A 287,131-nucleotide genomic window follows, 5' to 3' on the forward strand; every position below is an offset into this window, starting at 1 on the left:
TAATAATTACAAGCAACATCTAAACACCACAACAGTGCTACCCCCTAGGATCTCTCACCTGACAAGGGTGAAGCTGTGTCACCATAACCATAAACGTGTCCCCACAAGCACATGATCAAAGGGCCAATGGCAGACATAGAAGATTCAGCACCAATGCCTCTTCCTCGCCCGTCCCCAGAAGGAGATCAACTGCCAATGCAGCTAGCCCATACCTAGGCCCGAGACCAGAGCAACAGGGGCAGGAGAATCAGAGGCCTCCAGGTCTTGCCAGAATTGCCTCAACCCAACCTGCTCAGCCACTTTCCCCTGAAATAGGAGGTTTGAAACAGGAGGATAACTAACAAAACTGTCCCTCTTGGACATGGTTTCTACAGCGGGGCCCTCACGCTCATGGCCATAAGGGAACTGACTGGCACCCTGCCCTATCAAAATATGTTGAGAATCTCCAGGAAAAGTGACCTGGCACTTGCAGCCAGGAAGGCCATGGGTCCAGCTAGCAAGGTGCAGCCCAAAGCTATGTCAGGACCTCCAGAACATCAGTGGACAAGGGCTGGAACTCAAGCCAAGAGGATGTTGTATCCTGCTCTGCTCCTTGGGAGGCAGGTGACTCAGTTCAGATCAAAGTAACATGGAAATTCCTCCCAGCAAGAACACAACTGCCAGCAAGTGGAGACACCTGGTTTCCCCAAGCTGTCCCTCTGACTGGGGCTTTCCAGGCCCTGAGGTGGAGGTGAAGAATCCCTCCTTGACCTCCAATACCTTGGTCTGAATTGGCATGAGATTACCAACACCAGTCTGCTAGCCGTCTTTTCCGTCACTTGGTCTGTCTCGGGCCATCTCAACAGCATGGTGACATAGTGCAGACGGAGCCAAGGACAGAGGCTGCTTAGGAGCCACCGTATGGGTTGCTGAGAACAGGGGTCCTTCCAGCCCATCAGCAGAGTCTGTCAGCTCAGCAGCTTTCTCCCAACCAAGCAGCAGACACTTTGCTGCTAACCTTGACACCGAGCCCAAGTGAACATGTACTCAGTGAGCACACACTGCAGATTCCAACCCACGTTCCAGCCCACGGAGCTCACAGGCTGGGGCACGTGCTGGCCATCCCCTATTAAAGCCCAAATTCAATGTTGTGGGAACTAGGGCACTGGCCGTTCCCAAAAGAGGACGGCTCTCCTCATGAGGTACCTTCCTGCAGGAGCATTCTGTGACTGCATTCTGTGACTGCCTCCTGCAGGAGCTAGGGCCAGGTTCATGTGGAGCTCCTCAGTAAAGGGAGCGGAGGTTGCATTCACATACTCATTGCTGTAGAAAAGCCCTGGAGAGGCAAATTGAGTCTGTCTGGATCCTTGTGATCTCATCCAAGCATTAAGCCATCCCACGGTTACCCAAACAATTTAGAGCTCTCTCCTCCCCCTTGGGGTGCAATGGCCCTCATGCTTCATTAGGGGAATACATTTGCAACTGCAAAACCTTATATTATCCCTTTTATTATCAGGAAGAAGTTGCAGAAACTCAAAGCTAGATTGTCCATTCTGTCTCCATTCTCACAGCTTTGTGAATATCTAGCTATCCTGGTCAGTAATGCTGCAGCTGATACTTTTCTATCTGTCTGTCTGCATCCAAGCTGAATTCTCCTGACTCTGTAGTTTTTGTTTTCAGTGTATGGTGGCTGAGCCTGCAAGATGGCTGTGAGTCGTGTCAAATCCAAGCCTTTGGTTACGCCATTACCCTTTGCCTCCCGGGATACATTGCAGCCAAGCTCCTGGGTGTTGGGTGAGATGCACAATCGGTGCTTTGGGAAACTGCATCACCCAGACTTGCCATGCCCAGCACAGACTGTGCTTAGTACAGAGCCTTTCGCTTGTTTGTTTGGCAATGTCTTAGCGCAATGTGGATCCCAATACAAGACGGAAGAGAGTCCAGCCCACGTGTTAACCAGGCTCTTGCGGAGATGGTGGGGCTAGGCTGGCTGAGGCTCAGGAATGTTTGTAGGTTAGGGAAAGCAAATGGAAGAAAGGGCAGAGATGGTGGCAGCAGCAGCTCTGATTGCCAGCCTGTGCCACCTGCCATTCGTTATACAGGCCAGATACCTATGGGCGCCCTAGCCATTGTTGGATGCTCAGGGAGTGGCTCTGGCCCATAACCCTTTATATCATCTACATATAGCAAGAAAGTTGTAGTAATTTCTTTTGGCTGTGGATGTCCCCTGCTGGACGGCTCTCTGTGCTCTGCAGGGGCTGCCCATTCCCAGCACTCAGACAGACTCCTAGGGCACCGTGCTGTTCACCGTCTGCTCTGTGGCATTTCCTGTCGGAGCCACACTGCACCTGTGATCTACACTGGGTACTGGAAGATTGGTGGGTGGAGTTCAAGGCATTGGTTTTATGCTCAGTGGGTTGAGCAGAGAGAGAGAGAGCGCGAGCGCAAGCCGCTCTCCTCATGCGATACCACCAAAGTCTGGATCGGCTGCAACTAGTGCCTCCTGGTCAGCTGCCAGCAGGGCATTCTGCATGAGATGGCCTCAGCACTGGAGTCTACTTTCCCCTTTCATCTGCCAAAGATAGGATCTCCTTCCCTCCATGGCACACTGCAAGTCCCACCTGTTGTTCCAGGGCATGAGGTGGGGGCAGGTGTTGAGCAGGCTTGTGGGGTATTGGATCATCCTTTGCTGGCACCGTAGTATTTGGTAAATGCTTTTGGTTTAACTGTTATAGAATTTTGCATTCACACTTCTAGCACCAGGAGACAGGGTAAATGCCAACATCTTTGTGCCTCTCTGGTGATGTCAAGCTGCCACAGACTGGCCAGTTAAGCCAAAGGCAGCCAGAGTGGTGCAAAGCAGCAGGCATGTGGTGGGAAATCTTGCCCAGGGAGTGTCAGTCAGCACGCTGCAATGAACCAAATAACCAACCATTTAAAAACATGAAGGACCCAAAAGACCTGCAGCAATGGTTGATGATGTCTGAGCTTCTGGATGCTCAGAAGAGGAACCTGATGTAAAGCTGGGAGCTGTGCTCTAGAGGTCTAGAAGAAGGTGCACATCTCAGCCCACAGCAAAGCATGATCTGTGTTCTGGAACTGAGCCACCCTTTCATGGTAGATGATGCATCTAATCCCCCTAACCTCCCTGAGACAAAGCACCTAGAACAACTCTGGGCCTTGCAGAACCACAGTCACTTCCAGGTATAATTGTCCAAATTCACCCCAGCATGACTGAAGGTAAATTCCCACAGTGAGAGCTGCTGATGCAACATAATGGGTTCACTTCAGATACACGTTATATTGTTTTGCAGAATACAAAGAGGCCGGAGCACAAAAGGGCCAGTGTTGCCCATTTTACTCCTAATAAAGCATTGACCCGACAAGCAGCTGAGGCTAAAATTGGATTTAATTTAGTACAGCTCCAGAAGGCCACCCAGGATATTACACATCAAAATTGTACCAACAGAGTGGTCCTATGCAGAAGCAGAAATGGCACTATACCCTACTGCAGTTAGCTCCAAATTCTTTCATCCATATGTAGAGAGTCTGATCAGAAACCCTGAGAACCAGTTGTCATGGACAGGGACATAGGAAGTCAGGCCTTGTGGTCAGAGCAGGCATTGAAAGCCAGGTGTCAGAGCCGGACTCAGTAGCTGGGTGAAGCATAGAAGCAGAGAGTGGAACAAGGTAGTACTCAGGAGTCAGACAAGAAGGCAGGTCCAGTACAGCATCCAGCCAGCAATTCACCCAGCTGCTCAGACAACTTCCTGTGCCGCCTCCTGGCATAAAGAGCAAGTCTTATCCAACAGGAGAGGCTGGATGTCTCCTCCAAACGGGGGCTTCGAGGATGGTGCCTCTGATGAGCTAGGGTCCACCAGCTCACATGGTCTGCTGGTCTCAACAAGCCTTGGGTGGGAGCACTAGGCTGAGGACTGCTTGGGGACCTGACTTTGAGCCCCATGCTCCCCTCGCATTGGCCCTGAAACCACCCCCCACCCCCACCCCACTGTACAGCATCAGGCAGCTAATTCTCCAGTTGCAGAGATCAAGAGTCTATGTTGTGCATAATGTGTGAGTGGCCACTAGGCTAAGTCAATCCATTACTGACCTTGGGAGAGCCCCACTGGTGGAACAGGGAGAGTAGTGCAGTGGCAGGTCAGAATCTTTCAGTCCCAAAAGACTCCAGATCAATTGGTACCCTAGATCTTACACCAAAGACAACATTGGTAGCCAATTCTATAGTAAACTAACTAAAGGTTTATTAGTCATGAAAAGGAAATGAGAGTTATTCAGAAGTTAAAGCAGATAAAATATATGGACAGGTAAAAAGAAAAGGAGTACTTGTGGCACCTTAGAGACTAACCAATTTGTTTGAACATAAGCTTTCGTGAGCTACAGCTCACTTCATCGGATGCATACTATGGAAAGTACAGAAGATCTTTTTATACACACAAACCATGAAAAAATGGGTGTTTACCACTACAAAAGGTTTTCTTTCCCCCCACACCCCACTCTCCTGCTGGTAATAGCTTATCTAAAGTGATCACTCTCCTTACAATGTGTATGATAATCAAGTTGGGCCATTTCCAGCACAAATTCAGGTGGGGTGTGGGGGGAAAGAAAACCTTTTGTAGTGGTAAACACCCATTTTTTTCATGGTTTGTGTGTATAAAAAGATCTTCTGTACTTTCCACAGTATGCATCCGATGAAGTGAGCTGTAGCTCACGAAAGCTTATGCTCAAACAAATTGGTTAGTCTCTAAGGTGCCACAAGTACTCCTTTTCTTTTTGCGAATACAGACTAACACGGCTGTTACTCTGAAACCTGTCATTATGGACAGGTAAGTCACAGTCTATAATTCCAAGTGGTAGCAGAGATGTAGCAATCTGCCAGTTTCCCCAAATCTCTCAGAGCTACCCAGAATAACTCTGGGGATCTCCATCTTTGTTCAGTTGTTCCGCTCTGTTAGAAGCCACACAGTCCAGAGATGAAGGATCTTTCCCTGAATCCATACTTATAGCTTCTTCTCACAGAAAATAAGCTGCCAGAGTCACTACCCACCTGGGCTTTTCCTTTGATGATGGAGAGTGAGGAATGCATCTAAAGTCTTTGATCTCCAATCATCACACATTTCAGAGTAACAGCCGTGTTAATCTGTATTCGCAAAAAGAAAAGGAGTACTTGTGGCACCTTAGAGACTAACCAATTTATTAGAGCATAAGCTTTCGTGAGCTACAGCTCACTTCCTCAGATGCATATCGTGGAAACTGCAGCAGGCTTTATATATACACAGAGAATATGAAACAATACCTCCTCCCACCCCACTGTCCTGCTGGTAATAGCTTATCTAAAGTGATCATCAGGTGGGCCATTTCCAGCACAAATCCAGGTTTTCTCACCCTCCACCCCCCCCCCCCACAAATTCACTCTCCTGCTGGTGATAGCCCATCCAAAGTGACAACTCTTTACACAATGTGCATGACAATCAAGTTGGGCTATTTCCTGCACAAATCCAGGTTTTCTCACATCCCCCCCACCCCCATACACACACAAACTCACTCTCCTGCTGGTAATAGCCCAAATTGATTGTCATGCACATTGTGTAAAGAGTTGTCACTTTGGATGGGCTATCACCAGCAGGAGAGTGAATTTGTGGGGGGGGGTGGAGGGTGAGAAAACCTGGATTTGTGCTGGAAATGGCCCACCTGATGATCACTTTAGATAAGCTATTACCAGCAGGACAGTGGGGTGGGAGGAGGTATTGTTTCATATTCTCTGTGTATATATAAAGCCTGCTGCAGTTTCCACAATATGCATCTGAGGAAGTGAGCTGTAGCTCACGAAAGCTTATGCTCTAATAAATTGGTTAGTCTCTAAGGTGCCACAAGTACTCCTTTTCTTTTTGCGAATCATCACACACAATCCTAGAATATTAGGGTTGGAGGAGACCTCAGGAGGTCATCTAGTCCAATCTCCTGCTCAAAGCAGGACCAATACCAACTAAATCATCCCATCCAGGGCTTTGTCAAGCAGGCCCTTAAAAACCTCTAAGGATGGACTTAGAGACCGCAGACTGCTGCGCTGGGCATCACAAAATGGGGAAGAGATGGCCAGCCCTCGGTGGAGATAGAGGTGGTTAGGGACTATTTAGAAAAGCTGGACGTGCACAAGTCCATGGGGCCGGACGAGTTGCATCCGAGAGTGCTGAAGGAATTGGCGGCTGTGATTGCAGAGCCATTGGCCATTATCTTTGAAAACTCGTGGCGAACCGGGGAAGTCCCGGATGACTGGAAAAAGGCTAATGTAGTGCCAATCTTTAAAAAAGGGAAGAAGGAGGATCCTGGGAACTACAGGCCAGTCAGCCTTACCTCAGTCCCTGGAAAAATCATGGAGCAGGTCCTCAAAGAATCAATCCTGAAGCACTTGCATGAGAGGAAAGTGAACAGGAACAGCCAGCATGGATTCACCAAGGGAAGGTCATGCCTGACTAATCTAATTGCCTTTTATGATGAGATTACTGGTTCTGTGGATGAAGGGAAAGCAGTGGATGTATTGTTTCTTGACTTTAGCAAAGCTTTTGACACGGTCTCCCACAGTATTCTTGTCAGCAAGTTAAAGAAGTACGGGCTGGATGAATGCACTATAAGGTGGGTAGAAAGCTGGCTAGATTGTCGGGCTCAACGGGTAGTGATCAATGGCTCCATGTCTAGTTGGCAGCCGGTGTCAAGTGGAGTGCCCCAGGTGTCGGTCCTGGGGCCGGTTTTGTTCAATATCTTCATAAATGATCTGGAGGATGGTGTAGATTGCACTCTCAGCAAATTTGCGGATGATACTAAACTGGGAGGAGTGGTAGATACGCTGGAGGGGAGGGATAGGATACAGAAAGACCTAGACAAATTGGAGGATTGGGCCAAAAGAAATCTGATGAGGTTCAATAAGGATAAGTGCAGGGTCCTGCACTTAGGACGGAATAACCCAATGCACAGCTACAGACTAGGGACCGAATGGCTAGGCAGCAGTTCTGCGGAAAAGGACCTAGGGGTGACAGTGGACGAGAAGCTGGATATGAGTCAGCAGTGTGCCCTTGTTGCCAAGAAGGCCAATGGCATTTTGGGATGTATAAGTAGGGGCATAGCGAGCAGATCGAGGGACGTGATCGTTCCCCTCTATTCGACATTGGTGAGGCCTCATCTGGAGTACTGTGTCCAGTTTTGGGCCCCACACTTCAAGAAGGATGTGGATAAATTGGAGAGAGTCCAGCGAAGGGCAACAAAAATGATTAGGGGACTGGAACACATGAGTTATGAGGAGAGGCTGAGGGAGCTGGGATTGTTTAGCCTGCAGAAGAGAAGAATGAGGGGGGATTTGATAGCTGCTTTCAACTACCTGAAAGGGGGTTCCAAAGAGGATGGCTCTAGACTGTTCTCAATGGTAGCAGATGACAGAACGAGGAGTAATGGTCTCAAGTTGCAGTGGGGAAGGTTTAGATTGGATATTAGGAAAAACTTTTTCACTAAGAGGGTGGTGAAACACTGGAATGCGTTACCTAGGGAGGTGGTAGAATCTCCTTCCTTAGAGTTTTTTAAGGTCAGGCTTGACAAAGCCCTGGCTGGGATGATTTAACTGGGAATTGGTCCTGCTTTGAGCAGGGGGTTGGACTAGATGACCTTCTGGGGTCCCTTCCAACCCTGATATTCTATGATTCTATGATTCTATGGAGATTCCACCACGTCCCTAGGTAACCCATTCCCGTGCTTCACCACTCTCCTAGTGAAATAGTTTTTCCTAATATCCAACCTAGACCTCCCCCACTGCAACTTGAGACCATTGCTTCTTGTTCTGTCATCTGCCACCACTGAGAACAGCCTAGCTCCATCCTCTTTGGAACCCACCCCCCTTCAGGTAGTTGAAGGCTGCTATCAAATCTCCCCTCACTCTCCTCTTCTGCAGACTAAATAACCACAGTTCCCTCAGCCTCTCCTTGTAAGTCATCTGCCCCAGCCCCCTAATTATTTTCGTTGCCCTCTGCTGGACTGTCTCCAATTTCTCCATATCCCTTCTGTAGTGGGGGGGACCAAAACTGGACGCTATACTCCAGATGTAGCCTCACCAGTGCTGAATAAAGGGGAATAATCACTTCCCTCGATCTGCTGGCAATGCTCCTGCTAATACAGCCCAATATGCCATTGGCCTTCTTGGCAACAAGGGCACGCTGATGACTCATATCCAGCTTCTCATCCACTGTAAGCCCCAGGTCCTTTTCTACAGAACTGCTGCTTATCCAGTCAGTCCCCAGCCTGTAGCAGTGGATGGGATTCTTCCTTCCTAAATTCAGGACTCTGCACTTGTCCTTGTTGAACCTCATCAGATTTCTTTTGGCCTAATCCTCCAATTTGTCTTGGTCACTCTGGACCCTATCTTTACCCTCCAGAGTATCTACCTCTCCCACCAGCTTAGTGTCATCTGCAAACTTGCTGAGGGTGCAATCAATCACATCATCCAGCTCATTAATAAAGATGCTGAACAAAACCGGCCCCAGGACCAACTCCTGGGGCACTCCTCTTGATACCAGCTGCCAACTAGACATGGAGCCATTGCTCACTACCTTTTGAGCCTGACAATCCAGCTTTCTAGCCATCTTCTAGGCCATTCATCCAATCCATACTTTTTTAACTTGCTGGCAAAGACCACTTGCTTTGAAATTAGCACTTTTCTGTGAAAGTTCTTCATCTGCATTCCATGAGATTTCTTTCTTGTTTGATGGGTTATTTAGTTACAGGGGATATATACAAGGGTGTATACAGTGTGAATGTTTGCTATTACATTATAATGGGATACACATAAGTGAAAACAATGCAAGTAACCTCCCATTAGTTTTCATGAAGTTTAAACACCAACTACACTTATGCATTTAACAATCACTTTGATCTATACTAACACAAGTGAATAGGCCTGGGGCTTTGGCATGGGCTGGCACCTCGTATGCCAGCGTCACAAGTGAAACCCTGTGGCAATGAATCCCAGCCAGGCAAAGGCAAATACCACCACCAAAAGCATTTCTCTGGCAAATCTCTGCTGAGCGCTAGCAATACAGCATGAGACCAGAGGACAGTCACTGGAAAACAGCTAGAACTATGGGGGAAGCAAATAAATTCTTGTGTAACCCTTCTGCCCGTCAGAGTTGGCAGCAACAAGGGCCGGGTTCAGTATCTAGGGGTTCCATTCTAATAACACAATGCAAAACCGGCTCGAGCCCCCACCCAGTGACCTGGGACAAATATATTGTGACGATGTGACGCAGCAGGGAGGGGGGAGTGTTGACCTGGGAATGTGCCCTGGGGATGGGAGACCTGAGAGCCTGTCACCTGCGCCAGGAGGGGGAGGAGGAGTAACACCTCTGCCCAGGAATGTGGACGGAGGCTGCAGCAGGGAACCTGCTGGGTGAGTTTAGTTTCAGTTTGGGGCTGGGTGGAGGAATGCAGGGAACCCCAGGGCTGGGGTCTAAGCTCCCTGCTCCCCCAGAAGGACTTGACTGAGGGGTCCTGGGTGGACCCACAAGCTCTGTTTTGGACTGTGTTCCTGTTGTTCAATAAACCTTCTGTTTTACTGGCTGGCTGAGAGTCTCAGTGAATCCCAGGAAGAGGGGTGCAGGGCCTGGACTCCCCCACACTCCGTGACAACTGGTGGCAGCTGTGGGATATACTGCACCCCGTGAACGGCGCTTCCTGCAATAAGTGACTGGGGAACAGTAAAATGAAGGGGTATTGACGGGAACCAGGCGTGCTGAAGATTCAGAGAGAGACAGTTTCAGGGGGCGGTTAACCCCTGGGAGTGTGTGACCAGAGAGAAGGACTTTTGCAGTAACAGGGTCCCCCGGGGGATTGCAGTGAGCGGTCTGAGGGGCGGAGGAGTCTGCAGCTCGACCCTGGCAAAGAGATGGTGACCTCAAGAAGGACTGGCACACGAGGGGTTTTTCCTGGAAACCGTGGACAGCTGCCCAGGCCTGCGAGTGGCCAGCAGGGAGATGTACGCTAAACGCCTTAAGAGTGACCTGGTTGAGCTGTGCAGGCAGAGGGGGCTGCGCATCGGGACATCCACCAAGGAACAGCTGATTGTCCAGTTGGAGGAGAGGGATCGCTTGGATGACCCGATCCCTGTCCCTAAGGTAAGCCGCCCGGTGGATGCAGCGTGGGTCCTGGGGCCTGACCGAGCTGGGAGGGGTCAGACTGCTGCCGAGGACATCCCGAGACCCTTCCTACCTATGCCTGGGGGAGGGGTTGGGGGAAGGGGGAAGCCCAGCGAACACCCTGACCCCGGCAGCCAGCAGGGGATCCTCCCAGCAGAGCTCCCCATCCCTGGAGCGGAGGCGGCTGGAATGGGAGAGGGAGCTGAAAATGAGGGAGCTGGAGGATCATGAAAAACAACGTCAACATGAGCGTCAGGAGAAGGAGAGGGAACGTCAGGAGAAGGAGAAACAAAGGCAGCATGAACTGGAGCTGGCCAGGCTGAGGAGCAGTGGGGCCCTGGCTGCGGTGAGTGTGGGGGGACCCAAGACTGCAAGGAGCTTTGATAAGTGCTTCCTGGCCCAGCGTAAGGAGGGGGAGGACATAGATAGCTTCCTGGTGGCCTTTGAGAATGCCTGCGAGCTGCACAGGTTGACCCAGTCACCCCCTTACTGGACCCCAAAGCCGTGGAGGTGTACAGCCGAATGACAGGGGCAGAGGCAGGGGACTATGAACTGTTCAAACAGGCCCTGCTCCATGAGTTTGGGCTGACCCCCGAGATGTACCGGAGAAGGTTCCGGAGTCAGCATAAAACGCCTGAGGTCACCTACCTACAACTGGCCAACCGAATGCAGGGATATGCCTGCAAGTGGACAGTTGGGGCCCAAGCTAAAGAGGACCTGCTTGACCTAATCATACTGGAGCAACTGTATGAACAGTGCCCATCCAACCTGAGGCTGTGGTTGGTGGACAAAAAGCTAGAGAACCCCCAGCATGCAGGGCAGCTGGCCAACGAGTTTGTGAACAGTCGGTCAGCGGGTAGCAGGGAGGAGTCCCAAAAGAACAGGCCCCCCCGATGCAGAGAGAGAGTCACCAGGGGACCTCCCAGCGGAGAAATAGGGAGAACCCCCTCCAAAGGGGAACGCCTGGCATCGGGCCCCTCCGACCCACTCGAGGGGACCAACGTGACCTGAGCTGCTATCACTGTGGCCAGAGAGGCCACGTATGGACCCAGTGCCCCAGGCTCAGGGACAGACTGAGCAGACCCAACCTACCCAGGGTTAACTGGGTAGGGACCCAGGTGGACGAGGGGCAGACGACCCAGGCAAGGGGGGCTGCCAGTTTACCACCTGCTCAGGAGGGAAGAATACTCCTGGCCAGCCCCGCCAGAGGGCTGGAGGCTCTGGGCTCAGGGTCCTCGGTTTACAGGGTGGGCGCGGGGTTGTCCCTCCGGAGAGAGTGCCTTGTTCCCCTGGAGGTGGATGGAAGGAAGGTCAATGGATACTGGGATACGGGCGCGGAGGTGACGCTGGCCCGGCCCGAGGTTGTGGCCCCAGGTCGGGTGGTGCCCAACACCTACCTGACCCTGACGGGGGTGGGCGGGACCCCATTTAAGGTGCCCGTGGCAAGGGTACACCTGAAATGGGGGGCCAAGGAGGGCCCCAAGGATGTGGGGGTACACCACCATTTGCCCACTGAGGTTTTGATGGGAGGAGACCTAGAGGACTGGCCAAGCAAGCCCCAGACCGCCCTGGTTGTGACACGTAGCCAGAGCCGGCGAGGGGCACTGCGCTCTGACCTTGGGGAGGGTACCACACCAGAGGCGCAGGACCCTACCCTGGTGGGGAGGGAGCGCCGAGGGGCACGGCTCGGAGAAGCTGTGGCCTCAGACCCGGCCAATGAGAGGGAACTGGTCCCCATCCCTTCCCCAGCCGCTGAGTTCCAGGCCGAGCTGAGGAAAGATCCCTCCTTGCAGAAGCTCAGGGACCTGGCCGACCTCAGTGTGGGACGGACCATGATGAGAGGCTGCCAGGAGAGGTTCCTGTGGGAGAAGGGGTTCCTGTACCGAGAATGGGCTCCCCCAGGGGAAGTGGAGTCCTGTGGGATCAGGAGGCAGCTGGTGGTCCCCCAGAAGTATCGCCGCAAGCTACTGTACCTGGCCCATGACATCCCCCTCGCAGGGCACCAGGGAATCCGGCGCACCCGGCAGAGGTTGCTACAGAACTTTTACTGGCCCGGGGTCTTTACCACGGTCCGGCAGTATTGCCGATCCTGTGACCCCTGTCAGAGGGTGGGGAAGGCCCGGGACAAGGGGAAAGCGGCTTTGAGACCTTTGCCCATCATAGAGGAACCTTTCCAGAAGGTGGCCATGGACAAAGTGGGACCTCTCAGCAAGATGACCCGGTCAGGGAAGAAGTACATTCTGGTGGTGGTAGATTTCGCCACCTGCTACCCCGAGGCAGTGCCCTTAGCTTCCATTGAAGCCGACACCGTGGCGGATGCGCTCCTGACCATTTTCAGCCGAGTGGGGTTCCCCAAGGAAGTCTTGACAGATCAAGGGTCCAACTTCATGTCGGCCCTGCTCCGGTGCTTGTGGGAGAAATGTGGGATCCGGCACAACTGGGCCTCAGCTTATCACCCCCAGTCCAGTGGGCTGGTGGAGATGTTCAATGGGACGCTAAAGATGATGCTGAAAACCTTTATGAACCAGCACCCGCAGGATTGGGACAAGTACTTACCTCACCTGCTGTTCGCGTACAGGGAGGTGCCCCAGGAGTCTACCGGATTTTCGCCTTTCGAACTGTTATATGGAAGGAGGGTAAGGGGCCCCCTGGACCTGATGAGAGATGAGTGAGAGGGGAAGACCACTCCCGATGGAGAGTCAGTGGTGGAGTATGTCCTGATCTTCCGAGAGAGACTAGCTGAACTCATGGGCCTGGCCAGGGAGAATCTGGCCAGAGCCCAGAAGAAGCAGAAGGTCTGGTATGATCGCACGGCACGGGGCCCATGCCTACGCCACCGGGGATCAGGTGATGGTTCTCATCCCCGTGAGAAAGAACAAACTACAGGCCGCCTGGGAGGGCCCTTTCAAGGTTGTCAAGCAGCTCAGTGAGGTAAACTATGTGGTGGAGCTGTCGAACCGGGCGCACCACCGCCGGGTGTACCATGTGAATATGATGAAGCCATATTATGCCGGGGGAATGTGGTGTTGGCCGTGTGTGGACAGTGGGAGGAGCAGGGAGATGACCCTTTAGTAGATCTATTCCCTGGGACCAGAGCTGGTTCCCCCCTGGAAACAATTCCCCTCTCGGATCAGCTAACCCCTGCCCAGCAAGCTGAGGTCAGGGGGGTGCTGCATCCGTACCGACAGCTGTTTTCCAACCAGCCTGGACGCACTAATCTGACTGTCCACCGGGTGCAGACAGGGTCGCACCCGCCGATAAGATGCTCCCCCTTCCGAGTCACAGGGAAAACTGCTCAGGACCTGGAAAGAGAGGTCCAGGACATGCTGGCTTTGGGGGTGATCCAGCCATCTGCCAGCCCTTGGGCCTCGCCGGTGGTGCTGGTCCCCAAAAAGGATGGGTCTGTCTGGTTCTGTGCGGACTATCGGAAGCTCAATGCCATCACTGTATCGGATGCCTACCCCATGCCCAGGCCTGACGAGCTCCTAGACAAGCTGGGAGGAGCTCGGTACCTTACCACCATGGACCTTACAAAGGGCTACTGGCAAGTGCCGCTGGATGCAGATGCCCGGTTGAAATCGGCCTTTATCACCCCTCTGGGCCTCTATGAGTTCCTGACCCTGCCTTTCGGCCTCAAGGGAGCACCAGCCACCTTCCAGCACCTGGTGGACCAGCTAGTGAGGGGGATGGAGAGTTTTGCCGTGGCATATATTGATGACATCTGTGTCTTTAGCCAGACCTGGGAGGACCACGTGTCCCAGGTTAGACAAGTGCCGGACCGACTTCAGGGGGTTGGGCTGACTGTAAAAGCGGAGAAGTGCAAGGTGGGGATGGCAAAAGTATCTTACCTGGGCCATTGGGTGGGGAGCAGCCGCCTAAAGCTGGAACCAGCCAAGGTGGAGGTGATCAGAGACTGGCCCGCTCCCCACACCAAAAAGCAGGTCCAAGCCTTTATTGGGATGGCAGGATACTACCAAAGATTTGTGCCCCACGAAAGCGCCATAGCCACCCCCATCACTGAACTATGCAAGAAGGGGAAGCCAGACAAGGTGGTCTGGACCGAGCAGTGCCAGGAGGCTTTCTGGGCTCTGAAGGAGGCTCTGGTCAGTGGCCCAGTTCTGGCAAACCCAGACTTTGACAAGCCCACTGTGGTGTTCACCGATGCCTCAGACACGGGACTGGGGGCAGTGTTATTGCAGGAGGATGAAAAGGGGGAGAGATACCCCATCGTGTACCTGAGCAAGAAGTTGCTACCCCGGGAGCAACACTACGCGGCCATCGAGGAGGAGTGCCTGGCCATGGTGTGGGCCCTCAAGAAACTAGAGCCCTATCTCTTCGGGCGACACTTCACCGTTAAGACCGACCACTCTCCCCTGACCTGGCTGCCCCAGATGAAAGGAGCTAATGCCAAGCTCCTGAGATGGAGCCTGCTCCTGCAGGATTACGACATGGACGTGGTCTACGTGAAGGGAAGTGCCAACCTGATAGCAGATGCGCTGTCCCGGAGAGGGGGCCCCGAACTTCCCCAGGTCACTGGTCAGAGTGACCCCACCCAGTTCAGTCTCGAAGGGGGGATAGATGTGAGGATGTGACGCAGCAGGGAGTGGGGAGTGTTGACCTGGGAATGTGCCCTGGGGATGGGAGACCTGAGAGCCTGTAACCTGAGCCAGGAGGGGGAGGGGGAGTAACACCTCTGCCCAGGAATGTGGACGGAAATTGCAGCAGGGAACCTGCTGGGTGAGTTTAGTTTCAGTTTGGGACTGAGTGGAGGAATGCAGGGAACCCCAGGGCTGGGGTCTAAGCTCCCTGCTCCCCCAGAAGGACTTGACTGAGGGGTCCTGGTTGTACCCACAAGCTCTGTTTTGGACTGTGTTCCTGTTGTCCAATAAACCTTCTGTTTTACTGGCTGGCTGAGAGTCTCAGTGAATCCCAGGAAGAGGGGTGCAGGGCCTGGACTCCCCCACACTGCATGATATATATACCACCCCCGCTGGGTGCCTCCCAGAGGCAATATTTCTTCCCCTCTCGCAAGCACATAGTCTGAGTGTAGCAAAAAGCCTTTTAATAACAGAGAGAAACAATCATAGAATCATAGAATATCAGGGTTGGAAGGGACCCCTGAAGGTCATCTAGTCCAACCTCCTGCTCAAAGCAGGACCAATTCCCAGTTAAATCATCCCAGCCAGGGCTTTGTCAAGCCTGACCTTAAAAACCTCTAAGGAAGGAGATTCTACCACCTCCCTAGGTAACGCATTCCAGTGTTTCACCACCCTCTTAGTGAAAAAGTTTTTCCTAATATCCAATCTAAACCTCCCCCACTGCAACTTGAGACCATTACTCCTCGTTCTGTCATCTGCTACCATTGAGAACAGTCTAGAGCCATCCTCTTTGGAACCTCCTTTCAGGTAGTTGAAAGCAGCTATCAAATCCCCCCTCATTCTTCTCTTCTGCAGGCTAAACAATCCCAGCTCCCTCAGCCTCTCCTCATAACTCATGTGTTCTAGACCCCTATGTGGCATTGTGTTGGGGAAACACCCCTAACAGGATTCCCAACACAACCCATGAGCAAAAAGCCCACCCCAAGCAAATTGGGGCATGTCCTTTCCCTTTGGTTCTTGAGTCCAGCAACCCCAAATCACCCAAAAGCCCAATGACCTCAAAGTCTCTGTCCCTGGTCAGGGCAGCCCCAGAGTTTGAAAGTTTATCTGCAGAGTTTTACATCCCAACCTGGGTGGAGATTTGGGGGGGGGGGTTAAGGGGTACCTTACATGGTCCAAAACTGATGGCCTCACCTCTCCATGGGGCTCCACTCTGCCAGCCACCCCATGAGCTGCTCTAGGCCTCCAACAAACTGCTCCGCTCAGCATCCCGCACCATATCTCTTCATGCTCCACTACTACTTAACACAACACTCAGTGATTTCAGCTCTTAGTCAGTTCAGCTCTTTTGTGATTTCAGCATGTAGTAGGGGAGCCACAATGCTGGTGCACCATAAGCCCAAAGTGAATTCAGCTCAGCAGCCTGTAACTAGATTCCTAATAGAATCAAAATTAGCTCTGATATTCCAGAGTGGAGAGAGGAGGAAGTATAACTAGCATATAAGGCCCTCTCCAGGGGGACCCATGCTACCAACTGCTAATACCTGTTCCCAGCCTTTCTCAATTCACAGAGAATTGGAACCCATGTCCCTTGCCTAGCGAGTGCTACTTAGTTGATGGCGAGTCCCTCCAGCATAACAAAAGGCCAAGTACAGTTCCACTGTCCTTGATTCCCATAATCAGGGTAATAACAATTTATTCTTCCTGCCACAATAACAGAGACACTGGGGATCCCACAGCAGCCAAAGTGACCATTTGGGCAGCTATGGCCTCATTCTAGGCGGGGTGGATGTGCCTATGCAAATGAGATCGGCCCCTGAAGTTCTTTTCCACAACTTGCCACACCTCACCACCAGATGGCAGGGTGGAGCTCATCCTGACTCTGCTTACACTTGGAATGTATCAGGGACAACTTTTTGTTCCAGAAAGTGGAGGAAGTAACCAGGGGACAGCCATTTTAGGCTTGATTCTGACCAACAGGGAGGAATTCATAGCAAATCTGAAGGTGAAAGGCAATTTGGGTGACAGTGATCATGAAATGAGAGATTTCATGATTCTAAGGAAAAGGAGTGAGAGCAGCAGATTATAATGGTCTTCAAAAAAGCTGACTTTAAAAAACTCAGAAAACTGATAGGTAAGACCCCATGGGAAGAAAATCTAATGAAAAAAGTTGTTCAGGGGAGCTGGCAGGTGCTTAAGGAAGCAATATTAAAGGCACAACTGCAAACTATTCTGATGCAAAGGAAAGACAGGGAGAATAGAAAGAGCCTAACATGGCTCCATCAGGAGCTTTTTGATAATCTGAAAATCAAAAAGGAATCCTACAAGAAGTGGAAACCCGGACACATTGCTAAGGAGGAGTATAAAAGGACAGCACATGTATGCAGGGACAAAATGAAAAATGCTCAAAATGAGTTACATCTTGCAAGGGACATAAAAGGCAAGAAGAAGAAGTTCTTTAAAGACGTTAGGAGCAAGAGAAAGAGGAAGTGTGGGTATTGTACTTAGCCGGGAAGGAGAGCTAATAACTAATGATATCAATCTGGCTGCGGTGCTTGATGCCTATTTTGCTTCAGTCTTCACTAAAAAGGTTAATGGTGGCCAGATACTCAACACAATTAATATTAACAACCGGGGGAAGGAATGCAAGCCAAAATAGGGAGAGATCAGGTTCAAGAATATTTAGATAAGTTCAATGTATTCAAGTCAGGAGGCCCTGATGAAATTCATCCTAGGGTACTTAAGGAATTAGCTGAAGCAATCTTGGAGCCATTCGCAATTATCTTTGAGAACTCCTAGGGGACAGGAGAGGTCCCAGAAGACTGGAGAAGGTACCTATCCTTAAAAAAGGAAACAAGGAAGACCCAGGGAATTATAGACCAGTCAGCCTGACTTCAATACCATTTAAATAAATTATATTCTATTATTGTTTAACAGTGCAATTTGTTGCGGTTCAGTGATGAGACAGAACACAGCTTTATGCAAGCAAACAGGCTGGTCAGCAGAGATGGGCTGTTCTGCCCACCCCCGCCTTCCACCTTCTCCTTTTATTATATTTCTCCCCCTAAGCATTACACACTGCTACACAAAGGAATGTATGACGTTGATTCATATGCTTAGTTACCATCCTCTATCTACTACAATCCTGGTTCTCAGGCCTTGAGCCCAGGCTAAAGAAACCTCCCACAGTTGCTGTCCAAACAATCAAGTTCTCAGGGTTCATATCTAGCCCTTGTCCTTGGATAGAGCAATGTGTGCATTGCTCCTAGGAAACAGTCAGGGTGTGCCCCGCCTGCTTCCAGGTGGAATAGCTAGACATTAACCCTTCAGCAATTAAGCTTTTTAATTACGTGATTTATCACGATTAATTTTTTAATCGCTTGACAGTCTTAATTTTCATTAATGACTTGGATAATGGAGTCTAGCATCTGCTTATAAAATTTGTTGTTGACACCAAGCTGGGAGGTGTTGCTAGCACTTTGGAGAACAGGCTTAAAATTCAAAATGACCTTTACAAATTGGAAAATTGGTCTGAATTCAAAGATGAAATTCAATAAAGAGAAGTGTAAAGTACTTCACTTAGGAAGGAAAAATCAAATGCACAACTATACAATGGGGAATAACTATCTAGGTTGCAATGGTGCTGAAAAGAATATGGGGGTATAGAGGATCACAAACTGAATCTGAGTCGTCGGTGTGATGCAGCTGCAGAAAAGACTAATATTCTTGAGTGTATTAACAGAAGTGTCGTATGTAAGACACAGAAGGTAATTGTTCTGCTCTATGCAGTGCTAGGGAGGCCCCAGCTGGAGTTCTGTGTCCAGTTCTGGGCACCACACTTTAGGAAAGATTTGGACAAACTGGAAAAAGTCCAGAGGAGAGCAACAACAATGATAAAAGCTTTAGAAAACGTGGCCTATGAGGAAAGGTTATAAAAATTGTATGTTTAGTTTTGAGAAAGGAAGACTGAGGGGTGACCTGATAACAGTCTTCCAGGATGTTAAGGGCTGTTATAAAGAGGACGGTGATCAGTTGTTCTCCTTCTCCAATAAAGTTAAGAAAAGAAATAATGAGCTTAATCTGCAGCAAGGGATACTGAGGTTGGATATTGGGGAACTAAGGGTAGTTAAGCTCTGGAGGACATGGAGTCATGGAAAGTCAGGGAGTCATGGAAAAGCAGACTTTGACTCCCTCAGGGAACTGATGGGCAAGATCCCCTGGGAAAATAACATGAGGGGGAAAGGAGTCCAGGAGAGCTGGCTGTATTTTAAAGAATCCTTATTGAGGTTACAGGGACAAACCATCCCGATGTGTCGAAAGAATAGTAAATATGGCAGGCGACCAGCTTGGCTTAACAGTGAAATCCTTGCTGCTCTTAAATACAAAAAAGAAGCTTACAAGAAGTGGAAGATTGGACAAATGACCAGGGATGAGTATAAAAATATTCCTCGGGCATGCAGGAGTGAAATCAGGAAGGCCAAATCACACCTGAAGTTGCAGCTAGCAAGAGATGTTAAGAGTAACAAGAAGGGTTTCTTCAGGTATCTTAGCAACAAGAAGAAAGTCAAGGAAAGTGTGGGCCCCTTACTGAATGAGGGAGGCAACCTAGTGACAGAGGATGTGGAAAAAGCTAATGTACTCAATGCTTTTTTTGCCTCTGTCTTCACGAACAAGGTCAGCTCCCAGACTACTGCACTGGGCAGCACAGCATGGGGAGAAGCTGACCAGCCCTCTGTGGAGAAAGAAGTGGTTCGGGACTATTTAGAAAAGCTGGACGAGCACAAGTCCATGGGGCTGGATGCGTTGCATCTGAGAGTGCTAAAGGAGTTGGTGGATGTGATTGCAGAGCCATTGGCCATTATCTTTGAAAACTCATGGCGATCGGGGGAAGTCCCAGATGACTGGAAAAAGGCTAATGTAGTGCCCATCTTTAAAAAAGGGAAGAAGGAGGATCCTGGGAACTACAAGCCAGTCAGCCTCACCTCAGTCCCCGGAAAAATCATGGAGCAGGTCCTCAAGGAATCAATTCTGAAGCACTTAGAGGAGAGGAAAGTGATCAGGAACAGTCAGCATGGATTCACCAAGGGCAAGTCATGCCTGACTAATCTAATTGCCTTCTATGATGAGATAACTGGCTCTGTGGATGAAGGGAAAGCAGTGGACTTGTTGCTCCTTGACTTTAGCAAAGCTTTTGACATGGTCTCCCACAGTATTCTTGCCAGCAAGTTAAAGAAGTATGGGCTGGATGAATAGACTATAAGGTGGATAGAAAGCTGGCTAGATTGTCGGGCTCAGTGGGTAGTGATCAATGGCTCCATGTCTAGTTGGCAGCCGGTATCAAGTGGAGTGACCCAGGTGTCGGTCCTGGGGCCGGTTTTGTTCAATATCTTCATAAATGATCTGGAGGATGGTGTGGATTGCACCCTCAGCAAGTTTGCAGATGACACTAAACTGGGAGGAGTGGTAGATACGCTGGAGAGTAGGGATAGGATACAGAGGGCCCTAGACAAATTGGAGGATTGGGCCAAAACAAATCTGATGAGGTTCAACAAGGACAAGTGCAGAGTCCTGCACTTAGGACGGAAGAATCCCATGCACCGCTACAGACTAGGGACCGAATGGCTAGGCAGCAGTTCTGCAGAGAAGGACCTAGGGGTGACAGTGGACGAGAAGCTGGATATGAGTCAGCAGTGTGCCCTTGTTGCCAAGAAGGCCAATGGCATTTTGGGCTGTATAAGTAGGGGCATAGCGAGCAGATCGAGGGACGTGATCATTCCCCTCTATTCGACATTGGTGAGGCCTCATCTGGAGTACTTTGTCCAGTTTTGGGCCCCACACTACAAGAAGGATGTGGAAAAATTGGAAAGAGTCCAGCGAAGGGCAACAAAAATGATTAGGGGACTGGAACACCTGAGTTATGAGGAGAGGCTGAGGGAACTGGGGATGTTTAGTCTACGGAAGAGAAGAATGAGGGGGGATTTGATAGCTGCTTTCAACTACCTGAAAGGGGGTTCCAAAGAGGATGGCTCTAGACTGTTCTCAATGGTAGCAGATGACAGAACGAGGAGTAATGGTCTCAAGTTGCAGTGGGGGAGGTTTAGATTGGATATTAGGAAAAACTTTTTCACTAAGAGGGTGGTGAAACACTGGAATGCGTTACCTAGGGAGGTGGTAGAATCTCCTTCCTTAGAGGTTTTTAAGGTCAGGCTTGACAAAGCCCTGGCTGGGATGATTTAGTCGGGGATCGGTCCTGCTTTGAGCAGGGGGTTGGACTAGACGACCTCCTGAGGTCCCTTCCAACCCTGATATTCTATGATTCTAAGGCACAGGCAAACTAGGCACATGCCTAGGGCCCGAATTCATGGGAGGGTGGAAGGGTGAAGCCAAAACGTTTTCAGTTTTTTTAGCTGATGCAGATTTGCATGCAAACTGAAAGACTTGCGCTAGTGGCACTCTGGCGTGGCGCTCGGCATCGTGGCACCACTCAAATTTGGCCCAGCCACCTCTTCCTCATGGTGAGCAGCACCCCAAGCAGCAGCAGGATGAGCAGCCGGTCCTGGCAGATCCACAGCAAAGTGGGTGTACTGTCCAGCTCTTCGTGGTGATTCACATGAGAGGACAGGGGCCCAAGTGTACGTTTGGGCCCAGCAATGTGTTAATCTGGCCCTGAGCACACCCAGAAGCTCTGGGCTGGAAGCAGGACTCACTCTGATGTGCTAAGCAGGAGGTCAGGCTGCATGATTACAATGGGATAAACTTTCCAAAGCACCTACGTGATTTAGGAGCCTTCAGACCACTTTCAAAAGTGACTTAAACATTGAAAGTTGCCTTTTGAAAAGGGTGGTTCAGTCGCCAAGGCATCCTTGAAAATTTTACCCAGCGGTGTCTTCTGGCCTTGAAGTCTCTGAGTTCTGTCACTCCCACTGTCATCTGAGTCAAAGAGCAGAAAATCATCTGTTCTCTTGAGTATCCTTCTGGGAGCTTTACTCTGCCAGAACAATCAATACCTCCAGTGCCCCAGCCAGAGTGGGTGCCAACCTGTGACCCACTAGAGTGACGGGTACCGGGTGCAGCAATGTCCAGTCAGTCTGAACAGCAACCGTAGGGAAAGTTTGCCTTTATGAGTAAAATGTCAGGGTGGAGTAGGCAGCCTGCTGACGTCTACACCATTTGTTTAGATTGTTTCAGTGCCCTGGCTTGAAACAGTTATTGGGATTTGTGTTTATATGTTTCTCCACCCCAGCCAATGCACCTAATTAATGTGACTGTTCCTGAGGCTGCTAGAACAGGAGTCAGGAAGGCTCTCTTATTTTGACATATGACATTTACATTATGCCCTCCATCCCCATGCTAGAGCGGCACATGTATCTGGCATTTAGGGTGACCAGCTGTCCCGATTTTATAGGGACAATCCCGATTTTTGGGTCTTTTTCTTATAAAGGCTCCTATTACTCCCCACCCCCATCCTGATTTTTCACACTTGCTGTCTGGTCACCCTACTGACATTTGTCACTCAGAGCAGTGGGTTTGGGGCCAGATGGAGCAGTTGGGAATATAATAGATCTGCAGGCAACAGTGTCTTCGTTGTGTGCTCAACAAGACCCAAGGCATCTCGTCCGCTTATTCCCAGCAGCACAGCAAGCTGCAGCCATGCTCCGCAACACAATGATGCGGCCAGAGTGGTCCACAGCCATCACAGCCACAGGGAGGTGCCGTTGCCATCACAGCACTGCACTAACTCATCAGCCTGGCTCGCTGGGGACACTGCACCCCAGTCTGGCTTTGAGATGATGCCAGCACTTTGTCACACCATCCCCCTGACTCCAGAACACAGCCCCGTGGCTTCAGTACAGGGCAGCAGGTGTCATGCCTGGCTGAGGTGCTTAAACCCAGCACTCGTACAGTTCTCCAGCCAGCCCTGCTGTGAACCAGGCTAGTGACCAGCATTGCAGAGCGGGGAATTGAACCCAGGGTTTCTATGTCTCGTGGCTGGCTGCACACCGGGTACGAATAGGTAGCTACTGTTGTCCTCCCTGGGCATGAGACATAAGGCCACAGGTCCAAGACCAGGCCAGCTGCTCTGTACCGAGCACCCAGAAGCCCTCTGGCACAATTCCCCTTGGTATCAGTGCCCAGTTCCCGGAGTGAATGCACTGTCACTGGAGATTGCTGCCCCTGCAGAGTCAGGGAAATGGCCAAGGTGAGATCAAGGGGGTACGGGGATGGAAAGTACCATGGAGCTGAAGGGCCTGATGTGGGCGTGCATGTCCTGGGGCCAGCATGGAAATGGGGCAGCAGTAGAAGGGGTGGGGCAGCAGGGCTGGCAGCCCGGGGGAGTGCAGGGGGCTCAGAGCATGTCTCCCCAGGAGGGTTGTTGGCGCAGTCCCTGTAGTTTAGTGCAATCAGGTGCCTTGCCAAGGAAGTGGTTTGCTCTTCAGCTGTGTCTTCCTGCGTGTGAGCTTCCTGACAGGGCTGATGTAAGGGTCCAGTGAGGGGATGAGCCCGACGCCCACATCTCCTCCCCTCCGAACACTGCTCACTAACTTCTGGGAGACCAGGCTGGGCTGTTCCGGCAGTCCCAGGGTTGGGGCATTTTGACGGACCAGCAACACAGACACTGCCTGAGGCCCTGGGATAGCCTGGATTCTCAGGGTTTTGGAGATGGCCCAATGCATGTGCCTCTCAGGGCATGTGCCTGGCCCCTGTGCTGTCTGAGGGGAGTGTCCCTGCGCTCTAAGACTGACCGGCTAATTCCAATATTGTCATGACAGGCAGCGGATCAAAGGCTGGGTACAGGGGAGGGAGCAGCCCTGGCAGGAGGAATGATGTGCAGTTTGCATTTAGAAAGCACTTAAGAAGCAATTATCCAGTGCTGGGAGCCCTGGCCAGAGAGTGTGACTCATGTATTTTAATGCGTATTTCAAAGAGATGAAGATTGGTCCCCAGCAGGGGGGTCTGGCAGTCACGGAACAGCTGTGTGCAGCTCATGCGGCGACATGCTAAACATGCAGCCACCTGACGCACATGCATACTCTGGAATGCAGAGAAACCTCTGGGCTCCATCATCCCCCTCCCACTCTGCTCCCTCACCCCCAAGGGGACAGGGACCAAGTGCAGCAAGGGAAGTTCACGGCTTTACGGCTTGCGTCTGGAGGGGTCAGGTCAGAGGGTAGCTGGGTTGCACTCAGTGTCTCCATCTGGCCTGCCCTGTGCTGGGGGTGCTGTAATTCCACAGGGAGGCAGGGTGGTTTGGGGCTAGGTACAGGGAAGCGGGCCAGGGATTTTCCCAGCGAAGTTCCGCTCAGATGTAGCTTCTAGTATTGGGGCAGGGAGCTGTACAATGCCGTTTCCTCCAGAAAGCTCAGCCCAAATGCAACCTCCAGTGGGATCACCTTAGGGGTCACCCGGGCACAGGTCCCCTTGAGTGGTGGTGTTATGCTAGAAACACCCCAGTTGTACTTGGAGAGGACATCAGGCCCACCCATGCTACACCCAGGGACTCAGGGCAAACACTGGGAGCCAGTCCCTACAGGCAGTGGCCTGGCCTGGTGGGTAGGGCACTGTGCCAGGAGCCAAGAGCTGTGCATTCCAGGCCTGCACCTATCAGTAGCTGTCTGTGTCCCCTTGGCCAACCTGCTCCCTGTCTCTAAGGTGTGGCTGCTGGTTCTTACCTCCATTTCCAGAGCAAGCTGAGCTCTGGCTAATAATGTCTAAGTGCTGAGTGTGAGGGTGCTTCACAGTGTTGGAGCAGGGGTGATACCTGGCAGATTTGTCTCCCTATAGCTACAGCACTATCTTGCCTCAAAGGCTGGAAGGTTTCTCTCTGGGGTGTGCCAAGGGGTTACTCATCCTGGAGGTGGGACTAGCCCCCAGAATGATTCCCCTGGCTTCCCTGTGGATCCTGATCCTTCCAGTACCAAGTGGGTGGACTGTGGGGAAATCTCCCAGGCTTGTTTCCTGTCATGTTGCAGCTTAGGAATGTGTCTCACTAATGGTGAAGCCTCTTTGGGGGAAGAGACCACCTGGGAGATGCAGCCTGGTCCTTATTTCCTAATGAGAGCCAGGCTTATACTGGCTACATGTGTTAAAGAATCTAGTAATGAATAAACTATCACTAGCAATTATCTCTCCCAGTGCTGGCTGGAGCAGCCCGGGGTATGGCAAGCAATAACCCCCTGATCTGAGACAGAGATCTCGACTCTTCAAAGGGAGTAGACCTGCTGTGATCTGAAGGGAGAAGGGGGAGCCCTGGCTGGCTGGATCCCTGATGCTACTCACTGAGCAGGAGAGGAGGGCAGTCTGTGTGGCTGTGTCCTGGAGGTAGGGAATTAGTGGAGAGCTAACCTGCCCGTAGCTTGGGTGGGATGTCTGGGTAAGACGAGACAGAGCACGGATTGGGCACTTTCCCTAACAGCAGGAGGGAAAGAGACCTGGCATTTGGGGCCAATCCGTGGGGCTATCTGGATCCAAGTGGGAATATGGCAGACCCAGGGCTGCGTGAGCATTCGGGTCTGTTACATTGCACCATGCCTCGACAGCAAATAAGGCATTTGGAGCCCAACTGCGGTCCCACCTTCCCTCCTGGACATAGCCATTAGCTCTGGACCCTTTTGGACTGTCCTATCTGTCTGCAGACATTGTGAGCCCAGTGTCCCAGGGGTTCTGGGTGCCTCTGGCCCGGCCTGTGTCAAGGAAGCTCCTATGCTGTCCTACCTGCAGCTTGGGTAAGATGCCAAGGGTGCACTGGGACCACCAGTGTAAGGAGATGACAGCTCCTGCACCTGAGCAGTGCCCCACACACCTGGCCTTACCACACACCCGGCCTCGCCTCTCCAGAGATGCAGCCCACGGCACTGGAGCCTCTCCCCAAGTTGTCGCTGGCTTGTTCTGAACAAACACACACTTGGACTAGGCCAGCCTTGCACCAGTTCTGCATATTGGCCAGGGGGCCCGCCCATGCCCCTTCCCAGGCTCTCCCTCCTGTTCTCTGCCGGACAGCCCCGGAGCGGGCCCCTCCTCCTCCTCCCAGTAGAAGGTAGAGTGTGCGGCCTGTTGGCAGTGCCATAGAGCATGGGTCAGGAGGTTTTCCCAGTGCATTGGGCAGTCCCAGGGGGTCTTGTGCTGCTCCTTTTATGCCCCTGTGGCCCACTGCCTCCAACAAGGTGCAATCCAGCCAGGACAGGCCGTTGTGTGGGTTGAGGGCAAGCGGGGGCTCACTGCTTTTTGCTGTTGTGTTTGGAACTTTCATTCCTGAGTTCACATTTCTATGGCCCTGTCAGTCAGCCCTGGGCAGCATGAGCCCTGCCCGGACGCAGGTACGAGTGTCATGCAATCCACGTGCTAAACTGCTGGTAACAGCAACTCCTGCTACAGAGAATGGTGCTGCTGGGGCTGTTAGAGATCAGTGGGACTACACTGTATTTGCTTTGACTAAGATTATGTCACAGAGGTCACGGATTCCATGACTTCCAGAGATCTTCACGACATTTTCTTCTTCAGTCCTGGAAGCAGCTGGGCTGGAGCAATCAGCCAGTGGGGGCCCTGGAGCTCCGAGCTGCTACAGGCGGCAGGGGTACCCCGCAGGTCCCAGCCACCAGCTCCAGAGCTCCAAACCGTCGCGGGTGACAGGAGGTCCCTGCACCTCCAAGCCACCATGAGTGATGGAGGGACCTTAGTGTTCCCAGCTGCCGCAGGCAGAGGGAGGATCCTGCATCTCCGAGCCACTGGCCCCGGAGCTCCGAGCCACTGCAGACAGTGGGGGGGTCTCCACAGCTCCGAGTCACCACGGGTGACGGGGGACCCTGGAGCTTCCAGCTGCCATGGGCCTGGGGGTGGGGGACGGACCCAGCTGCACTGGTGGCAGGTGCTGGATCCCCTTCCCTTCCCGGGGCTTGGGCTCTCATCCCCCCTTCAGCCCATTTAGTCACAGTTATGTTTAGTAAAAGTCAGGGACAGTTTACGGCCTTCCATGAATTTTTGTTTATTCCCATGACCTGTTCCTGACTTTCATTAAAAATAACTGTGACAAAATCTTAACTTTACCGCTAATACACTCAAGAGATGCTTTTCTTCCCGGCATCGCCCGCCCACCTCTGGTTCCGGCCACACCCACATGGGCTGGGCTTCAGAAGGAGTCTTGAGCTGGACCTGGGCTATTAGCTCTTGGACATAATCTGTATTAGTGTGTCAGGGCTCCTGGGACTCAGAGGAGCGGGGGGCTGCTGCCTTGTCTGAAATGCTGCCAATCAGTCATGCCAATGGCGTGGGTGAGGTTACCTTCTGCTCAGCTAAGATTGCACCCAGCCCCCATTCTGCAGCATGATCCTTGCCCTCCTGTTGCTCTGACATGGGAAATTCCCTTGGTCTGAAAATCACCAGATTCCCTCTGTAGATCAAAGAGGAGGATTGTGCAAAATCTGAAGGAGATTCCTTACGCAGGTTTGAGTTCCAGAGCCTTGAAATTACCCTGAATTGAAATTCTGACTTCTGTCTAAAGTTTCTTTGTCACCTGCTAGCTCAGTAAGGTCCAGTTACTGCCCCCTTCAAACCTCCTGGAGTGTGAAAGCTCCTGGACAATATGGCCACCAGGTATGTTTGAGGAAAGTAAGTTGTAATTAAAACACAGTAATTAAGCAATGTTTGCCATGGATCCTGTAGGTCCCAATCCTAGTCCTGCTGGTTTCAGTGGGAGATATGAACCCAATGCTGCCTCCATTGATGATGGTGGTATATTTCTTATTTACTATCATATTGAATATACCCTATTCAGGCTTAGACGCTATCATATGTGTGGGTGATCATGTCACCTCCTATCCGTCAGTGGCAGCTGAGAAAGAACATAAAAGTGTTGATTTGTGTGAGTAGCAGCCTGGAGGGATCTTTAGCTCCAGGGTTTGAGGCCTCTGTCATTGTAACTCTAAGAACAGGCTTTGGTCTCAGCTCAGCAGCTGTGTGGGGCTTTAGCAGGGAAGGGGGCAACTGCAGTCCTGTTACAAGATGACTTTGACCCCCCTGGGTAACTCCAAAAAGAAACGCTCTCTTACACTCCCAGCAAGGCATTGTGAAGGCTCCCTGGCAGCTGCCTGGTGTTCTGGCGCTTCTGAGTACATCCAGTGAAGACTTTCTGAGAAGAAAACACCCTAAAATGGCTCTTTCTGGACGTTTTTTCCCAAGAGTCTAATGTTTCTTTGTACCCCTTGAGCTGCCCATCTAATTGAAACTACCCCACGACCTGATAATGTAGTTAGGGTTTGATTTTGGCTCAGGCAAGAGGCTGTTTTCAAGGGCAAGAACCGGAAAATGCTTAAGAAATTGACATAATTGAAAATGAGACAAGTCTCTCTGTCATTTAACATCAGCCTGAAAAACATAAGGTGATGAAAAATATTTCCATCTTCAATCTCCGATCCAGCTAGGGCTGCCTTGCCAAACTCCACAGCGCGGCCAGCACTCGGTTTTATAATGAATCTTGTGGTATTTGGTGTTTCCCTTAAAGCCCCAGCTCCTTGAGTCAGGTGATTACGTAAGAATCTAAATTTGTATGTTTAAAAAAGTTTCTGGTGGCAGAGAAAACCCCTGAAAACCCTGAAAACATGACCCCTAAGGACTCAAAGCCAGAAGGTCAGTAAAAAGACCCTGAGCTAATTACATTTGTAAGTCTTGTGATTTTTAAGCCAATCTCATGATTGTTTGGGGTGTCTCATGATTTTCGAACGCTTGGGGTTGTTCAGACTGACTCCAGGATGTGGCAAAACATCCCCCCGCCTGCCCTACCAAAGCTTCTGTGGGGACGTGTAATGTGCCCAGCAGGATTTTCCATGTGGGATAAGTGAGGAGACTTGCCCGAGGTTATACACCAGAATACCTGAGTCAGCCCTGGGAACAGACCGCAACCTGTGAGGTGCTAGACCCATAGCACAGGAGCTGGAAATGAGGGGAACGTGCCTGTAGGCCAGCGCTTGGAGTAGCCCACAGCCACAGCATTCCCCAGATCCAGACAGGCAGTGGTGACAGCCTCCTCCCATGCAGTGTAATAGAGAGGTGTAACCTGGGCCACCTGGGTCCTTCTGGGGCACTGCAACTAGCACTGGAGGCGGGTTATTTTTGCCTTGCTTGCTACCCCCATAGGTACATGTGAGGGTACAGATATTCGGGCCTGTCTGCAAAGGCCTAGACTCTAAGAATTTAGGTGCATTCCTATCACTTGGCTAGTTAGAGGTATAAAAGAAAGAATCAAAATCACTGTCTGCCGGTGTCAGGGCCTTCTCTTACTGTGGCAGTCTGAGGCCCTGTGCTTAGGCTCAGGCCTTTGGCTAAGCGACAGAGGCAGCCATAAGCTGGGAAGCGACCGGTCACCTCCTCCCATTCCAAACTAGTCACACTGAAAGAAGGTGCTATTGGGCTGTTAGGATACAATCCTGTCCTGATAGTGCCTATCACCTCCAGAGAAAGGGAAGTGCCTAGAAGCTGTAAAAGGAAATTGAGGTTGATAGTTTTCTGTCTGGTAAGAACTCACTTATCAATAGACACAGCTGGGAAACTCTTATGTCTTTACAGATGTAGTTGTGAAATCCTCACTTCCGTATTGTTTTGTCATTATAGTTCCCACTTTGCTATTGTTTATTGGCATGGTCTCTGTCTGGTTCTGTGATTGCTTCTGTCTGCTGTATAATTAATTTTGCTGGGTGTAAACTAATTAAGGTGGTGGGATATAATTGGTTAGCTAATCCATGTTAGGATTGGTTAGTTAAATTTTAGTAGAATGATTGGTTAAGGTATAGCTAAGAATATTACTATATAAATTAGGGGCAAACAGGAAGTAAGTTGGGATTCGAAAATAAGGAAAAAAGGAACTTGTATTTAAGCTTGCTGGAAGTTCACCCCAATAAACATCGAATTGTTTGCACCTTCGGACTTCGGGTATTGTTGCTCTCTGTTCATGCGAGAAGGACCAGGGAAGTAAGTGCGTGAAGGAATAAGCCCCCTAACAGTACACCTCAGACTTACAGCCCCCTAAGGAACAGACCTCGCTTTCCCTGATCCGGGGTGACTATGTTCAGAAAAGAAATGGTGCTGCTCACGCTGCAGCTCTGCTCCCTGCGTGGTTCAGAGTCACGGTAGGGAACGGAAAATGATTTTGAACTGTATTTGCCTCCCGCTAGCCCTGTGGCGTGAGTAGGTCTCTGGGAGAACAAGATGCCTCCTGCATCAGCACAGCTGTGCTAAGCTGGCTTCTATTGCTGGAGCTCTGTGATGGAGCAGCACTGGGTCAGCTCCGTACTTAAGGTCGGGTTCCATATTTTAGCTGAAGCCAGGATTCAAGCTCTTCTTTCTGCATGAAGATTACAGTGTAGCCTTGTTCAGCACTTCCTCTCTAAGCACATATTAATGTTTCTGACCATTTACAAGTAAATCTGTTAATTAATTTATGAGTTAAAATTAATTAAAATCAGGCCTTTTAGACATATCAATTTGTTTATTAACCTTTTGTCAGCCCCCTTTAATGAACAGATGGATTCTTACTGGCCTTTTAACTTCCCATAAAGTCAAAACTCATTGAAAACAGGTCAGTAGGCTACATCTGAAGAAACTAGGTTGTAATTAGTCTAATTGATCAATGATTATTGTTTATACCTGATTGTATTATAGTCAGGGCTGGATCAATAATTCGGGTCATTCACAAACAGTATCACTGTGACAGAATCTTCACCCTCTTCCCAGGGGCATGTGGTTGTCTGATCATGAGGGAGATACGGGCAGCAGGATCTTCCAAAATTCCTGTTCTGGGAGGTAGGCAACAGACTTACACTTACATACACACCCACACACCTTACCAAGGGGCATGTGCCAGGACTGTCACATGTAGTGGTGCCTCCCCTCAGGGTAACTGAACTGTTTCATTAGAGTTGGTGGGAAAGGAAGCTAATGAGGATAAAGATGCGGAATCCTGAAAGGTTTTATTTGCGGGAATACACCCTCAAAAGAGAGTCTTCAGAAATTCACAACTAGACAAAGCACAAGCTGGTAGTCATCCATCACCGTTGGTCATTAACAAGCCAGGGCCTCTCAGTGCACACTGCTAGCACCAGAAAGGAAATGTGACAAATGACATAAAAAGAGCACAAAACTCTGTGTGTGTGTGTGTATTGGGGGGGCAGGGGTGTAATGCTTGTGATCACATGACAAGCTATGTGCAAGGGAAAAAGTCTGCAGTTCATATCAGGAAGGCTGCCTGGTGAGGCCATTGGGTGTGGAGCCTCTACGTGAGCTCTCTTGCGGGAACATGTGCAAACAGGAAAGTGACCAGAGAAGTCATCAGCGATCCACAGCTCATCAGAATCTGGCAGGCATAAGACATGTTCTTTGCAGAGCATATTCAGCAAACTGAATGTCACACCCCAAAGCTGCACCCGTAGCTCCCATCCATCATGGCCTGGTAAAGAAAATGCTGCTGTTTGCGTTGTTTACATGCCCATGAGCCACATTGTGGTGATGTGTTAATGGAGGGAAATTTCAGACTTCTCTGCGCTGGAATCTCGCCCCATCTTCTGGCCCCTTTGCACTCCTCAGGTGGCCCTAACTGCCTATCTGAGAATTTCCCTGGCATGGGGGACCTCTCAGCTGTCATTAAGCCAGTTCCTATGCCACCTGCCCCAGAAATCCCGGGCAGAGGGTATGTTAGGAGCAGGGGGTGTTGGAGGAAAGCACATCTTTGCTCTGCCAATTTTCAGCTTGCCTAAGTTAGAGCAGCCCCTAGGCTGCTCTGACTTAGGATATGTCTACACTTTGAGCTGGGTATGTAATTCCCAGCTCAAGGAGACATATCTGCTCTAGCTCTGATTGAGCATCTTCTTCTTCCTCTTTACTCCCTTCTGTCAGCTCAGCAGCGATGACGGGTCCGAATGAAGTCTTTCCACCACTTTCTGTCTTGTACCAGGTTCATGGCTTTGTTCACCTTTAAGCCTTTTTTGTTTCTATGTCTTTCTTCACTATGGCTATCCAATGCATCCTCTGTCTTCTTCTCTTTCAATTTCCTTGCACTCTGGTATGTATCACCATGTATGGTATCCTTTCCAGGTCCATTCTTAACATGTGTTGAAACCAGGGCAGATGTTTTTCTCGAGTCTTCTGTAACAGCGTTACTTCTTGCCCTAGCCATTTTCTTATCGTCTTGGTGCCTAGCATCTCATACAGGTCATACTTGGGGCTAGCTCCTCCTGCAGCTCATGCTGCAAAGCTACACTCTATTTTTAGCCCACTAGCTCCATAAGAGCTAGCACAGGCAGATCTCCCTGAGCTGGGAATTCCACCCCCCGTTCAAAGCGTACACATTCCTTACGCTGCAGCCAGAGCAGTGACTGTATCCCCACTGCCCTCTGGCACAAGTAGGTCCCAGGGCAATAGAGGCTGAGCCATGACATTTCCAAATGAAGCTCACGTCTCATTCTTTACCCATTCAAGGGATCAACAGATTTCCTACGTGTGATCGCAAGTGAACACTGAAGTGAGCGATTATGTTTCCATTTGTTTAGCCATTGTTTTATTATTACAAACTCCAGCTTTAAATGGAGCATTAGTTCAATGGTTTGCAGTGTTGAATTAATTTTAAAGTGTACGTTATTGTAAACAGGCAAAGGGATTAAGCCTGCGTTGGCCTGCTCTGCAATTAGGGGCTCTTTGAGATTTCCAGTTCCAAAAGAGACAAAACCCTTGAAATAAAGGCAACAGTTTAGGCTAATATCCTTTTATTTTGTCTGAAACTCAAAGGGATGCTAATTTTTAAAAATGTCAAAAAATAACCATACTAAATATAATAATAAATATAATATAAATATACATGTTATATTTATATATAAATATATGATCAATTACAATATGATTATATATAAAGTACAAACATTACAAAATAATACATATAAATATGACTATAATAAAATAATAAAAATAATTATAAAAATAACCCTAATAATAAAAAGTCAGACCTGACGCAGGGTGCTATGTAAGCTTGAAAGCTTGTCTCTCTCACCAACAGAAGTTGGTACAATAACAGATGTTACCTCCCCCTCTTGTCTTTCCAAAGATAACCCGGAGTTTTGGTGGGAGCTGGTACAGTTGCTGAGTGCTGCTTTCAGCGTGCTCTGCAAGCACTGTTCCTTGTGTCTGCAAGCTCCTCTAGACATGATGGCTGCTCCCTTCTCTGCCTTATCACGTCCATGTCATAGAGTCATAGAACTGTAGGGCTGGAAGGGACCTTGAGAGGTTATTAAGTCCAGCCCCCTGTGCAGCGGCAGGACCAAGTAAACCCAGACCACCCCAATGGGTGTTTGTTTAACCTCTTCTTAAAAAACCTCCAATGATGGGGATTCCACAGCCTCCCTGAGAAGCCTATTCCAGTGCTTTACTACCCTTAAGAGTTGGAAAGTTTTCCCAAATATCCAACCTAAATCTCTCTTGCTGAAGATTAAGCCCATTAATTCTTCTCCTACCTTCAGTGGACATGGAGAACAATTGATCACTGTCTCATTGAAGCTCTTAACATATTTGAAGACTATCAGGTCCCCCCTAGTCTTCTTTTCTGAAGACTAAACATGCCCAGTGTTTTAACCTTTCTTTGTAGATCAGCTTTTCTAAACCTTTTAATAATTGTATTGCTTTGAATTCTTTTCAATTTGTCTACATCTTTCTTAAAGTGAGATGCCCAGAACTGGACACAATACTCGAGCAAAGGCCTCAGTGCCAGGTAGAATGGGACAATTGTCTTCCCCGTCTTACATATGACACTCCTCTTAATACACAACAGAATCATATTAGACTTTTTTGCAGCTGCATCGCATTGACAGCTCAGATTCAGTTTATGATCCTTTATAACCCTCAGGCCCTTTTCAGCAGCACTAACACCTAGACAATTATTCCCCATTTTGTAGTTGTGCATTTGATTTTTCCATCCTAAGTGAAATACTGTACTGTGCACTTGTCTTTATTGAATTCCATCTTGTTGATTTCAGATCGATTTTCTAGTTTATCAAGATTGGTTTGAATTTGAATCCTGTTCTCCAACCATGCTAGCAACCCTCCCAGCTTAGTGTCATCAACAAATTTTATAAGCATAACCTCTGCTCCATTATCCATGTAATTAATGAAAATATTGAATAGTACTGGACACTGGACATGTTCCTGTGGAACCCCAGTTTAACAGCAAACCATTGATAACTACTCTTTGAGTGCGGTCTTTCAATCAATTGTGAACCCACCTGAAAGTAATTTCATGTGGACCACATTTCCCTAGTTCACTTATGGGAATGTCTTGTCATGTCATGAGGGACTGTGCCAAAAGCCTTGCTAAAATCAAGATATATCATGTCTACTGCTTCCCCCCATCCACTAGGTCAGTAACCCCATCAAAGAAGTATTAGGTTGGTTTGCCATAATTTGTTCTTGGCACATCCATGTTGGTTATTCCTTATAACCCTATTATCCTATAGGTGCTTACACATTGATTAATAATTTGTTCCAGTACCTTTCCAGGTATCGAAGTTAGGCTGACTGGTCTATAATTCCCTTTTTGTTCCCCCTTTTAAGATAGGTGCTGTGTTTGCCCTTCTCCAGTCTTCTAAGACCTCACCTGTCATTCATGAATTCTCAAAAATAATTGCTTCAGGTAGTTCCTTTAGTACTCTACGATGAATTTCACAAGACCCCAACAACTTGAATACATCTGACTTATCTAAACATTGTACCACCTATTCTTTCCTTATTCGGCTGGTGTTCCTTTCCCCTTGTTGTTAATATTAATGTTGTTGAGTATCTGGTCACTATTTACCTTTTTAGTGAAGACTGAAGAAAAATAGGCATGAATCACCTCAGCTTCTTGGTGTTGGTGGCATATGTAGAGACTAGCAACCTTAGCAGGCTGACAACACTGTGGTTGGTTTATTAGTGATTATCAGTGATGATACAGGAGCCAGAGAAAGAGTCAGTTTGACTCTCAGAGCACAGGGACCATTTGTAGCACTGGCAGGAACATAAGAATGTGGGAATTGCCAAACTGGATCAGACCCAAGGTCCATCTAGCCTAATGTCTGTGTGGCAGCAGGTGTGTATTATCCCCATTTTACAGATGGGGAAACTGAGGCTGAGAGATACTAAGGCCAGGCATTTTCTCCTGCTGTCCAGATGGAACAGCACCAGACACTTACAAAATGTGCCATGGGATGTTTACCCTCAGTGCAGAGAGAAAGGGCCTCAGTGTTGAGATCCCACCCGAAAGACTCCACACAGCAAAGTGGCAGGAGCTCAGCTGATCTGCCTGAGAAGGTGGAAAGGCTGAGTCAGCCCTGCAAGGGGCCTGTGGTTTCAAGAAGTCTACATTTTGCAAACCACCTGCTTAGCCCACAAAGTCATCCCCTCCGGTGATATCACTGTCCTTACACTCTGGAGACTCTGAGGAAATACATGCTGGAATCTTTTGTGCTATTACAGCTATTGTTTTAGTAGCTGTGGCTAATTTTTGTTTGTTTATATTTTCCCTTCCCTGCAGAATTTTGGGTGGATGTGTGAGACTGTCACTTGTTTCGGAGCTCCGTAGTTCCCCTTCTTGGGCATGCACAATCAACACAGTGTATATGCCTTTCAGGGGAGAGAGCCACAAGGACTGAAGCCAGCAGACTGATAACAATTTATTTGGCAGGGTCTGTCTCCAGTGCTGCTAACTCTTGTGATTTTATTGTAAGTCTTGCAATATTTTATGTGTTGCTTAAAGCTCCAACTCCTGGATGCATATGATTAGGTGAGAATCTCAGCTTTCATTTTAAAATAAAGGCGAGCTTTTAGCCCTTGTGTTTGCATAGAAAAGCCTGAAAACAAGAACCACATGCACCCTTTGCACAGGCAGAGAAAAAGAACTTGAATTTTATAATTTTTTAACACATCTCTTGATTTTTGGCACTTGACTCAAGGGTTTTCAGTGCTTGGGGTTGATAATATTGTGTCTCTCCTTCCTTAGCCAACTGGTAAAATGTCATTGTTAAAAGAACCACTTGGGATCATTTAAAAAGAAATCCAGAGAGAGATTTCCAGTACATCACCTGATGTCAAACCCCTGGGTGGATCTGAGCAGCCTGACTTAAACATGTAATCCATTCCATGACTGTAGAGTCCAGGCCAGGATTTAGGTAGTTCCTTTGTAGAGGTGATGACTTTAGGCAGCTCCGGCTGTGGCACTAGAAAACCAAAGAGCAGCCTCAGTAAATGCCCAATCCCCATTAACCTAACGATGCCCGCGTCCTGCTCCTCCACTGTGACGAGGGGCGCCACCAACTGCACTCCTAAAACACACCTTTGTGCATGGAGTGAAGCCCAGCTGGCCCTCAGGGCAGCACCTGCCTTTGCAGAGCCAGGGGACGGATCACTGAGGGAAACACGACCTCTTAGGAGGCTGGAGGGTGTTTGACTGAGCCGGGCGGGGCTGGTCAGATTCATGGTGGGCACATTCGCCAGGGCACCGCTTTGGAGCAGGTTATAATCCCCAGGGATAAAACACACCCTCTCCACACCTGGAACGCACCCAGGTGCTGCCTAGCACTCGCGGCCAGCATTAGGCCAGCTGTGCTGTTTCAAAGGGACAGCCCCAGCCTGCTGTTGGCTCTGCTCTCTCCCTGTCGAAAGTGCTCTCTGGCCAGTACATTACAGCAGAGTCACCGGGCAGAGCTGTCAACAGTGATCGTTGCTGGGGGTTGTGGAGGCTGTTGGGCACTTGTAAGCTCTGGGTTTCTGGGTCCCCCCCCAGCAGGTGGATATGTGCGGGTAAGGAAGGCACACCTGTCCATGCTCCCACAGCATCTGTGGGGAGCATAAGCCCTCTCTTTCCTTCGGGGCCTGGGCCTTCCTGGTTGCCTGGGGCTTCTCCCAGGCAGGGTGACCCATCTTTTCCTCCTCCCTGGAGTTTCCTTCCTTTGTGGTATTATTTCTCTCCACCAACCTTTCCTATGTGCTCTCACATTCCTCCATTTGGGTCTCTTTCTGTGAGCCCTTTTCCTTTTTTTCCATCTGCTCTCCCCATACCTGCCTCCCTCTCTTACCATAGCATGGAGATGGGGTGGGACTGCCCTGCTGCTGGCTGGAGCAGTTGAAAGCTAAGTCCTCCCTTCTCTGCACAGCCGGCCTTCACTGCTGTTCAGTGCAGAGAGGCTGAGGCAGGGATTGGAATGGCGGGTGCTTAGCTCTTGGCTGCCTCTCCGATCTGCCCTGTGTCCTGTATGGGCAGGATGTTCATCATCAGACTGCTCCACCAGCTGCCTGGCCTTTGGCTGGGAGGATCAGACCGAGAGCTGGGTTACTAACCTAGGCAGAACTGGGTGGAATGGGAGAGCGGGCAGGTCTGGCAAGGTATGTCCCTTTCTCTCCCGAGTTACTGCATTCCAGTGCACGCAGCAGGGCAGAGTCAGTTTTGGATGGTGGCTTGAAAGCCTCTCTCATGACACTGAATTGTTTACTAATATATGCTGGCCAGCATATCTATCTAATATCCTATTAATAATTTGTCTGATCTTCACCATATATATATATATTGTGACAAAGTTCCTCCTCTACCTTGGTGGGTCTTGTGCTTACTGGCGGATTTGCTCGCCTTGGAGCTTCATAGCAGCCCTCAGTTTGGCCATTTTCATGAACCAACAGTCCAGGTCGACTCCTCCTGTGTCTGACCAGGAGCTGGGAGGTTTGGGGGGAACCCAGGCCCGCCCTCTATTCCGGGTTCCAGCCCAGGGCCCTGTGGTATGCAGCAGTTTAGAGTGCCTCTGGTGTATAACCTCGGCATAAGTCCATGGGGCTGGATGCGCTGCATCTGAGAGTGCTAAAGGAGTTGGCGGATGTGATTGCAGAGCCATTGACTATTATCTTTGAAAACTCATGGCGATCGGGGGAAGTCCTGGACGACTGGAAAAAGGCTAATGTAGTGCCCATCTTTAAAAAAGGGAAGGAGGAGGATCCTGGGAACTACAGGCCAGTCAGCCTCACCTCAGTCCCCGGAAAAATCATGGAGCAGGTCCTCTAGGAATCAATCCTGAAGCACTTAGAGGAGAGGAAAGTGATCAGGAACAGTCAGCATGGATTCACCAAGGGCAAGTCATGCCTGACTAATCTAATTGCCTTCTATGACGAGATAACTGGCTCTGTAGATGAGGGGAAAGCGGTGGATGTATTGTTTCTTGACTTTAGCAAAGCTTTTGACACGGTCTCCCACAGTATTCTCGCCAGCAAGTTAAAGAAGTATGGGCTGGATGAATGCACTATAAGGTGGATAGAAAGTTGGCTAGATTGTCGGGCTCAACGGGTAGTGATCAATGGCTCCATGTCTAGTTGGCAGCCGGTATCAAGTGGAGTGCCCCAAGGGTTGGTCCTCGGGCCGGTTTTGTTCAATATCTTCATAAATGATCTGGAGGATGGTGTGGATTGCACCCTCAGCAAGTTTGCAGATGACACTAAACTGGGAGGAGAGGTAGATACGCTGGAGGGTAGGGATAGGATGCAGAGGGCCTTAGACAAATTACAGGATCGGGCCAAAAGAAATCTGATGAGGTTCAACAAGGACAAGTGCAGAGTCCTGCACTTAGGATGGAAGAATCCCATGCACCGCTACAGACTAGGGACCGAATGGCTAGGCAGCAGTTCTGCAGAAAAGGACCTAGGGGTTACAGTGGATGAGAAGCTGGATATGAGTCAACAGTGCGCCCTTGTTGCCAAGAAGGCCAATGGCATTTTGGGATGTATGAGTAGGGGCATTGCCAGCAGACCGAGGGATGTGATCGTTCCCCTCTATTGGACGTTGGTGAGGCCTCATCTGGAGTACTGTGTCCAGTTTTGGGCCCCACACTACAAGAAGGACGTAGAAAAATTGGAAAGAGTCCAGCGGAGGGCAACAAAAATGATTAGGGGACTGGAACACCTGAGTTATGAGGAGAGGCTGAGGGAACTGGGATTGTTTAGTCTGCGGAAGAGAAGAATGAGGGGGGCTTTGATAGCTGCTTTCAACTACCTGAAAGGGGGTTCCAAAGAGGATGGCTCTAGACTTTTTCACTAGGAGGGTGGTGAAATACTGGAATGTGTTACCTAGGGAGGTGGTGGAATCTCCTTCCTTAGAAGTTTTTAAGGTCAGGCTTGACAAAGCCCTGGCTGGGATGATTTAGTTGGGGATTGGTCCTGCTTTGAGCGGGGGGTTGGACTAGATGACCTCCTGAGGTCCCTTCTAACCCTGATATTCTATGATTCTATGATTCCAAACGTAAAGCCATGGCAAATGAAAACGGGAGAAAGGTGACAGAAGACAGAACCCTTTGCTCTACAAGTTGTAAATAGCCATGCTAATCTGTCATTTTTGCTCACTAGTGTAAATCTTGAGCCTTGGAGTCATGTATGTAACTTGTTTAAACTGGAAATTGAGGGGAAACATAAAAAAGGGAAAGATAAGGAGCAAAATGGTATTGCAACGCAGTGTCTCATTTGTTTAGATTTGAACAGTAATATAAGAGAGCTGACAAAGAATTTAAAACTAGAACAAAATCAAAATGGGAAATAAAAACAGCGAGTGGAAGGTATAAAAACCTGTAATACTCTTCTTACCTACAGTTTACAAGAAATTAAGGGAAGACTAGGAGATTGACAGGTGAGATGCAGCCAGCAAGAGGGAGAAAAATTAGACTGGCAAAGACAGGCTAAAAATCTTAAAAATATGTGTGACACTGCATTCCATATTCTTCATAGTGATATTATTAGGATATGGTTATAGCAAAATTAGGATGCATTTTATACAAGACAAGTCATGGGAGGTGTTATTGGAAAAGGGCTGGTTTTCTGAATATGATTATCCTATTTGTATGCATGTATTATTTTTGTATCTGAAGTTATGAATATTGACTATGTATTTCTCTGTATTTCAAATGTAGTTACACCTGGGTGATGACAACTAGGCAAGATGCTTTCAGTCTAGATAGCTGGTTGGGAAGGGCCTATTCAGGGCAATGAGTCATCAGGAGAAACAATAGGCCTTAGGAAAAGCTCATCTCCTACCTGGTGAGCCTTCCTGAGAATGCTACAGACAGCCTGTGAGTGATGGCTGCTATGACTCTACAAGGACATGTGACCAGGCCACATGATGCTGGATTCCATCTTGGGATGTCAGTATTTTTCCACAGACTAGTCTGGGAACCAAGCTTTGGAACACAGGGTTCTCGCAATATGCAAAACATATATAAGGCAGGAAGTGACATCATTGATGGTTCTTCACTCCCCACACAAGACTCCTGGAAACAGCTGAGGAACAAAGACTGAACTGGGGGAAGTGCTGGACCCAGGCTAAAGGGATTTCGAGCCGCTGTATGAAACACCTGGGGAATCCAAGCTGCAAAGCAAGTGTAATTTGGGCCTTAAGAATCTACAAGGCTGCCTGTACTATCAGTTAGGGTGAGAATCTACTATTCATATCCAATCTATCTAGTATATTAAGCTTAGTTTGTGTTTTCTGTTTATTTGCTAAGTAATCTGCTTTGATCTGTTTGCTATACCTTATAATCACATAAAAGTTATCTTTTGTAGTTAATAAAGTGCTTGGGGGAAATCTTTGCTTGGTTATCACAAGTGTGCATTGTCCTCTTCACATTGAGGGTGAAGCGGACCAGGTATTAAACCCGTATACTGGCCAGACTTGACCAGGGCAGGACAATACTGCTCTGGGGTCCCAGGCTGGGAAGCTGGTGGTTAGAAAGCCTGCATGGAACTGCAGCTGGGTGTGTCCCTACCTGTGTGAATGCTGGTGAAAGTGCAGGCTGGAGGGCTTTGCAGCTTGTCACAGCAGTACCATGTGAGATGGAGCCCAGGATGATGAGCCAGGGGGTTCAGTGATACCCCAGTTCCAGGTGGCACCACAGGGGAACCCATCACAATATGTATGAAAGTGTCTCATAACTGCAGCAAGGAAGAACACTCCTGTAATGAACATGGAGTGCAGACATAAGCAACAGGCACTTGGGGAACAAATTCAGATTTTGTGGGAAAAGGTAGCAACCCCCACTCTCCTCCCGGAGCTAGACTAAAAATGAGAAGTCCTTATTCCCAGCCCGACTGCTCTAACCCACAGAACCCCATTCACCTCTCAGAGGTAATAATATCACCTTCTCACTCCAATCTTGTTATGTACAGGTCAAATTTTTCCTTTATGTCTTTTGTCACTGCTGCCTGTACTTTGAAATGTCCTCAAATAATTAATTAATCTCTCTCATGTCTCCCTACATTGCTTTCTCCTCACTTCTCCACTCTCTTTGTTTTAAAAGTTAATATTATAGTTATTACAGAAAAACCCATCATAGAAAGAGATGGAGATGGAGAAACTGAAACAAATAAATCATCAAAATGCTTAAGATAAAAACTTTAAATAAGTCTAATAAAATTAATGATTTTAACCCTTCAGGAATGTAACAGCTAAAGAAACACCTAACTTTCTTGAAGATATGGTTGCCAAGCAACAGAAATGCTAACTTTGCTTCTAATCCTAGCCACTAACATATGAAACATATGTTTCCCCTATTACTATATAGTAGTATTCTTAAGATAAAAGTAATGAAACTAAACTAAATTAATACAACAAAGTGGGCAAATAACTAAATAGGGATTTTATCAATTCTTATTAAAAGTTTTAAATAATGACTTAATTAAATAAATTTAAATGTTTCATTCTTGTGTTTACTTTTTTATTTTCCAAAATACATTGCCTTAATAATGTTAAGCTCTTAATGTCATATCTTAAATAGTTATAAATACAATTTGGGCACCATTCATCTTTAATTGTAAGTTTGTTATATATGATCAGTATGCTGTCCTATGTTGTATGTTGTGTCACAGGACTAATTTTTGTTTTTATTTTGTTGCAACGGAAGCCAGTTTTACACTCATAATTATAAATCTGCGTTTTAATACTCTGGTGAGGCCATACCCATCATAACACCAGTTCTTTTTTTTGCAAAGCTGAAAAAGGCCTCAGTTCTCAGTACATGTACATCAATTTCTGCCTTAATAAATAATGGAATTGCAAACAAAAAAGGCTTTTATTCAAAAGTAAAAAAACCAGTAGGGGGAAAATCTCAGGATTAATGAAAGGTTATATTAATAAAATCACAGCCCAGAATCCCCAAAGCACAGAACATGAGAGCTACTCCCCCACCTGCCCCCAGAACACCCTTTCAACCAAACTGTGCTTCCCCGGGACCATTGCAGCCCTTTTGCACTGGAGCAGCATCAGCCCCCTGCTCTGGTTCACGCTGGTAGACTCTATGGCTCGGTCTGCCCTCGGAAATCTGCTGAAGCAGCAATGGGAGGGCAAGTGTGGAGTGGGCTCAGAGTTACTGCCTGCTCTGAGCAGGAAGCTGTGCAGTGTCTTACAGCGTGGAGCTGCCTGGCCTCTTTGCACCAGCAGCAGCCTCTGTCAGGGCCCACTGCTGAGTGCCCCAGTCTCTTGTCCTGGCATCTCAGTGCTACTGCAGCTGCCTTTGAAAGTTCCACTTTACCCAGAGAGAAAATAAGCAAGGCAGCAAGCACCAGCTGGGTGTGCGTGGAGAAAAGGACATTAATACCTTTCGTATCCAGCAATCAGAATTTCTTCGAGAGAGAACACTACAGTATCCCATTCTCGCTTGCTCATCCTCCTCCCGTTTAATGAAAATCAGAGCCAGGCATTAAAGAGCTGTTTAGCATTTCAATACGTTTAATATCCTCACTGATAAGGGAACGAGGGATATTACCATAAAGCCTTCCTTAAACTCTCCCCCCTTCTTCAGCCAGCACTCCTGGCTTATGTTTGTCTGAATTCCAATTCCAAATCATCTCCATTAACCAGGCAAAATTATGATAAGATTATTTTTTTCATATAAAGGATATTAATACACACAATTTCTGGTAATGACAAGGGAGAAGAGAGCACCAGGCCTCAGCGGCCCTGACCTGAATTAATCAAGCACTGATTGTTGTGCCTGCCAGGGGCCCCTGGCACTCCGGAGAGAGGCCATCACTTGCAATGCCCCCTAATGACAGTGCACCAAGGGGCAGGCCGAAAGGGGCAGGCCCCTTTCGGGGTGGGGGGCGTGTTAATGAAAGGAGCACACTGCCTACTCAGGGTAATTGAAAGGCCTTCTCCTTGCCTTGGTGAGGAGCTGAGAGCACTCATCAGCTGCACCTTCTGGGACTCACAGGTGGAGCCTTGTTCAAGGGCATGAAGCAGCCACCTGGACTGCTTGGGGCTGGGGAAATATACCCCTGCGATGGCTGTAAGGCCTCCCTGGGAGTACCCCTGGCGGCTGCCTCCCTGGCAGGCACAGCATTGGCATAACCAGAAATACACAGGCCCCTGCAGGAGCCCTCCCAGAAGGAGGCACCTGGGAAGGCAGGGGTATCCCTGAACTCCAGTTATCTCCAGCAGATTCGATGGCCCACTGAGGTAATTGCAGTCCGTGTGCAAGGGAAGTGGCTTTAAGGCTGCTCTGACCTGTCCTAGGGCCCCAACTAGCTCCTTGGGCCATCCCAGCGTTGGAGAGGCACATTGCTTCCCCTGCAAAGGCCCAGCATGGCACCGTGATGGGTTCCCCCTCATAGCTCCAGCAGGGACTAGGCAGTGGCGTAACTAGGGGATGCTGGCAGGAACAGGCTCAAAGAGGGAAAGGACAAAGAGGAAGAAGGCACTTTAGGCTGGTAGCTGAATGGGTCCAGATGGGAGGGTGGGGCTCATTAGCTCATTTCCCTCAGGTATCCTGGTACGGAAAGCCCCATAGCAGCATTTGGGGGTTTATTGCCTTTGCCCCAGTGAATACGCTCCTACAGGCTTCCTTTCAACACCAGCCATCCCGTGCAGGGCTTCCTTTCAGAGGCCTGCTGCAGACAGGTGAACTGAGTGTGACAGAGAGGCCAGCATAACCTGGGAGCAGAGAAGATTTCCACCCTTCTGCTCACTCTGTGGAAGGTCCCCATGTCTGCCCGTCGACATCACATTTGGTTTCCCTATAAACTCTGAGTCTGCAGCTGGGACAATACAGATTACACCGAGAAATGGAAACAATAGATGAAAGCTTATTAACTGGCAACAAAAGTACTCAGAAATCAGGGCTTGTGGTCAGAATCACTATGGTCAAAAGGGGCCTGGTGCTTCCCCCTTGCCAGAAGACCAAGTACTTGTGAGGAATCTTTCCAAGAGAGGGACCAGGAAAATTAAGATCCTACTGGGACAATAATATCCATGCAGCATGGGAAAGGAAAGGGGATAGTCCAGTCTCTGGAACAGAAGAGAAGATGGAAAAGGAGGTGTTAGAGTTCTCTGCAATCTTTTACTTCCCTGTGACTTCTTTGGCCAGGTTCAGCTCCTCTGCTGGTAGGTTGTTCTGCATTCTAGCCCCAAGACTGATGGAATTTAGGTAAACAAGTGATACTGACTTATGGTGTGGCTGCTGCTCTAAACGGAGGGCTTTATAGTTCTGGATAGTTTGTTGTTATGGATATTTTTCTAACTGGCATACCACATGGCAGTGACTTGGAATTCCATGGCTGTCCCACCGATACCTAGGGATTGTTATTTCATGAGATATGAATAGCTTTGGGAATTAAACCAGCTCACTCAGTTCTGCCGGACAGTGGGACTACAATGGCCACAGAACATCCTATAATGTGGAATAAACTGAAGGGAGATATAGATGTGTCCACCATTGGCTCCCAAACTTGAGACAGAGACGGGCCCAAAGATTCACCTAAGAGCACCAGTTATGAGTAGGTGCAACTCACACACGACTGCTGGTGAGTCGACTGGATGAACTGAATGTTACGGTTTGGTAAAAGCAATGTCGGGATGATCGTGTTTTTGAGTAAGGGAATGCCAGGGATGCATGGACCTGTCCCTTTAGGGGCTGGAGCTGCTCAGCAGGTCAAAGGGGACAGCTCCGATTGTGGCAGCAGAGTTTGATGTACTCCCCTCCAGAGGGACACACAGCGCTGGGATGTGTGCAAGCTGGGGGCTTGGTTTGGGATACTAAGTTTAATAAAATGTCAGTTTTAAAACAGTCCCTAGTGTGTGCACGAGAAGGGAAAAGAGGGAGGGAGCCTGGAGGGCCTGGGGCACCCTTTCTGTACCCCAGCTCCACAGGCTGATTCCTCCGCTGCTCACACCCTGTGAAGGGAGGGGCTGGGTTTTCAGAGTCTTTGAATACAGCTCAAGCTCAGAATCATAGAATCATAGAATATCAGGGTTGGAAGGGACCCCAGAAGGTCATCTAGTCCAACCCCCTGCTCAAAGCAGGACCAATTCCCAGTTAAATCATCCCAGCCAGGGCTTTGTCAAGCCTGACCTTAAAAACCTCTAAGGAAGGAGATTCTACCACCTCCCTAGGTAACGCATTCCAGTGTTTCACCACCCTCTTAGTGAAAAAGTTTTTCCTAATATCCAATCTAAACCTCCCCCACTGCAACTTGAGACCATTACTCCTCGTTCTGTCATCTGCTACCATTGAGAACAGTCTAGAGCCATCCTCTTTGGAACCCCCTTTCAGGTAGTTGAAAGCAGCTATCAAATCCCCCCTCATTCTTCTCTTCTGCAGGCTAAACAATCCCAGCTCCCTCAGCCTCTCCTCATAAGTCATGTGTTCCAGTCCCCTAATCATTTTTGTTGCCCTTCGCTGGACTCTCTCCAATTTATCCACATCCTTCTTGAAATGTGGGGCCCAAAACTGGACACAGTACTCCAGATGAGGCCTCACCAATGTCCAATAGAAGGGAACGATCACGTCCCTCGATCTGCTCGCTATGCCCCTACTTATACATCCCAAAATGCCATTGGCCTTCTTGGCAACAAGGGCACACTGCTGACTCATATCCAGCTTCTCATCCACTGTCACCCCTAGGTCCTTTTCCGCAGAACTGCTGCCTAGCCATTCGGTCCCTAGTCTGTAGCTGTGCATTGGGTTCTTCCGTCCTAAGTGCAGGACCCTGCACTTATCCTTATTGAACCTCATCAGATTTCTTTTGGCCCAATCCTCCAATTTGTCTAGGTCCTTCTGTATCCTATCCCTCCCCTCCAGCGTATCTACCACTCCTCCCAGTTTAGTATCAGAGCCTCCCTCCTCTTATCCTATCCTCCCTCCTCCCAGCTGGAAGCTCAGGAGCAGGATGGAAACATGTCTTGTGTCCAGGGAGGGGCAGTCGCAGGGTTTACCAGTGACCAGGTAAGAGCCAGGCTGGCTCCTTGGAGTCTGGTACTCCCCGAAAGCCATGTGCTCTGGCTGCTTCTCAAACTCCTCCTCCTGCACAGGAGACCCGCCAGGGCACTTGGCAGGAGAGACCCAGACAGATGTGCAGCCTTGGCACTCTTTCCAACCTGAGGGCATGTCTCAGGTTCTCAGTCTGCGCAGGCGCCCAGCAGACATACGCCTCTCACACCCATGGTCTCTAGCGCTCTGCCTGCACCCCTTTAACCCTCAGCAGTGTGCTGCACCAATCCCTCCTAAAGCGCAGTCCTTCAACCACCAGTCCCGCCTGGCAGAGAACTGAGTCTGGCTGAAACGCCCACTCTGCTGCAGCCTTTCTGATACAGAGCGACGAGAACGGGTGGGGGATGGAGGAGCAGCTGAGTGAGTGCTCCTGGAGGTGGTGCTGTTCACTTAATGACTCAATCACCAGCTTCCACTTGCACTGCCCAGCAGAAAGCTGCCTCCCAGCTACCCACGGGCAGCCCAGGCTCAGGGGGGAGAGAGCAGAGTGGGAGGCTGCGATGGAGCCAGGAGATGCAGCTGCACCCCGGCAGTTTGTTACTGGGCTGACCCTACTGATCCAGAAGTTGCTAATATTGAAGAGACCAAGTGCGGCTGACATGGGAGGAGGGAGGGTCAGGACTTTCCTTCTTCAGCCCCAGCTCTGGAGGGCAGCCCAGCTGGGAAACCGAGCCTGACACAGGCATTTCTATAGCATCATCACAGACCTGATGCTGGGTGCGTCCAAGACCGGGATGCACTGGGAGGGTGGAAGGATGCTCCCAAGGGCCCTTCTAGGGTGTGACTGCTGGACCCTTGGTGCAAAGCGTGGGCCGACGGCATGGCTGAGGGGCCCCTGCTCTGGCCTGGCTCAGAGCAGCGGTGCTGCAGGCCCAGGCTGGGCTGCTGGGCTGCTAAGCGTTAACTGTCCTGAAGGGAGGGGGCCCCCAGAGGAATTATTAGTTTCAACTCTCTTCCTTTCTCTCCTGCATCTAAAAATATCCTCCCTGTCTCCGAGCAGTCAGGTGCAGAACCACGTCCAGGGGACGCTGCGGATAACAAGAGATACGCCGAGGAAGCGGCAGAGCCGCAGCCGGAGGACGTGGGACGGCGACAGCGAGAGCTTGCTGCTGGAGGGAGGGGCAGCGGGGTGAAGGCAGCACCCACCGCACCTCCTCTGCCCAAGCATGGGACCCAGGGCTTAGTCTCGGGTTCTTGGAGGAGCTGGCAGCTGAGTGGGGAAAGAGGAGTCTTATTGGGTCCAGGCAGGGTCTGCAGAGTTCCCACACACTGGGCTGGCCGGAGGGAGCAGGGACCCCACAGGAAGCAGCCAGTGGGGGCAGGAATGGGGGTCTCTGAAAGACACTGTCAGAGCCACTTAATCCCTGCCAATGGGACAGAGCTGAACCCAGCACACCGCTCTCCTGCCCCCCCCCCCGCCCCGACTTAGGGACTCATTACCATTTCTTCCAACCTTCCCTACCTGTGTCCCATCTGTCCCCTGTGGTGCTGGGCTTTGGTAAGACCTGGAAGGGTCAGGTTCTCAGCCAGTTGGACCCAATGCTCTGGTGATGGACGCTCTATAAATACCCCCAGCAGACGGCTGACAGACACCCTGTCCCTGACAGACACCAAGGCCCGCTGGAGTCCAGTGAGCTCCGGTGGGCCGGTGCTGCTGGGGCAGGAAGCACACACAATGGCAGTGGGCGGAGACTGTGCCCGGACCTGCCCCTGCCCCCCTCTGTGGCCTGGTTCTCCTTGCCTGCCTGTCTGAGTGGCTCAGAGCGATGATCTGCCTGTCTTTTTCCAGAGAAGGACTGACAAGTTGCAGTGACCCATGACTGCCCACACACACAGCCCACAGAGCTGGAGACTCTCCTGCTAACATCCTGCTCCCTTGTGAACCCCATCTGGGAAATTCTCCAGCTGTGCCCACAATAGGATCAGATAACATCCCAGGCCTCCAGGCAGTGGGGCCAAGTGGAAATCACTGGGTGCTGGGTGCAGAACCAGCCCCATCCAGCAGAGGGCAATAGGAACAGCACCGTGCAAGCTTGCATACTACCCTGTTGCAAAAAGAAAAGGAGGACTTGTGGCACCTTAGAGACTAACCAATTTATTTGAGCATGAGCTTCCGTGAGCTACAGCTCACTTCATCGGATGCATGCAAGCTTATGCTCAAATAAATTGGTTAGTCTCTAAGGTGCCACAAGTCCTCCTTTTCTTTTTGCGGATACAGACTGACACGGCTGTTACTCTGAACCCTGTTGCAGTGGTTCCCAAACTGGGGTTTGCAAAACTTTACAGGGGGTTTGCCAGAAAAATTTCACTCATGGCAGCCAGAGGACCCCGGGCATTGGAGGCAGCAGGTGGGACACTGTTGCAGGGCTGGCAGCCCAAGCCCCAGGGAGAGCAGGGCTGGGGAGTTGGGGCTGGCAGCCCGATCCCCGGCGGTCAGCGGGACCTGCAGCCCAAGCTTAGTGGAGCTCAGTTGACCAGGGTGGTCAACGGGGTCCAGCAGGAGGAGCCCCATGGAGTGCGAAGTGCAGAGGAAATTTAAACTTAAATCCCTGGAAATATTCATTTTTAGGAGGGGGTTCACAAGATTTCACAATTTAGTGAAAGGGGTTCGAGGTCTGTTAAAGTTTGGGAATCACTGCCCTGTGGGGAGACATTGCCTGCAGCTGGCCACTCTGGTATGGGCTGCCTCACGGGTGTAAATTGTACCCTGGCTGCGCTGGGGAGCCAGGGACCCTCCAGGAGCTGCCCCAGGGGAGGAGCCAGGCTCCGAGGGTAGGATGGAGGCAGAACTTACAGGGATGGGGTGGGTGGCTAAGGGGTTAGGCAAGGGAGTGCTGGTTGGGACAGACATTGAGTGGGAGGAATCCCTATGTGAATGCTGTTCCACCCTGGGCTGGCTGGGTGCTACATGAGCCTGGCAGAATATTCGCCTGGAGACCTAACCTAATCCAGCGCCTCTGAAGTGGAATCTGCACTTTGAAAGTCTTCACCTGAGTGACCAGGTAGCGATATGGGCACCTCCTCTCACCAGTACTGTGAAGCAGGGATGACCCAAGGCATCTGGGCACAGTGCCATGGAGACACCACTGTGCTTCTGCAGTATTAGAAAACAAGTTACCCACAAGATTCACCACAAAGAGACCATCCAGCATGGGCATTTTTGCTCATTGGTACAGGGATGTGGAAGTTATCGGGAGCATCCGGCACAGCCCCATGAGGAGCCCAGACAGTGCGAGCAGCTTGCCATGGGTGTGACTTGGGACAAGCCAAGTCCAATGGCACAGTGAGCCAATGGCCTGCTGGAGGTGGCTCATCCCCCCACTATTGCCAAGGAGGGGTGTACTGGGGTACTGACATGCAGATGCCTCCCTTCTGCAGGACTGCGGGGTGGAGCTGACCCAGTGCCATAGTCTGCCATGGGTGGGCACCTCTCCTTTCTAGTTCTACAGAAGGGAAGGCTGGCAGAAGCCAGGTTCAGCAATGCTCCATTCAGTGTAAATATCTCTGGGATCTCCTGTTCCCAGATGCTGAGGCTGAATGCAAAGGAGCAGCTCTTAGTGGTCAAAGACCAGGTTCAGGACTATTTAGAAAGGCTGGACATGCACAAGCCCATGGGGCCGGATCTGATGCATCCGAGGGTGCTGAGGGAGTTGGCGGATGTGATTGCAGAGCCATTGGCCATTATCTTTGAAAACTCATGGTGGTTGGGGGAAGTCCCGGATGATTGGAAAAAGGCAAATATAGTGCCCATCTTTAAAAAAGCGAAGAAGGAGGATCCAGGGAATATACTCACCTCAGTTCCTGGAAAATCATGGAGCAGGTCCTCAAGGAAACCATTCTGAAGCACTTGGAGGAGAGGAAGGTGCTCTGGAACACTCAACATGGATTCACCAAGGGCGAGTCATGCCTAGCCAACCTGATTGCCTTCTATGATGAGATAACTGGCTTTGTGGATATGGGGAAAGTGGTGGACGTGATATATCTTGACTTAAGCAAAGCTTTTGATACGGTCTCCCACAGTATTCTTGCCAGCAACTTAAAAAAGTATGGATTGGATGAATGGCCTGTAAGGTGGATAGAAAGCTGGCTAGATTGTCGGGCTCAACGGGTAGTGATCAATAGCTCGATGTCTAGTTGGCTTTAGGCAATTTTTACTCACCCGGTGGTGCTCCGTATCTTCGGAGGCACTTTGGTGGCAGGTCCATCACTAGCTCTTGGTCTTCGGCAGCACTTCAGCGGCAGGTCCTTTAGTGCTGCCAAAGACCTGGAGCGACTGAAGGAACCGGTTCTTCAGCTTTTGGCAGCTCATCACACCCCCTCTATTTGGCACTGGTGAGGCCACATCTGGAGTACTGTGATCAGTTTTGGCCCCCCTCCCACTACAGAAAGGATGTGGACAGATTGGAGAGAGTCCAGTGGAGGGCAATGAAAATGAGCAGGGGGCTGGGGCACATGACATATGAGGAGAGGCTGAGGGAACTGGGCTTGTTTAGTCTGCAGAAGACAAGAGTGAGGGGGGATTTGATAGCAGCCTTCAACTACCTGAAGGGGGGTTCCCAAGAGGATAGAGCTTGGCTGTTCTCAGTGGCAGCAGATGACAGAACAAGGAGCAATGGTCTCAAGCTGCAGTGGGGGAGGTCTAGGTTGGATATTAGGAAACACTATTTCACTAGGAGGGTGGTAAAGCACTGGAATGGGTTACCTAGGGAGGTGGTGAAATCTCCATCCTTAGAGGTTTTTAAGACCTGTCTTGACAAAGCCCTGTCTGGGATGGTTTAGTGGGTGTTGGTCCTGCTTTGAGCAGGGGGTTGGACTAGATGACCTCCTGAGGTCTCTTGCAACCCTAATCTTCTATGATTCTATGATATAGTACTCCTGTGGGAATTCTGCACCACTGCACATGCACAGAATTCATGTCTCGCGCAGCATTTTTCCCCCGCAGAAAATACATTCGGCCAAGAAGTGCTGCAGTTCCACCTTTCTCTCACCAGAGGCTGCAGTGGCACCAGAACAGCTGGCTGACCTACAGTAACAGCTAGCAGCCAGCTGTGTTCATTACAGCAGCCTGCCCCTGGAGCCAGAGTGGGGCACACAGGGCTGCTGGGAGGGGTGTCATACATAGATGGCTTCAGAAGGGCTATTGGGGGGACAGACTAGGGCACAGGTTCAGGAGCTAGTGGGGTGCCAGCATTGAGCCTGGGGCTGAATGGGAGCGGGGGCTCCAGGGCCACATGAGATTGGGGGAGCAGGGGCTCCAGGGCTACATAGGGATGGGGGTGGGGGGACTGAGGATCACATGGGGACAGAGCCCAATATGCCTGACTGAATGGGAGAGGCTCGGGGTCAACCAGGGTCTGCATGGGGGAGGCTCTCCAACTCCCTAACAATCCTCCCCCCAAAAAAACTGTTCCATACTTCTCCCACCCACACCCAACAATCCTTCAGGACCACTTCCAGTCCTTTCCTCTCCCACAGCTCCTCCATTACCCTGACTCCCCCAAGACTTTGCACTGCTTCTGAGGGATGCAGAAATACCATTCTGTATTGTTGTTTAAATGAATTACTCAAAGTTCTGTATTAACATGCTTAGTAAGGAATCTGTCCCCAAAAAATGTTTTCTGAATGTTTTTTGTCTATATTGTTACAGACATACTTGCAGACAGGTATTCTGAAACAAACTACCAACTTAATTGAAACTGGTGTGTTTATATTGTGTTATTTTGACAAATAAAATGTGCAGAATTTTTAATTTTTGGCACAGAATTTTAAATTTTTGGTGCAGAATTAATACAGAGTCTAATGGTCAGTGCAACCCTGCATTACGGGGGATGGCTGAGCCCTTCATTTCCTTGTGCTTACATGCTGAAAACAAAGGCCCACGCAATCTGTACTGATAGGTCCCAGCTCAGCCCTACCCAGTGCCTGGGGAACAGGCAATTCCAGTAGGAAAAGGGATCACCGGATCCTCTTAATGGGGGTTGAGGGCACTGATCACCTGACCCTACCTAGGCCAGCACCGCTAGGGGGAAGCACCCTGAGCCTCATCGCAGTGAGACAGCTCCAAATTCCCCTCTAGCATGATCTGAACTCTAACTCCATCCAGCTAGAACCCTAATCCTGATCCTAACCCTAAGGACTAATCCTGACACTGTCCCTACCTTTAATTCTCTCTGTTCCTGAACACAAATGTGGCCCTGCCCCTAAACCTGACCATGGCTATAGCCCTGACCCAGACTTAAACTGAAGGCTGATCCCATGAAGCCCCTGATGACACAGTTGCTCTACGGCACATCTCCAGACAGCCAGCTACCCAGGGGGACAGGCCATGAACAAGTTGTTGGGGACTGGTACCTCAAGGCCATTCCAATGCTGAGTGCAGGGGAAATGCCTAGACAGATTCCGGATTCATTTCCCTGAAGGGGGAATTGTTGAACCTGCACTGGGAGAGGAAGGGCTAGCATTCTCTGCAGCAAGGACACCTCCCCAAGGAGGTGTTCGAAGTGGATCAAGCCCTCAGGAAGCCAATCATAGAATATCAGGATTGGAAGGGACCTCAGGAGATCATCTAGTCCAACCCCCTGCTCAAAGCAGGACCAATCCCCAATTTTTGCTCCAGATCCCTAAATGGCCCCCTCAAGGATTTAACCTTGGGTTTAGCAGGCCAATGCTCAAACCACTGAGCTATCCCTCCCCCCAATGGTGGTGTTGCATCCAGCAGCAGGGAACCAGTCCCGAGCACCAGGACCCTGTCAGCCCCCACACACAGCACCTTGTGAGGCTGGAGCACTCCCATTCACCTGCTGTGGATGGACTATAAAAGTCTCCAGGGCCCTCTGAAAGGAAATGCCTTGGCCAACAAGAGAAGCAGCATCAGTTGGAGGAGTGGGCCAGCCAGGTCTCTATTCCCTGAGACCCAGACAACAGCGGTCCTCCCAGTCCCAGTACCTAACCCAGGACAAGAGGGGACTCCCCACTGAGGCAGGAGGGATCTGCCCTGCCCCCGACATTCAAGAGGAAGAGAAAGATTTTGTATCTCAGTAAGTGAGCCTGAGCTGGTGGATGGTCTCACTGTCCCTGGTGCAGCTGTCCGGGTGGCCGTGGGATTACTCCACGGTGGACTGGCCCCACACTACAGAAGTACGTACTGCAGAGGGAAGAGTTGAAAAGCAGCCCCTCCTTCATGAGCAATGGTGTCTCCTCAGATCCCCCCAAAAGATTCACGTTCTACGCTACCCATCCGGACTGGGGTGAGGACCGGAGTGGGTCCTAGAAGTGGCACCGCAGCTGATGCTATGTGCTGAAATAGGCTTAAAATGGGACATTCATCATTGGACTAAAGATCTCAGCCATTCCCTTTTCTGGGCTTCCTAGCGCCCCCTGTCTGCATCTGGCTGGGTCCGGCTGTCTTCAGCTGTCTTGTCCAGACTAAGCAATCTGAGACAGGCCTGTCTGCAGTTTGTGTCTAGCTGACAATACTAAGCACATTAAATACTAAGTCACAACAACAATGCATTCAGACGTCAGGATTTGCCAATGGTTACTCCTCACACAGATCGGAGAGCATACTTAGTCCAGGAAACAACTGTGGCAGCTGTTGGCAAATGGTGGGTTTTCAGGGCTGACCATTGTATCTGCCAGCGTCTGCGTTCTCTCAGCACCATCGGATCACTGCATCATACAAACACTACAGCACCCGCATTACCAGCCCAGCATGTGGCCGTGGCCGTGGCTGGAGCAGCAGCGGCAAGAGCACTGGGCACACAAAGTGCTGCCCTGTCCCTTCTGGCAGAACGGCCTTTCCTTTGGAAGCGTGGCCAGGCCAGGGAAAAGGTCCTAGCGAACAGGTGTTGATTCAGCGCTGCTCTAGAGTGTGTTGGGTCCTAGTACAGACACGTTTGGAAACAGGGTAGTTGGGCTGACACCTTTTTAAATTGCACTTCATTCTACCCTGTCAGTTAACACCTTGCTCCCCGTCTAGACAAGGCCAAAGAGAACAAGAGACGCACCAGAGTGAGAGCCCAGAGTGTGCATCTCTGTGCAGCAGGGTGCTGGGCTCAGAGAAAACCTGCCCATGGAGTCCAGCCCGCTGGAGTGCTCTGGTCCATCCCCAGACGTGTGGGATTTATCCTGGAGGGCCACTCCTCCCCCTCAGCTGCGGAAGAAACGCTAGCCCTGGGACTCAGGAGAACCTTTGCAAGAACTTTCCAGCCTCTCCCAAAGCCCCCCCTGCACCCCAGCCCGGGCTCGCCACAGGAGGGATCGCGGCTTCTTCTGTCCAGCGTCCATCCACTGCCTCTCTCTCCCAGCCAGCCCTTGCCCTGCTGCGCGTCCCGGGCACGGTCCGCCCGGGACAGGGAGCAGCGCAGCCACCTTGCTGCCCCTGCCAAGGAGGCGGTGGCTGTAACGCTGGGCGTCCCGGCAGCCTGCCCCGCGCTGAGCCGGAGCCAGCGAGCGCCGGGGTCGGTTTCAGCAGCACGAGGCCGGGGTAGAGGGAGGATGGATCCACCGTAACAAGGGGGGGCTCTCTGAAACCCAGGAATCCCATTGGCTTCTAGGCGGTGACGGGCAGTTCGCTCCCGCCCCCCATGCAGCTTGGCTGGGTGTACGCGAGCAAGAGTGTGGAAAGTGCAGCCGGCTCGGCTGGGCTCCGCCGAACCCCCCACGCCAGCGCCCGCAGGAGCGCGGCCAGGCGGGCTGCCCCGGCCCCGGCCCCCGCCGCGCCGCGGACCATGGCCCGGCCGCCCCCGCTCTCGCTGCTCCTCGCCATCGCCGCCTGTGCCTCGGCCGCCACCAGCGAAGGTAGGAGCCGGGTGGCCCGGCGAGCGCGGGCAGGGGCCGGGCTGGCACCGCTCGCTCCGCCGGGCGCCCGAATGCCCGAGTTGTGCGGCCCAACTTCAGCGCCGGGCAGGAGGACTTCGTGGCACATGCCAAGGGCCTGCCGGGCCGGGCGGAGCAGCCGGAACCGCGGCGTTCTCCGCTGGCCGGGCTACAGCCCAAACCGGAGCCGCGCCTCTGCGCGCCGGACCGTGGGGCTGGGGCGGCCAGTGCTGGGGGCGTTGGAGGGACAGAGCGGGCGGTGCAGACGGGCCCCCCCCCCGGAGGGAATGGCAGAAACTTCCAACGTGGCCAGCTGTGAAGCCTCCAGGGACCCTGCGGCGCAGCTCCCCTGCCCGGCCCCGCCCGGCTCCCCTGGGCGCTGGCAGTACCATTCCTGCTGCCTCTGTCCCCTGCAGCCCGGCATCCTTGCACCATCTCTGCCCCTCCAGCTGCCTATCGCCCCCACAGCGCTGACCACAGGGTCTGGGCTGCCTTTCCATGAGATCCCTGCTGCCCCAGCTACCATCGTCCCCAGCCTTTCTCCCCTTCCCCGCTGCCCCATCTGCCAGCCTCACCTGGCACCCTCCACACTGGGTGGCCAAACATCCCCACCCTGAGAGCAGTGGTTCTCCCCATTCCCTGTGACCCAGCACTCGTCTAGCCTTGCTGCCCAGTTCCCTCATCCCTATGCCTGTTTTTCTACCCCTTGGTCCATCACCCCTGTCCCTGACCCCCCTGCTGCCCAGCTACCTGGCTGGTTTCTTGCTTCTCTTTGCCATAGGGGAATCCTAGCAGTGGAGCCCAAGTGCTAACTTTCTCCTCTTACTCAAAGGTGGTGTTTAAAGTGGTCTGGAAAAAAGTGCATGGGGGGGGTGGCTCATAATCTGGGACCTGCAGCTTGGGTCAGACAGTGCCCTGTGGTCACCCGGCTCCATTTTAATTACATTGTTTGCTGGGTGTGTGACCCTTTGCCACCCCCACCACACACACTTTGGAGTTCCCTGCCCCCCAGAGCCCAGTGCCAGCTCCCGTTACACAGAGCTGCCTGCTGGGCTGTCCCTGCCCTCTCAGCAGCCACACGAAGGGCAGCAGCCAGCGAGCCTGGGCAGCACTGCGGCTACACTAACCCCAGCGCTGGGCACCTGAGCTCAGCTAACTCTGCCCCCAGACAGAGCATCTCAGCTCCCAGGCAGCGAAGCCAGGGAAGCTGCTCTCCATTGCCTTGTGCTCCTGGGAACATTCCCATGTGCTGGCTTCTTTACAGCACAGGGAGGAGAGTGAGGCGGGGGCTGGAAATTCAGCTGCCTCTGGATCGTGCTGGCTGGGAACCAGCTTAGTATGGAGGGAGGAGAGCAGGTCCCTAGGGGCATGGCCTCAGGCAGCCTGCCCCCTGGGAAAGGCCCTCTGGAGAGGAGGCAGTGCTGGATGTGCTGGGGTCCGGCTGTGGTGCAGGAAAGGTACGCGACTGCTGCTGGAGTTCTTCCCCACGTCTCACCCTGGCCAACACCACTGTGGATCTGGGCCCCCCAGCAGTCAGGGGCATTGCCACCAGCTCACCCTGGGGGATCGGTCACTGTCTTGCTCAGATAACAATGTGCAAGCCCTGTATCGACAGAGTCCTGTCACCCTGGCCCTATGGCTCAACGTGGGGCTGGGCTGCCCTTTCCCCGAGTCTCCCCCTGCCAGGGACTCACGCCTAGGGGGTGACATGCATGTGGGAGACCGAGCTGCAGCCGGAGCCGCACCGTCCACATGGCTGTTTTCCCTGTGCTAGCTTGCACCCTGCTAGCGTGAGTCTGTCTCCCAGGCCTGCAGTGTCGCCATATCCTTACCAGGCTTCAGCTGACCCCTTGTTGCCCCAGGGGTGGCCCGTGTGCAGGGGCCCTCACCCTGCTGTGCCACCGGGGCAGCCGTGTGCAGGGGCCCTCACCCTGCTGTGCCACCGGGGCAGCTCAGGTCTTAGCAGAGTCCCTGTTGAACCCATCCCCACGCAAATGACTCCCGGGCTGGCAGGTGTTTGAGCAAGTGCCCCTGGAGACAGCTGTGTGCTGGGCTGGGTTCCCCAGCTGGGAGGCTTTCTGTGTCCCTGCCAGACTAGCTCTGTCTCATGGCCAGGTGAGCTCTCCCGTAGCCCAGCTTCACTCATCCCTTTACCCACATTCATCCCCTGGCCCCATGTGCCCGTTTCCCCACACCGCAGATCTGGCAGCACTGCTGGTTGCCCGGCTGCTCAGACAGGGGCAGGCCCCCCACCCTTTGATCAGCTACAGAGGTACCAAGAGTTGAGACCATTGGCAGGCTTCTCGCTCACACCGCTAACTTCTCTGGGACCAGGGACTGGATTCTGATCCAGCAGGGACGGACCTGACTCTCATGCGTTCATCTGCCCTCATCCTCAGACCCCAGACCCTTGCCCCAAACCCCGCCGCTTGTTTGCAGGTTTGAAATGGTGGGAGAGCTTTGATTTGTTGCTGCGGGGCTCGCACTGGGGAATGCTGGACTGTGGGGACTGGGGTACGCGTGGATCACGTGATGGGGAGATACGTACTAGGCAGCGCGGAGTCTGTGATGTCAGTGATATTGGAGAGATGCGGGGGAATGCCAGGCAGGGTTAGGTCTGTGTTGGCAGGGTTTGACTGGGCAGCACATTGTCAGTGGTGTTGGGAAAATACAGAGTTGTCCGTGGGACCACAGCGATCCCAGTGTCTATGGTTCCAGGGTTACGCTGACCAGTGGCCTGTTAGCGGTGCCGTGGACATGCTGGACACTGATTGATTCTGATGCTGCAATATCCTTGGTAGCTGAGTGTGACTGATGCCAGGGTAATGTGGGGCAGGGATATGTCCATGGTACCAGATTTCTGTGGGGCAGAGATGTGTCAATGCTGCCTGGGTAAAAGCTGGCAGCAAGGTCTGTGTTGCCAGAATCATAGCAGGCAATAAATGTAGTGCCAGGGACTAGCACAGTGTCATCAGGGTTACACTAGGCTGGGATGTGACTGTGGTTCTGGGACTACAATGGGCAGAACTCTGCCAGTTTTTTCAGATTATATTGAGCACGTATGTGCCCATGATGCCAGCGATATGACAGTCTGGGATGCAGGGGATACAAAGCGCCTTGATGTGTCTTGGATGCCCGGCCATTGATGAGCCTGTGATGCCCAGTGTATAATGGGTACGCATGGCACTGGGGTTATATGAGGCTGGGGCTCAGCCATGGTGGCACAGTTATATTCAGCTGCAAAGTATTTCTGTTCCTCTGGTTATACTGAGCAAGGATCTGTTCCTGGTGCCAGGGTAGCTGGGGGCAGGGATGTGACTGCTCTGCTGCCTGCACACAGGACAGCGATGTATCCGTGGGGCCAGAGCTACAAAGGGCAGGGATGTGTCAGTGGAGCCTGGGGTGCACCGGGCAGTGGTGGTTTCGTGGGGCCATGTCTGTGCCTGACAGTGCTATGACCTACCCCCGAGGGTTATGTCAGGCATGTGTGTGTGTGGCACCCAGAATACACTGGGCAGGCATGTGTGTATGGAGCCAGGATTACTCTCAGTATGGGGTGGCTTATACTGGGCGGGGGTAGTTCCCCGGGGCAGGGTTATACTGGGCGGGGGTAGTTTCCTGGAATGGGGGTAGTTCCCTGGAGCAGGGTTATACTGGGCGGGGGTAGGTCTGTTAGGGCTGGATTGTTCTAGAGAGGGACAATTTTGCGGTTGGGTTTTTACAGCCCACGTTTTGCAGCTCAGCACCCTTGTGTGCCCGCTTTCAGGCCCCCTACCCACCCCCATCATCCTGCTTCAGAGTCATAGGCGGGGGGCTGGAACAATTTTTATTACTGAGAGCCATTGAACCAAACTGTAAACCCTGGATATAATGGAAACCACTTGCAGCCGGGGGTGCGGCAGTGGTGTGGTTTCCATTCTATACAGGGTTTACAGTCTGGTTCAATGGCTCTCAGCACCGCCATTACACACATTGGCCCAGCACCCTTGCACATAGTCCTGTCTGGATTCCTTTGACCCCACCCTGGCTCAGCCCTCTCTCCACAGACTTCCCATCCCCCTTCCCACTCCCTCCTTTGTCCTAGCCACTCATCCTGTAAGGACCTTGACCACTCCACCTTAGTCTAACCCTCTCCCACCAGCGTTCCCCTCCCCACACACATCCTAACACTGCTCCAGACTCAGACACTATAATAAGAATCAAAGCCCGTGTAGCTCTCTCCCCAAACTCTCTTCCTGGGGTATGAATGGGGTGGCTGCTCCCAACCTCTCTGGGGCTTGGCTTTGCCATGGTAGGGTACAGAGAGCAGTTGATGGGCACTGGGCTCCATTCCTGGCACCGGAGGGTCTAATTTGCATTTAGCCATCGTAATCTGTAGCCTGTAATCTGAGCCCTCGGGTGTCTGCATCCCACATGCAGTCGGGCAAGCCACAGCCCACCGGAGCCTCTGTGCCAGAGTGACACCGCTCCCTGGAATGCTTCCCACCATCCCCGAGTGCCCAACCTGCTGGGCACGGTGGGCACCCGGGCATCACTGCCCCTGTGTGCAGTGTGTGAGGGGTGAATTGTTCAGAGATCTAGTTGATTTTATTCTGAGCGCTAGAACCTGGTGTAAATCCAGAAGGTGGAAAGTGCAGCTGCAGAGCAGAGAGTCCTTCTCAGTCACATCTGCATCAATTAGTTTAACGTGCACACATTGGGTGTGTGCGTGCAGAGGGTCTTGGGTGTGTTTGTGTGTGTAAGATGGAGAAGCTGCCCCAGACTACTCTTCCTTCCATTCCACCAAAACCTAACAAGCCCTCTCTTTCCAAAGGGATTGAACAAGAGCTCAATTTTCCACCTGCAGGGCCCTTCCCCATGCTCGAGGATTCTGCCTACGTATGAGGACCCAATCTTGCAAAGACTGACAGTTGTGGGTAACTTAATGCCTGTCAGTAGTTCCCCTGAGCTAGGTCTTTGCAGGATTGGGGCTGTGAGATGTGTGTTGTGGGTGGGGGGGCTGATATGACTTGTTCAGTGATGAACTTCAAACAAGCTGTTTGGAGAAGGCAAATTCTTTTTCTGTTGTGCAGGAAATTCTGACATTTTGAAAAATCATTTTTGTTCCAAATCAGAACTAAAAGCCAAAATTTCCCACAGAGCAAAAATTCTGAAAACTTTTGCTTCAGCATCATGGACCCATAATGTTTCAATAAACTGAAATGTTCTGTTTGGATAATATAATGTAATTAATAAATAGTCAAAATGAAACAAATCAAAACAATGAAACTGAAACGAAACATTTTTATCTCAAAAAGAAAAGGAGGACTTGTGGCACCTTAGAGACTAACCAATTTATTTGAGCATAAGCTTTCGTGAGCTACAGCTCACTTCATCGGATGCATGCAAGCTCATGCTCAAATAAATTGGTTAGTCTCTAAGGTGCCACAAGTCCTCCTTTTCTTTTTGCGAATACAGACTAACACGGCTGTTACTCTGAAACCTATTTTATCTCACTGAAACTTAACGTTTCAACCTTTTCAAAATGAAATAAAACAGTTGCAAGATTCATCTTGACTTTTTCCTATCAAACATTTCTTCAGTAATGACGTGTTCCTACAAAATATTTTGATTTTTGACAAATCTGCATGTTCTTATGGAAAATTGTTCTGTCAAAACATTTTCAACCCACTCTACTTAACAGTGTTTCCTCTGGCCTGAGAGCTACCAGCAGCCCTGCATTCTTCCTCTCAAGTTTAGGAAAGATCTGTCAAACCAGTGGAGTCTTTCAAACTGACAGCAGTGTTTAAAGTGCTACCTCTATCGGCATGAATGTGTTTATAATACCACTGCATCCCCTAAGTGACTTTGGGGAGGGCATTATTATTATATGCCTGTCTGGGTAGATAGGTGTGTGCATGCATATCTTTCTCTGTGTCCCTCATCACATCTCTTGTGGGACATCCCATGCGTGCTTCCCTTTGCGGCAGGGAGTGACTGATAAGTGGTGCACCTAAATGTAGCCTCTTGGCGTCTCTGTAAAAGGGAAGCAGCTCCATTTAAGCTGCCCAGCTTTCTCCCCCATCCGCTCTGATTGCAGCCTGGAGCACATTTACCCATCACAGCCTCTCCTGATGGATAAGCAAGGTGCTAACTGCTAGCTGCTTTCTGCACTCACGTGGAGATCACAGCACCCCAATAGAGTCCCAAAGGCAGAGGATGGTGCTCCAGGAACAAAGGCCACTGGGCTATGCAGACTACTCCACGCCCAAGTGCTGTGATTGTGCAGTTATCCTGGGTTCATCCTGTGTATTGCCAACCTGGGCTCATAGCGTGGTCTGATTTGTTTCAGACCTTCCTATGCAGCATCAGGACTCGGTGATGTTGCATATTTATGTTGTATTGGACATAACCATAACACCCTTCCTGTGCAAGGAACCAGGAGTGACCAGGATAGTGTTAAAGGCAAGGAAACAGGAAAGCTGAGAGTCAATTAAAGCTTGAAGGGAAAAGATACAGGCAGCCAGTGATCAGAATGAGTTAACGCAGCCAATGGGGGAATGAGTGCATTTATCAAATATATCAGGGGAAAAGGAAACACTACGGAGACAGGCCAGCACTAGATCCATTGATAAAAGAGGAAGAGGAAGAAATTAATGATCACTCTGAAATAGTTGAGATACTGAACTTGTTTGAAAATCTATCTTCAGGCAGAAAAAGAGGGGAAAGTAATTTGGTCAATTAGTGAGTGCAGAAGAACCTGTAAAAATAACTATTGACAAAGAATATAAGCCATATTCTATCATCTGGTTTTAATCAGAAATCCCCACTGATATCAATCAATGCTTCAAATCTGCAATCTGCTTCAAAACTCGTAACATAATCAAACCTGAGCTGAGGAAGCATTTGTATAATCTGAACATGCCCAAATTAGCTGTCTGGGATTAAATGCATGCCTGGGTATTTAGAGAAGCAGCAGATAAATTTACTGTGTTACTGATACTCACAGTGTTGTTGGAGCCATGTTGGTCCCAGGATATTAGAGAGACAATGTGGATGAGATCATATCTTTTATTGGACTCACTTCTTCTGGTGGGAAGTTTTCAAGCTCTTCTTCCGATCTGGGAAATGTGCTCAGAGTGTCACAGCTAAATACAAGGTGGGACAGATTGTTCAGCATAAATAGTTAACCCATATTTCAGGGGACAATTCAAGGCAAAGTGGCCCATTAACACCCCTCCAGTCATAGGGGAGAAGGGAAGTGGGGGCGGGTAAGGGAAGAAGAGAAAATGCTACTGATAGCGATTTCTGAAAAATCAAGGAAAGTGGTGAGGTGCCCTGAATTAGAGAATAGCAAATACAGGTACCAGTCTTCAAAGAAAAAGGGAAGAGTGATCCTAGTAATTCCCATTGTACAAATCTAACTTGTAAAATAGAGCGACGGGGGAAACCCTCTAGACAGCTAACAGAGGGATTCTCCAAGTTGCCTAATGGGCTTTGCTTACAGGAGCAGATTTTCAAAAGTGCTCAGGCCCAGATTTGTAAGTGGTCAGCTCCGTCCCACAGCTGGGGTCATATTTTCAAAAGAGCTCAGTGTTTAGTGTTCTTTTGAAAACTTGGCTCTTTATTGTGGTGCCTAAATGGGAGCATCATGTGGACCACAGCTTAATGGAGAGATCATTTCACAGACTCCTCTCTCCCCTCCTAATCTTCCAGTTGTAATCTCATTAATGGGCTCTGTGCTCAGATAGAAAATGAGGCAAAATTCATCCGATAATTTATTCAGTGTGCATTATTTTTTCAGCCCTGCTTCCAGTGGTGATGAGGAAGTGATCATTCACCTAGTAAATATCTGAAAGAGAGAGGGAATGGCTTTTACGGCTGTAATGCTTTGAGGATGCTACATTCAGTTTTAGCATTTAGGAATAGGGAAAATAACAAAGATTTTCTTCCTGTAGATCATTAGAGATGAATGAACAGTGCAAAAAGGACTTGTGAATTTTTGAATAAAACCTGTGAATTGGCTTGGACAAAATTTGCAAACCCTGTTCTTTGTTTCCTGTGAATGCCTGCATGAGTGGTTTTGTTGTTGTTGTTTTCTGTTTACAAGAATGTTGGTGGAAAGCAGAGACTGGTGTGACTATATGGGGGTGCCAAAGGGTTCATACTAGGATGGGGTCTGAGCACATCTTAAAGGCTGTTTAATTTCTCCTGTTAATAGTATTTTCTAAAGCTGGTTCAAAACTGAAAACAAATGTTTACAAAAATGTTGGAGTTATTTTCATCTTGCAGAATTCAAAATGGACGTAGTTTTCAAGAATTTTTTTCACAGTTTAAGTTTTATCAAAATAATTATTACAATTTGCTGTGTACTGAAAATCCAGTTTTTGGTAAATGACAAATGTGGATAACTATTTTGATAAATATAAACATATATAATGATAAATATAAATTTAAATTTAAATTCATTACCAAAAGTGTTCTCTTTATTGGTTACCAAAACCCCAGTTATGTGAATGACCATTTTGATAATGAATTCAAGAATCATTCAATAGAATTTGTTTTGAAATTAACATGAACATTTTTGCAAAAAAATCCTAAAAATTGTTAACAGTGTTGATAATTGTTGTAAAAAATGTCAATTACAAATTTATTTTTCTGAGGAAAAAATCCTTTCCATTGAAAAACTTTCAACCAGCTCTAAAAATTCCAACCTAGGGGTAGAAATGCCAGGGCCTCCACGTGTGGGTTCGGTGCAATATTAGAGGGAGAGCTGAGCTCCATGGGTACACAAAACTAGTAGCCACGAGTGGCACAGGAAGTTACCGAGAGCAACCTGTTGGGAACATTGGTCTCAGGCGAGAATGCTGGGCACTGCAAATAATTTTTTCAAGTATTGCACATGCAAAGTAAAAAGAGCATTAGCTCTAAGAAATTCCACTGTGGGATGCGTCCGTAGTAGGGACATGTTGAGGCAGCCTGAAAACGTGCTGCCTTGTCCTTCTCATGGGGATCCGGGCAGAAAGACCAGGCAGGCATCACCCCTAAAACAGCTGCAGTTGTGAAGGATGAACCACTTTCTGCCACACCTCTTGCCAAGACCCCGACACAGCGACCGTACAGATTACAGGAGCTGCTGTGCACACTTGATAGCGTACCTACAGAGTGTGTGTAGTAGTGATGCTGAGCCATGTGGTGTAAGAACCTGTATCAGTCGGGCCTGTGCCTACTAGAGTGATGACTTCTGAAAGACTAGGTGTGAACATATCCAGGAAATTTAAATTGCAGCCCAGCAACATGTCTCTGAACACATGGACGTCACACTTTTGCAAAGTGGCCACAGAGTCTGATTACCTCCAAGTGGATACCGAGCATCGGCAAGTCCAGATAAAGCCAGTAGGAGCCTGTGGGGCTCCTCTGAAAACCATGCATCAGGACCCAGATCCTCAAAGTTATTTAGGTGCCTAATTCCCAGTGATTCCAATGAGAGTTAGGTGCCTTGAATACATTTGAAGATCTGGGCCTAGGTGTCTCAGACTTGGACATCCAAAAATGGAGGCATCCCAGATCACTCACCACTCTCACACCTCTGCCCATTCAATGGAGAGCTCCAGAATCCAGGGGAAAGGGCAGCAAAGCGCAGCATTGGTGTCAGGTGACAAACGTCACAGTATTGCCATCAGGCAGGAGAGGAATGAGAGAATAAAGGGAGGCTGGTTGGGAGCTGACCTGACCCAGAGGATTGATGCACTAAGGCTGGGATTTCCAAAGCAGCCCAAGGGAGTGATGAGCCCAAATCCCATGGGAGTTGGGCACCTTTGAAAATCCTCATCTCTATTGCTTGGGATCAACCAGCAAGAGGTTTGATTAAAAGAATTTAAGGCAAACCTGTTCACTTCAGAGACAGACCTCTTCGAATCCTGGCAAGGCAGAGCATGCGTATGGAGGGATGCTGCCAATCGGTAACTCAAGGAGCTAGGGGAAGAAAAGGTTTTCGAAAGGAGGGATAATCTCCCCAGTAGTTCTTAGTGCGTGGGCTGCACCAAAACCAGCCAGCAGAGGATGAATTTTGTGGGGATTGTCACTGAAGAGAAAATCCTGCTTAAAGGGAAATCAACACTCCATCTCCGTCCCCGTCCCCGTCCCCGGACTGAGCAACGAGAGCAGATGGAAAAATTGACCAGTTATGGGCCCAATCCTGCAAATACTGATAGATGAAACTCCGCAGCTGAGTGACCCCCTTGGCACTACTCAAGTAACCTTACATACGTGCAGGTTTGCAGGAGAAGGCCTTGAGATTTGACAGGCTTGCCAGCAGGTGGTGCTGGACAGTAAAACTGAACTGCACTTTGTTATTAATGTAAAGATTTTTCCAGTAAAATAGGATCCCTGATGTTGCAGGTTGTGCATGGAGTGTTCTCCTTCCCGCCACTCCACCATCCTGGACCAGGGGTCACACCTTATCTAGCCCTCGGAGGAAAGAGAACTGAGCAGATTGTGGTGGAAATTATTCTCACATGCTGGAGCAGATAAATACCACATTTGTGCTCAGCATGTTTGCAAACCCATCATTTGTATATGTGTAAAGGGGTGAAGTTCAGGTGAGTGCTTCTGAGCCAAACCTACGAAATGCTCCTAGTTGTTCCCATGTCTCTCGTTCCGGGCGGGAAGGGATCAATTTCAAAGGGGTTTCCAATGTGGGTGTCTCAGATTTTTCTCAAGACACCTGGGGCTTGACTTTCCCATGTTCTGAGACCCCCACCGCTCCCCCAGACTTTGGCTGGCGCTGGGGTGCTCAGCATGACTGATGACACCCAGGGGGCTGGTGTCTTGACTTGGGCACCCAAAATCTGTGGCCCCTTTTGGAAACACTGTCTGTGTGAGCACTCTGCAGAGGTGCAGTAAGAACTGTTGAAGGATGTACGAAAAGCAGAGCTAAGGCAGCGCACAGAGCAGCCAACTGGCTGAGCATTTGCTTGGAATATTTTCAGCAGAACTTTACTAAAAACCCAAACGATGCGTAACTCGTGCTTCTGGTTTGCAAAGAGTCTCTGAATGGAACAGAGCTGAATCTTGTCAACCGGCGTCCAGAGCTGGCTAGGCTCTGTTAGAAAGGAGAGAAGTGTGATTGCATCACGGTGGAGCTGAGAGTAAAGAAAACAAGGCTCATTTTTCAAGCTAATGCTCCCCCTGCACCCAGTGCGATTGGGGAGCCCGAGTGCCTGGGAGGCTCTGTCTGCACTCTCGCTACTGACTGCTCTCTCTTCTTGCTAGTGCACGACTCTTAGCGTGAGACGCTGCCCTGTGCTGCTCCAGGCTCCTTTCTCCTGGCGAGCTCCGTGGCAGATGCTGCTCATCAAGAGGTTTCATATTCACTTAAAGGAGCCACTTCTGAGAGCACCCAGGGCTCTTTCATCTTCTCTGTCTTTCGACCAGGCATTGTCCTGGGCTCTGGGTCTCTGCTGGCCCTCTGGCATGTCACACACACAGCTGCCCTGTGGGGCCAGCACCCCCCTCACACAGCAAAGTCAGCATGAGGGCACCACATGGCAGCTCAGCTCCTGATCACCACCTCACTGGGGCAGTCTCTACTCCCATATTTCTTGGGCACTGGATCCATTGACCTGGATCAGGAGATTCCTCTGGGGAAGAAGAGGGGATCCACTCCCCATTCCTGCTAGCCGCTTCCTCACTGGAGTCTGGTCGACAGCCTCCACAGCTCAGCCTCTCTCCTTCCCCCTTCCCTCCCCAGCTCTGAGCCTCGGCCTTTCCCTCTTGTAGCTCAACTTTATGGGTTTGGCCAGACATGAATCTCATTCTCTGGGCTCCTGCCCCAGCTGATTCAGTCCCCAACTCAGGCCTCCTCCCTTCCGCTTTCCCCTCAGGAGCCTGCATGGACACCCATAACTTCTCTCCCCAAAGACTAAGGTCAGCCATGCCCAGGGCCACGCTCCCACAGCGCAGGGCTGTTACCTCTATCCACCCATCCTTCTTCCCAGTGGCCTGCTGCTGGGCTCTCCCAGCACAAAGCGCTGCCCATCCCACTGGTACTAGCCGTGTCTTCTCTCTGCTGATGGGGCAAGTGCAGCAGCGACCCCTCCACTCACTGGCCCCCCTGGGCTCCATCTGCTCCCACAATGCCTGTCCTCTCCCATGGCTCTTGAGGGTTCCTTCTCCTTCGCCTCGTCTCACGCCTCCGGGCCTTGAACGGTTCCATGCAGCTGCTTATTTCATCTCCAGCCCACTGGGTTTTCCCACCCCCTCCTCAGTCTCCTGCCCTGAACGTATAACAAGCCGTAGCCCTTCTTCGGATTCCCACACTCGCCAGCCAGGGGCGCGCTGACAAGCTAGTTGGGCAGGGGAAGGAGCAGGCCTGTGACACAGAGGAACTTGCACTCCTACCTGAGAGCTGGGGAGCAGTCAGACAAGACGTCTGTGCATATGTTGGTCAGGCCCCTCCCAGAGTCCACATGCTGCTTTCAGGCCCCTTGGGGCTGTTATTCAGCACTCTGATCCTCCTCTGTTTGCCAGGCTCCAGCAATGTGCGGGGCAGCATCCAGCTGGCCCCAGACCTACAGTTACTGGAGCCCCTCTCATTTGCAAAGAGCCATATTCACAGGCCAGCGAACGGATTTGTAATGCCCCGCCCTGGCTGGATTGCTGGCAGCAGGAATCAAACCTAGGTCCTCTGGAGCTAAATGGAGGGGACTCAGCTGTCTGAGTTAGAAGGCCAGCTACCTTAGCAGGCTCATCCATCTCTAAATGTGGCCCAGTCGCCACTAGAGGGGGACAGAGTGCTGCCTGGAGTCAGTGGGGACGATTTATTTGTCATTCATTATTCTCCCGGTGAAAAATAAAGCTCCAGGTACCCCCAAGACCAATGTTTCCCAGCACGAGTGCTATTGCTGCTAAGGGCAAGACCAGGGGTGGGCAAACTATGGCCCGTGGGCCGCATCCGGCCCACCAGCCGTTTTAATCCGGCCCTTGAGCTCCTGCTGGCCAGTGGGATCTGGGGCTTGCCATGCTCCAGCCGGGGATCAGGGTCAGTGGCCTCTCCACATGGCTCCCAGAAGAGGTGGCATGGCCGCGCTCTGGCTCCTACATGTTGAGGCAGCCAGGGGGCTCCACTCTGCAAGCTGCCCCTGCCCCAAGTGCCACCCCCGAAGCTTCCATTGGCCGGGAACAACAGCCAATGGGAGCTGCAGAGGCTGTGCCTGCGGACAGGGCAGCATGCAGAGCCGCCTGGCTGCACCTTCGCCTAGGAGCCAGAGATGGGACATGCTGCTGCTTCTGGGAGCCACTTGAGGTAAGCCCCACCTGGAGCCTGCACCCCTGAACCTCCCCCGCGCCCCTGCCCCAGCCCTGATCCCCCTCCCACCCTCAGAACCCTTAGGTCCCAGCCCAGAACACCCTCCTACACCCTAAACTCCTCATCCCCAGCCCCACCCCAGAGCCCACACCCCCAACCAGAGCCCTCATCCCCCCCACCTCACTCCCCTGCCCCAGCCCAGAGCCCCCTCCCACACCCTGAACTCCTCATTTCTGGCCCCATCCCAGAGCCCTGACCCCCTCCCACACGCCAACCCCAATTTTGTGAGCATTCATGGCCCGCCATACAATTTCTATCCCCAGATGTGGCCTTTGGGCCAAAAAGTTTGCCCATCCCTGGGATAGACCCAGGTTTTCAAAGTTGCTGAGGAGCTGCAGCTTCTATTGCAGGCAGTAGTGGCCTGGAGTGCTCACCACCTTTCTGGATCCGGCCCATTGGGTGCAGGGGCGGCAGGTTTGTAGAAATTTTGGTGGTGCCCAAACCCGCCCCCCCAAGCTCCACCCCCAAACTCCACCCCCCACCTGCCTAAGGCTCTGGGAGGGAGTTTGGGTGGGGGCGAGGAGGTCTGGGGTGCAGGTCCTGGGCTGGGGCAGGGGATTGGGGTGCAGGATGGGTGAGAGGTTGGGCTCTGGGAGGGAGTTTGGGTGGGGGAAGGGGTCTGGGGTGCAGGTTCTGGGATGGAGTTTGTGTGCAGGGTGCTGGCCCTAGGCTTGGGCAAGGGGTGGGGGTGCAGGAGGGGGTGAGGGATGCAGGCTCTGGGAGGGAGTTTGGGGGCCAAAGGGGGGGTGTAGGCTCTGGGAGGGGCTGGGGAGAGCGGGGGGGCCGGGAGTCTCCACATTCTGCTACCCCTAGGCACTGCCCCCGCAGCTTCCCATTGGCCTCTGGGGTGCTTGGGGCGGGACACAGACCAACCCCACTCAGGGGCTGCAGGGAGGTGCCGGCAGCCATGTGGAGCGAGCAGGCAGGAAGCCGTTCAGCTCTCCTGTGCTGCCGGTGGTGAGTGGGGGCCCCCGGGCTGTTTTAAATGGCCCAGGGGATGCACAGGGCGGGGGCGTCCGGGGAGGAAGGTGGGGCCGAGGGAGAGACCAGTGCTGGAGCCAGGCCCTGGAATATTCCTGGTGCCCAGGCACCACGGGCCCATAGAACTCGCCGCCCATGCTTGGGAGGTGCTTAACTTCAGGCATCCAGGTTTGGACATTGTGGTCAGTAAGAATAGCATGTGATTTAGTGAACCAGTCTGGAGGCTGTAACTGGTGTGGACAAACAATCCACTGCAAAATCAAAAATTTTACAGCTGCTTTCAACTACCTGAAAGGGGGTTCCAAGGAGGATGGATCTAGACTGTTCTCAGTGATAGCAGATGACAGAACGAGGAGTAATGGTCTCAAGTTGCAGTGGGGGAGGTTAAGGTTGGATATTAGGAAAAAACTTTTTCACTAGGAGGGTGGTGAAACACTGGAATGCGTTACCTAGGGAGGTGATGGAATCTCCTTCCTTAGAAGTTTTTAAGATCAGGCTTGACAAAGCCCTGGCTGGGATGATTTAGTTGGGGATTGGTCCTGCTTTGAGCAGGGGGTTGGACTAGATGACCTCCTGAGATTCCTTCCAACCCTAATATTCTATGATTCTGTGAATAACAAACAATCTGGAGCCATTCATGGGTTGTTCCTGGACAGGACAAACTCCATATTCCAGTGATACCAACTCCCAGTTTTACTGTGAATTTTTCAGGATTTGATTTTTTCTTAAATCCTGGAGTCGTGAGAATTTCATCTTTCTTTTCAAGAGAAGGTACATTTCTAGCCCCCTCATTGCTGTGGAGAAAAGCTTGAAAGTGTGACCCTGTAGAGAACAGAAGGCCAAGAAAAAGACCTGACATTTTGTTATTGTTTAAAATCTCATGGGTTTTAAGCAAGTCTGATAATGTTTAGAGGCCTGATTCACGGTGTTGAAGGCTTGCGGGGTTGGCCGCTCTGCTGATTCGCTGATTAAATGGTTGGCTACAGATACCTGGCCACACCTGTCTCTTGAAAATACTGCTTCGGTCTATGGGGAAAGCATGCCACTGCCCGGTTTGCCTCCTGCAGGGGGCGCCCATTCCTGGTGCCCATTCCTTGCCCCCTTTCCATAGATTCCAAGGCCAGAAGGGACCACTGTGATCATTCAGTCTGACCCTCTGGAACTCTACCACAGCCATTCCTGCTGGAATGAGAGCAGATATTTTATAAAAAATCCAAACTTGACTCAAAAAAGGCCAGTGATAGAGAGGCCTAGACAAAATGGAGGATTGGGCCAAAAGAAATCTGATGAGGTTCAATAAGGATAAGTGCAGGGTCCTGCACTTAGGACGGAAGAACCCAATGCACCGCTACAGACTAGGGACCGAATGGCTAGGCAGCAGTTCTGCGGAAAAGGACCTAGGGGTGACAGTGGACGAGAAGCTGGATATGAGTCAGCAGTGTGCCCTTGTTTCTAAGAAGGCCAATGGCATTTTGGGATGTATAAGTAGGGGCATAGCGAGCAGATCGAGGGACGTGATCATTCCCCTCTATTCGACATTGGTGAGGCCTCATCTGGAGTACTGTGTCCAGTTTTGGGCCCCACACTACAAGAAGGATGTGGATAAATTGGAGAGAGTCCAGCGAAGGGCAACAAAAATGATTAGGGGTCTGGAACACATGACTTCTGAGGAGAGGCTGAGGGAACTGGGATTGTTTAGTCTGCAGAAGAGAAGAATGAGGGGGGATTTGATAGCTGCTTTCAACTACCTGAGAGGTGGTTCCAGAGAGGATGGTTCTAGACTATTCTCAGTGGTGGAAGAGGACAGGACAAGGAGTAATGTCTCAAGTTGCAGTGGGGGAGGTTTAGGTTGGATATTAGGAAAAACTTTTTCACTAAGAGGGTGGTGAAACACTGGAATGCGTTACCTAGGGAGGTGGTAGAATCTCCTTCCTTAGAAGTTTTTAAGATCAGGCTTGACAAAGCCCTGGCTGGGATGATTTAATTGGGGATTGGTCCTGCTTTGAGCAGGGGGTTGGACTGGATGACTTCCTGAGGTCCCTTCCAACCCTGATATTCTATGATTCTATGAGGCCGTGACTCTGATGCTTGCTTTCTGCTTTGGTTTATTCATGGTGCTGTGCTGGATCCAGTAGTGGGGAGAACCCAGAGTGTGGGGGAGTTGAGAGCCCTGCTTGGCGAGGGTGCCCGGAGAGGGGAGCTCAGTTTCACCACTCTGCTGTTTGAGTGGGTTAGTAACTGAGAGGCAGAGAACAGACATGTCGGGAAAACACAGCAAAGAGTTTAATTATCAATGCAAAAGGTGTTCCAGGGACAGAGCCTGGCTGGGAATCTTGGGAGGCCTTTGAAGTTCTAATGGCGAAGAACTGAAGCCCAAGGGGACAGGGCTGCTCCCACTGACCCTTCCTCTCCATGTGTGTGCTACTGAGATGACTGCCTGGGAGGGAGAGGATCTAATCAGTGGGCCGAGGACTGCAGCAGGTTAACAGTTAGTGAGGGATCTTGGAGCTCCTCTTGCTCCCCTGCTGCTTTCGGATATGCCTAGAAACATTCTGGATGAAAGGGACCCCTTATGAAGCATCTGGCACGGCCATCTGCACTGGGGCAGGGCTGATTGCTCTGTCTCTGTACCATCGCTGCTAGCTGTGGGTCTAGTCCAGCTCACCTGCAGTGGGGCAGGCCTTGTCCTATGTTCTTTTCCCCACTGCGAACCCAGGAGCAAGGCTTGGTGGGAGGTATTTTCTGCACTTCTTGTGATCTTTAATTCTTGCCTTTCATTAACATCAGTTGCTGTTGTGTGGCTAAGTCACCCCTCGCCACGGTGAGAAACTTCCCTTAACTGGACTGTTCAGTCTTCTGTGTTTCAATTAATCCTGACACGTTACCCATAGGCAGCATGTCTAGTGGTTAAAGCAAAGAAATCCAAGTCAAGAGAGCTGGCCTCTGTCCCTATCGAAGCCAATGTCTCACTGTGTCACTTTGGGTAAGACTTGCAGCACCTCCTGCCTCAGTTTCCCATCTGTAAAGTAGGGAGAAGGCTGTTTACTCACTCTTACGAGCCACAGATTAAGTGCAAAATCTAATCACTATTATAATGACAAGTAAAACCAGTCAGATTTCTGCTGACTGGGCCAATAGCATCATATCCTGTCGCATGTCTAAGGGATTGTGAGCCTCGTTCTTATGCCATAAAACAGGATATCTGCTTTCATACATGAGCACATAGTCTGGAGACTGCATCCTTAGGGCTAGATGGGAACTACACATGTGTCCAATAGCTGTTTATTTTACAATAATGGAAATGCTCATTACCTCTCCCCCTGCACACGGGGACCTGGGTAAGCAGCTCCGGGTGGGACCGAGATTGGACAGAATGTAGCTGATTCGTTTCCTGCCACTCACCAAGGCACAGTGCCGCGGGAGGACTGCGCTGCAGGAGCCATGCAGCACAAGCAGCGGCTGCCAGGCATACACGGTGTCCCGGCGTCCCTGGGCGATGCTCTGGAACTGCTCCCTACGAAGCCTGGCAGGACTCTGGGGAAGTCTCCTCTCTGGGAGCCTGTCTGCAGGGCAAGAAACTCACACAGCTCCCACCTTCCTGGGTCTGACCTCGGAGCATTCAGCATCCTCTGCCCCTCCGTGCGCTTCCCCCAGCAAGTCCGCCCAGGCAGGGTCCTGGGGAAGCCAGAGGATCCTGCCCCCCAACTCCACAGTCAGACGTGACTCTCAGCCAGCCAGTAAAACAGAGGTTTATTAGACGACAGGAACACGGTCTAACACAGAGCTTGTCGGTGCAGAGAACAGGACTCCTCAGCCGGCTCCATTTTGGGGGGAAGTGAGCCAGACAACCACCTCTGCACTTCACTCCATGTCCCCAGTCAGCCCCAACTGACTCACTCTCCCGGTCCTCCTCCTCTGGACTTTGTCCCTTTCCCAGGCCAGGAGGTCACCTGATTCCTTTGTTCTCCAACCCTTTAGTTTTCACCTTGCAGATGGGAAGGACCCAGGCCATCAGTTGCCAGGAGACAGAGTGTCAGCCATTTATGTACACTGGCCCTTTGCTCTGCAACAATTACACCTCCTTATCCCACCACCTAGAGACTGAAGAAATGCATAGGGGAAACTGAGGCACCCCTACAGTATTCAGAGGAAACATTAAGAACAGTCCCACTTCGTCACATCTCTCCCCCTTCCAGACCGAACTGAGCAAGGTCACTTTAGCTGGCGACCTGGGGAAGTTCGAACCCACCAATGGGTTCCCATGGATGCCCCATCATCTCTCCCATTCCTTGGTGGGAGTTACACCAGGCCCTTCCTATTTTACGCCCTCCCTTAGGTCGGGTGTGCTCGATGGCACTCGCAGGCCGCATTTGGGAAAGTTTATGCAGCCCGTGCCCTTTTTCCACCCCAAAATCCCTGGGGTTCAAACTGAGATCAGGTCTTCTCCCAGCGCTCCAGTCTGGAGGACTGTGATTCGGGCTCTCTTGGTTAAGAGCCCCCGTCTTGACTTTGGCCACCCTCTGGCCATGTGTCTCTGTCACCCGCCGCTCGGCATCAGCCCCTTTCATTGGATGCAGCCATATCCAGGCAGAGGGGTCAGTATACGCTGCAAAGCACCGCCCCAATAGATATGGCTGCAGCTCTTTAAGGGCCTGCCCCATGGCCAGACGTTTCTTCTTTATGGCCACGTAATTCTTTTCCTGGGGCAGCAGCTTTTTGCTTGGGCACCCAATGGGGTGTCTCCCCCACTTCGCATCGACCTGCATTAGCACCGTGCCCAGCCCTGTGTCTGTGGCATCGGTGAACACTGTAAAGGGCTTGGCACTGTTCGGGTTTACCAGATTTACCAGGCCCTGGGTTAGAGCCTCCTTCAGTGCACAGAGAGCCCTCTGGCGCTGCTCGGTCCAGACCACCTTGTCTGACTTCTCCTTTGTACATAGCTCAGTGATGGGAGTAGCTAGGGAGCTAAAGTGGGATACAAACCCCCAGTAGTACCCCGCCATCCTGATAAAGGCCTGGACCTTTTCTCGGTCTGGAGAATGGGCCAATCTCTGATCCTCTCCACCAGCCCCTTGGACTGAGAGTGATATGCAGATGTCCAAGGCCAGACCACACAATTCTCCCACAAGCCCTGGAGCAGGGCTGACATGACATTGGACCCCTGTTCTGTAAGGATCTCGCTGGGAACCCCCTCTCTGCTGAAGATGGTCAGCAGCATGTCTGCCTCAGCAGAGGGCAGATGCCCCACCCCTGGGTAGCGGTTGGCAAAATCCAACACCACCAGGATGCATTTCTTCCCCAACCAGATCGCTTTGCTGAGGTGCCCCACTATGTCCAAAGCCCCTTCCCTGCCATGGGATCACTTCCCAGCAGCGCCTCTGGACCAGGCAAACCTGGTTAGCAGCCATCCTGCCCTGCCTGTGGGCCCCCCCCCTCAGCTGGGGTCTTATCTGCCCCCTTGCTCAGCGCTGTCCTGGCTGTCCCAGTGGGGGCAGGCAGCGAGCTCTCTGCTCTCTTTACCGCATCAGAGCCAGTGTGAGCCCCCTCTCCAGTGTGCAGGGGGGCAGGGAAAATCTCTTTGTCCCACCCAGCCCCAGGGGTCTGGTTACAGGTTGGCAGGTATCCTAAGCCTAGCAGCTCCTCCCTCCTGCCAGCCAGGTCATCTGCATTTTCACTGACCATTTCCCTCTCCGCCAATTGGTTCCCTGGATTCAAATTCAAACCCTTGGCCATTACAGGAGCAGGGCCTGGATCCGGTCCCAAAGAGACACAGTCACCCCCCAACAGGGTCTCACAGCTGATATCCTGGAGAACCCCAACAACTAGCCAGCCCAACCCCTCCTGGTTCTGCACAGGGATCTGGGCCATCGGCAGGGTGAGGGGCTTCATCCCTAGGACCTAGGACCCTCACCCAGGTCTCACAGCCCCTCAGCATCTGAGGCTGCACCACCCAGGGCCTGACAACAGTTCTCTCTGTTCCAGGGTCTTGCCACCCCAGGAATGTCTTCCCATTGACCGCCACCTTCCGCTCCCACTGAGGGTCCGAGGGGCCTGAATCCAGGAGACTCCACACAGACATATAGGTTGGGGTCAGGAGTGGGAGCCTGTCTACCACACCGCCCATCTGGCTGATGGTGTCCATGGTCTTGGGACCCAACAAGGGAGCTAGACACCAGAGCTTTTCTGCAGAGTCCCCCTGGTTCAAATCACCAGCCTGCTCAAAGGCAGTGTGGTGGGCATCCACATCCCCCCCCCCTTAACCAGGGGCAGCAATTTAGTGTCAAGGTTCCCTGCGGAACTGACATCCCGGGGTTGATCCCCACTCACCCCTGGGAGGTCCCCTATGCCTTTCCGCTCCACCATAGAATCATAGAATATCAGGGTTGGAAGGGACCTCAGAAGGTCATCTAGTCCAACCCCCTGCTCAAAGCAGGACCAATCCCCAAATAATCATCCCAGCCAGGGCTTTGTCAAGCCTGATCTTAAAAACTTCTAAGGAAGGAGATTCCACCACCTCCCTGGGTAACACATTCCAGTGTTTCACCACCCTCCTAGTGAAAAAGTTTTTCCTAATATCCAACCTAAACCTCCCCCACTGCAACTTATGACCATTACTCCTTGTTCTGTCATCTGCTATCACTGAGAACAATCTATATCCATCCTCTTGGGAAGGATAGCTCAGTGGTTTGAGCATTGGCCTGCTAAACCCAGGGTTGTGAGTTCAATCCTTGAGGGGGCCATTTAGGGATCTGGGGCAAAAATTGGGGATTGGTCCCGCTTTGAGCAGGGACTTGGACTAGATGACTTCCTGAGGTCCCTTCCAATCCTGATATTCTATTCTATGATTCTTTGGAACTCCCTTTCAGATAGTTGAAAGCAGCTATCAAATCCCCCCTCATTCTTCTGTTCCGCAGACTAAACAATCCCAGTTCCTTCAGCGTCTCCTCATAAGTCATGTGTTCCAGTCCCCTAATAATTTTTGTTGCCCTCCGCTGGACTTTCTCCAATTTATCCACATCCTTCTTGTAGTGTGGGGCCCAAAACTGGACACAGTTTTGTGTCCAGTGTCATCTGCAAACTTGCTGAGGGTGCAATCCACACCATCCTCCAGATCATTTATGAAGATATTGAACAAAACCGGCGCGAGGACCGACCCTTGGGGCACTCCACTTGATACCGGCTGCCAACTAGACATGGAGCCATTGATCACAACCCGTTGAACCCGACAATCTAGCCAACTTTCTATCCACCATATAGTCCATTCATCCAACCCATACTTCTTTAACTTGCTGGCAAGAATACTGTGGGAGACCGTGTCAAAAGCTTTGCTAAAGTCAAGGAACAACACGTCCACCGCTTTCCCCTCATCCACAGAGCCAGTTATCTCATCATAGAAGGCGATTAGATTAGTCAGGCATGACTTGCCCTTGTTCAGTCCATGCTGACTGTTCCTGATCACTTTCCTCTCCTCTAAGTGCTTCAGAATTGATTTCTTGAGGACCTGCTCCATGATTTTCACCAGGTCATGCTGCTGCTGCTTTTCCTGCAGCTCTTTCTCAGGCTCTCGCTGGCTCTCTCAGTCCTCTTGCTCTCTTGGACTCAGCTCCAATCCCATCCGTCTCTGATCCCCCGATGGGGAACCCGATCATGAAGACCCCCATCTGGTCAGGGACAGGAGTCTTGGGGATGCCTGGCTACTGCTCCAGCTGCTCCCAGATCCTCCCCGATCTGGGTCAGGAATCTGCTCCTTAGAGCGGTCATCATCCTCCAGCTGCACGATTAACTGTGCTTTGGAGAACTTTCCAATGCGCAACGCTCTCTTTTTGTACAGGGTTACAATGACCTTCTTAAGGAGATGGTGAGAGGCCATCACTCCACTGTTCCCAAGTTGTTGTGGACTCACAGGCCTGTGTGCTCTCAGCTCCCCACGGTTTCCAGGGAGAACCCTAGTATACCAGCCCCTCTTGAGGTCACCACCTCTTTGCCAGGGTCAAGCTGCAGACTCCTCCACCCCGGGACCGCTCGCTGCAATCCCCAGGGGGACGCTGTTACTGCAAAAGTCCTTCTCGCTGTTCACACACTCCCAGGGGTTAACCGGCCCCTGAGACCGTCCCTCTCTGAGCCTTCATCATGCCTGGTCCTCGTTATCCCCCCTTCGTTTTACTGCTCCCCAGTCACTTACTGCAGGAAACGCCATCCACGAGGTGCAGTACATCCCACCTCTGCCACCAGTTGTCACGGAGACTGTGGGCGATGCTCTGGAACTGCTCCCTACGAAGCCAGGCAGGACTCTGGTGAAGTCTCCTCTCTGGGAGCAGACTGTCGGCAGGGCAAGAAGCTCACACGGCTTCCACCTTCCTGGGTCTGACCTCGGAGCATTCAGCATCCTCTGCCCCTCTGTATGCTTCCCAACCAGAGGGTCCTGCCCCCCAACTTCGCAGTCAGATGTGACTCTCAGCCAGGTTTATTAGATGACAGGAACATGGTCTAAAACAGAGCTTGTAGGTACAGAAAACAGGACCCGTCAGCCGGGTCCATTTTGAGGGGCAGTGAGCCAGACAACCACGTCTGCACTTCACTCCATGTCCCCAGTCAGCCCCAACTGACTCACTCTCCCCGTCCTCCTCCTCTGGACTTTGTCCCTTTCCCAGGCCAGGAGGTCACCTGATTCCTTTGTTCTCCAACATCTTTAGCTCTCACCTTGCAGGGGGGAAGGACCCAGGCCATCAGTTGCCAGGAGACAGAGTGTCGGCCATTTATGTACACTGGCCCTTTGCTCTGCAACAATTACACCTCCTTATCCCACCACCTAGAGACTTAAGAAATGCCTAGGGGAAACTGAGGCACCCCCACAGTATTCAGAGGAAACCTTAAGAACAATCCCACTTCGTCACACATGGAACCTTAATCCTGGATCATAGCAGGCTTCCAAAGCCTTCCCGGTCGCTCACAGTGAGATCGGAGGCCGTGTCTTTGCTTGCCTAGGGCACTGTTTTCCCGTGGAGGGTCCCAGCAGGGCCTATGCTAGCAGCGACCTCCCTGCTGCCTGGCTGGCGAGTAAGGCGTCCTGTGTGTCGCCAAGGGCGCAGGTCGCCTGCTGCAGCATTCCGAGCAGGAAATCTTCCAGATCCAGCCCCTTGCTGGGTGAATTACCCAGGGCAAATAGGCAGAAAATCTTCCAATTAACAATAACAAATAACAATGGACGTGAGATCTCGGAGGTAATTACTGTGTGCCGAGGGCAAGGCAGCTCTTTGGCAGTCTGTGCAGCGCCTGCCAGGCGCACAGGGCCTCGTCCTGCTGCTGAGCCAATGAAACCCTGAAAATTCTTTCCAATTGTTCTGCTAACATTAATAAATGGCTCCAGAGCCCCTAATCTGCTCTGTCAGGAGCGTGATGCCTGGGCCCTTCGCAGTCAGCTTGCTTCCCCGCTACCTGCCTCCGCCACCCGTTCCCTGAGTTGTAATAGTAAGTGAAAGTGGCACTGTTCCTCTGGCTGCATGGAGCCCGCCCTTGCTAGAGGAGAATGCCCTGCCTGCTGGAGTCTCCTTCCTGGCCTTGAGGGAGCCCAGCGGAGGCGGGTTCAGCAGTGGTGTTTATTGTTTGTATTCCGGTTCCTAGAGTCCCCTGCCAGGTCTGGTCTCCACACCACTTTTGTACCAATGGAATTATTTCACTTAGGGCTGTGATTTTTCTACTGACATAGTGAAATGGGTGCAACCCCCAGTGCGGACATAGTTATATCAGTGCAAAAGAGCCTGATCCTGGGATTGCCTCAGAGGAGGTGGGAGCCAATAGCCAATCAGCAGAGAGGAGAGAAGGATCAGGGTGCACGCTTGGCAGCTGTCTGATGACATCGTCAGTGGCCAAAGGTCCCTGTTTCTGTGCCTGCAGGTGCTGGCTGATATTTTGAGCTGCCTCTGCTAAGCCATGCAGTTGGGGTGGCCACACTGGAGCACACACTCTCTGGCCAGTGTGCCTTGGGGCCGTGCCGACTGGGTTGCCACCTTTCTAATCACTGGCAGCCTGACCCCTGAGGTCCTGCCCCACCTCTTCCCTGGGGCCCGGCCCTTGCCTCACCTATTCCCTTCAGGCCATGCCCCCTTCTCCGCCTCTTCCCCCAAGGCCCTGCCCCTGTCGCTTGTGCCTCTCTCCCCTCCCCCTCTCCTTGGCTTGCTGGATTGTCTCCACCTCCCTCCCCTGACAGCTGGGCTCCCTCTGCTCTGGGAACCACTGCAGCCTGACAAGGAGCCAGCCTGCAGGTCGAAGGTGGCCCTGGCTGAGCAGGGGCTGGCGTGGGTTAATGACCTGGAGCCTCCCCCTGCCCCATGGTGACCAGACTGTTAGTGTCCAGTCAGTGCATCTGACTGGACACTGCCAGGTCCCCTTTTCAACTGGACTTTCCAATAAAAACCCAGGCACCTGGCATCCCTAACTGGCACCCAGACATAGAAGCCAAAAACCAGACTGTCCGGGTAAAACCTGAATGCGTGGCAGCCCTGCCCAGAGTCCGGGTACCATCTCGCTGAGCAGGGCTGTAGACACCCCTATCCGAGAGGGAGTCAGTGTCTGGCCTTTCTGAGCACCTTTCGCCTGCCTGCCACATCGCCAGAGCAAGCTTGAGCCAGCAGCGTTTCACCCACATGCTCACGGCATGTGAGCAGGGCGTGTGGGTGCCATGCCAGCTGTGTCTGCTACCAAAGGGCTGTCAAGCTGGTGGTGGGTGGTGCTGTGCGGGGGTCTGAGGCCCGGTGCTGGCAAAGTGCAGGGAGTGTTACAGGCCATGGCAGGGGTGGTTCCATGCCAGAGGGTTAAGAGATTGTGAAAGCCAAAGATCAAGCAGTAGCGAAGCAGGGAAAGGCTGGAGAGAGCGGGTGGGAGGATCGATTGCTGGTCGATAGAAGCAATGGAAGGTCAGTTTGTCCTGCTCCTGATACAAGGCTGAGCCTGCCGAGAGACTCCGGAAATCCGCAATCTCCTGTTTGCCTTACAAGCTTTATTGATTGAAGCGTCCAGGGAAACATACCAGGTGCAGAGCATTTCTGGGGCAGGCGTGCACTTCCCGTAGGCTAATTCCAAGCAGTAGCTGAGCTGCTGGGCACATCTGTATGGGGCTAATGGGAGCCAGGTGTATCAGATTGCAGCCCGTAGGCAATCTCCCCCCTCTCTGCTTTTATTCCATGCTGGCTTCCTCTCCTTCTCCCAGAAGACATTGAACTGGCTTAAATAGAAAACTCTTGAGAGTGTGTAAAGACATCCTCGTCCCTCCCCTGGCCTAAGCAGCTTTCCTCTCCCTGGATTGATTTGTCTGGGCCTCCTCCTTAAGCTGGGCTCCCAGTGGTAGGAGGGCATTAGAAGGGGTGACTTTGATGGCACCCCTCTTGCAGCCTCTCCCCTGCAGTCTGTTCTTGAGAACTCCAGTCTCTCGTGTGGTGTTAGCAGAGTTGTGAAGGGGGGTAGCTGCTTCTGGCTGGGAAGTGGGGCAGCGTTTGGTCTGCAGACTTCAAAGCCAGATCACACCATGCATGAAGTGAGTTGAAAGGGCTCAGCTGAGCCTCCAGAAGACAATGAGAAACTGCCAGCCCAGCGAGGTGAGTGCTGCACTGGGCTGGGGAAGACTCAGGAGAATGTCTCAAGTCCTTCCCGTCTTCTTGCCCCTCCTGCTCTCTGTCCTCTCCCATCTCCCATTTCCTCAGGAGGGGCTGATACATGGGAGTGCCCCCTGTGCTGGACGGTGCATGGATCCTTGTTGCAGAGGACCCTGATCTGCAGCAGTTTGTAGAGCCTGGCTGAGCACACAGCCCCCTGTTAGCAGAACATCACCAGAGCTAGAGCTGTGTCCCTTCCCAGCCCAGCAAGGGACCTGCACTAGGAACTCTCAGTGACCCCAGGTGAGAAGGGCCCCTGCAAATCGGCCTGTTACCCTTAGTCAGCTCCTCACTGTCTGTGAGCTGAGTAACAGCCATGGACATCAGTGCCCCAAAGGGTGAGACCCTCTGCAGGGTTTAATCGGGTGCAAGGTGCTGCCCTGTGCGGGGATGGGTGAGGGTCAGGGCAGAGCAAACAGGAATCAGACCCATGCACCCACTCTCCCCCACACTCACAGCTCCCCTAAAGATCTGTCATGCTGGCTTCACCTCTGGTTTGCTCTGCAGTCACCGTTCACCTCTCCCAGCTCTGCACTGTCCCTTCCCGCAGGAGGTAAGTGGGAAGAGACGCTGGGAGAAGGGTCGGGGGTAGCTCAGTGGTTTGAGCATTGGCCTGCTAAACCTAGGATTGTGAGTTCAATCCTTGAGGGGGCCATTTAGGGATTGGGGGCAAAAATTGAGGATTGGTCCTGCTTTGAGCAGGGGGTTGGACAAGATGATCTCCTGAGGTCCCTTCCAACCCTGATATTCTATGATGGCACTATGATGGCATTTGTCCCCTCTGCCTACATCTCACCGCTTGATACCTGCTTGCTTTGCCCTGATGATGATGCAGGCCCCAGCCCACTCAGCCACAGACTCTGAGAGCAGAACGAGCACCCTGCTAATTGTCCAGCTCTTGTCACCCTTGCGGCCACAGTAGCTGAGGGCTCCTGCCTGTCAGGTCTGGACAGGGGCTTGCGGCATCTGTCATTAGTATCGGAGGAGCTAGTCAAGACATCTACAGTTGTAATCCAGCTAGCTGTAAATGTTCACCTCTAGAACAAAGACTGCAGGATGGGAGGCTGTCTCCTGGGAAGCAGGGACTCTGAAAAAGATTTGTGGGAGGGGGTGCATACTGAGCTGAACACACTCTCCCAGTGCGACCCTGTGACCAAAAGGGCTAATGTGATTATGGGATGCAAGAACAGGGGACTCTCGAGTAGGAGCACAGAGGTCATTTTATATCTGTGTTTGGCATTGGTGTGACTGCTGCTGGAATCCTGTGTCCAGTTCTGGTGCTCATAATTCAAGGAGGATGTTGCTATATTAGAGATGGTTCAGCCAAGAGCCACAAGAATGATTAAAGGATTAGAAAACCTGCCTTAGAGTGATAGACTCAAGGAGCTCCATCTATGTAGCTTAACAAAGAGAAGGTTAAGGGGTGACTTGATCACAGAGTGTAAGTGCCCACATGGGGAATAAATGTTTAATAATGGGCTCTTCGATCTAGCAGAGGAAGGTCTAACACGATCCAATGGCTGGAAGTTGGAGCTGGAAAATTGAGGTTGGAAACGAGACATACATTTTTGACAGTGAGGGTAAATAACCATTGGAACAATTTACCAAGGGCTGTGGAGGATTCTCCATCATTGACTGTTTTTAAATGAAGATTGGATATTGTTCTAAAAGATCTGCTCTAGGAATTATTCTGGGGAAGTTTTCTGGTCTGGGGGATATGGGAGGTCAGACTAGGTGATCACAGTGGTCTCTTCTGGCCTTGGAATCCATGGAGCTCTGAGCGTAGGTGGATATGGGAGCACACAGTACTCCTGAGGGCATTCTGTGCCAAAAAATAAAAGTTCTGTGCACAATATTTTAAAATTCTGCAAATTGTATTTGTCAAATAAATGTGGAGGCTCCAGCGTAGCACTGAGGAACACAGGCCACTGGTTGCACAGAGGTGGAAGATCACTATGCAGCCCACCCCGGGACACAGACTCAGCAGTGAGGCTGCACCCAGCCCTGACACAGCACAAGGACCGGGCCTGTCCCAGAAAAACATGAGGGCCCTTCCCCTCTGTGCCAGGTGCACCAGGCGTGGGCAGGCAGGCTCAGCCCAGCAGGATGCAAGTGTGGAGAGGCTTAGTGTGGGGGGATCCAGGTGTGGGTTGAGAGGGTTCTGTGTGGGGCAATCTGGTTGCGGGTGGCTCAGTGGGGGATCTGTGTGGGGGGGGTGGATCTGGATGCACAGGGGCTTGTTGGGGAGTTCTGGGTGCAACGGTAAAGGGACTCTGCAGGGGGGTCAGGGTGAAGGTGGTTGGGGCTCAGCAGGGGGGAGTCTGGGTGTGGAGGGGATAGAGTTTGGCGTGGGCTCTGGGTGTGGGGGACTCAGTGGGGTGGGGAATCAGGTGCAACTGGTTGGGGCTCGGTGGGGTGCAGGGGCAGTGGGGCTCATCGGGGGAGTTCCGAGTGTGGGGGTGAGGCTTGACAGGAGGGTCTGGGTATGAGGGGGTCTGGAAGCGTGGGGGTTGGGTGGATGGGGGAACAGCTCCCTGTAGAGGGATCCCTCCTCCTGCAGCTGAGGAGTGTTGGGTGCAGGAAGCGGCGGGAGGGGGTTTGAAGAGCTTCCTGCAGCTGCGGGAGAAATCTGGGGGTAAGTCTGACCCAGCCCCAGATGCTGTGTAGGGGAAGAGGACGTCCTGTCCTCCCCAGCCCAGCTGAGCTAGTAGCTGAGCCTGGTGCAGGGTAGGAGCCACCAGCCAGGCTTTCCTCAGTTCCACCCCCTGCCTCACAGTGATTTACCTCTCTGCCGGCTGCCCTGGGTACCTGAAACATACTGCTGGGGAGGGTCGCATGACCGCTCTTGTGGCTTCCCTTTGCTTCCCTGTCAGAAGGTCAGTTTTCTGCAGGGAAACAAAGACATCTGTGGGGGACATAAATTCTGCACATGCACAGTGGTGCAGAATTCCCGAGGAGTAACACAGCCTCATGGTCCTGCATTTAGGACGGAAGAATCCCATGCAATGCTACAGACTAGGGACCAAGTGGCTAGGCAGCAGTTCTGCAGAAAAGGGCCTAGGGGTTACAGTAGACGAGAAGCTGGATATGAGTCAACAGTGTGCCCTTGTTGCCAAGAAGGCCAATGGCATTTTGGGCTGTATAAGTAGGGGCATTGCCAGCAGATCGAGGGACATGATCGTTCCCCTTTATTCGACATTGGTGAGGCCTCATCTGGAGTACTGTGTCTAGTTTTGGGCCCCACACTACAAGAAGGATGTGGAAAAATTGGAAAGCATCCAGCGGAGGGCAACAAAAATGATTAGGGGTCTGGAACACATGACTTCTGAGGAGAGGCTGAGGGAACTGGGATTGTTTAGTCTGCGGAAGAGAAGAATGAGGGGGGATTTGATAGCTGCTTTCAACTACCTGAAAGGGGGTTCCAAAGAGGATGGATCTAGACTATTCTCAGTGGTAGAAGAGGACAGAACAAGAAGCAATGGTCTCAAGTTGCAGTGGGGCAGGTCTAGGTTGGATATTAGGAAAAACTATTTCACTAGGAGAGTGGTGAAGCACTGGAATGCGTTACCTAGGGAGGTGGTGGAATCTCCTTCCTTTGAGATTTTTAAGGTCAGGCTTGACAAAGCCCTGGCTGGGATGATTTAGTCGGGGATCGGTCCTGCTTTGAGCAGGGGGTTGGACTAGATGACCTCCTGAGGTCCCTTTCAACCCTGATATTCTATGATTCTATGGCCTCATGGTGTAGGTGGGTGTGCTGTGGGGTGGGAGCACAGAGCATCACGGTGTAGGTGGGTGTGCTGCGGGGTGGGAGCACAGAGCCTCACGGTGTAGCTTGGGTTGTGCTGTGGGGTGGGAGCACAGAGCCTCACGGTGTAGGTGGGTGTGCTGCAGGGTGGGAGCACAGAGCCTCACGGTGTAGCTTGGGTTGTGCTGTGGGGTGGGAGCACAGAGCCTCACGGTGTAGGTGGGTGTGCTGCAGGGTGGGAGCACAGAGCCTCACGGTGTAGCTTGGGTTGTGCTGTGGGGTGGGAGCACAGAGCCTCACGGTGTAGGTGGGTGTGCTGCAGGGTGGGAGCACAGAGCCTCACGGTGTAGCTTGGGTTGTGCTGTGGGGTGGGAGCACAGAGCCTCACGGTGTAGGTTGGGCTGTGCTGCTTTTCAGGGTGTTTGTGAAAGGTGAGCAGTTTTCTAATGCATTTTTTCCTCCCGTGTTTTCCAGTGAACTTGTTGGACACAGCAATGATCCCCGGAGACTGGGGCTGGCTGACCTACCCATCGCACGGGGTGAGTATGAGGCTATGAGCACACTGACGAAATGGGGTCTTTGGGAGCCGGCAGGGCATGTTGCCTGTGGCCCTTCTGGGCAGCTTTGGTGTAAATGGAAATGAGACAGCAATGCCTTCTCCCTGTTGAACATACAAGCCTCTTCAGCCTGCAGCTGAGCCTAGCAGAGTTTGCCAGAAGGGTCTGTAGCGCAGTCCTGTTGCCCTCGGACGTCTCCTCGGCACGGGTGGGTGTTCCGTGGTGGGGTGTTCTCAGGCCCCACGCGGCTGTACTGGGGTGAGCATGCTCAGGAGCTGGCGTCTCCTTTGGTTTTGTCTAGCACAACCCAGGAGGTTGGAGCTACACGGCAGTTTCTTATCAGCCTCAAGATTACAATTTGCACTAACAGAGCAACAGGGATATTTGTGTGGCAGGAAACTGGTATTGCTAAAAGACAACTCTGTAAGACCGCACTGCTGGTGACACACCTTGACGGGCCATGAAAGGGCTGTAACCACGATCCCCCGATTTCTACCCCCAGCTGGGAACAGCACAAGCTGTCGCCATCACGCGTACCCACAAGCAAGCAAGCCATGCAGACACACCTACATTCAAACACAGCAACTGTGCTCCAAACATGTGCATACCTCCCCTCCCCCCTCATGTGGACACACACACACACACACACACACACACACACACACACACACACACACAGGTCCCCATGTTCGACTTCCCCCACCCAAGGATGGCACCCCTGACAACACACGTTTATAGTGGACCCAACCTGGGAGCGAAATACCAACCAACACCAATTTGTTTGCCCAGTTACCGTTTGCAGCCTTCTCAGCTGTGATTTGCAGCCCATCTGCTCCTCTCCCGGATGCCTGTGTCACCGAGTGCCCCACTGCCTGTTGGCATTATGTTGGGCACTGCAAGAGGCCAGTGTCAAAGCCAGAGTCACAAGCTGGAAATGGGACTTGGAGAGGGCCAGGTTCTCATGAGGGTTTAGCCGTAGCCCTGTGGTTTCATTGTCTCCATTGGGCACATTGAGCCTCCCTCACACTGAATAGCACCTTCCTGGGCCAGACACGGACTCAGGTGCACTTCAGGATGAGACGGGATCAGCATCTGGCTACACATGTGCACATCTGTGAGTCAGGGAGGGGCAGTTATGTAATGCCGCCAGCCGTTTCCCACTAATCAGCGGCTGTTGGCTGTGGTGGTGTTGGTGCTTGCTCTGAGACTTGTGCTCATCCAATCAGGGAACAAAAACAGTCCCACTCGTTACGTGACCAATCAGAACGAAGCAACACAGCTTCTAGCAGAACTGAAATGTGCCGGAGTGGCCTTCTCAGAAGTGTTGCGTTTTTATGGTCCCCTCTTTTTCCTCTCTTCTCTAAACTACGTGGCCCTAATCTCTTCAATTCCTTCTCATAGAGGAATCATTCCAAGGCTCCAATCATTTTCTCTGATCTGTTGCTGGAGTCTTTCTCTCTCTGCTCTATCTGTTTGAGAAGGAGTGATCCGAACTGTGAATTCTTAATAATAACGATGAGGAGATTTTATGTAGAATATTATCAAATATGTAATTACATCAAATCCTTGGCTCAGCTCTGACTTTAATTTTAGAAACTGCAATGATGAGTACCCTGCAAACAGAATATATTGTAGATGGTTAGACCTTTTCCAGCCACGCTGCCTTACTGCACACAAGCGTCAGACCTCACAGTATGGTCTCCAATGCTTTGTCCAACCTAGGTTTAAATACTCAGGCAATGACGCTTTTGCCACATCCTTCAGGAAACAATTCCACATGTTCATACAGGACAACCCTGCTTCAGTGCTGCTTCTGACATTCAGAGTCAATTTTCCTTTGTTCGCTTTCATTCCGTTCCCCTTTGTAACATCCTTTGTAACACAATTCCTTCCCCTCCTAGGTAGTCACACCCTTCAAACACTCAAGGACTGTTGTCACATCTCGCCCTGTGGCTGTTCCTTTGCCAAGCTCTACCTGTTGCATTCAACTCTTTCAATCCCTCCCACCAGCTCTCTAGTGAATCCTTTTGGTTAATCTTCCGGGGCTAGACCCCAGCAGGTGTAAATCAACGTATCTGCATTGACTGCAGTGGATCGTTGCCCATTTACTCTAGCTTAGGATCTGCCCTGATGTGTAGTTTTGCATCCTAAGTTAATTTTCTTATTCTCCTGGGTCCCTCTGTTGCCTGAGACACAGCTGAGCACATCCTCTGCCTTTGCATTCACTCGTCTCTTGGCTCCTGCTTCCTCTCCCGCTGTGCTGACTGCTCATTCAGCATCTCCGCATTCTTCTTTCTGCTCCTGTGCCATTTGTCTTTAGTTCCCTCCTCTTCTTGCCTCTTTGGGCGACCTCTGCTACTTCCATAGCTAGAGCCACCACCTCCATGCTGATAACATCCAAACCTCTCTGTCCAGCCTCCACCCTCTCTTGCAGCCGGTGGTGGCTTCTCTCAGGTGTCCTGCCACCAACTCACACTCACTCTCTGCAGGATGAACTTCTTTAACTGACAACTCTGCTAGCCTTCCTGTCTCCCAGGCCTGTGACTGTGGTGTCCTTGACTCAGCTTTCTCCTCTTTCCCATGTGGTCACCACCAGGCTAGAGTCAGTCTATCAAAACTGTTTCACTTTGTATAAATAATTAAATATTGAGCAGGACAGAGGCAGCCCAGTGGGCAGAGCATTGACCTGCGATGTGGGAGATTCCAGGTCAAGTCTCTATGTCAAATGAGGCAGAGCTGGGCCTGAAGGTGAGTCTCTTAACACCCTGGTGAGTGCCAGGCTAGGCTTTTCAAAACCAGGAGGTTTCTGCGAAACATTTTGGTTTAGACAGAACGGCATTATTCAATAGAAAAAAGGTTAGTTGAAAAACTTTCGATCAGCTCCACCTTTACGCTGTCTGGGTTTCAGCGATGGTGGCTTCCTAGCATGCCAGCTCCCCAGCTCCTGGCCTCCTAAACTAGGATAGGCAGAAGGTCCCTAAAAGTGTGTGTGTGGAGGAGGGCAATGGCACTCCAACTGTGCCCTGGTCCCTGCACCACCTGTTCTCCCTGAACCCCCACCCTTGTACCTCCCATTCCCCTGAGGCCCCGCCCCCATGCTGCCCATTCCCCCAAGATCCCGCCCTCACTCTGCCCCTTCTCCCCAAGTCCCCTGCTTCCTTCACAAGTGGGAGGGCCCTGGCCCCCTAGCTCCCTCTGTTCCTGCGCCCCGTCCTAAACCCATTTGTTGCTTTGGATAAACAGTTTCATTTCCTGTGTTTCCTGTTCCATATTTGCCACTTAAAATAGCCTTTGAAGATGTGCCCTCGTGACGATTTCTCCATTGACTGGTGAACGTTACCCCAAATGAGCATCTCATTACCCTCTGTCCAACAGCCTGTGCTTTGAATCCAGGTCTGTCCTGGCTGGCGAGGGCCAGCAGGGGGTGCTGTGTCTGATGCTGATGGGAATTGTCAACACCTTTCCATTGGGAGGGCAGCTGCTGTGTCCAGAGAATGTCACTCGCTGCACTGATGATCTGGCTAGCTACTGCCCTGTCTGCCATCTCACATTGTTGGTTCGGAGTCTACGAAGGTTGTGGCTTCAACAATTTTCAGACCAACTTGATGCCTCTGGCAGCCTTGAGTCCTGGCGGTGTGGTTTCAGGACTGGGTCCCGCACTGCTGGCCTTGGCAGACCTCCTGGCGATGAGTTAAGATTGTGTGCCCATGCCGGTATTGCTACCCTGGGAGTGGCCAAAGCAGCACAATATCACCGGGCGGCACGGGGCAGGGCTCCTGCTCCCTGAGGGTGTTCTCATGTGGAGCTCCACGGCATGCCCCCTCCCCTTCCTTCTCAGTGTATAGGGGGCCGCTGGAAGGGCTTGCAATGCGATATGCCTGCAGGCTGCTGGTGGCACCCAGCTCTCCATCACTGCCTCCCCAAGCCCAGCTAGGACTCCTAAGACCTGGCCCAGGGGCGGATGAGACTGGCACACGGGTGAGAGCTGGTTGGCTGAGCTCAGTCTAGGTAAGATAGCGGCTCGTGGTTGGGGAGCAAGCAGAAGATAGCTGAGGGTTATGCTGTCCCACGTGCTGAGGATGCATCTGCCATGAGTTCCCAGGCTGGGGGGCAGTTGGGGCGCTAGCTGCTGTGAAGCACTACCATGCAGAAGCGCTATCTGGGTGGCTTTCTACCATTCATTCGGGGCTCGGCAGTTGTGACCATTTCTTTCAGATACGGCCCTTACTGCATCGTCCATGCTTTTGCCACCACTCGCTTAGACGCTACACGGGACTCTGCAGGGGGCTGCACTCCAAGGGTCTGTCTCCACAGCCGCTGGGAGGGTGACATGCATCCTCTAGCTGTGCTCTGGCTGCACCTGAAAATAGCAGTGGGACTGCAAGGGCACGGGCAGCTCAGGCTAGCCACCTAAGAAACATACCCAGGAGTCAGGTGGGATTGTACTAAGGCGGCTAGCCTGAGCCACCCATGTCACCATGGCCCCACTGCTATCTTTAGGGGCTAGCTCCAGCAGAGCTAGCAGATATTCAACTCCCTGCGCTGGGAATTACACCTCCCAGCAGCTGTGTAGACGGACCCCGTGACACCTGGAGACAGGAGCTGGTGCGGAATGCTGCAGCTTCTCCCTGGAGCAGTGTGTCTCAGAGGGAGCCCGTGCCACGGTCCCAGCTCCAACATCCACGTGGTGCCAGGGTCGTGGGGTAGAATTTAAGGCATTGTTTTTTCCCTGTGGAGCCCCCAGTGGTTTGGGACCTGCCTGCCTGAGAGATGCTTGTCTCCTTGTGCCATCCTGCCCCCACTGAAATTAGTGTGGATGTCTGAGTCGCCCCCTCCCCCTGCTGCATAACAGAGAGGCAGGACAGTCTCTGTCAAGGCCCCAGACCTTAGAATGTAACCCGCTCTTCCCCCCGCTGGCATCTGCTGCCCATCAGGGCCTGTTCTCAGACCCGCTACTGACCCAAGCTGTGGGAGGGAGGGGCTGCGGGGGTAGCTGTTGGCCTGGGGAAGGGGCATATTGTCACACTGGGATTTTACTGAGCCTGGTTGTTTTTGGCAAAGGCATCTTGAGCTCAGGCTCCTCTCTGAAAAGCTACCTAACTAAATAAAGCTCTTGCTCTCCCCCCTAGGGCTGGCTGTCCGTGGTCCTGGCCTGAATGACCAGGCTTCAGGGTGTTAATTGCCTTGGCTGGAGGGTCACCCTGAGGGCATCTCAGCCTGCGTGGAAGATGCAGGGCTCCTCTAATGCTGAGCCTTCATTCCCAGCGTTAATTCTGTCCCATGTGAAATATGGCTCACGGCCAGATTAATCTGTCACAGATGCCTCCTGTCGAGGGATGGAATTTCTCACTCTAGCTTCCTCCATCAAGAGACAGGCCATCTCATCCTTCACCCCCCGAGCCATGCCCCCCAGCACGCTCATTGCCTCCCTTTCCTCCCAGCAGGGCCGTGCTCTAAGCCCGCTGCCAGGTTCAGACCCCAGGCGCACACCAAGCACTGGTGGGTTTCCCTCGGCACGGGCACACGGTGGGCTGCCAATGTGCTCTGTGTGCACTACAAGAGCACAGAGCACCAGCCCCTAAAGGGGCGCCATCTGCCGGGGGCTCAGGGGAAGGATAACACCAAATTAGCGTCATCTATCAGGTTCTGCCTAATTACAAGGCGGGAGCTGCATGGAATGCCCCAGGGGACCTTTGCAGCCTGGTACCAATGGTATTCGCTTGGTGGAGAACATGGCAATCCTGTTCAACTGCTAATGTTAGCAGAGTTGGCATGAGGGCCCCACAGAGCGGGCTGCTGGAGCCCCTGCTCCTCCACTCGGAGGCCTCTAGGAATGTCACAGCAAAGCTCCGCTTTCGCTTAAGAGCAACAGGAGCCTTCGAGGCTTCTAGCCCCGCTGTTCGTCCATGCAGTCCGCTTCCTGCCTCCCCAGATTCCCCCAGCTGAGACCCCTACTTCCCTGGGCCCCTCTTCACACCCCTCCAGGATGCCTGCCCTGCTGCATCTCTCACGGTTCTCCTGTCCTCCACGTCCTGGCTTAGCCCAGCAGACTGGCTCGGAAAGGCAGCTTAGACTGGTCCGTGTTTATATGCATTGCGCTTTACCCAGTTTGAAACAGCTTGTTACTTTTGATGCTCACCCTGACTCTCCCCAAAACACTGGCTGGTTTCTCAGCAAGAGGAAACAAAACACACCTAGACCTTCTGGGCCCAGCCAGGTTGAAACTCTGATGGCTCTGGAAAGGCAATTTTTAAAACACCATCGCTTCAAAGCACTGCCCAGGGATGAGCTGCAGCATGCCGAATTTCAGGAGGATCATTGCCTTCTGAGGGAGTCAGGGGGCTGTGAAAACTGGGCTTTGTTTTTCTTTACTGTTCAATGTGGTCTTGGTGTCATGGCAGCCTTGGCTTCCTCCATCATGTCTCTCTGCAAACAGTGCCTGCCCCTAGGCTGGGATGGGCCGGCAAGCGCCGGTGGGGATGGTATGTGTTCTCATGTGGACTGTTGTCTGTTAGGAGCGGGACCAAGAGGCTAACAACCATATTTCCAAGAGGCCCCTAGCAGGCTGTAGCTGCAGATGGTGATAACTTTCAGTCATCATTGCCCTAGATTGGATTTGGACTGGCAGCCTCAAAAGGGACCTCCTCCCTCACTTTCAGCTGCAGCTGGTGGGAGGTGCTGGTGAGTTGCTCTGTCTGAGCCTCACAGACAGAGGAGCCAGGGCCGGAAGCACAAACGCAGCTGCCTGAGTGCGCTCGGGCTGGGCGCCCTTTGACCCCAGGGAAGGGCAGGCAGCGGGAAGTGTTGGGGTCTGGTTTGACATTTCCTCTCTCTGGGTGATTAACGGGTGCGTAATTGGCTGTAATAGCCACACTGACTGTCACCCTCCATCTCGGTGACACATGCAGGGGGAGGAAGGGTTAGTGGGGGCCGCCCTGTTCCTGCAGGCTTCCGCTCCTCTCAATTAAAACTTCAAAGCGCTCCCAAGAGGTTCACGGCCAACTCCCTCCCTGGAACCGTTTCCTTCACACTGACAATTAAACTCTTCTCAGTGCCGTCAAACAACCTCACTTCCTGCTTCTCGCCCTGCCCTTTGCCAGTCCCTGCCACAAAGTGCCCCAGTACCCCCCTCCCCTGTGCCCACATAGCACATGACCCATCAGCCCCTCTGCAAATTGCATTTCTACTGACTAATTAAAATGCTGATGAGATGAGTCAACATATTATTAATTATTGTATCATCTCCTTTGATTTACAAAGTCAAACAGGAAATGATTTTGTTCAGATACCGAGTATCTAAAGAGGCTGAATGATTCTTGCAATGCTAATTACGAAGGGAACGCCTGGATGGCACAACCCCCCCTCCCCTCTCCTCGCCCCCACTCCCCATGATATCCCCTGCACCTCCACCAGGACCTCTGGCAGCTGGCGCTGCAGCCTCCTCCCTCCTGCTCTGCTCAATCCCAGAGGACAGAAAGGACCAGGCTACTTGTATGGATGGGACAATTCAAAGAAGAAGATGTCATGCCAGAGGGGTGTGACTATGCTAATAGCTGCGTTAAATCCCTAAACATGCTCAGTGGGATCTAGATACTTCCAGAAGCCTTAGCCAGGCCTCCAGCCAGACTGAAAAACTGCCCTTTCACTAGTGAACAAAGGGCCACCCTCTCTCTCACGGCCTGTGTGGCCAGTGCTGGTTCTCATGTAACTCACAGTCTGTGGTCGATGTGGGACTCTTTTTGCCAAGGCAGTCAAATCACTTACCCTGCCTGACCCCACCCCCCTCACCTGGATGCACACACACGTGGACACACGGCGGGACAGTCTCACCACACACAAACACGGACACATTTGCCTTTGTCAAGGCTCATGGCTCTGAGAGGAGCTGGCCGCCTGCCTCCTGTCAGTCCGGGGAGGAGAACTGAGGGGCAGCTTTCTCTAGTGGTGAGAGCAGGGAAGCGGGATAGACCCCCAGCTTTACCATTCACCTTACCAGGTGGCCTTGGGCAAGATGCTTAACTTCCTCATGCCTCATTTCTCCCTCTGCACAATGGGGCTAATAATACAGACCTCCCCCACAGGGGGCAGTTTGTGAGGGTTAGTCACTCAGTGATTGACAAGTGATTTTATAAGTGTTGTGAGATCCTGGATATAAGTATCCTGGTTATTGTCATCTGCTTGTTAACGAGGATCCTGGCAACTGCTCTGTGAACACGGACTCCATTGGAGATCTGGCAGTAGAGCCTGGTTTGTAATCTCTCCGTCTGTCTGTCTGGGTAACGGTCAGTTGCCTGCAGTGTGTTGCTCAGAAGAAATTGCTGCTTGTTTTCCAGACTGATTTCCTGCTATGTGGCAGGTGCCTCTCTCTCTGTCACTCTCGGTTTAACTGTGCAGCTGCTTTTGGGTGCCCTGAACGCAGGCCAGGAACAAAAACCCCCCAAACCAGCTTGTTATCGCTCTGGAATAATCCAAAAAGTATCAGTGGAATTGCACCAAATTTGCTTAAACAACCAGCTGAGATGCACGCCACAGGAGAAGCTGCCTGTCGTGCTTGTGTGTTACCGATGAAAGTTTCCTGCTGGTGAAGCACCAGCGGGGTGGCCAGGGGCTGATCTCCTGCATCAACGGAGCAGTCACAGCACAGACAGGAGGAGCGTCTGGCTCATTGCCCCACTTAAGGTCTCTCCCACTTCTGGCAGGGAAGGTCTTGGCCTCTCTCCCGAGCCTGCTGCCAGGAAAGCCATTGGGACCTGAACCCTCCCACCGGACAGCCAGTCAATGATAACAGCTCTTGGGTCGGAGTGAGTCAGGCCGGCTCTTTTTCTACAAGGCATTTGTACCATCACACTAGAGGCGAGGGGCTTCCTACCCCATGGCCAACCCCTCAGCCATCCTGGGTGCTATCAGCTGGGAGAGTTCACTGCTCTGGAAGGCCTGGGCTAAGAACGGAGATGCTTTGCTGCTTACAACAGCCTTTGAATGCAGGCACTCCCATCTGCATTGTTTGTAACTGCCTAGCACAGAACGTGGGGGTGGAGCCCTCACCTCCAGAGAGGACCCCTGAGCCATGGGTCTGCAGGTGCAGCAGAGTATCAGGCAACAGTGGTCAGGAATATGCTGCAGGAATATCTAGGCTTTTACAGCTGCCCGGGACCCCCTTGGCCTGCCATGAGATTTCCGGGGGTTTCTCTGGAAGGTCTGGGCTCTGCCTGCATGAATATTGGCACTGAAAGCAGAGTACAGAACATGCCACAGTGCAGCTAATATTCATTTAAAAATGGGTATGTCAGGAGGAGCGGAGCCTTTGAAAATAAAGATTTTAAACAAGATAAAAGCACTTACAGCTAATTCCCTGGATGCTGGTAACTACCAGCAGTTAACGGCCTGAGGTAAAGCTCAGGGTAGTTAACTGCCTAACAAATCCCTTGTTAGCCATCAGAGTGACTGATTTTATGGGGATTGTCACTATTAAAAACCACATTTAATGCTTTATTGCTACAATAATGTGGGTTATTTTCCCTCTTCCACTTGACTGTGCTGCTGGCTCCTGGGAAGGACTCGCAGCTCAGTGCCCATCAGGGAAGAGCTCAGGACATTTCTGGGGGCAGTGACAGCTCTACCATGCTGGCAGGACCAGCAGTGAGGGCTCCGTGGCTGTCCCCCGTAGGCATGATCTCAGGACTGGGTAGGCTGAGGCTCTTTCATGGAGCCCTCTGGCTTGGCACAGCCAGAGGGTGGGAGCCATTTGGGGGATTGTCATGGAAAACAGCAAGGCTGAGGCTCTTTCATGGAGCCAGGCTTTTCTCCTTATGTGTTCGTTCCCTTCAACTTCCCCTTTTCCTCCTCGTCCCCCTCCGTTGCACCATGCAGGCCCTGGGGAGATTTTGGAGACCTTGCTCAGCCGCAGAGCTATCTGCTGTTTGCATCTTTTCCCTTTTATAATCTGGTATTTCTTTTTTTATAACTTATGTTGACTTTAATTTAAACTATTAAACGAGCCCCTGAATGCTGATGGAATTGCACTCCCTCCCCCCGCCGCGCACTCACCGCGCTAATTATGATGTCCTCATTTTCGTCTCTCTGGGGGATCTTATCACAGTGACGGGGGACGAGCTGAGCTTCGTTTAATAAAAGCCACTTCAAACCAGCAGCCAGGAGCAGGCCGAAGTGAGCGCGGCTGGAGAGGCCAGGTGCACGCACAGCGCCCTCGTTATTGAACTGATCCTTATCCCCTCCTCCTCAGCCCCTCACTCAAAGTCAGCTCTGCCAGGCAGAGACGCCTCTCCCGGGAAGGGCAACTAGCCTTGGGGTCCTGTAATTACTGTAAAAGAGAGAAACCCTTAAAGTCACAGAGTTGCCTAATGCCTGTCCCTGGGTGCTGAATCTCTCCACGCACACACAGGATGGGATCTTGACCCACGCTGGTGGCCCAGGAGCACAGGGACCTAGTGACACTCCCGAGTTGATGCGGGATCACTCTAGGCCCTCTTCAGGCAGGACACACTCTGGGTTAATAAAAAGACCTAGCTTTGATATAGTTCTTTTAATCAGTGGCACCAGCTTCCCATCAGTAGAAGTTACCAGGCGATCAGACACTCTTGGTAGCCTTTGCTAGAGCGAGCTATCAGGGATGGGAAAGACCTCTCCAGATCATTCCTTCCAACCAGAGGGAATATTCCCAAGGAATCCCAAGTGATGGGACATCCACCACTCCCCACGGGGGTCTGGTCTGCGGCCCAACAGACCCTCTGGCAGAGAGACAGTACCTCCCCTGTTGTTACTGTGAATTATTTGTGTTACTGTAGCACCCAGGAGCCCTAGTCATGGCCCAGCCATCATAGTATATGAAAACAGGAGACAAAGACGGCCCCTGCCCCGAGGAATGAGCCCCTTGGGGTTTCCTGAGTTGGTGTTTCCAGATGCTGAGCCTTCGCCCTTCGCTGTGCCGATCGTGCCCAGCACCTGCAGAGGTGCTGCAGAAAGCTGTTCCCTCCCGCTGCGTCACTCGTAGTTCAGGCTCTGGCTGTCTTGCCCATCAGAAGTAGAGGGAGCAACTGACCCGCCCAGCGTCATACTTGCCCGCAGCAAGGTAAAAGAAAGTGTTCAGTGGTGCCCATTGGGCCTGCTTATGTCTGCCCCCATCCCTAACAGCTTGGCATGATGGAGGATGGGACCTGGGAGCCACACCCTGGGCCCGGCATGTTTATACGGCGCAGCGGATAATGGTGACGACTGGCTGATCTCTAGCAGCTTGCATCAGAGGAGCTCAGAGTGCTTGGGAAACCCTGAAGGAGCTACACCGCCGCCCTCTCCGCGAGGCTGGGAGGGGTTCTATAGAGGGGAAAACCAAGGCATAGGCACCGACTCTGTGGGTACTCCGGGGGAAAAAGTGGTGGGTGCTCAGCACCCACCGGCAGCTCCCCAATCAGCCCCATTCCTTTCCCAGAGCCTCCCACCCACTGATGGGTCCCACCGATCAGTGCCTCCTCCTCCCTCCCCATGTTCCGCGGCGTGCAGGAGGCTCTGGGCGGGAGGGGGGAAGAGTGAGGAGGAGGCATGCTCGAGGGAAGGGGTAGAACAGAGCGGAAAGAGACGGGGTGGGGTGAGGGTGAGAAGAGGCAGGGTGCGGACTTCGGGGAAGGGGGTGGGAGGGCGGGGCCTGGAGCAGAGCCAGCAGCTGAGCACGCCCCGGCACATTGGGAAGTCAGCACCTGTGCACCAAGAGCACCCAGGGAGGCTGTGGCAGCCTTGCCAGGCCAGGGGAGGAGAACAGGATGGCAGCTGGTCGCAGGGAGCAGGGCTGAGCACGGCACGCTCTGCGCTAGAATGGCAGCAGGGGAGTAGTCGCTCAGTCTTCTGCCCAGGAGCTGGGATCGGGGCAGGAGGAAGCCTTAGCCCACGAGCTGGAATCTTCCTACACTAAGAGATGCTGAAGCAGAGGGTGGCCATCCTGACTTGCTTTCCGTTGAAGTTTTCCTTGCTCCGTGTCTCTCCCTGCGTCCCTGGTTTCAGACCCTGGAGTGGAGGCCAGGATGACTGGACCCCTGCCCACCACCCCTCCTGGCGAATCCCCCCAGGGGCTCAGGGCCTTGCTAGAGCTGCAGTGTGATCCCAGTGACCCTGGCCCTGAAGGGCTAGTCCAGAGAGGATGGGTCTGCGCTGCCTGTGGCAGGCAGGACTCGACTCCCTCATTCTGTTATTTCCCAGACCCAGTGTAAGTCAGTGTCAGTGTCTCAGCGCTGTTATCGGGTGCTGGTTCCCCGTGTGTGCCGCCTGCAACCAGGCCTGTGGTCGTTCCAGGGCTCCACCATTAGGCTGGAGAAGTCTTTGCTAGAGAAGCCCCGTGCAGTCTGTGCTCGGAGGCAGAGCAGTGAGTGGCACGCTGAGTCAGGCATGTTGGTTGCCGCCCCAGAGGCAAGCGATGCACATTAGCGGAGCCCTGAGAAAGGAAACCTGTTTACATCACAGAGAGGAGGCTGGGGCAGCCCAGAGTCGCTGCTTTCACTTCAGTTCTAAGGTAGGTCAGACTCAAAGACCTGCCCAGCCTCCCTGCCTGCTGCTCCCCGCAAACGTCCCAGGCCCCGACCCACCTCCGCTTTCCAATAGCAGCCTGAGTGTCAAGGGTGAGAGCTCTTCTCAGGAGCCGTCAGATGCCTGCAAAGGGAGGAGAGAGCGAGGCGTGGGGAAGGCCAGACTGGGAAGGTCATGGGCCTGCTGGCTGGCAAGCACCACACCATGCTGAGTGCCAGCCTGCAGTGCAGAGAATGAGCCACGTAGCTCTGAAAGCCAAGCCATGGTGCCAAGGGCAGAGGCCGCACAGGAGAGGCCCTGTGGAGGTGGAGTAAGGTCTGACCCCACTGACATGGTCTTATTAGGGGGCCAGGGGCAAAGAGCAAGCAAAGAACACCTGAAAAGTAGGAAGGTCCCCTGCAGGTTTGACCTTGGGTTGAGGCCAGCCAGGGAACAGGCTGGGCTAACAGTATCACCCCCAGCCACCTGCGTAGTGACCACCCACCTGAGCATGCCCGAGAGGTGCTCAGGAGTAATGTAGAGAGGCCTTGCCATCAGGCATGGGCAGGTGTGGCTTGGGTGTGGCACAAGCAGGATGAATGTGTGTGACCCAGGAACCTCTTAGTGCCAACCAACAAGGGGCATGGAGGGGGTGCAGAGGGGTAACAGGGATCTTCTGGGCCTGGTATATGCAATCCAAGAAGTGTCATGGGAGGTGTCAACTGAAAGCCAGTGTCATACTGGTCATCAAAATCATGGTGAGACGCATGTATGGATGTTATAAGTAGGGATGTACATAGGTTGTATGTTATGTTCTTATGGTCTGTGCGTAGGGACAGGTCACCAGGTTTGTTATCAGACAAGAAGTGTTTCCCTAGCTGGCTGTTTACATGTTAATTAAGTATTGCACAGGTCACAGTCGGCTCCACTCACCAGTCTGAATGAAATGCTAACAAAGGGTTGTGAAAACTTCAAAGAGAAAAGTACCAGGGAAGCAAGCAGTGGTGGGGGGACACTACCCTATCTGGAGGGGCACAGCAAAGGTTTTGTCAAGTATATTTAGGGAACAAAGAAGACACCCCAGCATCCTTCACTGGGTAAGTAAATGGACAGTGAGTTTGCTTCATGAAAAAAGGATCTCAGCCAGGCTTGGGTGAAAACACTGGGGAGAACTTTGGATGAGATAAGTGTCTGAGACGTTAGCCTGTGAGTTAAGTGTAGTTTCTAGGAAGCGTGTTGTGATTTTGTTTTATGTGTAGCCATTTGTTCCTAATATTTTTACTCACTATCACGTCACTCTCTGTTCTTTGATAATACCCGGATCCATGTTTTCACTATAAATATATCTCAGTGCTGTGTGCTCCGCAGAAGCTGTGTTCTAGGGTAGGACTCGTTAGGGGCAGTGTATTGCTCCTTTGGGAACCGCAGGACTGGTGATTCTGTGAGGGTTCAGTGGATAAGTGGCTGGACTCTGGCTTGTCACATTCCCCAGAGAGCCCTGTTCTTTGCTTGCCCTGAGCCCCAGCTCCCAGTGACACCTCGCAGCGGAGAGCTCACGCGGTGTCTGGTGAGCACTGGGGGCAGGGAGCGATCCTGGGGCTGCACCTCATGGCACTGACAGTGGGGTGGGCAGGCGCCTTTTCCAGCTCACAGTTGCAATTAATGTCTCAATGGGCTCAGCAGGGAAAAGACAGAAAACAGACATTGGTGTCGTTTGTGCCCAATGAATTGTGACAATGGCTTTAGCGTCCTCCCCCGCACATTTCCCTGCGCGCTGGAGAACGGCTTTCCACTCACTCCAGAGAGGGGAGTGCCCTGTTGTGCTGTAGTGGGATGTGCCACTCCCTCCAGCGCTGTGTTGTGTTGTGTTGTGCTATAGTGTGGTACATGTCCTGGCTCCTGTCCCCTCAGCTCCCCCCGGGCCCACTGGGTTTGCTGACTCTTTTTATTGCTTTGGTAGGACAGGGCCCTGGACAGGGCCGGCAGATTTGGGGCGAACAGAGGCTGGAAACGTTCACTTACCAACCTGAGCTCAGCCCTTTCTCACCCCAGAGAGAGAACCCCGTGTTGTTACTTCACAAATGCGTTTCTGTTTGTGTGAATACTAACAGTCTGGTCTGATGCAGTGACATGACCCCTCACTCTTCCCCAGTGTATCGGGAAGGGGCCTGCCTAGGTGGGGGTTGGTGGGGTGTTTTCCACGTGATCATGATGGATGTGGAGAAGTTCAACTGGCCAATCTGGAGCATTGGCTTGGGAGCTATTGCATCAGTGAATGAGGCCATCAAAGTCCTGGACCAGGATGATGGCAGAGGGGCTGTAATCATGGGCTGGGTTTGCCGCTTTGTCTTTGTGAGCCATTGGTCAATGGGAAGTGGATGTGGTGCCTGGGGCAAAAGGCCAGAGAGAAGGTTGGGTTCCGTTTTTCTTTGAGGAGTTCTAGACTCCTGCTAGTTCTAGTTATAACCTGCTGAGGCCTTGTCTTCACTGCAGAGTTAACTTAAGTGTCGGCCCTGTCTTGTCTCCCATCCACACACAAACCTTTTCCTTGAGTGTGTTGCACTTTTGAGGCTATGTCTACAGTGTGCTGCAGTGTGGCCCACGGGGGGGGGGGGGTGAACTGCTGCGTGCACCAGAGTGTTGCACTTGAACTGTCCTGTGTGGATGCTGCTGGCACAACCTAACAGGTACCTAGTTCACCTTCGCGAACAGGACTGTGTTAACGTGAGCTAGATGCCTTTTAGTTCGTGTGGCAGTGTCCACATGGGGCAGCTAGATTGCAACACTTTGGTGCGCTCTGCAATTCCCGTGGCCTGCACTGTGGTGCAGGGTAGACAAGCCTGACCTCGAGTTGGCTGCCCTGGCTGGGGGCGCAGGCTAATGCTCATCGGCTGCTGACCCAATCGCTCTGTGCAGTTCCAGTGTTACTTCGCAGTGTGTCCAATCTCACTGGAGCTGGACGAACTCGAGGGGGGGTTAACCTGAACACAGATAACTCAAGTAAACCCTGCAGTGAAGACAAAGCAGGAATGCTCAGCTGCCAGAGGCTTGTTTGTTAAGTTTCACTCCACGTCCCCAAATGTGCTGAAGATGGAATCCCTATAATTCAGGGTAGCCAGAGGCAGGGGCTATGAACTCTGCAGGAGTCCTGCGCCCACTGGGTATGTCAACTGCACTTTAGGCTGATTGTAGCACAGGTAGGCATACCAAAGCTCGCTTTAATCTAGCCTGGGTAACAATAGCAGTGAAGGTGCACTGGCCTGGACTCTGCGCAGGCTAGCAAGCTGATGAGCTTGTACGGGGGCAGCTAGCCTGCACCTCTTCACTGCTACTGTTATCTGGGCTAGATAGATGAAAGCTAGCAGGATATGGTTCCCTGTTTTACAATCACCCCATAAACTTCTGGGTAGACTTACCCATTCTCTCTGGTGCTGCACAGTTGCTGGGGTCGGAAAGCGGTCCTACCGAGCTGACACATGGCCTTTCTGAATGCCATCCTGGGCATATTTCTAACATGCGCATCACGTTGTGTCTGTGGGGTGGATGCACGAGACGCCTCAATGCAGCTGTATGATTTTGGAGGTGATTTTTGTAGTAAGCAGAAGTTCATTTTTCCAGAGCGAGTGACTAACTTTTCAATTATGCATCAGCATATTTCAATATCCCCTTTGAACTCATTTTCCTTGAGGCCTAATGACTGCAACACACGGGAAGTTCCTCTCTTTTCCAGGCAAATCTGAGCTCTAGGACAGCAATAGAAAGTTAGGAGACTTTTCCAGAAGTGAGTGCATTTTGGAAGTTGCAGGTGCATTTTGGAAGTTGGAGGTTCAACCCTCCTTAAACCTTGTGAGATGCAAAGAAGTTCTCCTCTTGCAGGAGACTAGAGATGCAAAATTTCTGCCAGAAAGGAGGTTTGTTTTTGCTGGAGGTAGAGGCAGTAGGAAGCGTGAACTGTCCCAATGTCATTCCATCCCTACTAACCATGTGCTCACATGATGCGGTGCAGAAGGAGCCAACAGGCCTGAGGTCAGCAGGGCTAGACAGGATAATATGGGGTTTGGCAAAGCAGAGTTGAGAGTTCTCAGCTCTAAATGGCTTCGCACTTCCAGGGACCAGCATGTCCTGCACCTTAGAAAAGCAGGGCCCATGCGGCTGCTTACAGCATCTGGGGGTGACAGGGACAGGGCCATTTTGATGGGCTTGGTGTCTGGGTTAAAGAGCTTGAGCTGAAGTGGGTTTGTGGCAGAGGCCTTGGGGGCAGGGGGCGGCACACATGGATTCAGGGGTCAGATTCTGAAACACAAGTGACATTTCTAAGGGCTTGGTTCAGATCTGAAAGATCTTTGCTAGTGAAACGTGCTTGCACCCTGTGTCATATTGCCCTCTAGCTGCTCCTCCACATACAGGGTAACAGCCTACTGCTACTTCTACTCTAGTACTCCTTTGACTTTAGTGGTCGAGGTCTCTGCTATGGATCTGAAGGTCCTGAGTTCAAACACCACTGCTGAAACACGGGGCAGGGGAGTGTTGTCCTGGCAATAAGTATTATAGTGTCCGTGGCGCTCGGGCAGATCTGCCAGGAGCCCCAGTGTCCTGACAGAGTCCGGGCCTTCCGTAGCAGGCAAGGCATCAGCAAGGGCCATGGCTGAGCCAGGGGCCTGCCCCCAGTGTCACTCTGCATGTCACTCTCTGGCGGTTCATGCGAAGGGCAAGTACAGCATCCGGGGGCGGGGGCAGTATCATTCCAAAGCTCCAGCCCACTCCCAGCAGGGTCTGAGCCCTTACCACATTCAAACGAGTCTCTGCTCCAGAGGTCCTGGCTCCCTCCTGCCCTCCCTCCCTTCCCCACTCAGACACACAGGATCCCTGCCTTTGGGAGATTGGGCCCTTCAGCCCATTGGCTGGGCCCCACTGCTGCATCCTGTGGGGCTTCCACTTGGGTGGCACCGTGGCGTGCGCTGGGATGTCCCTGGGCTGGGGAGAGGGACTAGGGCTCAGGACCAGAGAAAGTAGAAGAATGGGGCTAGTCTTGGTGGAAGGAGAGAGAGGGAGGAGGACAAGAGTGGGAGGTGGCAAGGCAGGAGACCAGGTAAGTTTGGAGGAGCCCCAGACCAGAGCCCCATTTTCAGCATGACAGTCACTCACCGGGCTGTGTTCAGAGCAGTGCTGATGGCTGAGTCTGGGGGGATCACTGGTCAGGGCAGCCACCCAAGGAGCAGTGTGCAAGGAAGATACGGGAGAGCCCCAAGGCACCTCTCCGGTCAGCCTCTCTCATTGCAGTCGCAGTGTTTGCGAGTTAGATGCCAGCAGGACATCTTGTGCTGCCCCTCAGTCTAGGGCCTCTACTAGGCACAGCAAACAAGTCGCAGAGAGGGAGGCTTGAGCAGGAATTATTACTACAGATTTTCTGGAGCCCAAACCTTTGTTTTATGCCAGGACCTGGCCCCTTCTGGTTGCTCTGGCTGATTTCTGGAACCCCCTCCAAAAAAAAAGCAACCTGCAATGTGCTCCTTTAGTTAAGGAGGAGAAAAAGCAAGGTAGGAGATTGGTCAGAGGCCCCATGTGCCAGCTCTCGGTGCCAGGGGCAGGAAGGAAGCTGGAACGGGTCTGTTGGCAGGGGGAGGAGCTTGGCTAATTGATGCAAGAGTGCATTTTCCAGTCCCGACATCACAGAACTCTGCAGGAAAGGTAGCTTGTGTGCTTTTCATTTTTTGCTCTTTGTTGTTTGTCATTCAACAGTCACCTCTTTAAAATGTTTGTCATCCAGTCAGGGAGCAGAAGCTGGGACCCAAGGGACCAATCACACACCATTAATAACCGTGTCCAGCTGCAGTGGACAGTTTGTGAGCTTCCCAGAACCTGAGATCTGCTCCCAGGAACTCTGGTGAATCCTCACGAACAGGGAACACACCCATGGAAATCAGGGTGGGTTTGCCAACAATTTGAAAACAGCAAAAGGGCTCAAGGAAAGGGGGATTTGTCAGAAGCACCCAAGGGATTTAGGAGCACAAATACCAGCGGCTTTAAATAGGGCTTGTGCACCTAAATCCCATAGACCCGCAAAGTGTTCCCCTAAATTCATAATCAGCTTTATTCATAAAAGATCATTCATTCAGCTGCAGTTACAACCGTTCTGTTGTGGGGAGATGAAGGGCATGTTCACACTCACCCTTCTCCCCCCGTCCGAGGGCTTGTATCAGTGAATGGCTGATGTGCGTGTTCATACTAACCTCTCCCCCTCTGTCCCACAGTGGGATTCTATCAATGAAATGGATGAATTTTTCACCCCTATCCACACCTACCAAGTCTGTAATGTCATGACCCCAAACCAGAACAACTGGCTGCGCAGCAATTGGGTCCAACGGGACGGTGCCCGTCGGGTTTATGCTGAGATCAAGTTCACTCTGCGGGACTGTAACAGTATGCCTGGGGTGCTGGGCACCTGCAAGGAGACATTCAATCTCTACTACCTGGAGTCGGACCGGGACCTGGGCACCAGCACCCGGGAGAGCCAGTTTGTGAAGATTGATACCATAGCAGCCGACGAGAGCTTCACCAGCGTAGACCTGGGGGTCAGGCGGCTCAAGCTCAACACCGAGGTGAGGGGCGTGGGACCCCTGAGCAAGCGGGGCTTTTACCTGGCTTTCCAGGACATAGGGGCCTGCATTGCCATCGTCTCTGTCCGGGTATACTACAAGAAGTGCCCCGCGATGGTCAGGAACCTGGCGTCCTTCTCCGAGGTGGTTACCGGGGCGGACTCCTCCTCCTTGGTGGAGGTGCGGGGCGAATGTGTGAGGCACTCTGAGGAGAGAGACACCCCCAAAATGTACTGCAGTGCTGAGGGGGAATGGCTGGTGCCCATTGGGAAATGTGTGTGCAGCGCTGGCTACCAAGAGCAGAGAGATTTCTGTGTGGGTAAGTCTCTCTTTACCTCTTAAAGGGGAGGGCTGGGGGCAAAGATACCAACATGTCAAAATGAGCCGTAGAATATAGGGTTTGCACAATGAACTCTCACAGCAGAAATGGTCCCGTGAACATTCTTATAAATTCCAGTGGGTAAGGGGGGGGATTTTATTTATTTTATTTGATCTTTTATTCACAAGTAGACATTCCCCTGCATCAGGGTGACCAGATAGCAAATGTGAAAAATCGGGACAGGGGTGGGGGGTAATAGGTGCCTATAAAACTGGGACATCTGGTCACCCTACCTTGCTGCATTTGCAATCCAGACATTGCAGCACTGTGCTAGGGCACAGGAACCTGACAGTGACATTGGCTGGAAACTGACAAAACAGACGTGAAACGTCCTGGTCTGTTTTCCTTTCCGAGCTGAGGGAAACACTGAAAGCGAATCGGCCGTGTGAACGGCTGAGCGTGTGAGCGGGTCAGGAAGCCAGGTGGGTTATCCCCATCAGTGTTATTGGTGACACAGGCAAGGAAACCTGCTTTGTAGAAAGCTACAACTTTACGCTGGGAATGTCCCTCCAGCAGCTGAGAGCTGCTCCGTGCACTGGCTGTTAGCAGCTCATGGCCAGAGAGAAGAGCCCTCCCTCCTGCATACCTAAGCGCTGCCTCTCTCACTTCTCTTTGGCAGGGAGTTGACAGCAAAGCGAACAAAAGAGAGACACTAAGATGTATAAAACAAGGTTATCGCCTTAATCCCATCATCAACCAGAGCTACCCCTGCAGCCTCCAGGGGTGTAGAGGAGACTTCCCCAAGAGCCCCCCCGCCCCAGGAAGGGGTTCATGCTGCCAACTGTATAAACTGTGATAAGGAGTCTGGTGAGCAGGCAATAGCCCTGTAGCAGGCTGCGCAACTGGCAAGGGGCTGCGTGTGTACAGAATTCCATGCACTGGGCTCCCTGGGAGACCCCTCTGTGCAGGTTTGTTTGCTTTTGGTTTTTCATGCGAGGTTTTTAGAGGAGCAGAGCTTCGACTCTGCAAACAGGGTGTAACCCTTCTGCCCGTCAGAGTTGGCAGCTACAAGGGCCGGGTTCAATATCTAGGGGATCCACTCCAATAACACAATGCAAACCGGCTTGAGCCCCCACCCAGTGACCTGGGACAAATACATACCACCCTTGCTGGGCGCCTCCAAGAGGCAATACTTCCCCTCTTGCAAGCACATAGTCTGAGTGTAGCAAAAAGCCTTTTAATAACAGAGAGAAACAATGTGGCATTATGTTGGGGAAACACCACCAACAGGATTCATAACACAACCCATGAGCAAAAAAACCCACCCCAAGCAAATTGGGGCATGCCCTTTCCCTTTGGTTCTTGAGTCCAGCAACCCCAAATCACCCAAAGTCCCAAAAGTCCAATGACCCAAAAGTCTCTGTCCCTGGTCAGGGCAGCCCCAGAGTCCGAAAGTTTATCTGCAGAGCTTTACCTCCCAACCTGGGTGGAGATGGGGGCGGAGGTAAGGGGCACTTTACATGATCTGAAGCTGACCGCCCCACAGCTCCATAGGGCTCCGCTCCGCTCTGCCAGCTGCCCCACGAACTGCTTCACTCAGCTCCGCGGCCCACAAGCAGCTCCCGCCATCCTATGAACTGCTCCACCAGCCTGTCCACAAGGCACTCCAGCCATCCCGCAAACTGCTCCACAATATATCTTCAGGCTCCCCCACTACTTAACACAACGCTCAGTGATTTCAGCTCTTAGCCCTGGTCTACACTAGGACTTTAGGTCGAATTTAGCAGCGTTAAATCGATGTAAACCTGCACCCGTCCACACGATGAAGCCCTTTATTTCGACTTAAAGGGCTCTTAAAATCGATTTCCTTACTCCACCCCTGACAAGTGGATTAGCGCTTAAATTGGCCTTGCCGGGTCGAATTTGGGGTACTGTGGACACAATTTGACGGTATTGGCCTCCGGGAGCTATCCCGGAGTGCTCCATTGTGACCGCTCTGGACAGCACTCTCAACTCAGATGCACTGGCCAGGTAGACAGGAAAAGAACCGCAAACTTTTGAATCTCATTTCCTGTTTGGCCAGCGTGGCAAGCTGCAGGTGACCAAGCAGAGCTCATCAGCAGAGGTGACCATGATGGAGTCCCAGAATCGCAAAAGAGCTCCAGCATGGACCGAACGGGAGGTACGGGATCTTATCGCTGTATGGGGAGAGGAATCCGTGCTATCAGAACTCCGTTCCAGTTTTCGAAATGCCAAAACCTTTGTCAAAATCTCCCAGGGCATGAAGGACAGAGGCCATAACAGGGACCCGAAGCAGTGCTGCATGAAACTTAAGGAGCTGAGGCAAGCCTACCAGAAAACCAGAGAGGCGAACGGCCGCTCCAGGTCAGAGGCCCAAACATGCCGCTTCTATGATGAGCTGCATGCCATTTTAGGGGGTTCAGCCACCACTACGCCAGCCGTGTTCTTCGACTCCTTCAATGGAGATGGAGGCAACACGGAAGCAGGTTTTGGGGACGAAGAAGATGATGAGGAGGTTGTAGATAGCTCACAGCAAGCAAGCGGAGAAACCGGTTTTCCCGACAGCCAGGAACTGTTTCTCGCCCTGGACCTGGAGCCAGTACGCCCTGAACCCACCCAAGGCTGCTTCCTGGACCCGGCAGGCAGAGAAGGGACCTCCGGTGAGTGTACCTTTTAAAATACTATACATGGTTTAAAAGCAAGCATGTGAAAGGATTACTTTGCCCTGGCATTTGCGGCTCTCCTGGATGTACTCCCAAGCCTTTGCAAAAGGTTTCTGGGGAGGGCAGCCTTATTGCGTCCTTCATGGTAGGACACTTTACCACTCCAGGCCAGTAACACGTACTCGGGAATCATTGTACAACAAAGCATTGCAGTGTAAGTTTGCTGGCGTTCAAACAACATCCATTCTTTATCTCTCTGTGTTATCCTCAGGAGAGTGAGATATAATTCATGGTCACCTGGTTGAAATAGAGTGCTTTTCTTCAGGGGACACTCAGAGGAGCCCGTTCCTGCTGGGCTGTTTGCCTGTAGCTAAACAGAAATGTTCCCTGCTGTTAGCCACAGGGAGGGGGGAAGGTTGAGGGGGTAGCCACACGGTGGGGGGAGGCAAAATGCGACCTTGTAACGAAAGCACATGTGCTATGTATGTAATGTTAGCAGCAAGGTTTACCCTGAAAGAGTGTAGCCACTGTTTTATAAAATGTGTCTTTTTAAATACCGCTGTCCCTTTTCTTTTCTCCACCAGCTGCATGTGTTTCAATGATCACAGGATCTTCTCCTTCCCAGAGGCTAGTGAAGATTAGAAAGAAAAAAAAAACGCACTCGAGATGAAATGTTCTCCGAGCTCATGCTGTCCTCCCAAACGGACAGAGCACAGACGAATGTGTGGAGGCAAATAATGTCAGACTGCAGGAAAGCACAAAATGACCGGGAGGAGAGGTGGCGGGCTGAAGAGAGTAAGTGGTGGGCTGAAGACAGGGCTGAAGCTGAAATGTGGCGGCAACGTGATGAGAGGAGGCAGAATTCAATGCTGAGGCTGCTGGAGGACCAAACCAGTATGCTCCAGTGTATGGTTGAGCTGCAGCAAAGGCAACTGGAGCACAGACTGCCACTACAGCCCCTGTGTAACCAACCGCCCTCCTCCCCAAGTTCCATAGCCTCCACACCCAGACGCCCAAGAACGCGGTGGGGGGCCACCGGCCAACCAGCCACTCCACCACAGAGGATTGCCCAAAAAAAGAAGGCTGGCATTCAATAAATTTTAAAGTTGTAAACTTTTAAAGTGCTGTGTGGCATTTTCCTTCCCTCCTCCACCACCCCTCCTGGGCTACCTTGGTAGTCATCCCCCTATTTGTGTGATGAATGAATAAAGAATGCATGAATGTGAAGCAACAATGACTTTATTGCCTCTGCAAGCGGTGATCGAAGGGAGGAGGGGAGGGTGGTTAGCTTACAGGGAAGTCGAGTGAACCAAGGGGCGGGGGGTTTCATCAAGGAGAAACAAACAGAACTTTCACACCGTAGCCTGGCCAGTCATGAAACTGGTTTTCAAAGCTTCTCTGATGCGTACCGCGCCCTCCTGTGCTCTTCTAACCGCCCTGGTGTCTGGCTGCGTGTAACCAGCAGCCAGGCGATTTGCCTCAACCTCCCACCCCGCCATAAACGTCTCCCTCTTACTCTCACAGATATTGTGGAGCACACAGCAAGCAGTAATAACAGTGGGAATATTGGTTTCGCTGAGGTCTAAGCGAGTCAGTAAACTGCGCCAGCGCACCTTTAAACGTCCAAATGCACATTCTACCACCATTCTGCACTTGCTCAGCCTGTAGTTGAACAGCTCCTGACTACTGCCCACGCTGCCTGTGTACGGCTTCATGAGCCACGGGATTAAGGGGTAGGCTGGGTCCCCAAGGATACATATAGGCATTTCAACATCCCCAACAGTTATTTTCTGGTCTGGGAATAAAGTCCCTTCCTGCAGCTTTTGAAACAGACCAGAGTTCCTGAAGATGCGAGCGTCATGTACCTTTCCCGGCCATCCCACGTTGATGTTCGTGAAACGTCCCTTGTGATCCACCAGAGCTTGCAGCACTATCGAAAAGTACCCCTTGCGGTTTATTTACTCGGCGGCTTGGTGCTCCGGTGCCAAGATAGGGATATGGGTTCCGTCTATGGCCCCACCACAGTTAGGGAATCCCATTGCAGCAAAACCATCCACTATGACCTGCACATTTTCCAGGGTTACTACCCTTGATATTAGCAGATCTTTGATTGCGTGGGCTACTTGCATCACAGCAGCCCCCACAGTAGATTTGCCCACTCCAAATTGATTCCCAACTGACCAGTAGCTGTCTGGTGTTGCAAGCTTCCACAGGGCTATCGCCACTCGCTTCTCAACTGTGAGGGCTGCTCTCATCTTGGTATTCATGCGCTTCAGGGCAGGGGAAAGCAAGTCACAAAGTTCCATGAAAGTGCCCTTACACATGCGAAAGTTTCGCAGCCACTGGGAGTCGTCCCAGACCTGCAACACTATGCGGTCCCACCAGTCTGTGCTTGTTTCCCGAGCCCAGAATCGGCGTTCCACAGCATGAACCTGCCCCGTTAGCACCATGATGCATGCATTGGCAGGGCCCATGCTTTCAGAGAAATCTGTGTCCATGTCCTGATCACTCACGTGACCGCGCTGACGTCGCTTCCTCGCCCGGTATTGCTTTGCCCGGTTCTTGTGCTGCATATACTGCTGGATAATGCGTGTGGTGTTTAATGTGCTCCTAATTGCCAAAGTGAGCTGAGCGGCCTCCATGCTTGCCTTGGTATGGCGTCTGCACAGAAAAAAGGCATGGAACGATTGTCTGCCGTTGCTCTGACAGAAGGAGGGGCGACTGACAACATGGCTTACAGGGTTGGCTTCAGGGAATTAATATCAACAAACGGGGTGGCTTTACATCAAGGAGTATTTCAGGCAGAACTTCACAGAGGGTTCTAATAAGAAATGGTGCACCTAAGTTATTGTTCTTATTGGAACAAGGAGGTTAGTCTGGCCTCTGATTGATACATGGCTAGATTTACCTCGCTGCACCTTCTCTGTGAGTGACTGCAGTGTGACCTAGAGGAATGAGTCCCCTAGATGGGGGAGGAGGCAAATGAGTACAAAACAAATCTGGTCTATTTCTTATTTTGATCCACTCCATCTATCTTTTACATCTTTGGCTAGCAGCAGACGGTGCAGAAGGACTGCATGCCATCCACATCTCATGGCTGCTCAGCAGAAGATGATGCAGTAGGACTGCTAGCAATCCATATCATCTGCCTGCTCACCACAAGACGGTTCAATAGGACTGACTGCAGGACTAAAGAGAATGACCTGGTCAAGTCACTCCAAATTTAGTCCCTGCACCCATGTCTGCCCAGGTGCTCGTGGCCAGGAGCACCTCAGACATGATGATGATGATGATGGCTACTAGTCATACTGTACCATCTGCTGCCACAAGGCAATGGGTTGCTGCTACTGTGTAGCAATGCCGTACCACGTCTGCCAGCACCCAGGAGACATACAGTGACGGTTACCTGAGCAGGCTCCATGCTTGCCATAGTATGGCGTCTGCACAGGTAACTCAGGAAAAAAGGTGCGAAACGATTGTCTGCCCTTGCTTTCACGGAGGGAGGGAGGGAACGGGGGCCTGACGATATGTACCCAGAACCACCCGCGACAATGTTTTAGCCCCATCAGGCATTGGGATCTCAACCCAGAATTCCAATGGGCAGCGGAGACTGCAGGAACTGTGGGATAGCTACCCACAGTGCAATGCTCCAGAAGTCAGCTCTAGCCTCAGTACTGTGGAAGCACTCTGCCGAGTTAATGCACTTAGAGCGTTTTCTGTGGGGGGACACACACTCAAATATATAAAACCAATTTCTATAAATTCAACCTTATTCTGTAGTGTAGACATATCCTTAGTCAGTTCAGCTCTTTGATGAATTCAGCTTGTAGTAGCAGGGGAGCCTCAGTGCTGGTGCACCATTAGCCCAAAGTGAGCTCAGCAGCCTGTAACTAGACTCCTAATGAAATCAAAATTAGCTCTGATAGTCCACAGTGCATAGAGGAGTAAATACAATTAGCATGTAAGACCCTCACCAAGGGGCCCATACCACCAAGTGTTAATACTTGCCCCTAGCCTCTCTCCCTTCACAGAGTTTTAAAACCCATGACCCTTGCCTAGCGAGTGCTACTTAGTTGATGGTGAGTCCCTCCAGCATAACAAAAGGCCAAGTACAGTTCCAAGCACCGTTCCCATAATCAGCGTAATAACAATTTATTCTTCCTGCCCCAATAACAGAGACACTGGGGATCCCACAGCAGCCAAAGTGACCATTTGGGCAGCTATGGCCTCATTCTAGACGGGGTGGGTGTGCCTAAGCAAATGAGATCGGCCCCTGAAGTTCTTTTCCACAACTTGCCACACCTCACCACCAGATGTCAGGGCGGAGCTCATCCTGACACTGCTTATAAGGGACACTGGGCTTTGTTTGAATTTAGGGGCCAGGCAAGCGTTGTTGTTCATCTTACAAGACTTGACGCAGGGTTAGAACCTTCAAAGTCACATTGGAAAAGACCCAGGCTCTGTTGAGACCGTTTTCTGCCCTGGGGAGTCTAGAGTTCTGTGGAGTTGGGAGAATAGCCAGAATAAGAGCTCATTTCTTAAATTCCACCTCTCCTGGTGTCTTTGATTTTAGTGTTATCCTGGGATACCTAGGATCGTTGGCTTAACTCTTCCTCGGGTGTCTTGGGGGAGTTATTGCTGCTAGCAAAGGGTTTCTGGTGCCATGGTGTGTGTAAAGGGGGCGGGGGGGTAGGGCAGGTTAGGCAGAAAGTCACTTTTGTATCTAACCCTGCTGTTCTTATCGGAAGTCCATTGTGCAGATCCAGTGTCAGATCCTCCACCCCAGGTGCCCGGGCCCTGAGACAGACCTCTGCCAGGCAATAGCAGTAACAAATCTTTATCTTGGCAGAGCAAAGAGATTAGAGTCATTAGAGTCTCCCCCTCCCCCTAAATCTGTGGTGCTGTGGGCCGCTCTTCTACTGCAGCTGCCTTGTGGCTCTCCATGACTAGACACATGGCGTGACGGGGTAGCCCCGGGGTTCCACAGCTGCACCCACGTAGTGGCTGGCCCATGCTTCCTGTAGCAAGTCTAGAGGAAGGCTGTGATTGTGTCTGCAAAGTTCCTTGCCTCCTCTGCCCCTCTGGCCCCTTGTCTGCCTTGTACCCTGCAGTGCTGTGTGGTACACTGCCACACGTGTGTGATGTGTGTGAGTAGATACAGCTGTGATGGGATCCCCAGAGTACAGCCTGGAACTGGGGTACAGCTGTGCCCCCTTAACTCTCCAGCCTGGGCTGTCTCTCCCAGTGCTTTGCTAGTGACAAGCAACAAACCCCTCCAGGCGCTGTGATCACTCAGCACAACAGCACGTGGAGCCCCACACCCAGCTACCCTGAGCCACACACAAATCACACAGGGAAACGCACCAGCCAGTTTCCCCCAGCTCCCCAGACTTACACCCCAGAGCTGTACCGTCTTGCCCTGGTCAGAAGCCTGACCAGTGTACGTTTATTACCCAGTCCGCCCCTCCCTCAATGTGGAGAGGACCTGCACCAGCCTTTGTAAACCGAGCTGAGATTTCCCAGGCACTTCAACCAAAACACACTGTGTTAGGTCAAATATAAAACAGATTTATTAACTACAGACAGATCGATTTGAGTGATTATAAGTGGGAGGCATAAAAGGTCAGAGCTAGTTACCAAAGAAAATGAAAGGTAAGTGCACGGTCTAAATCTTAAACCTTATTAGAGTAGGCAGTATTTGGACCAGGCAGTTTGCTCACCCCACTGGATGTTACAGATCTTAATACACAGGCTTGTCCCTTAAGCCTGGACCAGTCTCCTCAGTTAAAGTCTTTATCTTTCCAGTGTTCTTGTTGCTTCCAGCATAGATGGGGGAGAAGATAGGCAAAGGAATGATGCCACTGTCCTTTATTTTATACCCTCAGACCATGTGCCTGGAAAATACGAGCACAGACATGTCCTGGTGGGCTCTGCTGAGTCACAGCGTTGAGCAATCCCCCCGGTAGTCTTGTGCAGCTGAGTCATTGAGCTGAGCAGTCACCACTGTGGGGTGCTTGCACCACTGTCATTGAATTGTAAACCCCTTGATTCCACCTCCCCTGCTGATTAATGGTCGGTTGACACCCTCCTGGGAGTGGTTCACCTAGCAGTAGAGACTCTCAAATTTACAGCATATTTCAGTAATAACCGTACAGAAAAATCTCATAACGGCATACACACCGATGCTATACATATTTGGACAGAACAGTGGGTTTCAGCAGATCATGACCTTTCATATGATATCTTACCTGGCCTGTTCTGTATGAAATATGTCATACTTATATGACGGGGGTTAATATGGCAGCTCCGGGATGCTGCTTGGTGGTACAGAATGCGACAACACCGTATACAGGGGTCAGCATTGGTGTCTGCACTAGCTAACAGCAATTCACTCTGCAGCTGGATGTAACTCTTGGTGCCAGCCTCAGCAAGACTCACTCTCCTTTGGCTGATTCCTGGGAATAAGTCCCTTAGAAGAACAGATGGCCGCCTGGACACTCCGTCCCCCCCCAACTCTGCCCCCCCCCAACTCTGTCAAAGTAGTGGCAGTGTACACTTGCTGCGGGCTTTCTGGGGTGGTGGGAATCCATCCCCACAAGAGGCAGTAGTTGGGCTGATGGCAGAATTCTTCCATTGACCGAGGAGCGTCCACATTAGGGCTTAGGTCTGCTGTACTACATCTCTAAGGGGTGTGAATGCTTCACACCCTCTCGGTTGACCTACGTGTTAGCTGTAGACCAGGCCTCTGAACGCTGTTAATTAGAGCTGACGTGGTTTCTAGCTTCATGTGCCAAGGTTATAAGCATGTCACATCTATAGATGTCAGAGCCTGGTATTAGTTCTTCACTGCCTTTATGACTCCCTTTGTACCCCCTGGAGAGCTCAAAGGGAAAGGGAATCTTTCTTGCAAGCCGCTCTCATGACTAGGAATTGACAGCACTCTCCACTTCTCCTACCCTGGGCTGTCTCTGCCTCTCTACAGGTGCATAGCTAGATGAGCTGCTCTGTAGGAAAAGCATCCCCCTTTTTCAGTTAGCAAATCGGTCAAGAGCCCATTAAGTTCTTCCAAGCAGGGAGTGTGTCTGTGTTTGGTCTGTGCAGCAGAGTTATATACAAAACAAGAATGACCCCGATGTCGTTTTAATTCACTAAACATTGCAGATGGATTCTGTGCAGCCTGTGGGCTGTTTGCTCTGATAAGTCGCTCTTGGCTGCGTGGAGCAGGTATTGGTCCTCACCCGGGCTGACACGCTTTAACCAGGGCAATACTGAATCATGAATAATATGTTGCAGAATGAATCATTTTTTGCTGAAATGCATTACACGTTGAGGATTCAAAAAACCCTGGGCCAGGCTCTCTGCTGGGCCAACTCTGTTGAAGCCCACAGAGCCTGAATTCAGTGGCTCGACACCAGGGGAGAACCTGGCCCATTTCCACAGCTTGCTGGCAGCTCTGTTCACACATATCAAAGGAACAGAATTCAGTGCTTCTGTGCACAGCTCAGTTGTGCTCTTCTACTACCACCGTCCAGGGCCCAAATTCCATCCCGACCCTGCTGGCCAGGGAGGAAGTTCTGCTATTGGATGTTTATCCCTTAGGCGCTGACCCATCATCGTCATGAATGTTAATTAGCATTAGCAGCAGCGCCCATTGCATGCTGGGCACTTTCCAAACACCAACGTCCGATGCTCAGAGAAACCCAGGATCTAACGACAGACATTTGAGGAAAGGGAATGGGAGTAAGAATAGGCCAATTGGATGCACAGCTGTATTCACAGCTGTCTGGATTCTCTGGCAGCAGCACACAGCAGAGCAGTGGGGCTGGAACTGGGGCAAAGGGGGTCCTGCTGCACACCCTGGTTTAAAGTGGTTTCCATCATATGCAGGGTTTACAGTTTCGTTCAATGACTCTCAGCCCCACACTGTACAAATGCCCCTGCTGCAGAGGGATCACGAGGAAGGGCTGGCGGACCACCCAGAGTGGGGCCGGAGAGGGAGCCAGGCTGGAGCACTGGCAGAGTGGAAGGGACAGGGCGCGGACAAAGACAAGGGAGGATTGGGGCGAGGGGCAGAGCGGTGCTCAGCCTCCAAGTGGCAGGTGGGGAGCCATGGAGGGTAGTGATCAGGTCACATCACCCTGCTCGAGGAACCCACTCCGCAAGACACTGGCAGGGTTGGTGCCCCTCTGCCGCAGGAACTGGGGCTGGAGGCTGCAGGCCTCACCTCAGGCTCTTGCAGAATGCCCTGCTGGTGTCAGACAAGGCTCTGACTCTGAATTACTTTCAACTCAAAGGAGAAGTGGGGTGGGAGAGTTGCTCTAAAAACTGGCTCCCTCCCCAGGGACAAAAGCAGAGAGAGTGGGAGCTGCAGCCTCCAGGCCTGCCGGAGGGAAGAACATAGCACCCTGCTGGCGTGGGAAACGGCACCAGACCGTGGCAGGGGTGCGCACCTGAGGCTGGATCAGGCCCCCGCTGCCGGCCGTGATAAAGCTCCCACTGACCTCAGTGGGGCAGGGCAGGAATGCAGCAGCAAGAGGCATTTGGTGATTCCCTCCAATGAGAGGGCAGATGTGGATCTTGGCGGCTGGCAGCTGTGGTATGGAGGTGCCCGCAGCAAACAGGCCAGATTAACGTTAATGACTTGAGTGACAGGAGGCTAAATCTGGGCTGAGGCCCAGGCTAAAGGGACCCCAAAAGGTGACTACAGAAGGTAGGAGGGATGGTGCGTAGGAAGTAGCAAGCTGGGTGCCCATCTGCCTCATCCCACACCTGGGCTTGAGGTTCATCGGCCCCCAGCTCTGCTGATCTAGCCTCCCATCCCCGAGTACTGACCGGCTCCGTTTTCCTGACCTGTCTTCCATCACTCTGGTAGGTACTTAGAAAAATGGGTTGAGTGGAAAGCCCTCCACTCTTCAAACATCTTTAGCTTTGACAGATAAGGCATCCGCCTGTGAAAGGCAAAAGGAAATTAATTCAGAATCACATTTTAAACACTGCTGTAAAGGCAAAGGATCTCGTCTTTCATTTCTTCTCCAAGCCAAAACGGAATTTCCCTGATATTTATAGAAAGATGATTAGGCCTCCACAGAGTGATTTATATCCTCTCGGCCCAATAGCAGAAAATGAAAAATCGCTGGGGCGCCAGGCGCTGGAATCTTGCTCTTGTCTGCTTGACAATTAAAATGGCTAATTTCCAATTTTGACAGATCCACTCAGGTTATAAATCTTTCCGGAAAGGCCCTTTTCACTATGAAAAATGAACTCTGCACCTATCCAGCACGCGAACCTTAGATCCAAAGATCTGTATCCGTTTGCTTGAGTGTGTAAATATATTCCCTGAATACACCCTTCCCCAGGCTGACACTGGTAATGGGGTGATTGACGGGTTGAGTCACTTATTGCCCGTGTTCTTGTTGCAAAATAATATTGGGATTTGCTACAGGTTCGTTACAGTGCTTCCTTATCAGAGTGGCCCCTTGTGGCACCGTGTGGTGCAGCAGCCCCTCAATCCTGGTTTCCCAGCTGATCTTCCACTGTTCTGCCCACCCACCCTCACCTGCTAGGTTGCAGAGACTCAGCCCTCAGGTGAGGTCACTGACAGGTCTGCCCTCCCGGTGCATTCAAAGTGCACAAGTCTGAAGCATCATAAACAAATTCTTCCCTTACCCACAGGGAATCTACTAGGCTCCTACTTTCCTTGCCCCCAGCCTTCTCTCCCACAGTCAGAGCCCCACAGTTGCTCTGTGCCTGCTCTCCTCCAGCTGAGCAGGGATCTTCTTTTTAAGCCCCTCCCTGGAAGACTTTTCCTGTTCCAGGTATCTTAATTTGGGCTAATTGGGCCTTCAGTAGTCCATTAACCTCTTCCTGGCTTGCACAGCGGCTTGTGGGCCCCATGATGCGTTCCTCCACTGTGAGCTGCTGAAGAGTGGTAGGAAGTAACATTGAACTTGGACCTTTCGATCAGATGTCACCCAAAGGTCATTAGTGTGTCTTGCAGATTTCAGCTAGCCAAGTAGCCTTGACAGCTGCACTCCTGAAGTCTGGTTCTCACGCTCATTGTAAGCTGCCAGCATCTCCCTGGTTAGAACCGTGCCAGTGCTAAACCAGATGGGGAGAGGGAACAAGACAGTTTCTACTTGTAGTGTAGACACAGCTGTGATGGGTTCCTCCCGGGGTGCCAACTGGAACTGGGGTACCACTGAGCCCCCCTGACCCACCAGCCTCCCTATTACACTGTACTGCTGTGATAAGCTGCAAAGCCCTCTCCAACCTGCAGTTTCACCAGCATACAGGTAGGGACACACCCAGCTGCAGTTACATGCAGGCTCTCTGACCAGCCCCTGCATGGGAAAGCTACAGCTAGGGCAATTACCTGCTGCTCAGGCACAGACCCTCTCTGGAGTATAAACCCAAAATTATACCGTTTTGCGCTGCACAGGGAACAGTACAGCGTAAGCTCATAAAATTTGCCCCCTTCCTCAATGTGGAGAGGAATATACAGTGTCTTTTTGCCCCTGCTTTATGATTCCCACACACTGGTTTAGATAAAGAAAAAATAAGTTTATTAACTATAAAAGATAGAGTTTAAGTGTTTATAAGTGATAGCAAACAGATCCAAGCAGATTATCTAGCAAATACAAAACAAACTAAACTTAATATACTACATAGATCAGGTATGAATAGCAGATTCTCACCCTAAGAGATGATACAAGCATACTGCAGATTCTTAAGGGGCAAGCTGCACTTGCTTATAGCTTGGAATCCCCAGGTGTTCCATTCACAGGCTAAAAATCCCTTTAGCTTGGGACCAGCACTTCCCCCAGTTTAGTCTTTGTTCCTCAGCTGTTTCCAGGTGTGTTGTTGTAGGGAGAGTGAGGTACCATCATGATGTCATTTCTCCCTTTTATATCTTCTTCCCATTTGTTGGAAAGCTCCTTTGCCATGACCTGGGTCAAACAGTCCCCATTGTGCAGTGCTGTCTCTGAGAGGTTTCTGTTGTCCACAGTTCCTGGAGTAGTCCTGGTGCTTGTGTGCATTTTCTGAATAAGCCATTCACACTGTTTGGCCTTTTTACTGTTGTACCCGAAAGGCAGCTTGTGGGTGTATTCAACTTCACCACGTGTTTCAGTAACACACACAGAGCCAAACTTCATAACTTCACACACGACGATGATAGCGCATACAATCCAATGGGATATTAATGTCTAGCAGATCAAGACTTTTAGAATGATACCTCACAAGACATATTTTGTACAAAACATATCCTAATTATATGACAGTGGTGAATAGGGGGGTACCAGGGTGTCACAATAGCCTTAAAAATATGACATAGTTTACAAAATATAATGATCCAAAGCGAACCCGAACTCTGGGGTAATTGCTTTATACTAGAAAGCAATTTCCTAGCACTTGCTGATTTCTACTTCTATGTCGGTGCCTGGGAAGGCATGGGGGGCAGTGTGGGATTGTGGGAGAAGCATGTTAACTGGATCTTTCTACTCTAATAAGAACATAAGAACATACTAGTTCTTGAGAAGGACACAGAGTGGCAGGGGGAACAGGGAGTCCTCTCTAGATTGGGGGCATCCTCACACAGAGAGGTGCTACTTTGTATCTCTGCCAGAATCTGGCCGGAAGTTACTGGCTTCAATATCGTATTGCTGGAACTGATTTTGCTTTCATACATTCTCATTGTGCTGCTTTTTAGTGTCACTGATTCCCCATGTCATCTGTCTAAGGGATGGGGCAGACAGGAGACCATTTATCATTGCATGTACCTCGCCGCTATTGCCTTTTACTATTGCCTTTTCCTGTTCCCAAACTCACTGGTTATGTTCTGTTTCATTTACCTTGTATTTAAGTCCACCTCCACTGTGTGCCAATCATTTCTGTTGCCTTTCTCTTGACCGCTCCATTTTCTGGTCTGATGTTTCTCAAGATGAGGAATCCGAAGCTGATCACGATGTTCAAGGTAACATCGAACCATCCATGTCTAAAATTACCATTACAATGTACCCTCCACTATTCTCTACCTCCTTCCCAATGCTCACATTTGATGGTCAATTTTTAGCAGCCATTGTGCATGGAAGAGTCCTCTACTGAACTGGCCATGTTGACATTTGCACCAGAACTGTTTCAGGAGGGGTTACAATTAATTCATGCCATGTTACTATGACCTTGTGGTTTGAAAAGCATTCACTGCACTTCTCTGCATTGCAACCCACCTGCTGACATGTTGCTGAGGTTTCTGGTTTCATTCAGTCTCTCCGCTCTTGCTCCCTTTTGACAAACGTACATATTTTATAGCAACCTATATAAAACCCTCCTGATTTTCACGAAACAAACATGAGCAAAGGATGGAAGCTGGAGGCATGAAGGTAGGACCTCCCGTATAGTGGACCTCCCGTGTAGATTGGTCCAGGCTGAGGTTGATGGTGGGGAGGAAGCTGTTGAAATCATGGTGGAATTCTTCCAGGGTTTCCTTCCCATGGAAAGGGAAGGAAAAAATCAACATACCCTTAGAGCCCCAACTGGGCTATTCTATCTACTACCCCACTATCAACCTCAGCCTGGACCAATCTACATGGAAGCTCCACTTCCTAGACACTACAGTGCAAATAAGTAATGGTCACGTTAACACCACCCTATACCGAAAACCCACCAACCGCTATGTCTACCTTCATGCCTCCAGCTTCCACCCTGGACACACCACACAATCCATTGTCTACAGCCAAGCGCTGAGGTACAACTGCATTTGCTCCAACCCCTCAGACAGAGACCAACACCTACAGGATCTTCACCAAGCATTCTCAAAACTATGATACCCACACAAGGAAATAAGGAAACAGATCAACAGAGCCAGAAGCCTCCTGCTGTGAGACAAGCCCAAGAAAGAAACCAACAGAACTCCACTGGCCATCACATACAGTCCTCAGCTAAAACCTCTCCGACGCATCATCAGTGATCTACAACCCATCCTGGACAACGATCCCTCAGGTTTCAGAGTAACAGCCGTGTTAATCTGTATTTGCAAAAAGAAAAGGAGTACTTGTGGCATCTTAGAGACTAACCAATTTATTTGAGCATGAGCTTTCATGAGCTACAGCTCACTTCATCGGATGCATACTGTGGAAACTGCAGAAGACATCACGATCCCTCACTTTCACATGCCTTGGGAGGCAGGCCAGTCCTCGGCCATAGACAACCTGCCAACCTGAAGCATATTCTCACCAGCAACAACACACCGCACCATAGTAACTCATAGTAACTCAGGAACCAATCCATGCAACAAACCTCGATGCCAACTCTGCCCACATATCTACACCAGCGACACCATCACAGGACCTAACCAGATCAGCCACACCATCACCGGTTCATTCACCTGCACGTCCACCAATGTAATATACACCATCATGTGCCAGCAATGCCCCTCTGCCATGCACATCGGCCAAACTGGACAGTCCCTATGTAAACTGCATTGTGCCTCTGTTCCAGCCATTGTGTGGGACCTGGACCAACGGATGCAGCCGCCAGGTGGGAGTAGGAGACACGTCATTCTCCGGAGAAATAAAATGGAGACTCCAGCCATTTGCAGTCATCAAAGGGCCTCCGGCACACTGTGTCAGAACTGGGCTGCTCTACTGGGAACACCAGCCAGTCGTGCCGGAGCCATTACGTCCTGCTGCCTGCACTTGCACTTTCCGCTGGAGTCAGGGTGCGTTTTTACTCACCCACCGCTCCCAGGTCCCACCGTGCTGGTGCCTGGGAACATTCGTTCCAGTTTGTGGTGTGGAGGGGTCCTTTGGGGGCGAGGACTGTGCACATCCAGGTCATGGTCACTCACTCCCTTGGAGACACGCCGAGTTGCTGGGAATTTGGGGTGAAATGGCCAGTCCTTCCAAATTCCTCTTCCCCGTGGCTTGTACCGCTCTCAAAAATTGACTCCAGGGCCTGTTTTTTCCTGGTCACAAGGTATAAATGAGCTATTCCAGAAAGTTGGGTTAAAGTCTGTTTAGCAGATGGTGAGTTATGTGTATGTAGCTAATCTGTTATGCCTATTAGGAATATAGTCATGTGACTACAAATCTCTGCTCTCTGGAAACTGACCTACATCCATTCACTCAGGCAGCGTGGTGATATCTGGCTCTGCAGTGTCTTCGGGGAAGTGTTGATGCAAACAAACAAATAGAAATGTGTAAAACACGAGCAAGAGGCATATGGAACTTGCTGACTTTAGGACCAGAGCTGGTCACTGTTCAATAGGAATAATGCTCATGGAGAAATTAGGGCCTTGTTTTTGGCCTGGCCCCGATTTCTCTGGTTAGTTTTGGTCTTCGTGCCTGTTTGCTGGAGAGTTTGGATGTATCATTCTAGCCCACAGAGTATCCGTGAGCTGGGCAGTCTGACTGCGGGACGGGTCACCTAAGAGATGCGGGATTGCCTTTGCTTCAGACTGCAGAACAGTAAGCCAAGGATAGCAAGAGCGAATACTCCTGCTACAGGAGTACCTGCAGCCCAGGTGCAAGGCAGTGTAAACCTAACCCTCACTGAGCTCACGCTGGGCATGGGCACAGTCCCAGCACACAAGGAAGATTACCCGTCTGGCTCCAGAGTGGAGAACGCTCACCTCGAGGATCCGTCTTCTAACCAGCTCGTTTGAGGAGGGCGCTCTCACAGCTCTCTTGCCGGACTGAGACCCGGAGTCTACCCAGGCCTCTGCCATGGACTTGTGTGATCTTGGGCAAGTCCCATGGTGCCGTGTTTGCCCCTGTGTCAATGGGGATGATGAGAACACTGCCCTAGGCACCTTCCTGGGGGCGTGACGAGGCGAGTCTCATGGATATTTGTAATGCCCTGGGAGGTGGAAGGAGCTAGAGCAGGGGTGGTGTGTGTGTGTGTAACCCCTTTTCCCTCACACCCACATAGCCACAACCTGGTACAAGTCACACCATCCTACGTTTGCACACAGCAGATTGCAGCCTGATGAGGATCTGGTGCAGCACTGTGCATTTGGCCATGCCCCCCTCCTGTCCCCAGCCTCACACCACCCAAGGAGTACCATGGCTGGGCAGATCCTGGGCTGCCCCTTCAGGACAGCATGCCAGCTGCAGGAGGGCCCGGGGTGGGCTGGGGGTAACCCCTGCTGTTTGTGCCTCTCTTCTTCACTCATTTGCATTATTCACAAGCCAGGATCTTTGTCTCCTGAGGCCCTTGGCTGCCCTTACTCTGAGGCCAAACTCCCAGTGCTGCCCAGAGGGGAGCTGTGTGCCAAGCTCCAAGGCACCAGTGCTGGGAGAAGTCAGCAGCTGTCACAGCTTGGTGGCCTTGCTCAGTCACAGCTATGTATTCATGCCTTTCCTTCTATGCCAGTGGTTCTCAAATGTTTGTACTGGTGACCCCTTTCACATAGCAAGCCTGAGTGCGACCCCCCCTATAAAATAAAAACACTTTATATATTTAAAACCATTATAAATGCTGGAAGCAAAGCGTGATTTGGATTGGAGGCTGACAGCTCATGACCTCCCATGTAAGAACCTCATGACCCCCTGAGGAGTCCCGACCCCCAATTTGAGAACCCCTGTTCTATGCTGACCTTTCTGGTAATGGTCAAGTGGCAAATGCCACAATATTGCTCTGGGAACAGGAGTCAGCCATGTCCGAGCACTCCAGTCATGGGAACCAGCCCCGTCCAAGCACCCCGGGCGTGGGGACCAGCAATGTCCGAGCACCCCAGGGCATGGGGATTGGCCACATCCAAGCGCCCCGGGCACAGAGATTACTGAGGCACTTTTAGTTCAAAATGCCTTTTACTCTAGACAGAGGAAAGCAAGGAGAAAGATCCAGGTCTCCAGAAGAGAGCACAGTGTGTGCCTTCTCTGGAACAGGCTGCACCACTGCTGAGAGGGGGCATAGGGAAGTCCCAGCTCACTGGAAACTCGACATTTCTCAGTTTGATTGTGCCCTTCTCGTCCAAATGCTGGGGAATGTGATCGGCCCCCAGTGAATGTTGACGCATTGGTGTTTTCACCAGCCTTAGCTGAAAGCGAGGCTTGTGGTTTGCAACACTGAGGAAAGGGCCTTGGAAGAGGCACTACACCCTGGGCTTGCCGGGACAGGCACAGGGCGTTTGCTGCTCAGTACAGATGGGTGGCTGCAGATTCCTGGGCTCATGGGCGGTGGGTAGAAGAGGTTGTGCCTCCCCAAACAGCCAGGCATGGCCCCGCCCACACTCTGCCCCCAGGCCCCCACTTTGGCTGTGCCACTGGGCTCCAGGGGCTGGGACCACACCGCTTGCCTTCCTGGGGCTAGAGGGCTGCAGTGGCGCCCCACAATCTCCCTCTCAGCATGCCGGGGCTGGGGTCCCCTCTCCTGCCCCCCCCCCCATCCAGTAACCCTGGGAATGAACAGCTGGGCTCAGGCCCCAGGGATCTGCTCAGAAACGGAGCTGTGGCCTCCCCAGTAATGTGGATCAGAGGCGGAGCGAGAATTGGCCATCTCAGCAGATGGGCTTGGCACGGAAGCTTCTTGCACTTGTTGGCGAAGTGGCACTGGCTCTTGCTAGGCCGGCTGCTGCTTGCCGTCTCTCCAGAGAGTTTCCTGTTTCACAGACAATAAGCTGGTTATTGTTCCCTTAACTGCATGGGAAATGCAGCTCACTCCTCGCTCTCCTCTGGCTGGGAGCCCTTCAAAGGCTGTCTGATCCCTCTGCAACCGTGCCTCTGCCCAGCACCGTAACCGGGCCGTGACCCCGCTCCTGGTCTGAAGTGGCTGGCAGGCGAGGCTGGTGAGCCTACCCTCTCGCTCCCCCCTGCAAAACCCTCTGAGCCTGGAATCCGTCAGACAGACAGCCTTATGCACAGCAGCCCCTGCCTGAGCAGCTTCGCCACTGGCCTTCCTCGGGTCCCCTGAGACAGGGCCTGTCACGCAGACACAGCACAGGCTTTATGTCTGGGCTGTCGCCCGCTCTGAAGGATCCCAGTCCTCTGTCGATTTGCTGTCCCTGCACTGAATGGCAAGTGCACAGGGCAGCAGTCATAAGAATGAACCAGAGGCCACTGTGGCGTTCTGGCCACCTACGCTCTTCCCCGTAGGTGTGGGGCATCCTGGAGCAGCAAAAAGGCTGAGGCCGGCCCAGCATGGGCTCCACCACCCCGAGGGGGCTCAGCCTTCTCCATGGTCGGGGCTGGGGCATGCTGAGACGGCTGTGGTGCAGCCGGCCCTTGAATGAGAGGGAAGAATTGGCACAGGCAGCCCCTGAGTTAGAAGAGGGGTCATGGGTGCCGCCAGCCCCTGAGTAAGGGAGAGGGTACAAATGTTCCCTGGAGAGGGGGCAGGCACCCAGCAGCCATGGGGAAGGGGAGAGAATGCTGGACGATGCTAAAGGCCTTTACTGATACGGTTTAAAGGGAGGTTCCCGTTGGTCACCAGGGAACATCACCCTGTGGTAGCAGGGCTTCCTTCAAGACAGCAGAGCCCAGCCCCTGTTCCCTGTCGCCAAGCCAGGGGTGGGTTGGAGAGGCAGCTGGACAGCTGGCCTGGGAATACTTGGGGCGCACAATGCCCTGCCCTGGTACTTCCCAAGGTAGCTTAGCTCTGGAACTTTGGCCAAGAGTCTTCCAACTTGGGCCAGGGTTGGAAGATCCTGCCAGGATGCGCCTGGTAATTCATTTCACATGCAGGAAGATATTTTTATTTTTCAGAGGGAAGAAAAGCGCCCCCGCCCCATGTGGCTTCATGGTAAGAACCCCGCTAGGCCAGGGCCGAGATAGCCAGCTTTCCCCTGCCCTACCCAGGCCAGAGCACTGCTGACCTTTCTCTTCAATTCTTACCAATATTTATTTGCATTGCCTTGGAGCCCCGTGGTGCCAGGCGCTGTACCAACATGTAGGAACAAACAAGTAGGCTTTGCCCCAGAGAGCGGAGAATCAGAGTCTAACACAAGAGAGAAAGCAGTAGTGGGCTCAGGTAGACGTGGGGGAACACAGTGAGGTGTTTGGGCCATCGTAGGGAGCTGTGGTCACGGCTCACTGGTTGCCCAGCTTTGTTGAGTTTTTCGTAGGCTGGGCGGCAAAAGGGGTTTGAAGGTGGCAGTTGCTGGCTTTGTGGATGTTAACCAAACTCCTCCCACAGGAGAGGGGAAGTGCGATGAAGCTGGGTGGAAAATGTTCAACAAATGATCGCTGAAAGCTGGCAATGGGGCCGATAGCATCTGAGAGACGACAGGGAGAGGCCCAGACTGGCCTGGAGAGTGAAGAAAAGTCATTCGGGGTTTCTGGTTTCAAATCTTTGGGGGCCTCTTTGACCATTGGACTAAATAGCCTGGCCATGTGGCTCCTGGGAAAGGGCCTTCTCCTAGAAGAAGTCCCTTCACCTAGACTCCTACCAGGTAATTCACGGGTCCCGCTCATCTCCTGCACACTGTGTCATGTGCAGTTAGCACATGGGATTCTGTTCTGAGCCCACCAAGTCTTTGCACTTGCCTCAGGTTTCCAGTAAATTAGGGGACTTCAGCACTCTAGAAATTCCCTTCTGCAGTAGCAGAGCGCAGTATTACTCAGCTGGGAAATCCTTCACACACAAAAAGTCATTGTGAGGAATAATTATTTCCCACCATAATTACATTTTGACTACAAAATTCCACCTGCTCTGCTATGTGCTGTGATCCCTCTTGCACTGATGGGCCACTGTCCTGCCTCTCATGTTGTCAGTTGCAGCCAGGCAAAGTGAGTACGCCATCAGTGCAGACTGGGAGCAGCAGTGGGAGGGCCCAGAGGGTTGTGGTTTGGGAGTGTTATACCCCACTTTGTAGCAGAGGTAGAACTGACAACACGAGGGAAAAGCAGAGGAGAATCAGGCCAATGGAATCTTTCCTGTCTCTGGGAAGCCGCCCATTCAGATCAGCCCTTAGTACTGACTGACAGGCGTTATTTGATGAACACTCAGGGACTCACATGGGAAATGCTTTTAGTTCCCACTGGGCAGGGAAGTGACACTGTGGGAAGCTGCATGAATGCTGTTTGTGCTGCCCCCTTGTGTGGCTGACCAGAGGCCTCTCAATCCTGCCACTTCAATTCACAACAGAAACACAAAAACACGCACACTTTGCATCTCCCCCTTTCCTGTTGGAACACTGCCCGCAACTACAGTTCAGTCTGGGACACTGCCAGCCTGGACTGCCATGGCCCCAATTTGCACAACTAGAAAAAACAAAGAACTTCTCCGTTCTTGGCTGCTAGCACATGGCCCTGTGGGACTCAACCTTTTCCATTGGTTGGCCGCAAAATCTGTAAACTTGCCATGCAGCTGAATTTGATGCCCTTTGCTTGCACATATGCCACTGGCTGGTAATCCCACACTCAGGGTTTCTTTAGCCTGGCCAAGCTCATATTGGAAAGACTTCTCCATTGTCTTTCTTACTGACACCAACTCCTCTCCTATTGGGGTGAATTCTGCTCCGCTGTAAATAATGTATGTGAGACAGGGTGGGGGAGGTGTTATATTTTATTGGACTAACTTCTGTTGGTGAGAGAGACAAGCTTGCGAGCTACACAGAGCTCTTCTTCAGGCCTGGAAAGATACTCCCAGTGTCACAGCTAAATACAAGAGCAAACAGATAGTTTAGCATAAATAGTAAACTGGTATTCTAAGGGACTATTCAAGGTGAAGTGGCTCATACTTATGCTGAACTATCTGTATTTGCTCAGTACCTTTCCCAGACCTGAAGAAGAGCTCTGTGTAGTGTCGTCATACGTTAGCTGTGGGCATGTGTTCTCTCTGCGTGCTGCACTGGCTCTGGCCAGATAGCCCATTCAGCAGGCTCCGATCAAACTGCCCAGAGAGACCACGACACTTGGTTTAGTAGCGAAGGCACTTGGTCAGGTTTACTGTGGACGAAGCATGGCCCTAGCTCCCCGGATCAATGTCTACAGTTACATGTATGCCAGTGACAATGGACCTGCTCAGTCAGTGGTGGGACTTTCCACTGCCGCCTACGCCGGACACTGACACCCCCTCCCCGCCCCCCGAGAGACCTCTTTATACACCAATACAAACAAGTTACGTATTGTCCCTCTGCAGGGCCAGCCCTAGCAATTCTGGGGCCCTACGCAGCCCCCCCTGCCCCCATGGGCGGGGGCAGGCCTCTGCTGCAGGGTAGCGGGTGGGCCGGCCGCAGGCCTCCATGGGGGAAAAGCAGGGGGGCTGGCCCCAGGCCTCTGTGGGGGAGGGGGCGGGCCCCAGGCCTCTAAGGGGCGGGGAGCAGGGGGGGCTGGCCCCAGGCCTCCGTGCGGGGAAAGCGGGATGGCTGGCCCCAGGCCTCCATGGGGGGTTAGCGGGGAGACTGGCCCCAGGCCTCTGTGGGGGAGGGGGCGGGCCCCAGGCCTCCAAGGGGGGGAGCAGGGGGGCTGGCCCCAGGCCTCTGTGGGGGGGGGGCTGGCTTGGGGGGCAGGGGGGAACCCCCCCCAGCACTCAGCTGTCGCAGAGTGCAGGCCCGGCCCTGCTGCAGAGCTCAGGGGGGTGCGGGCGGGGCTGGGGCTGCACTCGCCGGCAGCAGGAGTGCTGCAACCCAGCCTCAGCCGCACCGCCGATGAGTGCTGGGGGGAACGGGGGGCTGGGGCGGAGCAGGGGCGGGGGCCTGGGGAAGAGCCAGATCAGGGGCTGGAGCAGCACGCAGCTGTGCAGGGCACCAGGAAATGCAGTGTCCCAAATTTCCTGGTGCCCTGCACAGCTGCATGCTTTGCATATGGGTAAGGACGGCCCTACCCCTCTGATGCGGTTAGTTACCACCCATTACTATGTACACGTTGGTTCGATCAAAACATTTCTATCAGTCACACTCTCATCCTGACCTTATGTTTAGGAGGGGTCAGTTGTGTTCTCATTATCTTTGGAGGGGGGCTTGTACCATACTTGATATCGGGGTGTTCTGGTACTGCCCTTCTGGAATGTGCTTGTGTGAGTGTCCTGTACCTAGCACTTCTCAGGAACGTGTGTGTTTTTGCAATACCAGCCCTGTTCTTGCCAGGTTCTGTGAGCCTGCTCACAGCTTATCTCTTGCTAACTTTGCTTTATATTAGCAAGGCTTTACCACTACTTTAGTTCAGGCCTCAGGCCTCACACCGGGCCTCTGATACAAGGCCTTGTCTCAGGCTCCCTTTCTACTACATGTGACTCGAAAGCTTGTCTCTTTCACCAACAGAAGCGATCACCTCACCCACCTTGTCTCACTAATATCCTGGGACTGACATGGCTACAACACCGCATACACTAATGTATGTGAGCATATGCAATGTTCTCTCCAGTTTGTCAAAGGCCTGCGGCATATCCAGCTCAGTCCATCCCACCTCAGTCTATGACAAGTTGCCCCCTTTATGGTGCCACCGGATGTACTGGGATACCACTGAGCCCGCCTGTTCTGCCAGCCTCGGTCCCCTTTTACCCTATCTTGCTGAGCTAGGCTCTTAAGCCTCCTCTAGGACATACACAGAGAGGGCCACACCCAGGTGCAGAAAGACAGACACAGACACTGAGATCAGCTCTGGGAAGACTCAGCTTAAGGGACTTGCCTCAGCACTCAGGTGTCCACCTCCCTTGAAGTGCAGACCCAAAGGTATGTTATGAAATCTGCCTCCTCCCTCAATGTGGAGGAGTGTATGCACAGCCTCTTACACCCCCACCCCCCCCGCCCCATTATGAATTGGACAAACTGGGTTTCAGAATAAACAAAAACAAGTTTATTAACTAGAAAGAATAGATTTTAAGTGATTATAAGATAGCAAACAGAACAAAGCAGATTACTGAGCAAATAAAACAAAACATGCAAACTAAGTTTGATTCACTAAAGAAACAGGTGACAAATGCATCTGATGAAGTGAGCTGTAGCTCACGAAAGCTTATGCTCAAATAAATTTGTTAGTCTCTAAGGTGCCACAAGTCCTCCTTTTCTTTTTTTAGGTGACAAAATGTAATTTCTCACTCCAAAAGTTGAATTAAGCAGGATGCAGAGTTTCTGTAGCTCAGAGTTCCAGTTATTTCTTCTTACAGACTGGACCTTCTGGCCTTTCCCTTCAGGTTAGTTCCTTTGTCCCTTCAGGTTCTTTCAGCAGTCCTTCTTCTTGGGTAGGCAATTGAGGAGAGTCATATTTGCCTTCCTCCCCACCCCTAAATAAGATTTACATAAGATCGGAAACTTTTGTTTCCCAAACTTGACACACACACCCTCTCCTTTTAGTGGAAAGTTACAAGAAGTCCAAGATAATGGTGACAAGACCACCTGACCTAGTACTGTCACAGTTATGGCCCAGGATGCTTCCCAGGAAGGAGAGAGATTAGTATCTCCACAGTCTTGTTTTTTTTTTCTAATGGCCCATCAAATCTGATGGCCTGTTGTCTGGTGGGTGTTTTTCAAATACACACCCAGTTGTAATTGTTACATAGTCCATATTCCTATCTTTAGACACAGAAATGATACATGCATACAAACTGGATAATCACATTCAGTAAATCATAACCTTTTCAATGACATGACCCATCTTGCATAAAACATATCTTAGTTATGTCATATCCATATCATAAGCATATTTCCATAAAGAATATGGAATGTAACATCACACAATCCACTTCTCGCAGCAAGATAATTATCATAGCCTCTCAGCCCAGGCTGCATTGGTTTCTATTACAGCAGGCCTGATCCCAATCCAAGCTTTTCATTGGCTTATGTTGTCTCTTGCTCGTATGGGTGCTGGTGCCTAGCAAAATGCTTCTTCCATTCAGTCCCAACCTCCACTGTGCATGAGGTCCCACTGCCACACAAGGGGTCAGACCCAAAGGTGAGCTGATCAGTATGCATGGACGTGGGCTCACTCCACCATTCATGTGATTCCTTCTGTGTGGCTACACCATGGTGAATTTGGCCCAGAGAGTGGGTGGAAGGAGATGGGGCCAGTGACGGGGCCCATGGGGAGTATGGGGATGGAAGGTTATTCAAGTTGTTGGATAGACTGAAGCTTGGAAAGGGGGGTGTGAGGGACAGTGGAAAGGTTGAAGCTACAAGAGGCAGCTGTGGCATGACCCCGGGAGTTGGCAGGAGGGCTGGAGAGAGGATAGGTGGGATTTAAGAGTAACAAGAAGGGGTTCTTCAGGTATGTTGGCAACAAGAAGAAAGCCAAGGAAAGTATGGGCCCCTTACTGAATGAGGGAGGCAACCTAGTGACAGAGGATGTGGAAAAAGCTAATGTACTCAATGCTTTTTTTGCCTCTGTCTTCACTAACAAGGTCAGCTCCCAGACTGCTGCGTTGGGCATCACAACATGGGGAGTAGATGGCCAGCCCTCTATGGAGAAAGAGGTGGTTAGGGACTATTTAGAAAAGCTGGACATGCACAAGTCCATGGGGCCGGACGAGTTGCATCCGAGAGTGCTAAAGGAATTGGCGGCTGTGATTGCAGAGCCATTGGCCATTATCTTTGAAAACTCGTGGCAAACGGGGGAAGTCCCAGATGACTGGGAAAAGGCTAACGTAGTGCCAATCTTTAAAAAAGGGAAGAAGGAGGATCCTGGGAACTACAGACCAGTCAGCCTCACCTCAGTCCCCGGAAAAATCATGGAGCAGGTCCTCAAAGAATCAATCCTGAAGCACTTACATGAGAGGAAAGTGATCAGGAACAGTCAGCATGGATTCACCAAGGGAAGGTCATGCCTGACTAAACTAATCGCCTTGTATGATGAGATTACTGGTTCTGTGGATGAAGGGAAAGCAGTGGATGTATTGTTTCTTGACTTTAGCAAAGCTTTTGACACGGTCTCCCACAGTATTCTTGTCAGCAAGTTAAAGAAGTATGGGCTGGATGAATGCACTATAAGGTGGGTAGAAAGTTGGCTAGATTGTCAGGCTCAACGGGTAGTGATCAACGGCTCCATGTCTAGTTGGCAGCCGGCGTCAAGTGGAGAGCCCCAGGGGTCGGTCCTGGGGCCGGTTTTGTTCAATATCTTCCTAAATGATCTGGAGGATGGTGTGGATTGCACTCTCAGCAAATTTGCGGATGACACTAAGCTAGGAGGAGTGGTAGATATGCTGGACGGCAGGGATAGGATACAGAGGGACCTAGACAAATTGGAGGATTGGGCCAAAAGAAATCTGATGAGGTTCAATAAGGATAAGTGCAGGGTCCTGCACTTAGGACGGAAGAACCCAATGCACCGCTACAGACTAGGGACCGAATGGCTAGGCAACAGTTCTGCGGAAAATGACCTAGGGGTGACAGTGGACGAGAAGCTGGATATGAGTCAGCAGTGTGCCCTTGTTGCCAAGAAGGCCAATGGCATTTTGGGATGTATAAGTAGGGGCATAGCGAGCAGATCGAGGGACGTGATCGTTCCCCTCTATTCGACATTGGTAAGGCCTCATCTGGAGTACTGTGTCCAGTTTTGGGCCCCACACTACAAGAAGGATGTGGATAAATTGGAGAGAGTCCAGCGAAGGGCAACAAAAATGATTAGGGGTCTGGAACACATGACTTCTGAGGAGACGCTGAGGGAACTGGGATTGTTTAGTCTGCAGAAGAGAAGAATGAGGGGGGATTTGACAGCTGCTTTCAACTACCTGAGAGGTGGTTCCAGAGAGGATGGGTCTAAACTATTCTGAGTGGTAGAAGAGGACAGGACAAGGAGTAATGGTCTCAAGTTGCAGTGGGGGAGGTTTAGGTTGGATATTAGGAAAAACTTTTTCACTAGGAGGGTGGTGAAACACTGGAATGCGTTACCTAGGGAGGCGGTAGAATCTCCTTCCCTAGAAGTTTTTAAGGTCAGGCTTGACAAAGCCCTGGCTGGGATGATTTAATTGGGGATTGGTCCTGCTTTGAGCAGGGGGTTGGACTAGATGACCTCCTGAGGTCCCTTCCAACCCTGATATTATATGATTCTATGATTCTATGATTTAGAAATGTTACAGAAGGGGAAGCAACAGGATTTGCTGCAAGGCTGGATGGGGAGAGAGAAGAAACGGGAAGGGTCCCAGACATTTTAATTAATGCCTTGGATAACAGAGAGGACAATATGTTTATAAAACTTGGAGATGACACCAAGCTTGGCATGGTTACAGAAACTCTGGAGGACAGGATTAGAATTCAAAACAGCCTTGATAAATTGGAGAATTGGTCTGAATTCAACAAGATGAAATTCAGTAAAGACAAGTGCACTGTACTTCACCTGGGAAGGAAAAATCAAATGCACAGCTACAAAAATGGGGAATAACTGGCAAGGCAGACTGCTGCAGAAAAGGATAGAGGGGTTATAGTGGATCATAAATGGAATGTGAATGAACAAGGTGATGCAGGTGTGAAAAAGGTGAAGCTCATGTTGGGGGTGTATTAACAAGAGTGTCCTACATAAGACCTACAGGAGGTCACTGTCCTGCTCTACTCGACTCTTCTATGTGTCTGACAATGGAGGATAGGCTCCCTTCATTGACATGGCCTTCCAGCCACTGGCTGGGCATGCTGAAAACTTCCTACAAGCGGACACAGCCAGTGTGTCCAGGACAGGGCCCATCTGGGACACCTAGTGAGCCTCTTCCTTTCCATGGGTGTTTGTCTCTGTACAGGGAGCGCTAAGGTGTGGAGTTTTGAGGCTGTTTAGAAGAGAACTTGGAGGGAGTGATTGATGATAATGAATTCATTTCCATGTCAGCCTGTCACGTACACACATACCAAGGGGCATTTCTCATGACTATTGGGTTTCTGCATGACCAACGAATGGAACAATCCTGAGTCCCAGCTCCCGGTGCTGAGCGCAAGAGGGCTACCCAGCATCACTGCTACTCCTGAATGTACCCCCCACTCCTGCCTTCCTGCTCCTGAGGAGAACAGACAAGAGAAGGACCCCAGCCAGGAACTCCAAGCAGGCTGCACTTCCATCTCCCGCCACTCCCAAAGCTGCCTTTCCTTCTCCAAATCGCTTCCCTAGGCAGAGTACTAGGCCCCGTCAACACCAACTTGGACATACAGGGTGGCTGATCCTTGGCTATCATTTCCTTGACAGGTTCATCTATCATTTCTGCTACCCTGCCAACTTATTAGCAGATGTTATTCTGTTCCCAGAGGATAAGTGGGAGGTAAACAAATGGCCCAAGCTACAGATGGCTTGGCAGAGCCTGCCCCACACTCTCTCTTATTGATACAAGACTGCCAGCTCCCGAGACCTCCCAGTACAGGCAGCAGCTGCCAGGAGGCGTCAGGAGCTGGGATGTGGAGAGGGGGAGCTGCAGCACCAGGCTGAGATGTGTGGATGGTCTGTGCCGGAAGCAGAGCCACTGATTCCAATCACTGTGGTGGGAGGCACGGAGCAGAAATCATGTGATGTTGGCATCATTATGCCCAAGTGGCATTAAAATGGCAGGTTATGGGTTTAGAAGCAAGTGTATATTTCATGCAAGTGTATGTGCTTTGAGAGCCTGAGGCAGAAGTGCTTTGGGTTAGAGATTTCCTACTCACACCCTGATGGTTGTCATGCATATGTGCTCCATGCGTGTGTATGCGTGTGTGTAGAGGAGGAAGTGGACCCACATAACCATTCCTTACTATAGTCCCCAGTGCTCTAATTAACCCTGATCCCCGTGATCCTCCCAGGTCCTGCACTGACTTTGTGGCACTGCCTCTTAGCTAGAGCTGGGCTTGTAATTCACAACGCCTTTTTGGATGAATATTTCTGCTTTAGGAGCGGACTGTGATTTTCCCAGAGTTGGGCTACACAATCATCTCACTGGAGGTCCATCTGTGGGGAGGGATGGGTACATTGGGATGGAACAGCATCTCCTTTGCAATCCCGTTCTGTGAGTGGCAGAAAGCTAGAATTCAAGCTCTTTTGACCAGATTGGACGGATAGGTCACATGATGTCCCCACTCCCCATTCGGATGAACAAACGTCTCAGCATGAGGGTGCCCAACAGAACTTGACATTGGCTTGCCATGAATATTCAGTAAGTTACTGGAGACCTGCCATTTCTCACCCTAGGAAGGGAGCAGAATGTGATCGTTTAAGGATTCTAATGACTATCCACTGAAAATATTTGGCAGTGTACCCCGAGCTCTGCTCATGGTAGCCCCAGGTCATCGGACTCCATGGATATATGGAAACTCAGGGAATTCAACCCAAGTCCCCATACCAAGGACCTAAGGAACTCACTTTCTCCTCCTGTGGCAGTTCAGATCAGTGGAACCAGCTAGGCTGCCAAGCCCCAGTTTAGACCCAAGCTTGCTGGTCTCCAGACTAGGATACACTGCCAGGCCTGCCTGTGAGCCCAGGAAGGGGTGAGCTGACATGGTTTATGTGGGAGGAGATATTCTGGGAGGGGTGACGGAGCAGACAGGAGTGTTTTGTGACTGCTGATCCATGCTGCCATGTGCATGTTCTTTGCGTACAGCTATCTGTCAGCACACCTTGTGCAGCATTGTTGTACATCAAAATAAATCCCCATGGCATCCTGGATACTCCCCAGACGGCTCTCCCGAGATGGAAATGTCCAGGAGCACTGTATAGAGCTGGATAATTTTGCTATAGGTTGTTCTGGACCATTCTATGGAATTCTACTCCTGCTACAGGGTGGGTTAAATAACCTAGAGACCATCTCATTCTTTATTTCATTCTGTAGGTGTTAGAGTAATGTCTGTGGGGCTTGTTAAATTATTTTACCCAATGGCAGTTCCCTGCTGGTTTGTTCTTCTCACCACTAATCATTGAGTGTCTGTTCTCCCACACGCTATTGGCCTGCGTTTCCTAGCAGGACCAGAGCTGTGGGAGTGGGACATCCCAATAGGTATGGTAACATGCTTTTGATCGAATAGGTGCCAACTCCAGGACACAGTCATTATCTACCCGGTCTCCCAAAATGCAGATATGGGAGGACTATGTAGCCCACAGAACAATCCATATGTTCTAGTACATGGACTCCTGCTCTAGCATAGCCTGTTTCAGACACTGTCTCACATGCCTGCCACAGAAGCCATCTTGCATGTGGACACACACACACACACACACACACACACACACACACACACACACACACACACACACACACACACACACCCCATGGCCCTGGAACAGGAACTGTCCAGTACACATGTCCTGTCTCCATCAGAGACTTGACCAAGATCCCCTGGTCTGCTCCGCGGACTTTATGCATCCTAGTGATGACAAATCCGCATGGATCTGGCTGAATGTCTGACCTGTGTCATAGCCAAGACACCATTGCACATTCACACCAGCTCTGGCCCATTGCTGTGTTTCATGTGGAGCATGTATAAACAGTGGTAATTTAGCATAATTTTCTCCTTGACTACATCTAAAATAAATGTGAATCATTGCCACAGGTAATTAACATTTCTTTACAACATTAAATTCTAAACGATTACAACTCCTGCTCAATGAAAATTTGTCATGCTTTGTGTTCCCATTTTTCCTGGCCAACTGTCTCTCCAGAGCTGATAAATGGGAGCAGCATGCAGTGACAAATTGGCTCTGACTTCACCACCCCTAATTTGGGGGATCAGCTCCAGCTCCTTGGTCAGAAAGCACAAATCCAGAGGACGAGCAACCTCACAAACACTGCACACACGAGCCCTGCCAGCTCGGGGCATAAGTGAGTGCATCTCCCACAGCTGGGGAGTGGAGCTGGAAGGAAGGTGCATACTGGCCTCTGCATTGTGCAAACAGGCACAGAGAGGTGATGGCCAAAGGCCAGACATAGGTGCCTGGAGCAACATGGCCAGGCTCTGATGTTAAGAAATCATGAGTCAAAATCCACAGGACTGGCTCAAGAATCACTAGATTTATGAAGAGAAGAAGTGTTAGTTCTTTGCCTTCTGGGGAGTGTGCGCAGGTCACGCTTTCCATCTTCTCCCTACCACCAGGAGGGCTGGAAACGTTCTTTTGTGAAATAAAAACTCAGATTCTCATGCACCGCCATGTTTCAAGGAAAACGACAGATGTCACCAGACTCACAATGAGATTGCCAGAGTTGGCAATGTTGCCCAAGCCAAGCCCTATGGGCACGTAACTGATGTACCTCAAGCTGGGCACCCAAAAATGAAGGCATCCAAATTAGGGTCTGAGTAACTTGCTTCGGGTCACACAGGGTATCTGGCGGAGCTGGGATAAGACCCTAATTCTCCTGGCCAGAGCTCTCATTGTGCTACCTGGCAGGCTTCCTAGCACACTGAAGCCCAGTCAGGCTTGCTGTCCCATACTCGTCAGGGCAGGAAGCAGCAGCTGAGGCAGGGCGGGGAGTGGTGGAGGAGGAGGGAGAAGACCCTTCTCTGGCAGATTCGGGCCCTTGCTGCCCTCTCCATGTCTCTGAGGAGTTGCTCAGGAGAAGCTGACTGTAGCTTTGCGAAGAGGGAGAGCTGCTGGGAGGACACGCATCACAGCAGGAGAGAAGGGACTAGAAGTGGCCCTGAGCTACTGTGCTCTTCCGCTCCCTCCTTCCCTCTCCCTGCCTCACCTGTTACTCCAAAACTACTGTCAGCTTCTCCTGGGCAATTCTGCTCCTTCCCACACAGGCCTATCTGCCCTTGGTGAGAAGGAGAAGGGAATTAGGCATCAGGAGCCAAAGCTCTCAGCTATCCCTCCACCTTGCCTTGCAGGGCTGACACAGCCCGGGGTATACAACTCAGCTGCACCCCACTGAAAACACTGTCCTGCAATTAATCGACAAGGAAAATCTCCATGTGCCAGGTGTAGCAGCCTGCCTGGAACTTGGAGGGAGGAGCCCAGCTTGCAGAAGGGCAGAGTTTGGAGGAGGCCCCAGGAAGTCACTCTGTGTGCACATGGCTGGAATGTCAGCTGCACTGGTTGCACTTCTGGAAATGGTTCTCTTAATAGTTTAATTTTGTTTTACAAGCATGGAGGCCTCTCATATTATTACCCAGCACTGGTACATGAACCATATGGGGAGGCCTGAAGGGGATGCTATGGCAGGGAATAGCAGAGTCCTGGACAGGCCATGCCTCCTCCTCTAGCAGGGAATTAATTATCCCCCCTCACCTTGCCTGGGTGTCTCGCCTACTTTGTGCTGCTGCTCGGCCCACTCCCCTGCCTTGTGCTGGGAAGCACCAACTGGTGGGTGGTGCTAGGAGGCCACTGTAGGCAGCAGCAGGGCAGAACCAGTCTGGAGCCTGGGTCAGTTTCATGCAGAGGTATATGGGGACCCTAAAGCCCCCTGCCACTGGTCTCTCCGGGGCTTCTAGAAAGGACAGGGAAGAGCTAGCGAGCTGGGAGGTCCCTTTGGAGGGGCAGGAGCGAAGCTCTCTCACGGAGCAAGTATCTCCTTTAGGGACATTGAGCTCAGTGTGTAGATATGGGATTTACCAAGCCAGTGGATGAGTCTGTGCTGGGTGCTGCCTTCTGACTGCATCCTTCCCCCTCTCCTCTAGCCTGCGAGCTGGGATTTTACAAGTCAGCCCCTGGTGACCAACTGTGTGCAAAGTGCCCCCTGCACAGCTACTCAGAGAGCCGGGCTGCACAGGTGTGCCGCTGTGACAGCAGCTACTACCGGGCAGCACAAGATCCCCCATCTGCAGCCTGCACGCGTAAGTACCTGCCCATCTGCCTAAGACTGCCCACCCCAGCCTGCCCACCCACTTTCCACAGCACACAGGGAACAGAACCCGAATCAGCCTGACTACAGCAGCAGAGGGAGATTCCCATGCAAGTGGGAAGGGCCAGAAGGTCGGTGAGGGAGTATCTGTCTGTGGGACGAGAGGGAACCCTGACACTACACAGGTGAATGTGTTAGAAACATCAGGCTGGAGACCTGGCCCCAATGGAGTCAATGGGAGATTTGCCATGCTCTGTGTGTGTTTGTATGCGTGTCTGGGGCGCTCGCTGTGAGTGTACCTCGGGGTGTTTGTGTTGTCCTGGAGGCATGACTGCATTAGGATAAAGGTGTGTGTTTCAATCAGGATAGCTCACATGCCAAAGCTACAATGTGCCTTAACTCCACAAAGATTTTAAAGCATGTAACTGTCGTGTTTTAAACCCGTCCTTTTCTTAGTGTAGATGGGACCTGTCTCTCTGCATGTGAATGCCATGGATTCATAGCTACATAGATTCCCAGGCCAGAAAGGACTATTGTGATCATCTAGTCTGATCTCTTGTATAACACAAACCAGAGAATTTCCCCAAGGTAATTCCTAGAGCAGATCTTTTTAAAAAACAAAACCCAATCTTGGTTTAAAAGTTATCAGGAATGGAGAATACACTGAGACTTTTGGTAAGCTGTTCCAATGCTTAATTACTCTCACCTTTTTTCCATTCTGATTTTGCCTAGAGTTAACTTCCAGCCATTGGATCATGTTAGAACTTTCTCTGCTAGACTGAAGAGCCTGTTATTAAATATTTATTCCCAGTGTAATTACTTGTAGACCGTTATCAAGTCACCCCTTAATGTTCTCTTTGTTAAGCTAAATAGATGGAGCTCTTTGAGTCTATCACTATAAGACAGGTTTTCTAATCCTCCAATCATTCTCATGGCTCTTGGAATCTTCTCCAATTTATCAACATCCTCCGTGAATTGTGGGCATCAGAACTGGACACAGGATTCCTGCAGCGGTCATGCCAATGCCAAACCAAGGGTAAAATCACCTCTCTGCTCCTACTCGAGATTCCCCCGTTTATGCATCCCAGGATAGCATGAGCCTTTTTGGCCACAGAGTCACACTGGGAGCTTGTGTTCAGCTGGTTATCCATGCTGACCCTCAAATATTTTTCAGAGTCCCCCATTCTGCCAGTATGGCCTGCATTCTTTGTTCATAGATCTCTACGTTCACATTTCGTCATGTTAAAATGCATGTTGTTTGCTTGCATCCAGCTTACCAAGGGTTCTAGATTGCTCGATATTGGTGACCTGTCTTCATAATTATTTACCACTCTCTGGTTTTTTGTGTCATCTGCAAACTTTATCAGTGATGATTCTGTTTTGTTCCAGGTCACTGATAAAAATGTTTAAATAGCATAGAACCAAAAACAGATCATTGAGGGATTCCACTAGAAAAACTCCCACTCAGGGCTTGTCTACATTACCCGCTGGGTCAACGGGGTTGATTTATCGCGTCTAGTCTAGATGCGATAAATCGACCGCCGAGCAGTCTCCTGTAGACTCCGATACTCCACCAGGGCGAGAGGTGCAGGCAGAGTTGACGGGAAAGCGTCAGCTGTCGACCTACCGCAGTGAAGACACCACGGTAAGTAGATCTAAGTACGTCGACTTCAGCTACGTTATTCACGTAGCTGAATTTACGTAACTTAGATCGATCCCCCCAGTGTAGACCAGGCCTTAGTGATGAGTCCCCATTTACAATTACATTTTGAGAACTATCAGTTAGCCAGCTTTTAATCCATTTAATGTGTGCCATGTTAGTTTTTTAATCGAAGTATTAGCCAGGATGGGTAAGGAATGGTGTCGCTAGCCTCTGTTTGTCAGAGAGTGGAGATGGATGGCAGGGGAGAGATCACTAGATCATTACCTGTTAGGTTCACTCCCTCTGGGGCACCTGGCATTGGCCACTGTCAGTAGACAGGATACTGGGCTGGATGGACCTTTGGTCTGACCCAGTATGACCATTCTTATGTTCTTATACTTGTGCTAAAGCACTGAGAAAATTAGAACAAAAGCAGAGCTTGTGTTATAAATGATTTGGCCCTAGTACACTGTAAATAAGATAAGTTCACCTGTATATAAATTAGGGTTTCTAAAAACAAGAGAAATATAACTACAAACAAAAAATTAATCATATTAACCAAATTAAGTGATTTAAGGGTGAATCCCATAGATCGGAGACACCAGGAAATATCAGTGCACAGTGAAGAAACCCCCGCGCATCAGAAGAAGAAGGTAAAGTGCAGTATAAATAATAGACTGGTCAACTACACCTCAACCTACTGTATATGAACAATGAGTATGCAATCGACTAGAGAGACAATATAAAGATGGATCACTAGTCAGGCCAGGTCTAACTGTTATTTAAATTGTGTATTATTAAGCAAAGTGAGTTCATGCATGTACCTATAGTTTTAATCCTTTCTCAGTGAAATATGGTTAAATTTGGTTATTGTGTAAAAGCAAATATATCACTTTTGTATACTACTTTGTTAATTAATATAATAGTACCTTATCAGGAATGCACAAAACTCGAGGCCTGGGCAAAAGACTATTCCATAGTCCGGTAACTTTCAAAACAGTAGACTCCAAAATCTAGATGGAATTATTGGTTACATTTCAAGATTATCTGAATCTGGATATCTATTTGATTTGCAATGTGCATACATTGCTAAACTGTTTAATCAGACACAAAGAAAGTTAACAAACTAATTGCAGCAAGTGATATAAAGGCAAGGAAAAACCAGACTGGTAAAGAAACCATAACCGACTCATTAGGAAACGTTGAGGAAGGAAAATTGCCTGACCTCATCAGTGATGAACACCTACCTAGTATTGCCCTCAGTGTTTAACAAAAACTATGGCTAACCGGCAGCGTCATGTAGACAAATTCCCTTTAAGTACCAGTCGTAATTCAGGTTGAGTGACACAGTATCTTAATGGAGATATGTGTTGTTAAAACAACCTTGCTCAGTGCCTGGTTCCAGGTACATTTCTTTTTAGCTTCACTAACAATATTGGAGCCTGACACAGCAATATTTAATAAATTGGTTACTGGTCATTCAGTCGGTTATCTGGAAGACAGCATCTTCAAGAAACAATTGGCTCTCCGTCAACTAGCAGCGTATCATGCAGCCATGCAAACCTGAAAAGCACCTCACACAGCTTATTATGCCAGGGATGCTTTTGACATTTCAGCTCATGTGTGTGGTCACAATGGTTCAGCCTAGTATGAGACAGAGAAGCTAGCTGTGCCTGTCTCCGGCCCAGTAAAGCTTTCCAGCAGGTGCTAACCAGCAGGAAGGGTAACCTATAACATGGATGGACAGTACTGTGTAGTAACTAATTACAAGAAGTTTATACATGGAGGCCTCACTTATAAAGTCACTACTCCACATTTCTGTTTTACCCCTCATGTACATAGCGCTGTGGAACACACTATAATAATTCCTATCCCAGTTTTCAAAATGAATCCGAAGTGAGCCCAAATACTGGAATGAAGTTAAAATTTACCTACCAGTTTTAATGTGCTTATTAATCACTTTAAATTTAAAAACATTACTAGACGAAACCACACACATTCAGATTAACAGTGACATGCACAAGGCAGAACAAGCCTTGAATAACTTTTTATTCATGATGGGGATCTTAAAATACTGTTTTCCCACAGCTGGATAGAGGTTGCATTTAAGACTTTGCTTGTGTTACAAGGTGTATTAGTTTTAGCTGTGATAATTATCTATTGCCACTTATGGAGTTTGTTAAAACACTTTAAATCACATATAAAGGCCCTCACCACTAATTCATACATCCATTTGGCAAAGATGTGGCCTTGACTATAACAATTATCAAGGCAAAAAGTGGGGGGCCTGTTAAGTAATATATGCTGGCTAGCATATAAATATATATCATAGTAATAAAATGTATTATCTGCACCATACATATATGTATATTAGTGTGCACAGAGCAATAACATAAAGCACAAATATTGTAACAGTGATAAAGCCCAAACCAGCCTATACAGTAATCCTGTTCACTTATGCTAAGTATCCCATAACTCCTTGCATTTGCTGAAGTAAGCATTTGGCAAAAGCAGACAGGAAACTTGTCAAAATCCAGAAACGTCAATTCGTTCTATGTCTTAGTCCCAGCTAGGGAAGTACCTTCACGGACCAGTACCTGGAAAGCTAGTATACAAAACAAAGCTAAGGAAGGAACAGAACAGCAAGTTAGGGAAGTGGGACAAACTGCTGGCTTAGGCTGTAGTGGCATGTAACTTGTAACATCATCATATAAATAATACCAGCTAGGATGTGTGACTTGGGGAGTGCACCTTCTGCGTGAGGTGAATGTAACATCGCTGCATAGGGCTGCTCTTTGGAGACAGGTATTTTATAGAGCCCTTTCCTGTACCAGATTAATAAACCTGACACACTGGTCATTTAGTCTCTTGAGTATGTTTCGTAATAAACCAACGTATTGTCAAGCAATTGACTGTGCAATTTATCAACAATCCTATTCTCGTCAGGTTCTCACACTGCATGTCACCTTCAGATCAGCCTGTACCTAGGATCTGTTATTTCCTTCACCCCACACACACACCCAGGGCATGGCACCCTCAGGTCAGCCTGTATCTAAGCTGTGTTATTTCCTCCCCCCCAAACATACACCCAGAGCATGTCAGTCATCCTCTAGTCAGCCAGTATCACTCTGTTCTCTCCCATGGATCACATCACCTTCCATGAGCTTTTCTCTCGGCCTGCCCCCCCCAACTCCGAGCACAACACCCCACCAATCTTGATGAATCTCTGCTTCCTTTCCAGGGCCCCCCTCTGCTCCTGTGAACCTGGTCTCCAGTGTGAATGGCACCTTGGTGACACTGGAGTGGGCTCCGCCCCTGGACAAGGGGGGGCGCACTGATATCACCTATAACGTGGTCTGCAGACGCTGCACATGGGACCTGGGCCAGTGCGAGGCGTGCGGCAGCGGGATCCGCTTTGTTCCCCAGCAGATGAGCCTGGCACAGGCTGCCCTCACCGTGGCCAACCTTATGGCCCACATGAACTACTCCTTCTCGGTGGAGGCTGTCAATGGCGTGTCCAACCTCAGCCTGGAGCCCAAGAGATTTGCCGTTGTCAACATCACCACGAACCAGGCAGGTAGGAGGAGCAGATACCCCCAGGAGGCTTGGCCCATGGCAACTGATGTGAACAGCTCCCCACTGGGTCCAGCTGGACCTTCTTCCAAGGGGGGTCAGCGTTTACCTAAAGGCCCCCCGAGGGATCTGAGTCAGCCCTGCTTTTCCTGCGCTCAGAAGGGGAATAAGCCACAGTCACTGTGTGTGGGGCCTGTGACAAATGCTGGCTTGTCATGGTAGCTCCTACTCAGGCATCTGTGAGAAATGGCCCTTGTGGCCTCAGCCGGTGTGGTACCGGCACTGGGGAGACGGAGCTGTCTGGGGCTCACCGCTGAACCACCATCCGCAGACACATGCTTTGAGCGAGCGGGGAATTAATCTTCTTCAGTTCGCTTTCAGCCCCTCACATTCTGCTTCATTGCCACGGCCTCAACACCCTGGCCGTTCAGCTGTGGCCTCACGCTGGGCTGCGCCGTTTCCACAGGAGGCCGGGGGCACACCGGACATTTGTTTATTGACAAGGAACACTAAGTGGAGCATGAACCCCCCGGCCTGCTCCTCACCTCCCTTCCCAAAGGACCATGAAAAAGTTCATGCTCCATCTAGTGCTCCTTTCCCATCTCACACAAGGGCCAGCAGCTAGCAGGTGCCTGTGTTGTTTGCTGGGGAAAGTCTCTCTCATGCATATCTTGTCTTTTCCAATCTCTTGCTGAGAAACAGCCTCTTTCCGCAGGAAGCCGTTCCCCACTTTGGCTCAGAGCAGGACCTTGGGGCCCATCTCCAGTGCAGGGACTGTCTCTTCCAGCTGTGCTCCCCAGTTGGAAACAAGCACAGGGAGCATTACATGATGAGGAGCCTCAGGGCTTGCCTACACTGACAGCACTGCTGTAGTGCTTGGTGGAGATGCTACCTACGCCGACAGAGAGTTCCCATCGGCACAAGTACAGCACCTCCCTGAGGGAAGCCCTCCCATCTACATAGCCCCAGGGTTAGATCGGTACAACTACCTCGTTCAGAGATCCACACCTCCGAACGACATTGTTATACTGATGTACATGGGTAGTGTAAACCAGGGCTCATTCTGCTCTCCTGTACAAGTGTCAATTGGGAATAACTCCAGAGAAGTCAAAGGAGTTGCCTGGGTCAGCTCACAATAAGTGAGGGGAACAAGGCCTTTTATTGCAAACTGTCTCCTGCAGCTGCCCAGGCTCCCAACTGACCCCACCCCCGCCCCCCGGAGGACATCCGCCCTTCCCCTGCCCCTCCTGCCGGCCCTGCCCCAGTGGTATCACACCCATGCTAAGGGGACAGGCACTAAATGCCTGCAATGGCTGGCTGCATAGACAGATATTGAATGCTCCCTAGTTAGCTTGTCTCGTAGAATGTGACATGCTGAACAGGTGCAGCTGGGAGCAGCAGAAACAGGCAGGCTGGAAAGAACAGAAGTTTAGCCGTGTGGCTGGAGGTGTTTAAAGGGACACTCAATGTAAAAGAGGCACCAACCTGCAAAGCGGAGAGCCGTGCTCAGTGCGATAGTCAATAGTCGTTCTCAGTCATCCCGACAGCTCCACCACTCAGAGCAGGAGGGCGGAGTCGGCTCCCATTTGAATGTGCAGAAATCAGAATCTCAGTGCTGTTTTTTAGGTCAGTTCATGTGAGCTGGGAGTGGATTCTCTCTCCTGCTCTGCACCCTGCGCTTTGACCTGCTGTTGGGAAGTGCAGTGTGTGTTGTTGCAGAGATTTCTCCTCCGGAGAGGGGCCAGCTGGGGACTGTGTCGGATAGACCATACTCCCTGGACTGGCTAGGCCCATTCAATCAATCTTTACTGAGCTCTTCGGGGAATCTCACCAATCCCTGGAGTTCAGGAGTGCCAGGGATTGCTGTGGAGTGCGGAGCCTCAGTGCTCTCTCTGCCCATAGGGATTGCTTTAACTTGTATTCCCTTCTGTTGCGCCCAGCAGGGCTTTCTGGGCCTGGGTCACCTTCCCACTGGCCTCTGTCTTCGCTAGGGATTCTGACCTTGCATCGCTTCCAGTTAGTTCATATGGTCACATGGGCCAGTCTGGATGCTCCCTGAATGTTTGTTCCGGGTCAGTGTTCCCCGAGGCCTGTCTACACATAGTTTCTGTGCTGTTTTAACTATACTTTGTTCTAACCCAATCCAGTGGTAGCGGCACAAAAGCTGGGAGTTGGGCAGCTCATAGGCTGATCCCTAGCGTCACCCTTGTGGCCAGGAAGAAACATGTGGGGAGTGTCCCCAGGAGCTTTGACAAAGGCATTATCTGCACAGATGCGATCTTTGTGTGTGCATTAGAGCAAGAGGCACCAAGCAGCCCTGTCGAAACATGCGAAATGTACTGCAGCCCAGCAGACTGTGGCTAGTTGAGGCCCTGTACACACCACCTGGGCTTGACCTCCCTTAGCTGCAGTGCGGTAAAAACAACAGCACCTTGTCTGCACAGGAACGGGGCAGCCAGTGCTACCTGGAGTTACCATTTCCATGCCCAAACACCACAGGCCCCATCTTCTCCTGTATTCTGCCTCCAGCAGGGGCTGCAAGTTGAGGCTTTAGAAAATAGCAAGACCCTTTCCTTGTAATAAACCAGCCAGTCGTGCAATGCTATAGGTGGGTGAACTATCCCTTCCTGGCCCCCACTCGGAGCCTGCACAGTTACAGTGTTAATGCTGATCATCATGCAGTTCTCTGGCCCTTTTATCTGTCTGCTGAAAGCCTGAGGCAGGGAATCCCACAGGCAGGTCCAGGGAGACAAGAAAGTTTCCCTTTGTTTGATCTCAGTCCGCCAGCCTTTGTAGTGATGCCATGGGACAGTGCTTGCTGGGGGCACAGGCCATAAGGCGGCCAGACCTCTTGGGTAGCCAGTGTTATGATGCATCCTGGTCCATAGCTAAAACACGAATGTAGCTCCCCTGCAGCTGCACACCACAGCACTGAGGGGGTGTATGTGTAATGTTACTGCTCACCCCCCCCCACACCAGAAAACTGGAATATTCCATTATGATTACCGATCCTCCCACCTGGCACACCAATAGGGCATTCCATTATTGCTGCCCCCAAAAATGGCATATTCTATTGCTACCCACCCATCCACCCAACAAAACAATGGGGTATTCCATTATTGTTGCCCCCCACCAACTGAAAAAATGGAATATTCCATTATCGCTCTTCTAATAACCCAGCATAACCAGGGGTAGTGCGTTATCATTGTTCCCAGGCACCCACTGTAACACATTGTCTCTTGATCCTTGTGCAAGCCTCTCCTCCGGGAGAAGATTCCTGTGAGCGGGGGGCCCCGTAATCTAGCCGGCCAAGGCACAGCAAGGTCCGGCATCTGGAAGGTGAAGCGAGATACATTAAAGTGGAAATGGGTTAATTAACCACAGGAACAGCTTGCCTAGGGATGTGGTGGATTCTCTGTCATTTGGGGTCTTTAGATCGAGAGTGGGCATCTCTTATCTCAGTGCTCTGGGCTGGACGGGGTCTCTGGCCTGGGCTATCGAGGTCAGACAGGATGATCAGAACGGTCCATCCACCCACAATGACACTGGAGTCTTTCATTGGTACCCTCTCTCCTTGTGACAGTGGCATGTTCCATTGTGCCTCCCTACATCCATCCACAATGATGGAGTGAAAAGATAGGCAGCAGCAAGGAGTGTGCCTGGGGCCCGAGGATGCCAGCTGTGCAGGTGGGGGGCTCTTCCTGCCCCTGGCACATAGCCTGGCCTGGCTGATGATTAGCTAGACAGACTCTTCTACACTCTGGTGCCGTGGGCTGGCAAGGGTGTAACTGAGGCCCCATTGACAAGAAAGGTTTGTGAATCTGCTCTACCTTTGTGAACCCAAAACAGAGAGAGCAGCACCCATGGCCTGGGACAGCAGGAGGTTGCTGCCCCTCCTTGCTAGGGAACAGAATGAAGTTCTGGGACAGATTGTGCTTTAGTGTGGGGCAGTCAGACGGGTCAGTGCTGTGCCGGGGCCCTGGGCAACTGGACAGCGAGGTCCTGCTCTCGGGGAAGGTGCTAGACAGCTGGGCTGCCCTCTGAGCGTGTGCCTAGAGACCCCAAGATTGGGGCAATGGCTGGACTCCGAACAGGCTCTGGAAGTTCCAGAGATCCAGGGATCCAGATGCTTGGATTCCCAGGCTGCAGCATGGCTCGATCTGTCACTGGAGACAAGTCCACTTTCTGATGTTCTGTCGTCTTCATTCTCAGCCCCGTCCCAGGTGGTGGTGCTTCGCCAGGAGAGCACGGGTCAGAACAGCGTCACGCTGCTGTGGCATGAGCCAGACCAACCCAACGGCATCATCCTGGAGTACGAGGTCAAGTACTACGAGAAGGTAACAGCAATTTGCTGGCCCAGCCCCGCAGCCTGGCCATGGTGCATTAAGCCAGGGTTATAGTTTAGGCTACTGTTTGCATGGTGTAATTACTGTTAACAGCCAGACACATAGAGAGAGTGACTTCCAGGCTCCTCCCCAGGCCCTGCGCTCTCTCAGTGAGATCTTTGCCTTGCTTTCCAACAGGACAAGGAAATGCAGAGTTACTCCACTCTAAAATCCAAAGGCACAAGTGCGACTGTCTCTGGGCTCAAGCCTGCAACGCGCTACATCTTCCAGGTTCGGGCCCGGACCTCTGCCGGCTGTGGGAGGTTCAGCCAGATGGTGGAGGTGGAGACCGGGAAAGCAAGTGAGTGCACGAGAGGATGAGGTCGGGGAGAGAGCGGAAGTGCGTGCCTGGGCACGAGGGTTAAAGTGCACACCCAGACGCACAGCACTTGGTCAGGGGGCTGTTTGCTTTTGACTTCGGCCGGAGTGGGATCCGCTGCACAGTCAGTCGGTGGCTGAAGGGAGAGGAGTAAGGGAACGGGGAGGTGAGGGCTGAGTCAGAAGGGAGCGGTGGTTCTGCTGACCTGGAAGCCAGGCTGGGAGTGCCAGGCACTGATGTTGGTGCAGCAGCTGGCATCTGGGTGGAGGGGTTTGCTTGGGGGATTATGAGCAGCTGGAAATGGATAGTGGCACATGATAGTGTAAGCAGGTGTGAGATGGGGAGGGAAAGCTTGGGGGGCATGGGCCTGGGACACTACACTGTAGACTAGGAGAAAGGCAGAAGAGACCTCATTGGGTCTGCCTTCCCTGCAGAGCTAGCCCAGCTCTTAGCTGGGCGTTGCTTCGAACCCTGCCCACCATCCGCACACAAACCCCTCTGACCTTCGGGTGGCCACTGACACATCCCAAGAATACAGGACTTCCCCCCTCCCCTGCCTGCATCCACCTGCCCATCTGTGTGGGCCCTGGCTGAGTCACTCTGCACGGAGATGCTGCCCCCACCCCTGTTCCCACCAGTGTCCTCCTGTATCCACAGTTTCTTCCTCTCTCCTCTCATTTTCCCTGGACAAAGTCATGTGTGGTGCTGCGTCTCTCCCGGACAGGGCCAGTGCTCCACAAAACCAGGACTATCTGGCTTCAAATCGGACGAGTGGCCTCCCGAAGTGTGATTGCTCTTTGCAGTGAGGATGCAGGTGAAATCACTGCGGTGTGACATCCTCCAGGGCTTTCCCACAATCCTGCCGTGTGCCCAGAAGGATAGACAAGTACTCCCACAATGCACTGGGAAAGACTCACAGAGCGTCCCAGTTTACTGCAGCACAAAGAACCACGGGACGTGCCCCCAGAAATCCTAGCGACCTGGTGAGAGCATGGGAACCCGGGCAGGGCTTTGCAATGCTTGCTGCTCCCTGCAGGAATTGCCGAGTCGCTCTGTGGGGAGGAGCGACACTGCAACTGTCAGACAGAGGGAACAATTCTCCCAGGGCTCCTCGCGCCCTGAGAAATGCCATTGCAATGATTAGCGCAAGGAAGTGGCAGCCAGCACTGCCGGGTTCTGCACTCACCTTTGCCACACATTTGCTGTGCCACACTGCCCAGTCTAGGTCCATGCCTCAGTTTCCCCATCTGCAAAGAGGTCCCTACATAGGGGGTCAGGAAGATTAATTCCTTTCCCATCAAGATCCTCAGTGGAAGGTCTGGCAATGGGGCAGAGTGTTATATATTATGGAATGTAGGTTTACAGAGGCTGGGTTAGTGGGTGCCTCACACCAAGCACATGCCCCTTGAGTTCCCCTTCTGTGATGTTTCTCTTCCAGTAGCTCTCAGATATGACACCATGACAATCATCTGGATCTGCCTGACCCTGATAACTGGCCTTGTAATCCTGCTGGTGGTTCTGATCTGCAAGAAGAGGTAGGAGACCCGCAGAGGTTACTGCATGCTGAACTCAAAGACACTTCATGTTGGCTCCCCCTAGAGCTAGGGCAAGAGGCTGCCTTAGCGCCACACCTGGGGATTCTGTTCGGTCTGCCTGACAGGGAGTGGAGCATCGTTGAGAGCAGCGGTGGTGGAGACAGAATGGCAGGGAGCAGGAAGCAAACCAAGGAAATGATCTAAGAGACCAGAGTGGTCCTGGGGAGAGTTAGATCAGATAGACAAGAACAGGGCTCCTGGTCACCTCAGGAGTGTGACACAGGAGAAGGGGGACCTGGAGCTGATCTGAAATAGGTCTGTTGGGAAAGCAATAGTCTGGTAGCACCTTGCTAGGACCGGGTTTTAGTGTCAGTATAAAGCAGAGATAGTCAGTCAACAGGCAGACCACAGGCCAAATCCGGACCACTAAGCCAAATCTGGACCGCCAGGCACTTTTGAACATCCCCTGAAATCTTTTCATTTATTTATTATCATTATTGGCTTGTTTATTACTTTCTCTAGAATCTGGACTGTGACTATACCTTGGCCAAGACATTTGGACCTTGACAAAAAATAATTGACTACGCCTGGTGTAAGGTTTTTTTTGTGGATTCTGAATCTCAAGACCCTAAGTTCAAAGAAACTGCCTGATGATACCTTGTCACTATTGAGCATTTTGAAATATGAGCCAGGTGGCAGTGAAAGCATTTTCATTGAAGTTCAAATATTTTTAATGAAAACTGCACACTAATGTTTGGTGATGGAGCTAGGAGGTACATATGTGATGTCTGTATTAGAGTTTGTATTAGCTGTGTACCTTTCTAGCAAACGCCCTCCTCCCCCAAACTGAGACTCAAGGTATTTTCTTCCTGTACTCTCTGAGCATGCTCACAACAAATTCTTACATCTTCACTCATGCGAATTAATTTTCAAATACTGGACAATTATAGACATTAATCAATTATAAACCAAACACTCACCACACACCAAACACAATACAGGAGATCCACACAGGCAAAATGAAGTCGAGGATTGCTGCAGATGTAATATACAGAGAAGCCATAAGTAAGAAGCTAGACCTGTGCATTGATCCCTTAAACGCCACTAGGCTCTCAGAGGCATTAGTAAATATTGACAGTGGTAGAGTAGCACAACCATCAATGTAGACAACTCACTTACAGCTGGAATTTTCCAAATGCGTGAATTTGAACATTGCTGGCCCTCCCTCAGGTTCTGTGACACAATACCAAGGAGAGCAGAGACGCTGGCAGTGCGAAAAGCATGCACAGGTTGGGCCAACAAAGATATTTGACACTGAGCTTATCTATGGAAGAGTGATAGGCCTACAAGCAAGTTCATGAGAGGTTGACATCAAGAATATTTTGACAGGTGATTGGTTCCTGTACCGACATCAGCGTTCGCTGCCTCTGGTGACAGGATTGCCGAGGCTAAATCTAAGCTAAAGAAGCAGCTGCAGACAGAGGTGTCAGCTAGACATCCTTCCTAAGAAGTCCCCTGCACAGTCACTGACAGTTCTGCCATACACTTGCCAGCACGTGGTATCATCAAGGGCTTTGTGACAAATTTCAGAATCTATACTGAACACGAGCTAGCAGCAGGTGATGTATACTTTGTCTCGGACACGTGCAAATCCTTCAGCACAGTGAGAGTCACAAAATCGAGCACAGCTACAGAAGCATCATTTAAGGACAAATGCATAGGTACCTCCGCAGAAAGTTGTCTTGACAGTTAATGAAAATAAAGAGTTTGTTTGACATCATTTGAGCAGAATTATTAAAGGCAGAGAAAACACCTGAGCTGAAATAAACCAGGGGGGTGCGGAGGTCAACAGAGGAGATATGGTCACCTCGCATGAGGAAGCAAAGAACATCCTCAGACATCAAACAGTGATGGTTGCAAAAGAGAAAGTGGTGGAAAAGTCGGTATTATCAGATGACATTGATGTATTTCTCTTACTCTTGCATCATTACCTTGAACAGAGCCTAACATATTTAGTGATTATGGAACCCAGAGTCCAAGAGAGAGCTGTAATAGACATCCGTGCTACTGCAGAGCAGCACCGGAACATTGCACCGGGCCTGTGCGCTGTCCGTGCGCTCAGGCTGTGATACAGTAGCTTCCTATTTTGGCCTCATCAGAATGACTCTGTTGAAAATTCTGCAAGCTGGGTCCTCCCTCTCTCTGCTGGGTGACACCAGTGCCTGCTGACGCTGGATAGGCACCCAATTCCTGGCTGTATGCTACAGACAATCAAACTGGGCCCCATGTTAGAAGCATGGCAGAAATCATGGGCAGGGAAAATTGGCAAAGGTACCATATCAAAACCAAAGCTCGGCTCCTTACCACCACCAAGCGAAGCACTTATAGGAAATGTAAAATGAGGACATATTCAGGTGCTTTGGATCTAGCTGCCCCACCGCTGGATCCACTGCAGTATGGATGGATGGGTACGCGATGATAGTTCCAAGTCTCCATTTTCAAAAACTGTACCAGACAATGGCGCACAGATATTTTGAAGTTAATCGAGGGTAATGGACCTTGTAATCTATGAGCCAGATTGCCAGGAACCATATTCTGAACATGCTCTGGAGGTGTGGAGTGCGTAGAGACCTGACAAAATCAGCATTTGCAGATGAAAACAGGGATGACAAGTAGTGACCTGTATTACTCATGTTGGGACACTCCGCTGTTGTTGGAATGAGACAGAACACCAGTAATCATTTATAATGTCTCCATAATGAAGTATTTGGTTACAATTATTATTATATTTACCATTTTGCTGAATAGACACGTTTATGGTGTCTATAGTCCAGCCCTCTGTGGAGAAAGAAGTGGTTCGGGACTATTTAGAAAAGCTGGACGAGCACAAGTCCATGGGGCCGGATGCGCTGCATCCAAGAGTGCTAAAGGAGTTGGCGGATGTGATTGCAGAGCCATTGGCCATTATCTTTGAAAACTCATGGCGATCGAGGAAAGTCCCGGACGACTGGAAAAAGGCTAATGTAGTGCCCATTTTTTAAAAAAGGGAAGGAGGAGGATCCTGGGAACTACAGGCTAGTCAGCCTCACCTCAGTCCCCGGAAAAATCATGGAGCAGGTCCTCAAGGAATCAATTTTGAAGCACTTAGAGGAGAGGAAAGTGATCAGGAACAGTCAGCATAGATTCACCAAGGGCAAGTCATGTTTCACTAATCTAATTGCTTTCTATGACGAGATAACTGGCTCTGTGGATGAAGGGAAAGCAGTGGACGTGTTGTTCCTTGACTTTAGCAAAGTTTTTACACGGTCTCCCACAGTATTCTTGCCAGCAAGTTAAAGAAGTATGGGCTGGATGAATGGACTATAAGGTGGATAGAAAGCTGGCTAGATTGTCAGGCTCAACGGGTAGTGATCAATGGCTCCACGTCTAGTTGGCAGCCAGTATCAAGTGGAGTGCCCCAAGGGTCGGTCCTCAGGCGGGTTCTGTTCAGTATCTTCATAAATGATCTGGAGGATGGTGTGGATTGCACCCTCAGCAAGTTTGCAGATGACACTAAACTGGGAGGAGAGGTAGATACGCTGGAGGGTAGGGATAGGATACAGAGGGACCTAGACAAATTCGATGACAGAACAAGGAGTAATGGTTTCAAGTTGCAGTGGGGGAGGTTTAGGTTGGATATTAGGAAAAACTTTTTCACTAGGAGGGTGGTGAAACACTGGAATGCATTACCTAGGGAGGTGGTGGAATCTCCTTCCTTAGATATTTTTAAGGTCAGGCTTGGCAAAGCCCTGGCTGGGATGATTTAGTTGGGGATTGAGCAGGTTGCACAGCAGAGCCAAGAGGCCAGTGAAGAAGCTTGGCAACATGTGACCTCCAGAAGAAGAAGGGGGAATGTCTGGGTTCCAGCAACGTGGACACAGGTAACTAACCGCTTTCATGTTCTCTCCACAGGTACCATTGCGGAGAGTGGACCAGATGATACGTCTGGGGGGAGAAAGCAGAAGGAGACTCCGCTGGTTGGAAGGCATGAGATGCACTGTCCTGAGATGGGGGGTTCCACGACCACCACTCCCAAGAGAAGGAGGCGGGTGGTGGTGGTCGGGGACTCTCTCCTCCGGGGGACTGAGTCATCTATCTGCCTCCCTGACCGGGAAAACCTAGAAGTCTGCTGCTTGCTGGGGGCTAAGATTCGCGATGTGACGTAGAGACTGCCGAGACTCATCAAGCCCTCGGATCGCTACCCCTTCCTGCTTCTCCACATGGGCACCAATGATACTGCCAAGAATGACCTTGAGCGGATCACTGCGGACTACGTGGCTCTGGGAAGAAGGATAAAGGAGTTTGAGGCGCAAGTGGTCTTCTCGTCCATCCTCCCCATGGAAGGAAAAAGCCTGGGTAGGGACCGTCGAATCGTGGAAGTCAACAAATGGCTATGCAGGTGGTGTCGGAGAGAAGGCTTTGGATTCTTTGACCATGGGATGGTCTTCCATGAAGAAGGAGTGCTGGGCAGAGACGGGCTCCACCTTACGAAGAGAGGGAAGAGCATCTTTGCGAGCAGGCTGGCTAACCTAGTGAGGAGGGCTTTAAACTAGGTTCACCGGGGGAAGGAGACCAAAGCCCTGAGGTAAGTGGGAAAGCGGGATACCAGGAGGAAGCACAGGCAGGAATGTCTGTGAGGGGAGGGCTCCTGCCTCATACTGAGAATGAGGGGCGATCATCAGGTTATCTCAAGTGCTTATATACGAATGCACAAAGCCTTGGAAACAAGCAGGGAGAACTGGAGGTCCTGGTGATGTCAAGGAATTATGACATGACTGGAATAACAGAGACTTGGTGGGATAACTCACATGACTGGAGTACTGTCATGGATGGTTATAAACTGTTCAGGAAGGACAGGCAGGGCAGAAAAGGTGGGGGAGTAGCACTGTATGTAAGGGAGCAGTATGACTGCTCAGAGTTCTGGTATGAAACTGCAGGAAAACCTGAGTGTCTCTGGATTAAGTTTAGAAGCGTGAGCAACAAGAGTGATGTAGTGGTGGGAGTCTGCTATAGACCACCGGACCAGGGGGATGAGGTGGATGAGGCTTTCTTCCGGCAGCTCGCAGAAGCTACTAGATCGCACGCCCTGGTTCTCAAGGGGGACTTTAATTTTCCTGACGTCTGCTGGGAGAGCACTACAGCGGTGCATAGACAATCCAGGAAGTTTTTGGAAAGCATAGGGGACAATTTCCTGGTGCAAGTGCTAGAGGAGCCAACTAGGGGGGGAGCTTTTCTTGACCTGCTGCTCACAAACCGGGAAGAATTAGTAAGGGAAGCAAAAGTGGATGGGAATCTGGGAGGCAGTGACCATGAGTTGGTTGAGTTCAGGATCCTGACACAGGGAAGAAAGGTAAGCAGCAGGATATGGACCCTGGAGTTCAGGAAAGCAGACTTCGACTCCCTCAGGGAACGGATGGGTAGGATCCCCTGGGGGACTAACATGAAGGGGAAAGGAGTCCAGGAGAGCTGGCTGTATTTCAAGGAATCCCTGTTGAGGTTACAGGGACAAACCATCCCAATGTGTCGAAAGAATAGTAAATATGGCAGGCGACCAGCTTGGCTCAACGGTGAAATCCTAGCGGATCTTAAACATAAAAAAGAAGCTTACAAGAAGTGGAAGGTTGGACATATGACCAGGGAAGAGTATAAAAATATTGCTCGGGCATGTAGGAATGAAATCAGGAGGGCCAAATCGCACCTGGAGCAGCAGCTAGCGAGAGATGTTAAGAGTAACAAGAAGGGTTTCTTCAGGTATGTTGGCAACAAGAAGAAAGCCAAGGAAAGTGTGGGCCCCTTAATGAATGAGGGAGGCAACCTAGTGACAGAGGATGTGGAAAAAGCTAATGTACTCAATGCTTTTTTTGCCTCTGTCTTCACTAACAAGGTCAGCTCCCAGACTGCTGCGCTGGGCATCACAACATGGGGAATAGATGGCCAGCCCTCTGTGGAGAAAGAGGTGGTTAGGGACTATTTAGAAAAGCTGGACGAGCACAAGTCCCTGGGGCCGGACGAGTTGCATCCGAGAGTGCTAAAGGAATTGGCGGCTGTGATTGCAGAGCCATTTGCCATTATCTTTGAAAACTCATGGCGAACGGGGGAAGTCCCGGATGACTGGAAAAAGACTAATGTAGTGCCAATCTTTAAAAAAGGGAAGAAGGAGGATCCTGGGAACTACAGGCCAGTCAGCCTCACCTCAGTTCCCGGAAAAATCATGGAGTAGGTCCTCAAAGAATCAATCCTGAAGCACTTAGAGGAGAGGAAAGTGATCAGGAACAGTCAGCATGAATTCACCAAGGGAAGGTCATGCCTGACTAATCTAATCGCCTTGTATGATGAGATTACTGGTTCTGTGGATGAAGGGAAAGCAGTGGATGTATTGTTTCTTGACTTTAGCAAAGCTTTTGACAGGGTCTCCAACAGTATTCTTGTCAGCAAGTTAAAGAAGTATGGGCTGGATGAATGCACTATAAGGTGGGTAGAAAGTTGGCTAGATTGTCAGGCTCAACGGGTAGTGATCAATGGCTCCATGTCTAGTTGGCAGCCGGCGTCAAGTGGAGTGCCCCAGGGGTCGGTCCTGGGGCCGATTTTGTTCAATATCTTCATAAATGATCTGGAGGATGGTGTGGATTGCACCCTCAGCAAATTTGTGGATGATACTAAACTGGGAGGAGTGGTAGATACGCTAGAGGGCAGGGATAGGATACAGAGGGCCCTAGACAAATTGGAGGATTGGGCCAAAAGAAATCTGATGAGGTTCAATAAGGATAAGTGCAGGGTCCTGCACTTAGGACGGAAGAACCCAATGCACCGCTACAGACTAGGGACCGAATGGCTAGGCAGCAGTTCTGCGGAAAAGGACCTAGGGGTGACAGTGGATGAGAAGCTGGATATGAGTCAGCAGTGTGCCCTTGTTGCCAAGAAGGCCAATGGCATTTTGGGATGTATAAGTAGGGGCATAGCGAGCAGATCGAGGGACGTGATCGTCCCCCTCTATTCGACATTGGTGAGGCCTCATCTGGAGTACTGTGTCCAGTTTTGGGCCCCACACTACAAGAAGGATGTGGATAAATTGGAGAGAGTCCAGTGAAGGGCAACAAAAATGATTAGGGGTCTGGAACACATGACTTATGAGGAGAGGCTGAGGGAACTGGGATTGTTTAGTCTGCAGAAGAGAAGAATGAGGGGGGATTTGATAGCTGCTTTCAACTACCTGAGAGGTGGTTCCAGAGAGGATGGTTCTAGACTATTCTCAGTGGTATAAGAGGACAGGACAAGGAGTAATGGTCTCAAGTTGCAGTGGGGGAGGTTTAGGTTGGATATTAGGAAAAACTTTTTCACTAAGAGGGTGGTGAAACACTGGAATGCGTTACCTAGGGAGGTGGTGGAATCTCCTTCCTTAGAAGTTTTTAAGGTCAGGCTTGACAAAGCCCTGGCTTGGATGATTTAATTGAGGATTGATCCTGCTTTGAGCAGGGGGTTGGACTAGATGACCTCCTGAGGTCCCTTCCAAACCTGATTTTCTATGATTCTATGATTGGTCCTGCTTTGAGCAGGGGATTGGACTAGATGACTTCCTGAGGTCCCTTCCAACCCTGATATTCTATGATTCTATGATTTGTTGAATATTTTTCACATAATAAAAAGTGGTCACTGTCTCAAATGACAATTAAGATCCATGCTATACCCTCAGCCCTCCACCTCATGTGCCCTATTATTCAAATATGTGTTGTTATTGACTGATATTGCAAATGTTAAATACATGGATTTCATATATTAGGACTCTGCTGCTTTGATTTTGTCTGCTCCAATTCATGTGAAATCCTGCTGATTATGGGAGGGCTGGCAAGGGTGGGATGAAATGCTGATGTTTCAAAATGCTCAACAGTGACAGTGCCATTAGGCAGTTTTGTGTAACTTGTGGTCTAGAGATACAGAAGCCACAAAAACACCTTTTCTGGACCCTAAATCGAGGTTGACCAGAGGGGCTGCCAGACTGCAATGGGGCTACAGGTCACGTGCAGCGGACAAACTCAGAGCAGGGAAGAGCAGATTATCGTTGTGAGATGGGGGGATGGATGGACTGGTGTTCTCTGAGCTGGTTGCTGTTGAACCGTGGACGTGGTACACAGGATATCCTGGTCTGGGCAAACTGAAAGCTGGAGGCGGGGGGTGAACATCAGCAGTGCAGCTGTTGTGTGCCCTGCTGTCAGTGGGGGACGGGGTGCAGCAGTCGCAGTCAGCTCCAGCTCAGCTCCTGGGTGAATCTCTGGTACTGCGCCTTGCTCACTTGCAGCCCTTCCCAGGAACCCGCGCCTGAGTGTATGTGAGATGGGAGGCAAAACTGATGGATCAGGAGTCTTCCCTCTGCCTCTTCTGTCTCCATGGCAGGCACTGTGGTTACAGCAAGGCTTTCCAGGATTCAGATGAGGAGAAGATGCACTATCAGAATGGCCAGGGTAGGTAGATGGAGATGTGTCTGGGGTCAGCTGTTCTCTGCCTCTCAGCAGGGGCTGAGTTTTGGGCCAGCTACTTTCTTTGTCCCTCTGGGTATCTGCACCCTTGGGCAGGTCTCGAGAGGTCTGTGTTCTGAAGGGGGAATTTGGCTTTCCCTGGAGTTGGGTGCCAGAGAGCAGGTCCCCACTGACTGGGGCATCTCTCCTCTGTATGTGGCCCTAAGGATTCCTGCCGCCTCTCTGGCTCCCAGGCGGCATTGCTGTTTGCTGTTGGAATGACCTCGCTTTTTATTTCCCCACTGAACTCTAACAGTGAAGTTCCCTGAGTCAAAGTTCTACGTGGACCCACACACGTACGAGGACCCCTGCCAAGCTGTGCACGAGTTCACACGAGAGATCGAGGCCTCAAGGATTAAAATTGAGAAAGTCATTGGGTCCGGTGAGTACCCTGGCTCTGCGCGTTTCACACCCTTAGAACTTCCTTCAGAAACCCATTTCTTCCCATGGGCTATGGTGCTAATGTTTGTGCAGTACTCTGGAGACTCAAGGGGCTAAATAAATACAGCTCGTGCTGAGTGTTATGATGATCCTCAGTGAGGGTTTAAGCCATTCCATAGCTTTCTGAGCACAAAAAGCATGTGCAGAATTTTTTAATGTATGAAATGAACCATCCCGAGCCAGATGCTCAGCTGGTGTTAATCGGTGTAGCTCAGCTGCAGCCAATGGAAGGACACCGACTTGCGCCAGCTGAAGTTCTGGCTGTCCATGCACGGGTGTCTCCTATGCTGCTACCTTGAATTCCACCCCCAAAGTACATGTCCGGGCTGAGAAGATGCTGGAGCCATTTCAGCAAAAATGTTGATTTTTTTCTGAAAAGTGATATCTGCTGAGAATAGGGGGTTGGAAGGCAAGCGCACAAGAGAGAGGGTGAGCGAGCCAGCTGTCAGCTGCTGGTGACACCCATGGTATCCAATGGCTGCACAGAGTCTGAGTACCTTGGCAATTGCACAGAACCAGCCAGGATACGAGAGCTCAGAGCTTCCAGGGACCCCAGGCTGGGAGGTGTCAGGAATTCTCACTAAACCAGCCCTCCTCTTGCTTTTCACCTGGCTTTGTACCCACATTGTTTTGAGGGAAGTTGGAAATCCCATAATAGGATGTGCTTAGCACACCTCATCATTGCTATGCAAGCACAAAGGTGGGTAAGAGTCTTTATGCCTCTGAGGCACAGAGCCAGGCAATAATTCCTTATGGTGAGTGCGTGGTAGGAAGTAGAACCCAGGAGTCCTGACTCCCTAAGCACTGGACCATGCTGCATCTTTTTATCAGCTCTAGAAAACAGGCCCCTATCTGTTGGCTCTGGACATCCATTTAGCCTTAGTGGCTGAAGAAGTGCTGATTTGGTGAGCTGCCAGGGAGCTGCAGTGAATTGAGAAGCTGAGCCCTTTCCCTTGTCTTTTCTTGCTTTGCAGGAGAATCTGGGGAAGTGTGTTATGGCCACCTGAATGTGCCAGGGAAGAGGGAGCTTCCCGTGGCCATCAAGGCTTTGAAAGCAGGTTACACGGAGAAGCAGAGACGAGACTTCCTGAGCGAGGCCAGCATCATGGCGCAGTTCGACCACCCCAATGTTATCCACCTGGAGGGTGTGGTCACCAGGAGTACGTGGCTGGGTGCAACAGATTAGAGAGGGCAGTCACATAGTCTGTGCAGGACCACGGGGACAAAGGGGAATCTGATCTCACAGCCAGAGCCCTCAGGAAGTGCTTTCCTCTCCCAAGCCTGGCAGAGACCCCCGTACAATCAGGTCCCCAGGGGCTGGCCAGCTGTTGCACAATGTATATCTCACTAATGGGGCCTTGCACTTTGCTAGCCCCTTTCATCCCCAGGGATCCCCAATAAAACAAACCAAAATGCAAACTCTTCTGTGCCGAGATCCCTCTGTTCACCATCGAAATGCAGCCACCCGTGGGGTGAAATGCAGCAGCTGCGTGACTGACTATTGCAATGCTACCGGAGAGTGTTGGACAGGAATGGAGGCTCCCGTATCCAGTGGGAACTACAGAGGGAATTAGGAAGGTGGGGCACAGAGGGCCAATATGAAATGTGTCCCGAACATGGGGGTAAACATGTCATGGGTGGGAGCTCCCACCAGTTCCCAACAGGCAGGTGCTACATTAGAGACAACTGGTAGGCTTGGCACCCGTTGGCAGGCCTACCAAAGAGACATGTTCCTAGAGGGCCCCTGCTGAAGGGCTGGGTGGGCACTGGCAGGTGGCAATGTGAGGGCGAAGCTTGTCCTGACACTGCCCTCACTATACATGCTCTGAGGGCTTCATTGTCTGGGGCTGCACATACAGCACCGAATTCTTGGGAGCTGATAATAAAGTGCCTTTGGATTGCCACTCGCCAGGAGGCTCAGAATGAAGTCCTACCATGAGCCGGGGTCTCTGCTGCTAGATTCAGGCTCTAGAGTCTAGGAGCCGGCTCCTCAGCCCAGCAGCGTTCTCTCCTTTTGACATTCCCGATTAGCATCTTGAGAGGGAGACAGCTTGTCACTCGCAGGACTGGTGCTCTTCCCCTTTCCCTTCTAATGTCATTAGCGAAATGAAGTGTTTATTCCTGGCTGCAGCTCAAACCACTGGTGGGAGAATGCTGTTAGTTGGGGCTTTTCCAACCATTCATTTGAGGGAGGTGAAATGGGATGCCTGACAGGGTCCTTTGTAACATCACATGTGGTGATTCCCCTCACTCCACTCCGCTCTGCACCCCAATGCCAGAGATCGGGGTTATTGGATTAGGAGAAGCACTACCCATTAGCCTTCATTTTAAAGGCCGTATCGTATTGAATTGTAATGTAATGTGAAGTCTTAGTTTTAAAAGGCACATTGAAATGCAAAGCATTATGGTAATGGGATGCAAATTTCATTTAGACAATGAAACTGACTTAACAACAACAATGGCACCTGTAGAGAGACTGCGAGGTGGATGCGTGAATGCGAGTAGGATGCGTTCGTGCGAGTAGGATGCATAAGTGTGAGTAGGATGTGTGAGTGTGAGTTGGATGCATTCATGCGAGTAGGATGCTTTCGTGCGAGTAGGATGTGTGAGTGCGAGTTGGATGTGTGAATCCGAGTAGGATGTGTTAGTGCTATATTCACACACTGGTGTGGTTCACATGCGTCATCAGAATGGGACCTCACCACCTCTTTGCAGGGCTGTGGGAACAGCTTGGTTGTCCCTGTGACCCTGGATTTGCTTCCCTCCCTGCACTGGGCAGGCACCAGGGCTCCCAGAGGAAGGTGACTTTTCTATTAACTTGACCTCTCTTGTCTCCTGCAGGCAAATTAGTAATGATTGTAACCGAATACATGGAGAATGGCTCACTAGATTCCTTTCTCCAGGTAATCAGCTCCTCTGTATTTTTATTCATTGCACATTCCTCAGGGCTGAGTGGCTGATGAGGGAGAAGAACAGGCTGATCCACACACTGCAGTCTCATGACCACGGTGACCGCTGAGTAAAAGCTGCAGGCACTGAGGGAACACTAGCTCCAAGGCATCTGCACTGGCTCTCACAAGGAGCATCCGAGTGCAAGAGGCAGGACATCCTAGTGCACAGGATCATCTGCCAGAGCTGTGTAGTGGGAAGAGTGGAGGGTTGAAGGTTGGAGGTGACCGGAGTAAAACCTGTCCTTCATTTCCGCTGACCTGGCTAGGTTTGCACTGGGAGGTGTCTGGGTTTGGAGCCCAAGTGTGGGGGCATTACAGATTGCGACAGATGAGCTGAATGAGTGTAGCTTAACGAGGACAGGGTTCTGGTTCTACAATCATAGAATCTCAGGGTTGGAAGGGACCTCAGGAGGTCATCTAGTCCAACCCTCTGCTCAAAGCAGGACCAATCCCCAATTTTTGCCCCAGATCCCTAAATGGCCCCCTCAAGGATTGAACTCACAACCCTGGGTTTAGCAGGCCAATGCTCAAACCACTGAGCTATCCCTCCCTTCAAGGTCAGCGAGGTCCAAGTCACCATGCAGAATCAGTGTTTGTCAGGTGCCCGGCGAGAGGTCAGGAATAATATCAGGGATGTTTTCTCTCCAGAAACATGACGGGCAGTTCACCCTCATCCAGCTGGTGGGCATGCTGAGGGGCATTGGCGCCGGCATGAGATACCTCTCCGATTTGGGCTACGTGCACCGGGACCTGGCCGCCCGTAACGTTCTTGTTAACAGCAACTTGGTCTGCAAGGTGTCCGACTTTGGCCTGTCGAGAATCCTCGAGGATGACCCGGACGCTGCGTACACCACCACGGTACATTCTGCGCTTTCCTTGCCTTTTTCTCTGGGCTGATTCATAAAGAGCAGCAGGCATTCCATGCACTCTTCAGGGAGAGAAATCAGACAGTCTGAAGCAAGGAATGAAGGCTGGGAAGCTCAGCCTGATCTCCACCCTCTTGTGCTGGTGCCATGAAATATGGACCCCTTTAGACCATTATAAATTATCTGACAATTCATCACATAATACAAACTCGTTTCTTATGCAGCCGTTCATGGAGGGAGTTGCAGCACAGTGGGAGCTGGCACCTTCCCCAGCCTCCTCTCAAAGACAGTCCACACACTGTGCAGAGTCCCAAATCACCCTCTTCTGGGGCGTGGGAGGGGCCAGATTAATCCTCCTCCCACCTGGTCCCACCCTCAGTTCAGACCCTAGCTCCTCTCTCCTTCCATCTCCCATGTAACTGGGTGAGGTAACAACTCCTCTGTCTCGGAGTTTCACACAAATGCCACCACACTATTCCATGCATACAGTCTCAGGCTTGGCCTCATGTTTTAATCTCAGTGAGATCAACAGAACAAGCTGAGTTTGAAGTAGATTGGTTCAGTAGTTTAAAAATGGTTTAAAGTTATTGAGTCCCACTGCTGGCTGGAGCAAAGGATTTCTTATTTTAGGAAGAGCTAACCCCTAGATTTAGGTAAACTAATGTTTTGGTTATAGAAGATTCTTGTGACCTTTTTTTGAGGTGCTCTCACCCCTCCATTATATGCTGCAGGCCTTTGACATTCCGCCGGGGCAAAGCACCGGGGCTAGAGACGTGCCTTTTGCTTGTCCCATAAAATTCTGTTGCGGTTTGGCTGAGACAGAAACATAAAAATCATCATTTCCGTTCTCTGGCCTGCATGGCTTCGTGAAATGTTGGCAGCTTGCCAGAATAAACAGTCTAAGGACAAGCCCCAGCCCGAGGAGCTGCCAGAGCAGCAGGAGTGCTGGGAATGAGGCCGAGAGCTGGACAAGGCTCCCACCCAGACCACATTCCTTCCCAGACCTGGCACATAGGGTAGGAGCCCATCCCCCACTCTAGGGGCACCACATGGGGCAGGAGCCTATTGCTTCTTGGCATGGGAGGGGGGAGAGAGCCCACCCCATTCCCCTCTGAGCTAGCACCCTTCTCCTCATATAGCAGGTACAGCAGGTAATGTGGTCTAAGTATGTGTTACAATCATGGAAGTTCAGGGTTCAAATCCTCCTGGTGATGCCTGATGGGATGGCTGGGTGACACAATTATACATCACAGAATTTGGTTTTTCTTTTAAAGAAAATCTTGAAATTACAAACAAAAACTGTGTTAAACAAACATACATTAGACTAGAGAGACAAGGTGGATGAGGTAACATCTTGTATTGGACCAGCACAAGTCAATCACCTTGTGTCTCTAATATCCTGGGGCCAACACAGCTACAACAACACTGCACACATAATTTAGATCAGGGGTGCTCAACCAGGAGCACATCTACCCTTGGGGGTTTGCAGAGATCTTCCAGGGGATACATTGGGGGGAGGGATAGCTCAGTGATTTGAGCTTTGGCCTGCTAAACCCAGGGTTGTGAGTTCAGCCCTTGAAGGGGCCATTTAGGGATCTGGGGCAAAAATTGGGGATTGGTCCTGCTTTGAGCAGGGAGTGGGACTAGATGACCTCCTGAGGTCCCTTCCAATCCTGATATTCTATGATCAGCTCATCTAGATATTTGCCTAGTTTTACAACAGGCTTCATAAAAAGCACTAGCAAAGTCAGTACAAACTAAACGTTCATACGGCTCTGTATGCTATACCCTGACGTGTACGTACAATATTTGTACTCCAATTGATTTATTTTATAATTATATGGTAAAAATGAGAAAGTAGCAATTTATCAGTACTAGCGTGGCTGTGCTACCTTGGTATTTTTATGTCTGATTTTGTAAGCAAGATGTTTTTAAACGAGGCGAAACTTGGGTGTAGGCAAGACAAATCAGACTCCTGAAAGGGGTAAAGTAGTCTGGAAAGGTTAAGAGCCACTGATTTAGATTACAAAGTCAAGCACGCAAGAATTAGGAAATGTCAAATTTACAGTTGTCTACACAACATCAATTTGACCCCCATTTCCATACGTAATCCACTGGTCAGTGCCAGTCTGTGTCATGTGTCCCCTCTGAGCCCACTCCCCATGGGGCATAGGTCTGGTACAGCTCTCCATTACAAACCCTAGCTATTTAGCTCATGTTTTCAGCTCTGGAGGGTTTCCTGCTCCAGTCCCTGAAGTGTTGGCCAAAGCGATGATTTGTATTCTGATACAGTCTGTAGGAACATGGTCACATACTATATTTTCCATGGGACCCTGCCTCATTCAGTGCACAGAAGTGACACACAAAGATGTAGAATTAAGGCCACATGTGTAACTGTAATGCTGACATTTCTCAACCTTTGAGTGCTCAACTTTGCAATCTAAACAGCGTTCTATTAACATAGATTGCATGTGTGTGTGTCTGGTCTTTCACGTCTTACCTAAATCCACCCAACGGGGAAGTAAGAGGGAGAGTGAGAAGCCATGGATCTCTGTGGTTGGCTGCTCATTCCCCTGGGGTAAACATGCTGTTAAGAAAGTTAAACAGTCCTATAACCAAGTGGCAGTGTTTGGCCAGCTTGTTGGGGAGAAGACCCAATCCCAGTTTGACCCCCTGGAGTTTTGGGGTGGCCAAAGGGCACGGACCGCATAAACCTTCCCACATGTGGCCTGCGAGTGCTATCGATCACCCCCGACCTAAGGGAGGGTGTGAAACTGGAAGGGCCTGGTGTAACTCCAACCAAGGAATGGGAGAGATGCAGCGGCATCCATGGGAATGTTGGTGGCTTTGAACTTCCCCAGGTCACCGGCTAAAGTGACCCCGCTCAGTTCGATCTCGAAGAGGGGAGAGATGTGACGAAGCGGGACTGTTCTTAATGTTTCCTCTGAATGGTGTGGGGGTGCCTCAGTTTCCCCTAGGCAGTTTTTAAGTACCTAGGTGGTGGGGTAAGGGTGTATGATCATTGCAGAGCCCTAGAGGGCAGGTGTGTGCAGGAGTCTGGACACAGAGAATGGCCAACACCCTGTTTCCTGGCAACTGATGGTCTGGGCCCTTCCTCCCTGCGAGGTGAGAGCTAAAGGGTTGGAGAACAAAGGAATCCGGTGACCTCCTGGCCCAGGACAGGGACAAAGCCCAGGGGAGGAGGGGCTGGAGGGAGTTTCAGTTTGGGGCTGGCTGGAGACATGGAGTGAAGGGCAGACCTGGTTGTCTGGCTCACTGCCCCCCAAAATGGACCCAGTTGAGGGGTCCAGTTCTCTGTACCTACAAGCTCTGTTTTAGACCATGTTTCTGTTGTCTAATAAACCTCTGTTTTACTGGCTGGCTAAGAGTCATGTCTGACTGCGAAGTTGGGGGGCAGGACCCCCTGGCTTCCCCAGAAGCCCCGCCTGAGCGGACGCACTGTGGGAAGCACACAGAGGGGCAGAGAATACTGAATGCTCCGAGGTCAGACCCAGGAAGATGGAAGCTGTGTGAGCTTTTTGCCTTGAAGACAGTCTGCTCACAAAGAGGAGACTTCCCCAGAGTCCTGACTGGCTTCATGGGGAGCAGTTCCAGAGCATCACCCGGGGACTCCGTGACAACTGGTGGCAGAGGTGGGATGTACTGCACCCCACGGATGGCGCTTCCTGCAGTAAGTGACTGGGGAGCAGTAAAACGAAGGGGGATTGACGAGGACCAGGTGTGCTGAAGGCTCAGAGAGGAGCGGTTTCGGGGGGCAGTTAACCCCTGGGAGTGTGTGACCAGCGAGAAGGACTGTGCAGTAATGGGGTCCCCCTGGGGACTGCAATGAGCAGTCTCAGGGGCGGAGGAGCCTGCGGCTTGGCCCTGGGAGAGAGAAGGACTTTTGCAGTAACAGGGTTCCCCTGGGGATTGCAGCGAGCAGTCCAAGGGTCGGAGGAGTCTGCCGCTCAACCCTGGCAAAGAGGTGGTGACCTCGAGAAGGGCTGGCACACTAGGTGTTCACCCTGGAAACCATGGGAAGCTGAGAGCACGCAGGCCTGTGAGTTCACAACAACTCGGGAAGAGCAGAGTGATGGCCTGTCACCATCTCCTTAAGAAGGACATTGTAACCCTGTGCAGAAAGGAAGCGTTGAGCATTGGAAAGTTCACCAAAGCCCAGTTAATCGTGCAGCTGGAGGAGGATGACGGCTCTAAGGAACAGATTCCTCACCCCAAATGGGGCTATAGCAGGATCTGTGAGCAGCTGGAGTGGGAGCCAGGCATCTCCAAGACTCCTGTCCCCGACCAGACGGGGGTCTTCACGATCGGGTTCCCCATCCGGGGATCGGAGACAGACGGGATTGGAGCTGAGTCTGAGAGAGCAAGAGGACGGTGAGAGACAGCGAGAGCCCGAGAAAGAGCTGCAGAAGCAGCAGCAGCATGAACTGGCGGTGGGGGAGTGGAGAGGCCTAGGGGACCTCCCCGGGGTGAGTGGGGATAGACCCCAGGGGGCCAGTTCCACAGGGAACCTCGAGACTAAATTGCTGCCCCTGGTTAAGGAGCAGGGGGATGTGGATGCCCACCTCACTGCCTTTGAGCAGGCTGGAGATTTGAACCAGGGGGACCCTGTGGAAAAGCCACGGTGTCTAGCTCCCTTGCTGGGTCCCAAGGCCATAGACTCCGTCAGCCAGATGGGTGGGGAGGTGGACAGGCTCCCACTCCTGACCCCAACCTATATGTCTGTGTGGAGTCTCCTGGGGTTGGGCCCCTCGGACCTCCAGTGGAAGCGGAAGGTGATGGTCAATGGGGAGACATTCCTGGGGTGGCGAGACCCTGGGACAGGGAAAACTGTTGTCAGCCCCTGGGTGGTGCAGCCTCAGATGCTGAGGGGCTGTGTGAGCTGGGTGAGGGTCCCAGGGATGAAGCCCCTCGCCCTGCCTATGGCCCAGATCCCTGTGCAGACCCAGGAGGAGTGGGGCTGGCTGGCCGTTGGGGTTCTCCAGGATATCAGCTGTGAGACCCTGTTGTGGGGTGACTGTGTCTCTTTGGGACAGGATCCAGGCCCTGCTCCTGTAACGGTCAAGGGTTTGAATTTGAATCCAGGGAACAAATTGGTGGAGAGGGAAATGGCCAGTGAAAATGCAGATGACCTGGCTGGCAGCAGGGAGGAGCTGCTAGACTCAGGCTACCTGCCTGCCTGTAACCAGACCCCTGGGGCTCTCCGCCCCCCTTGCACACCGAAGAGGGGGCTCACGCTGGCTCTGATGCCGTGAGGAAAGCAGCGAGCTCGCTGCCTACCCCTACTGGGACAGCAACGGCAGCGCTGAGCACAGTGGGAGCTGAGACCACAGCTGAGTGGGGGGAGACACAGGCAGGGCAGGGGATCTGTTGGGAGTGGCAAGGTGCTTGGTAAGGAAAGTTTGGATGAGCCTAGGCAGCCTTGTGAGCTGATGGCTGTGTCTAGTCAGCAGGGTGGGAAGGCGAGGAGAGTGGAAGATGAGTGTCCCTGGACCTTACCTATTACCTGGGTGGAGAATTGTGACAGTGAAGGAAATGTGCCTGTGTCTGTCAGGGGTACTGACTTGCCTATGGAGGGAGCTACCCTAATCTCCAAGCAGTTGTCTGTGACCAAGGGGAATGAGATCCCAAGCTGTGTGTCTGGTAAAGGAGAAAGTGTGTCCAGCTCTTCTTTGTCTGTGGAGTAGACAGAAGGGGCCTTTCAGCCTGTGACGGTTGAGGGTAGTGCAGTTGTCTCAGAGCTGGTTCTGGATTCAGCTAAAGCCCAGGAAGGGAAGGGTCCTAAGTTTGTATCTGCTTGGGAGAATGGCCCTGTAACTAGGTCGCATCCAATTAGTGTCTATGTAAAATCCCAGAGACCAGACAATTCTGGTGCTTGTATTTTGCCTGTTGCTAGTGTGTTGTTGGGAAAGGGTGTAGCAACTCTGTCTAAATCAGGGTGAGATCATAGCCGGGGCACAAGGAGAGCATGAAGGTGATTTGATTGTGTTACCTGCTGAGGGTGTTGAAACCTGTAGCAAGAAGGAAAAGATTCCTGAACTTGTGTGTGGCAAAGGGAAGGAGAAGGCTTCTGACCTTTTATCTAGGAAGTCTGCAAGTTTGCCTGAAAGGGGATTGTGTAGGAATCCGCCGGATGGGCCAGAGGTAATTTTGGATGTAAGGGAGACCCAGAAAGAGTCTGTTGTTGCTCAGCAAAGTGTTCCTCTAGAGCAAGCCCTAGGTAAAGAGGGTAAGAGCAGAATTTCTGTGAGGGGTGAATTGTTGCATAGGAAAGCCCAAAGGAAAGGAAACCTCATGGAGTCTTTGCAAGCAGCTTACTGCAACTGAAGGGTGTGAAAGTGATTTAATCAAGTTTCAGAGTAACAGCCGTGTTAGTCTGTATTCGCAAAAAGAAAAGGAGTACTTGTGGCACCTTAGAGACTAACCAATTTATTTGAGCATGAGCTTTTGTGAGCTGAGCTGTAGCTCACGAAAGCTCATGCTCAAATAAATTGGTTAGTCTCTAAGGTGCCACAAGTACTCCTTTTCTTTTTGATTTAATCAAGAAAGTTTCAGTTTCTAACAGCCAGAAATTTTCTGTTGTGAATGAAGCCACTGACTTTCCTGTTGAAAGATCCAGTGTGGATAGCTTTGAGAAGGTCTCAGATGGAGTGAAAGCTGTTAAGAAAGTTAAACAGTCCTATAACCAAGTGGCAGTGTTTGGCCAGCTTGTTGTTCAATCCCAGTTTGACCCCCTGGGGTTTTGGGGTGGCCAAAGGGCAGGCCGCATAAACCTTCCCACATGTGGCCTGCGAGTGCTATCGATCACCCCCTGAAACTGGAAGGGCCTGGTGTAACTCCAACCAAGGAATGGGAGAGATGCTGGGGCATCCATGGGAACTTTGGTGGCTTTGAACTTCCCCAGGTCACCGGCTAAAGTGACCCCGCTCAGTTCGATCTCGAAGGGGGGAGAGATGTGACGAAGTGGGACTGTTCTTAATGTTTCCTCTGAATAGTGTGGGGGTGCCTCAGTTTCCCCTAGGCAGTTCTTAAGTATCTAGGTGGTGGGATAAGGGTGTATGATCATTGCAGAGTCCTAGAGGGCAGGTGTGTGCAGGAGTCTGGACACAGAGAATGGCCAACACCCTGTTTCCTGGCAACTGATGGCCTGGGCCCTTCCCCCTTGCGAGGTGAGAGCTAAAGGGTTGGAGAACAAAGGAATCCGGTGACCTCCTGGCGCAGGACAGGGACAAAGCCCAGGGGAGGAGGGGATGGAAGGAGTTTCAGTTTGGGGCTGGCTGGAGTCATGGAGTGAAGGGCAGACCTGGTTGTCTGGCTCACTGCCCCCCAAAATGGACCCAGTTGAGGGGTCCGGTTCTCTGTACCTACAAGCTCTGTTTTAGACCATGTTCCTGTCGTCTAATAAACCGCTGTTTTACTGGCTTGCTGAGAGTCACGTCTGACTGCGAAGTTGGGGTGCAGGACCCTCTGCCTTCCCCAGGAGCCCCGCCTGAGTGGACTCGCTGTGGGAAGCGCATAGAGGGGCAGAGGATGCTGAATGCTCCGAGGTCAGACCCAGGAAGGTGGAAGCTGTGAGAGCTTTGTGTCCTGAAGACAGGCTGCTCACAGAAAGGAGACTGCCCCAGAGTCCTGACTGGCTTCATGGGGAGCAGTTCCAGAGCATCGCACAGGGACTCCGTGACACATGCATCTTCCAATGACTAATAATTTCTGGGCTTGTTCTCCCTGCCGGGCTTGCATGCGGGACACCCTGCAGCACCGCACCAGACACCTTCAGGGCAGAGGCTGCGTTCCTCAGTGAGGTGTAGGGAGAAGGGGCCCAGATTCTAGGCTTTGGGGAGTCTAAACATTAGACTGCTCTCTGCCTGATTGTCTTCCTTATATCCAGCTCTGTGGGACACCTGCTGGTGGAAGCCTTCCAGCAGCCAGGCTAAATTCTTGGTGCTTTCAGGTTCAGTCCTGCGTGCAAGCAAAACTCTCGGTACTCGGCCTTGGTGACACCATGAGATTATCCTGGTAGGGCTGGGATGTGTCACATGACACAAGCCCTGAGCTGGTCATTGGCCCTTGTCAATCCTGCTCCAGTTTCCAGATCTACCACCTGTCCCATGCCCTTGCTTTGAATATATTTGGGGCACTCTAGGGTAGACTAGGGCAAGCTTTACCCAACGTGGGCATTTGCCACTGAGAGAGTCACTAGATGAGGGTTTCCAGATGTTCTGGGCAGACAACTTCATTCAGCTTTGCTTCAGTGGGTGCTAGCGATGGGTGTACATCCGGTCTCGAGCCTGATGCAGGGGCAAGAAATGGTATTTAAAATTCAGCCTCTTTACCAAGGTTTGGGTCAGGTCATATTTGAAATGAACGCATTTGCTCAGCATCAGCGCCTGCCCAGAGTCTGGCGTTAGAAGCCAATCCTGTGTTCTCATGCTGCCATTACTAACTGTTCCAGAGTTACCCCTGCGACAGGATGGCAGGGCTGCATCTGCACTGGCAAAGCCAGGACTCCTCACTCACCCTGGGAATGCGCCCACGTAGCCAGGCTAGGGCTCAGCGTGTCTTCTGGCTAACCCTGTTCTGAGCTGGGGTAGCTGACACAGTGATGGAAGTGCCTGACCCCTGCCTACACTATTGCTACCAGTAGTGAATTACGGGTCCCACTTTGCCAGTGTAGACAAGGCCCAGGAGAGAACGGAGCTGCTAACAATTCATGGGAGGGAGGAGGAACCGTATGACCTTCCCAGTTAGATGAGCTCTCTGACCCAGTGAAAGGAAGGGAGATTTACATTCAGGCCCTGCAGTGTTGCTGATGCTGGTCACCGAACCAGAAAGCCATGTCATGTTCTGAGGGGGTGAGTGGGGAGCTGCCTGTTCTAAGCTCAGTCTCTATAGCCCCACCAGCAACGTTACACTGGGAAAGGCCCTGCCCGGGGTCCACTGGTTCTTAGGGCTGCTATAAGTCTAGCTAATTGTAAGCGGGGGAACTGTCCCGCTATTGTGGGGAACTTTCCTGGCTTCTGCACGACCCCGGTGAAGTGGGCTAGCAAAAGGATCTGACTCCTCGCTCCCACTTCCTTTGCCCAGAGGCCTCCCTGCCCTTGAGGACTACCCTTCCCCTCTCCTGTCTGGCAGAGTCCTCGTAACCCCAACAAGGCTGGGCCCAGGATTCCTGGGGGCCTTGATCCCCAACCCTGCTGTGGTCACCTAGGACAGGGGCTAGGGTGTCCCCACTCCGGGGTACTCTCTCTGCACTGGGCACTTCTCTGACCCACTGACCATTGCATACAAGTTAAAGCAAATGCAAGTTATTTAATCAACAATTAATTTTTAAAAGAATAAGGAAAAATGGGAAAGGTTAAAGGAAACACATCACTCCGCTCTGTGACAGGGAACATCACAAACAGTGTCCCTGGAACGTCAGGGCAGTTCACAGTCTGTTCCTTGTAAGTCCCAGGCCTCCTTCTCCGGCCCTGGCTGTGCTGTAGGGATGCTGTGGGTTGGACACTTGCTCTGGTGGTGGCTACACGCTCTCAGGCTCTAGGTGGTAGGACCCTTCTTCCCAGTGTCACCTCCGCCCTGTCGGGGTTACGATCCAAGCCTGGCCTGCAGAGCCTCTTGGCTGAGGTGTCTCCCTGTGCTGGGCCCGCTGCCCAGGGTCCCCCTCGCTCTCCCCAGCTGCTCACCGCACCCGGCTCCGGACTGCTCCAGCCCCAGCTCCACCACTTTGTCTCAGCACTGCTGCCGCTCTGCCTCCAGCTCCCTGGGCTGCTTCTTTGGCCCCTCTGGCTCTGGTTGCTGCAGCTCTGCTCCCAGGACAGGTCTGCTCTGCAGGCTGCTTCTGTGACTCTGCTCCCAGCCCTGACCTGCTTTGTGGGCTGCTTTTCTGGCCCCTCTGGCTCTGGTTGCTGCAGCTCTGCTCCCAGGGCAAGTCTGCTCTCCCTGGGCTGTGCCTCTGGCTTTGGGACTGCAGCTCTGCTCCCAGGACAGGGTCTGCTCTCTCTGGATCTGGCACAACTCTGCTCCCCAGTTTAGCTTGGGCCCTGCTTTCTCCTTAGCTCGGCCCCCCTCTGTCTGACCCAGGCAATTCTAGCTCACACGGAGGAGGGGACCTCCCTGGCCTCCTGACTCCCTGATTAGCCTGCCCGCCCTGTCATTCAGGCTGACCTGGAGCGTTGGCCTCTCCCCATTGTTCCTGGGGACTGTCAGTCTCAGGGTCCTGATTCCCCATCGACCCTTCCCCTTTGAGTACTGGGAGCTAGCAACTAAAACACCCCCACTGAATGTTAGTAAGGGGGCAACAGTCCCCTTACATAATGCTGTGTGTACCTAGTGGCTGCGGGTTGGACCCTCAGCACTGACAGGGCTTGGGGCCTGTTTGTTTGGTCTCAAAGAATGGAGGGAACTAGGCTAAGCAAGACCAGGCCTGGGAGCTTTTTGCTGGGAGACCCGGGAGACTCCATGGTGTTTGAAAGCACAAAAGGTTCAGAGTCGGTGGGTCTCTGTAACAGACTGGGCGTGCTGGCGGTCCCGGAGATGCCAATGGCAGGTTCCAGGCTGATGCAAGTGGACACTCCCAATGCATGCCTGACCCCAGCTCCTGCTCGGGGCAGTGAGGCCCAGCTCCAGCTCTCCGCAATAACTGCGGAATGGCCTTGCTGCCCAGGTGCCAGCTCTTTGCCCTGGGTGGAGCCTGTCATGGACGGTTACCCTGTGTTCTGTGTTTCAGGGGGGGAAGATCCCCATCCGCTGGACGGCCCCCGAGGCCATCGCGTACCGCACGTTCTCCTCAGCCAGCGACGTGTGGAGCTACGGCGTCGTCATGTGGGAGGTGTTGGCCTATGGGGAGCGGCCCTACTGGAACATGACCAACCGTGATGTAAGGGAGCGTCATCCTGCCTCCGGCTGGGCTGGTATCAGGCCGGTTCCCTCCCTCCCTCTGCTAGGGGCGGCACCTCATGTTAATGGAGAGGTCATGAGGGCTCACGGCGACAAGTTACTGGGTGTCCCCGCCCCGCCGCGTGTGACTCGGTGTCCCTGCCCCGCCATGTGTGACTGGGTGTCCCCGCCCCGCCGCATGTGACTAGGTGTCTCTGCCCTGCTGCTTGTGACTGGGTGTCCCCTCCCCGCCGCGTGTGACTGGGTGTCCCCGCCGCGTGTGACTGGGGGTCCCCACCGCGTGTGACTGGGGGTCCCCGCCCCGCCGCATGTGACTAGGTGTCTCTGCCCTGCTGCTTGTGACTGGGTGTCCCCTCCCCGCCGCGTGTGACTGGGGGTCCCCACCGCGTGTGACTGGGGGTCCCCGCCCCGCCGCATGTGACTAGGTGTCTCTGCCCTGCTGCTTGTGACTGGGTGTCCCCTCCCCGCTGCGTGTGACTGGGTGTCCCCACCCCGCTGCGTGTGACTGGGTGCCCCCGCCGCGTGTGACTGGGGGTTCCCACCCCGCTGCGTCTGACTGGGTGTCCCCTCCCCGCTGCGTGTGACTGGGTGTCCCTGCCCCGCCGCGTGTGACTGGGTGTCCCCGCCCCGCCGCATGTGACTAGGTGTCTCTGCCCTGCTGCTTGTGACTGGGTGTCCCCTCCCCGCCGCGTGTGACTGGGGGTCCCCACCGCGTGTGACTGGGGGTCCCCGCCCCGCCGCATGTGACTAGGTGTCTCTGCCCTGCTGCTTGTGACTGGGTGTCCCCTCCCCGCTGCGTGTGACTGGGTGTCCCCACCCCGCTGCGTGTGACTGGGTGCCCCCGCCGCGTGTGACTGGGGGTTCCCACCCCGCTGCGTCTGACTGGGTGTCCCCTCCCCGCTGCGTGTGACTGGGTGTCCCTGCCCCGCCGCGTGTGACTGGGTGTCCCCGCCCCGCCGCATGTGACTAGGTGTCTCTGCCCTGCTGCTTGTGACTGGGTGTCCCTGCCGTGTGTGACTGGGTGTCCCCGCCGCGTGTGACTGGGGGTCCCCACCCCGCTGCGTGTGACTGGGTGTCTCTGCCCTGCTGCGTGTGACTGGGTGTCCCTGTCCCGCCGTGTGTGACTGGGTGTCCTCACCCCACCGTGTGTGACTGGGTGTCCCCTCCCTGCTACATGTGACTGGGTGTCCCCACCCCGCTGTGTGTTACTGGGTGTCTCTGCCCTGCTGCTTGTGACTGGGTGTCCCCGCCCTGCCGCGTGTGACTGGGTGCCCCTGCCCCGCCGCGTGTGACTGGGTGCCCCCGCCCCGCCGCATGTGACTGGGTGTCCCCGCCCCGCCGTGTGTGACAGGGTGTCCCCGCCCCGCTGCATGTGACTGGGTGTCTCTGCCCTGCTGTGTGTGACTGGGTGTCCTCGCCCCGCTGCTTGTGACTGGGTGACCCCGCCCCGCTGTGTGTCACTGGGTGTCCCCGCCCCGCTGTGTGTGACTGGGTGTCCCTGCCCCGCTGCGTGTGACAGGGTGTCCCCACCCCACTGCTTGTTACGGGGTGTCCCCACTGCATGTTATATATGTGCTTTAGGTGAGGTTGTGTTAGGGGGTTGCCGAGATGGAAAAGACAAAGGAAGGGAGGGGTTGGAGAGTGGGAGGGGGTTGGCGCAAAGAGCCAGTCAGCCCAAGGGATGGTGTGTTCAGCGTGAGACCTCCAGAGAACAGGGGCCTGCTACCACCGGTGGCCATTGGTTGCTGCTTGAGCTGCTGCTGCAGCTGCTCTGCGAGTTCAGTCTGTGGCTGGCTACGCAGAGCTTTGGAGCAAAGAGCCAGGCCCTCACAGAGTGCGCTCTGGGAGGGCTTTGTGCTCACCCCGAGCAAACCTATCTTTCAGGTCATTAATTCAGTGGAGGAGGGCTACCGCCTGCCTGCTCCCATGGGCTGCCCTACAGCCCTGCACCAGCTCATGCTGGACTGCTGGCAGAAGGATCGCAGTGAGCGGCCACGCTTCTCCCAGATCGTCAGCATCCTGGACAAGCTCATCCGCAACCCTGAGCATCTCAAGTGCACAGCCACAGTGAACCGGTAAGGCCTGCCACAGCCATGGTGAACCGGCAGGACCTGCCACAGCCATGGTGAACCGGCAGGGCCAGCCACAGCGCGGCTAACTGATAAGACCGGCCAAAGCCATGGTGAACCGGTAAGGCCACCCACAGCCATGGTGAACCAGTAGGGCCAGCAACGGCCACGGCAAACTGGTGGTGAACCATTAAGGACAGCCACAGCCATGGTGAACCAGTAGGGCCAGCCAAGGCAAACTGGTAAGACCAGCCAGAGCCATGGTGAACCAGTGGGGCCAGACACAGCCACAGTAACCTGGTAGGGCCAGCCACAGCACCAGCCAGTGCATCATAGCCACAGTGAATTGGAGAGAGACTCTTGCCCGATATGGCAACAATGGCTTCTCATTGACTAACATTGGCCACTTTATGCCTGTTTGCTGGCTACAGCCTCACACCAAGCCAGAGCGGACAGTGAGCTAGTTCACTGCCACAGTGAGACAGTCAGAGACCGAGCCAAGCCCAGGCTCTGAGCTGGCACCGGCCACATCAGGCACTCACATACCACAGTGATGGGCAACACAATGGATGGATCAGAGCCACAGAGACCTACTTAAAGCCTCCGTCCAAGCTAAAGCTTATGGCTAACACAGTCCAGGCCATAACTATAATGAGCCACACTAGCCTCCTAGCCTGGTGCTTATGGCTTCAGCACGGTCCTGGCCGCAGGCCTGGCTAACACCAGCCTGGAAAAGATGTCTCTTGAAAATAGGCTCAGCCGTGAGTGGAGCAGCTGCATTTCACACACTTGGATTCACATGCCCAGCCCATCTCCACACAAAGCTCAGTTGTACACACAAAATACACACAGGCACCGAAGTGCATACACAATACTAGGCCCTGGCAATGTGGATAACCCTCCAGTAGCCCTCTCTTTGGCTCTGCCTGACCAGAGAGGGCCCCAGCCCTCTTACCCCTGACCTTCACTTCTTGTGGAAACACAAGCCGTGGGGAGCGGTAATTGTGCAATGATAGAATAATGCTGGGGTGTCAGACTGCCATCCCCAGCTGCACAGCCTGGGCTATGGCTGCTTTCTTGGTACCTTGACTCCACTCGCTGATCCGCCCCTTAGCGCTAAGTTTATGCCTTTTCTCTTGTCTTCTAGGTTCACCCAAACTCCCTTTGACAGAGGTTTCTTTGATTTCACGAGCCGTTTCACCGTGGAGGACTGGCTGGATTCCATCAAACTGGGGCGCTATCGGGAGAACTTCGCGGTGGCGGGGTATTCCTCGTTGGGGATGGTGATGCGGATGAACATCGAGTGAGTATGAAGGGGGAGAAGTGACTGATGTAGGGGATGGCACCACTGGTCACCCCATCACCTTCTGCTGCCCTCCTACCTTGGGCTCTGTAGATCTTACAAGCTAAGCAGTGTTAGGCCTACTTAGCACCTGGAGGGGAGAAAATCCAGATACTGAAGGAAGTGGAGTTGGTGCGTCTCTCCTTGGTGCTCTTCTTTATGAGTCAGTCCTGAGCCAATGCCCCCAGGTGATGCTGAGCTCTGTGTGTGTGTGTGTGTGTGCACATGCATAGGGCTGTGTGTGTTTGTGCATGCGTGTGCATACGGCTCTGTGTGGTGTGACGCAGCAGGGAGGGGGGAGTTTTGACCTGGGAATGTGGCAGGGGAGTCTCCCTGGGGATGGGACACCTGAGGGCCTGTAACCTGAGCCAGGAGGGGGAGTTAACACCTCTGCCTGGGAATGTAGACAGAGGCTGCAAGAGAGAGCCTGCTAGGGGGGTTTAGTTTTCAGTTTGGGGCTGGGTGGTGGAACGCAGGGAACCCCAGGGCTGGGGTCTAAGGTCCCTGCTCCCCCAGAAGGACTTGACTGAGGGGTCCTGGTGGTACCCACAAGCTCTGTTTTAGACTGTGTTCCTATTGTCCAATAAACCTTCCGTTTTACTGGCTGGCTGAGAGTCACAGTGAATCCCAGGAACAGGGGTGCAGGCCTCGGACTCCCCCACACTCTGTGACAACTTCTCTCCCCCTTTTGAGACTGATCTGAGCGGGGTCACTCTGACCAGTGACCTGGGAAAGTTCAGGGCCCCCTCTCCGGGACAGCGCATCCGCTATCATGTTGGCACTTCCCTTCACATGGACCACGTCCATGTCATAATCCTGCAGGAGCAGGCTCCACCTCAGGAGTTTGGCATTGGCTCCTTTCATCTGGTGCAGCCAGGTCAGGGGAGAGTGGTTGGTGTACACGGTGAAGTGTCGCCTGAAGAGATATGGCTCTAGTTTCTTGAGGGCCCACACCATGGCCATGCACTCCTTCTCGATGGCCGCGTAGTGTTGCTCCCGGGATAGCAACTTCTTGCTCAGGTACATGATGGGGTGTCTCTCCCCCTTTTCATCCTCCTGCATTAACACCGCCCCCAGTCCCATGTCTGAGGTGTCGGTGAACGCCATAAAGGGCTTGTCAAAGTCTGGGTTTGCCAGAACTGGGCCACTGACCAGAGCCTCCTGCAGTGCCCAGAAAGCCTCTTGGCACTGCTTGGTCCAGACCACCTTGTCTGGCTTCCCCTTCTTGCATAGCTCGGTGATGGGGGTGGCTATGGCGATAAAACGGGGCACAAACCTTAGATAGTATCCTGCCAACCCAATAAAGGCTTGGACCTGTTTTTTGGTGTAGGGAGCGGGCCACTCTGATCACCTCCACCTTGGCTGGTTGGGGCTTTAGGCGGCTGCTCCCCACCCAATGGCCCAGGTAAGATACTTCAGCCATCTCCACCTTGCACTTCTCTGCTTTTACAGTCAGCCCAGCCTCCTGGAGTCGGTCCAGCACTTGTCTAACCTGGGACACATGGTCCTCCATCCCCCTCAGTAGCTGATCCACCAGGTGTTGGAAGGTGGCCGGAGCTCCCTTGAGGCCGAAAGGCAGGGTCAGGAACTCATAGAGCCCCACGTGATAAAGGCCAATTTCAGCCGGGCATCTGCATCCAGCGGCACTTGCCAGTAGCCCTTTGTAAGGTCCATGGTAGTAAGGTATCGAGCTCCTCCCAATTTGTCTAGGAGCTCATCAGGCCTGGGCATAGGGTAGTCATCCGATACAGTGATGGCATTGAGCTTCCGATAGTCCACACAGAACCGGATCGACCCGTCCTTTTTGGGGACCAGCACCACGGGTGAGGCCCAAGGGCTGGCTGATGGCTGGATCACCCCCAAAGCCAACATGTCCCTGACCTCTCTTTCCAGGTCCTGAGCAGTTTTCCCTGTGACTAGGAAGGGGAAGCATTTTATCGGCGGGTGCGATCCTGTCTGCACCCAGTGGACAGTCAGATTAGTGCATCCAGGCTGGTTGGAAAACAGCTGTCGGTGCGGATGTGGCACCCCCCTGACCTCAGCTTGCTGGGCAGGGGTTAGCTGATCATAGAGGGGAATTGTTTCCAAGGGTGAACCCGCTCTGGTCCCAGGGAATAGATCTACTAAAGGGTCACCTCCCTGCTCCTCCCAATGTCCACACACGGCCAACACCACATTCCCCCTGGCATAATATGGCTTCATCATATTCACATGGTACACCCGGCGGTGGTCCACCCGGTTCAACAGCTCCACCACATAGTTTACCTCATTTAGCTGCTTGACAACCTTGAAAGGGCCTTCCCAGGTGGCCTGTAGTTTGTTCTTTCTCACGGGGATGAGAACCATCACCTGATCCCCGGTGACGTAGGCACGGGCCCACGCTGTGCAGTCATACCAGACCTTCTGCTTCTTCTGGGCTCTGGCCAGATTCTCCCTGGCCAGGCCCATGAGTTCAGCAAGTCTCTCTCAGAAGATCAGGACATATTCCACCACTGACTCTCCATTGGGAGTGGCCTTCCCCTCCCATTCATCTCTCATCAGGTCCAGGGGGCCCCTTACCCTCCTTCCATATAACAGTTCGAAAGGCGAAAATCCGGTAGACTCCTGGGGTACCTCCCTTACACGAACAGCAGGTGAGGTAAGTATTTGTCCCAATCCTGCGGGTGCTGGTTCATAAAGGTTTTCAGCATCATCTTTAGCGTCCCATTGAACATCTCCACCAGCCCATTGGACTGGGGGTGATAAGCTGAGGCCCAGTTGTGCCGGACCCCACATTTCTCCCACAAGCACCGGAGCAGGGCCGACATGAAGTTGGATCCTTGGTCTGTCAAGACTTCCCTGGGGAACCCCACTCGGCTGAAAATGGTCAGGAGCGCATCCGCCACGGTGTCGGCTTCAATGGAAGCTAAGGGCACTGCCTCGGGGTAGTGGGTGGCGAAATCTACCACCACCAGAATGTATTTCTTCCCCGAGCGGGTCGTCTTGCTGAGAGGTCCCACTATGTCCATGGCCACCTTCTGGAAAGGTTCCTCTATGGTGGGCAAAGGTCTCAAAGCTGCTTTCCCCTTGTCCCGGGCCTTCCCCACCCTCTGACAGGGTCGCAGGATTGGCAATACTGCCGGACCGTGGTAAAGACCCCAGGCCAGTAAAAGTTCTGTAGCAACCTCTGCCGGGTGCGCCGGATTCCCTGGTGCCCTAAGAGGGGGATGTCACGGGCCAGGTACAGGAGCTTGCGGCGATACTTCTGGGGGACCCCCAGCTGCCTCCTGATCCCACAGGACTCCACTTCCCTTGTGGGAGCCCATTCTCGGTACAGGAACCCCTTCTCCCACAGGAACCTCTCCTGGCAGCCTCTCCTCATGGTCCGTACCACCCCGAGGTCGGCCAGGTCCCTGAGCTTCCGCAAGGAGGGATCTTTCCTCAACTCGGCCTGGAACTCAGCGGCTGGGGAAGGGATGGGGACCGGTTCCCTCTCACTGGCCGGGTCTGAGGTCACAGGCTCTCTGAGCCATGCCCCTCGACGCTCCCTCCCCACCAAGGTAGGGTCCTGCGCCTCCGATGTGGCACCCTCCCCAAGGTCAGGGCGCAGTGCCCCTCGCCGGCTCTGGCTACGGGTCACAACCAGGGCGGTCTGGGGGTTGCTTGGCCAGTCCTCTAGGCCCCCCACATCAAAACCTCAGTGGGCAAATGGTGGTGCACCCCCTCGTCCTTGGGGCCCTCCTTGGCGCCCCATTTCAGGTGTACCCTTGCCACGGGCACCTTGAATGGGGTCCCACCCATCCCCGTCAGGGTCAGGTAGGTGTTGGGCACCACCCGATCTGGGGCCACCACCTCGGGCCGGGCCAGCGTCACTTCCGCGCTCATATCCCAGTATCCATTGACCTTCCTCCCATCCACCTCCAGGGGAACAAGGCACTCTCTCCGGAGGGACAGCCCTGCACCCACCCTGTAAACCGACAATCCTGAGTCCAGAGCCTCCAGCCCTCTGGCGGAGCTGGCCGGGGGTATTCTTCCCTCCTGAGCATGTGGTAAGCTGGCAGCCCCCCTTGCCTGGGCCGTCTGCCCCTCGTCCAGCTGGGTCCCTACCCAGTTAACCCTGGGTAGGTTGGGTCTGCTCAGTCTGTCCCTGAGCCTGGGGCACTGGGTCCGTACGTGGCCTCTCTGGCCAGTGATAGCAGCTCAGGTCACGTTGGTCCCCTCGAGCAGGTTGGAGGGTGCTGACGCCAGGCGTTCCCCTTGGGAGGGGGTTCTCCACATTTCCCCGCTGGGAGGTCCCATGGTGACTCTCTCTCTGCATCGTGGGGGGCCTGTTCTTTTGGGACTCCTCCCTACTACCCAGCTGTCAACTTGTGGGTATATCCCTGCATTCGGTTGACCAGTTGTAGGTATGTGACCTCAAGCGTTTTACGCTGACTCCGGAACCTTTTCCAGTACATCTCGGGGGTCAGCCCAAACTCACGGAGCAGGGCCTGTTTGAACAGTTCGTAGTCCCCTGCCTCCGCCCCTTTCATTCGGCTGTACACCTCCACGGCTTTGGGGTCCAGTAAGGGGGTGAGAAACTGGAGCCTGTCTGCAGGGTCAACCCTGTGCATCTCACAGGCATTCTCAAAGGCTGTCAGGAAGCTATCTATGTCCTCCCCCTCCTTACGCTGGGCCAGGAGGCACTTATCAAAGCTCCTTGCAGTCTTGGGTCCCCCCTCACTCACCGCAGCCAGTGCCCCACTGCTCCTCAGCCTGGCCAGCTCCAGTTCATGATGACGTTGCCTCTCCTTCTCTTCCCGCTCATGCTGATGCTGCTTTTCATGATCCTCCAGCTCCCTCATTTTCATCTCCCTCTCCCATTTCAGCCGCCTCCGCTCCAGGGATGGGGAGCTCTGCCAGGAGGATCCCCTGCTGGCTGCCGGGGTCAGGGTGCCCTCGGTATTCGCTGGGCTTCCCCTAGCCCCTCCCCTAGGCATAGGTAGGAAGGGTCTTGGGATGTCCTCGGAGGCAGTCTGAACCCTCCCAGCCCGGTCAGGCCACAGGGCCCACGCTGCATCCACTGGGCGGCTTACCTCAGGGACAGGGATCGGGTCATCCAAGCGATCCCTCTCCTCCAACTGGACAATCAGCTGTTCCTTGGTGGACCTCACAATGTGCAGCCCCCTCTGCCTGCACAACTCCACCAGGTCGCTCTTTAGGCGTTTAGCATACATCTCCCTACTGACCACTTGCAGGCCGAGACAGCTTTCCATGGTTTCCAGGAAGAACCCCTAGGGTTCCAGTCCTTCTTGAGGTCACCACCTCTTTGCCAGGGTCGAGCTGCAGACTCCTCCACCCCTGGGACCGCTCGCTGCAATCCCCCGGGGGACCCTGTTACTGCAAAAATCCTTCTCTCTGGTCACACACTCCCAGGGGTTAACCGCCCCCGGAAACCGTCTCTCTCTCTGAATCTTCAGCACACCTGGTCCCCGTCAATCCCCCTTCATTTTACTGTTCCCCAGTCACTTACTGCAGGAAGCGCTGTTCACAGGGTGCAGTAGATCCCACTTCTGCCACCAGTTGTCACGGAGTCTGGGAGAGTCCGGGGCCTGCACCCCTCTTCCTGGGATTCACTGTGACTCTCAGCCAGCCAGTAAAACGGAAGGTTTATTGGATAATAGGAACACAGTCTAAAACAGAGCTTGTGGGTACCACCAGGACCCCTCAGTCAAGTCCTTCTGTGGGAGCAGGGACCTTAGACCCCAGCCCTGGGGTTCCCTGCGTTCCACCACCCAGCACCAAACTGAAAACTAAACTCCCCTAGCAGGCTCTCTCCTGCAGCCTCTGTCCACATTCCCGGGCAGAGGTGTTACCTTCCCCTTCCCCTCCCACTCCTGGCTCAGGTTACAGGCCCTCAGGTACCCCATCCCCAGTGAGACTCCCCTGCCACATTCCCAGGTCAACACTCCACCCCCGCTGCGTCACATACATAAGGCTGTGTGTGATGCGTAGGGCTCCATGTGTGTGTGTGCGTGCGTGCATAGGGCTCTGTGCACTTGTGTGTGTGTGACAAGATGGTGTGTCCAGCAGGGTTGGATGGGAGGCTACACAGTGGAAGCTCAGTGACAGTCAGGCCATTGCACAGCGTGATTGCAGAATGAGGGGATGCTAATCAGAGTTTCCTGGACACATCAGAGAAGCTTCTGAGTGGAGAGGGCTGTCTGTCCATCGGTCTGTGTGTCTGACTGGGTTATCTGTGAGCAACTCATTAAACAGAATCCAATTTCAGAGCATCGCTCTTACTTGCTCTTAGCCTGTCAGGAGCTGTTTCCCCTCTGCCTCCCTCTCCCCCTGGGGATAGCACAGGGGCAGGGGCCCTGGTGTGGGCCATGGAGAAAGACAGCCAGTCACTCCTGAGAACAGCACGTCAGCCCTCAGGACCAGACAATGGCTGCTCCGCCACTGGCAGGTGAGTGCAGCTGAGCCAGTGGAGGGGAAGCCCCGTGGCCTGGCCTGCAGCACAGGGGGAGCCGGGGTTCTGACGTTCCCTTTGTTTTCACAGTGACGTTCGGAGCCTGGGGATCACCCTCATGGGGCACCAGAAGAAGATTCTGAGCAGCATCCAGATCATGAGGTCTCAGCTGCTGAACACCAGTGGCCCCAGGCGGCATCTCTAATCGCCAGCTCCCCAGACCCAGCAGCTGGCAGTCCAAAAGCACTGATCCTGGCAGAGTGGCGAGCAAAGCCAGCGGGAGAAGCGCCGAGCCAGAACCTTGAGCCACTGTGGCTTTCTGTTGCCTTGCTGTGAGTCGCGCTCCCAAGGGAAAGTGGAAGAGCTTTCCAGGTACATTGCTGAATCTGCTGGCTCCTTCCTCTGGCTGAAGGTAGGAGCAGCCTCCAGAGCAGGGCAGGCCACTTCATTTTCCATCCTGTGTCCCTGCGGGGCCGGGGCTCCTAGCATGGCCTAGCTAGGGGCTGTGCAATAGAAGGGAGCAGCACTACCAAGCTGCTCCAGCAAGCTAACCACACGGGGTGTGCTGACCAGGCTGGGCCTTGCAAAGGGAGTAGCACTGACTGACAGCGATGGCGGGAGCAGCCGGGCAAGTCTCTTCCATGCGCTGCTGCCGACTGTGTCTGAGCTGCTATTGTACTACCTGGAGGCTTAGCTGGATCTCTGAGCCTAGCCGGGCCTCCCACACCATTGCATGGCAGAGACAGCAAAGCGCCCACTCCCACCACCCTGTGATGGTTCCTGCTCTACCCAAGACCTCCAGACCATGAGGCTCCCAGGGTCATTGCCACTGCTCTCAGGAGAGTCACTGGGAAACTGGACCATCTTGAGCCTCCTGCGGCAGTTTCACGGGTGCTGTGAGCGGAGGGGACTTCCTTGGAGCTGGGGAGAGGGGCCCAGGAGCACTGGCGCCTGCTCGGGGAGACGTGAGACGTGCTGTCAAAGGAGAACCCAGAACCCGCTAGGAAGTCACCACTTCCTGAATGCACCAGCACTGAACCCAGCACAGGCAGGCCAGGGCGAGGGGAGAGCATGTGTCTTAGGGCTACACGCTCAGGTTTTCCTCCGGAGCAGAGGTCAGTCTTGTGCCGCATGAGGGGCCGTGTCCCCTCTCACGGTCCTGTCACATCTTCTTCCGTGTCTGAGGGGGCTGTATTGAACTCTGTTCCTACATTGCCTAAAAACAGCCAGGGGCTGCCCGAGCCAGTCTGCCTCATTGTGTTCACAGAGCCTGGCCAAGCCTCCCCTGGAGACAGTCACCAGCGGCACTGCTCCCAGCAGCACGCCGAGCTGCGAACACACCATGCCCCTGCCCAAGGCTGTGCCCAGCTGTCAGATCCAGGCTGCCCAGCAGGTGAGGGCTTCTCCACGCCACCCTGACAGGAGCTGCGCCAGCTCCCTGCTTGCGCCCCCTGCTGGTGAGCGCGCCCTGGCACGATGCGGGGCTTTGGAAGGCAGCAGGCCAGTGCACTGAGGTTGTTGGACGCACTGAGCTGTCCCCAGAGGCAGAGACTTGCTCGAAGCAGAGGGACTGGCACAGGCTGGAGAGGAAAGCGGGCCTCTTGCTCCCCTTTGTAAATACAATTTTCTACCATGTTCAAAGCTGGTTTACTATGTCTGACTTTAGACACGCAAAAATGATCTCAAAGCACAGAAAGCCCAGCCCAGAGGTGGCCACGCTGCCAAGACTCTTCAAGGGGGCATGTAGCCGGAGCTCACTGAGGGGCCCCACTCCATGGGGCAGGGGCAAAGAGCTCCACCCAATGCTGCTGTTACTTGTGTGTCTGAGACCCATGCCGGTTCGCAGGCGAGGCCAGAGTCCGCTCTCAGTTATGGCAGAGGAAATCCAGAGGCACTCCGTTGGTCCCAGTAGGGATAGTCTGGATTTACACCAGCACATGTGACAGCAGGATTTGGCCCGAGGTCGCCTTCCAGCAGCGCCAGATGAACTGGAGGATGGTGGGATGTGGGGGGAGGGGTTAAAGCCATTTTCCAGTCTGCAATAATCCTGGCTAAGCTAAACCCTCCCTGGGCTTGGTTTAGTTTTCTATCCAGGGCATCTACATCTCAATTCTACTCTAGGACTATATCGTGGGCACTCTACTGCTTCCTATGGAAGCTCTTCCAAACGAGGGCTAGATGCAGTATGTGGTTCTAGGTACATTGCACCCTCTGTGCACTCAGACCCCTCACGCGCCAATCCTGGGGTCTGTGTACTCGGAGCTTTACGCAGCACATGGAATGCGTGGAGGAGGGTGCTGGCTGGGCCTTACCCGACCTGCGGCACATGGGAGGTATAAGGGCAGGAGGGTTCTGGATAGATCCTGGTTCCCGGGGGGCAGAGGGTTGCTGGATGGTCCCTAGGGACGGGGAGGGTTGCTGGATGTGTCCTGGTACCCAGGGATGGGGGGTGGGGTTGCTGGACAGCCCCAACCCCTGGGGATGGGAGTTGCTGGATGGGCCCTGGTACCCAGAGGATGGGGGGTTGCTGGCCAGGTGCTGGTCCCTGGCAGAGGAGTGTTGCTGGATGGGCCCAGGTCCCCAGGGACAGGGAGTTGCTAGATGGCCCTTGCCTCTCTCTTCCTTGCCCTTCTTTTATGGTCTGAGTCTGCACCTCTTCCCGGACAATAAAACTCTTCCCATTGCCCATTTCTCTGTCTCTTATTGACAAATGTGTCATGTGGGGCTGCTCGCACGGGGCACAAGGGCTGGTGAAGCTGCTAAGGGATCCACAGGCGGCTGCTGCCATCCCTTCCGGGAGGCATGGGGCCGCCCAAGGGGCCCTGCCCAGGGGAGTCAGCACCCCTTCCCTTCTCTCGCCCCACACAGCACTGCACACACAGGGCAGGCCTTTCGGTTATTTTACGTGTGAGATTCTGTGGGCAGGCTCCCAGCTCAAGGAGCATGTTGAGCTGAGAAATGGGGAGTGGCAAAGCCAATATGAGTTATATAGTGTGAGTGCATGAGTGTGTGAGTGCATGCACATGGGTGTGTTTGTGTGTGCATAGCATGTGTATGGATGTGTGTGCATGTATGTGCAAAGCATATGTGTGCATGGATGCACTTGTATGTGAATGCAAGCACATGTGCATTTTGTGCATAGTGTGAGTGTGCATGGATGTGCATGTGTGTATAAGTGCAGGCATGTGTGTAGCATGAGTGTGTGTGCATAGGGTGTCTGTGTGCGCGTAGCATGAATGTGTCTGTATGGGTGGGTGGGAAGAGAAGAGTTAGTGTCATTGCTGTTGTTGTTACAGTCCAATCCCATTTCATCCTGGGTGCTCGTTGGATGGAGGAGTCACCTGGGTCCCTCTCTCTGGCCAGGTGTGGTCAGGACTTCTCTCAGGACCAGGAGGACAAAGGCCCTGGGTCCCAGGAGATGGTGGACGAGGCAGCCGTGATGGTGAAGCTTGGCCCAGTAGCCAATTTTTCTCCTCTACATCTCTTTCTTTAAGGCCTCACAAAGGGAGTTGTTAGGGGGCTTATTCCTTCACCCACTTAACTTCCCTGGTCCTTCTCGCATGAACAGAGAGCAACAACACCCGAAGTCCAAAGGTGCAAACAATTTGACGTTTATTGGGGTGAACTTCCAGCAAGCATGATTCCAGTTTCCTTCTGTCCCCTTCCCAGTTCTGACACCACAGAGCCTTACACCTGTGTCCCTGATCTCATTTCCTGCCTTTAGCTCAACATGATTCTAATTTCCCCACCCCCATTCCCTGTTCCCATTTTCCCCCTTAGCAAAACATGATTCCAATTTCCCCACCCACCCACTTACTGACGCACACACACACTTCCTGATTGACTGCAGACTATATAGTAAAACTTGAGTTCGTCTTAGCTATACCTTAACCAATCATTTTCCTGAAATTTAACTAACCAATCCTAACATATTGTAACATGATTATTTAACCAATTATATCTCACCACCTTAATTAGTTTACACCCAGGAAAATTAATTATACAGCAGACAGAAACAATCACAGAACCAGACAGAGATTATGCAGACAAACAGTGGGGAAATGGGGACTACAGTGATAGAACAACAAAGAAATGAGGATTTCACATCTCAGCTATGGATAAGCGAGTTCTTACCAAACAGAAAACTATCAACCTAAATTTCCTTTTACATCTTCTAGGCACTTCCCTTTCTCTGGAGGCGATAGGCATCATCAGGACAGGATTGTATCCTAACAGCCCAATAGCACCTTCTTTCAGTGTGACTAGTTTGGAATGGGAGGAGGTGACCGGTCGCTTCCCAGCTTATGGCTGCCTCTGCTGCTTAGCCAAAGGCCTTAGCCTAAGAACAGGGCCTCAGACTGTCACAGTAAGAGAAGGCTCTTACATCGGCAGACAGTGATTTTGATTCTTTCTTTTATACCTCTAGAACTAGCTAAGTGATAAGAATACACCTAAATTCTTAGAGTCTAGGCCTTTACAGACAGGCCTGAATATCTATATCCTAACAGGAGTGATGGGCACAATAGCCCAACGGCACCTAGTTTCTGACGTGGCAATTTTGGTTCACTGATTTCCAGTTCCGCACTTTCCAGTTTACCAGGCATGATCTGACCGCAGTGCTTGGCTTTGGACTCATTCAGGCTGTCTGTCTGTTTCCCTTTCATACCTTTTCCCATCACGACCTGCTGTTATCAGTTACTGCGCCATCTTCTGAACTTCCCCTCACTTCTTCCAGCGGAACCCACAATGAGGGTGTGCTTGTAGGTCCAGTTACTACGACAGGCCCCACAGGAATAGAGCAGCAATTCCTTTCTGGGCCTGACAGAGAAACGAGCTGTGACAAAAAGACCAACGCAAAATGGAAAAGTAAAACACTCCAAGGATGCACATTTCCTGCTAGGGCTCCAACAGGCCTAGCCTAGAATAACCTCAGCAACAGGCTTATGTCAAGCACTAACGCTGAGCCAGGGTCCCAAGGAGTCGCTACAGCAAGTCTGTTCAATTTCATCTGCAGGCCTGGCTGAATCCTAGCCTTTGTCAGTTTTCGGTAGGTTCTGGGTACTGCAGATTTACCCAGATACAATACTTGGCTCCACCCGCAAATTCAAAAATCATTATAAATATCCAAACTAAAGGCAGGCGAACTGCTTTTGAGCAATGAACCTGTGACCCTAGCTATGCTATAACGGAGAAGAAAGCCACCAGGATCTGCTACGGAGGAATCTGCAGATCTGGAGGGGCAAAAAGGGATGAGTGTATGTTTAAAGCATGAGAAGCATGTGTTTCCTTGCACCATTATTGTGAACAGATGCTGCTCACCACCCTTACTAAGGTGAAAATGTCAAAGGCAGATATTTCATATGCCCATCAAAAGCATCACTCACCCCAGGAAGTGGGGAGCAGAAATTTGCCGGGTGTTTTAAGCTTCCACATTGCATTGATTCATAAAGCTGACATTCACATTCTGCCAGATTTAGGGGGTTTCACCTTAGGCATTCAATCCAAAAGCAAGCACCTGCCCCCAGGGAGCTTATGTGTGTTAGAGACTGGCCTAGGCGTACCTGGCTGACAGCTAAGCATGCAACATGCAGAGTGACATATCCATGGGGTTATAGGGGACTACTATTCAGAGTCCTCTGCACAGCTACAATATTATTAACCTCTGCAAATTAAACAAACATGTCCATGCTAATAGCCGCTCACTAGATAGCCTCCCCCAAGCCCCCACTTGTGACAAGGGACCTGAGTTTCCAGTTTTGTAACATTACGATTCTCCCTTCCCCCTCTTTAAGAGGTACCTGCAACTCCTGAGAAAAACAGTCCCGGCCAGGGCTAGCCAACCAGGGGCCAAGAGGCTGGCTCCTGATGTGTTTTATCTCCCGATGTGTTTTAGCATGGCCCCACTGGATGCTGAAGCCAGAAGACACAGTTTAGTTTTCAGATTATCCAAGTCCTTATGTTCTTGCAGTGAAGGGGCCAGCCAGGCAGCAGGGCAAAGGGGCAGGTGACTGTACATTCAGGTGGGCCTGGCAGGTTCAGGCCACCTGTGCTCCCATTTACCTACATTGTCAGGGTATCTCTGAGCTTCCTGGGAAGCAGCAGGGGGAAGGGCAGGGCAATTAATCAGACAGGAACAGATGTTTTGCTGCGTGGGCTCAGGGTTGGGGGCGTCCAAGGAGTGACACACAGGCCAGGCATGTTGTCTATCTGTTTAGAAAGAAACCAGGGGTTGTAGATGGGAATCCTAAAATCAGTCCTGCTGTGGGGGACCAGCTGGCCAAGCAGACAAACCCTCCCAACCCAGGAGCCCCTACAGAGCCCTCAGCATATTTACAATGCCAAACGGAGATGCTTGTGCAGCCAAGTAACCATTTGACATGTTTCCCAAAGATTTATCGCAGAGATAAACCACAGCAATCAGCATCCCGTCCCCCCTTTCCCCCCCATGAGCATCCCCAGCAGAGAGCCAGGGACACCAACCTGCAAACACTCAGTCTCTAGAATTACTATATTGAAACCGCCATGGAACCAGGGCTGGCCTTACCATGAGGGGAACTGAGGCGGCTGCCTCAGGTGCCAGACTGTTGTGGGGGGGTGGGGGGAATGCCACTAGGACCCAGAGTGTAGACAATTGTGTCTGCTGCTGGTGCATCTGGATTCTCTCTGCTCGAGATGCACAGAGATGGGGGAGTGCTGTGCTGGAGGAAGGAGGGCACAAGAGACAGAACAGGCAGGCAGGAGAAAAAGTGAGGGGGCATAACAGAAAGCAGCAGGAGCTGCAGGGAGAGAGAGGAGGAGGAGCCTCTTATGTACCTCACTAGCACCCCAGGAGCCTGGACTGATTAACCCCAACTTCTCAGGGAGCTTCCTGTTTCCTGCTGCTTCCCTGAACCCACTTAAGGAGACCAGGCAATCAAATGAAGTAGTAGGAGCCAGTTAGGCCCTTAAGACACTGATATCTTCCCTCACTCAGGACCTGCTACTAGCCTGCTTATTTGTCCCCTTCAATTGAGTGTTGAGCAGAGGTGAAAGTAAGCCCGTATGCTCTGGTACAGCAAACCGGTAAGAGCTGGTGCGCTGTACCAGGACCGGCTTTCCGAGAGGGCAATTTAAAGCCCTGTGGTAGCGGCGGCAGGGCTGCGGCGGGGATTTAAAGCTCCAGCCACTGCTACTGCCCCGGGGCCCTTTAAATCCCGGTCTTAGCCGTGCTGCCTGAGCCCCGGGGTAGCGGTGGCGGGGCTCTGGTGGGGATTTAAAAGGCCCCGGAGCTCCAGCTGCCGCTACCCACCCAGGACCTTTTAAATCTCCGCCTGAGCCCTGCTGCCCGAGCCCTGGGGTAGTGATGGCGGGGCTCTGGCGGGGATTTAAAGGGCCCCGGAGCACCAGACCCCGCTACCTCCCGGGGCCCTTTAAATCCCCGCCTGAGCCCTGCTGCCAAAGCCCTGGGGTAGCGGCGGCGGGGCTCCGGAGAGGATTTAAAGGGCTGGGGAGGTAGTGGCTGCTGGAGCCCCAAGCCCTTTAAATCCCCGCCTGAGCCCTGCTGCCCAAGCCCTGGGGTAGGGGTGGGGGGGCTCTGGTGGGGATTTAAAGAGCCCCGGAGCTCCAGCCACAGCTACTGCCCAGGCCCTTTAAATCCCCGCTGGAGCCCTGCTGCCGAAGGCCTGGGGTAGTGGCGGTGGGGCTCCGGAGGACATTTAAGACATTTAGGCCTCAGGCGGGGATTTAAAGGGCTCGGGGCTCCAGCAGCTGCTACCACAGCAGAGCCCCAGGCCCTTTAAAGCTCTGCCAGAGCCCAGAGCCCTGGGATAGCGGTGGCAGCTGGGAGCCCCCAGGGCTCCTCAGTGATTTAAAGGGCCCGGGGCTCCACTGCGGTAGTGGCAGGTATGTTAGTAGTGGCGGGTAGTGGCAGGTAGTGGCAGTAGCCTATCAGGTATGTTGGCAACAAGAAGAAAGCCAAGGAATGTGTGGGCCCCTTACTGAATGAGGGAGGCAACCTAGTGACAGAGGATGTGGAAAAAGCTAATGTACTCAATGCTTTTTTTGCCTCTGTTTTCACTAACAAGGTCAGCTCCCAGACTGCTGCGCTGGGCATCACAAAATGCAGAAGAGATGGCCAGCCCTCTGTGGAGATAGAGGTGGTTAGGGACTATTTAGAAAAGCTGGACGTGCACAAGTCCATGGGGCCGGACGAGTTGCATCCGAGAGTGCTGAAGGAATTGGCGGCTGTGATTGCAGAGCCACTGGCCATTATCTTTGAAAACTCGTGGCGAACCGGGGAAGTCCCGGACGACTGGAAAAAGGCTAATGTAGTGCCAATCTTTAAAAAAGGGAAGAAGGAAGATCCTGGGAACTACAGGCCAGTCAGCCTCACCTCAGTCCCTGGAAAAATCATGGAGCAAGTCCTGAAAGAATCAATACTGAAGCACTTGCATGAGAGGAAAGTGATCAGGAACAGCCAGCATGGATTCACCAAGGGAAGGTCATGCCTGACTAATCTAATCGCCTTTTATGATGAGATTACTGGTTCTGTGGATGAAGGGAAAGCAGTGGATGTATTGTTTCTTGACTTTAGGAAAGCTTTTGACACGGTCTCCCATAGTATTCTTGTCAGCAAGTTAAGGAAGTATGGGCTGGATGAATGCACTATAAGGTGGGTAGAAAGCTGGCTAGATTGTCGGGCTCAACGGGTAGTGATCAATGGCTCCATGTCTAGTTGGCAGCCGGTATCAAGTGGAGTGCCCCAAGGGTCGGTCCTGGGGCCGGTTTTATTCAATATCTTCATAAATGATCTGGAGGATGGTGTGGATTGCACTCTCAGCAAATTTGCGGATGATACTAAACTGGGAGGAGTGGTAGATACGCTGGAGGGGAGGGATAGGATACAGAAGGACCTAGACCAATTGGAAGATTGGGCCAAAAGGAATCTGATGAGGTTCAATAAGGATAAGTGCAGGGTCCTGCACTTAGGACGGAAGAACCCAATGCCCAGCTACAGACTAGGGACCGAATGGCTAGGCAGCAGTTCTGCGGAAAACGACCTAGGGGTGACAGTGGACGAGAAGCTGGATATGAGTCAGCAGTGTGCCCTTGTTGCCAAGAAGGCCAATGGCATTTTGGGATGTATAAGTAGGGGCATAGCGAGCAGATCGAGGGACGTGATCGTTCCCCTCTATTCGACATTGGTGAGGCCTCATCTGGAGTACTGTGTCCAGTTTTGGGCCCCACACTTCAAGAAGGATGTGGATAAATTGGAGAGAGTCCAGCGAAGGGCAACGAAAATGATTAGGGGACTGGAACACATGACTTATGAGGAGAGGCTAAGGGAGCTGGGATTGTTTAGCCTGCAGAAGAGAAGAATGAGGGGGGATTTGATAGCTGCTTTCAACTACCTGAAAGGGGGTTCCAAAGAGGATGGCTCTAGACTGTTCTCAATGGTAGCAGATGACAGAACGAGGAGTAATGGTCTCAAGTTGCAGTGGGGGAGGTTTAGATTGGATATTAGGAAAAACTTTTTCACTAAGAGGGTGGTGAAACACTGGAATGAGTTACCTAGGGAGGTGGTAGAATCTCCTTCCTTAGAGGTTTTTAAGGTCAGGCTTGACAAAGCCCTGGCTGGGATGATTTAACTGGGAATTGGTCCTGCTTTGAGCAGGGGGTTGGACTAGATGACCTTCTGGGGTCCCTTCCAACCCTGATATTCTATGATTCTATGATTCTATGAAACACCAAATTGGGAAGATAGATGATGCCATAGTTGCCATTATGGAGGATAAGGCTATGACAGGAACTGTTCGTGGGAGAACAGTGGCAGAGGGAAATGGAATCACCAGAAACATACTTAACTTCAAATTTCTGTGTGGCTTAGTGTTATGGCATGACATACTGTTTGAAATAAATGTTGTAAGCAAGAGACTCCAAGGTGTTGACCTTGATATATCTGGAGCAATGGAACAACTGGACAAAGCAAAGTCATACCTACAGTCTTACCGGTCAGATGGGGGATGTCAAAACGTTCTGAAAAGCACAGAAGTTGGCAGAAGAACTTCACACTGAAACTATTTTCCCAGCCATTCAAGAATACAAGAGTCACCGAAGAAGAAGATATTTTGATGACGAGGCCCAGGATAATCCCATAAGAGACCCCAAACAACAATTCAAAGTTGAACTCTTTAACCAGCTGCTAGATTGTGCAATACAGTCAGTTAAAGAATGTTTCATGCAGCTCAGGGAAGACAGCAGTATATTTGGGATGTTGTACGATATTCCAAAACACCTCACTATACCCGAAGAAGACCTACACCAGCAATGCAGGGCACTAGAGACAGTGTTGACACATGATGACATGCGCGATATTGATGCGAGTGATTTAGGTGATGAACTGAAAGCCCTTTCAAGATACATTTCAGCAGGATCAACTCCAAAGGCTGTTCTGGAATATATGTGCACAAATAAGATGATCACCCTCTTTACAAATGCTTTTGTTGCTCTGCGCATACTTCTAACACTTCCTGTAACAGTTGCCAGTGGAGAACGCAGCTTCTCCAAGCTGAAGTTAATAAAAACACATCTACGCTCCACAAAGACACAGGAGAGGGTGGTCAATAGAGCATGAGCTAGCGCAGACTGTGGACCTTCAGCAGGAAGCAGTTCAAATCTTTGCAACCAAGACAGCACGGAAAGCACCACTTTGATTATTCAAACAGATAACAATGCCAGTGTTTACTATGCAGACAGGAAAAGTTACATTTGCTGTTCAGGCATTTGAAAGTGAAGTGTTATTTAAGATTTTTGAACAAGGCATTTTAAGTTGTTAGTTCTCCTTTATTGGGGTTGGTAGCAGAGGAGTAGAACAGGAAGAAGGCAGAATTGAGAACTTTCAAAGTTTTGGCCCAAGCAAGGGGGCATGGGGGCATCATTTGAGCTCCCCACCTCAGGTGCCAAAGTGTTGTGGGCCAGCCCTGCATGGAACAGAAGCAAAGGTAGAAAGGATCATGACAGTGTCACGCCCAGTCTCGCAGCCCAAATCAATTCCTTTCATAGAGTGGAAGCCAGTGCCCACCAGCACCTCACAGGGTTCGGCCCCAGGGCAGTTTGTGTCCCAAGCAGAGACATCCTGTTCCAGTGATAGCCAGGCATCAAGGCAAGTAATCCATTCTTTCATTGGTGGACTAGATTTCCTTCTCTAGTAATGGATAGTGCCATTTTTAGGTACTGACCAGGCAATCCCACTATATTTGCTTTGCTATCTGTCCAAGCTGAACTGGGATACATCATTAATAATACAAACCCCTGCATGCTGTCAGCATTATTAAGGTGCTTGGTCACTGTGGTACAGGACTTTAAAAGAGCCAGCAGTTCTACGTGACATTGCCCACGTTGACTTTACACATGCACAATCCCTCTTCTTTGTGTCAGTTTTATGAAATCTTTCTGAGGTCAAACACGCTCTGTGGCTAAAGTGAACAAAGGGCAATTTCTGCTTGATCGTTATTGATATTCCTATCTGCTCACATATCAGCCCAACTGCTGAGGACACTGGATTCCTGGCCCCCGTCCCTCTTCACTTTACACTTAGCTGTGTGTTCAAGAAGATTACTCCGCATAAACGGATAGGAGATTGAAACATCACTATCGATGTTCTAACAGTTAAACTGGTTAAAAGCTGGCTCCACAGATACAGTTGCCTTAGAAATTTCCCTTAAACAATATCTATGTTGTAAATCACAATAGACATGTCTCTTAGCCTGAGAACTCCTCAGAGGATATCAATATACGCATTCTGAAAGCTCATAATCCCATTTCATCCCAGTCTGGAAACAGACTTGGCTCTGGAGAGCCTCAAGTAATCGCAGGAGCGGGAGCAGAGGCCAGAGCCACACCCTGGAGTTATTTCCCAGTTGCTGAGAAAGTTGTGCCCAATTGTCAAAGCAAGGCATGTGCAACAAGCTGAGGTTCAGCTTTAGTCAAACGGGAGGAAGTGCTTCGGGATCACAGGGATTAAGGCTTGCCTCGGAAAAGTAGCGAAAGATTTCCAACCCCCTCAGGTTAAGGCTGTGTCTACACTTGTCATTTTTGGATTCAGTTCCCAGAGGGTGCAGCTTCCCGAGTGGCAGCACTAGAGCAGGCTGTATGTAGAGCCAGGAGCTGGGGCATTCACCATGAGGCCGTCTAACCCAGAGAACATGATGAGAAAAAGTCTTGAGCATGCTGGAGCCTTGTCTACGCTGCAGTTTTGCTTGGGGCCACCCCCACTTGAGTGACACCCTGGGAGTTACTGGGTTGAAAACTCCTTGCACTTGATTCACTGAGAAGCGTAGGTGTGATGACACCCAGCAGCGCCACGCCTTGAAAATCACTGGGATTCACAACGCTGGAGGTAGTGACCCAGGTACAAGTATGGGGCAATGGCCCAGGATATTGGCACGATGGTCCACAGGCAGTGGGGGTTTTAGCTGATATCTCCTGAGGGTCACACAGGCACAGAGAACACAGCTGCTACTGGCAACCCAAAACTGCCCAGGCCTGTATGCTGCTAGCCTGTTTACTGCAATGGTGCCAGCCGAACTTGTCACACAGTGGTGTTGGAAAGCGTCCCACAGTGCAGGAAGAAATAAGGCTGCTGTCCCTAGAAACTTTCAGGAGAGTTACAGAGTATGGCTGAGTTCCTCCATTAATGTTTCCTTGAGTTCTCTCAGGAAGATAAAGGGTCACCCCGATGTGTACATAAACTACTCTGCCCCCTGCCCGCCCAACAAGGGAATGAAAACCAGATCCCAGCGCTACCTCTGTTTGTTACAGCGCTACCTCTTTTCGTATCAGTAAAGCAATAAAACCCCCGACACCTGTGTCTTGTTAACTTGGGGATGGGCCGGGCGCCATCTTTAAACGTAAACAGCGTAAGGAAAAATGCACTCACGTTTACCGAAGGTCTCTGCCTCTTCATCAGGTTCATCCCTGAACAACTGGTGGGGCTAGCTAGACTGTGGTGGGCTCTTGAAGAGGTCCTGGCTCACGGGATGGCTGGAGTCCCCTTCCTCCTCCTCTTCTCTGTTCACAGCAGGAGTCTCTGCCTCTGGCTCCTTCAATGTGTCCATGGTGGTCTGCATGGCGCTGGTGGGGTCTCCGCCGAGCATAGCCTACAGCTCATAGTAAAAACAGCAGGTCTGGGGGGCAGCACCAGCTCTACTGTCGTGCTTCCTGGCCTTGTGGTATGCCTAGCAGAGTTCCTTTGCTTTCATGCGGCACTGCTGCTGGTCCCTGACATACCCCTTTGCCTGCATCCCCCATGCAATCTGCTTGTAGCTGTCCTTGTTTCTGCAGTTGCTCCCAGGCAGGCAGGCTCTTCCCAGTTAACAGCCCAGTCACTGGTCTCTGAAGGACCATGAAGGTTTTACCCCAGAGGCATCTTATCTCTAGGCATTGACTCGCTTCCTATTTCTTTCTCCTAACAATCCCTTTTGACTTAAAGCCCTAGAGACAGCCAAAGTGGTGGAGGGAAAATCTTTTAGTGGCCCAACTTCTGCTGGTGAGAGATTAACTCCAGATAGTCAGCCAGAAACTATCCTTTACAGCAATGGGCCAATCATATTGCACATACAGTATTCATCACTTAATACAGAGGAGCCCGCCAGCCTTCACAACTACACACAAGGGTTCAGCATAAAAGATCACATGTGGAGGGAGAGCAAGTCAGGCTGAGCATGTGAGTGTGCAAGAGACTGCGGACAAGTTAGTGCAAATGGTGAATGTGTATAGATGGCTGTGGAGCTGGGCATACAGCAGGGTGAGTGTGTAATCCAACATGCATACAAGTGAATAGGCATGTTCAAGGGAGCATGTGTGAGTGAAGGAGTGTGCCTGCAAGTTTGGATGCATTTGGGAGGGTTAGCCGGTGTGCATTTGTGGGTGCAAACAGTAAGCAGGGGTGAGTGTGCTGGAGAACAGGCATGTGTGCATGTGTCGGTGACTAAGTGCACACGCTCATAGCTGGATGTGAGCATGATTATATGTGTGAGCAGGTGAGGGTGCAAGCAGGGGAGTGTGCATGTGAGGGAGCATGTATTCAGAGTGTGCAGTCCCCAGGCCTGGAGGGATGGTCTGGCTCCAGCCCTCCTGGCTGTGCTCTCCCTGCATGTGTGGACCAGTGAGGACAGCAGCACCCGGCAGTGCTGGGCCCCTCTCACTCAGTTAGCCAAAGGAAAAGTGTCTCATTAGCATTCCTTTATACCTCTCACATCCTGTGCTGCCAGGGAAGGGTCAGCAGCACTTATGAAATTTTCAATTCCCAGAGGTTTTGAATGTACATGTTTTTTCTGTGTCTGAGCTGCAAGAAGATTATGAATAAAAGATTAAAATTGGAAGTCTCCAGTCAGTTAAGAGCAATGCGATAAGCATCCATTCTGGGAGAGGAGAGCCGAACGCCACTGCATGCATACTGAAAATTAGCAGCACTTCAAACGGGTAATAAACAAAAAGCTCCGTTCTTTGATGTGACACTTTGCCTGGTTGCTGGGAAGAGGGAGACATGATGCTGGGAGGAGTAAAGGTGCGGGGCTGGCAGCTGGGCTGTGAGAGCTGCTAGAGGCTTGTCCACCAGCAGAGCGAGTGCCGGGGTCTCAGCGAGCAGCTGCTTTGCCCTTACAGAGGAATCAGTGCAGCAGCAGGGTGGAACCTTGCACTGGACTCCGTCAGCTCTCTAGCACAAAGCTCTAGCAGATGCTGCCAGCCTCCCATGGCCACATGTCCCTCTGCCCGGGCCACTGCTGGGGAGCTCAGCCTCAGGGCCGTTATCATTCTGCCGGGATCCTCACTACACACCTGGCATTTCCCACACACACACACACACACACACACACCCCTCTGTAAGTTTAGCTCTTTAAGAGCTGCCTTCCTGGCTCCTTATGGTGGAGGCCTGGCAGCCCAAGGAGGGTGTGTGCAGCTCAAAACACTGAGCAAGGAAACAGCAGAAAATTAACACACAGCTGCTGTGAAGGCCGTGACAGGCCAAGGGCCCTGCCCCAGCGGGCACGACTGGCCGAGGGCCCTGCCCCAGAGAGCCAGGCAAGCTGTGCCTGCTGCACCCACTGGAAAGGTGAATTTCATAACTCCTAAGAAATAGATGTTTAAAGTTTGCCAATTTCTCCCCTTGCTCCCTGCCAGCCAGGAGATACCGCAGTGAAACAGGCCACTTCAGCGCATGAGGCAGCAGGAGTGAGCAGCCAGGCGAGGGCTCATGTTGGCCTAGTTTAATACCAACTTATGGACCTTTATTTTGGAGGAAGCTGTGGGACTTCCCTTCCCAAAGCTCCCCTGTGCTGGGGTCCAAGCTGGGAAATGCAGAAAGGGCAGGAAATCCAGCATTAGGGTCTTGCTGCAACTGAAACCACCCCTTTCATGTGTTAATAAATACTACAGGCCAAGAACAACATCCATGCTATGATGTGTGCCCTGCATCCCGGCCACGGTGCCCTGTGTCCCAGCCATGGTGCCCTGCCTAGGTGCCCTGCGTCCTGGCCATGGTGCCCTGTGGCATTACCACAATTAATGGAGCGTAGACTGGAAATACTAAAGACATTAAAAATGCCCAGTGTCCTCTAAACTAAAACCAGGCAAACCAATATTCCCTGCCCCCATTAACCTTACACAAGTGAATAATCCTTGCTCTGGGGATTAGGTCTCTAGGTTTCCTGGCGCTGCTGTGGGGGAGGGTAGAGGGGGTTAGATCTTAGAATCACATACTATCAGGGTTGGAAGAGATCTCAGGAGGTCATCTAGTCCAACCCCCTGCTCAAAGCAGGACCAACACCCACAAAATCATCCCAGCCAGGACTTTCTCAAGCCAGGTCTTAAAAACCTCTAAGGAAGGAGATTCCACCACCTCCCTAGGTAACGCATTCCAGTGCTTCACCACCCTTCTTGTGAAATAATGTTTCCTAATATCCAACCTAAACCTCCCCCATGGCAACTTGAGACCATTACTCCTTGTTCTGTCATCTGCCACCACTGAGAACAGTCTAGATCCATCTTTGGAACCCCCTTTCAGGTAGCTGAAAGCAGCTATCAAATCCCCCCTCATTCTTTTCTTCTGCAGACTAAATAATCCCAGTTCCCTCCACCTCTCCTCATAAATCATGTGTTCATAGAATCATAGAATCATAGAATATCAGGGTTGGAAGGGACCTCAGGAGGTCATCTAGTCCAACCCCCTGCTCAAAGCAGGACCAATCCCCAATTAAATCATCCCAGCCAGGGCTTTGTCAAGCCTGACCTTAAAAACTTCTAAGGAAGGAGATTCTACCACCTCCCTAGGCAACGCATTCCAGTGTTTCACCACCCTCCTAGTGAAAAAGTTTTTCCTAATATCCAACCTAAACCTCCCCCACTGCAACTTGAGACCATTACTCCTTGTCCTGTCATCTTCTACCACTGAGAATAGTCTAGAACCATCCTCTTTGGAACCACCTCTCAGGTAGTTGAAAGCAGCTATCAAATCCCCCCTCATTCTTCTCTTCTGCAGACTAAACAATCCCAGTTCCCTCAGCCTCTCCTCATAAGTCATGTGTTCCAGACCCCTAATCATTTTTGTTGCCCTTCGCTGGACTCTCTCCAATTTATCCACATCCTTCTTGTAGTGTGGGGCCCAAAACTGGACATAGTACTCCAGATGAGGCCTCACCAATGTCAAATAGAGGGGAACGATCACGTCCCTCGATCTGCTGGCTATGCCCCTACTTATACAGCCCAAAATGCTGTTAGCCTTCTTGGCAACAAGGGCACACTGTTGACTCACATCCAGATTCTTATCCACTGTAACCCCTAGGTCCTTTTCTGCAGAACTGCTGCCTAGCCATTCGGTCCCTAGTCTGTAGCAGTGCATGGGATTTTTCTGTCCTAAGTGCAGGACTCAGCACTTGTCCTTGTTGAACCTCATCAGATTTCTTTTGGCCCAATCCTCTAATTTGTCTAGGTCCCGCTGTATCCTATCCCCACCCTCCAGCATATCTACCACTCCTCCCAGTTTAGTGTCATCTGCAAACTTGCTAAGGGTGCAATCCACACCATCCTCCAGATCATTAATGAAGATATTGAACAAAACTGGCCCCAGGACCGACCCTTGGGGCACTCCACTTGATACCGGCTGCCAACTAGACATGGAGCCATTGATCACTACTCGTTGAGCCCGATGATCTAGCCAGCTTTCTATCCACTGAATACATCCGTTGAAGTGAGCTGTAGCTCACGAATGCTTATGCTCAAATAAATTTGTTAGTCTCTAAGGTGCCACAAGTACTCCTTTTCTTTATCCACCTTATAGTTCATTCATCCAGCCCACACTTCTTTAACTTGCTGGCAAGAATACTGTGGGAGACCATATCAAAAGCTTTGCTAAAGTCCAGGAATAACATGTCCACTGCTTTCCCCTCATCCACAGAGCCAATTATCTCATCATAGAAGGCAATTAGGTTAGTCAGGCATGACTTGCCCTTGGTGAATCCATGCTGACTGTTCCTGATCACTTTCCTCTTCTCTAAGTGCTTCAGAATTGATTCCTTGAGGACCTGCTCCATGATTTTTCCAGGGACTGAGGTGAGGCTGACTGGCCTGTAGTTCCCAGGATCCTCCTTCTTCCCTTTTTTAAAGATGAGCACTACATTAGCCTTTTTCCAGTCATCTGGCACCTCCCCCGATCGCCATGAGTTTTCAAAGATAATGGCCAATGGCTCTGCAATCACATCCGCCAATTCCTTTAGCACCCTCGGATGCAGCGTGTCCAGCCCCATGGACTTGTGCTCATCCAGCTTTTCTAAATAGTCCCGAACCACTTCTTTCTCCACATGGTCACCTCCTCCCCATGCTGTGCTGCCCAGTGCAGCAGTCTGGGAGCTGACCTTGTTCATGAAGACAGAGGCAAAAAAAAACATTAGCTTTTTCCACATCCTCTGTCACTAGGTTGCCTCCCTCATTCAGTAAGGGGCCCACACTTTCCCTGACCTTCTTCTTGTTGTTAACATACCTGTAGAAACCCTTCTTGTTACTCTCAACATCCCTATCTAGCTGCAATTCTAATTGTGATTTGGCCTTCCTGATTTCACTCCTGCATGCCTGAGCAATATTTTTATGTTCTTCCGTGGTCATTTATCCAATCTTCCACTTCTTGTAAGCTTCTTTTTTGTGTTTAAGATCAACAAGGATTTCACTGTGAAGCCAGGCTGGTTGCCTGCCATATTTACAATTCTTTCGACACATCGGGATGGTTTGTTCCTGCAACCTCAATCAGGATTCCTTAAAATACAGCCAGCTCTCCTGGACTCCTTTCCCCCTCATGTTATTCTCCCAGGAGAGCCTGCCTATCAGTTCCCTGAGGGAGTCAAAGTCGGCTTTTCTGAAGTCCAGGGTCCATATTCTGCTGCTCTCCTGTCTTCCTTTTGTCAGGATTCTGAACTCAACCATCTCGTGGTCACTGCCTCCCAGGTTCCCATCCACTTTAGCTTCCCCTACTAATTCTCCCTGGTTTGTGAGCAGCAGTTCAAGAAGACCTGATGCTGGGACAGCAAAAGTGAAGCTGAATAAATGGGGGCCTGATCCAACCTCCTGACATCAATGGGAGCCTTGCCATTGACTTCAGTGGGCTTTGGATCAAGCCTTATGGTTCTTTGCCAAAAAATATAACATGCATTACAAATTCAATGAGGTTCTTATGAGAAAGAAAAATAAAATAATGAATTATATTCCATCCCAGAACTATTTCTAAATGATGCATTGGTTCTGGAGTGGCATTGACTAGAAAATGCATTATTGTTACTGTTATTTATTATTATTATCAAATTGCAATCACGTATACAAATCATTTACCAGTTTCTTAATAGCAACATAGAAATTGTGTTCAAAGAGGATAAATATCTTACATTTAAACATCTTTTTGCCGTAGCTGTTGAAGTTGCTTTAGGTAGAATAAAAGTGTGGTAGATATTCGAAAATGATGGGAAATAGAAACAAAATATTTCTGAATATCTGATATTACTCTGTGCTGCACAAAGCTGTGAATTTCTGTGATTTAAACTCCTCAAGGATTTCCATCCCTTTCACCTGTACTGCACGCTCAGTTTGTCACAATGCTCTGTCTTGTTATTTTCATAAATATTTGGCGAACAGTAACTGTTTGAAATGAAACAGTAGCTAAGCTTTCCCCCAGTAGCTCAAATGTCTCAAACTTGACACTGGATCTAGTGATTCACACTGGTTGCTCCTTAGCCTGTTATCCTGCCCCAATATGGTTATTTGTATGGAGAAAATTCTTTTTTCAGCTTTATATCCTTTTGATAATTTGTGAACAAAATTAAAACTGCTTTCATGGTTTCCAACTACTTTCCATAGGCTCCCCAGAGCGAGGGAGCGCTCCTTGGTCAGTCTGTAATCTGAGAGCTCGCTGCCTGGAGTGTTCCTCCCCTTTCTGGATAAATGCTAACATAGAGACCTATTAAATGGAACAGCAGCAGAAGCAGGAGTCATTTAAAACTAGATGAACCAGGACACTGGAGCATATACTGCAGGGAGCAGCCCTACCCTGGCCCCAGGGCACAGGCTGGATGGACTCAGGTAGGCCTTTTCCTTCTCTAAAGTCCATGCTCCTGCGTTGCCTATTTGCTGAGCCTGAAGTCTCCTCTTGCAGGACTTTGAGATCTTGTAATAAAAGAATCTGACACTGTCACAGAGCATACGTGCAAGGGATGGAGTGTTGGTGGGAATTTACTGCTGCTCCTGAGATCAAGTCACTTGAGGGGGGTCTTATCTGGGGAGCACCTAGGCCACTGGGGGGCATCTGGCTCAAGGAGAGCAAGTAGGTCACAATGGTTAGGACTGGATAGCTGGAGGTTTGTGGGTCATTGAAAGGAAATGAGCTATTGTGGGGGAGGGCATTAAGTGGGACCCGGAGAAGAACTTCCAGCGGCAGGCAGAGCAGGCCAGAAGGGAAGGAAGGATGGAGCCATGGGTTGAGAGCAGCCTTGGACTTGGGTGACCTGGGCTCAGATCCTTGCTCCCTGTGTGACCTTGGGCACGTCACTTGGTTCCTCTGGAACCCATCTGTCCAGTGGAGACATCAGCCCAGCCCTGCTTCCCAGGGTATGTGAGAGAAACCCATTAAGGCTGTGAGGCACTCGCGCACTGCCGTGATGTGGCCAGGGAAGCACCTTAGACAGACAGAAACTTTTAGCCACAGGAAATGCCTGTTCAACAAAATGAAAATGTTTTTTTTTTATTTGTTCATATCCCTTGGTGAGCTCTGAGTCCCCCTGACTCCAACAACGCTCCCAGCCTTGGGCACCATTTGCCAGCTTCTCACACAATCCCCTTGGTGCCAGCATCTCTGCGGCCCCCTGTGCAGAGCCCCACCCACCTGAGCTCATCCTCAAGACCCCTGCTCCATCCCTCCTCGTTAAACCCTCTTCTGCTGTGCTGCTGAGAGCGACTCTAGATGGCTCTATCCCTGGTATCTGCGCTGCCGTTGTATTCCCCTCCCCCAGCCTCAGCCTTGTGAGCTCCTCCGAGCCGGGAGTATCAGGGAACTCTTGGAAACCTCCTGGCACATCGGGGGGGGGCACCGGCACCAATAAATACAGCTGCTGAGCGGCCTGGCTCACTGCCTGCGGGACTGGGACTGGGGCTGGGGCTGGGTGGTGAGACTGGAGCCAGTGACTGTCTCCGGGTTCCGGTGGTGGAGTCCCCGCTACGACTGCCCCTGAGGCAGCTCTGCCCAAGGGCCAGAGGGATGTGCCCTGGCCACTACGGGAGCTCATCTTCTTTTCCAACACACGGCCCAGACACAGAGCTCACGGCCCCCCAGCGCGCTTAGTCTCTCCCTGAGGTGGAGCTGCTGCTGAGGCCAGGGACCCCCAGTTTCGCCATCCCTAACCCCTCCCTCCCAGCATGGCGGCAGACAGAGAGCCCTGACGAGCAGGCCCGTGGAGAGGAGGAGGACGCTGCGTTTGGAAGTAGTGTAGTTTCAGCAGGTAGCAGGGCCCTATGCCTAACACCCCAGGGACCAGGCCGCTGAGGCCTCTTTAAAATTCCCCTCACATACTGCACAGGAGGCCGGGAAGGAAATTGATTTTTGGAAGCTTGGGGTTTTTTATTTCCCCTCTGCAAAGTGCCTGTCAGAGACACCCGCCTCTCTGGGAGGAGAGGCTGGACGGATGGATGTGGCTGAGCTGAGAGATGTTTCACTCCAGGCTGCAGAAAGCGCCCTGGTAAGTCCCCTGGTGTCAGCACTGACAGCCGCGGCTGCTGAGTCCCTGCCCTCACAAAGCAGTTCCTTCACTTGGATCTTCTCCCGCTGCCCTTGCTGATTTTCCTCCTCAGGCTTTTCTTCTCTGTGTCCTCATTTTGGAATGAATTTCCTGGCAGCTGAGCTGCCCTGAACTCTCCCAGCCCACCTCTCCTGCCCCTGCCTTTGTCAAGCTGGGATCCCTTGTGAGCAGAGCCCTCCCTAAGCTCAGCAACAATACCGCTGCCTCTCCCCCAGCAACCCGGGGCAATGCGTGCCCTGACATTCTGTGCATGGGTAGCCTGGGGATGGCAGGAAGGGAGGGAGCCATTACCCAGCATTTCTCCAAGAGCAGTCTTTCCTTTGGCATACTGCTAACCTGCTAGCGGTAGGGTCCCAGTTTGCTGGTGTCAGTTTTTTGATATGAAGAAATAAGTTAGTTTCCAGGGGGGTAGATCCTATAGATAGCAGCACTGCAGCTAGGAAACTATTTTGAGTGACTTTGGCAATGAACAACCTTTCACTGGTGACATTCTCAGCTTGAAAAAAAAGAAAAAAAAAGACCGGCACCGCAATTAACACAGCATTTCTCCAAGATCTAACGGCCTATACATTCAGTTCCACGCCCCTTGTAAGACAATATTAACAGCACCGTCTTGTGTCTCCCAAGGATAGTACATCACCTTATACAAGAGAAGATACAATTTACCAAAAAGAAAAGGAGGACTTGTGGCACCTTAGAGACTAACCAATTTATTTGAGCATGAGCTTTCGTGAGCTACAGCTCACTTCATCGGATGCATTTAAGCTCATGCTCAAATAAATTGGTTAGTCTCTAAGGTGCCACAAGTCCTCCTTTTCTTTTTGCGAATACAGACTAACACGGCTGTTACTCTGAAACCTACAATTTACCAAGTTTGCTATTAAAAGAGCAACAGCACCTTCATAGTTAAGATGGCAGCAAGGTTTCTGTTTAAAGCTCAGCTTTCAAAACTCTCTGTAAAACAGGGGCGGCCACGCTGAGCCTGAGAAGGAGCCGGAATTTACCAATGTACTTGGCCAAAGAGTCACAGTCACACGTCAGTAGCCCCTGATCAGCTCCCCCACCCCACTCCCAGCGCCTCCCCCTCCCTCCCTGCATCTCCCGATCAACTGTTTCATGGTGTGCAGGAGGCTCTGGGGGGAGGGGGGAACCTCAGGCTCAGGGGAGGGAGCGGGAAGGGGTGGAGTGGGGGCAGGGGCTGTGGCAGAGCCAGGGGTTGAGCAGCGAGCACCCCCGGCACATTGGAAAGTTGGCGTCTGTAGCTCCAGCCCTGGAGTTGGTGCCTAGACAAGGAGCCGCAGATTAACTTCTGAAGAGCCGCATGGGGCTCCGGAGCCATGGGTTGGCCACTCCTTCTGTAAACCATATGCATAGTGTAGACTGGCTTGAAATGTGGCACACTAGTTCAGGGCCTGAGGCAGAGCTTCTGGTACAAAACTGGGGTCATTTGGTCAAGGAGTTCCAGAGACATAGCCCCTCTCCCTCCCCACCCCAATGATATTTTTAAATTTTCAACTTTCTTATGCCTTTTTCTTCAGTGAGAAAGCGGGGAGGAGGGTCCCCACAATACAGATAACCCTGGACTGCTCCTTCTGGCATCTAGGGCAAGACTTCCAAGTGCTCAGCGCCCACAACTAGAGTGGGGTTTAAAAGAACTCAGTTCCTATTCAGGCATCCAAGAAAGGGCCAGATTTTACAACATGCTCAGCAGCTGCTCTAGTGACACTAAAGGGCACCTTTTTGAAAGAGCTCAGCATTTGGGGCACATCTGTCCTGCTGGACACTCATCTAACTGATGTTTCAGAGTAGCAGCCGTGTCAGTCTGTATTCGCAAAAAGAAAAGGAGGACTTGTGGCACCTTAGAGACTAACCAATTTAAATTGGTTAGTCTCTAAGGTGCCACAAGTCCTCCTTTTCTTTCTAACTGATGTTGTCTGCATTTGCCGCAGGCTCCCCCTTTGTGTACAGGTTTGTAGCCTTCCTCCCACCTGTCTGCATCAGACATTGTTTGGTTTGGAGTTGCCTCAAAAGATAGGGACGCTGAGCCACTCTGGTCAGCACCTCTCTTTTGAGCTGTCTTTGGGCCATGTCCTGCAATCCAGAATTGTCCACGGGATTATTGAAATCAAGCTCTGCTCTCTGATGTCTCAGTTTTTCACAGATTTTGGGACATTTGCCCCAAATGCTCTCCTGCCCTGAATCATTGCAGGATTGCAGCCTTGAAGGGGAAAGTATATGATGGGGTGTTCACCCCACATCAGCTCTGAAGGGGTTAAGTTGTCTTAGAAGGGGCCAATTAATCTTGAAGGCTACACCTGGGTTTGGAGAAGTCAGGTGTGGTCGATAAATTACCGATTGCCAATGAAGCCCAGCTGGGGGAGACACTGGGTAAGATGCAAAGCCAGGAAGCTGCAGCAGAAAGGGGCTGCAGGGAGAGAGTCCGCAGTCACTCTCTGGGCACAGAGAGGTGGTAGGAGGAAGCCCACCTGGGATCCTGTCCCTGACAGAAGGGGTTTCCCAGAGGAGCTGCGGGGAAGAAAGCTTGTGGAAGGCAGAGCAGGAAAAAGCCAGGAAAAGAGCAGTGAGGGCTGAGACTGCGTAGACCTTAGCTGCTGCTTATAAGGCCACTGGACTGGAACCCGGAGCAGCAGGCAGGCCTGGGTTCCCCGATCAGCACTGGGAAGTGGCACAGGACTGGTGAAGGTGGCATCTGGACAGGTGGTCCAATGACCCAGCAATACCCTGGAAGGGTATATAGTGCCCTGGCCAGAGAGCTGAGTCACAGATAAAGAGCACCCTGAGTCCTGGAGAGCGAGAGGGGGCATGGGGCGAGCGACCAAGTAACTAAAGGGGGCGCTAGATTGGACAAGAGCTGATTCCCAGGCCCAATGGTGAGTGAAACCCATCACCCACACAAAGCAGAGAGTCCTTGGAGGAGGATGGAGCAGGAGCATGTCCAGAGGAAGCACCATCCTGTAGGGAAACAAATGGCCTGAAGTTTAAAAACTGGCTATAGTGAAATATGGCAAGAGGGGGAGTAACACTCAGAGCTTTGCTTCAGCTGGGGGCACGCAGGCCCCGTCCTAGTTCCCAGGAGGTGCTTTTGCTGCAAGGAGAAGAGGCTGGAATATCATTACAGGGACAAATGCCACCCACAAAGTTCTAGACCCTGAACTCCACCAAGAGCTAGCCTGTGTCTTACAGCCTCTCTCCTCTGTAATGTGGGGCAGCCCTTCAAGAACAACTGTCCCAAGATGCAGTGCTCTAACTCGGAGAGTTTGATGCATGGCTGAGTGTGGGGACTACGTAAGGGTGTGTGGAGCATGGATGAGCCCATCTGCTCTCAGCACGTCCATCCACACCTGTACACTCACCCATTCTGCCCTCCTCAGGTGTGCGGGGCGGGGGGCTCATTCCCTGAACAGGGGGTGGGGAAGGGTGAAGGAAGCATAGGTCTAGGGCCTGCCTCTTACGAGTGGGCCCTGGGAAGCCCCCTCCCTAAGGAACAGGGTTTCCTTTGCTTACGGGGAAGACCTGCCAGAAATGCAGCACAGATTTCTCTACCCTAAGGTGTTCAGCCCAGTGCCTATGGACAGCCCTACGACAACAAAGCGGTGTGTGCAGCCCTACAATAACAATCAGTGCGTATCCCTACAACAACATAAAAAAGAAGCTTACAAGAAGTGGAAGGTTGGACATAAGACCAGGGAAGAGTAAAAAATATTGCTCGGGCATGTAGGAATGAAATTAGGAGGGCCAAATCGCACCTGGAGCTGCAGCTAGCAAGAGATGTTAAGAGTAACAAGAAGGGTTTCTTCAGGTATGTTGGCAACAAGAAGAAAGCCAAGGAAAGTGTGGGCCCCTTAATGAATGAGGGAGGCAACCTAGTGACGGAGGATGTGGAAAAAGCTAATGTACTCAATGCTTTTTTTGCCTCTGTCTTCATGAACAAGGTCAGCTCCCAGACTGCTGTGCTGGGCATCACAACATGGGGAATAGATGGCCAGCCCTCTGTGGAGAAAGAGGTGGTTAGGGACTATTTAGAAAAACTGGACGTGCACAAGTCCATGGGGCCGGATGAGTTGCATCCGAGAGTGCTAAAGGAACTGGCGACTGTGATTGCAGAGCCATTGGCCATTATCTTTGAAAACTCGTGGCGAACGGGGGAAGTCCCGGATGACTGGAAAAAGACTAATGTAGTGCCAATCTTTAAAAAAGGGAAGAAGGAGGATCCTGGGAACTACAGGCCAGTAAGCCTCACTTCAGTCCCTGGAAAAATCATGGAGCAGGTCCTCAAAGAATCAATCCTGAAGCACTTGCATGAGAGGAAAGTGATCAGGAACAGTCAGCATGGATCCACCAAGGGAAGGTCATGCCTGACTAATCTAATCGCCTTCTGTGATGAGATTACTGGTTCTGTGGATGAAGGGAAAGCAGTGGATGTATTGTATCTTGACGTTAGCAAAGCTTTTGACACGGTCTCCCACAGTATTCTTGTCAGCAAGTTAAGGAAGTATGGGCTGGATGAATGCACTATAAGGTGGGTAGAAAGCTGGCTAGATTGTCGGGCTCAACGGGTAGTGATCAATGGCTCCATGTCTAGTTGGCAACCGGTGTCAAGGGGAGTGCCCCAGGGGTCGGTCCTGGGGCCGGTTTTGTTCAATATCTTCATAAATGATCTGGAGGATGGTGTGGATTGCACTCTCAGCAAATTTGCGGATGATACTAAACTGGGAGGAGTGGTAGATACGCTGGAGGGCAGGGATAGGATACAAAGGGCCCTAGACAAATTGGAGGATTGGGCCAAAAGAAATCTGATGAGGTTCAATAAGGATAAGTGCAGGGTCCTGCACTTAGGACGGAAGAACCCAATGCACAGCTACAGACTAGGGACCGAATGGCTAGGCAGCAGTTCTGCGGAAAAGGACCTAGGGGTGACAGTGGACGAGAAGATGGATATGAGCCAGCAGTGTGCCCTTGTTGCCAAGAAGGCCAATGGCATTTTGGGATGTATAAGTAGGGGCATAGCGAGCAGATCGAGGGACGTGATTGTCCCCCTCTATTCGACATTGGTAAGCCTCATCTGGAGTACTGTGTCCAGTTTTGGGCCCCACACTACAAGAAGGATGTGGATAAATTGGAGAGAGTCCAGCGAAGGGCAACAAAAATGATTAGGGGTCTGGAACACATGACTTATGAGGAGAGGCTGAGGGAACTGGGATTGTTTAGTCTGCAGAAGAGAAGAATGAGGGGGGATTTGATAGCTGCTTTCAACTACCTGAGAGGTAGTTCCAGGGAGGATGGTTCTAGACTATTCTCAGTGGTGGAAGAGGACAGGAGGAGGAGTAATGGTCTCAAGTTGCAGTGGGGGAGGTTTAGGTTGGATATTAGGAAAAACTTTTTCACTAGGAGGGTGGTGAAACACTGGAATGCGTTACCTAGGGAGGTGGTGGAATCTCCTTCCTTAGAAGTTTTTAAGGTCAGGCTTGACAAAGTCCTGGCTGGGATGATTTAATTAGGTATGGGCCCTGCTTTTGAGCAGGGGGTTGGACTAGATGACCTCCTGAGGTCCCTTCCAACCCTGATATTCTATGATTCTATGATTCAACAAAGCGGTGTGTGCAGCCCTACAATAACAATCAGTGCGTAACCCTACGACAACAAAACGATGTTTGCAGCCCTACAATAACAATCAGTGCGTAGCTCTACGAGAACAAAACGGTGTGTGCAGCCCTACAATAACAATCAGTGCGTAGCTCTACGACAACAAAGTGGTGTGTGCAGCCCTACAATAACCATCAGTGCGTAGCCCTACAACAACAAAGCGGTGTGTGCAGCCCTACAATAACAATCAGTGCGTAACCCTACGACAACAAAACGATGTTTGCAGCCCTACAATAACAATCAGTGCATAACCCTACGACAACAAAACGGTGTGTGCAGCCCTACAGTAACAATCAGTGTACATACAAAGGAGGGATACATTATTATAGTAAAAAGACAGGTTTCAGGCCTCAAGGGGATTGTTAAACAGAACGGTGAGCAAAATGACATCCAGGCTGAAGTGAGTGCTACCCCAATACTCCAGTGTGATGCTGTGTTGCTCCCCTGAAATCAGTGGGGCTGCATGGCGTAGAGCTGAGTAAGGGAGCAGCGAAAGAAGCCCAGCTTGTTTACTGAGCTGTACTAGACCCAAAGGGCTGCTGCTGATGATCCACCTGCAGAGTGTGCAGCCTGCCGGGAGCTGCACCCGGAGTGTGCTGGGTGGGAGCTAGATGCTGGGGAGAGGGGGAGGAGCAGCTAGAGGGGATGGGAAGAAAGAAGGTGGGGGGAGGGGTTCTGTGTGTCTAGCTACCCTGCTTGTGCCAAGCGCAGCACTGGTGGTGGGGCTGATGTCAGATCAGGCTACTGTCCAGATGCAGCATTAGTTGGGGCCAGGAGCAGGCCGGTCAGCCAGTACCTGAGGGCTGGGGACGGGGACGGAGGACAGGGGTGGGTGGCACATTCCAACACCCTGTGACTCCAGGGTGGCCAGCTCTCACTCATGTGATGTGACATTGACCCTGCTTCAGGGTGTCCCGCCATAGCACCGACGCTTCCCGTCGTCAGGCGATTTTGGGAAGCAAAACCAAAGAGACAGAGCCCCACACAGGGTGTCCGCTAGCCTAGAGACAGGTATACTGACCCGCAAGCCCAGGCTTTCTCCACTGACTACTGTCATAGAATCATCGAATCTCAGGGCTGGAAGGGACCTCAGGAGGTATCTAGTCCCACCCCCTGCTCAAAGCAGGACCAATCCCCAACTAAATCATCCCAGCCAGGGCTTTGTCAAGCCTGACCTGTCCGCTGTTCTGTGCCCTTGATGGGAGCCAAGGTTTCATATTCTGGGGGTCATAGAATCATAGAATATCAGGGTTGGAAGGGACCTCAGGAAGTCATCTAGTCCAACCCCCTGCTCAAAGCAGGACCAATCCCCAATTAAATCATCCCAGCCAGAGCTCTGTCAAGCCTGACCTTAAAAACCTCTAAGGAAGGAGATTCTACCACCTCCCTAGGTAACGCATTCCAGTGTTTCACCACCCTCTTAGTGAAAAAGTTTTTCCTAATATCCAACCTAAACCTCTCCCACGGCAACTTGAGACCATTACTCCTTCTCCTGTCCTCTTCTACCACTGAGAATAGTCTAGAACCATCCTCTTTGGAACCACCTCTCAGGTAGTTGAAAGCAGCTATCAAATCCCCCCTCATTCTTCTCTTCTGCAGACTAAACAATCCCAGTTCCCTCAGCCTCTCCTCATAACTCATGTGTTCCAGTCCCCTAATCATTTTTGTTGCCCTTCGCTGGACTCTCTCCAATTTATCCACATCCTTCTTGTAGTGTGGGGCCCAAAACTGGACACAGTACTCCAGATGAGGCCTCACCAATGTCGAATAGAGGGGGACGATCGCGTCCCTCGATCTGCTGGCTATGCCCCTACTTCCAGTCATCCGGGACTTCGCCACGAGTTTTCAAAGATAACTGGGAACTGACCTTGTTCGTGAAGACAAAGGCAAAAAAAGCATTGAGTACATTAGCTTTTTCCACATCCTCTGTCACTAGGTTGCCTCCCTCATTCATTAAGGGGCCCACACTTTCCTTGGCTTTCTTCTTGTTGCCAACATACCTGAAGAAACCCTTTTTGTTATTCTTAACATCTCTTGCTAGCTGCAGCTCCAGGTGTGATTTGGCCCTCCTGATTTCATTCCTACATGCCCAAGCAATATTTTTATACTCTTCCCTGGTCATTTGTCCAATCTTCCACTTCTTGTAAGCTTCTTTTTTATGTTTAAGATCCGCTAGGATTTCACCGTTAAGCCAAGCTGGTCGCCTGCCATATTTACTATTCTTTCGACACATCGGGATGGTTTGTCTCTGTAATCTCAACAGGGATTCCTTGAAATACAGCCAGCTCTCCTGGACTCCTTTCCCCTTCATGTTAGTCCCCCAGGGGATCCTACCCATCAGTTCCCTGAGGGAGTCGAAGTCTGCTTTCCCGAAGTCCAGGGTCCGTATTCTGCTGCTTACCTTTCTTCCCTGTGTCAGGAACCTGAACTCAACCAACTCATGGTCACTGCCTCCCAGATTCCCATCCACTTTAGTTTCCCCCACTAATTCTTCCCGGTTTGTGAGCAGCAGGTCAAGAAAACCTCCCCCCCTAGTTGGCTCCTCTAGCACTTGCACCAGAAAATTGTCCCCTACATTTTCCAAAAACTTCCTGGATTGTCTATGCACCGCTGTATTGCTCTCGCAGCAGATATCAGGAAGATTAAAGTCCCCCATGAGAATCAGGGCGTGCGATCTAGTAGCTTCTGCGAGTTGCCGGAAGAAAGCCTCATCCACCTCATCCCCCTGGTCCGGTGGTCTATAGCAGACTCCCACCACTACATCACCCTTGTTGTTCACGCTTCTAAACTTAATCCAGAGACACTCAGGTTTTTCTGCAGTTTCATACCGTAGCTCTGAGCAGTCATACTGCTCCCTTACATACATTGCTACTCCCCCACCTTTTCTGCCCTGCCTGTCCTTCCTGAACAATTTATAACCATCCATGACAATACTCCAGTCATGTGAATTATCCCACCAAGTCTCCGTTATTCCAATCACGTCATAATTCCTTAACATCACCAGGACCTCCAGTTCTCCCTGCTTGTTTCCAAGGCTTTGTGCATTTGTATATAGGCACTTGAGATAACCTGCTGATCACCCCTCATTCTCAGTATGAGGCAGGAGCCCTCCCCTCACAGACGTTCCTGCCTGTGCTTCCTCCCGGTATCCCGCTTTCCCACTTACCTCAGGGCTTTGGTCTCCTTCCCTCTCTGAACCTAATTTAAAGCCCTCCTCACTAGGTGAGCCAGCCTGCTCGCAAAGATGCTCTTCCCTCTCTTCGTTAGGTGGAGCCCGTCTCTGCCCAGCACTCCTCCTTCATGGAACACCATCCCATGGTCAAAGAATCCAAAGCCTTCTCTCCGACACCACCTGCGTAGCCATTCGTTGACTTCCACGATTCGACGGTCCCTACCTAGGCTTTTTCCTTCCATGGGAAGAATGGACGAGAACACCACTTGCGCCTCAAACTCCTTTATCCTTCTTCCCAGAGCCACATAGCCTGCAGTGATCTGCTCAAGGTCATTCTTAGCGGTATAATTGGTGCCCACGTGGAGAAGCAGGAAGGGGTAGTGATCCGAGGGCTTGATGAGTCTCGGCAGTCTCTCTGTCACATCATGAATCCTAGTTTCTGGATTCAGAAGACTTCTTGGTTTTCCCGGTCGGGGCGGCAGATAGATGACTCAGTCCCCCTGAGGAGAGAGTCCCCGACCACCACCGCCCGCCTTCTTCTCTTGGGAGTGGTGGTCGTGGAACCCCCAACCCTAGGACAGTGCATCTCATGCCTTCCAATTGGCGGAGTCTCCTTCTGTTCCCTTCCCTCAGATGTATCATCTAGTCCCCTCTCCGCATTAGTACCTGTGGAGAGAACATGAAAACAGTTACTTACCTGTGTCCGCGTTGCTGGTACCCGGACATTCCCCCTTCTTCTTCTGGAGGTCACATGTTGCCAAGCTTCCTCACTGGCCTCTTGGCTCCGCTGTGCAACCTGCTCTAAATTAGAGCTTTGTGCCCATAGAAGCATATCCTGACTTTTGTCCAGAAAATCCTCAGATTCTCGTATGCAATGCAGGGTCGATATCTGTTGCTCCAGACCTTCAATCTTCTCTTCCAATATGGAGACCAGCTTGCACTTTGTACAGACAAAGTCGCTTCTGTCCTGTGGAAGAAAGACAAACATGGCACATCCAGTGCAGGTCACAATAGCTGAAACCCCCCCCCCTTCCATATCACCTTCCTGCTATGAGCTTCCTCAGAGAAGTTGGCAAGATGTAAGCCTCACTAGGCTCACTCCAGGCAAACTCCTGCTGTGTGCTGCTCTGCTGTTCCCCGCTGCTCAGCTGTTCCCTGCTGCTCAGCTGGTTCGCGGAGCTCTGGCTATTTTTAGCCATTCCCAGCGAAGGTAACTGAGAGCTACCCAGCTCACTCGAGGGAGAGCTCTGAGATAGCACAGCCAAGGCTCACTTTACCAGACAGACTGTCAGAAGGAACATGCCAAATTAGGTGTTTGTGTAACTCACGCTACAGTGGGGCTTTGGGTCACCCACTAGCAGCTGTATCACATTTAATGACTCTGATACTGTTTCTGTGTTAGGAGATCACATTCTCTAGCTCAGTGGCTCTCAACCTTTCCAGACTGCTGTACCCCATTCAGGAGTCTGATTTGTCTGGCATAGCCCCAAGTTTCACCTCACTTAAACGATTTGCTTACAAAATCAGACAACAATACAAAAGTGTCACAGTGCAGTATTACTGAAGACTTGACTGTCTCATTTTTACCATACAGTTATAAAATAAATTGATTGGATATAAGTATTGTACTTACATTTCAGTGTATAGTACATAGAGCAGTACAAACCAGTCACTGAATGTATGGAATTTTTGTTTGTACCAGACTTTGCAAGTGCTTTTAATGTAGCCTGTTGTAAAGCTCTAGATGAGCTGATGTACCCCCTGGAAGGAAGAGGATACATGCACCCCTTGCTGAGAACCACTGCAGAAGCAGCTTGGGCTTCTCATCCAGAGCTCCCAGGTTCAGATGACCCAAACAGGGCATTGTTACGTTCATTTGTGCTGAGGGAGTATGAAGATGGTGGCTGTCATAAATATAAAGGGAAGGATAAACACCTTTAAAATCCCTCCTGGCCAGAGGAAAAACCCTTTCACCTGTAAAGGGTTAAGAAGCTAGGATAACCTCGCTGGCACCTGACCAAAATGACCAATGAAGAGAAAAGATACTTTTAAAAGCTGTGGGGGGAGGTCGGAGAAACAAAAGGTCTCTCTGTCTGTGTGATGCTTTTGCCGGGAACAGAACAGAAATGGAGTCTTAGAACTTAAAAAGTAATCTAGCTAGATATGCATTAGATTTGGTTTTGTTTAAATGGCTGAGAAAATAAGCTGTGCTGAATGGAATGTAGGTTCCAGTTTTTGTGTCTTTTTGTAACTTAAGGTTTTGCCTACAGGAATTCTGTATGTTTTGAATCTGATTACCCTGTAAGGTATTTACCATCCTGATTTTACAGAGGTGATTCTTTTACTTTTTCATAGAATCATAGAATATCAGGGTTGGAAGGGACCTCAGGAGGTCATCTAGTCCAACCCCCTGCTCAAAGCAGGACCAAGCCCCAACTAAATCATCCCAGCCAGGGCTTTGTCAAGCCTGACCTTAAAAATATCTAAGGAAGGAGATTCCACCACCTCCCTAGGTAACGCATTCCAGTGTTTCACCACCATCCTAGTGAAAAAGTTTTTCCTAATATCCAACCTAAACCTCCCCCACTGCAACTTGAGACCATTACTCCTTGTCCTGTCCTCTTCTACCGCTGAGAATAGTCTAGAACCATCCTCTTTGGAACCCCCTTTCAGGTAGTTGAAAGCAGCTATCAAATCCCCGCTCATTCTTCTCTTCCGCAGACTAAACAATCCCAGTTCCCTCAGCCTCTCCTCAGAAGTCATGTGTTCCAGTCCCCTAATCATTTTTGTTGCCCTCCGCTGGACTCTTTCCAATTTTTCCACATCTTTCCTGTAGTGTGGGGCCCAAAACTGGACACAGTACTCCAGATGAGGCCTCACCAATGTCGAATAGAGAGGAACAATCACGTCCCCCAATCTGCTGGCAATGCCCCTACATATACATCCCAAAATACCATTGGCCTTCTTGGCAACAAGGGCACACTGTTGACTCATATCCAACTTGTCATCCACTGTAACCCCTAGGTCCTTTTCTGCAGAACTGCTGCCGAGCCGTTCGGTCCCTAGTCTGTAGCGGTGTATGGGATTCTTCCTTCCTAAGTGCACGACTCTGCACTTGTCCTTGTTGAACCTCATCAGATTTCTTTTGGCCCAATCCTCTAATTTGTCTAGGTCCCTCTGTATCCTATCCCTACCCTCCAGCGTATCTACCTCTCCTCCCAGTTTAGTGTCATCTGCAAACTTGCTGAGGGTGCAATCCACACCATCATCCAGATCATTAATGAAGATATTGAACAAAACCGGCCCGAGGACCGACCCTTGGGACAGTCCACGTGATACCGGCTGCCAACTAGACATGGAGCCATTGATCACTACCCGTTGAGCCCGACAATCTAGCCAGCTTTCTATCCACCTTATAGACCACTCATCCAGCCCATACTTCTTTAACTTGCTGGCAAGAATACTGTGGGAGACCGTGTCAAAAGCTTTGCTAAAGTCAAGGAACAACACGTCCACAGCTTTCCCCTCATCCACAGAGCCAGTTATCTCGTCATAGAAGGCAATTAGATTAGTCAGGCATGACTTGCCCTTGCCCTGCTTGTTTCCCAGGCTTCTTGCATTTGTGTATAGGCACTTGAGATAACTCGCTGATCGTCCCTCTTTCTCAGTATGAGGCAGGAGCCCTGCCCTGTCACGTGCTCCTGCTAGTGCTTCCTCCCAATATCCCACTTCCCCACTCACCTCAGGGCTTTGGTCTCCTTCCCCCGGTGAACCTAGTTTAAAGCCCTCCTCACTAGGTTAGCCAGCCTGCTTGCGAAGATGCTCTTCCCTCTCTTCGTTAGATGGAGCCCGTCTCTGCCTAGCACTCCTCCTTCTTGGAACACCATCCCATGGTCAAAGAATCCAAAGCCTTCTCTCCAACACCACCTGTGTAGCCATTAGTTGACTTCCATGATTCGACGGTCTCTACCCAGGCCTTTTCCTTCCACGGGGAGGATAGACGAGAAGACCACTTGCGCCTCAAACTCCTTTATCCTCCTTCCCAGAGCCACATAGCCTGCAGTGATCTGCTCAAGGTCATTCTTAGCGGTATAATTGGTGCCCACGTGGAGAAGCAGGAAGGGGTAGTGATCCGAGGGCTTGATGAGTCTCGGCAGTCTCTCTGTCACATCATGAATCCTAGTTTCTGGATTCAGAAGACTTCTTGGTTTTCCCGGTCGGGGCGGCAGATAGATGACTCAGTCCCCCTGAGGAGAGAGTCCCCGACCACCACCGCCCGCCTTCTTCTCTTGGGAGTGGTGGTCGTGGAACCCCCAACCCTAGGACAGTGCATCTCATGCCTTCCAATTGGCGGAGTCTCCTTCTGTTCCCTTCCCTCAGATGTATCATCTAGTCCCCTCTCCGCATTAGTACCTGTGGAGAGAACATGAAAACAGTTACTTACCTGTATCTGCATTGCTGGTACATGGACGCTCCTCTTTCTTCTTCTGGAGGTCACATGCTGCCAAATTTCTTCACCGTCCTCCTGTCCCCGCTGCGCAGCCTGCTCTGAATCTTCAGAACGTTGTGCCCATAGAAGCATATTCTGATGTCTGTCCAGGAAATCTTCAGTTTCTCTTATGCAACATTGTTCCAGACCTTGAACCTTCTCTTCCAATACGGAGACCAGCTTGCACTTTGTACAGACAAAGTTGCCTCTGTCCTGTGTAAGAAAGACAAACATGGCACATCCAGTGCAGGTCACAACAGCTGAACACCCCCCATCCATATTGCCTTCCTTCTACGAGTTTCCTCAGGAGTTGTAGTAACTACTCAGAGAAGCCAGCAAGATGTAAGCCTTAGCGGGCTCTCCCCAGGCGAACTCCCTCTGTTAGTCACTCTGCTGTTAGCCGCTCAGTTGGTTCACAGCTGACTGGCTTTTTATACAGTCAGGCCCACTCAAGGCTCACCTGGAACAAAGCACTCCCAATTCACACTTTTCAAACCACCAATCAAGCACATGGTCAAACTGTCAAACTGTCCCCACAACAGACGCTTTTTCTTCCATTAAAATTCTTCTTTTAAGAACCTGATTGCATTTTCATTTTTCTTAAGATCCAAGGGTTTGGGTCTGTGTTCACCTATGCAAATTTGTGAGGATTTTTAATCAAGCCTTCCCCAGGAAAGGGGGTGTAGCGTTTGGGGAGGATTTTGGGGGAAAGACGTTTCCAAGCGGGCTCTTTCCCGGTTATATATCTGTTAGATGCTTGAGGGTGGCAGCAATAAAGTCCAAGGGAAAAAGGAAAATAGTTTGTACCTTGTGGAAGTTTTAACCTAAGCTGGTAAAAATTAGCTTAGGGGGTTTTCATGCAGGTCCCCACATCTGTACCCTGGAGTTCAGAGTGGGGAAGGAACCTTGACATGGTGGCAGAGTGGTGGGATTAACTTGAAATCAATTTGAGATTTTTTGAACCAGAAGCACAGATTTTAAAAGGAAATATTTTTTTCCTTTGGGCTGCTGGAAAGCAGGTTTTAAGCTGAAAGCAGTTAGAGGATTTTTTTTTCTCTGATTGGGGGCCAGAGCAGCGACAAAAGGGAATTGTCTTTTGTGAGCTGGACTTTTATCTACCTAAAGGCAGGGTAGTTAACCTCCTGCAGGGAAATTTATAAGTCTTCACAGACCTGAAGATGTTTTTTTTTACCTAAGAGCAACTAGAGGGGTTTTCTGTCTATTTGCCTGGAGACAAAGGAGTTAGGGTTTTTTTGTTTTGTTTTGTTTTTGTTTTTTTTTTAAAGGATTTTTCTGTAGGCTGACAATCACTATCAGAGAATGTAGGTATCATATTACAGCACAGCAAAATTTTACAAGCCAAATTTTTGTTTGTTTGTTTGTTTTATTTCTAACTCTTGGGTGTAAAGTTAGTTAAAAACAGAGGCAAAGATGACAGAAACCAAGACACAACAGAAATTGGAGTTAATCAGACTGGAGGCAGCGAAAGAGGCAGAAAAAGCCCTAGAAGCTGCCCACAGGAGAGATATGGAGCAAAGGACAAAGAAATGGAGGCAGCGAAAGAGGCAGAAGAAAACCAAGAGGCTGCCCACAAGAGAGCTATGGAGGCAAGGGACAAAGAACTGGAGGAAAAGGAAAAAAGAGAGAAAGCATGCGCTGGAGATGGAGAAGACAAAGGCTCAGCAGAATATACCAAAAAACCTAGCAATCCTTCTCCAGGTACCACTTCCCATCCCAGAAAGTTTCCCACCTACAAGGCAGGCGATGATACCGAGGTCTTCTTAGAAAACTTTGAAAAGGTCTGCCTTGGGTACAGCATCTCTACAGACCAATAAATGGTAGAGCTGAGGCCGCAGCTCAGTGGACCCTTAGCTGAGGTGGCAGCTGAAATGCTTAAGGCACAAATGAACCAGTATGAACTGTTTAAAACCAAGGCGAGAGTCAGAACGGGGCTAACACCCGAGCGTTCCTGTCGGTGATTCAGAGCCCTAAGGTGGAAACCAGACGTATCATTTACCCGACATGGCTACCACATTGTGAAACACTGGGATGCCTGGATATCGGGAGCAAGAGTTAAATCTCCAGAAGATTTGCCCTTCCTAATGCAAATGGAGCAGTTCTTAGAGGGTGTTCGTGAGGAAATAGAAAGATACATCCTAGATGGGAAGCCCAAAACTGTAATCGAGGCTGGGGAGATTGGAGCCAAATGGGTGGAGGTGGCAGAAAAAAAAAAAACGGGTCGCAGTTGGAGCGGATACCAGAAGGGACAACCTCAGACCACACCCTACTACCGGGGGCAGTCCAAGGCCCCAACTACCCCCCAAGGGACCCTCCAGACACCTTATCCCGCCACACCATTCCCCAGCAACCCTCCTCGCCCCAGTGACCCATCAGCTGAACGATGTTTCAAATGTAACGAGCCGGGGCATGTAAAGGCCAACTGCCCCAAGAACCCAAACAGACTACAGTTCATTGCACCGGAATCACACCAGAGGTCCTCAGGCCCAGTTACCTCCCAGATACCTTCGGAGCGGAGGGAAACTGAGTGTGGGCGGGAAGAAGGTCACCGCGTGGAGGGACACCAGAGCACAAGTATCAGCTATCCATGCTTCCTTAGTGGACCCTAATTTAATCAACCCAGAGATCCAAGTGATGATTCAACCCTTCAAGTCAAACTCTTTCAATTTGCCTACAGCCAAGTTGCCTGTCCAGTACAAGGGCTGGTCAGGAACGTGGACTTTTGCAGTCTATGATGATTATCCCATCTCCATGCTGTTGGGGGAAGACTAGGCCAATCATGTGAAGCTAGCCAAGAGGGCAGGAATGGTCACCCGCAGCCAGGCTAAACAAGCCATCACGCCTAGCTCTAGTTCCAGAAACTTCTACCAGGACCCAGTCAGAGGTGATGGACCCGGACAGCAGGCCAATGTCTGCAACAGCAGTAGTGGATCCAGTCCCAGAGACCCAGACAGAGCCAGTCCCAGAACCAGAACCGGCGGAACAACTAGCACCAGACCCATTGCCAGCACTGAATCCAGTACTTGCAACCCCAACAACAGAGGGCCCCACCGAACCTGGACCAGCAGCAGCCAATAACCCTACACCAGAGGCTCAGCCGGAGCCTGAACCCTCACATAGTGCCCCAGCGGAGAGCAGTTCACAGTCAACGGAAACAGCCCCATCCCCTACATCGCTTCCAGAGGGACCAAGCCTAGGTCCACAATCCAATGAGGAACTGATGTCTCCAGCATCAAGGGAACAGTTCAAAACCAAATAGGAAGCAGATGAAAGCCTCCAGAGAGCTTGGACAGCAGCACGGAGCAACCCACCGCCTCTCCGCTCTTCTAATTGATCCAGGTTTGTTGTAGAAAGAGGACTTTTATACAAGGTAACTCTTTCTGGTGGACACCAGGAAGACTGGCATCCTAAGAGACAGTTGGTAGTTCCAACTAAGTACCGGGTCAAGCTCTTGAGCTTAGCCCATGATCATCCTAATGGCCATGCTGGGGTGAACAGGACCAAAGACCTTTTGGGGAGGTCATTCCACTGGGAGGGAATGGGCAAGGATGTCTCTACCTATGTCCAGTCTTGTGAGGTATGCCAAAGAGTGGGAAAACCCAAGACCAGGTCAAAGCCCCTCTCCAGCCACTCCCCATCATTGAGGTTCCATTTCAGCGAGTAGCTGTGGGTATTCTGGGTCCTTTTCCAAAGAAGACACCCAGAGGGAAGCAGTACATACTGACTTTCATGGATTTTGCCACCCAATGGCCGGAAGCAGTAGCTCTAAGCAACACCAGGACTAAAAGTGTGTGCCAGACACTAGTAGACATTTTTGCCAGGGTAGGCTGGCCCTCCGACATCCTCACAGATGTGAGGACTAATTTCCTGGCAGGAACTATGGAAAGCCTTTGGGAAGCTCATGGGGTAAATCACTTGGTCGCCACTCCTTACCACCATCAAACAAATGGCCTGGTAGAGAAATTTAATGGAACTTTGGGGGCCATGATACGTAAATTCGTAAATGAGCACTCCTATTAAAAGGACCTGGTGTTGCAGCAGTTGCTGTTTGCCTACAGAGCTCTACCACATCCCAGCTTAGGGTTTTCACCATTTGAACTTGTATATGGCTGCGAGGTTAAGGGGCCATTACAGTTGGTGAAACAGCAATGGGAGGGGTTTACACCTTCTCCAGGAACTAACATTCTGGACTTTGTAACCAACCTACAAAACACCCTCCGAACCTCTCTAGCCCTTGCTAAAGAAAACCTAAAGGATGCTCAAAAAGAGCAAAAAGCCTGGTATGATAAACATGCCAGAGAGCGTTCCTTCAAAGTAGGGGACCAGGTCATGATCTTAACAGCGCTCCAGGCCCATAAAATGGAAGCATCGTGGGAAGGGCCATTCATGGTCCAGGAGCACCTGGGAGCTGTTAATTATCTCACAGCATTCCCCACCTCAAACCGAAAGCCTAAGGTATACCATATTAATTCTCTAAAGTCCTTTTATTCCAGAGAATTAAAGGTTTGTCAGTTTACAGCCCAGGGAGGAGATGACGCTGAATGGCCTGAAGGTGTCTACTACAAAGGGAAAAGCACTGGGGGCGTGGAAGAGGTGAACCTCTCCATGACCCTTGGGCGTATGCAGTGACAGCAGATCAAGGAGCTGTGCACTAGCTACACGCCGATGTTCTCAGCCACCCCAGGACTGACTGAACGGGCATACCACTCCATTGACACAGGTAATGCTCACCCAATTAAAGTCCAACCTTACCGGGTGTCTCCTCAAGCTAAAACTGCTATAGAATGGGAGATCCAGGATATGTTACAGATGGGTGTAATCCACCCCTCTGGAAGTGCATGGGCATCTCCAGTGGTTCTAGTTCCCAAACCATATGGAGAGATACATTTTTGCTTGGACTACCGTAAGCTAAATGCTGTAACTCGCCCAGACAGCTATCCAATGCCACGCACAGATGAACTATTAGAGAAACTGAGACGGGCCCAGTTCATCTCTACCTTGGACTTAACCAAGGGGTACTGGCAGGTACCGCTAAATGAATCCGCCAAGGAAAGGTCAGCCTTCACCACACATCTCAGGCTGTATGAATTTAATGTACTCCCTTTCGGGCTGCGGAATGCACCCGCCACCTTCCAAAGACTTGTAGATGGTCTCCTAGTGGGATTAGGAGAATATGCAGTCGCCTACCTTGACGATGTGGCCATATTTTCGGATTCCTGGGCAGAACACCTGGAACATCTACAAAAAGTCCTTGAGCGCATAAGGGAGGCAGGACTAACTGTTAAGGCTAAGAAGTGTCAAATAGGCCTAAACAGAGTGACTTACCTTGCACACCAGGTGGGTCAAGGAACTATCAGCCCCCTACAGGCCAAAGTGGATGCTATCCAAAAGTGGTCTGTCTCAAAGTCAAAGAAATCGGTTCAATCCTTCTTAGGCTTGGCTGGTTATTACAGGCGATTTGTACCTCAATACAGCCAAATCGCCGCCCCACTGAGAGACCTAACCAAAAAGAAACAGCCATATGCCATTCAGTGGACCGAAGAGTGTGAGAAGGCCTTTAACCAGCTTAAAGCGACACTCATGTCTGACCGTGTACTAAGGGCCCCAGACTTTGACAAACCATTCCTAGTAACCACAGATGCGTCCGAGTGTGGTGTGGGAGCAGTTTTAATGCAGGAAGGACAGGATCAAGAATTCCACCCTGTAGTGTTTCTCAGCAAGAAGCTGTCTGAGAGGGAAAGCAACTGGTCAGTCAGTGAAAAAGAATGTTACGCCATTGTCTACGCCCTGGAAAAGCTACGCCCATATGTTTGGGGACGGCGTTTCCACCTGCAAACTGACCATGCTGCATTACAGTGGCTTCATACCGCCACAGGAAATAACAAAAAACTTATTCGGTGGAGTTTAGCTCTCCAAGATTTTGATTTCAACATCCAACACATCTCAGGAGCTTCTAACAAAGTGGCTGATGCACTCTTCTGTGAAAGTTTCCCAGAATTAACTGATTAAAATCGTCCTTGAGATGTGGAAAATATTGTTAGTCTTTATATACTTGGTAGTATATTTAGAGGTGCAAGTGTCTTATTAACTCTGTTTTCTCCTAGAGCTCCAGGAAGAAATCACAGCCAGTGTTTCACCCTATCTGTGATTTGCGGGGGGCGTGTCATAAATATAAAGGGAAGGGTAAACACCTTTAAAATCCCTCTTGGCCAGAGGAAAAACCCTTTCACCTGTAAAGGGTTAAGAAGCTAGGATAACCTCGCTGGCACCTGACCAAAATGACCAATGAGGAGACAAGATACTTTCAAAGCTGGAGAGGGGAGGGGGGAGCAACAAAGGTTTTCTCTGTGTGTGTGATGCTTTTGCCGGGAACAGAACAGGAAAGGAGTCTTAGAACTTAGTAAGTAATCTAGCTAGATATGCATTAGATTCGGTTTTGTTTAAATGGCTGAGAAAATAAGCTGTGCTGAAAGGAATGTAGATTCCAGTTTGTGTGTCTTTTTGTAACTTAAGGTTTTGCCTAGAGGGTTTCTCTATGTCTTGAATCTAATTATCCTGTAAGGTATTTACCATCCTGATTTTACAGAGGTGATTCTTTTACTTTTTCTTTAATTAAAATTCTTCTTTTAAGAACCTGATTGCATTTTCATTGTTCTTAAGATCCAAGGGTTTGGGTCGATGTTCACCTCTGCAAATTGGTGAGGATTTTTATCAAGCCTTCCTCAGGAAAGGGGGTGTAGGGTTTGGGGAGGATTTTGGGGGAAAGACATTTCCAAGCGGGCTCTTTCCTGGTTATATATCTGTTAGACGCTTGGTGGTGGCAGCAATAAAGTCCAAGGGAAAAAGGAAAATAGTTTGTACCTTGTGGAAGTTTTAACCTAAGCTGGTAAAAATAAGCTTAGGGGGTTTTCATGCAGGTCCCCACATCTGTACCCTAGAGTTCAGAGTGGGGAAGGAACCTTGACAGTGGCAGATGAGGGGTTCTTGCCATGGCGAGGCTGAGGGATGGGGGTTGGTGAAGTACTGGGTGCTGAGTGGGACTAGAAGTACTGGGGAGGTTTCTTTGAGTGGCCTGCGTTAAAGATCCCAGGCGAGGCCCCTTGTGTCTTAGAACCGTCAGGAAGAGGAGCTGAAGAGATTGAACTTTGGGTGTTGGTTATGTGGACTTAGGACTGGGGTACCCCACAAGGAGTGTGGAACTAAGCCATGACCTGACTGGAGGGCTGAGCTGGGCTACTGTGGGTGACCATTGCCAGAGAGCGCTAGAGGAGTAAAGCCTGCTATATCACACCCAGCCACAAGGGGACATGCCAGCAGTGACACAATTCTACTACAGGGTTGGTCCACACACAGGGTAACAGCACGCTGCCCTCAATCGGGGCAGAAGAAGTGTGTGCTACTGATCCAAGGGTTGTCAGTACAAACCTGGCTGAGGACACTTGGGGCTGAACAAATATGTATAGCTCTGTATTACAGTGAGTGTGAGGATCCGGGCATCTATTGTTCACCAATGTGGTTAGTCCTGAATGTTGTGTCTGTATTTGCTTTACTGCTGCATTTATTAGCAGCATTTGGTTAATGGGAGCTGTCCTTGTAAGAACTGGGTGTGGCAGATGTCGAGGGTGTTTGGACAAAGCAGTGTGTGGGAGACATTGCCTGTGCCCAGAGAGGGGCAAACCCTGCCTGTGACAGCTCCCCAAAGGACAGAACTTGGTTTAATAACATCCCAGAGAGCAGCCTCATTCCCCAGGGGCTTACAGGGTTTGGACGCCTGCTGGCGCTGCTCATCGGCTGCAGAGCCTCCCGCTTGCCCAGCTCTGCAGGGGTCGGAGGTTGTTCCTGTGTACTGGAAGTTTGGTGGCCTCCATCTGGGATCAGAGTAACAGCCGTGTTAGTCTGTATTCGCAAAAAGAAAAGGAGTACTTGTGGCACCTTAGAGACTAACCAATTTATTTGAGCATGAGCTTTCGTGAGCTACAGCTCACTTCATCGGATGCATACCGTGGAAACTGCAGCAGACTTTATATACACACAGAGAATATGAAACAATACCTCCTCCCACCCCACTGTCCTGCTGGTAATAGCTTATCTAAAGTGATCATCAAGTTGGGCCATTTCCAGCACAAATCCAGGTTTTCTCACCCTCCACCCCCCCACACAAATTCACTCTCCTGCTGGTGATAGCCCATCCAAAGTGACAACTCTCTACACAATGTGCATGATAATCAAGTTGGGCCATTTCCTGCACAAATCCAGGTTCTCTCACCCCCTCACCCCCCTCCCATCTGGGATGTGTTTGGCTCTCAGCTCCACAGACAAGCCTGCGCTTGCACCAGAATGTCGGCTCTTTGGGGTAGGGTCTGTTCTGACTTTAGTGCCCGGCACGAAGGGGCCTTGATCTCAGGTGGGGCCTCCAGCGAGAGCTCCTGCAGTGGGGACTTGTCTCGTGCCCATCGTGACGGAGACCCCTCCCTCCCGCCCAGCCATGCAGTGTGGCACTCTTTGAACTGTTTGTGATTTTAAACCCATTTGTTTAACATGGTTCAGACCCCTGTGTATTGACTGTAACCCTGGCATATAGCCACTGAGCTCCAGGGATGCGTTAAAGTCCCCAGTGCTGCTGTGCCAAGCCCCATTGCGTGAGCTGCTGTCTGCACGCACAGCCATGCAGACTGCGAGTGGGGGAGGGGGCTGGCTCTTTAAATCCCGGCCCTGTGGGAGGCCAGAAGCTTGTCAGTTTCAATCAGTTGTTAACTTGCTTCACCATTAGCCCAGCCCCCTGAAATATCTTTGGTGGTTATGGGCGCAGGGCCAGGGATGTCCAGCTCAGCGGGCTTCCACTGGCAGCTCCAGCCCCATGTGTCTTCCTGCCTGGCTCCATCTGAGTCACAGGGATCCCTGCATGCCATCACGGTCATGGACACTTTCACAGAGGTGACAAGAGGAGAACAGAATCCTCACGCTATCCAGGCAGGAAAACATTGTCACGGAAACATGCAAACAGATCAATACCTCTTGCTCCATGACCCCTTCTCTGGGACAGGCACCAACCCTCCACCTGGCTCCTCTGCCCAGGCCTGGGGCAGTCCGGGAGCACTGCAGCTGATCACGGGGTCTCCCAATTCACTCATCATTGTGCCTGGACTCCTCTCCTCCCTTCACGGAGCTTCACTATTCATCCTCTGCCGAGTCCTTTCCATGCACCTCACTCTGTAAGTGTGGCTCGGAAAGCAGCCCTCACTGGAGATGAGAGAAGGGGATGAGGTGAGCTCCTCCAAGCTCCCTTCACTGGTTCCTAGCAGCAACAAGGTAGGACTGGATCCTGGCACCTTCCTGCCTGTGACTTGCTCGGCGCATCATTGCTGGACAGAGAGTGAAAGTCCATGGGGTCTGGTCCCACCACACCTCCCAGCCAGACCCTGCTACCCCAGTGCACTGCTCCGCCTAACAGCAACCCAGGGTTTGCTCCTGGGAAATTTCCTACAGTGCCCCCTGCTAGGAGATGCTGAGCCTGGCATAGTTCTTCCCCTCTGTACAGTCTTACTGGGAAAGACTGGGACTCTCCCCACAGCCAGCCCTCCTGTCCTGCTCCCTGCAGCGCCCCTTACTGGGAGAGGCCAGGACTGGCACAGCTGTGAGTTCCCCACGGCCGCACACCCACCCCACTCCCTGCAGAGCTGCCAAGCTGTGTGGCTCCATGCGTGACGCTGGTCACACGAGAGCCAGTCACTGATTCTCAGGAGCAGAGCAGACAGGAAGGAACAAGCTGACCCACCCGCATCCATGGGACCACATGTGCCTGGGAAGATGAGGGGGAGCCTATTGGCATGTAGTGGAAATGGAGTAGCAGTAGCCCACTAGCAGGAGGCAGGACCACCCTGCTGGACAGGTGACGGAATTCCTGGGTACAGGGGGTTGGTGATGGGACAGATGGGTGAATCTCTGGGCAGCTGAGCATGAGAGGGGCAATGTGTGAGGTGGCTGGGGAAGTGGCTAGAGCAGCAGGGGTGAGTTCTGCTTGGGTGCGGATTGCCTGGGATAGGTGTGTGGGGGGGGCATAGGACAAGGGCTGTGGCAGCTGAGTGCCAGAAGCAAGGGCAGGTGGCTTGCTTGCCACCTTTTCACTGCACATCCTCCCTGCTCCACTCCCTGGCTGTCCCTCCAGGGTGTAAGTGGGTCAGCTGGAGAGGGGCCCCACAGCCAGGAGTCACTCCAGAGGAATCCTCACTGTGAGCAGCTCAGGGGGATGAAGGAGAGCCCAGCAGTGCTTTGGGCAGGTGTGTGGAGGGGGGCAGAGAGGGCTGCCTGGTATTGGGCTGCTATGACAGCTCAGAGAGCAAGGAATGGAGTAGCTGTCTGATCCCCTAGTGCAAGGGCTCCCCCACCGGTCCCTGCAGCACTCCCCCAGGAGTGACTGTGAGTGCCAGCACCCTATCCCACCCACCCCCCATTCCCTGCAACGCCCCTGTCAAGGTTCCTTCCCCACTCTGAACTCTAGGGTACAGATGTGAGGACCTGCATGAAAACCTCCTAAGCTTACTTTCACCAGTTTAGGTTAAAACTTCCTCAAGGTACAAATTAATTTATTCCTTTACCCCTGGATCCACTGCCACCACCAAACTTTAACTGGGCTTACTGGGAAATGTAGTTTGGACACATCTTTCCCCCCAAAATCCTCCCAACCCTTACACCCCACTTCCTGGGGAAGGTTTGGTAAAAATCCTCACCAATTTGCATAGGTGACCACAGACCCAAACCCTTGGATCTTAGAACAGTGAAAAAACATTCAGTTTTCTTACAAGAAGACTTTTAATAGAAGTAAAGGAATCACCTCTGTAAAATCAGGATGGTAGATACCTTACAGGGTAATTAGATTCAAAACATAGAGAATCCCTCTAGGCAAAACCTTAAGTTACAAAAAAGACACACAGATAGGGATAGTCATTCTATTCAGCACAGTTCTTTTCTCAGCCATTTAAAGAAATCATAATCTAACACATATCTAGCTAGATTACTTACTAAAAGTTCTAAGACTCCATTCCTGTTCTGGCAAAAGCAGCATACAGACAGACACAGGCCCTTTGTTTCTCTCCCTCCTCCCAGCTTTTGAAAGTATCTTGTCTCCTCATTGGTCAGGTGCCAGCAAGGTTACCTTTAGCTTCTTAACCCTTTATAGGTGAGAGGATTTTTCCTCTGGCCAGGAGGGATTTTAAAGGGGTTTACTCTTCCCTTTATATTTATGACAGCCCCCTCCTGCAAGAAGCTGAGGCTGGAGTCGCTGGGAGCTCCCCGCACAGCTGGGGCTCCTACACCATTGTGGACAGCACCTCCAGCATGGAGACACTGGGGCTGGAGCAGCTGGGAACCTCCCGATCAAAGGGTCCTTTTAACCAGGTCTACACAGTCACCTCAGTGTTTAGTACCTCTACGGCATGTCAGAAGGGGAGAGAGCAACTTGTAACGGAGTCTCCAATCAAGGCCCAGTAAAGGGGCTTTCCACACCAGCTAGAAGCCCCCCACAGGAAGGAATGTTCCCACTCTGTGGGCCAGATCCTGATCACATTTACACCACTCATAAATTGGAAGCATCTCCACTCTGGTTTTAGCCTGGTGTCACAGGAATCCATGTATGGTAGTTGAGCTGGGACCAGCTTCTGCCTCTCCACTGATCTTTCACTGTCACCTTAGCCTGCAGCTGGGCCTTTAAGAAACCTCAGTTGTCCTCTTCATCACACTAACTCTGTACTGCTCCCGAGTCACAGCCATGTAGCCCAGTAAGACAGGCCATGGAGCACGATCGACTCTTAATTGCCCATATCTCAGCGAGGACCTTGGGATAATTAACCTGTCAGCCCTCCAGCTGAAAGCCTGGCCTGTAGAAGAGCGTTGCTGACATGTCACAGGGCCATTTCTCACAAAGCTTTAACTTCACTTTCTCCACACCAGTCTGCTTTTATAGATCTTTTTCATATCCCCTCTTACCCATCTCTCTTCTAAGCTGAGCAGTCTCAGTCTTTTTAGTCTCTCCTTGTGTGGCAGCCATTCTATACCTTTGATCATCTTTGCTGCCCTTCTTTGAACCTTTTCCATTTCCACTACATGCTTTTTGAGATGGGGTGACCAGAACTGGACACGGTATGCAACATAGTGTAGGTGTACCAGGCATTTATATAGTGACATTATGATATTTTCTGTTTTATTTTCTATCCCTTTCCTGGTGTTTCCTAACATTCTGTTAGTTTTTTGTTTTTTTTTGACAACTGCTGAGCATTGAGCTTAAGTTTTCAAAGAACTATCCACGATGACTCCAAGATCTCTTTCTTGAGTTGTGACAGCTCATTTAAAACCCTTCTTTATATATGTGTAGTTGAGATTATTTTTTCCAATGTGCATTACTTTGCACTTATCAATATTTAATTTCATCTGCCATTTTGTTGCCCAGTCACCCAGTTTTGTGAGATTCCTTTGTAACTCTGAGCTAAGGCCAAAGTTGACTGCAATCTTCAATAATTTTGTGTCCTCTGCAAACTTTGCCTCCTCACTGTTCATTCCCTTTTCCAGATCATTAATGAATATGTTGAACAGCACACATCCCAGAACAGATCCTCAGGGGACCCTGCTGCTTACCTCTCTCCATTGTGAAAACTGACCATTTATTCCTACCCTTTGTTTCTATCATTTAACCAGTTACTGATCCATGTGAGGACCTTCCCTCTTATCCCATCACTGCTTAGTTTCCTTAAGAGCCTCTGGTGAAGGACCTTGTGAAAGGCTTTCTGAAAATCCAAGTACCCTATATCAGCTGGATCACCCTTATCCACATGCTTGTCGACCCACTCAAAGAATTCTAGTTGATTGGAGAGGCATGATTTCCCTTTACAAAAGCCATGTTGACTCTTCCCCACTAAATAGTGTTCATCTATCTGTCTGATAATTCTATTCTTTACTATATTTTTTTACCAATTTGCCTGAAATTAGGATTAACAGCCTGTTAATCCTGTAGGATTAACCCCTGGAGCCTTTTTTTAAAAGGGTGTTACTTTAGCTGCCTTCCAGTCGTCAGATACAGAGGCTTGTTCCCAAACCTCTTCTACTGACACACCAGGGCAGGACAGTACTTCAGCTGTGTCTCCCCCACATCCTCTGCGGTGAAGACCAATGCAAGGAACTCATGAAGCCCTATGCTATAGAACCTGTGATGCCCGTGGCATTTCCCCTCTCCCAGCTCTAGTCTGGGCTGTTGGAGCCATTGCTAGCTGGGAGAAACTGAAGGTGAGGGGGGTGGCGGGAAGAGGGGCTGTGTTGTTTGCTATGGGAGGCAGTGATGTGCTGCTGACTCACAGCAACCTGCTGAGAAACCTTTCAGGGGCCGTCAGTGGAAAGGGTCGGGGACGGTGAGGGCGGAGAGGCACAAGCCGTTAAGAAACCTCTTATGTTTGTTTTTTTGTTCCGCTGCCCTGGGCTGTGCTCCCCCATCTCTCCCCTCTGTCTGAGGGTCTGGCTCGCATCCACATGCAGCTCCCTTATCTGGCCCTGCCCCAGACCCCGAGGCAGAGGATCCCCATGACTCTGACTCCCTGGGCTGGTTTTGTTGAAGTGGAGTGCAGGATGAAATATGAATGAGGCGCGGTGCCATGTCGCATGCTGCCGGGATGGATCCTGATTCAATTAGCACTGATGTTTCTTTCATGAGAGAGGGGATTGCTTTTCTCTGGAGCTCTTTGCTGCAAATACCGAGTTCAGTCACGGAAGAAGATGGCTGATTAACCACCCATTGCCTGCTGCTGCTCCCAGCCTGCTGCTCCCTGCAACTGTCCACGCCCTGCCTGCTGCCTTGACAGACTCCTTGACCCCTTCCAGCATTCCCTGATCCCCTGCCTGGGGGCAGCTCCATGCGCCTGCCACTGATCTGTCACTCACAGGCACATGGCACATTCCACACTGATGCTTGTAGAGCAGAAGGCTGCTCCATTGCTGGAAGAAGGCATAGTCTCCCATGGCTGCCTGTATCCCAAAGCTATCCCTGGCACCAGCCTTTCACCAGCCCCAATCCTGGCATTTCCCTCAAATAGTCTCAGCTGGAAGATAGTGCTTCTTTTGCTGCTTTTCCAGCTGGAAACCTTTGTTGGTAAATGTAACATGGGAAAAGTGATCTGTTGGTCGGGAGTCTGGATCCCTGCTTGGAAGATTAAAGGGCAGCGCTCACAGGACCAGTTCAGGCATGAAGAAGCATTTCGGTAGGGGCAGTGGAAGGGGAAGGAGAGAGGCTGGCCCTGTCCTGGAGGTGGGGAGGGCAGATGAACAGGGGATGGGAAAGGACACTCCTCATCAAGCATGGGGCCCAGTCCCGTAGCTTTGCAGAGGACACTAACACGTCACGTTGGAGGGCACAGGATGGCAGAAAACCATCCTCACTAACACTACTGCCAGCAAAGCCCTGAGTGTGCTCTGCTACTATCTGTGGAATCATAGGAGGAGTTGTTTGCAAATATCCAGGTCCCAGCAGGTGTTGGTGGTAATATCCCTGGAACCCAACTCAGGATTCAGTCGCACAGTCAGGACGAAAGTTTCTTCTTCTTCATTCTCCCATTTAATAATGTCCAGTCATCGGATGGGGGAGCAGTAACAAGATCACGCGACAAACCACAATGTGAACAGTCAAAGTGAACAGCTTGGAAGCAGCCTCGAGGCAGAAACTGAATTGACAAATGTATGTAACTAATAAATGCCTTCTCTGAAGTCAGAGTCGGCTTGTGAACAAGCCGCTCGGTGGTACAGGGAAAGAGGATTCATTAGTAACAAATCAGAGGAAATGAAGACTAGTTCTTATGGAATCAGGAAGTGGTTTTTGTCTTAGTCAGTTCATAGGTGGTTTTCCTAAAGTGCCAAGCCTACAAATTCAACCTGGGGACTGAGAGTTAAGCTGGGTTAGTTCAGGCTGGGCTAGCAAGAATGATTCTACAATCAGAACCTTGTTAACAATTCTGTTTGATAGAGCAAGAGCTCAAATAGACTCCGGTTCCTTCTCGTAGAGCTGCCTTCTCTGCAGGGCTGGCAAGAGGAGGAAGTTCTCAGCAAGGTAAGTGGATCTGACTGTGAATATAGCCACGGAGCAAATCTGGTGAGTCCAAAGGTGCCATTTGTCCGTTGTACCTTTTTTGGGCATCACAGTGCTTTACGGACCATGTAAAGGGCATGACAAGTGATTCAGAGATGGGCACCAGGGGAGTATTTTACCCAGAAGGAGGGCAGGATGCAGCCAGGAATTGAGTCCAGGAAGACAGAGAGACTGTAAAATGGATCCACTGAGCTGCAGAGCCAGACATCAGCCACGAGGAAGGGATGCCCCAGTCTGAAGCAACACTTAGACAGCTGAAGGGAAAGAACAGTGGAGACCGAAGAGCGCAACGGACAGAGCCATGAAGCACTCAAACCATAGGAGAGGTAGAGGTTTCGTTGCCTTTCTTGTTATGCACTTTTCTGCTCTCCTCTGCCACTCAGGTTCAGTCCAGTTTTATTTCAGTTCATGTTCACCAATGCCAGGTGAGACTAGAAGATCTAGGAAATATGCTCCTTAGTGCAGAATATTCATTGTCCTTAGGCTGTCTCTATGTTTGGCTGATATGAGGTTTATGGAGATTTCGCTATAGACCAACCAGCAGGGACTGGTGATATTATGCAGGGTCAGGAGTAGCAGCAGGATGGGAGGAACTGCCTGGCTTTCCACAAGGGAACACCAATGGATAAGATCTTCCCCTGTGAGTACATGTGTATGTGCATACATGTATGTACGTGTGTGTGCACATGTGGCTGTACCTAAATGCTTTTGCCAGTTCAAAATTCTAAGGTTTCACAGTTGCATGAATTTCCTAGGCCCAAGGCACAAGAGAGTCCCTCAGAAAATTACACTAAGGTTGTATAGTCAAGCACTTAAAAATCAGGAAAAGCCAAAAGTTAACCTTGCCTGTGTAACCTTAACTCTGCCCTTTTGCATACATGACTTACTGTTCTGTCATTCATTACGAGTACCTATTATTTCCCAGACAGCACAGCAGAATATCATAGAGTTTTTGACAGTCTCAGATATGCCCCTGTAAATATATTTTTTTTCTGTGCGGTCTGCTCACACTCTTTTCATTGTCACAATGGCCCAGTCTATCCTTACAGCTTAGGCTTTCCTTTTGAAGCGTTCTCGTCACTCTAGGGTATATATTTCAATCATTTTGTCAGCAGCTGTGTATGGAACAATTTATTTTCAGCAGGTGGCCCAGCCTTCCTGACGTGTAATTCAGGAGATAATGCAGTTAACTACCAAGCTAATTTACCAGCACACCCATGTGGTGCACAGTCTTTTTAGGTGCAATTCAAGGCACAAAGCTATTAACTATGAAGCTAACATAGCTGCAGATTTAGATGGCTTATACACGCCAGCAAACGTCCAGTATTAATCTGCCTCATTATACTTAACTCTACAGTCAGTTGTGGAGGAACAAATTCCCTATGCACAGACGGTGCTAGAGGAATCTGCGTGGCAGGGAGGTGCCCAATATTACAAGAGTCACATGGGTGACTAAGGGTAGCAATAGTGGGCTAGATCCTGGTGTAAATTAGCATAGCTCCACTGACTTCACAGGAGTTACCCTAATTTACACCAGCTCTGGATCTGGCTCACTCTGATTGGTGAGCCCACTCTATTCTCTCTCGTAAATAGAGGTAGATCCTGTGACGAAGTGGGACTGTTCTTAATGTTTCCTCTGAATATTGTGGGGGTGCCTCAGTTTCCCCTATGCAGTTCTTAAGTATCTAGGTGGTGGGATAAGGGTGTATGATCGTTGCAGAGCCCTAGAGGGCAGGTGTGTGCAGGGGTCTGGACACAGAGAATGGCCAACACCCTGTTTCCTGGCAACTGATGGCCTGGCCCTTCCCCCTTGCAAGGTGAGAGCTAAAGGGTTGGAGAACAAAGGAATCTGGTGCCCTCCTGGTCCGGGAAAGGGACAAAGCCCAGAGGAGGAGGGGCTGGAGGGAGTTTCAGTTTGGGGCTGGCTGGAGATGTGGAGTGAAGTGCAGATGTGGTTGTCTGGCTCACCCCCCCTCCCCGCCCCCCGGTCAAAAAAGGACACAGCTGAGGGGTCCTGTTCTCTGTACCTACAAGCTCTGTTTTAGACCATGTTTCTGTCATCTACTAAACCTCTGTTTTACCGGCTGGCTAAGGGTCACATCTGACTGCGAAGTTGGGGGGCAGGACCCTCTGGCTTCCCCAGGACCCCGCCTGGACGGACTCGCTGTGGGAAGTGCACAGAGGGGCAGAGGATGCTGAATGCTGCGAGGTCAGACCCAGGAAGGTGGAACCTGTGTGAGCTTCTTGCCCTGCAGACAGGCTGCTCCCAGAGAGGAGACTTCCCCAGAGTCCTGACTGGCTTCGTAGGGAGCAGCTCCAGAGCATCGCCCGGGGACTCCATGACAGATCTCCCAGGCCATGTTCTCGGAGTGCTTCCCCCTCCCTCACGGCCAAGCTTCTCTCGTGACTGATTATTAAGAAAAGCTGCCAGGTGGCCCAGCCCCAGTGTTATTAGCTTAGCAGCCAGCATGTTGCCATTGCACCGAACGTGCACGGGCCAATCTGCCCCAACGATGGGATGCTCCCAGACACCCGGCTCTTCTCCACCCTCGCAGTCCCTTTTAGCAGCCGCAGCAGCACCCCCTCTCCTGCCTCCCTGCTAGCTGCGTGCCTGGCTACCATTTCTAAGCTCCTTTCCGCCGCTGTACCTTGAACTCCAGTCTGAGAGGAGGAAAGGAAGGGGAGGGGGAGCGAGAAGCAGTGATCCCAGGCCCAGGGGAACACTTGACACGCTATTCCTCTCACACAGGCAGCACTTGACACGCTACTGCTGGAACAACAGAGCAAAAAGCCCAGAGGTTTCTCCGAGATAGGCACTGCCCCCAGTGCCCTGCCTGAGAGCGCCTTCCTTTTCCCCGCACTCACACCTTAAAGATACAGTCACATTTCTGGTGTGACGAGGAGGCTGTTACAAGAGAAGGTCGTTGCTCCATCACCTGAGAGACAGTGTCCCTGGCACCCAGGACCCTTTGGAAGATCTGCAGATCCTTGGGGAGAGCCTGCTCCCCAAGACTGCTTGAAACAGTTCTCATTTCCTAAGGAGACACAAGTTCTGAGCTTGATGGCTAGAAGCAGAAGCAAAAAAAAAAAAAACATTGCAAAGAAAGATGTTCTCTTGGTCTGTGTTCACTACAGAGCCAGCCTGGGCTCTCATCCATGTGTCGTCATGAAGCCCCCTCCCATCCACACACAAACCCTCTCACTTCTTGTATTAATTTAGATGGAATAAACGGGCCAAAGGTGTTAACATAACCCAATCACCGTCCAACATTAACCACTGTTAAAGAAAGTCTGGGTGGCATACAGAGACCTCAGCCTGCTTAGTACCACGGCAAACACCCTATTAAACAGCCTTTTCACCTTTTAATAAAGATACAGAAAAGAAGGAGAAACAGTTAAAGCATTGGAAAGGGAAAATAGTAAGTCAGGCTTTCATTGTAACAACAGCCCTTGTTCCCTTTAGCTGGGGTTTTTAGTTTTTAGAAGGAAAACCCCCTTGTTTCACAGTTTCTTCTCTTGGATGGGATCAAAGCTGGGGATAACTGTCTGTGGCAGGGTGCTTGTTAGCAGGAGCTATAAGGCTGGGACAAAGTGAGAGCAAGGGGGTGGAGACCAGGAGGGGAAGGTCAGACTCAGACTCAGACAGAGGTGGGAGTCTCCTGGTCTGTTGCTGGCCAGGCCTGTGACAGGCCAAGCTGTTGTAAAAAGCCTGTATATAGCTGGAAACTGGTGGTGGGGACTGGATCACAAATAAAGAGCACGGGTGTTGCACCACCCTGAAGTGTCCCTGAGTGTCTGAGAAGAGGGAGAGAAGGGCCTAACTGAAGGGTCACGGCGTGCACCCCATTACACGTGGGGGCTCGTCGAGGATCCAAAGGCACTGCCAGGGCGTGGCTACCCAAGGATGGAGAGAACCATGCAGTGGTAACTGACCACACCCGCCAGCCTCCTTAGCAGAAGCTATAAAACTGGGAGGAAGTGAGAGCAAGGGGGGCAGAGACCAGGCCCGGCCCGGCCCGGCCCAGAGGAAGGTGGGAGTCTCCTAGACTGTTGCTGGCCAGGTCTGTGACAGGCCAAGCTGTTGTAAAAAGCCTGTCTGTAGTTGGAAACTGGTGGTGGGGACTGGATCACAAATAAAGAGCACGGGTGTTGCACCAGCCTGAAGTGTCCCTGAGTCTCTGAGAAGAGCGGGAGAAAGGCCAAGCCAGAGGGGCACAGCGTGCATCCTGTTATACGGTCCTTTGGGGAAAAGAGAAAGATAGTTGAGATGGGCTGGAGCTGCTGTTGTTAAAGTCCGATTCTGTTTCACCCCACGTGGTGTTTGGGCTTCACCTGAAGTGGGTAGAGGTGGCGATGTCAGCTGGCAGCCAGGATCGTGAAGCTTGCTCCAGTCTGCGCTTTCTGTCTCTCCCCCCCCCCCCCCCGTCTCTTTCGTTAAAGACCCACAAAGGGAGTGGCCGGTGGAACAGCCCATTGTTATTTTGTCCACCCGTAATATACATAATACACAACACACCAGTTTGGGTTCGTTAACTTGGAGCTCTACATCATCTGTTTTTAATAAGCATAATTTTCATTTCAACAATCCTGGGATTATATCAGTGTGGGCGTTCTGGTTTAGACTAATCCAGTTTCTTTCTCTGTGTAAGCAGAGTCAGGATGAGCTCCACCCTGACATCTGGTGGTGAGGTGTGGCAAGTTGTGGAAAAGAACTTCAGGGGCTGATCTCATTTGCATAGGCACACCCACCCCACCTAGAATGAGGCCATAGCTGCCCAAATGGTCACTTTGGCTGCTGTGGGATCCCCAGTGTCTCTGTTATTGGGGCAGAAAGAATAAATTGTTATTACCCTGATTATGGGAACGGTGTTTGGAACTGTACTTGGCCTTTTGTTATGATGGAGGGACTCACCATCAACTAAGTAGCACTCGCTAGGCAAGGGTCATGGGTTCCAAAACTCTGTGAATTCAGAGAGGTTGGGGATAAGTATTAATACTTGGTGGCCTGGGCCCCTTGGTAAGGGCCTTACATGCTAATTGCACTTCCTCCTTTCTCCACTTTGGACTATCAGAGCTAATTTTGATTTCATTAGGAGTCTAGTTACAGGCTGCTGAGCTCACTTTGGGCTAATGGTGCACCAGCACTGAGGCTCCCTTGCTACAAGCTGAATTCACCAAAGAGCTGAGCTGACCTGACTAAGAGCTGAAATCACTGAGCGTTGTGTTAAGTAGTGGGGGAGCCTGAAGAGATATTGTGGAGAAGTTTGCGGGACGGTTGGAGTGCCTTGCGGACAGGCCGGTGGAGCAGTTTGTGGGACGGTGGGAGCTGCTTGTGGGGTGGGTGGTGTAGCGTAGTGGAGCGGAGCTGTGGGGCGGTCTGCTTCAGATCATGTAAACTGCCTTTTACTCCCGCCCCCATCTCCACCCAGGTTGGGAGGCAAAGCTCAGCAGATAAACTTTGAACTCTGGGGCTGCCCTGACCAGGGACAGAGACTTTTGGGTCACTGGACTTTTGGGACTTTGGGTGACTTGGGGTTGCTGGACTCAAGAACCAAAGGGAAAGGGCATGCCCCAATTTCCTTGGGGTGGGTTTTTTGCTCATGGGTTGTGTTGTGAATCCTGTTGGTTGTGTTTCCCCAACATAATGCCACATTGTTTCTCTCTGTTATTAAAAGGCTTTTTGCTACACTCAGACTAGGTGCTTGCGAGAGGGGAAGTATTGCCTCTTGGAGGCGCCCAGCGGGCGTGGTATATATTTGTCCCAGATCACTGGGTGGGGGCTCGAGCCAGTTTGCATTGTGTTATTGGAATGGATCCCCTAGATATTGAACTCGGCCCTTGTTGCTGCCAACTCTGACGGGCAGAAGGGTTACATCTGGTTTTCTTGCCCCTATTCCCCTCATCCATTTGTTGTTGTGACATCTTATGAACTTTCACTCACTTCTTACAGATAAACTCATAATCAGGGTAAATTTGTAGGCCCAATTATCACAACACACTTCAGTTTGTGGGGCTTTACAGCCAGGCTAGCTGGTCTGCTTTGGGGGTGGGTTAGAACAGAGAAATGTTGTGTACCAGATCCACCACTCTTACTTCAGTTTTAAGCCGGTGTGACTCCACTGGTGTCAGGGGAAGTAGTTGTTAGGAGGCTTATTCCTTCACCCACTTACTTCCCTGGTCCTTCTCGCATGAACAGAGAGCAACAATACCCGAAGTCCAAAGGTGCAAACAATTCGATGTTTATTGGGGTGAACTTCCAGCAAGCATGATTCCAGTTTCCTTCCTTAGTATCCTCCTTCCCACCTCTGACACCACAGAGCCTTACACCCGTGTCCCTGTTCCCATTCCTGCCCTAAGCCAAACATGATTCCAATTTCCCCATCCCCATTCCTTGTTCCCATTTCCCCCTTTAGCAAAACATTATTCCAATTTCCTTATCCCCATTCCCTGTTCCCATTTCCCCCCCACCCACACACCTACCCCCCCACTTCCTGATTGACTGCAGACTATATAGTAAAACTTGTTTCAGAGTAACAGCCGTGTTAGTCTGTATTCGCAAAAAGAAAAGGAGTATTTGTGGCACCTTAGAGACTAACCAATTTATTTGAGCATGAGCTTTCGTGAGCTACAGCTCACTTGAGTTCTGCTTAGCTATACCTTAACCAATCATTTTCCTGAAATTTAACTAACCAATCCTAACACATTGTAACATGATTATGTAACCAATTATATCCCACCACCTTAATTAGTTTACACCCAGCAAAATTAATTATACAGCAGACAGGAACAATCACAGAACCAGACAGAGATTATACGGACAAACAATAGCAAAGTGGGAACTATAATGACAAAACAATACAGAAGTGAGGATTTCACATCCCAGCTATTGATAAGTGAATTCTTGCCAGACAGGATGCTATCAAACTAAGTTTCCTTTTACATTTTCTAGGCACTTCCCTTTCTATGGAGGTGATAGGAATACAATCCTGTCCTGATAGTGCCTAACAGCCCAATAGCACCTTATTTCAATGTGACTAGTTTGGAATGTGAGGATGTGACTGTTCATTTCCCAGTTTATGGCTGCCTCTGTTGCTTAGCCAAAGGCCTTAGCCTAAGAACAGGGCCTCAGACTGTCACAGTAAGAGAAGGCCCTTACACCAGCAGACAGTGATTTTGATTCTTTCTTTTATACCTCTAGAACTAGCCAAGTGATAAGAATACACCTAAATTCTTAAAGTACAGGCCTTTGCAGACTGGCCTGAATATCTTTATCCTAACAGTAGTGAAGATCAATCAGGCCCCATCCAGCTAGATTTAAACAAAGCAGGAGAGGCAGCTGTGTACAATGAGCAGGGAGATTGCTACACAAAACAGAACAAACCCCACTTCTGCATTAGCCACAACGAGCAATGAAAGACCCTGGGGTGTCCCATGAGAGAGGTCAGCCAAGTAGCCTGAAACCTGAAAGTGGAGAAACATGGAGAAGGAAACCTGGATCTGGACATTGACCATGAAAATCTGAGCCATGAACCCAAGCAACATAACTGAAGCCCCAAGTAGCTATAACTCTGAGGAAGTGGAAGGTTGGACATATGACCAGGGAAGAGTATAAAAATATTGCTCGGGCATGTAGGAATGTTATCAGGAGGGCCAAATCGCACCTGGAGCTGCAGCTAGCCAGAGATGTCAAGAGTAACAAGAAGGGTTTCTTCAGGTATGTTGGCAACAAGAAGAAAGCCAAGGAATGTGTGGGCCCCTTACTGAATGAGGGAGGCAACCTAGTGACAGAGGATGTGGAAAAAGCTAATGTACTCAATGCTTTTTTTGCCTCTGTTTTCACTAACAAGGTCAGCTCCCAGACTGCTGCGCTGGGCATCACAAAATGCGGAAGAGATGGCCAGCCCTCTGTGGAGATAGAGGTGGTTAGGGACTATTTAGAAAAGCTGGATGTGCACAAGTCCATGGGGCCGGACGAGTTGCATCCGAGAGTGCTGAAGGAATTGGCGGCTGTGATTGCAGAGCCACTGGCCATTATCTTTGAAAACTCGTGGCGAACCGGGGAAGTCCCGGATGACTGGAAAAAGGCTAATGTAGTGCCAATCTTTAAAAAAGGGAAGAAGGAGGATCCTGGGAACTACAGGCCAGTCAGCCTCACCTCAGTCCCTGGCAAAATCATGGAGCAGGTCCTCAAAGAATCAATCCTGAAGCACTTGCATGAGAGGAAAGTGATCAGGAACAGCCAGCATGGATTCACCAAGGGAAGGTCATGCCTGACTAATCTAATCACCTTTTACGATGAGATTACTGGTTCTGTGGATGAAGGGAAAGCAGTGGATGTATTGTTGCTTGACTTTAGCAAAGCTTTTGACACGGTCTCCCATAGTATTCTTGTCAGCAAGTTAAGGAAGTATGGGCTGGATGAATGCACTATAAGGTGGGTAGAAAGCTGGCTAGATTGTCGGGCTCAACGGGTAGTGATCAATGGCTCCATGTCTAGTTGGCAGCCGGTATCAAGTGGAGTGCCCCAAGGGTCGGTCCTGGGGCCGGTTTTATTCAATATCTTCATAAATGATCTGGAGGATGGTGTGGATTGCACTCTCAGCAAATTTGCGGATGATACTAAACTGGGAGGAGTGGTAGATACGCTGGAGGGGAGGGATAGGATACAGAAGGACCTAGACCAATTGGAAGATTGGGCCAAAAGGAATCTGATGAGGTTCAATAAGGATAAGTGCAGGGTCCTGCACTTAGGACGGAAGAACCCAATGCACAGCTACAGACTAGGGACCGAATGGCTAGGCAGCAGTTCTGCGGAAAAGGACCTAGGGGTGACAGTGGACGAGAAGCTGGATATGAGTCAGCAGTGTGCCCTTGTTGCCAAGAAGGCCAATGGCATTTTGGGATGTATAAGTAGGGGCATAGCGAGCAGATCGAGGGACGTGATCGTTCCCCTCTATTTGACATTGGTGAGGCCTCATCTGGAGTACTGTGTCCAGTTTTGGGCCCCACACTTCAAGAAGGATGTGGATAAATTGGAGAGAGTCCAGCGAAGGGCAACAAAAATGATTAGGGGACTGGAACACATGAGTTATGAGGAGAGGCTGAGGGAGCTGGGATTGTTTAGTCTGCAGAAGAGAAGAATGAGGGGGGATTTGATAGCTGCTTTCAACTACCTGAAAGGGGGTTCCAAAGAGGATGGCTCTAGACTGTTCTCAATGGTAGCAGATGACAGAACGAGGAGTAATGGTCTCAAGTTGCAGTGGGGGAGGTTTAGATTGGATATTAGGAAAAACTTTTTCACTAAGAGGGTGGTGAAACACTGGAATGCGTTACCTAGAGAGGTGGTAGAATCTCCTTCCTTAGAGGTTTTTAAGGTCAGGCTTGACAAAGCCCTGGCTGGGATGATTTAACTGGGAATTGGTCCTGCTTTGAGCAGGGGGTTGGACTAGATGACCTTCTGGGGTCCCTTCCAACCCTGATATTCTATTCTATGATTCTATGAAGCAGATGCTGTCTGAAGTGGGAGCCACACAAGAGTGCATCTATCGGTCTACTCCATTGGTTACCAGAGCTGTGGCCAGATACATACCAACCAAATTAAAGATTGTTAATTCCATAGAATGGTTCAAACGCAAACAAGAAGATCAGTGTGTCTTGGACTGTGTCCTAGAACTAGTGCTCCTTCCACCCAGCCTGGCAGGAACCCACAGAGGAACACACAATACCTAGTGCTTCCTGGTATTAGATTCTGCTGATTCATCTAATCAGGTCAGCATGGACCTCTCCCCTTAGTCCATGGCTATTAGGAACTGGTGCATAATTGGGATCAGTGCCACATTGGGCCCAGTCCCAAGACCGATCTGTAAGGTTCTGAGAAATCTGGGATCCCTGGAACTGGCTCCTCCCCATCCTCACAGCCGCCTTCCCTACAGCCAGGCAGCATTAGCCCTTAGGATAGCAGTCTGCCCTCTGGAAGGGAGCTATTAACAAACCTCATTAGCAAAGGGGCCTGGGAGGGACTTAGACCAGTTCAGACCCCGTCCCCTGCTCTGAGCAATAAACTGGTAATTCCTAAACATGAGAAGCTCTCAGCTCTGCTGTGCCCCAATGCTGCCAGGAAAAGCCCTGGCTGAGCACGGCTGTCGCCCAGGGCCCTGGTCCCTCAGAACAGTTCAGCTGCTTGTGCAGATGGAGCGAACCTATTCTCAACACTATTGCAGGACGCCTGGCGGATGCACGTTCAGCCAGGTTACTCAGTGTGCCCAGGATGCAGAGCTGCACAGCAGGGAGGGGTGTCACAGTGCCCAGGTCTCAAACCGAGGCCTGGTCAAGGAGGCAGCCCCACTCCAACCCACCACTTGACAGTCTGCTGGCACTAGCGTACCCATGAATCCCAGCCAATGTGAACCTCTGTCATGAGGTCCAATTGGCAGAGTCCCAGAGCGACTGACTGGCCCTACTTCAGCAGGAGCAGGAAACTGTCCAAACAACTGGACTGCACTCTGCTCTGGGCTGTGTGCCTTGTACCTCCTGCTACCTACTACCCGCTCCTGCTTCCCCAGCTTGGTCTCCTGGCATTCCAGCCGAGTGTGACTCCTGGCCTCTGACCTCCAGTTCATCTCCTGCCTCTGACACCCTGTATCCTGACCCAGCTGACTCCTGTCTTGTGACCGGCCTCTGGCTCTCAGGGCTGGCCTTACCATGAGGGGAACTGAGGCCGACTGTTGGTGCGGGGGGATAGGACCCAGAGTGTAGAAGATTGTGTCTGCTGCTGGTGCATCTGGATTCTCTCTGCTCGAGATGCACAGAGATGATGGAGTGCTGTGCTGGACGAAGGAGGGCACAAGAGACATAACAGGCAGGCAGGAGAAAAGGGGAGAGGGAATCACAGAAAGCAGCAGGAGCTGCAGGGAGAGAGAGGAGGAGGAGCCTCTTAGGTACCTCTCTAGCACCCCCAGGAGCCTGGAGTGATCAACCCCAACTTCTCAGGGAGCTTCCTGTTTTCTGCTGCTTCCCTGACCCCACATGAGGAGAACAGGCAGTCAGCTGAAGTAGTAGGAGCCAGTTAGGCCCTTAAGACGCTGATATCTTCCCTCACTCGGGCCCTGCTACCAGCCTGCTTATTTGTCCCCTTCAACTGAGTGTTGAGAGCCACTATAGCTGGCCCAGAACAGCAGTCATGAGAGAAAGAAGAAAAGGCCCCTCTGGGGCAGCATTCAGAAAAAGGAAGAAAGCAAAGGAAGCTTTTCTATCTAAGCAGGAAGGAGCTCTCCTGAGATACATATGTTCATGGTGAGCCTTCCGGCCCCAGTGAGGATGTGAGTGGTGAGGAGATGCCTGATCTTCCAGTCAGTCAGAGTGCAGGTGACCTGGCAGCTACTGCAGCATCCATATCTCCATCTCAAATGGATGTAGCCATGCACATTCCTGAAGAAAAGTGTAGCTCAGAGAAGAGTGTGGTGGAAGCGCAAGAAATAGCTGCTGCTGAGTTTAGTTCCTTAAGTCTAGATGATCCAGGACTGTGGACCCACTTGAGCAGTAGCCTGAGGGACTTCCTTGTACTGCATGGGCCACAGCAAGTGAAAAACTTCATGTTCCCCAAAGACAATGAAAATAGAAGTTTCCATCCAACACATTATTGGCGTGAAATACCCCATGGTGACTAAGTGGAGAGGCCTGGCTTATGTACTCAAAAACCCAGAATGCTGCATACTGTTTTTGTTGCAAACTCTTCCAGTCTAATGTTCCAGCCACATTGGGTTCTGCAGGAACAAAGGACTGGAAAAATCTGGCTAGAAATCTGGCATGCCATGAGAAGGCAGCAAATCACCAGAGAGCATTCGATAGGTGGAAAGAGCTTGAGACGAGACTAAGGTTAAAGGCCACCACAGATGATCGGCATCAAGAGAAGATTGCATCAGAGTCTCTTTACTGGCAAAATGTTCTGAAAACACTCATTGCCATTGTGAGAATGCTTGCTACCTAAAACCTAGCCCTGTGTGGCACTTCAGATCCGCTGTACATGCTAAACAATGGAAACTTCCTTAAAACTGTGGAGCTGATGGCAGAGTTTGATGCTGTTCTCCAGGAGCATCTAAGAAGAGTCACCACCCAAGACACGTGCACACACCACTACTTGGAAAAACCATTCAAAATGAGATCGTCCAGTTCCTGGCAACAAAAGTCAAACAGGAGATTGGGGCAGATCTGAAGTCAGCAGGAGATTCCTCTGTTATTCTGGACTGCACATCTGACATCAGCCATACGGAACAAATTACTTTAACAGTGCGTCTTGTAACAACAACAGAACCTAGTGAAAATGTCCCTGCAATGGTGACTGTCAGAGCATTTTCTAGGATGTATTGACATTGATGATACTACAGGAGCTGGTATGACAAATGTACTTCTTAAAAAGCTGGAAGAGACGGGCATTGCGATCGCTGACAGGAGAGGTCAGGGCTACGCTAATGGTGCCAACATGAGAGGAAAGAACAGAGCAGTGCAGACACAGATCCGAGAGTTAAAGCCTCGAGCTTTTTTTGTCCCATGCAGTTCTCATTCATTGAACTTGGTGGTCAGTGATGCAGCATCAGCTTCTAGTGAGGCTGCTGATTTTTTTAATGTAATTCAAACATCGATGTATCTTTCTCTGCATCAACTCATCGATGGCAAATTTTGAAGCAACCGCTGGGAACATCCTCTCTGACACTGAAACCACTGAGTGCCACATAATGGGAAAGTCGTGTGGAGGCGATAAAGTTTATGAAACACCAAATTGGGAAGACAGATGATGCCATAGTTGCCATTATGGAGGATAAGGCTATGACAGGAACTGTTCGTGGGAGAACAGTGGCAGAGGGAAATGGAATCACCAGAAACATACATAACTTCAAATTTCTGTGTGGCTTAGTGTTATGGCATGACATACTGTTTGAAATAAATGTTGTAAGCAAGAGACTCCAAGGTGTTGACCTTGATATATCTGGAGCAATGGAACAACTGGACAAAGCAAAGTCATACCTACAGTCTTACCGGTCAGATGGGGGATGTCAAAACGTTCTGAAAAGCACAGAAGTTGGCAGAGGAACTTCACACTGAAACTATTTTCCCAGCCATTCAAGAATACAAGAGTCACCGAAGAAGAAGATATTTTGATGACGAGGCCCAGGATAATCCCATAAGAGACCCCAAACAACAATTCAAAGTTGAACTCTTTAACCAGCTGCTAGATTGTGCAATACAGTCAGTTAAAGAATGTTTCATGCGGCTCAGGGAAGACAGCAGTACATTTGGGATGTTGTACGATATTCCAAAACACCTCACTATACCCGAAGAAGACCTACACCAGCAATGCAGGGCACTAGAGACAGTGTTGACACATGATGACATGCGCGATATTGATGCGAGTGATTTAGGTGATGAACTGAAAGCCCTTTCAAGATACATTTCAGCAGGATCAACTCCAAAGGCTGTTCTGGAATATATGTGCACAAATAAGATGATCACCCTCTTTACAAATGCTTTTGTTGCTCTGCGCATACTTCTAACACTTCCTGTAACAGTTGCCAGTGGAGAACGCAGCTTCTCCAAGCTGAAGTTAATAAAAACACATCTACGCTCCACAAAGACACAGGAGAGGCTGGTCGGCCTTGCAATCATCTCAATAGAGCATGAGCTGGCCCAGACTGTGGACCTTCAGCAGGAAGCAGTTCAAATCTTTGCAACCAAGAAGGCACGGAAAGAATCATAGAATCATATAATATCAGGGTTCGAAGAGACCTCAGGAGGTCATCTAGTCCAACCCCCTGCTCACAGCAGGACCAATCCCCAATTAAATCATCCCAGCCAGGGCTTTGTCAAGCCTGACCTTAAAAACTTCTAAGGAAGGAGATTCTACCACCTCCCTACGTAACGCATTCCAGTGTTTCACCACCCTCCTAGTGAAAAAGTTTTTCCTAATATCCAATCTAAACCTCTCCCACTGCAACTTGAGACCATTACTCCTTGTCCTGTCATCTTCTACCGCTGAGAATAGTCTAGAACCATCCTCTTTGGAACCACCTCTCAGGTAGTTGAAAGCAGCTATCAAATCCCCCCCTCATTCTTCTCTTCTGCAGACTAAACAATCCCAGTTCCCTCAGCCTCTCCTCATAACTCATGTGTTCCAGACCCCTAATCATTTTTGTTGCCCTTCGCTGGACTCTCTCCAATTTATCCACATCCTTCTTGAAGTGTGGGGTCCAAAACTGGACACAGTACTCCAGATGAGGCCTCACCAATGTTGAATAGAGGGGAATGATCACGTCCCTCGATCTGCTGGCTATTCCCCTACTTATACATCCCAAAATGCCATTGGCCTTCTTGGCAACAAGGGCACACTGTTGACTCATATCCAGCTTCTCGTCCACTGTCACCCCTAGGTCGTTTTCCGCAGAACTGCTGCCTAGCCATTCGGTCCCTAGTCTGTAGCGGTGCATTGGATTCTTCCGTCCTAAGTGCAGGACCCTGCACTTATCCTTATTGAACCTCATCAGATTTCTTTTGGCCCAATCCTCCAATTTGTCTAGGGCCCTCTGTATCCTATCCCTACCTGCCACCGTATCTACCACTCTTCCTAGTTTAGTATCATCCGCAAATTTGCTGAGGGTGCAATCCACACCATCCTCCAGATCATTTATGAAGATATTGAACAAAACCGGCCTCAGGACCAACCCTTGACTCCACTTGATACCGGCTGCCAACTAGACATGGAGCCATTGATCACTACCGTTGGGCCCGACAATCTAGCCAACTTTCTACCCACCTTTATAGTGCATTCATCCAGCCCATACTTCTTTAACTTGCTGACAAGAATACTGTGGGAGACCGTGTCAAAAGCTTTGCTAAAGTCAAGAAATAATACATTCACTGCTTTCCCTTCATCCACAGAACCAGTAATCTCATCATAGAAGGCAATTAGATTACTCAGGCATGACCTTCCCTTGGTGAATCCATGCTGACTGTTCCTGATCACTTTCGTCTCCTCTAAAAGTGCTTCAGGATTGATTCCTTGAGGACCTGCTCCATGATTTTTCCAGGGACTGAGGTGAGGCTGACTGGCCTGTAGTTCCCAGGATCCTCCTTCTTCCCTTTTTTAAAGATGGGCACTACATTAGCCTTTTTCCAGTCGTCCGGGACTTCCCCCGATCGCCATGCGTTTTCAAAGGTAATGGCCAATGGCTCTGCAATCACAGCTGCCAACTCCTTTAACACTCTCGGATGCAACGCATCCGGCCCCATGGACTTGTGCACGTCCAGCTTTTCTAAATAGTCCCTAACCACTTCTTTTTCCACAGAGGGCTGGCCACCTACTCCCCATGCTGTGTTGCCCAGCGCAGCAGTCTGAGAGCTGACCTTGTTCGTGAAGACAGAGGCAAAAAAAAGCATTGAGTACATTAGCTTTTTCCACATCCTCTGTCACTAGGTTGCCTCCCTCATTCAGTAAGTGGCCCACACTTTCCTTGGCTTTCTTCTTGTTGCCAACATACCTGAAGAAACCTTTCTTGTTACTCTTAACTTCTCTCGCTAGCTGCAGCTCCAGGTGTGATTTGGCCCTCCTGATTTCATTCCTACATGCCCAAGCAATATTTTTATACTCTTCCCTGGTCATTTGTCCAATCTTCCACTTCTTGTAAGCTTCTTTTTTATGTTTAAGATCCACAAGGATTTCACCATTAAGCCAAGCTGGTCGCCTGCCATATTTACTATTCTTTCGACACATCGGGATGGTTTGTCCCTGTAACCTCAATAGGGATTCCTTGAAATACAGCCAGCTCTCCTGGACTCCTTTCCCCCTCATGTTATTCCCCCAGGGGATCCTACCCATCAGTTCCCTGAGGGAGTCAAAGTCTGCTTTCCTGAAGTCCAGGGTTCATATTCTGCTGCTTACCTTTCTTCCCTGTGTCAGGATCCTGAATTCGACCAACTCATGGTCACTGCCTCCCAGATTCCCATCCACTTTTGCTTCCCCTACTAATTCTTCCCGGTTTGTGAGCAGCACGTCAAGAAAAGCTCTCCCCCTAGTTGGCTCCTCCAGCTCTTGCACCAGGAAATTGTCCCCTACATTTTCCAAAAACTTCCTGGATTGTCTGTGCACCGCTGTAGTGCTCTCCCAGCAGATGTCAGGATGATTATAATCAAAGCACCACTTTGATTATTCAAACAGATAAAAATGTCAGTGTTTACTATGCAGACAGGAAAAGTTACATTTGCTGTTCAGGTGTTTGAAAGTTAAGTGTTACTTAAAATTTTTGAACAAGGCATTTTAAATTGTTAGTTCTCCTTTATTGGGGTAGGTAGCAGAGGAGTACCAGGAGAGGAATAAAACAGGAAGAGGGGGGGGATAGCTCAGTGGTTTGAGCATTGGCCTGCTAAACCCAGGGTTCTGAGTTTAATCCTTGAGGGGGCCATTTAGGGATCTGGGGCAAAAATTGGGGATTGGTCCTGCTTTGAGCAGGGGGTTGGACTAGATGATCTCCTGAGGTCCCTTCCCAATCCTGAGATTCTATAATTATAAGGCAGAATTGAGACTTTTCAAAGTTTTGGTCCGAGCGGGCATGGGGGCATTATTTGAGCTCCCCACTTCAGGTGCCAAAATGTTGTGGGCTGGCCCTGCTGGCTCTGACTACTAGGTCTGGTTGCCCGTGACCCAGCTGTGATGGGGGGGTCAGCCATGATGCCGTGCTGCTGGTCTGCACTCTGCTACGAGTGGGGAGCTCAGCCATGGCCCAGAATTCAAAACGATTTGTCATGCAATTGACTGGACTGGCCTTGATTGAACCTGCACTATTCAAATGCCTCGGCTGCTCTGTTGCAAGAATTAAATCACTTCTTGCTGTCAACCACCCAAAAATACCTAATGAGTGGGGCGCCCTCCCCATACCAACCCTAACCCTAGCTCCAAGTACCCTATGCATACTCTGTGGTGGCATGGTGCTGTGCATGGCACTGCACCTGCTGGGTGGCATGGCACTGCATTTCACTATGTAGTGCTGAGCTTGCTGTGTTGCACTGTATGTGCTGGGTGGCATGGCGCTGTGTTGCACTGCATGGCACTACATATGCTGGGTGGCATGGCGCTGTGTTACACTGCATGGCACTGCACATGCTGGGTGGCATGGCGCTGTGTTACACTGCATGGCGCTGTGTTGCACTGCATGGCACTTCACATGCCGGGTGGCATGGCGCTGTGTTGCACTGCAGTGCCCTGTGTTGCTCATAGCTGTGTGGGATGTGTGGCATTGTGTTGCCTTTGACAGTGCTCTGCATTAGCTCCAATGCACCTCTCCCCCTGTGCTGCAGGATTTTCCGAGGAGCAGGCTTGTGCAGGCTCCTCTGGCTCCCCTGGAGAAGAGTGAGTGGATAGCTCCTGCCCATTTATGTGTAAGGAAAGAAAAAATACAGACTGGTGATTTTCTCTGGGGGGCCGGGCGCAGCTCAATCTCGTTGTGTGCAGTGAAGCCTAAAGGACACCTTGAAAAGTTCTTCTCTTCTGTCTGGCAAAAGCTGACTTTTCTCTTCAGGGGCTCCTCAGGGATTTCCTGTTGGATTTCTGACATCGAAGGGAGTGTCCTGCCCCATGTCTCCATGTCAGCCTGGCCCCAGTGTGGAGCACAGCCCTAGGCCAGCGCCCTGGCTCAGAGCAGGGCCATGTGGGCAGGGCAGGTTTCAGAGGCCCTGGGACAGGATACAGGATAGCTTGGATGCTGCTCTGGGGAGGTTTGAAGTGACATGGCCAGCTCCAGTGTCACGACCTCACCTGCTCGATCCCTGTGTCTGGGGAGATTGCTCTGGATGGGGGGGCTGAAACGCAGGGGTCCAGGCGCAAACGGTTGGGGAGGATTTTTTAAAGAAACCCTGCAGTGGCCTGTGCTCCCACAAGCAGCTCCTTCGCCCCGCACAGCTGCTGGGCGAGCTCTGCAGACACACGTCTCCGGACTGGAGGATCCCGCTGCGACTCACCTCCATCTTCGCTGGGAGCACCCCATTACTCTAGTCACGGGCTCAAAAACCCCAGAGATCAGCTCAGTGTAATCAGCTGGATAGAGTCTTGTGCCCACTCAGATCTGTCACAGGCTTTGGTCCCCCCTGGGCAGAGCAGGGTCCCCATTTCCCAGCACCTCCCTGCCCTGTCCATTAAGCCCTGCAGTGAGAGCCCTGCTTGGGGAGACTGTAGCACCCAGTGGTGCCAGGGACCAAATGGGAACCAGTCGCCAACTTTGTCTGAGCCCGTCTGTCCGTCCTCTCTTGGCCAGTGGAAGGTGACAGCTGACACGGAGGTTGCTGGGCAGAGCCAGCTGAAGGGCCCCACTCCTTGATTCCCTGACTCAGCCCCTCCCCTCCCAGCTGGGGGCAGTGACTGGGGTGCCCCAGAGCTCTCACTAATGCCCAGGGCTGGTTTAACCTTTTGTGGGCCTGCACCAAACATATTTGTGGGCTCCCATGGAGGCAATGGACCATGGCATGGGGAGGTCAGTCCCCAGAGTGAGGGGCCAGCCAGGGGCAATGGGGCATGGCATGGCAGGGGCAGCCCCGCTCCTCCCAGCCCAGCGCGAGGGAACTATTTACAAACTGTCAGTTGCCAGACGCACAGTGACCTGCCCAGTCCTGTGCTGCCAGCATGCCCCTTCCCCTCAGGGGTGGGCCCATGCCACGCCACACAGCCCCCCCCACCCAACACCCCCCTGACTCCGTATGCCCAGCGCCCCCCCAGTCACATCCACAAATGCACAGCACCCTGCACACCACCCCTGCCCAGGGCCCCCTACCCACAACCCCATCACAACTGCCCACCATCCCGCACAGAACCCCCACTCCCGAGTGCCCCAACACACACATCCTCCCCACCCCCTCACAGCCCAGCACCCCCCCAGACCTCCCAGAGACCCTCTCCCCCAAGCCCTGCCTCCCAGCTGCACTCACCAGCCCTGCTGGGAGGTGATTGTGGTGCGATCAGCCAGACCAGAGCCTGCTCCCGCCGGGCTCCCTCAAGACCTACTTGCCTGGAGGGGCCCAGCCAAGCCCCCCACACTGTCTCCCCCCCTCCCCCTCCCACACACACTCCTGGCTGAGACTGGCCAGGCTTCTGCACCAGTCCCAGGTGGCTCAGCTCCGGGGAGACAGGTGGGGCCCCACAGGTGGTGGGAAGCAGAGACTGCCCGGAGCCAGAGCTGCACTGGGGTCCTGCCAGGGGGCAGAGAGGAGCCCTTGGCCAGCTGGCCAGCAGGCCAAGAGGAGCAAGTGGTGGGCAGGGAGCCAGCAGGGTCTCGGGGCGCAGGGCAAGCGGAGCATTGGCCCGGCTCCATGGTGCCACGGGTGCCATTGTAAACCCGGCACTGCTAATGCCTCGTAAAACACCCGGGAAAGCCTCTGCCAGCACTTCAAGCCTGCCAGCTCCTCAGCAGCTCCTCAGCCCCCCGCCCAGCCCCCCAAGCCGCTTTCTCCACGGGCTCCCTTTCTTTCTGGAGTGCCTGGAGGAAGTTACCCTCATCCTGCTACCTTAGCACCTTACCCCAGATAACCAGCCAGCTGCCTGCAGACCTCGTCTGCTACCAACACTGGGGGTTTGCCTGCCACAGCTGTGCTCTTGTCCGCATGGCGTCGCCCCCGCCGGCCAAGCCCTGCACCCACAAATCAGGAGGCGGGCTCCAACGGGTCAGATTTTGGGATGGGAGCTGTGGGGAGGGCGGGGTTTCCATTCCATCCAATGTCTGATTGCTCCACACTTCAAGCTTTTCTCTGCAGTCCAGAGGCTAGAAATGTGCTTTTTAATGGGACTCCTTGGGGGTGTTGTTCCCCAGATGGCCATGTCCAGGTCCCTTGGCACAACGGAGGTGCAATGCTGCTCCGGCAGAGCCATGGGACATTGGCCCTTTGATCCCACCTCCTAAACCAGCCTACACCAGCCCAGTTCCTTTCCCCACACCACACGGCTGCCTCAGTGGCTCCTGTTGGCATCTCATTGTGCAGGCTCTTGTGTGACCGTGTTCTCTGCTTGTTCTGTCCCTCCTGCAGCAAGCTGCCACCAAGTCTCCCACCCCAACTTCCATAAACCCCACACCTGGCATCTCTCCCCAGTGGTTCCTGCAAGCACTGTGCTCTCAGCCACACCCAGAGTCCCTCCTGCACCCCAGAGCACTCTCAGAGTGTGCAGCCTTCCCCAGCTGGTCCCACCCAGCCTCAGGCATGACACTGCTCCAGTCCCCCATTCGGGGCAGGCTGACGATTTGGCAACTTTTCATAGTTTGATTTGTCTAATTATCCACCCAGGCACAGCCAGAATCCTGGCCCTGCCCTGTTCCCCTCTACCCCTCCCACATGGGGCATCCCAGTGGGGCCTGGGGATGCTGGCTTGTGCTCACCTTGTCAATGGCTTAATATGTGTGGGAAAGCCCCGTATTTTGCATGTCAATTTCCCATTGGCCCACGGGGTCCCGCTGGGCCCCTCACTTTGATATTGTAATTTAGCAACAGGAAAACAGTTGTGCTCTGAAATTAAACAGTCAACAAGCTTCCCTTAAACTAGGGAATTATTTCTACATCATTTGGCATTTTCTACTCTGTTAATTTCCTTCTAGTCTGTCATTTTCCTCATTTGGCCAAAGACCCCCTGGGGCTGGCAATGGCCCACGTAAGGCCTGGAGCCTCTGTAGATGCCAAATGAGTCACTACTCCCTCCCTGGCTGGCTCAGCATCCCTTGGCCAAGTCTCACTTGGTCTTGGGCTCTCCTGGACCCATTAGGGCCCCTCCTGGCTCAGTCAGCCTGCCCAGTTCCCTCAACTCTCAGATCAAAGATACCAGGGGGATCCCCGGCTATTCTCCAGGAACAGATCTCTGCACAGCACCTTCCCCTCCATTCATAGTAAATAACTTGCAAAGCCATGACTCACTGGTCCATTGCAGGTGCTCAGCACCTCTCAGCATTTCATAGGTTCCAAGACCAGAAGGGACCACTGTGATCATCTAGTCAGGTCTCCTGTATAACACCGGCCACAGGCCTGCCCCAAAGTCTGCCCTGAGGTTGGCACCCACATGCGTGAGTCAGCCAGACAGCTTGACAGTCATCTGCAAACTTTATCAGTGATGATTTTATGTTTTCTTCGAGGTCATTAATAAAAATGTTAAATAGCAAAGGGCCAAAAATCGATCCCACTGAGACCCCACTGGAAACAGACCTGCTCGATGATGATACCCAGTTACATTTTGAGAGCTATCATTTAGCCAGTTTTTAATCCATTTAATGTGTGCCATGTTAATTTTATATCATTCTATTTTTTAATCAAAATATTGTGTGGTATCAAGTCAAACATCTTACAGAAGTCTAAGTATAGTACATCAACGCTATTACCTTTATCAACCAAATTTGTAATCTCATCAAAAAAAGCTATCGAACTAGCTTGATAGGATCTATTTTCCATAAACCCATGTTGATTTGCATTAATTATATTACTCTCCTATAGTTCTTTATTAAATTGATTCCCATACCAGCCATTCCATTCTCTTCCCCAGGATCTGTGTCAGGCTGACAGGCGTGTAATTACCCAGGTCATCCCATTACCCTTTTTAAAAATTGGCACAACATTAGCTTTCTTGCCGACTTCTGGAACTTTCCCAGTGTGCCAGGATGTATTGAACATTACCAGTCCAGTGAGCTTATCAGACGGCTCTTTTAAAACTCTTGGATGCAAGTTATCTGGATCTGCTGATTCTACAATGTCTAACTTTAGTAGCTGCTGTTTAACATCCTCCAGAGACACTAGTGGAATGTAAGGAGTGCTATCATCACCATATAATGAGACTATGTCATCTGTTTTTTCCCCAAATACAGAACAGAAACACTTACTGAACACTTCTGCCTTTCCTGCATTATTATTGATAAGTATTGAAAATTCTACCGTTTCCATCTAGTAATGGACCAGTTCCATTGCCAGGATTTTTGTTCATAATATATTTTTAAAAACTCCTTATTGTCCTTAACTCTGCTTGGCCATAGATTTCTCCTTGTGTCCCTTTGCTTCCCTTATTAATGTTCTACAATTCCTATCTTCTGACTTATATTCATTACTATCAATTTCCTATTTCCTCCATTTATTGTATATTTTTATAGCTGTCTTCACTTCCCTGCTAAACCAGGGTGTTGGATTTTTTTTAACCCCTAGGGCCTTCTTCCTCAATGGTGGGATTGGGGCTTTTTGGGCATAGAGCAGGAACAAAAATAACTCCCTTGCACCTGTCCTGTTTCCTTCATCTGCAGGATGGAAAGTGCTTTGAGACATCACCGAGTGGAATCATGGCCACTCCCTCCTCCTTCCAGCAGCATGTCCAGCCAAAACCCCACTCCTGGAAGCTGCACCCAAGGATCAATGTGATGGTCCCTGTCAGCCTAGATCCTGCAGGGCCCCTGTAGCATGAAGTGTGTGTGCATGGGGAGGATGGTGCAGGGGGTACAGTAAGGGTGTGGTTTCAGAGTAGCAGCCGTGTGAATCTGTATTCACAAAAAGAATAGGAGTACTTGTGGCACCTTAGAGACGAACCAATTTATTTGAGCATAAGCTTTCGTGAGCTATAGCTCACTTCATCGGATGCACGCCCTTGTAAGTGCAAATGAAGTAAAAGTAAGGCCAAGTGTTGGGTCTTACCCTCTGCATTCCCCAGCCCCTTCATACTCCGGCTCCCTGATGTGCGGGTGGGCAGGGTAAAAGCACTGAGCCCTGTTAGAGGAAACTTGGGCTTAAGTTGGAGGAGGCAGTTAGTTCTGTGCCCCCCTCCCCACCTCTGAGATCTCACCATGCTGCTCAGCAAGGAAGAACTTGGCAGCCACAGAGCAGCTCTCTTGGTGATATAAGATCAGGTCCCTCGCTGCAGTCTGTGGTGTAGGATTGGGCCTATCCCCACATTCTAGGCCATGCAGGTTCGGGCACCTCCCCATAGTCTCAGCGATGCAGGATCAGGCTCCCTCTGCAATTCAGAATCAGGCCCTTCCTTGCTGTCTTGGTGAATCAGGATCAGGCCTCTCCATGCAGGTTTTATTCATGATTTTAAGGCCAGAATGGACCATCACCACCATTCTGTCTGATCTCCCGTATCACACTCCCCGTGAGAGCTGCTGGCGGAGTCAGAGTAGATCATTTAGAAAGAGACACACCCAGTCTCAGCCCTGGGATGGAGACTCCCCCGTGCCCTGAGTAAGTAGTTCCAATGTGCCCCCCTGTGCCCAGTAAGGCAGGATCAGCCCTTCCCCACCTCCCCCACCCAGTAATGCTGCAGTGCAGATGTCTTCCTGCTTCCCCTCGCCCCAACAAGTGCTCTTGATAATGCAGGTTTGGGCCCCCCACGCCATGCAAAATCAGGCTCCCCTGCCCTTAGCAATCCCTGGGCCCTGCTGCCCTCTTCACAGGGCAGAATCACACCCTACCCCATGCTCTGCAATGCTGGATCAGGCCTCCACCCCACGCTCTGCTAAGACCTAGCTAATGGTTTCCATATGCTCCTTCACCTGTGTCTGTAACATAGAATAATAGAATATTAGGGTTGGAAGAGACCTCAGGAGGTCATCTAGTCCAACCCCCTGCTCAAAGCAGGACCAACCCCAAATAAATCATCCCAGCCAGGGCTTTGTCAAGCCGGGCCTTAAAAACCTAAGGATGGAGATTCCACCACCTCCCTAGGGAACCCATTCCAGTGCTTCACCACCCTCCTAGTGAAATAGTTTTTCCTGATATCAAACCGAGACCTCCCCCACTGCAACTTGAGACCATTACTCCTTGTTCTGTCATCTGCCACCACTGAGAACTGTCTAGATGCATCCTCTTTGGAACCCCCTTTCAGGTAGTTGAAAGCAGCTATCAAATCCCCCTTCATTCTTCTCTTCTGCAGGCTAAACAATCCCAGTTCCCTCAGCCTCTCCTCATAAGTCATGTGTTCCAGTCCCCTAATCATTTTCATTGCCCTCCGCTGGACTCTCTCTCCAATTTCTCCACATCCCTTCTGTAGTGTGGGGACCAAAACTGGACACAATACTGCAGGTGTGGTCTCACCAGTGCCGAATAGAGGGGGCCGTCTGCTGTCTCTCCTCCATACTTTGGTTCTCAGCTCTCTCCTCGTTCTGGGTTTATACAGCGCCTGGCACAATGGGGGCCAGGTCCGCGGCAGGCTCCTATGTGCGACCACGATAATAATACAGAATCATTATACTAATTCTTGGCTATGCAGGATTATGCCCCACACGATCCACAGCACAGGATCCCCTCCCCCACCTCCCCGCAGACCCCATCCTACTCAGTACTTGAAGGCTGCATTCCTGTGCCTCCCACCACCCCCGTGCTGCCCTGGATCAAACCTTTGCCCCTCACATCCCATTGTCAACCAGCGTTAGCTCAAACCCCTGCCCCTTGTTCTGTCCAGTCACATGCACCACCTCGTGACCTCCACCCAGACAGCGACGCCCGGCTGCTTCCCACACGTAGCCCTCCTGCTCAGTGTCCATGCTCCCCTCGGGGGGCTCTTCAATGAGCCCTCGATGAGAAATCCCCCTGGTCTGTCTCCTAACACCCTCTCCCCGTTCAGGGGCAACTGCCCTTCCCCGCCGCTTCCTCCCCCTTCTCCGCTGTGCCAATCAGCTGGCTACAAATTGCATGTTCTGAATCCCCAGTGAAATGACCACTTGCAACGGCTCTTATTTAATCTGCTCCAGATTGGCAGCTCTGCCATTAGCCGGCCTGGCAGAGCAGCCACTAGAGAAGGCCTGGCAAGGGGAGGAATAATAGAACGAGCCCATTGCGGAGCCTGACAGCCCATCCACAACGTGTCATTTCTGAGCAAGCTGGGCCAGTCCCTAGTTAATCTCACTGTCCTCTTCGACCTGCTAACAGCACCAATCACTGTGTCACACAACCGCAGCTCTTGGCCTCTTAGGATCGCTCCGGCAGCTCAACTCACAGACTAGCCACGAGCTTCCTGCAGAGAGCAGGGCGTTTCTAGAGACACCGCTCGGTGCAGGGCCATAACACGGAGCTTTCAAGGGCTAAACGCTTCCTGGATGCGGCACGACTAGAGGAGACGGAGCAGGGAGTGACAGCACCGCAGCCGTGCGCACCCCCACCCCCACACCACACCCACACCCACCCCGAGCCACTCAGACACCAGCACGCCCCAGCCACAGCAGCACCCCTGCACACACACAGGCTGGTGCACACACCCTTCAGCCCACCCCACACTCCCACACAAGCAGACACTAACACGCCCACACTCCCCTGCCGCAGGCACACACTCCTGCGTGCCCACCCCCACATAATGCCAAACCCAGTCTTGGAAAGGCCGCTGTTCGCAGGGACAGGAGCCTGTGGCGCCAGGTGCTCTCTTCAGGGTGATGGGCCCTGGTTACCATGGGGAGGTGCAGTCTGTGAGACTAGCAGAGCTCGGTCAGCAGGGACCGTCCCACCTCCAGAGGCAAGGTGAGAGCTACATTCGGGTCTCTAGGTGCCAAAGCCCGCTCCTCCCCCAGACCTGCCGGTCCCCGTAAGGCCCCCGAGCAGAGTCACACACAGAGTCAGGAGGCTCCGACGCTGGTGAGCTGCCTGGCTCCTAGAGGCCTGTCCCCGGCCAATGCCCTTTGCTTGCTGAATTCAGAGCTCTGGGGGGACACTTAGGCCATAGTGCAGAGAGCTCAGGCCAATTGTCAGAGACTCATTTCCACAGTCCAGCCCCTCAGGTTCCCCTAGTCCTATCACATCCACTCGCAGCTGCTGCTCCATGGCTCCTTACACAACCCCAGTTGTTACGCGGAGACAGCCATGGTTTATCATAGAATCACAGAATATCAGGGTTGGAAGGAACCTCAGGAGGTCATCTAGTCCAACCCCCTGCTCAAAGCAGGACCAATTCCCAACTAATCATCCCAGCCAGGGCTTTGTCAAGCCTGACCTTAAAAGCTCTAAGGAAGGAGATTCCATATACCTCCTCATAAGTCATGTGCCCCAGCCCTCTAATCATTTTCGTTGCCCTCCGCTGGACTCTCTCCAATTTGTCCACATCTCTTCTTGTAGTGTGGGGCCCAAAACTGGACAGGGTACTCCAGATGAGGCCTCACCAATGCTGAATAGAGGGGAACGATCATGTCCCTTGATCTGCTGGCAATGCTCCTACTTATACAGGTCAAAATGCCATGAGCCTTCTTGGCAACAAGGGCACACTGTTGACTTATATCCAGCTTCTTGTCCACTGTAACCCCTAAGTCCTTTTCTGCAGAACTGCTGCCTAGCCACTCGGTCCCTAGTCTGTTGCAATGCATGGGATTCTTCCATCCTAAGTGCAGGACCCCTGGTCACAGCTTGGAGCAGGAGCTCCTGGGAGCTCCTGGGACCTTTCTGGGTGACTGCAGGACAGCGGTGACCAAGGCCAAGATTCATGGAGTCATAAATTCCAAGGCCAGAAAGGACCATTGTGATCATCCTGTTGGATCTCCTGTCTGGACACAGGCCAGAGACCTGCCCTGGAAAAACAGCCCATCTTGATTTAAAAATGGTCAGTGAAGGAGAATCCACTGTGATCCTTGGTACATTGTTCCAATGGTTAATTACTCTCACTGTTAAAAATGTACACCTAGACTGTGATCATCACCCCTTCACCTTCTCTTTGTTAAGCTAAATAGATTGAGCTCCTTGAATCTATCACTATAAGGCAGGTTTTCCAATCCTTTAATCATTCTCTTGGCTCTTCTCTGAACCCTCTCCAATTTATTAACATCCTTCTTAAATCATGGGGACCAGAACTGGACACAGGATTCCACCAGCGGTTGCACCAGTGCCAAATCCAGAGATAAAATAAACTCTCTGTTCCACTCAAGAGTCCCCCTTTTATGCATCCCAGAATCGCATCAGCTCTTGTGGCAACAACATCACACTGGGAGCTCGTGTTCGGCTGATTATCCCCCACGGCTCCCAAATCTTTTTCCGAGTTGCTGCTGCCCAGGATAGAGTCACCCAGCCTGTAAGTGCAGCCTGTGTTCTTTGTTCTGAGACAAAGTTTAAAACATGTTTAGCCAGTTTAAAACACATATTGTTTGTATGCACCCAGTTTACCGAGTGATCCATCTCGCTCTGTGTGATGGGGCACTCACCTCTCGGCAGTGGCTGGGTGTGGTGCTGGAATCTTTTCTGCTCCTGGCACCCCTGTAGGTTGTTGGCCTCACTAGGTGGGTCTTTAGCGGCTCAGCCTCCTGCCAAGTCACACAGTCTAAAATGGACAAACCCTTTCTGGGGTAACAAAGGTCCAACAAGGACAATGGCTGTGCCCTTGTTAGCGTCTTCAGCCCTGTCTCTGGGCTCAGTTCTCAGCCCCTTTGGGGCTAGCTTTAAGTCCTTCCTTGTCCTATTATAGGGCACTGCCCCCACCAGGGGCTTTCTTCCTGGAGAGACTCTGTCTTCACTTGTTCTCACTGCCCCAGCTCTCCAGCTAGGTCATCTCTCAGTCCAGTTCACCAAATGATCTGTCTGTCCTTACCAGGGTCTTTAGCCCCGTCCCTGAACCCTTTAAATTCTGCCCTTTGCTTGGCCTTCTAAACAAGCCTCACCCCCTTCTCAGGGCTTAGCACACTTCCCCAGCACCCGGGCCCACCAACTACTCCAGATTCCAGCCCAAGGACCCTAAACATAGCAGCCACATGCTGCTTCCTTCACTTGGTTGCTGCTGCTATTCCCTGGCCTCTTCACCTCTGTCCATTACCTTAGGGCTAGAGTGCTCAGTGCCTCTCACTCCCAGATTTAGCTACTGCAGGCCCGAGCCGAGCCGAGCCCCCATCCTCCTGCTCTAGCCCCAGCCAGGGACTGCCCTGCTCAGCCCCCACAGCACCTTTTATCTGAGGGCCTGTCAGGCTCTGATTGGCTGTTTCCCTGAAGGACCTACCTTCTCTCCTCCTTTCCTGGGGCAGGGTGTGGTAGGACCATGAGGCCTCCAGCAGGAGGCTTCCAAGGGCCTGGTGCACCTGGTCACACTGTACCAGTGACCTGTCCTCTTCGTTAGTTGCCACTCCCTCAATTTTTATGTCATCTGCAAATTTTATCAGTGATGATTTTATGTTTTCTTCCAGGCCATTGAGCAAAATGTTGAATAGTGCAGGGCCAAGCACTGATTCCCTTGGGACTCCATTGGAAACACACTTGATGATCCGCTCTTCCCCCAGCTGTGTTTCTAATAAAGACATCTATGTTCCCATGGCCTTCTTGATACGCACCTCACGTGGTCCCACCCTGCCCAGCTGAGCTGATTGAAGCCTATGGGGAGGGGCAGGCTATTCTTACACAAGCAGAAGGTGGGCCTCTCCCAGGAAACCATGTCTGGAGCTGCAGGGCTGACCCATGATCCCATCTGTAGGGCAGTGAGTGGGGCTGTAGTGACTGTTCAATCCAGGAGTACCTGGCCACTGATGTCCCTTGGGCTCACCCGGGTCACCAATTGAGCTGGGCAGCAAACAGGTTTCCCAGTCCATGAAACTTTTCAAGATGTTACAAATGTTCCCATTTTGCACTGGGACAAAACTGAGACTCTCTGAAGTTTTTTTGCAGGGAGGAGAGGGGGTGAGACGGAGTACGAGAGCCCAGCCCCCCACAGGAAGGCCAATAGCTGCTGATCTGAGTGCTCTCCTGCAATGAAGGAGACCCAGGTTCAAGTCTCTGCTCTGCTTGAGTCTGACCAGAGACATGACCCTGGGTCACATACGTCCTAGAGGAGTGCCCTAAACTCTGGGCTATAGGCCATTCTAAGGCAGGCTGGGCTGTCTCTGGTTATAACTAGAAATTCCAACTTTAGCCTGAGAAACCTTCTTGACGAAAGTTTCATTGATTCTAGGGACGTTCCTGCAAAAAGTTTCACTTCAGATGAATCTGCATTTTGCAATGGAAAACTGTTTTGTCAAAAATTTTCCAATGGGCTGCAATGGGCATGATCTCCTGTCAGTGTTCAGTAGTCTGGGACCTGGTGGACATTTTCTGTGTCCAGACCCCTGCACACACCTGCCCTCTAGGGCTCTGCAATGATCATACACCCTTATCCTACCACCTAGATACTTACAAACTGCATAGGGGAAACTGAGGCACCCCCACACTATTCAGAGGAAACTTTAAGAACAGTCCCGCTTAGTCTCACTGGGATGCTGCCCTCTTCTGGCTGAGATGATACCTTGAGTACAGGACTTCATTGGTGGCGATGAACAATTGTGCATCACATGATCGGCAGCCTTTCCCCAGGATCTCTCTTCCACCTTGTGCTGTTCAGCAAAGTCCATACATAGACACCTCTGTCCCTTTGTGGATCTGGGCCAAAGTAACTTCCCAAGGTCACACAGGGCACTGAACCCAACTCTCCCAATTCACAGGCTGCTGCCCTAACTACTGGATCATTCTTCCTCTCTGGGGTGAGTAGCTGTGAATCCCAAGGTTATAGCCTTGTACACGGTGTAACCCACATTCTGCATGCTCTAGCCCAAGTCCAGCAGGCAGGGGGACAGCCAGAAGTGAGTCAGGTTTACACTTAGCTTGTGCTGAGTTTGTTTCCCTGGATCTGGGCAGTATGCTGACAGGCAGAGCCAATCGCTTCAGAGCTCACGAGTCAAGGTCATAGAATCATAGAATCATAGAATATCAGGGTTGGAAGGGACCCCAGAAGGTCATCTAGTCCAACCCCCTGCTCGAAGCAGGACCAATTCCCAGTTAAATCATCCCAGCCAGGGCTTTGTCAAGCCTGACCTTAAAAACCTCTAAGGAAGGAGATTCTACCACCTCCCTAGGTAACGCATTCCAGTGTTTCACCACCCTCTTAGTGAAAAAGTTTTTCCTAATATCCAATCTAAACCTCCCCCACTGCAACTTGAGACCATTACTCCTCGTTCTGTCATCTGCTACCATTGAGAACAGTCTAGAGCCATCCTCTTTGGAACCCCCTTTCAGGTAGTTGAAAGCAGCTATCAAATCCCCCCTCATTCTTCTCTTCTGCAGGCTAAACAATCCCAGCTCCCTCAGCCTCTCCTCATAACTAATGTGTTCCAGTCCCCTAATCATTTTTGTTGCCCTTCGCTGGACTCTCTCCAATTTATCCACATCCTTCTTGAAGTGTGGGGCCCAAAACTGGACACAGTACTCCAGATGAGGCCTCACCAATGTCGAATAGAGGGGAACGATCACGTCCCTCGATCTGCTCGCTATGCCCCTACTTATACATCCCAAAATGCCATTGGCCTTCTTGGCAACAAGGGCACACTGCTGACTCATATCCAGCTTCTCGTCCACTGTCACCCCTAGGTCCTTTTCTGCAGAACTGCTGCCTAGCCATTCGGTCCCTAGTCTGTAGCTGTGCATTGGGTTCTTCCGTCCTAAGTGCAGGACCCTGCACTTATCCTTATTGAACCTCATCAGATTTCTTTTGGCCCAATCCTCCAATTTGTCTAGGTCCTTCTGTATCCTATCCCTCCCCTCCAGCGTATCTACCACTCCTCCCAGTTTAGTATCATCCGCAAGGTCCAAGGAGATCAGTGACCACAGACACAGCAAATTGCAGGTAAACTTTCGTGCAGTCTGAAAGAATAACGCAAAGTTGTCTGGAAAAGAATGGCTTTAAGTGGGAGCATAAAGAAAAAATGTTCCACATCTGGCCAACAGGGAAAACATCAAAGCTCAAATCCAGGGCAGTCTGCAGCAGCCGCGAATCCTACCAGGATAAATTATGTTTGCACAACTTCAATTACTGCAGTTAATTTGCAATGTTACGCACCAGCCTTCCTGGTGACAGCACACACCGCTGGGCTCTCTTCCTCCTCATGCTGAACCTGTCAGCTTCAATCTGAATGGAGCCTCAGGACAAGCAAATGCCCCAAGAGGAATCAAGATTCCCAGCCAGGGATCTGACCTTGCCCCAGAAACGTGCAGGCCCCCTCTCAGAAAAAATACAATTAGCTCAGTTTGTACTTCCCTGGGGACCTCCTGCTGTTGGAATCACAGTCCTTGCTGGGGTCTATTCGCGGCTTTCATGCTGCCATTCCAGGTGTGTGGGAAGGAAGCAGCTCTCCTGGGTGGCCCAGGTGCAGTACCTGGCATGTCTGTGTGGCAGGGCCAATGTTCAGGTGTGACCAAGTGCATGCAGCTGCCAAAGACCCATGGCCTCAAGAGGGAGAGTGACGCTTTGTCCTGTAGGCAGGAGGCAGCCGATGGGAGGTTGCTGAAATCGCAGGGGGCCCAGAGTCCTTGGGAGAGGATGGATGGGGTTAGTGGGCTGTGCCAGACCTGAGAACTGGGAGAGCTGCATTCTCTCCCCGGCTCTGCTACACACTCAACGCAAGGTCCTGGGCAGGCCACTTCCTCTCCCCGCCCCAGTGCAGCAAGGAGGTCAGTGCCATTTACTTTCCTGTGCTGGGGGTGACGAGGCCAATTGAGTTCCCAAGTTGGATGGAAGGAAGCTTGGAACAAAGGATCCGTCTCTGGGTCAGCTTCTCTGCTCTCGCCCTTGTCAGAAAACGAAAATGCGGTTCAGACTCAGCTGATGTCTATCCTTTCTCAGCCAGGAGTCCCCGGTTGTGAGCTGGGGTCCCCTCCTTGCAGGTAGTCTGCCACACGGCCACCAGTGCTGCTACCCCCGAATCTGCCAGACTCTTAGATCCCCTTGATCTCTGCTGCTTGCTGTCCCTCTCGTTAATTTCAGCTCACTCCAGTAATGCTTTCCTCTCTCCGCAGGCCCTTTGGGGAGCATCCCGGTCCCCCAAGAAGTGGGGGAGCTCTGCTCAAGGTGGGGTTTGCAGTTACAAAGTTTGCACACAAAGCATTTCAGTGACTTCTTCAAAGCTGGTTTGTTTGAGGGAGGTCACGGGGAGGCATTCCTCCTCCAGTTCTTCCCGCAAACAGGAGCCAAGTTGTTTTCAAACGAATTCAAATGATTCACCTTTTGCTCCACAGACAAACTCCCCCGCCCCCCACCTTCTCCTTTGAAGATGCTCACAACATGTTGGACTTCTCAAGAGTAATTTTTGAGTGAAACAGAAAAAAGATATGCAAACGACAGACTCAGGCCCCTGAAGACCACAAGTCTGTTTAAGAGTTCTAAAGCATGCAGACGAGGCGGGCTGCCTTCTCTCAGAGTCAGCGCTGGAGAAGAGAGCCACGGAACGAGGGACTATTCCCCATCTGCTGCATAAATCGAACATTACTTCAGGCAGAATGAAAAATCAGAAGATACTTCAAAGGCATGTGCGCTCGCTATGTGTGTCAGAGCACAGCTCTCAGCATTCTGGGTTGCCCTCCCATTACAGATGAACTTTTGTACTCCATCAGACAGCCTTAAAAAGCATAAAACATAAGTTCATTTGCTTTTCAAGTTCCCTCCCCTCTCGCCCTGTCTCCTTTTGCAACATACAAAGCTGTCGGGATATTGGTGAACAAACAAGTACTTGTTTTGCTGGGGAAATTCTCTTCATCCTCCTGGGAAATACAATGCAGGCTCAGCAAGTCACTGTCTCCAGTTACAAGGGTCTCCAGTCGCATCAGCAGAGGCAGTGCCCTTGTAAGATCAACATTGCCGTGTGTGTGTTCACCCCCGGGAAGAGCCCCAGCTCCTACCAGAAAGGAAAATGCCTTTGTGACACCCATTGTGTTGCGTTGGGCACTTGCGGGACGGTTACAAATGGATTTGCAGTGGCTGAGATGATATCGGGCTGGTTGACTACAAATTTCAAATTAAACTTTTTCCCATCAGGAAGTGAAGTTTCATTGAAATTTTTCACGGAGACACGATTTTTTTCACGATTTGGGTTGAAATGTTTCATGTCTTGTCAAGGTTGATCTCCGCATCCGCCTGAGGAGCCATGGTGCCCCCTGGGAGTTGTAGTTCACACCCTCCCCCGTTCTTCCCGACGGTCTGGGCTCCCTGAGAGCTGATGACACACAGCAGACTCTCCCTGTGGCTGAGCTGCTGCAATGCATCATGGGACTCCACAATAGGAACAGAACCTGTCCATGGGAGCGTAGCCCCTTCAGGAGGCCAGCTCATGGGCCGAGCTCCCTTAGCTCCCTTCCACAAACACACCCGCTGTATCTGCTCAGGGACTCTGCTCTAACGGCCGGGCCCATGTGCACGGGAGAGAGCAAGGGGGAAAGTGCCGTAGGCTCCACATCGGATGGGAACCTTCCAACAGAATTAACAGGATTCTATCCCTGCCAGACAATCCCTGAAGACGAGTTCAAAAACAGCCCGATGGAAAGGCTCTCACTGCTGAGGACTTTCCCTAGGGCTGGAGAGTGAATTTAATAGAAGCCCTTCACGTTTCTATAGAGCCCGGTTGATTTCGTCCCTACTCCATTTTACAGGCCTTTCCCAAGGCCAGAGCTGGGAATGTAGCAAGGATCCAGATCAGTGCAGCTTACCCCAGCAGAGAGTGCTGGAGCACATGGGCCTCCGGGTTTATAATAAGCCACAGAGAAACCTTACCAGTAAAACCCACTGCCAGTAGGAATCACAGCTGGGACTCCAGGTCCCCCGCAGGGTCTGAATAACTCCCACTGACTCAGTCAGAGCAAGCCTAGAGCCTGGGTGAGGGGCACAGGCAGGAACCTGCCCTCTGGCTCATCCTTACAGCGCTCTCACGGCCTTACAGTGCCATGGGCAGCCCAAGGCAGCAAGAGCAGCAGTGGCATGATAGGACACGAAGCAGACAGGCTGTGGCTGTCAGCTCTGAGGAATCCAGTGCAATGCCAGGCAGAGGCCGGGTGCCATGGGGGCCAAAGTTCCTCTCTGGCATGGAGGAAAGCAGACCTCTAGGAAACAGGGAATGCAGCGCAAAGCAATGGGATTGCTGCTCTGTGGGGAGCAACCTGAGACGGGTGCAGCCCTGTCACATTGCAGCAGACGATGCTGAACACTTGAGCAGTAGGCGCCATGGAGACCTGTCTGCACTGACCAGAGCTTGATCTGCCCCCAGGGAGCATTTCTCATTGGCGTAGACGCTCAGCAGTATGGGCCGAGCCCCAGGACAGGACTCAGCAAACAGCGTTTCTCCCCCACGGTATTTCAGAAACGTGGCTCTGTAGCCTAGACAGACCCAATGCTCTGGAAATGCCTCAGTGCCTACAAACACTGCACAAAGCCTGATCCCCCTTCTGGCCGCATTTCACGTACCGCATTCTGGGTAATAACATGAAAGGACTCCATGGTGGTAAAACAAAACTGACTGTTTATCAAGTGAACTATGTACAGAGGTGCTGCAGCTGGGGCTGACATTCCAGCCATGTGCACACAGACCGACTTCCTAGGCCCTCCTCCAAACCCTTCCTGCAACCTGTGCTCCTCCCTCCAAAGTCTGTTCTGGTTGCTGCAGCCAGCACCTGGTGTTCCATTTACACCTGTTAAAAATGGATGTAAAATGACACCACTCAGACTTAGTGGCCTCAGGCACGCACTGTGCGTTGATGTAAATGCTAATGCAACGTGGCAGGCCACAACTGATCATGCGCTAGGTCTCTGGAGGGGCTGCCTGTTGCCTCAGTGATGGATCCCACGTTGCCATTGAAATCTGTGGTGGGAAAGGAGACCCAGTGAGACCGTGTGTGTGTGAGCGAGACCGCGCAATGACAGTTTTATTAATTGGCAAGAGCAATTCCATGGCTGCCAATTGCATTTGGTCCCATGAGAAAAGCCCCATCCAGGAATGGCAAAATCCCCCTAAAAATGGGGGCCACCAGTGCCCGAACCACAGCCCTGCCCTCCTGCACTGCCCCTTCTCCCCCGCCCTCACACTGCCCCTTCTCCCCGAGGCCCCAGCCTTACACTGTCCCTTCTTCCTGAAGCCCCATCCCTGTGTCTCCTCTTCCCCCGAGGCCCTGCCCCCGTGCTGCCTCTTCCCCCCAACACCCTGCCCCCAACTCGCTCGTCTCCTCTTCACCCCTCCCCTCCTTCGCTCACCCATATGGCCCGTAAAAAGTGGGGGGATGGCCTTCTGAGCCCCCCTGTTCCAGTGCCATCCAATGTCGAGTCCCCTCCCCTGGGGTCCCCAACAGGCTGGGCCAGCTCCCTCACTGCATGAAAGTGGGAGGCTGTGCTGGCACGAAAGGCCCACCCACCTACCCCAGCATCTCTGTGTCAGCCACAGCCTGCAGCCTGGCAGGGCGGTGAGATGAACAAGAATGGAAGGGGGAATTTCAGACTGGTCCTGATCTGGAGAATGCCTTTGTGGGGACATCCACCCCCACCCCCTTACATACACACAGGCCAGCACGGGACCTGTGTGCTGCTTAATCCCATGCGTGCTCTCCAGCTACGGCTGAAGTGGGAGTTACGAGGGACCTAACCTTTGTCCTGGCTCTCTGCATGTGCAGTGCCTGCAGCCCAGGTCTTGCCCAGCTGTGTGTGTGGGGAGGGCAATTAGCCAAGAGGAAAAGACCCACTCCCACCGGCGTCTTTCTGATCCTGCTCTTTTGCTTCACAGGAGATACCTGCGCCTTAGACAGGGAGGGGTGGGAATGCCAGGCTAAGGCTGGCGGAGGAGGTAGAAATCCCCACCCCCACCCCAGCGTTTTGCAGCCATTTCCAGAGGAGACGGTTTGCAGGGAATTACTAGGATCCTTCTAAGGCTCTGCCCCATGTATGAATCCCAGCGATGGCAGGTGGAGACCCTAGCTGCTCCTTTAACCATAACCACATGTCCAGCAGAGGCGTGCATACGGGTATGCCCAGGCACAAGCCCACCCTAATCAGGGCCGCCCCATGCTCAAAAAAGAAAAGAAAAGAAAAGAAAAGAAAAGAAAAGAAAAGAAAAGAAAAGAAAAGGGGGGCCGGACTGCCGGAGATGGTGGGCAGGGGAGTCTGGGGTAGGGCGGGGGCCCAGCCTGGCCTGGCCTGCCCTGGCCTGGCCTCTCTTCTCCAACCCGCTCTTCCCTGCGGGGCTATAAGCTTGGCGGGGCTGCGCCCTGGGCTCTGTCCTGTTGCTCCGTGGCCACCGGCAGCCAAGCTCCCACCTCGTCTCCCAGCACGCCACGGACTCGGCCCTCTTCCGCTCCCTGCCCCCAGTCCGCGGTTTGCCAGGCAGAGAGAGGGGGACGTGGGGGGCAGGGCCTTGGGGAAGGGGGTGGAATCGGGGTATATTCCCCCCTCCAGCCCCCTGATGTGAACCACTCCGGACAGGGGGCTGGGAGCACTCCCACGACCGCAGCCCACCTCCCCAGCCCTGACCTCTGCAGCCCCGTCACATACCCCAGCCCTCTGCCCTGACTCCTGCACCACCCAACCCTGACTCCTGCACCCCCAGCACGACCCCAGCCCACCTCCCCAGCCCTGACCTCTGCACTCCCGTCACACACTCCAGCCCTCTGCCCTGACTCCTGCACCCCCCAACCCTGACTCCTGCACCCTCCCACGACCCTAGCCCAGCTCCCCAGCCCTGACCTTTGCAACCCACACACACACACCCCAGCCCACTGCCCTGACTCCTGCACCCCCTAACTCCAGCCCTGACTCCTGCACCCCCTCACACACCCTGCCCTGACTCCTGCACCCCCTCTCACCACCTGCCCTGACTCCTGCACCCCCCGCATGACTCCAGCCCACCTCCCCAGCCCTGACCTCTGCAACCCACACACACACCCCAGCCCTCTGCCCTGACTCCTGCACCCCCCCACACCCACGACCCCATCCCTGACTCCTGCACCTCCACACATACCCAGCCCCGCACGCTCCATGTCCTGACTCCTGTACCCCCCACATCCCCACCCCCACCCTGAGCACCAAACGGGGAGCTCCTGCGCCCTTCTGCCCACATATCCACCTGCACTCCTCGCACCAAATGGGAGCTGCCCTAGGTAAGCGCTCCACACTCCAACCTCCTGCCCCAACCTTGGGCCCTCTCCCTCATTGTAGCTCCTGGCCAGACCCTGCACCCCAGCCTGCTCCTTCACCCTAACTCCCTCCCAGACCCTGCATCCCCAGCCCTGGACTCAGTGCACCCCCGCCCTCAGCTCAGTGCGGAGAGAGACAAAGAGAATGAGCTAGAACCAGGGAGAAGGTAGGTACCCGCTCTATGTGGGCAGGAGTGGGGGGGATCCTGTTTACCGCCCCCCAGCCCTGCTGCACTTGCAGTTTACCCCCAGCCCCTCCCTTGGTCCAGGGACCAACCCTAGCTCCCGCCCCGCTGTGCTTTTGCCCCTGGCCCCTGCCTTGCTCCCGGTCCCTGCCTTGCTCCAGTCAGCAGGGACTAACCCTCCCCCCATGCCCCACTGTACTCCTCTTGCCCCTGGCCCCTGCCTCACTCCAGCTGGTGACCAATCCCCCTATGCCCCGCTGTGCTGTTGCCCCTGGCCCCTGCCTTGCTCCAGCTGGGGACCAATCCTTCCCTCTGTCCCCACCATGCCCAGCTGTTAGAGTGGATAAAAATCAATGACTAAAACAAAAATCAAAAATATCAGATTTTTGTATTTAAATTGGATTTTTGAGGAAAAAAACATATCTAAAGATAGTTTTAATTAAGATACATTATATCTCATCATGGAATAGAGATTATAAAATTCTAATTCTATAGTATGAGACAATATATTCATGTCATGTTTAAGAAAAGTTTTGTAAATGAGTTCTAATAGTTCATGGATTAGGGACCCAAATTTATGGGGTTCCAGGGGCTTCTGTATAGCTTATTTAGGTTAATCTTTCTATCTACCCAATGGGACCCAGTGCTCAGTCGAGAAGATACCATCCGAAATGCTTAGTTTTGCAGTTGTATTATGATGTATTATGCAATAAGCGCCAAATTGCGTAACATAGATGTAGAAATGTCTAGAAAGCCCGCGTTCGCTCGCAGCATGCGTCCCCACTACTGCGGTGCCACATTACCATTGGTCCTCCCCTCCCCCTCCGACTGCTATTCTAGAAAATTCTTTGACCTATATAAGCAGCCGCGTCAGGCGTGCCCAGCGCAGCGTCTACAGTGTTTGTAATCTTTGTTGCGTGTACTCTATTGAAATAGCATAGCAAGCCCGTGGCTTTGTTTTAATTCAATCGTATGATACCTCCTTTTAATTTTAAAATATGGATCGGTTCGTTGTTAAGATAAGAAAAGGAGCAGACAAACTGAATTATAATGAATGTGCTGATAGTAGTCCAAATACCTCGGACTCCTCGGTTAAGAACTTACATGGAGAAGTTTTTGCCTTCCTCTGCAGTGTGGGGCATGGGTCACTTGCTGGAGGATTCTCTGCACCTTGAAGTCTTTAAACCATGATTTGAGGACTTCGATATCTCAGACATAAGTTAGGGATTTGTTACAGGAGTTGGTGGGTGAGATTCCGTGGCCTGCGTTGTGCAGGAGGTCAGACTAGATGATTATAATGGTCCCTTCTGACCTTAAAGTCTAAATCTATAATGCCGTACCAGTTCCAGTGCGTGCAATAAACTGAGTAATCACCAACAGAAGCAGACTTTGACTCTTAGCCTTGGTCTACACTAGGAGTTGAGGTCGAATTTTTAGACTTAAAGGGTTCTTAAAATCGATTTCCTTACTCCACCCCCGACAAGGGGATTAGCACTTAAATCAGCTTTGCTGGGTCGAATTTGGGGTACTGTGGACACAATTAGACAGTACTGGTCTCTGGGAGCTATCCCAGAGTGCTCCATTGTGACCGCTCTGGACAGCACTCTCAACTCAGATGCACTGGCCAGGTAGACAGGAAAAGGCCCGCGAACTTTTGAATTTCAATTTCCTGTTTGGCCAGCATGGCAAGCTGCAGATGACCATGCAGAGCTCATCTGCAGAGGTGACCATGATGGAGTCCCAGAATCGCAAAAAAGCTCCAGCCGGACTGAACGGGAGGTACGGGATCTGATCACTGTATGGGGAGAGGAATCCGTGCTATCAGAACTACGTTCCAGTTTTCGAAATGCCAAAACATTTCTCAAAATCTCCCAGGACATGAAGAACAGAGGCCATAACAGTGACCCGAAGCAGTGCCACATGAAACTTAAGGAGCTGAGGCAAGCCTACCAGAAAACCAGAGAGGCAAACAGCCGCTCTGGGTCAGAGCCCCAAACATGCCGCTTCTATGATGAGCTGCATGCCATTTTAGGGGGTTCAGCCACCACTACCCCAGCCGTGTTGTTTGACTCCTTCAATGGAGATGGAGGCAACATGGAATCAGGTTTTGGAGATGAGGAAGATGATGATGATGAAGCTGTAGATAGCTCACAGCAAGCAAGCAGAGAAACCGGTTTTCCCGACAGCCAGGAACTGTTTCTCACCCTGGACCTGGAGCCAGTACCCTCTGAACCCACTCAAGGCTGCCTCCCGGACCTGCCAGGGGGAGAAGGGACCTTTGGTGAGTGTACCTTTTAAAATACTGTACATGGTTTAAAAGCAAGCATGTTTAATTATTAATTTGCCGTGGCATTCGCGGCTCTCCTGTATGTAGTCCCAAAGCCTTTGCAAAAGGTTTCTGGGGCAGGCAGCCTTATTCTGTCCACCATGGTAGGACACTTTACCACTCCAGGCCAGTAGCACGTACTCGGGAATCATTGTAGAACAAAGCATTGCAGCGTATGTTTGCTGGCGTTCAAACAACATCCGTTCTTTATCTCTCTGTGTTATCCTCAGGAGAGTGATATCATTCATGGTCACCTGGTTGTAATAGGGTGCTTTTCTTAAGGGGACATTCAGAGATGCCCATTCCTGCTGGGCTGTTAGCCTGTAGCTGAACAGAAATGTTCCCCGCTGTTAGCCACGGGGGGAGGGGGGTGGGGTGGGATGGGGGGCTAGCCACACGGTGGGGAGAGGAAAAATGTGACCTTGGAACGAAAGCACATGTGTGATGTATGTAATGTTAACAGCAAGTTTTACTGTGAAAGGGTGTACCCACTATTCTATAGAATGTGTCTTTTTAAATAACACTGTCCCTTTTTTTTTCTCCACCAGCTGCATGTGTTTCAAGGATCACAGGCTCTTCTCCTTCCCAGAGGCTAGCAAAGATTAGAAGGCGAAAAAAACACACTCACAATGAAATGTTCTCTGAGCTCATGCTGTCCTCCCACACTGACAGAGCACAGAAGAATGCATGAAGGCAGACAATGTCAGAGTGCAGGAAAGCACAAAATGACTGGGAGGAGAGGTGGCGGGCTGAAGAGAGTAAGTGGCAGGCTGAAGAGAGGGCTGAAGCTGAAAGGTGGCGGCAGCGTGATGAGAGGAGGCAGGATTCAATGCTGAGGCTGCTGGAGGATCAAACTAAGATGCTCCAGCGTATGGTTGAGCTGCAGGAAAGGCAGCAGGAGCACAGACCACCACTAGAGCCCCTGTGAAACCAACCGCCCTCCTCTCCAAGTTCCATAGCCTCCTCACCCAGACGCCCAAGAACGCGGTGCGGGGGCCTCCGGCCACCCAGCCACTCCACTCCAGAGGACTGCCCAAGCAACAGAAGGATGGCATTCAATAAGTTTTAAAGTTTTAAACTTTTAAAGTGCTGTGTGGTCTTGTCCTTCCCTCCTCCACCACCCCTCCTGGGCTACCTTGGAAGTTATCCCCCTATTTGTGTGATGAATTAATAAAGAATGCATGAATTTGAAGCAACAATGACTTTATTGCCTCTGCAAGCGGTGATCGAAGGGAGGAGGGAAGGGTGGTTAGCTTACAGAGAAGTCGAGTGAAGCAAGGGGCAGGGGGTTTCATCAAGGAAAAACAAACAGAACTTTCACACCGTAGCCTGGCCAGTCATGAAACTGGTTTTCAAAGCTTCTCTCATGCGTACCGCGCCCTCCTGTGCTCTTCTAACTGCCCTGGTGTCTGGCTGCGCGTAACCAGCAGCCAGGCGATTTGCTTCAACTTCCCACCCCACTATAAACGTCTCCCCCTTACTCTCAGAGATATTGTGGAGCGCCCAGCAAGCAGTAATAACAGTGGGAATATTGGTTTCGCTGAGGTCCAACCGAGTCAGTAAACTGCACCAGCGTGCTTTTAAACATCCAAATGCACATTCTACCACCATTCTGCACTTGCTCAGCCTGTAGTTGAACAGCTCCTGACTTCTGTCCAGGGCGCCTGTGTACGGCTTCTTGAGCCATGGCATTAAGGGGTAGGCTGGGTCCCCAAGGATAACTATCAGCATTTCAACATCCCCAACAGTTATTTTCTGGTCTGGGAATAAAGTCCCTTCCTGTAGCTTTTGAAACAGACCAGAGTTCCTGAAGATGCATGCGTCATGTACCTTTCCCAGCCATCCCATGTTGATGTTGGTGAAACGTCCCTTGTGATCCACCAGAGCTTGCAGCACTATTGAAAAGTACCCCTTGCGGTTTATGTACTCGGCGGCTTGGTGCTCCGGTGCCAAGATAGGGATATGGGTTCTGTCTATCGCCCTACCACAGTTAGGGAATCCCATTGCAGCAAAGCCATCCACTGTGACCTGCACATTTCCCAGGGTCACTACCCTTGATATCAGCAGATCTTTGATTGCGTTGGCTACTTGCATCACAGCAGCCCCCACAGTAGATTTGCCCACTCCAAATTGATTCCCGACTGACCGGTAGCTGTCTGGCGTTGCAAGCTTCCACAGGGCTATTTCCACTCGCTTCTCAGCTGTGAGGGCTGCTCTCATCTTGGTATTCTTGCACCTCAGGGCAGGGGAAAGCAAGTCACAAAGTTCCATGAAAGTGCCCTTACGCATGTGAAAGTTTTGCAGCCACTGGGAATCGTCCCAGACCTTCAACACTATGCAGCCCCACCAGTCTGTGCTTGTTTCCCGAGCCCAGAATCAGCGTTCCACGGCATGAACCTGCCCCATTAGCACCATGATGCCCACATTGTCAGGGCCCATGCTTTGAGAGAAGTCTGTGTCCATGTCCTCATCACTCTTGTCACCGCGCTGATGTCACCTACTCACCCGGTTTCGCTTTGCCAGGTTCTGGTGCTGCATGTACTGCTGGATAATGCGCATGGTGTTTAATGTGCTCCTAATTGCCAAAGTGATCTGAGCAGGCTCCATACTTGCCGTGGTATGGCGTCTGCACAGAAAAAAGGTGCGGAATGATTGTCTGCCATTGCCCTGACGGAGGGAGGGGTGACTGATGACATGGCTTACAGGGTTGGCTCACAGGGAATTAAAATCAACAAAAGGGGTGGCTTTGCGAGAAATAGAATGGCCCCCTCAAGGATAGAACTCAAAACTGGGTTTAGCAGGCCATTGATTTCACGGAGGGAGGGAAGAGAAAATGAATACAAAACAAATCTGGTCTATTTCTTGTTTTGATCCACTTCATCTATCTTTATACATCTTGCTGGCAGCAGACTGTGGAGTATGACCGCTAGCCATCGTTATCTCCTGGGTGCTTGGCAGAAGACGGTGCAGTATGACTGCTGGCCATCGTCTTCTGCTGGCTGCTGATTAAAAGACAGTGCCCTGCCAGTAGGACTGAATCACCATGAAACGAAACTTAAAAGGAAAATGACCTGGCTGAATCACTCCCATGTTTGCCCAGGCGCCCCGACCTCATCGAGGTCAGTTAAAAGAGCACCCTGGACTATGTTGACGATAGCTACCAGTCATACTGCACTGTCTGCTGCCAAAAGGCAATAAACTGTTGCTGTGTAGCAATGCAGTACCGTGTCTGCCAGCACCCAGGAGACATACGGTGACGGTTAGCTGAGTGGTCTCCATGCTTGCCGTGGTATGGCGTCTGCACGGGTAACTCAAGAAAAAAGGCACAAAACGATTGTCTGCCGTTGCTTTCACAGAGGGAGGGAGGGAAGAGGGGCCTGATGACATGTATCCAGAACCACCCGCAACAATATTTTAGCCCCATCAGGCACTGAGATTTCTACCCAGAATTCAAATGGGCAGCAGAGACTGCGGGAACTGTGGGATAGCTACCCATAGTGCAACGCTCCAGAAGTCGATGGTTGCCTCGGTACTGTGGACACACTCAACTGACTAATGTACTTAGAGCATTTGTGTGGGGACACACACAATCGACTGTATAAAACCGCTTTCTACAAAACTGACTTCTATAAATTCGACCTAATTTTGTAGTGTAGACATACCCCTAGTTCAGGTCAGTGTAGTTCCTATTCAAAGCCATCAAACATTCCATCTGATGACCTGGTCTGAGATATCCAAAAAATAGATTAGAACGCCAGTCTCGATTATCTAGAGGTCCTTATCAACCTAGATTAAGTATGTTTCCTAGAAGTAAAATAGGGAATAAACAAAGAAGTTTTCAGTCCGATTGGTATGAAAAGTATAGGTAGTTAGAATATAGCCCATCAAAGGACGCAGCATTTTGCTTTTACTGCCGTTTCGTCTCCTCTAATGATGCAGCAAACAAAGGTCACACTTATCCAGCATTTATTGATAAGAGATTCAGAAACTGGCATAGGGCTAACAAACGTTTTAAAAACCACCAACTGTCAAAATCTCATGTGTTGAGCTGTTCTTCATGGTCAAGTTTTAATGAAGGGAAACCTATTGATGTATTGTTGGATGAGGGCAAACAGGCTTATCTGTCTAAACAAGAAGAACGGTGCCATAACTGAAATGTAATGGAGCGACTGATTGACATTGCTCTGTGTTTGGCAAAAGGTGGGAGACCATTCAGGGGACACAATGAAAAAGCTGACAGTTTTGAGAGAGGTTTATTTCTAAATCTTGTCAATATGCTCCAAAAATATGATCCTGTAATAGCAAAGCATGTGCACCAGTCTCCTCAAAACGCTACCTATCTGAGTAATCGCATCCAAAATGATTGAATTGTGGCCTTGCACAATGTTGTGCAACAAAAGGTTGTGTCTTCACTAAATGGAAAAATGGTCTCAATAATTGCCGACAACACTCCTGACTGTGGACACCATGAGCAGATGTCCATTGTGGCGCGATATTTTGACAATGAAAAACATAGTCCAGTTGAACATTTGGTGTCTGTTCAGAGACTATTAACCGTTGATGCTCAGTCTATTTTTGACCAGTTAAATGACGTCCTTGGCATTCTTAAAATTGACGGGTCATCAGTGATGTCTGTCTGTTTTGATGGCGCATCAGCTAAGTCTGGATGTACTGTGGGAGTTCAAATGAAATGTAAAGAAAGAAACAGTGAAATACTCTATGTACACTGCTATGTGCATTGTTTGAACCTCGTCCTAGAAGATGCATGCACTGCAAGTAAACAGAACTGTCTTTGATTTTTTTCGTGTTATTCAGGCTCTTTATGCCTTCATGCAGGGGAGTCCTATGCAACATGCAGTAATGGAGAAGATTTCACAGGAAGTAGGATCCCAGTTGAAGACTTTGAAGTCCCTGCCAAACACAAGATGGGCATGCAAAGCAGAAGCAGTGGCTGCTGTAAAACAAAACTACTCCATCATTTTACAAGCTTTACAAGAGATTATCAAAACAACTGGCCTTGTTGACGCTAAAATAAAAGCCAGGGGCCTTATCCATGAACTAAATTCATTCAAGTTCCTTTTTGCCCTTCACATGATGGACCCTATTCTCCAGGTGGTGGTAAAAGTGAGTAAGGCTCTTCAAGCTCCAGATCTCAACTTATTTACTGCAATGACAGGGGTGAAAAGCTTGTGTAACTCTTTGGCTGTGATGAGAAGTGGCCCAGAATATTTTCAATCTATTTTCAATGACAGTGTGAAAATGTGTGTAGAGAATGATATATCGATTCCTCCAGTTAAGAAGAGAAAAACATCCATTCGTATCGATGATGTATTTGAGACCCAGCATCTCTTTGATACAAAAGAGGAGCAGGAGAGAATAACTTCATTTTCCCCACTTCTAGACTCTTGCTCACAACCTGACTTTGTTTCATATCGGCAAAGTTTTGACCACTACTTTAGTTCAGGCCCCAGGCCTCATATCAGGCCTCTGATACAAGGGCTTATGCCTCAGGCTCTCTTCCTACTTCACCAGCCATGAGAAGAAACCCACATCTAGACACCAGGGATCCACTTCACCCCATGACAGACCATGGGAGGAGGGGGCGGTGCTGGTTCTCTGACCCAGAGGAGGGGAATCCACCAGTCAATGACCATTTTAAATCAAGTTTGGGTGTTTTTCCTAAAAGATCTGCTCTAGGAATGATTGTGGGGCAGTTCCCTGGCTTGTGTGATATAGGCAGTCAGACTAGATGATCATAATGGTCCCATTCAACCTATGAAAATCAACTCTGTTCACAGGGTATTTCAAAGAGTAACTGCCCAAGTCTACAGGGAATCCCAAAGTCCTGAGGTGATGAGGTAGCTTAAAGAACAAGATGAAAATGTGGACAGGATTCACAGAGAGCAAGATACCTTAGATCCAAACATAACCAGCCCCAGGCTGAGTCTAACATGTTGGACAAATTGTTCTAGCTACAATAAAAGCAATAGCTGCACAATGTAATGCAGCTCTGCTGAGATGTAATTTACCTATCTGGGACGGTGTATTCCAAGTCTACCTGCGGTCCATCAACCCTCTGGGGCCTACAGGAAAATGACATACCTGGCATAGGGAAGGCAGAAAGAAATCGGCATCTGAGCAGCTAAAATCACTGATCAACAGGCCTCTGCCTCGCAGAGCAGGTCAGGAATTTTTCAACAAAATGTTTTTTTCATTGGAAAATGTCAGTTAGTTGAAACTAACTTACACCGTTCACAGGAGAAGTCCAGTTTCTGTGACTTCTACAGTTAGAAAAAAATTGGGAAAGAAAGCTTCAAAATTGTCCAACTTTTTCAAAACTAAAAAGTTCAGTTTTTCAGTTAAAATTATTTTTTGTTGTTAAATTGAAGTTAATTTATTTTAAAAAAATGTTTACAAGTCTGAATTCAAAACACATTGTAAAATTATCAAAATGAAACCTTTTGATTGACCCAGACCAAAATGTTTGTGTCGTTTTCTGTTTGTGAAAATTGTTGTAATTTCAACTTTTTGTCTTGATTCAGGATGGGAAATTTGAAATCTCATAAATTCTCATGGGACGGGAAAACTATTTTCTACCCAGTTCTACTCTCAGCAGATGCATGTTCTGAAGGTCTAGAGGTCCTTATTCAGGAAGGACAGCCAGTTGTATTTGCTCCAAGATACCAAACCAAAGCCAAAAGCAAACACAGATCAATGGGGAGATGCTGACAGAGGTTTGGTTGTCTTAAGTTTCATAGTTACATAGAGCTGAAGGCCAGAAGGAGTGTTAGACCCTCTAGTCTGACCTCCTGTACAACACAGGCCATTAACTTTCATCTGGATACCCTTACATTCAGCACAAAGACTTTAGTTCATAGAATCATAGAATCATAGAATATCAGGGTTGGAAGGGACCTCAGGAGGTCATCTAGTCCAACCCCCTGCTCAAAAGCAGGACCCATCCCCAATTAAATCATCCCAGCCACGGCTTTGTCAAGCCTGACCTTAAAAACTTCTAAGGAAGGAGATTCCACCACCTCCCTAGGCAACGCATTCCAGTGTTTCACCACCCTCCTAGTGAAAAAGTTTTTCCTAATATCCAATCTAAACCTCCTCCACTGCAACTTGAGACCATTACTCCTTGTCCTGTCCTCTTCCACCACTGAGAATAGTCTAGAACCATCCTCTCTGGAACTACCTCTCAGGTAGTTGAAAGCAGCTATCAAATCCCCCCTCATTCTTCTCTTCTGCAGGCTAAACAATCCCAGTTCCCTCAGCCTCTCCTCACAATTCATGTGTTCCAGACCCCTAATCATTTTTGTTGCCCTTCGCTGGACTCTCTCCAATTTATCCACATCCTTCTTGTAGCGTGGGGCCCAAAACTGGACACAGTACTCCAGATGAGGCCTCACCAATGTCGAATAGAGGGGGACGATCACGTCCCTCGATCTGCTTGCTATGCCCCTACTTATACATCCCAAAATGCCATTGGCCTTCTTGGCAACAAGGGCACTCTGCTGACTCATATCCAGCTTCTCGTCCACTGTCACCCCTAGGTCCTTTTCCGCAGAACTGCTGCCTAGCCATTCGGTCCCTAGTCTGTAGCTGTGCATTGGGTTCTTCCATCCTAAGTGCAGGACCCTGCACTTATCCTTATTGAACCTCATCAGATTTCTTTTGGCCCAATCCTCCAATTTGTCTAGGGCCCTCTGTATCCTATCCCTGCCCTCCAGCGTATCTACCACTCCTCCCAGTTTAGTATCATCCGCAAATTTGCTGAGAGTGCAATCCACACCATCCTCCAGATCATTTATGAAGATATTGAACAAAACCGGCCCCAGGACCGACCCCTGGGGCATTCCACTTGACACCGGCTGCCAACTAGACATGGAGCCATTGATCACTACCCGTTGAGCCCGACAATCTAGCCAACTTTCTACCCACCTTATAGTGCATTCATCCAGCCCATACTTCTTTAACTTGCTGACAAGAATACTGTGGGAGACCGTGTCAAAAGCTTTGCTAAAGTCAAGATACAATACATCCACTGCTTTCCCTTCATCCACAGAACCAGTAATCTCATCATAGAAGGCGATTAGATTAGTCAGGCATGACCTTCCCTTGGTGAATCCATGCTGACTGTTCCTGATCACTTTCCTCTCATGTAAGTGCTTCAGGATTAATTCTTTGAGGACCTGCTCCATGATTTTTCCGGGGACTGAAGTGAGACTCACTGGCCTGTAGTTCCCAGGATCCTCCTTCTTCCCTTTTTTAAAGATTGGCACTACATTAGCCTTTTTCCAGTCATCCGCGACTTCCCCCGTTTGCCACGAGTTTTCAAAGATAATGGCCAATGGCTCTGCAATCACAGCCGCCAATTCCTTTAGCACTCTCGGATGCAACTCGTCCGGCCCCATGGACTTGTGCACGTCCAGCTTTTCTAAATAGTCCCGAACCACCTCTTTCTCCACAGAAAGTTACACTAAAGCTTTTAGTTACACTAAAGCATTTCATAAAAAGAACAGGAGTGCTTGTGGCACCTTAGAGACTAACAAATTTATTAGAGCATAAGCTTTCGTGAGCTACAGCTGAAGTGAGCTCAAGCTCACGAAAGCTCATGCTCAAATAAATTTGTTAGTCTCTAAGGTGCCACAAGTCCTACTTTTATTTTTGCGGATACAGACTAACAGGGCTGCTACTCTGAAATAAAGCATTTCAGTCCTCAGAAGACTAAACTGTTGTGGGCCACAGGCAGAGAACAGGAGAAACCGAGGTGCCTGATGAGGTGAGACATGCCGAGATGATCCCAGCAGGCAATTCACACCCATGCTGCAGAGGAAGGTGAAAAATGCCTAAGAACCCTGCCAATCTGACCTGGGGAACAATTCCTTTGTGACATCAATTCTGGTGATCAATTAAACCCTGAGCATGTGGGCAAGCCCCACAGCTGGCATTTAAGAAAGAGGATTCTCTGTACCACCTCAAAGCACAAGTCCACTCCATCCAGTGTCCTGTCTCCAGCTGTGGCCAATCTCTGATGCTTCAGGAGAAGGTGAAAAAACCACACATCTGGCCAATTGTGCAAAAATTCCTTCCTGACCCCTGCAGCCATGAAACATGAGATTTGATTCCACGCATTATTTTAATGCAGAGCTGCAAGTGTGATGAGCTGAGGGCAATGCAGTTCTCCCCATTGCCCACAAAGGAAGTGGATGAAGAGGGGTCTCATCAATTCACAGATTTCAAGACGAGAGGAGACCACCTGCACCATACAGCCTGATACCTTCTTCCGCCCCGCACACAGACCAAAGAATTGCTCTCAGAAGCTGGGGTAAGATATCTAATCCAAAGACTCCTGACAATGGTGAGTCCACCATCTGCCCTGGGAAGGTGTTCCATCCAGTGTTTAATCACCCTCACTGTTAGGAAATTGAGTCTTATTTCAAGGTTGAATTTGTCTAACAAACTTCCAGCAACTGGATCTTGTTATGCCTTTGTCAGCAAAGCTGAAAGCCCATCACTCTGAGATCTGTTGTCCTGGAATAAGTAACTAGACACCATGATCATGCCACCTCTCAGCTTCCTCCTCAATAGACTGCATAAACTGAGCTCCTTAAGTCCCATCTAGGACACATTGGTACGTGTCCACACAAGGCTGTTGTAAAATCGGGACCTTCACTCGACACAGTAACCACCAGCTTGAAGAATGTGACTTACATTGTGAGGCTATAATTGTAACTGCCTGAAGATGTCAAGGACAGGCCCGAGCAGCTTCTTGTAATGCTGCACCAGGAGTCTTTGGCTGTGATTATTCTCCTACCAGAGGGGTCCACCCTAGGACAGTGGGTTTGGTACAGGAAATGACCAGGCTGAAGGGAACCGGTTCTCCAAGTTTGGACCTCGAGGATGGGGCTGGGACTCTACCCACTGACTGGGGTTCTGAAGCAGGTCAGGAGTCACATGACAGAGGGGTCAGGAGCCTACAGGCAGTGTTTGTGCAATCTCCTGCTCTGTCCACAATCAACCATTGCCTGACACCAGGACTGTAGGAGTCCAAGGGTAAGAGGGACCTGCCCGCTTGGCACATGGACTGAGCCAAGGGATTCACCAGAAGCAGTGAGCACAGACTTGGGAAGTGAGAGCCTACAGGCTTTGGTTGGGCTGTCTAAAGATCAGTAACTCAGGTGCTAGGAAAATAAAGTTACCCTGGTTTTAGAAACTCCTGCGCAAACTGCATGCATTAGTTTACCTGCCAGGTGACCCCCGCAGAAATAACTATAACCGGCACTCTCATGGAGGTGGACTCTGGGGAAACATGCATCAGTGACTGGGGAAGCTTGGGAGGACTCAGCACTGGTTTCTGGGCCTAGGGCAGTTGGACTGAGGAATCCCACATCCCAAGGGATGGTGGTAGAATGAGGATCTGCACCCAGGAGTTTGCCTAGAGGTCCAGAGCTAGAAACAGTGACTGGATGAGCACCTTCCAGAACCAGCTGGCTTGGAAGCATGTGGGATCCAAGGTTTGGGTCTAGTTACAACAGACTAGTGACCGTTTACCAGGGGATTTAGCCAGGGCTGTGAGAGCAGCAATATAGAAGGGAGAGAAAAGGAATGGAGCACAAGGCACCTGGAATGTTTTTTTAAAACCCTCCTTCAGCACTGCCCAGAATCCAGAAAGGATGTCAAAACTGCTGAGATCTGGCCTGCAAAGGGAATATAAATGGGATAAGGAACTACCTTGAGAATTATCCTACTGCAGAGTCAGGAGCATATGTTCTGCAAGCAGCCAGTTGGAAGCATTGCAGAAATTACTGAGATTTACTGGAGACACCTGAGACATGCCAGGTCTCTATTAACACAGGAGAGAAAGGAGAAGATGCCATTCTTCAAAGAACAGATGGTGGTGTGAGCAGATCTGTAACACAGCCAGCAGGGTCATTACAGCCACCAGCTGGGCTAGAAGCATCACCCAGCAGCAAGGAATGGGGCAGACACTGGTGGGAGATGATGAAGAGCAAAAGTCTCCTTTTGGCTACTGGGTTATGATAGATGTTCATGTCTGGGCACGTGGGGGGCACTGGAGCATTCTGTTCCTATCTCTGTGTTTGCAAAGTGCCACAACTTGCCTGGCGCACGGGGTGCACGCTTCTGCCTACAGATGTGTATGCACTGAAATAAACACACACATAAAGTTACCAAGTGCCAGCAGCCCTGACACAGCCTGCCTGGAGTGAGTCCTGTGAGTGGCCATGGCCTGAGAAAACCAGCCATGGCCACACACAATCGTCTCCAGGAGGGGGGCAATATGAAAAAATTCCTTTAAAATCAGTTGAATCTAATCTGGGTCCACAGCCCCCAACAGGCATTAAATAGGGCTGGAGCGTGTCACAGCGAGGGGGGGAGGAGCTTTGGGGCCCCAGCTGTTCCTCTCTAGATGTTTCAGATTTTGTTCACTCTTAGCCCTCACTCTGTCTGTCCTGGGTTGACACTGGCAGTGAGGAGGCTTGGCATTCTCAGGCCCTAGGCAGGTGGGCTGCAGAGTCCCACAACCTCTGCAGGACTGCCCTTTACACTCCCCCATCTTCCCCGAACCTTAACACTGCCTAGCCTAGTGTCCGCTGGGCTATTCCACACAGACGGGCACCGTGCTGCAGACACGGGAGTGCTGTGCTGACAGCCCTGTGAGCCTCCCAGCATGCCCAGTTAGCAGGGGGTGTTTGCAGCAGCTGGAGTAGACCCAGGCTGAGTTGAGTGCTGGTGAAAGTGCCAGGCCGTCTCCCCACACCCAGCCATAGAGCTTTTCTACACAGCTCAGGCTAGGGCAAGGGGTTCGTCATGGTCCACTCGAATCCCAGACTGCCTGCCCACCTGCTGACGAGGGTGGGTACATCCTGCTGTGGCAGGTTTGCTGTGACGTGAACGCTCCAGCTAGGGAGCGGACTGAGGCCAACATTATTCCCCCAGGGACACCGTTCTGCCTGCTGTTGGCGCTGGCTTTTAGTCCCCACTAGCCCGGCTCAGCTCCGGGCACTGTTGTGTTAAGACACCCTGGGCGTGTGGCTGCAGCAGCCCTTTCGTCTTGCCAGTGTTTGTTTCATGTGGGTATCTGTTTCTTGCACACAGCGGGGAAGTCTGCACACAGCAGGTTCCAGGGTGGGTAAATGCTAGGAGGAGGGATCTGAATTATTAAAAGGATACAGAGATTAGTTGGCAGTGGAGACAGACAGCACTGAGAGAAGGGACACCCAGGACTCTGCATAGCCGGGAGCATGCCAAAGACCAGGAGGGGATCTTGGAAGGAAAACCCATTTAAATGGGGTTCCCTTTCTCCCCCAGCCCTGGCTGGAGCCATAAAGAGGGATTCTTCACAGGGGAACACTGCAGTTCCACTAAGCCCCTCTACAGTAAGTCTTTCATAGCAGTGGACCAGGGAGGCCTCAGCCTGCAGCAGACACATGCCCCCCTCTAGCAAGAGAAGCATTACAGGGAGCCTGATAGAGCTGGAGCCTGGCACAAAGGGGAGAGGTGGATAATACGGAAGTTCAGAAAGAGCAAAGCAGAGTCCTGTGGTGCTAGGTCACACATGACCCAGAGCCTTACGGAGCGTGAACACAGCCGGAGCTTTATGGCTCAGCTGGTGCAGCACAAAATCCAGGTCTGTAAGTGCTGGGTCTGTCTGCACCCAGGACACAGAGGGTGGCCTAGCACAGAGCCTTACAGTGAGAGGGAATAGCCCAGCACCTTATACAGAGGGCCACAGCTCAGAGCTTTAGAGAGGGGCACAGATACTTTGCTTGACACAGAAAAACTTGGCCAATAAATGGAGTATTTTAGGAGGAAAAGCCAGTGTCTGTAAATCTCTCTGCATCCCGCCCCTCTCAATGGGACTGGGGGAAGCTGATGCTCAGAGGCATGGCAATGGAGCGCCACCTAAGAATGCAATGAGAGAGGGGACGTCCCAGGTCTGCTCCTTCTAATGCCTTATGCTGGGCCGCAGCCTGCTGCACTGTGAAAGGTGAGAGGGACCTGGCCCGGGAGTGAGGAGCTGCAGTCTTGTTTGATCAGCAGCAGATGGGAGTGCACATAAGAGAGCGATAATTAATTAACTGTGACTTTCCCAGCCGAGAGACTCTGGTTCCTATTGATCTCCGTTTTATCTGGAGTAATAGAGACAATTAGGAGGGAACACAGCAGCAGGAGTTAATTACCAACGGAATGAAAACTGTGCCTTTCAATTTATTCAACTTTTATCATGAAGTCACGCTGCTACAGAAGCACTAAGGAGAAAGCAGCTTCTCCTGCCTCTCCAGCGTGGCTCTCGGCACCTCCGGCGCTCAGCAATCGATCAGAAAGGATAAATTCATCCTAGTGCCAAGGTGAAAAAAAACCTGACCCCCAGAGCTCTGGGAGAACAGAGTGCCTGGAGAGAAGAGCTGGCAGAGCCCTGACCCTCCAGCCGCCTAGCCACTGTGGCAATTCTAGGAATCCCTGCCCCTCCCAGCTTAAAAGGACAGATGCTCCCTCCACTCCTTGTCATTATTATTGAGAATGTTTATGTATGGATGGGGTCCACAGGCCCCGCTCAGGATGGGACCTTGTTGTGTGGGGCACTGCACACACACAGACCAGAGACACCCCCTGCCCTGAAGTCTCATGACACCAATAGGTGAAGGGTTTTGGCTTGGGACACAAAGTAGCAGTGAACTAGTGCAAGGAGAGACTGGCTCAGCATAGACGGTTCCATGGATTGCAGTGGAGTTTGGCTCAGCTCATCGACAGCCCTGATTGCAAATAGACCTGCTAGAAATAGACCCCCAAGAGCCCAGCACACAGGACCAGCCTCTCCCTTCGGTGAGCACACAGCATGGCGCCTGTGAGGAGACTCGCTGCTCTCCCAGGACCCTGTTCTCCCACTTCAGGATACCAGTGATTCTCTGACTCCAGTGGGCATCACTTGTATCGTGTTGGGAGACTAGGCCCCAGAGGGGTGGACACTGCTCGTGAAGTGTCTTTAGAACACCAGGGGCACAGCCTGAATGATGATCTCTCTCTAATGACAAAGAAGAACTTGGCTCCTATTTGCTTCCTGCACATTCTTTACCCTTTCCTTTAAGCAGGCTTTACCTGGCCTGCTTTCTGGTTGTGTCCCCCTCCTACACCCTTCTGCCCTACTTTCCATCCCTCATAGCACAAGCATGTAGCATGTGTATGCTTGTAGGGGTGGAATCAGAAAGGCTTAGGCGCATAATGAATGGGACATAAAAAGCCATAAGAGGTTCTATAAATACATTAGGAGCAAGAGAAAGATGAAGGAAAGTGTAGGTCTGCTACTTCACAGGCAAGGAGAGCCAATAACAGAGGAAACTAGGAAGGCTGAGATGTTCAATGTCTATTTTTCATCAGTTTTCTCTAAAAAAAAGTTCATAGATTCACAGATTCCAATGCCAGAAGGGACAATTGTGACGACCTAGTCCAATCTCCTGTATAACACAGGTCACAGAATTCCCCCCAAAATAATTCCTAGATTGTATTTTTAGACAAACATCCAATCGTGATTTTAAAATTGTCAGTAATGGTGAATCCACCATGACCCTCGGTAAATTGTTCCAGTGGTTAATTATTCTCACTGTTAAATACCTATTTCCAGTCTGAGTTGGTCTAATTTCAACTTCCAACTGTAGAATCAGGTTAGACCTTTTCCTGCTAGACTGGAGAGCCCATTATAGAGTCACTGCTTCCCAGGATAGATCCCCCCATAAAGTCCATAAAGTATTGACTACATTATGTGTTCCTAAATGTATACATTTACATTTAGTCATGTTAAAACACATATTGTTGGCTTGTGCCCAGTTTACCAAGCGATCCAGATCACTCTGATTCAGTGACCTGTTCTCTTCATTATTTATCACTCCCCCAATTTTTGTGTCATCTGCAAACTTTATCAGTGATGATTTTATGTTTTCTTCCAGGTTAATTGTTAATTATGATCTGATGTTTAACACAATTAATCCTAACACAAAGGGGGAAGGAGCACAAGCTAGAATAGGGATAGAACAGGCTAAAGAATATTTAGATAAGTTACATGAATTTAA

General features: G+C 51.2%; 1 protein-coding gene and 1 long non-coding RNA gene across 9 annotated transcripts; one reads left to right on the forward strand and one right to left on the reverse strand.

The window, feature by feature from the left end:
- Positions 1-54,671: 54,671 nt before the first annotated feature.
- On the forward strand, positions 54,672-185,552 carry EPHA8 (EPH receptor A8). 8 transcript variants are annotated; one of them, XM_084651365.1, is made up of 18 exons: positions 54,672-54,852; positions 85,067-85,131; positions 103,911-104,574; positions 137,680-137,835; positions 142,727-143,062; positions 147,271-147,395; positions 147,582-147,744; positions 149,201-149,297; positions 157,725-157,792; positions 158,103-158,228; positions 159,262-159,447; positions 161,129-161,190; positions 161,887-162,096; positions 172,849-172,998; positions 174,903-175,093; positions 176,235-176,390; positions 182,704-182,859; positions 182,953-185,552. In XM_084651365.1, exons 1-18 carry the CDS (start codon positions 54,783-54,785, stop codon positions 183,065-183,067), a joined length of 3,096 nt encoding a protein of 1,031 aa, XP_084507491.1. In that variant the 5' UTR covers positions 54,672-54,782; the 3' UTR covers positions 183,068-185,552. The 8 variants fall into 8 exon arrangements, with proteins under 8 accessions (XP_084507491.1, XP_084507492.1, XP_084507494.1 ...); XM_084651366.1 differs by having other exon boundaries at positions 149,204-149,297; XM_084651367.1 differs by lacking the exon at positions 182,704-182,859 and having other exon boundaries at positions 54,674-54,852.
- A 69,636-nt stretch (positions 185,553-255,188) lies between these two features.
- LOC311532694 lies at positions 255,189-260,644 on the reverse strand. Its single transcript, XR_014714434.1, has 3 exons — positions 259,784-260,644; positions 256,704-256,822; positions 255,189-255,769 (listed from the first exon to the last, which is right to left on the reverse strand). It is a non-coding gene; the product is annotated as an uncharacterized lncRNA (long non-coding RNA).
- Between the last annotated feature and the right edge of the window lie 26,487 nt (positions 260,645-287,131).

This window comes from Lepidochelys olivacea (genome assembly GCF_965140295.1).
Source record: "Lepidochelys olivacea isolate rLepOli2 genome assembly, chromosome: 18".
NCBI classification, from domain to species: domain Eukaryota; kingdom Metazoa; phylum Chordata; order Testudines; family Cheloniidae; genus Lepidochelys; species Lepidochelys olivacea.

Bases quoted from the DNA above. Each gene is read 5' to 3' on its own strand.
- EPHA8 (XM_084651365.1), top strand. From the start codon at position 54,783: ATGGCCCGGCCGCCCCCGCTCTCGCTGCTCCTCGCCATCGCCGCCTGT. The intron at 161,191-161,886 runs GTAATCAGCTCC...TTTTCTCTCCAG, and splicing joins CACTAGATTCCTTTCTCCAG to AAACATGACGGGCAGTTCAC. The intron at 172,999-174,902 runs GTAAGGGAGCGT...CCTATCTTTCAG, and splicing joins GGAACATGACCAACCGTGAT to GTCATTAATTCAGTGGAGGA.